At 43.2% G+C, this 264,917-nt stretch overlaps 3 protein-coding genes across 4 annotated transcripts; all 3 read right to left on the bottom strand.

Moving 5' to 3' along the window:
• Positions 1–1,428: 1,428 nt before the first annotated feature.
• On the bottom strand, positions 1,429–12,805 carry CCL22 (C-C motif chemokine ligand 22). Its single transcript, XM_033940334.1, has 3 exons — positions 12,672–12,805; positions 5,677–5,785; positions 1,429–1,865 (listed from the first exon to the last, which is right to left on the bottom strand). The coding sequence occupies exons 1-3, from the start codon at positions 12,739–12,741 to the stop codon at positions 1,772–1,774; spliced, it is 273 nt and encodes a 90-aa protein (XP_033796225.1). The 5' UTR covers positions 12,742–12,805; the 3' UTR covers positions 1,429–1,771.
• A 19,885-nt stretch (positions 12,806–32,690) lies between these two features.
• LOC117360085 (cyclic nucleotide-gated cation channel beta-1-like) lies at positions 32,691–158,498 on the bottom strand. Of its 2 annotated transcripts, XM_033943729.1 has the most exons (19): positions 157,980–158,498; positions 122,863–123,141; positions 117,902–118,058; positions 112,907–112,987; positions 105,909–106,063; positions 101,481–101,684; positions 99,648–99,856; positions 96,986–97,036; positions 93,973–94,059; positions 80,637–80,701; positions 78,330–78,452; positions 74,125–74,266; positions 70,434–70,593; positions 68,219–68,316; positions 58,485–58,568; positions 56,852–56,970; positions 36,319–36,465; positions 34,691–34,880; positions 32,691–33,716 (listed from the first exon to the last, which is right to left on the bottom strand). In XM_033943729.1, exons 2-19 carry the CDS (start codon positions 123,092–123,094, stop codon positions 33,495–33,497), a joined length of 2,526 nt encoding a protein of 841 aa, XP_033799620.1. In that variant the 5' UTR covers positions 123,095–123,141; positions 157,980–158,498; the 3' UTR covers positions 32,691–33,494. The 2 variants fall into 2 exon arrangements, with proteins under 2 accessions (XP_033799620.1, XP_033799621.1); XM_033943730.1 differs by lacking the exon at positions 122,863–123,141.
• Positions 158,499–175,830: 17,332 nt separating this feature from the next.
• LOC117358829 (cyclic nucleotide-gated cation channel beta-1-like) lies at positions 175,831–239,691 on the bottom strand. The gene is made up of 10 exons (XM_033940576.1): positions 239,592–239,691; positions 222,607–222,767; positions 215,441–215,480; positions 203,951–204,035; positions 197,613–197,736; positions 197,489–197,513; positions 194,993–195,029; positions 182,009–182,099; positions 179,389–179,425; positions 175,831–176,340 (listed from the first exon to the last, which is right to left on the bottom strand). The coding sequence occupies exons 2-10, from the start codon at positions 222,757–222,759 to the stop codon at positions 176,324–176,326; spliced, it is 609 nt and encodes a 202-aa protein (XP_033796467.1). The 5' UTR covers positions 222,760–222,767; positions 239,592–239,691; the 3' UTR covers positions 175,831–176,323.
• Positions 239,692–264,917: the final 25,226 nt, after the last annotated feature.

The following is a 264,917-nucleotide window of genomic DNA, read 5'->3' as shown; positions in this document are numbered from 1 at the left end:
CAGTATAAATAAAGAAAAGAGAGAAACACAGGAAAATACAAAAGGGCAGTATAACAATTAGCAGTCCAACTGAGGTCTATGTGGAGAACCCCACTGCCTTAGCCCTCAGCTCACCTAAGGCTATAGTAATTAAAAACCTCAATGAGATTTTTTCTGAAAAATCATGGTTAAAGGACAAAGAATTGTGTCCTTCTCCCAAAATATTCATGTTCCAGTCTAGGCTGAAGGCCAGAAGGAGCTGTCTACCATGCCTGCAGGCCTGGCTTCTTGTTTGAGAGAAGGTAGTCCAAGTGATGATGGGCAAGATAACTCTTATTTGCTGATGGGAACAGGCTGAGAGAACCTAGTAGCCCCCAGGTACCCTAGTAAATATGTCAGATTAGGTCTGAGCAGTAGCTCAGATGACTGATACCATCATCATAGAGATGAATTTTTTGGAGTTGTCCCCTTTTCAGTCCCTGAAGTTTAAGGACTAGAAGAAGTAACATAGTAAATAATGGCAGATAAAGACCTGAATGGTCTATCCAATCTGCCAAAAGTCACACTCTTCATTAATTCATGATTAAATCAACAATGAATGTGATATATTTGGTATTTCTGGGACATAGACCATAGAAGTCTGCCCAGCACTGTCCTTACATTCCAAGAGCTGGAATTGCCATCAAAATCCACTCCAACCTATTTGCAGAACACAGACCATAAAAGCTGCCTGGCACTGTTTTCACATTCCAACTACTGAAGTTGCTGCCAAAGCTCTTTCCAGCCCACCCTAAACCATATTGCCATGTACGAGGCACATAACACATTCAAATCTGCCTATACCTTAGTTCTTCAAAGACATGAAGGGCCAGATTCTGTAAACAGCGCTATAACTAAGGCTGCGGTAGGCGCCCTACCACCACTTAACTTAATTGGCTTTAAGCAGCATGGTAACTGACCATGCCGTTAAAAACCAATTAAAAAGTTGTTAAAAAAAAAAGTAAACACCAAGAGAATTAGTAGCAGCCACGGAGAACCCTTTTGAACAGCGGGAGAAAAGTTTCCATGCCAGTACAACTGCTTTAATGAGTCATATTGGCATGGAAATCTTTTGAGCATTGGGGCCTGTCCTGAGCTTTTCCATTTCTCGTCTCTCTCCTTCCTCAGCCTCTTAGTTTCTTCCATCTACTCCCCATTACTACATTTCTACCTCTGTACTCACCATTCTCTCACTAGTCATTCCCCTTTTGATCTCTCCCACTTTTTAATTGGTTTTTAACGGCATGGTCAGTTACCATGCTGCTTAAAGCCAATTAAGTTAAGTGGTGGTAGGGCGCTTACCGCCGCCTTAGTTATGGCGCTGTTTACAGAATCTGGCCCTTCATGTATGGGATGAAGGTGTGCCCAGATTAAGCTATGCTCCAAGATATTCAAAAGTAGTCAACATTTATCAGGCATGTATATTCCATCTTTAATAGCATGCAACATTTTAATTTGATGTATACCACTTAGTGATCTAGATGGGTTACAGAATTCTCATAATGAGTAAGTACAACAATATACTAAAAGTTTATACAGATATAAAATAGCCTCCCCATCCCATCGTGTTTTCATAGTCTCTCTTTTGTGCGCTTTGTCATTTTTTTTCTTTCTCATTCCCTTTGGTAATGAGAGGTACAAATATAATGATAAAGGGTTTTAAAAATTAGGATTGTCCTTTGCAAACAACAACAAAAAAAAAAGATAATGCTATTAGAGTGAAAGGTTTCAAGTAGCGAAAAGCCTGAAAGGGTCACTTCTTCTTTAGTTCCTTGATATAAGTTATGGCTTTTTGCACCCACTTCAGGCGTGGATCAGCACAAACAAGCTTACGTTCAGTTGAAAACCTGCAAATGAGACAGATTTAAATAAAAACGGGGAACAAAAAAATAACATAATTGTAAAATGGCAACTTCAGCACTAATCCCAATCTCTGCTTGCTAGGACAGCACAGTCATTAATGTCCCAATCATGGTGACAACCACTTTGGGGGGCTTGTGCTATCTGGAGGGGGGGGATGTTTCAGGAAATAAAGAAGGACCTCATTCCCAAGCAGGGGGACCGACTGCTCTGGGTACCATCTTGGTGGGAGCACCGGCGCCTCTCCTCTTTGCCCCCTGCTGCTTCCCATCACTCCCCTGCCGCATGCGTGCAAGCCTTCACTTCCCCCCATACTTCTAATTTTTCACCAGCAGGAACAGCATCTACAACCTGTTCCACCGGCCTCTTCTCCTCCTCTGAGGTCACTTCTTGGTCGTGGGACCAGGAAATGATATTGGAGGGAGAGCCAAGACTGGCGTGGAAAGCACGTTAGAGATGCAGTTCATGCTGGGGAAGTTAAAGAGAAATGGGGGAAGGGAAGGGGCATATGTGTGCGGCAAGGGGGGGTGCCCCACCTCAGGTACCTCCTACCTCGCTATGCCACTGTTTATACCTCAATCATATCTCCCCTTAGCTATTTCTTTTCCAAGCTGAAGAGTGGAGGTGTGGCCTAGTGTTTAGAGCAGCTGCTGCAGAACCCTGAGGTGGTGAGTTCAATATTAACTGCAGCATCTTTCATATGCTGACAGGTTAGAAAAGCTGGGGCTCTTTTCCCTGGAGAAGTGGAGACTTAGAGGAGACATGATAGAAACCTTCAAAATCCTGAAAGGCATAGAGAAGGTAGATAGGGACAGATTCTTCAGACTGTGGGGAACCACAAGTACAAGGGGGCACTCGGAGAAATTGAAAGGGGACAGGTTTAGAACAAATGCTAGGAAGTTCCCAGAGATTGTGATAGGGCAGGACACGCTACGGGGATTCAAGGAAGGTTTAGATAAATTCCTGAAGGATAAGGGGATTGAGGGGTACAGATAGAATTAGAGGGTACAGATAGATTTAGAGATAGGTTATAGGAAAAGGCAGGGACCACTTAACAGGTCGTGGACCTGATGGGCCGCCGCGGGTGCGGACTGCTGGGCACGATGGACCTCTGGTCTGACCCAGCAGAGGCAGCTCTTATGTTCTTGTGACTCTGGGCAAGTTCCTTAATACTTCAATGCCTCAGGTACAAAATAAGTACCTGTCTAAAATATGTACATAACATTATACTTATAGACCACATTACCAAAAAGTTCTATGCGGTTTACAAAAGATTATAAACATTAAACATAATCGTATATTTGAATGAGTCAGCTAGTCAGGTATTTGGAGTAGTTGTTTTCTAAAATGTCTGTAAGAAACGGCTGTGAGCAACAATGATCGAAATTCTTTTTCATGAGAAGCTGCCTGAGATGCTAAAGAGTGATTTAGGAATTTCTTGCTTTTACAACCTTTTAAAGAAGGGAAATTGAACAGCTTTAATTGTGTGAACCACACAGAAAAAGCAGTATATTAGTCTCTTCCCTTTTATATCTTTCCTCATATGAGAGGAGTTACATAAGAGTTGCCATGCTGGGCCTGTCCGTAGCACATGGCAGGGCCACTACTCATTACCCATTAGCACCTGGTTAGAGAGTTCAAACAAACAGCTGTTGCTCTTCCTTTTTATTCATCTAAAGAAAATCACAATATTTCAGAGCACATAGATTTGCTGAGACAGGTATTTAAATCTGACCAGGAAAAGAAGGCAAGAGAAAGGATGCAAAAGAGATATCGGTGGAAATAGACTCGCCAGAAAATATGATGTGGCACATCAGATTTTTAAAGAATGAAGTCGAGAGGTTAAAGAAACAGCTGCACAGCTGTACAGAAAAAGTTGTGCAGTATTTAGAAGCGGTGCATCATAGAAGAGATCTTGCAACGGCAGAGGAAATGGAGAGAAGAGAAGCTCTGGATAGGCAACTCTCAGAAAGTGAATCCATTCTAGAAACAGATTCCTTCTTGTGTTTTCAGATTCCTTCTCTTCGCTCCTTTCAGATCATTTGTAAATCTATGAAAACATTGTTATTTAGAAAATTGTTTTAAGGAAAATTAGTGATTTTCTCTAGGATGTCGGAGGAGGGTATACGTTAATAAGTTATTTTTTCTCTAATCTAGCTTTTTAAAAAATTGTTTATTTTTATGTGAACCGAGTCGAGCTCCTTTTAGGGAGATGACACGGTATATAAATCCAAGATTTAGATTAGATAAATGATATTTTAATGAAAAATGTATACAAGAATTAAGGCCTCATACTGTATCCAGTTCTATACCTTAGAAGCCATCCTCAAGGTCTACCAGACCTATTTTCCCAGATCTAGCCTAAACAAGTCGCACAGTTGATTTCAGAACGCTTGCTTCACTGATAAGAGCTGGAATATCTTATTACAATTATCCATAGTAGTAACATAGTAGATGACGGCAGATAAAGACCCGAATGATCCATCCAGTCTGCCCAACCTGATTCAATTTAAATTTTTTTTTATTTTTTCTTCTTAGCTATTTCTGGGCAAGAATCCAAAGCTTTACCCGGTACTGTGCTTGGGTTCCAACTGCCGAAATCTCTGCTAAGACTTACTCCAGCCCATCTACACCCTCCCAGCCATTGAAGCCCTCCCCTGCCCATCCTCCACCAAACGGCCATACACAGACACAGACCGTGCAAGTCTGCCCAGTACTGGCCTTAGTTCAATATTTAATATTATTTTCTGATTCTAGATACTCTGTGTTCATCCCACGCTTCTTTGAACTCAGTCACAGTTTTACTCTCCACCACCTCTCTCAGGCATCCACCACCCTCTCCGTAAAGTAGAATTTCCTAACATTGCCCCTGAATCTACCACCCCTCAACCTCAAATTATGTCCTCTGGTTTTACCATTTTCCTTTCTCTGGAAAAGATTTTGTTCTACGTTAATACCCTTCAAGTATTTGAACGTCTGAATCATATCTCCCTTGTCTCTCCTTTCCTCTAGGGTATACATATTCAGGGCTTCCAGTCTCTCCTTATACGTCTTCTGGCGCAAGCCTCCTATCATTTTCGTCGCCCTCCTCTGGACTGCCTCAAGTCTTCTTACGTCTTTCGCCAGATACGGTCTCTGTGTGCAGAACATGAGACCATCCCATGGCATCACAAGACTCTCCCCACAGAGAAGCAACAGCCCTGACAAATTCAAACATCCTACTTTTCCATCTCCAAATACCCAACACCAATGCAGCCTCTGCTGCTGCCTCCACCCCCGGTGCAACCTGCAGCCCAGGCTACAACAGCCCAGTATTCTGCACATCCTCCCTTTCAGCCTAGTGCATGTGCTCAGCAATTTCTTCAGCCAGCTGGACTTATTGCACAGAAAAAGCAGTATATATTGGCACAAAAGTCAAAAAGGTTTGGTAGAAATTGAAATAAGTAGCACAGCTTGACAGTAATATTTTCTGTGTAGAAGAATAAGCCGGTACAATCTGTAAATAATTATTTTCTTAATTCATTCTTTCCTTTCATTTAACACACATAAATTGGTTAAAAAAGAAAGAGTTGCCATACTGGGACAGACCGAAGGTCCATCAAGTCCAGTATCCTGTTTCCAACATTAGCCAATCCAGGTCACAAGTACCTGGCTAGATTCCTAAAGCGTTCCATCCCCTTTATCATTTTGGTCACCCTTCTTTGATGATGTCGCTGAAACTTTTGAAGTCTAAACTGCCCATATGCTGGCAGTGACAGAGCCATGAATCCAGGGCTAGCACTGGTTGTATTTACTCACACAATTGCCCTTTTGAAACAAGAATAGGACGTCTCATGAAAGCTCATCAGTAAAGACAGACGGACTCTGTGTTTCACATACTCTGTGCAGCATTCTATTCCACGATTATCTGCAAATGTAATAGAGAAATACAAAAGTTTAATAACATGCTGTGTCAAAGTTCTAACACTTATTAGTGTTACCATATGACTCCAGAAAAAGGAGGATGGATTGAGACATCCAGGTTTTACTTCTATTGCTTTCAATGGAAACAAACCCCAGATGTCTGAATCTGTCCTTACTTCCATTGCTTTCAGTGGAAGTAAAACCTGGATGTCTCAATCTATCTGCTTTTTTCTGGAGCAAAAACCCCAAGACAAAATATCCGTAAAAGACACCAAAATATAAGTTGGGCGTGCCCTAGGACATTGCAGGAAAGTTAACTCTCTAGACTCCACCAAAAATATATAAACCTCAAATCTAAATTTTTAAGATAAGGAGCACCCTCAGCATGAGTTTGAAAGCTTTAAAGAGCGACTCAAAGAGCAGCTCTGGTGCTTAGAATAGCAAAGTCAGCAAACACTGAGCAGAGATTACCACTCACCGCCAACCGCACACCATCATCTGGGTGCTCCTGTCTGCTTTAAAGTGCAAGTCAAGAGCAAACTCACGTTGAGGGTGCTCCTTATCTTAAAAATTTAGATTTGAGGTTTATATATTTTTGGTGGAGTCTAGGGTGTTAACTTTCCTGCAATGTCCTAGGGCACGCCCAATTTCTTTTTACTGGAGCTATCCCAAATCGCACCTTTCATCCCCCTTCCTCCCCCCCAAATCATTCACATACAATGAAGGCGTGCTATTTTATCTTTTACTTATTAGTTAGTTTGTGACTCTTGAGGACTGGAATTTGAGACCCCTTCTGATGTCTACATTTATTTCTTTTCCAGTTTTATGTTTTTTAAAGGCTTGATATACAATTAAAAAGGGTAAAAATAATTAAAATTACACATAAATAACAATCCCCCTCCTTTACTAACTTTAGCAGCGGCAGTAACCTTTCCCTCACAATTCTTGGAATTTTGTTATATCTTTTCTATTTTAATAATTGTTTACTCAGGTACTTTAGCTAGATTGTGAGCATTTGGGACAGATAGGGAAGTTCTAAGTACCTGTATTTTATTGTAAACCGCTTAGATCTGTAATATATTTACGTGGTATATCAAATGTTAATAAAGGTGTCAGGTCAAAAGCGCGCCGGGACAAAGGCGTGCCCAGACAATTGAGCGCAGCCGCGCTGCTCTAAATTACTGTTTTTAGCGCTCCGACGGGTGGGGCGTGGGGGGGACACTTTACTTAATAGACATCGCGCCGTGTTGTGGGGGCGTTGTGGGGGTGTGGGGGGTTGTAACCCCCCACATTTTACTGAAAACTTCACTTTTTCCCTGTTTTTAGGGAAAAAGTCCAGTTTACAGTAAAATGTGGAGGGTTACAACCTCCCAAACCCCCAATAACACCGGCGCGATGTCTATTAAGTAAACTGGGGGGGTTCCTCAACAAAAAACCCTGTCGGAGCCCCTAAAAACTGTAATTTAGAGCGGTGCTGCGGCGCGCGCTGCGCTCAATTGTCGGCACGCGCTTTTGTCTTTCACGCCGTTGTCTATGAACCGTTAATAAAACATAACTGCTCCAACGCTCATAGGAATTATATAAGTGTCGGAGCAGTTACCACAACTGCCGGCGCTAAAACCCATGCTAAGCGTTAGGAAAGGAGGGGGGAATGAGAAAAACATAAAAATTTGGTAAGAGAAAAGTGGAAAGGAGAAAAAAAGAAGAACTGTGATAGAAAAGAAAACAATAACAATGGAAAACAACATGAGGGAAAAGAGAAGGGCTAAAAAAAAAAATATTAAAAATTATCATACGCATATCTCCTGGTACTTTGTTCCTTCCTACCTTGTGCAGGAATCTGATATTTTTTACCCCTCCCACCAACTCCCCATCTGTCCCTTGCTTCCTTCCCCAGTGAACTTCTGTCCTTTCTCCTCAGTAGTGTAGTAAGGGGGACAGACTGCCCCGAGCCATATTCACGGAGGACGCTGGCACCTCTCCTCTTCTCTGCTACCCATGTACCCATTGAAATGTCCACCAGCACAAGCAATATTTTCCCATTACCTGTGGTATACCACAAGGTTCACTACTTGCTCCAATTCTTTTTAATATTTTTTTTAAGTCCACTGCCACTTTTGATACAGGCTCAAGGTGTCAAGTTAAAAAAAAAAAAATGCTGATATTTTATTGCTTCATAAGACAAATCCTGTTTGTCCAGAAGTTTCTCCTACAGTTTTACATTTAATCCCTCCCCCCCTTTTACAAAACCATAGCACATTTTCTAGCACTGACTATGGCAGTAACAGCTCAGACACTCATAGAGTTCTTGCCACTCTTCCTTCCATCCACTGTCTGCCCTTTCTCTTCCCCTTCTATATGGCATTTTCTCTCCTATGCCCCTTCCAGAAACTGTATGCTTCTCCCTTCCATCTCTCCCTTCACCCCCATTGGGCATCCATCTTCTTCCCTCCCCTCCTCCAATGCTCTGGCATCTCTCTCCTTCCCTTCACTACACACACATGGTCTGGCATTTCACTTTCTCCTCTCCCTTCCCTTTCCTTTTCTTCCCTCATTTTCCTTCTCAGTTTATTTTCTGCATCTGTCTAGATTAAGTTCATACTATCCTGTCATCAATTTCTCTTTTCACTGTCTTCTTACAGCTTGCCACCTCTTTCCCTCATCCTCTGCAGTATTTCACTAACTCAATCCACTTCCCCCATCATGTGCCTTCTTTTTATTTATCCCCTCCATCCATCATGTGCCCTCTTTCTCTACCCCTTCCATCCAGCATCTTCTCCTCTCTCTGCCACTTCCATTCAGTGTCTGCTCTCTTCTTCTCTCTCTACCATCCCACTTCCATCCAGCATAGTGTCTCCCTCTCCCCTCCCCACTAACATCCAATGTCTGTCCTTTCTCTTTCTCCATTCATCTCTCTTCCATCAGCATCTGCCCCATGTCTCTCCCTTACCCCCACTTTCATCAACATCTGCCCCTTTCTTTCCCTCCAACTCAATTCCATCCAGTATCCTTCCTCCTTATGTCTCTCTCCCCTTTCCCTGCACACCAATTCCATCAGTATCTGCCCCCTTTCTCTCCTTCCACCACCTTCCATACCAGTATCCTGCTCCTTTCTCCCTCCATCCCAATGCCATGCAGCAAGGTCCTGCGATGACTTTGGCTGCTGGCTCTGCTACGGAACAAGTAAGTGACATCGGAGGGGGTGGACCAGCAGCTGAGAGGTGCAACAAGGTTCCACTAAGACTGCATCACCGGTCCACCCCCTCTGATGTTATTTGTTCTGGAGCACAGCTGGCAGACACAGTTATCGCAGGACCTTGCTGCACCTCCTTAGGGCTGCCAGTCCACCCCCCTCCGATGTCACTTATTTGTTCCGGAGCAGAGCTGGCAGCTGTTGTCATCGTGAGACCTTGCTATACCTCCCCATGGCTGCCGACTCTGCTCTGGAACAAGTAAGTGACGGAGGGGTAGACTGGCAGCCACGTGGAGGTGCAAGAAGGTCCCGTGGCAGAGTAGGGTGGGAAGCTCCGGACCCGGGGTGCTGGCTGTACACCCCTTTATGGCATTCACTTGGGATGGACTGCTCCCCCTGCCACATCCTTGGTGCGCCACTGGGTAATAACGATCCAATTCTGGCATTCAAGGTTAGGCCATTGATTGGATGGCTAGTTTTAATATTAATTACCTCATTTGCATGCCAGAGTCAAAGAATTTATGACTGCATGGTGAGCCATTTTGTACATAGGTTTGGCAAATTCATTCAGTTGCAAAACCAGTCAAACTGATCAGAGACTTTAGTGCATCTAGCCCTAAGTGTGTTAGGGAAAGAGTGTTGGGAGGGATGGAGCAGGAGAGAGACTGTGTGGTGAGGAGGTATGAAAAGGGAAGTTGAGAATTGGGGAAAAGGGGACAAGTGAGAGGGAAATAAAGAAGGTAGAGAAAATGGAAGGAGAGAGGGGATGAGGAAAGGGAAAAAGAGATGAGAGAAGAGCTGAGAGAAAGGTGAGGAAAGGTCAGAAGTGGAGACAGAGAGAAGAAAGAATGGAAAAGGTGGTGCAGAGAAGCAAGGAAGGATGAAGGAGAAGGAAATGCAAGATAAAGGTGAAAAGGGAACTATGGAGAGATGGGGAAGGGTGAATGAGTGGGAAGATCAGAAGCAAAAGGTGTGTGTGGGAGTGGGGTGGGGGAGAGAAAAATGAAAGCAGAGAAGAAGGATAAAGAAAAACACACACACACACACAAAAGGGAACACAAAACAAGAACCTACAACATAAGCAAAAAAACAAACCAAACCCAACTAAATAGAAAAATCTAGTGACAATGCTAGGACATAAGGAATGGATAACAGAAGGAAAAGCAAAGAAATCAAAGGAAAGAGGAAATGTGGAAAAATATGATTAGTAGGGAAAGGTAGGGAAAATTAAAATCTAAAAAAGTAATAAACATAAAGGCAGACAATAAGAACATATTAAGATATAAAAAGGTTTGAATATATGTTACTGTGTCATACTATGGCAGCTACAACTGAACAAATACAAAAGTTGAAGCTGGTGTGGCAGACCAGGAGGAGGGGGTTGGACGTGAATGATGAGTGTGTGGAAGAGAGGGTGAATGTGTGTGTGGGCCGTGGGTTGGGAGAAAGCTGAGGAGGGGAGGGGAGTTCCCCCTGCCACAAATCTGTCCTCCAACCCCTAGCCCTGACCCAAACAGATACAGTTAAAAGGAAATTCTTCTTCACCCAGAGTGGTAGAAAACTGGAATGCCCTTCTGGAGGCTGTTATAGGGGAAAACACCCTCCAGGGATTCAAGACAAAGTTAGACAAGTTCCTGCTGAACCAGAACATATGCAGGTAAGGCTAGACTCAATTAGGGCACTGGTCTTTGACCTAAGGGCCGCCATGTGAGCAGACTGGTCTGACCCAGCAGCGGCAATTCTTATGTTCTTACACATTAACTTCCCTCCTCTCCCTTTCCTTCATACAGATACAGACCTTTAAATATTTGAAAGGTACTAATATAGGACCCAATTGTTTCTGGAGAAGGGAAGTTGGTAAAACTAGACGACATAAATTGAGGTTGAGGGGTAGTAGACTTAAGAGTAATGTTAGGAAACTCTTTTTCACGGAGAAAGTGGTGGATGCCTGGAATGCCTTCCCAAGGGAGGTGGCGGAGAGGAAAACTGATGGAATTCAAAAAAGCGTGGGGTGAACATAAATAATCGCTAATTACAATATGAATGGGCAAACTTTCACAGTCTGAATCCCACAAATGAGATGGTTTGAATATGCTGGAGTGAGCTTCAACGGCAACTCCAGTAGTTGGAAACTAAGGTTATTATCGGGTAGACTTCTAAAGTCTATGGCCCAAATATAAAGAAAAAGCACATTATAATTTAATCATTATCATTATATTGTGATTACAAGGCAGACTGGATGGACCATTCAGGTCTTTACCATAATTTACTATGCTACTATGTTCATGTCACCATTATACTGTCATCTGATTCACTTGTATATACAGGTAGCATCATCTATTGGTGTGACCGTATGCTAATCAAGAAAGCTAAACCAATGAACAGCTATCAGCTTCTATATGCCTAATGTATCTATATCTATATTTATTTTAGTTTGTTTTATTCCCCTTTATTTTCACACACTGAAGTGGACTAACACAGCAGCCACACTTTTTACACCTTCGTGCAGTCCACAGCATTTGAGCAAAGAACCCTAAAGCCAATCAAGAACCAGCCTCCCCCAAATTTTCCACTTGCAGGTAAATAAACAGCATGCATGTTGGAAGAGAATTTTGAGAGGGCCCGAGAATTTGTTTCCATTCACAAATTTTAATCCTCAGCGACTTCATTTGTCCCCCCTACACTTTGCTCAAGAAACCCTGGAAGCTCAAAACTCAAATCCTTCTCCCTCCCCACCCCACCCCCTCTGTACTGCACACACCTTTAACTATATAATTAACATATTGTCAATTGTTAGTACAATAGCTGGGTTACAACCTTTGCCAACCTTTTGTGTTTATCGTCATTCATATACTATCTTTCCTTCTATTTTTTCATTGATCCTTTTTCTCAGCTAATCTTAGCTTCTTGTGTTCTTTTAGCATAGGGGACTTGATGGAACATAAGAATATAAGAATAGCCTTACTGGGTCAGACCAATAGCCCATCAAGCCCAGTAGCCCATTTTCACGGTGGCCAATCCAGGTCCCTAGTATCTAGCCAAAACCCAAGGAGTGGCAACATTCCTTGCTACCGATCCAGGGCAAGCAGTGGTTTCCCCCTTGTCTTTCTCAATAACAGACTATGGACTTTTCCTCCAGGAACTTGTCGAAACCTTTCTTAAAACCAGCTACGCTATTTGCTCTTACCACAACCTCTGACAATGCGTTCCAGAGCTTAACAGAACTTCGGTCTGTCCCGTACTGTTCCAGTATGGCAATTGTTATATACATCCCCCCTCCCCCACAAACACTTTTACTAAGCCTCGATAGAGGTTTTTCCCTTGGCCTGGAGCACTAAATGCTCCGATGCTGCTGCAACACTAATAGAATTCCTATGAATGTCAGAGCATTTAGCACCCCGAGCCACGGTAGAGACCTCTACTGCAGCTTAGTAAAAGATGGCCTTAATTTCTAAATTCAACTGTCTGTTATTTTTTTTTTGTTTGTTTTATAGTATTTGTAGATTCTCAAAGCAACATCCCTTTTCATGCGTCTAACGCTTAGAATCAGGATTTACAAACTGACAAAATGCACTGGAATTAATAGTAGGAGCTCAAAATCTTGTAAGTCAAAGGTCTTCACAAAAGTTATCTGTGTTTCCCCCGCATTCCTTGCTCCACTAAAAACCCTGTAAGTCTGTTAAGAAGATTTACTCACTTCCAAGGTTTGCCTGAAGAGATGCCCCCAGTAGGAGAGTGAGCAAGAGAGCTCTCTGCAGGAGATTCATTTGTCTGGAGAAGTTTCTTTGATAGGTCAGCGTTTATGTCCTTGGAACCAGTGAAGTGACATTTCTGAGCCGAAGTTGCAGAATTTATACAGCTTCTGTGGTCTTCTGTTATTCCTCGGAAGAACAATTTTACTGGAAGTCTATCTGAAGAATTAAACCATCTAAACTAAGTGAAAAACCATGAGTTCAACTGATACTTCTCTTTTCCCTAGTAGGACAGCTGCAGTTTGCAACCTACTAAATATATTTAAGGGAGTTTTTAAGAAGAACTGAAACCATCCTTACTAACCAAAGAATTTGGAAGTAATGGATAGAGGAATTATTAAAAAGATGATTATAAAATTCTCTTGAAAAACAGTCTTTTTTTAAAAAAAAATCTTTATTCATTTTAAAGACAAAAATAAGTGCAACATATTATACAGACATTTTACATTTTAACAGCACTTAAATTCAAACAAAATTATATTCTATGACAAATACATATATCATCCCCCCCTTTCCACATAACCAAAATTGCACTCAAATTAAAAGTATCTTCCCATCCACCCTGGACACATATGATCAAAGGGCAAAATCAACAGTCATTCCTCACAGAATTTTGTCAATGGCTCCCAAATATCCATAAATTTTCTATAATGTCCCTGCTGTATAGCAATCATATGTTCCATTTTAAATGAGTGGCATAGAGATTCCCACCAGAAAGTATAATTTAACCAATCCCAACTTTTCCAGTTTCTCATAATAAGTTGTATGGCAACCCCTGTCATAATAAAGAGAAGTTTATTATTCTGGGAAGCAGTCTTAACATCTGTATAGGAAATCCTGTGTAGCCCTTTCCCCACTGACTGAGATGTGACAATTTTGTCTGGGTCCCAGGTTTGTTTCTGAGCAGTGTCACTTGATAAACCATAAATTATACTGCTTTGTCACTGTCTGAGCACTTATCCATCTCTCTCTAGCACCCCCACCCCACCCTTATCTTTCCCAGTGAGACTGTAATTGGAATCCTTATATGCTACATTTACATATTCTGAGATTTGTTTTTTATAATTTCTTTATTCATTTTTAAACTTACGTCAAGTGTACAGTAAATATCAACCAAATATAATACATCACTTGAAAAATTTTCAATATCATACACCAAGAAGATTCTGAGATTTGTTAATTTCTGATTTAAAGGATTACCTTCAAAAACTAATCTAATATAATAAAGCCCTAAGCGTGCATGCGCACTCCCACCTGCGTGCTCCCATTTTCCGTGCGCTGTATGGCATCGCAGGTAGGAGTGCATATGCGTGAGAATCCCCCGATGCGGATGTCAGCCGCGGCGGAAGATGGCAGAAGCCTGGCTGGAGGAGGATGAGGAAGAGCTGCGAGAGCTCCGCAGAGGCAGGAGGTGAGGAGAGAGAGACAGAGACGATGGATGAGAAGGACAGAGGGGCTACTAGGGGGACCAGGAGAGATGGTAGGGGATAGGGAGAGATAGACTTCAGGGAGTGTGGAGGGGGCAGGAGAGAGAGATGGTCTTGGGGACAGGAAAGGGAAAGATGGCAAAAGGGTAGAGGGTGTGAAAGGGGGAAAGGGAGAGATGGTAATGGTAGGACCACTGCTGCTTTGGGGCACTGAGGGAGGAAAGGTTGGTACGTCAGGACTGCTGCTGCCGCCTCGGGTAAGTAAAGACCCTGTCAGGTGATAAATGCAATGGAGGATCTATGAGGGCCAAAAGGGTACAAAGGAATGGTGAAAGGTGAGGTGGTGGGACTGGGATCAGTGGGAGGCAGGGTCTGGGCATGATAGAGGCGGGGCATGGGTGGGGTCAGAGTCAGGGTCAGGGTATAGGTGGGGCTATTCTAGCACCCGTTACTGTAATGAATGTAACGGGCTAAAACACTAGTTACAATATATATTGTTAGTTCAATAAAAAGATATAATATTATTTTCTTTGTTTTATTTTTATTTTATTACCTTTGAGCAGCAAGGGAGGCTATACTTAAAGACACTTGAGGTTAGGACTACAAAGCACTCCAGAATTTCATGTTCCAGGTGTTCTTCTAATAAAATAACTTCTATTTAAAACTCAAATTTCATCTGCTATAACAATCTGCCATTTCTTATGTCTGTATCTTCATAGCTGTACATTCACATGAATACTCTGGCAGGACCCATTCTGCTTTCTCTGTTTTAGGTTCTTCAATTGAATTGCTCTAGGGGCTCCTTTAATGATGGTGTGCTAGGGCTTTAACGCCCAGAATAGCGTGTGGTAATGTCCTGCGTGCGCTAAAAACGCTAGCGCACCTTAGTAAAATGAGCACTAGGTGTTCCTTTATTCACTCAGATGTCTCTGGTACCTGACATGCAATTCTCTGCTCTGCATACACTCTTTCCTAACATTTCTTTTAGGAACCATTTTAGGTACAAACCTCCTTTATTCCCCTCCTATGATGTACTGGATGGGCACAATCTCCTTTTCTCCCCAAAATTTTTCTAGTGAGACGACTAAAAAACTAAATACTAGGGGCTGCTGAAAAGTTCTCAGCCCTACCAAAGAAGAGAATTATGTGGAACTGGCGCCAAGAAATGTACACGTTATGCCACACTTTTCATTTCATTTCATTTCATATCATTGAAACGAAAAGTGTCAAGAAAAGTGTGAAATAACTTGTAAGTTTCATGGCTCCACATCATTCTCTTCTTGGTCGGGCTGAGAACTTTTCAGTGGCCTGTTGTAATAATAATTATTATTATTATTGGTTATCCCGGTGACCTTAACAGTTGGGATGGGATGAAGTGAGTTGTTATTCATTATTGTTTATTACAGTTTTGGAAGTTCGTAGATGCTTACTGTTTGTTTAGAGCAGTGGTCTCAAACTCAAATCCTTTGCAGGGCCACATTTTGGATTTGTAGGTACTTGGAGGGCCTCAGAAAAAATAGTTAATGTCATTAAAGAAATTACAATTTTGCAAGAGGTAAAACTCTTTATAGTTTATAAATCTTTCCTTTTGACTAAGTCTTAATAATAATATTGTAATTTGTAGCTAAAGAGACATATGATCAAGAAACCGTTTTATTTTACTTTTGTAGTTATGATAAACATACCGAGTGCCTCAAAATAGTACCTGGCGGGCCACAAGTTTGAGACCACTGGTGTAGAGGTTCTTGTTATCTCTTGTCTTGAACTTTTTGTATCGTTTAGTAGTAATGGTATTGAATTTATTGTTGTTTCTTGTTTTCCAGTAAAAAATATTTTAACATAATAATACTTATAATAACAACAGCACACAGAGACCTTTTCCTCAGGTTATCATTTGAAGGCAGGAAACACACCTTCATCTGTCCCAGATCTTAGGATCCAAGGCACACAGCTTTCATAAATATCTCTGTCAGCTGTTGTCTCCAGACAACTCAAAGAGAGGAAGCTCATAACCTAAGGGGTGTAGCCATGGGTGAGCCTGGATAGGCCTTGTCCCACTCATTTTGGATTCAGGTCCATCCAGGAAAGGTGCACACCTGATAGCTGGCTTGGGGGAAAGCTTTGTGCATTGCATCTCCCTCTTTCGACAAGCTTCTTTCTTCAAAGGAGCAGTGGCAGCGACAGCAATTCCTACTCGATGCCTGTATGGAAAAACATGTTTCACTAGTATTAAGCTAGGATTCTTCTGGAACTAGTGTAATCATTAACTAGATGCAGGGGTAGGGAACTCCGGGCCTCGAGAGCCGTATTCCAGTCGGGTTTTCAAGATTTCCCTTATGAATATACATGAGATCTATTTGCATGCACTGCTTTCAATGCATATTCACTGGGGAAATCCTGAAAACCTGACTGGAATATGGCTATAGCGGACTGGAGTGCCCTACCTCTGCACTATGCCAGCCATTGAAGCCCTCCCCAGCCCATCCTCAACCAAAAGGCCATATACAGACACATACCGTACAAGTCTACCCAGTACTGGCCTTAGTTCAATATTTACTATTATTTTCTGATTCTAGATCCTCTGTGTTCATCCCACGCTTCTTTGAACTCAGTCACCGTTTTCCTCTCCACCACCTCTCTCGGGAGCGCATTCCAGGCATCCACCACCCTCTCCGTAAAGTAGAATTTCCTAACATTGCTCTTGACTATACCACCCCTCAACCTCAAATTATGTCCTTTGGTTTTACCTTTTTCCTTTCTCTGGAAAAGATTTTGTTCTACGTTAATACCCTTCAAGTATTGTAAACTGCCTAGGTGTTAGATGAGTGATAAGTGCTTCAAATACCAGTAAATAAATAAATCCCTTTGGCCCAGGCCCAGATGCACTAAAGTCAGCCTAAAAGGAGTGGTGTGCAAGGCTCTGCTATCATTTACTGTTACTGAAGCTACTACCCTCTAAGAAGCTGCTGCTATAGGCAGTAGGCCAGTCTTGTTTAATAGTTGAGGCAGTCTTTGCCCCACCCCTATTTTGGATGCGGGAAGGGCAAGCAAAGCAGATGGTAGTGGGCATCCCTCCTGTCGATTTTCACTGGCGCAGTGTGGGGGGGCCTTTCCCCTGTGCTGGTTCATCCGAGAGACGTCGGGAAGGACCATCATTTTTTTTTTCCAATTCTTTATTCATTTTATAACTTACATCAAGTACATCAATATTGATATTAACATTGTAACATAGATCAGTGTTTTTCAACCGCTGTTCCGCGGCACACTAGTGTGCCGCGAGATGTTGCCTGGTGTGCCGCAGGGCCGCCGGGCCCGGAGCTGACAGGGGGCCCGAGGCAGGGGCGCCAGTAGTTCGCCAAGGCAAAGTGAGTCGATCACCCAGGACTCACTTTGTCTTGGCGATCTAATCTATCGAGCCGATAAGTCTTCTTCTCCCCGACGTCAATTCTGCAGTCTGAGAGGAAGTTCGGGCCAGCCAATCGCTGCCTGGCTGGGCGGAACTTCCTCTCCGATTGCAGAATTGACGTCAGGGAGAGCATGCGTCGGCGTCGGCTTTGGGGCCTGTTATCCATTGGTGGGTCCTGTTCCCCGATGGCAGTGGCAGTGGCTTGGGGAACGGCAGGGAGAAAGAAAGAAAGGGGGCAGGCAGGGAAACAGAAGGAAAGAAGAGAAACAGAAAAAAAGAAAGAAAGGTCAGGGAGAGAGGAAGAAAAAGTTGGGGGAGGGAATGAGGTGTGGAGGAGAGAAAGCATACAGGCTGATAGAAGGGAAGAAAGATTGGATGCACAGTCAGAAGAAGAAAGTGCAACCAGAAATCACCAGACAAGGTAGGAAAAATGATTTAATTTTAAATTTAGCAAAGTGGGGGGCAGTATTACCACAGTTTTCAAAGGAATTTGCCCAAATAACTTAATAGTTAACTGGGTAAATTCCCAGAGATGAAAACTTCCCTTCACTTACTATGCACAGTTCTGAATTTATATCTGCTGTCTATATTTTACAATATGGTCACCTTTTACTAAACCGCAATAGTGGTTTTTAGCGCAGGGAGCCTATGAGCGTCAAGAGCAGCGCTGGACATTCAGCGCAGCTCCCTGCGCTAAAAACTGCTATTGTGGTTTAATAAAAAGGATGGAGGGTATATTTGTCTATTTTTGTATGCTATAAAAACCAAATACAGAGAGAGACTGAGAGCTGTTGACGAAGAGCTATGTGTGTGTCTTTCTTCGATTCCAGCCAGAATATCAGCTTTGTGTTCAGCCAAACAGGCCCAGGTTTCGCACTGAGTAAAGTATTTTATAATTTTTATTTCGTAATAAAGTAATTATAAAATACTTTCTTTGTGTTTATTTGATTCCTATTCAAGAGAATTACTTTATATATAGTCAATATAGGCAGAGAGTTAAATTTTTTAACATTTTCTAATGGTGGTGTGCCTCGTGATTTTTTTCATGAAACAAGTGTGCCTTTGCCCAAAAAAGGTTGAAAAACACTGACATAGATAATTCACTTGAGATTTTACAATTAAACTTTATCAAATTGAATTTATCCCCCTCCCTCCCTTCATTTTATATTTCATAAAATCATTTACTTCAATAATAAAATCCCCCCTCCCCCTCCCAATTTTTCATTTGTACTAAACAGGGAAGAAAAATATATACTTATTCTTTACAATATTCTGATAATGGCCTCCACACATCCTGAAATTTATTAAAATTCCCTTTTTGAATGGCTAATGTTCTTTCCATTTTATAAATATGGCATACTGAATTCCACCAAAAACTAAAGTTCAGTGTATTCCAACTTTTCCAATTATGTGTTATTTGTTGAATGGCAATCCCTGTCAAAATGAGCAATAGTTGGAAGATCCATCATTGACTGGGTGGGGGGGGGACTTTAAATTTAAAAAAAAAAAAAAAAAATAAGGCAGATATTGTGCATGTGTAACACAAACAGCATCTGTGCCCATAAAGAAAAAAAGTTTTTTTTGCCCTGAACAGCTGAGTAGGAAAAGGCTTCTTTGGGGCTTCTCCTGCCTCTCAGTTGTTCGGGCTTTCCCTGCTGGCTCTGCGCACGTGTGAGAGTCGCTTTCACAGTGATCCATTGGATGGGAGAGTCAGGGATTATGACGAACCTCCGCACAAATCATTTGCATTACAAAATTTTTATTGCATCAATAGCTCTTTTAGAATCGGCCAAAAATCAGATCAGAGCGGACCCATGCGATCTTACCGATCCTGTTTAGTGCATCTGGCCCCCAGAGAGGAGAAAGCAGGAAATGGAATGAACCTGAGAGCCTCTGGGAACAGGGAAGGGAGAGAGAAATTCTGTATCCTCCTTTCCCCTGGTTCCTCTGCTTCAGCCTCCCCTATATAGTGAGTCACTGGCTGCCTATATCCTGGTCCAAAGTATCTCAGAGCTCACCTGTGGTCTCTCAAATATCTCAGCTGGGTCAATGGCTAAATTATCTAGAAAAGGGTCTTTTTGTGCTTAGGACCTGGTCAATGGTTTTATATCCCGTCCTCCCAGGAGAGATCAGAACGAGTTACAAGTTTACATACATATTAAAGTGTATTTATTCAAGGAGATGGCAAGCATGACATGGCAGGACATTGTCTGACAGAGATAGCAAAACATAGGGGTCCTTTTACTAAGGCGCGCTAACCAATTTAGCACGCATTAAATGCTAAGGCACCCATTGAATATAATGGGCACCGTAGCATTTAGCGCATGCTAATCTTTAGCGCATGCTAAATCAATTAGCACATGATAAATCGGTTAGCATGTGCTAAATTGGTTAGCACGCCTTAGTAAAAGGACCCCATAGGTAACAAAGCATGGTAACATAAGAACATAACATAAGAATAGCCTTACTGGGTCAGACCAATAGTTAACAAAGCATGGTAAAACACAACATGACAAACATATTATAAAAATAAAGATAAAAAAAGTACAATTCTGTGACTTTACATGTGTTACTGAATAGCTGTGAATGTCTCTGATGCCATATTTCCTACTAAAGAGAATTACAAATGTGAAAATACTAAATTCTGCCATCCCTACTGACAAATTATGGCTTATATGTGCACAGCAAATAATCCCTGAGAAGCCATTAAGATATATTCTCTTTCCAGCAGCTCCATCTCTCAGGATCCAGATAGTAGACTGTAATACTTGCTCCATTTTCATTCCTTAAATAGCCAAATTATTATTGAAAAGCATCCAGTCTGCTGTGTAAGTCCTTACAGGAGGATTATTATGATATGTGTAGATATGAGTGATTAAGACTGCTCAATAATCCGGAAACATTTATACTGCTTTAAACCAGCCAATGTTTTTAATTTTGTGTTAAACTTCTAATCTAGGAATTCAGCTAGAAATATTTCATTATTGTAATAGGCTTTCAGTAGGGCAGAGAATTTAAATGGACAGTTTACATTATATTAGTATTTATGGATCACTAATATGCCCCAGAAGGAGTTCAATGTGACATTAGGGTTCATGACATAGATATCTTGGTTTGTGTTCGTATAGGCATACTGTATGATTATGGTATATGGTTTGGAGATAAGATTGACCATATCTGGTGTGGTAATCTTGACATTGCAGGTTCTGGTATGAGTGTCATTTTCCTGGTTTGTGGGGTGATGGGTATGTAGAGAGCTTGATCATCTATCGAGATGGGAAAGGTAGTTTGTGCCTTGTTTGGTTTCTGTTCTTTCTTTTCAGTACCATAATGTTATACCGTATTTATTAGGCTGCCTAGCTTTTGTCCTTTGGTCAACATAGTGATTTGCATGTCAGAAAAGAGACAGTGACCCTCAAGCTTATTGTAATAAATTTATTAATCTACTGTGTTTCCCCGAAAATAAGACCTACCCCGAAAATAAGACTTAGCATGATTTTCGGGGTAGGTCTTAATTTAAGCCCTACCCCAAAAATAAGCCCTAGTCGCCGGCAGAGTGCTTCCTCCCGCCCCCCCACAGCCATGCAGCCAAACCCCCGCTGACACTTCCATCTTTCCCTCCCATTAGAACGCTGCCAACCGTGAGACCAATATACCTTGCAAATGGCAGCATCAGCAAAAATCTAATCAAGCTACTTCCCGGCCTTCTCCCACCGGGGCGTTCCATGTGCTGCGTTGCTGATGACATCATCAATGATGTGGCAGAGGAACGCCCGGACGGGAGAAGGCCATGAAGCAATCTGATTAGATTTTTGCTGCCACTGCTGTTTGCAAGGTATAACAGTCTCGCAGTCGACGGTGTTCTAATGGAAGGGAGAGATGGAAGTGTCAGTGGGGGTTCAGCTGTGCAAGGGGAGGGACAGATAGATGCTGCATGGGGGTGATGGGAGGAAGGGAGGGATTGAAGCTATGCAAGGGTTCTGCTGCACAAAGGATGGAAGGGAGGAAGGGAAAGATAGAAAAATGTTGCATGGGGGTGGGGGGGGAGGGAGGAAGGGAGGGATTGAAGCTGTGCAAGGGTTCTGCTGCACAAGGGATGGGAGAGAGGAAGAGAAAGATAGAAAAATGCTGCACGGGAGGAAGGGAAGGATTGAAACTGTGCAAGGGTTCTGCTGCACAAGGGATGGGAGGGAGGAAGGGAAGGATAGAAAGATGCTGCACTGGGGGAAAGGGAGGAAGGGAAGGATTGAAACTGTGCAAGGGTTCTGCTGCACAAGGGATGGGATGGGAGGAAGGGAAGGATAGAAAGATGCTGCATGGGGGGGATGGGAGGAAGGGAAGGATTGAAACTGTGCAAGGGTTCTTCTGAACAAGGAATGAGATGGGAGGGAACGAAGGCACAAAGGGATGAGTAAGAGGGGAGGAAAGATGCTGCACATGTTGGGGAGAGAAAGGCAAGAGGAAGAATTGGGGTGGAGGAGAGGAAGGGAGAGAAGATAATTGTACATGAAAAAAATAAGACCTACCCCGAAAATAAGATTTAGTGTGTTTTTTGGGCCCAAAATTAATATTTTTGGGGAAACACGGCACTATGCATTAGAAAAAGAGCAGAATTGCATCCATGTAGGCAGCAAAAGGTTAACTGCTATCTTTGCATAGGGCTACCAGATTTCCCCGGACATGTCCTCATTTTGAGGATGTGTCTGGGGGTCTGGACGGCTTTTCAAAACCCGGCACTTTGTCTGGGTTTTGAAAAGAAATTGTGTTGGGAGGGGGCATCCGCACATGCGTGGATGCAACGCAGTGACGCCAATCGCATGTGCACATTGGCATCATGTCGCATCCACGCATGTGCGGATGCCTTCCTGCCCAATGAACAGGCAGTGGGGGGCAGAGCTGAGGGCAGAGGTAGGGCGTAATGGGATGGGGATAGATGGAACTAGGCAGGCCTGTGGGGCGGGTCTAGGGATCTGGATTTTACTGATATAAAATCTGGTAACTCTATCTTTGCAGGTTAGCAGCCTTAGAGAGGATGAAAAGAATAACCTATGAACTCGGGACATTGTCCTCACTTTTCTATAGATGACCAGTAACCAGATCAAGGACAGAATGCCTTTTGTTTGGGGGAAAAGGACGAAGGAGGACGAGGAGTGTGTGGCGCAGTGGTTGGATCTACAGCCTTAGCACCCTGGGGTTGTGGGTTCAAATCCCGCGCTGCTCCTTGTGACCCTGGGCAAGTCACTTAATCCTCCATATCCCCAGGTACATTAGATAGATTGTGAGCCCACCAGGACAGAGAGGGAAAATGCTTGAGTACCTGATTGTAAAAACCGCTTAGATAACCTTGATAGGCGGTATATAAAATCCTAATAAACTTGAAACTTGAAACTTGAAGCTCTGCCTTTACCCTCAGCCCCACTCATCTGCTTGTCTAACCATCCTCCTGCTCCTCCATCTTCACCTTTCTCAGCAAATACCTTTGCTTCTCCCCCTCATACCCCATATCTGTCCTTCTCTTTCTTCTTCCACCACAGCCCCTGCAATAGCCCTTCATCCAGTTTCTTTTCTTGTGCCTGCATATCATAAACCTGCATTGTTTTTCTTGCTATATTAACGAAAATGTGAGGTCTATCCTCTGCCAGCACCTGTGCTCACACCCTGCTCCCACTGGTAGTACACAAAGCTGTGATCCCTGATTAGAAGGGTGGGCTTGTTGGCACGAGTACAGCAACGGTGACTCAAGCTGTGTGAGGCTGAGAAAGTTTGGTGGTGGCTGGCGTTTGTATCAGCAGGCGTGCAATACAGCATAGTGGCTCTAAAAAACTGGCAGTATATCTATATGAGAATCAGATAAGCATTCTCTTAAATTAAATTATTTATTTAAATCATTGGGAAAGTCATTTAAATATTGAAAGGCCGATGAGGAGGCTGGCTGCTGGTAAGCTCAAGTTTTACATGAATTATAGGACTTGAGTGCAGCCGCTGAGGCCATAAATGAAATTGAATTGTATTGAATGAAGACTAGAAGAATAGCAGTTAAAAAGATAGGAGACTGTTGAATTTCTATATGAAATTTCTGTGCAACAATGAAATAACAGTATGAATAACTAAGGATATTAGAGTGTGGTATTTATTGAAATTTAACCTTTGCAGGTTATATTTTAGCCACTATGGAGGCAACTTTATGAGTGGGCACCTCCATTTACATGCCCTGATGTCATGTGCTGAGATCCTAATCTATAATGCATCTGGGCAGCCAGATTCCATTATAGAATACTAGCATAACCTACTATCAGCATGCCTGATGTTTACTCACCCTCAGATACACCATCCATAGACCTGGAATAACCACGGTTATGTAAAAATGACAGGGACACATAAGAACATAAGAAGTTACCTCCGCTGAGGCAGACCAGAGGTCCATCTCGCCCAGCGGTCCGCTCCCGCAGCGGCCCATCAGGCCTATTGCCTGAGCAGTGGTCCCTGACAATCCCTATGACCTACCTCTACTCCTATCTGTACCCCTCAATTCCTTTATCCTCTAGGAACCTATCCAAACCTTCTTTGAAGCCCTGTAACGTGCTCCGGCCTATCACAGCCTCCGGAAGCGCGTTCCATGTATCCACCACCCTCTGGGTGAAAAAGAACTTCCTGGCGTTTGTTCTAAACCTATCCCCTTTTCTGATAGGATGTCTAAATCTGACTTTGGATATTTCCCACAAGACATCCAAAGTTGGAGACAGAGAAATAGCCATTTTTGAAACCAGCAACACCGCAAGATGTCCCCAATTTTTTTTTTTTTTAAATTGCCTATTTAGACGTCTTGGCTGCCAGGACATCCAACCGTAGGACATCCAACTTTGTTCGCCATTTCCAACCACAAAACCGTCCAAGTTCAAAACGTCCAAATCCAGACTATTTGGACATGGGAGGGGCCATCATTGTAATGGACTGGCCACATAGACATGCCAATAGAGCAGTGGGGCACCTTAAAGGGCACTGCCGTGAACTTCACATAAAGGGTGCCTGAAGTACATCTCATTATAATCCCCTTATAATTTACAGTGAGCCAAAGCCCTGGCATATGCAGATGATTTGTTGGTAGTTATGATGGATCTGCCGAACTCACTCCCTGCTTTGATTTCTCATATCAAGGATTATGGTACTCTTTTGGTTTTTCTCTTTAATCTCTCTAAATCAAAGGCTCTCCCCTTGTTCGCAGAAGTTCGAACACAGTGGGAGGTGAACTTCCCTCTGCAATGGGTGGATAATTCTTTTAAGTATCTTGGGATTGTTATACCTGTTAACTTGTCTCGCCTATATGATATGAATGTATTTTCACTACTTTCTGAAACCACTGCCAAGTTGAGCTTGTGAAGGGCTTATCCTCTATCTTTGTTGGGTCATATCCACTTGTTTAATATGATTCTTGCACCGAAGCGGATGTACACATTTCAAATGTTACCGCTATTTCTCAAAGTGAAGGACGAAAAGACACTACACAAACTTTTGCAGCATTATCTCTGGCTGGGAAAGGGAGCTCGACTTTCCATAACCATTATTCAAACTCCTAAACATTATGGGGGGTTTGGGACCTCTGAACATTTGATATCTGACTGTAGCATGTGCTATGTGACACTTTAGCGATTGGTATAGAGCCTCTCAGGACTTTTCAGTGATTGTGGAACTTTCCTTGATGGGCCCTTGGCATTTCATCTGTTATGTCCATCTTATTATGAGCCTTTGCCTGCTTAAGGTCCTTTAGTTGTCACATATATCGCCTTCTATAGTGTCTGCTTGGAGATGGATATGCAAGCGACAAGGGTTCTCTACATCAGTGACCCTCTTATCTTTCTATATGCTCTAATCCTGCCTTTCCGCCAAGCCAGTCGGCCTCTGTATTTCATCAATGGATGACTAAGGCAGTGGCATACCTAGGGTATATGACACTCGTGGCCAATCATTTTATAACATCCCCACCCCACCCCTATATAAAAAATATTTTTAGCAATTTTATTTATTTATTTTTATAGCCTGGCCTCCCAGAGAGCTCAGAGCAGGTTACAGTTTAAGATTCACGGTGTTACACTATAACATTACATAGAGTTACAACCTCTCCAACCCCATGCCAGAGCTGTGGTGTAAAAATAAAAAATAAAAAAGACTTTTCCTCTCTCTTTTAGGTCCTAGCTCAAGCTTGCTGTCTAACACCACCAGCTCTGGCAGGATACATATTTTAAATATGACATATTGTAATCACATAATAGAAAATAAAATTATTTTTTCTACCTTTTGTTGTCTGGTCACTATTATTCAAATCATGTTGGTTCCAGGCTCTGGTTTCTGTTTGTCTTCTGTTAACGCACTCGTCAGGGTCTCCTGCCCATTTGATATTTTCTTCTTTCTCCGTACTCACCATCCATCTTCTATCTCTGTACCTTTCTTTCCACTGCGGTATCCAACATTTCTGTTTCTTTCCCACTGTCTACCATCTCTTTCTCTCTCTCCCCCTGCCTTGTGCCCTGGGACAAACCTCTCTATTCCCCTCCATACAGCATCTATTCCTTCCTCCCCTCCATTATCATGTGCAACATTTCTTTCTCTTTCCCCATGCACCCTCTCCCTACCCTCCACCCTATGTCCAACATTTATCCTTCTCTCTTCTCCATGCATGAATCCCTTCCCTCCACCATATGCAGGATTTCTCCCACTCACCCCTTTCTACCTCTTTGTTGCATCTCCCTTCCTCTTCTCCAGCCCATGTCCAACAATTCTTCCTCTCTCCCCCATGTGCAGCAGCTGTCCAATCTTCCCTCCTATCCCCCTGTGCAGCAGATTTCCATCTCTCCCTCCAATCCCCCTGTGCAGTACCTCTGGACCCAATCGATCCCCCTCCCACTGTAAGATTTGACATTCCTTTGGGCCTCCAACGGCAGCAGTAGCGGTGGCAGTGGTCGACAGTTAGAAGCAGCGCCAAGCAAGCTGTTTGTGGCCTGCTCCATCATGGCTTATTTCTGCTGCATCATCAGTGATGCGGCAGAGGGAAGGCCCTGGAAGGCCGGGCCACAAGAAGCCTGTTCAGAGCACTGTCTCTAACAACCAGCCATCGCCACTGCTACTGCTGCTTTAGACTGCAGGCCTGGAGGTATATGAGTTATCTCTTTGTCGGCAGCCTTAACTCGCTGCTCTGCTGGCATCGAGCCTTCCTCTCTGCCAGCCCTGCCTACTTCCTGCTTCAACGACAGCGAGGAATACCCAATGTCGGCAGAGCAGCATGACGCTGACCCTGGGAGCACCCCCTTATGATCTGCATCTGGGGTGGTCTGCCCCCCCTCCCCCCTTGGTACGTCACTGGACTAAGGGAAGGGTTGCCAGATTTCCTCTTAGAAAGATGATACCTGGCCCTGCCCTGTTCCACCCCCAGTCCCACCCTGTTCTGCATCCAGCCCCTCCCCATTTCTTCCCCAACCCCACTCTCACATGAACCTCCCTGAGATTGAAGACCGCATTTGGTAGCCTTTCTGCATGAATTGGTGTCAACACAATGACATCATAAGCATGCACACGTGAGTATGATGTCATCATGGTGACGGCCGCGCATGCGTAAAGGCTTCCAGACGTGGCCTCCAAGCTCAGGACTTCCAAAACCTGGACAAACTGCCGGGTTTTGGAAATCCTTCCAGGTGTCTGGACAGTCCTCTAAAAAGAGGACATGTAGGGCTTTCCCGGATGTCTGGTAACCTTGACTAAGGGCATCTTTTTATTTGTCTCAGGTGCTCAATAATGAGAGACATTTGAAGTCTTTTGAAGATTTACAAGAACATTCTTTGCCCTCTAAAGACATTTTTTTCCTACCTCCAACTTTAGCATTATTATTTAGAGTCTTCATTGGGAGGATTTCCCACACAGGAAAGCTAGGGACCTCTCTCCACTTCAAAATCACTGAGCTCTGGAACAACCTTACCTCCCCTCTTCGGAATTTGAGCTCTCTCCAAGTTTTCCGCAAACATCTGAAAACCTGGCTTTTCTCAAAAAATGTAAGTCTCCCTCCAACTTAGGAATCAAGGAAACTCTTATATCTTGGCATCCCAAGTCCTCTAAATTTTCTTCACACTTCTACCTCTAACCCTCTGTTGTAGTTCCTTCCTATTTCTCCTACTGTAAACCGCGTCGAGCTCTACGAACGTGGAGATGATGTGGTATACAAACCTAAGGATTAGATTAGATTAGATTAGGATGTCCAAGAGGAGCTGGATTCCTTTTATACCTTGGGAGCTCAACTTAAAGTTCCTTTTCGATTTCACCATAGATATTTGCAGGACACTACTACAGAACTCTAAGGGATCTCTAAGGGAGTAAAATCAGAAGGGCGGGAATTTGGAATGGGCAGACTTGGTGGGCTATAGCCCTTTTCTGCCATCTTTTCTATGTTTCTATGTAACTCAATTATAATAAATATACATTGACTTGGAATGAGGACTTAGCCATCCAACTTTCTGCAATGGATTATAGAAAATATGTCCTGGACTTTCATTCTATGATGGATAATAACTTATATTGGGAGCAACATTATACATTTGCATTAAGGTTTTTTATTTCTCCTCAGAGGGCTCAGCACAAGGGTCTCTCCCAGACAGGAGCTTGTCCTAAGTGTCAACATTCACCTGCCTTGTTAGGATATATGGTCTGGTCTTGTTCCCTCATACAAGTCTTAAGGAGAAAACTCCTTTTTTCCATTTCTTCCCTCTGGACCTGTGGAGTGAAGTTAGACTCTCTCATTAAGTTTGATATGTACAGTTTGCAGTCTCCCACTCTGAGAGGCTTGCACCAGTTTTTGAGGTGGGTGGTCTTGTTAGGAAAAAAGGTTATTTTATTAAATTGGCTTGATACCACTCCTCCCCCTCCCCCCCCCGTCCATTCATAGAGGCAGTCACAGATGATTACTTTACTCAAATTAAAGCAGGTACAAGTTAGAGACTTGAACTCTCCTAGCCACCAGTTTAAACGCAGTCATTGCGGGACCTTCCTGTATGAGCCGGCCGTGTTGCTGTCGATTGGGGGGGGGGGCTGTTATCGTTGATGCTGGGAGGGGGCCATTGCTGTTTAAAAAAAATGGCAAGGTGAGTCGTCCTCCTTCAGCGGGCCCCCCTCACAATTTCGGGCTCTAGGCATGTGCCTACTGGGCCTATTCATTAATCTGGCCCTGGGAATAGGTATAACACAGTGGAAGGGTTGGTGGTGTTCTGGTGCACAAAGGGATGGGAGGAAAGATCTTAACTAGGGCTTATTTGGGGGGTAAGACCAGGGCAGGATTAACCAATAGGCGAAGTAGGCACATGCCTAGGGCCCGAAATGGTCAGGGGGCCCCGATGAAGGAGGGCATCAACATTGTTTTTTTGCTAACGGCGATGGGGTCCTCCAGCATCAATCGGCAATGCGGGCCCCCTGATCGGCAATGCGGGCCCCACCCCAATCGGCAACGCAGCCCCCCCCATTGATGGAAAGTAAGACAAGCAAGCAAAGTGGGTAAGAAAGGTAATGGGAACTGTAATTGTGCAAGCAGTGCTGCTTGCCCAAAGCTTCCCTCGGATGCAGCTTCCTGTTTCTGCCTGGGCACATGGTGGGGTGGGACGGGGCAGGGGGCCTAGTGTACTTGTGTGCCTAGGGGCCTTCGATGAATTAATCCTGCCTTGGGTAGGACTTATATTAGGACCTACCCCGAAAATCATGCTAGGGCTTATTTGCAGTTTAGGTCTTATTTTCGGGGAAACACGGTAGTAGTAGCTAGGTACTTGGGACCTTGGTTGGCCACTGTTGGAAACAGGATACTGGTCTTGATGGACCTTCGGTCTGTCCCGGTATAGCAATTCTTATGTTCTTATTACAGTATACAGATTGCCAAACACAGATCCAACCATCTAGATTAAATCAAATCACTTGAAACTTCTCAATTTATCCTTTTCCCTTTTTTCTCTGCCTCTACATTGATATGTCTTAATGGTAGAAAGGAATAGCAAACCAAAACAGAAAAGCCGCCTTCCAAATCACTGTAAAGCAGGGGTTCTCAACCCAGTCCTTGGGACACACCTAGTCAGTCAAGTTTTCAAGATACCCACAATGAATATGCATGAGATAAATTTGCATACACTACCTCCATTGTATGTGAGTCAATTTCATACATATTCAAAGTAGTTATCCTGCTGTACAGTAAAAGTGTTAATCACATCCTGTGACTTATATTATTTGTACGTATAAAACTAATTGAATTGTAAGCTCTTTCAAGCAGGGACTGACTCTTGTGTGTTTAATATATAGTGCTGCGTGCATCTACTAGCACTATAGAAATGATAAGTAATATAAAACACAGCATTAATGTCTGGACTCTCATTTAGAAATAGAAAGAAAAGCCAAATTCAATTCAACTGTCATCTGTAGTTTATTTCTTTACATGTAGACAACTATATTTTTTTGCTTTAACAGCATATAATATGCAGTGAGTTCACTAATGTTAGCTACAATTGTAGCCAGTAGGCATCTTAGTGCAGGATCCAGCGAAAACATAAACTGTGGAGATGGTGATGTTCAAAATACAGGCTTTATTTAAAAGTGTACAATTTGATAATCCACATAAAATATATCTAGGACTTAAACCATTGAGAGGTGTGGACCCAACACGGGCCGTGTTTCGACAATGCAGTCTTCCTCAGGGATCCCTAAAAGTCCTGCTATGAAAACACGTGGATTAAACACTGAGAGCGATACTGAGTCGTGACTCTGTGCGGATGAGGATTCCTTTTTTACTGCTTATACATTTAGGGCCAGATTTTGTAATTGGTGCCTTAAAAAGATAGGCACCTAACTTAAAACTTAGACACCTGTGGGTTTTAAAGGCCTACATTACAGAGAATTATGCTTAGTGGCATCTAACCCCCTCTTCTATTAAACTGCGCTAGCAGTTTGTAGTGCAGAGAGCCACGCTGAATGGCCCGCACTGCTCCTAAGGCTCATAGGAACTGTCGGGAGCAGCGCGGGGCCATTCAGCGTGGCTCTCCGTGCTAAAAACTGCTAGCGCAGTTTCGTAGAAGAAGGGGGTAAATCTTTTTCCACCCCTAAACAAGCCTACTTTGATGTTAGGCACCACTAGGGGCTCCTTTTACTAAAGTGCGCTAGCGTTTTTAACGCACGCAGCAGACCTCACACTACGCAGCTAGTACTAATGCCAGCTCAATGCTGGCGTTAGTGTCTAGCATGTGCGGCATTGTAGCACGCGCTATTCCACATGTTAAAGCCCTAACGCAGCTTAGTAAAAGGAGCCCTAGGTGTCATGTGATAGGCACCTATCTCTCAATCAGTGCCTATGCATCTAGACTAGGGAGCTAAGTTTACACTTAGACTAAGCACTTATTTTCAGCTGCGCATAGTGTACACTGAAAATGCACCTCATGACTTACACTCTTCCAAGGCTCTTCAACCATGGTTGTTGATGATGATAAATCAGTTTTATTCTCAATTTTCAGACATATTTGCATGTACTTGGTCTTGAAAGAGATTAATTAGCATATTTTGTTTACCTTGAACACCAGACTTGTTTGTAGCTATCAGGCACTGGGACTGAGGGTTTTTGATCTATGCCTTCAACAGGCAGAATTCAAAGGCATTTCTACAGGTAGATGGGGAAAAGCCTCTTTAAAAATTACCCTAGCCCCTCTGCAGTGGGGGAGAAGGGAGAGTTGAAAATAACCTTCTTAAAGGACAGTTTTCAAAGGACAACCCCCCAAAATTATCTGGCTAAATGAAGTTCTCCTGGCTCACCTATGGCTTCCGTTCATAGTAACATAGTAAATGACAGCACATAAAGACCCAAGTGGTCCATCCAGTATGCCCAACCATACATGCTCCATAAATTAATTTAGTTTAAATGGCCAGAAACCCAGAGCCCTGCCCAGTAGTGTGCTTAAGTTCCATCTACTGGAGTCTCCATCAAAGCTTACTCCAGCCCATCTTAACCATCCCAGCCATCGAAACCCTCCCTAGCCTGTCCTCAATGGAATGTCCATATACGGGACACAGGCCGTGCAAGCTTGTCCAGTATTGGCCTTAGTTCCTTCAATGTATACCCATTATTTTCTGATTAAAGATCCTTTGTGTTCATCCCACGCTTGTTTGAACTCTGTCACCGTTTTCTTCTCGGGAGTGCATTCCACGCATCAACCACCATACAGAAGAATTTTCTAACATTACTCTTGAATCTATCACCCTTCAACCTCAAATTATGCCCTCTGTTTTTTACCATTTTCATTTCTCTGGAATAGATTTTGTTCTACATTAATACCTATCAAGTATTTGAACGTCTGAATCATATCTTCCCTGCCCCTTCTTTCTTCTAGGGCAGTGTATCTCAAACTGTGTGCTGGGGCACACTAGTGTGCCTCCTGAGATTCCTAGTGTGCCTCGGCACACTGAGGAGGGAGAGAGGCGCCTGCCAGCTGACTTCCCTACGCGGTACAGTGCCAGCGCTGCCCGATTCGCTTGTCCTGCATGCTTCCCCCTTCCCTCTAGCATTCTCCAGCTTCCCCCCTGGTCTCCTGGTCTCACCTTTAAAGCTAATTACAGTACAGCAGCCTGCAGAGTAACACCGGTAGGTATAATGATTTTATTTTCAATATAGTGATTGAAATGTGTCAGTTTTGAGAATTTATATCCTGTGTATATTGTGTGTATATGAAAAATGAATGGAAAAAATTGCATTACAATTAGTAAAGGGGACGGGATCTGGGGCAGAGCTTCGGTGGGCCTAGGGAGGTCTGTGGTTGGGGTACTCAGTTGATATTTGTTAGACTTAAGGGGTACTTAGTTTGAATTAGCTGAGAAACACTGCTGTAGGCAATCAGCTGGTGCCAGTGCCTCTCCTTCTCTCTGGCCCTCTTCCCTGCTGGCATCTCAGGGCCCATCTGGAGGGCCTCTGCACATGTGCAGACATTGACGTGATGATGTAAGGCATACACATGATGTCATCATGGCGACGTCCGTATACTTCTGGGTGCCTCAAGCCATGGCCACTACCTTTAGTGTGTCCCGGCTCGAGAAAGTTTGAGAGCCACTGCTCTAGGGTATACATATTCAGGGCTTCCAGTCTCTCCTCATATATTTTCTGGCATAAACCTCCTACCATTTTCATCACCTTCCTCTGAACCGCTTCAAGTTTTTTCATGTCCTTCGCCAGATACGGTCTCCAAAATTGAGTGGCTAGAAGTAAATACTTCATAGTGCAGATACTTTTATCACCACCACCACCACCACATTGAGTATCTTTGGAAAGAGGCTTAATACATTGAAATAAATAGATACAAATATAATATGCCAGGGCTCTGGTAGAGAAGAGAAATTACACATAGGAATTTAATTTTTAACTCCCTGTACATACTGTGCGTTGTATCATTGTACAGTCCCTGTGAGTGAATCTGTACCTGCAGTCCCCCACTTATTTAGAGAGAGAAATTTACATTTATATAGTAATGTATTGAAGTTTAGGAAATTGTAGAAAACCTATTTTTTTCAGACAGGCATTTAATTGAGAAGGTCTATGAACTTGATGCTGTTTATGTTTCATTATTACAGGCCATGGGTGATGTTAGGTTACTGGGACTATTTTTATGTTCGTTTATTTAGATGACTGAATGTTTTTATTGTGAGCTGCCTAGGTTTATAAGCAGGTAATAAATAGTTTTATATAAAATAAAATAAATGCCTTTAAAAATTGCCTTGTACCCATGGACCTGCCAGCTGCTACTGCTCTTTCACAGTGTCCTCATAAAGGGAGTTTGGCCCTAAAACCTGAAGATAGAAAGCATCTGTAAAAGGCATGCTAATAGAAAGAGCTGGAATATCCTGAGATAATATTTATTCTATAATGATGTGCTGCCGTCTCTCGCTCCCTATTTTTTCCCTTCTTCCTTCTTTTTCCCTTTTTCCCGAACAGGGACCTCCACGGTTAGAACCTGCTCATCCTTTTGAGCAGTGGGACTCATGCTAATGAAAACAGAATGATCTGAAGACTCTGAAATGACGTCTGCACCATCATCATCTTTCAGTTTCTTCTGGGGAGCAGAAGGCTTATGCACTGGGGATGCTGGCGGGACTGGGCTGGAAGTGGAAGGCTGCAATGCAAGCATTATTTTTTAAAAAGCAGTTTAAGCATTTTTTCATAATTGCATGAAGTACAAATATACAAACTACACTTACAACTACTAGGGATGTGCATTTGTATGAAATGGCATAGGAAATGTCAATGGCATATCGCCTCTCATTGGCAAATGAAAATAAGCAGAAAAACACATTTTAGGGGATTTTCTATAAATGGTGCCGAACCATAGAGACCTAAGTTAACTGCCATTTAAAACACTGAAAAATGGTACAAAAAAAAAAAAAAAAGGCGCCGGAATCACGCCTACTTAGGCGCTTTAAGCTGCCGAACACCAAAGTAGGCATTGAATATACATATTGGCCGCTGAATGTTTGCACTGGTAAATATGTAATTTCTTTGAAAACTGACCCCATAATGTCTGTTTTAATGGGGTTGTTCTGGAAGGGATGGGGTTGAGCCGAATGCAAGGCTGAAGATTTGAGGTTCTCTGGGTGCTTAATACCTTTTTATTAGCACTGCAATTGAAACATGGAACATGGAAAGCACAGCTGCTGTGGAACAAGATCAGCTCTATAATGCCTTGGTCTTTGCTCTCACACCTCAAGGGTTGCCAACAGATCAGGTTTTTCAGGATATCCCTAATATAAATGAAAGAGATTTGCAAACAAATCTCTTTCATGCATGGTACATGCATGGAATAGTCTCCCGGTGGAAGTGGTGACGATGAAGACTGTTTCGGGCAGGTGGAATCTCTTAGGGAGAAGAAGAGATAGCGGATGCTGTGGAGGGGCAGTCTGGGCCATTCGGCCTTTATCTGCTATCATGTTTTTATTTATTAGAAGTACTGGACTGATTGGTGGCCCTCATGAACTGAAAACAAAAACCACAGTTGCAATGTGCTCCCTTACTGGCTGTGATCACTTTTGTTCACTTGACATTTTTTTTTTTTTAATTAAAGCAGAATTCCGTTTGCATATTGTTCCTCACCTGGACTGTCTTCTTCCCTTTTATTCTTCGTTGAATTCTTGCAAAGGTTCTTTTCACGCCCATCTTTTCTGAGGCTTCCAGGGCAGCCTGGTAGAGTTTGGGAGTTTCTGCTTTGGGTGGAATGATGTGTTGAGCAACTTTAGCTACTGGTTTCTCCTGTTTAGGTTTGCCAGCTTTTTTTAGCATTTTCCTGAAAGAGTCCAAAAATCATTACTGATATTACTATATACAATTCTGAATTTATTACTAAACTAACTTTCTGCTTTGTGCCAGTAGTAGTATTAAGTTATTGTTCAAATAACCATAAAACTGTTGTCAATAACAACAGCTTCAAAGAATAGCTATTTACCATGTTTCTCCGAAAATACACTGTCCTATATTAATTTTGGGCCCAAAAAAGGCACTAGGTCTTATTTTCAGGGATGTCTTATTTTTTCATGTATAATGATCATCTCTTCCTTCCTCTCCTCCACCCCAATTCTTCCTATTTCCTTTCTCTCCCCCACATGTGCAGCATCTTTCCTCCCCTCTCATCCATCCCCTTGTGCAGTATCTTTCTATCCCTCCCTTCCATCCCTTGCAGTTTCTATCCCTCCCTTCCTCCCATCCCCCCATGTAGCATCTTTATATCCCCCTCCTCCATGCCCCCCTCCCCCCTCCCCCCTGATGACCTATCTCTCCCTCCCATCCGAACTGCGAGACAAAAATTAATACCCTATAACAAACTAGCAGTGTCAGCAGCAATCTAGACATGCTGCTTCGCGACCTGGGCTGTTCCTTTGCCGCATCATCAGCGATGCGGCAGAGGAACTGCCCAGGCCGTGAAGCAGCCTGTTTAGATTGCTGCCGATGCTGCTAGTTTCTATAAGGTATTTATTTCTGTCTCGCAGTTTGGATGGTAGGGAGAGATGGGTCGGGGTGGGAGAGAGGGAAGCACTGCTGCTGCTGCTGGTGACTAGGGCTTATTTTCAGGGTAGGTCTTATTTTCGGAGAAACACGGTAGTATCCAACCAATATTAAGTAACAGTTTTTAACCACATTGTTGTGAACAGTTAGCTGCATTATGAGGATATTGTAGGACCATTAGCGACTTCTAAATTTGTCCCAAACTACTTCAAATTTGAACCATATCTTATCTACATGAGGTAGAACATATTCAGACTTGTGGGGGCATTTTCTGATAAGGTTGAATTTTTACCAGTCTTATGGACAACCATATTAAGATTGCTAAAAATTCACACTAAAAAGATAACTTATCTGTTTAAAGTTACGTGCCTATAAAGCTGAAAATGAACTAGTGCGGTAATTACAATACGTCAAGATTAAATAATAGAAAATACAAAGAAGTAAACCAAAGCCCTATCCCAACAATAGACTCCTATGCATATAGAAATCTGAACAGCATAAAAGGATGGCAAAGGACAAACAACTGTAATACGTGAGCCAGAGCAGGTGCAAGTCTGTGTGTGTGAATCTGCACACTGTTGGGGCTGGTTCTGGGTACGTAATTCACAGAGGTGCCTGTGTTTCCTTTATATAAAATGCTTAAAACTGATACCATACTGGACTCTTCACATAGACAGTATCTTATACAACTACATCCAAATCAGGAAGCTCTCTTTACTTACCTTGCCTTTTTCTGCAGCAGCTTCTCTGATTCTGGGTAATGGACCAGAATCTCATTCAAATCCTTCTTATCCAAGATAAACAAGTTGGTGAATCCATGTGCAACTACATTTGCTGTGCGCCGGTTCCCACCTCCCACTGCCAACAAGCTATAGATAATAATAGGAAGAAATGTCAACACAATGCAATGATAATAATAATAATAATAATAATAGGAAGAAATGTCTGCACAATGCAAACTCCATCCCCTGTATTCTATAAATGGAACCCAAAATTAGGCAGGCAGTTGGGTGCACAGTTATAATGTAAGGCCAGTTATGTTGAAATATAATTAATTAATTGCAAATAATTGGTGATAAATGACAATAATTGACATTAGCAAGCACTAATTGGTGATAAATTACAGTTGTGCAGGTGACAGACTTATGTCCCTATTTTATAAACAGCTGGCCTAACTTCTCTTGCATACATCTGCAAAGAGGGCATTAGCATACATGGGCATGTCAGGGGTGGTCTGACTCTTGTGCACACTTTATAGAACAGTTGCATTGGTGCACTCGACTGTTTTAGGCGTCACCATTCACCCCAGCCATAGACATAGCATAAGTGGCCACACCTAAAGTCTGGTGTGTAGCTGAGGACTTACATTAGTATTCTAACAAAGATCTGGCACAAAACTCTACCATTATAGAATACTGCCAACTTTTGGTGACCTATACAGAATTTACTTCTACACATCTCTAAAGAACATCCCCTTCACCTTATTCCATTATGCCAGCAATCTGCTACTGTCAGGCCTCACTATGTCACTCATTTACAAATGGTTAACCAGTATTAATTTTCTTTTACACTTATGCTATTAGCATATATCAACTGTTAGTAACTGACCCCTTATGTGAATATAGAGATCTCACTGGTGAATTAGGCATCTCGGGCCAGATTCTGCAACCAGTGCCGGTATCGGCCAGTACCTGCAAAACTGGCACCAGTGTGATACGTATGGGATATACCTGGATATGATATGAGAGTTGTTTTTAGTAACAATGACTGTTTAATAAACCATCTGCTACTAAAATAATACCAAATAACAACTTTCTTTTTTTAAAAGGGGAACTAGAGTTCAGAAAGATAACTTGCACCTGGCGAGCCAGATTTAGTCAAAACAGGATATGGATGACTTAATCGAGAGAAGGGGGGGAAGCAGGATGTGCATAAACACATACATAAACCGGATTCTGACCATAATTTGAGCATAAAAAGACAGGCAGAACTCAGTGGAATCGGGACTTCTCCACTGCTGAAGAGCCGTGTGATGCTGATATGAGATGAATGCGCTGCCTCCGATGTTTCGCTGGTCCCCCGATACCGGAGTGATGATGCAATATATGGTAACAAATTATTGATTCCTTACTGCATGATTTCATTATTATAAAATTGTATGAATAAACCCATATTATGCTTTCAGTCATCTGTGTATGCTATTAATTTTCCCAGTCAGAGAGCTGGTGAGGGGAAGGGAAAGTGGGATATAGCATTACCCTAAGAATAATAGCAGTACATTAATTGGCGTAGTCGGCAGGATCTCCCTAAATAAGACTGAACAATGTTCCGGCGTAAGGAGAAATCTAAAAAAGAACCTGCAGGGATACCTGGCTGGACCGGGGACCCGTATGAAATAATAGCGGCAGAAATGGCCAATCATGGATTGGTGGAATCATGGAATAAGGAGTTAAGGGAATGTGAACCAAAGAATGTTGTACAAGTACTTGAAACAATCCCTGTGAAAACAGGTGAAGCAGTTACCCTGGCTCGAAGGAGTTGGGTGTTGGCCTCTGCATACCGTGGGGTGCACAAGCGGTTGCAGACGGCACTTTATGAGAAAGGGAGAGTAGAACAGAGTAGGTTAGAATTAGAGGGACGGTGTCTGGTGCTGGAATGTAATAGTAAATTATTAAAGGATAAACTGGAACATTATCAGGATGTAGCAGAAAGAGCAGCTGTAAAAGTGGCACAAAATAAGTATAAAAAAAGGAAAGGGAGGATTAGAAGGGATTGGGATGATTGCCCCGGGGGACCCCACTGTCCGGACCCTGAAATAGACCCGCCATCTGTAATAAAAAGAATGCAGCCCATTACAAGAGGAAAGAGACAGTATGGAGATTTTCTTTGTCTGAACTGCTGAGATATTTGTCAAACACAGGTATCGATTTATGCTGTTGTAAATATTAGCTAGCAGAGGGATTTCAAATGTAGTAACTTGCAATTACCTTGTTAGCAGCAGGAGGATTTTTAGATTTTTAGAATGAAAACTTTACGAGCATACACAGGGAAATGTATGCTGTTTGGAGTTCCGATCAGCCGTGGGGAAAAGTTCTTGTTGTTTTTGATGTTCAAGAAACAAAGAAAGTTTGCGTATGTTGATTTAAGTTCAAAAGAGTTTCTGCAGTGTAGATCTGTGCTGTTAAGAATAATTAAGGTATTTTGGTAGTTTAGGAGCTGTTTGTCTGAAAGTTCTGTACGAGAACAAGAAAAAAAAAACCAAATATGTTAATGTAGCCTGAATTTTTCCCTTGTTTCTTTATATTTTAAAAAAGGTTATCAGAACGTTGAAAGAAAGGTAATGCAGGGTCAGAAGGAATCAGGATGTGATATTAAATGAGGTGGATTTTGCCATAAGTGAATGGATAAAAGAAGTTTGAACAGCTAGATGGGTTTTAACACTGAATTGTTATATTGGAATTGGAATGTGGGAGAAAGGTTTGTGAAATATGTTAAGGAAAAAAGTTTCCTTGCCTTTGTATCTCAGGGTTCAAATTAGTTTTGAATATGAATTTTTGTGCCCCTGCATGGTTTAAAAGTGTGCATTGCCCGAAATGTATGATTAGGGAGTAATTAAATTTAAATGCATTTTAAAATTAAATTGGGAAGTTTAAAATAAAAAGATTAACAAAAGTAGAGGTTAAGTACCTATACAATTAAAATAAATGTGAAACAAAAGGCTTGTTAACCTTGTTACCGGAAAAGAATAATTATAATAAACTTTTATGTAAGTGGATGAATTCGGAATTGAAATTTTGCTTACTTTTTACAAGTAAGCTCTTCAGGATAGGAACCTAATAAAGAATATGGATTGAGAATAATTCCCTGATGTTAGGAAAAAGACAGTCTAATTTTACCATGTAGAGAATGTGTCTGCCTGTTTAAATTTTCCTGTGGCCATATTTGGTACCACAGGACCCTGAAATAAGTCTATTTAATCTGTGTGTTTTGTGTTTCAGGAAAAAAAAAACCATTTTTTGAATCTTTTCAACAATTCAACACAGAGACTGTGACTCTGCGATACAAGAACTAGTCATGTTTAACAGAGGGGAAAATGTTTCATGTGTTTCTTTTCTTTGTTCTTTTTGTTAATGACCATGTGCTTTCCTTCCAGGATTTACACTGACCCGCAGTACCACATTCCACCACTAGAGCTGTGGAGAACACAGAGAAAAATTCCGAAAGAACATTATGGGCAATTGGCAACCAGATCCAGTTATGCCTCAAAAGGAATAACTGTCTTGGGAGGGGTGATTGATGCTGACTATCAAGGGGAGGTTAGGGTAATACTAATTAACTTAGGTGCGGAGGAGGTAATAATAGCACAGGGAGAAAGAATTGCACAACTGTTGCTAATTCCTATATATATAGCTCCGGTGAGAGAAACCACAGCCCCTACAGAATTGACGGTTAGGGGGGCAAAAGGGTTTGGATCCATAAATACTGTAAATGTTGGGGCCAAAATATGGATTAGCAACCGAAATGGTCCCCCTTCTCCTGCTGAGGTGATAGCAGTGGGACAAGACCGTACGCTATTGATAATGAGGCCCGGGGTAGAAAGATGGGAATATGTCCCACAGGAGAAATGTTACCTACGGGAGTAATACTGTGTTTAATTTTACAGGAAACCCTAATCGTCCTATGCGTATTCACAGTCCTTGGTATCGTATCTTTGGGTCACGTAGAGGGATGGACTCCGGCTAGGCGTCTGGTTTTGGATGACAATGCTCGATTTCAATGGGGATGGAGAAATGCTACCAGCAGACGACAACAGGATGTCACTGCCCATGTGTCAACTTAAAGACTGTGTTCCCAGAATTAAATACGAAACAGAAATGGCAGGCAATACAAAATTGTAGCACCTGGAATGGAACTGTGTTGCATCTGACATTAGAAGACCCCAAATATTTTGTATGTACTAATGCATCTCTTATTAAGAATCGTACTACATGGGCAGATTTTATTATCTTTGTAAATATAGATTCTGCAAAAATTGATCCAGGGCAGGTTAAACAATTACCGTCAACATGTGAAATGGTGGGTCAGCGTGCGGAACAAACACGTGTACAATTTAAAATTACCTTTCCTCCCTCTAGTCGATGTAGATATAGGAGAGCCTGGTATGATACTATTTTGGGAGGATTTGGAACTATTACCGGGACAATAAACAGTTATGATATAGAATCTTTAGCAAATAGGCTGCATAACGCTGGAAGTAAAATTAATGATGCTTTAACTATACAAGCTAATTGGATGCCTACTATTTGGTACCCAATGACACTAGCGGCTGGCGTGGATAACGATATGTTAGATCTTTTTAATGCTAGTAATTCTCTAACCTTCCTTGTAAATACTAATATTACTCACATAATCAATTGGACTATATGTTCTTTGCAAACATTACAGCAGCAACAACAGAAAAATGTCTTTCAAACACAACTTTTGACAGCAAATGAACAAGTGTGGAGGACCGTCTTTTCTGATATAATCCGTGCAGGCCATTGGCTACAAATACCTAGTTCGGGGATAAGGTGTGAGGAAACCCTATGTCAGGGATATTTTACCATTTACAATGTAACCAAACAGAGTATAATGTGTAAATACATAGTGATGCCTTTACTAATTGGGTCGGCTCCTAATCAACACTTTTGGACCCCCACCTTTTATGGACAGGTGATAGATATGTATAATCGTACCCATGATTTAACTTTTTGTGATAACACTTTAAGTGGAAAAGTTTGTAAATTACAATCTGCTGTATATGAACCATGTTTATTGCAAAATACTGTAAACAAATGTGAATGGACTATTATGCCAATAACTTATAGGTATATGGTCGAAATAGCACCACAAGTGGTATGTGTAGTAACTGATCAACCAGTGATACCAGGAATGGCAGTGCCTTTTTCGGGATGTATTCATAACATTTCAGTATTACACTGGGAAAATGACACATTCATATTAACTTCCGATGTGGATAAGAATGTGGCTATCATTTGGAATAGCACTAAATGGGATGTTCCAAATTGGGATTTAAATTTGACCAGATTTAAGCAAATATTAACTCAATCAACCAAAATACAGAGTGCCATCCGATACCTAAATCAAAGTATTATGGCTCATCAGCTTACCACCACTATTGCAGCAGACTCGATAGTGACAATAGGGTCAGGAATAGCTGATGCTACTTCACATCATTGGTGGGATATATTTTTAGGATACTCACCTTCAGCCAAAACGACTCTGGATTGGATCATCCATCCTCTGTTAATAGTTGTTATTCTGGTAATAATTTTATCTATCTGGAATTGTTATGTGGCATATGGCATTTGTTGTAAACAACAAAAAGTGATGATGGTTACATACAACACTCATTGTTAAGGACCGAATGTGATACGTATGGGATATACCTGGATATGATATGAGAGTTGTTTTTAGTAACAATGACTGTTTAATAAACCATCTGCTACTAAAATAATACCAAATAACAACTTTCTTTTTTTAAAAGGGGAACTAGAGTTCAGAAAGATAACTTGCACCTGGCGAGCCAGATTTAGTCAAAACAGGATATGGATGACTTAATCGAGAGAAGGGGGGGAAGCAGGATGTGCATAAACACATACATAAACCGGATTCTGACCATAATTTGAGCATAAAAAGACAGGCAGAACTCAGTGGAATCGGGACTTCTCCACTGCTGAAGAGCCGTGTGATGCTGATATGAGATGAATGCGCTGCCTCCGATGTTTCGCTGGTCCCCCGATACCGGAGTGATGATGCAATATATGATAACAAATTATTGATTCCTTACTGCATGATTTCATTATTATAAAATTGTATGAATAAACCCATATTATGCTTTCAATCATCTGTGTATGCTATTAATTTTCCCAGTCAGAGAGCTGGTGAGGGGAAGGGAAAGTGGGATATAGCATTACCCTAAGAATAATAGCAGTACACACCAGTCGCATGTCAATCAAGCACCAGCGCTGGTTGCAGAATCACGGCCATGTCCAACATAGTCACCAGAAATGTAGGCCAGGGTTTTGAAGGTCTACATTTCTGGCGCATGAATCGTGTCTAAGGTAATTTCTGGCCTTAACCACGCCTCCGTCGACCTTAGTCGCCGGTAGGCGCCTCTATAGATGAGATTCTGATGCCGAAAATGTAGCTGCCAGCAGGTACCTATCTTTTTTTTTTAAATGCGATTTTAATTGTTTTTAAATGATGTGGTCAATTACCGCATTGCTTAAAAGCAATTAAACCAATTAGGTTAGGCAGCGGTAGGGCTTCTACCATTGCCTATATTTTGGCACCGCTTCCAGAATCAGGGCCTTCATGACTTGGTCAAATCCATTCACGTGAAAGGAACAGATCCTGGATTCTCTACAAGGAGAACCCATGCGGGATGGGGTCATACTGGACATAGGGCTAGATTCACAAAGCAAACTGATCGTGTACCAATCGGTTTGCGACCTCTTTACTACCAAATTTCCATCCGGCCTGATTCACTTACCTCTCCTGCGATCCACTTCGAATCTGTGCATGCAAATGAGGTGAAACGCATGCAAAGTAGACTGGGACGTGATTCACAACACCAAATTTCCGATCTGACTGGGCTGGCCGATCACCTGAAGAAGCGACTGCTGGGGACCAGTTGAAAACGTCTTTCTGACTGGATGCCCTGCTCTCTGCCCTGCAATCTCTCCTGCCTGCTCGCCCCGAATGCTGCCCTGCTCTGCCTCAATCTTCCCCGAATCTCTCCTGCCGCATCGCCGTTCTCCTGCCCTTCTCTGAAGCTCTCCTGCCGCATCGCCATTCTCCTGCCCTTCCCCGAAGCTCTCCTGCCCTTCCCCGCCCAGCAAGCCCGTGGTTTTAAACCGCAGGTTTAAAGTGGGTTAAAACTATGAGCTCGCAGGGCTAAAAACTAACCCAAAAAAGTTTTGAAGTAAAAAAAAAAAAAGGTTGCGTCTCAGACAGGCATGCGCAGACCATCTACAGATGGTCTGCGCATGCGCGGGGATTGCTATAGAGCGATCCATGCAGGCAGATGGGGGCATTCCTCCGATCGCCCCCATCTGCATATTTTTCATTCCTGAATTCATTGGACCTGCCCGGATCGGGCCCGATTGGGCAGGCTAGTGAATCCCAGCCAAAGTGATTACAAATGGGGAAAGTGTTTCTGATGTTACAGTGGGTGATCAACTTGCATCTACAGTTTAATATTAAGATGAGTATAGAGAAGGCTCATTCAAAAGCAAAGATTCCAGACTTAAAAAAAAGTAACTTTGTTCCGATGGGGGATTACATCAAGGAATTGCTGCCTGGATGGGAATGACTGAAAGGAGTAGAAATGGAGTGGGTAAAACTGAAAGCACTTATTGTAAGGGCAACAAACCTTTTGTGAGGCAAGTAAGTAAAAGTAAGAGAAAAAGAAGGCTGCTTTGGTTTTCAAAAATAGTAGCTGAGAAAATAAGGAATAAGAGATTAGCTTTCATAAACTACAAAAGATCATAGACAGAGGAAGACAGGCAAAAATATCTGGAAAAGTTAAGAAAGACTGGTTGAGTAGTCATGAAAGCAAAGATACAAATGGAAGAAAAAATAGCTGACATGGTAAAATGGGGAGACAAGACATATTTTAGATATATCAGTGATAAGATGAAGTGCAAAAGTGGCATTGTAAGACTGAAAAGTGAAGGGGAGGAATATGTAGAAGCTGATAAAGAAAAAGCTAAATTGCTTAACAAATATTTCTGTTCTGTGTTCACGGCTGAAGCACTGGGAGCAGGACCACAGAAGACAAATGTGAATAGGGATGGAGGAATGGAAGACCCTGATCAATTTTCAGAGGGTTATATTCATGAGGAGCTAGCTAAATTAAAGGTAGACAAAGCAATGGGGCTAGATGGTGTACATCCGAGGGGGCTGAAGGAGCTTAGGGAAGATCTGGTGGCTCCGCTGACTGACCTTTTCAATGCTTTTCGTTGGGACTGGTACTGGAGGACTAGAGAAGGACAGATGTGGTCTCTCTACACAAAAGTGGAAGTAAGGAAGAAGTAGGGAATTACAAGCCAGTAAGTCTGTCTTCTGTGGTAAACAAATTAATGGAAACACTTTTAAAATAGAGAATTGTGAAGTTTCTGGAATCTGGTGGATTACAGGACCAGAGGCAACACGGATTCACTAGAGATTGGTCTTGTCAGACAAATCTGATCAATTTCTTTGACTGAGTGACCAGAGAATTGGGTAGAGGGAGTGCACTAGATATGGTGTATTTAGATTTTAGCAAAGCCTCTGACAGTGTTCCACACAGTTGTCTAATAAATAAACTGAGTGCCGTCGGGATGGGTCTGGGTCAAGAACTCGTTGAGTGGAAGACGACAGAGGGTAGTGGTTAATGGAGACCGCTCTGAGGAAAGGGATGTGGTATGCCTCACGGCTCTGTTCTTGGGACTGTTCTTTTTAATATTTTTATAAGCGATATTGCTGAAAGTAAGATTTGCCTTTTTGCGGATGATACCAAAATCTGCAATAGAGTAAAGAAAGTCTTAGCGAAGCTTGAAGAATGGTCTGAAATTTGACAGCTAAAATTTAGTGCTATGAAATGCAAGGCTGCAAAAACCTGAAGGAACGGTACAGTTTAGAGGGTGAAGAACTTATGTGCACGACAGAAGAGCGGGACTTGGGTGTGATTGTATGTAATGATCTTATGGTGGCCAAACAGGTTGAAAAGGTGACCATGAAAGCTAGAAGGTGCATAGGAAGAGGTATGGCCAGTAGGAAAAAGGAGGTGTTGATGCCCCTGTATAAGACTCTGGTGAGACCTCATTTAGAATATTGTGTACAATTCTGGAGACCGCATTTTCAAAAAGATATAAACAGGATGGAGTTGGTCTAGAGGAAGGCTATTAAAATGGTACGTGGTCTACGTCATAAGGCATATGGGGACAGACTTAAAGATCTCAATATGTATACTTTAGACTAGAGGAAAGGCATGAGAGGGGGGATATGATTGAGACATATTTAAATACCTACGTGGTGTAAATGTGCACGAGACAAGTCTCTTTCATTTGAAATGAATCTCTGCAATGAGAGGGCATAGGATGAAGTTAAGCGGTGATAGGCTCAGGAGTAATCTAAGGACATACTTTTTTACAGAAAGAGTGGTAGATGCATGGAACATTCTCCTGGAAGAAGTGGTGGAGACAAAGGCTGTGAATTAAAGAAGGTGTGGGATAGGCACGTGCAGTGACATACCTAGCATATGTCCACAAATGACTCAGATATCATGAAAAAAAAATGCATAAGATAATAAACCCTTTCAATAAAGATTGCTGCAATGTCCTAAAGTAAAGTGTAAGGACAGCGTAGGCTACACACCAATTAAAAATGAAGGAAAAAGCCTCAGAACAGGCCCTCCCACCTCCACCGAAGTGGTTTGCAAAAGGTGGTCAAGCGATAACCTCACTGGCAAAAAACCTTCAATGTATATTGGAAACTTGAGCCTTAAGCTGTGCTTCACTAATAAGTTCAAACAATTTTTATTGATGCAAACAACAACAAATACAACATTAAAACTTGTATAACAATGATGATGCATCAAATATAATAATATGATGAACATATTGATGTGGTCAATATTACATACAACACTAAGGTGCTTAGTATAATAATGAAAAGTAATCAACAAGCCACTGTTGTTCAGTCTGACAAGTCATATACTGGTTTGTCTAATACAACTAACTTAAAGGACAAGCAAGTATTGAATGCATCTACCCTTGGGGGTGCATCTATCTTATGTATGGACCTTCAGGCATCAATCGGGTATATAACCAGTTGCTTAATGCTTCGTCAGTCCAACCTTTATTAATTCAATGAATCACTCTCCTATTTATCTAAGTGCCATTTTTTTTGTGATGTATTTTTTTATATATATAAAACCTATCATTTTTTCAATAACAGACCATCACTTAGTTTATAGTGAGCCTGTGATGTCTTCACCTCTCCCGACATGCATGTTTCAAAAAAGAAACCTTTCTTCAGGGTCAAGGGAAATGGTTTGAGGGAGCTGCAATTGCCTTGTTACAAACCCCACTCAATCTATGTATGACTACATGTTTTAAATCATTTAATACCCTCTACCTTCCCTCCCCAAACCCTCCCTTCCCTTCCCCATTCAAAGGTACTCTCCTTCATCCCCCATCAAACCTCAGTAGGACTACATGTTTGAATCTATTTAATACCCTGTACCTTCCCTCCCCAAACCCTCCCTTCCCTTCCCCTTCCAATGGTACTCTGTACCCCTCCTCAATCTCAATTAGGACACCCATCTTAAAACCACACTACGACCTTTAGGAAATAAGGCTTGCAAATATGGATCCCATATTTGCATAAACAACATCTTTCACTTCCTCATCCTTCCAGCATCTCTAGCTTCCCAGATGGCCAACTGATGCAACTGGTTTTGCCAATGCCATAAATAATTAACTGATAGAAGAAAAAAAATCAACTTATTTTCTGCTGACGGTGTTACTGTGTATGAGCAGACTAGATGGGCAATTTGGCCTTTATTTGCTATCACGTTTCTAACACTGCTACATTTGTTATAGAATGTTATTCTGAGATATTTATTATCTACAAAATAGAACATGGAATAGCAGGGAAGAAAATCTTACATTCAGCAAGAATTTATATCTTTTATTCCAGACACAATTAGTAACAGTTTTTCAGGAGTCCACCGGATATATCTTTTCGGCTTATATATATTACCCAGCACTGATGAAATCTTTTAAGAATTATGTTTGCAATAAAGAGGAAACATTCTAGCTGCTTGCTGTGTTCCATATAATCTTTTCTGGTATTTTTGATTATGATTGTGGGGGCAGATGAAGCAGCTTTAATTTCTGTTCTTTTCCCTGAGAACCCTGCTATGAGTTGAACATACAGTACTGGTATGGTCAGAGAACATTTTCTCTCCTGTGAGTCCTACGTATTCTGAGAATGTAAGAATTCAGAGGTGGATATTCAGCAAGAGTTAACTGGGCAGAAGCAGCTCCAGGAGTGGTTAACATCTGCTGACTAGGTCCTGACATGATATTCGGGGGCACTTAATCGAACAGGGGTAGATTCAAGAAAGGGTACAAAGCTAGGCACAAATAAATTGAGCTCTAAGCCAGTATTCTAGAATGGTAAAGTTGGGCGCTGAAGCGGTTATAGCGTAAGTTGGTATTTGAGTGAAAATCTGTAGGCACAAGCATTTGTGCCCTATCAAAGACTGGTATACATGTTTTCACCTAAATACTGTCAGTTGTGTATGTAACTGATTTTATCTTTAAACTTAGGGCCTGGTGTTATGCTGACCACCACTGGTGTTAAACCAGGAAATTCAATAGTCTGCCTGGGCACCGGCATTGAATTTTTGGGTTTGCGGAGCCAGCTAACAGATAGCCAGCACTTACGAGGAGCCGCTGAAAAGTTCTCAGCTCAACCAACAAAGTTGGGACAGTCTCCATTGAGGGCTATACATTGTCTACTGATTTAACACTTTTTTCATTCTGTCTGAAAATATACAGAACAAAAACATAGATAATTGCTAGACTAAGTGTATAGCTCTCAATGGAGACTGCCACAACTTTGAGCTCTGATTGGGCTGAGAACTTTTCGGCGGCCTTCGTAGTTGGCTATGGGTTACCGCATAAAGATAGGTTTCCATTTTTTGTGGTCCTATTTATGTGGTTGGCCTGGCCAGTTACATTTTGAATATCAGCAAATAACTGGCCAAATGCTATCTCTGTCCCACCAAATGCCCCCAAAATATCCAGTTTTGAGTTCATCATGAATCAGTTATTTTCAGCGGTGCTAACTGGTTAAGTGCCACTGAAAACTAGTAGTTACCCCTACACAGGTGATTTAACCATCAAGAGCTATTTCTGGCCAGTTAAATTGCTCTGAATATTGACCCCTTAGTGTCCGCTTGGATCTCATGCATGCATGAAAAAATTAGCAGCTTGAGGATACTGCCACTAGCTGCAAAGTTTGGAGACTTCTTGTTGTCAGACTGGAGGAAGAGCTCTTCAGTTGCCAGGGCTTGTGGATCTCCACCAGCTCAAGTATTTATATTTTGCATATAAGCGGGGAAAAAATTTGGTGCCCATCCACCTATTTTGGGCTCCAGCCTCTCCCCACAAATCAGTTGCATGGCTATGCCACTGACTACAATAAAAAAATATTTCTGATGCACATATCCCAAAGATAACATATTCCAGTTAATACTATACATTCAAAATAAAACACTTTTGATCCAAGATGGTCACGGTTAGCTGATCTTTAGAAGGACATGCTGGGAAGCTTGCTGCAAGAGTTATTTGCTTCTATTTTGGCGGTCTTACCGCTAATTTTTCCTCGGTTATGCCGAAGAGAAGGGGGGATAAGCACCGCAGGAGCCTTGTGGCGCTCTGCAAACTCTCCCATCTGCAACCATAGGGCGGTTTCTCAGCCTCCTCCAATGGGAGACGATTCCTTCGGGTTACAGCCCGCCAGACGCAGAGACACAGAGTGGAGCCGCGACTGACGTCTTTGGGCCGGAAGTCACTCTAAGTCCCGAAGTTAGAGAAACTCCCCTGCATTCGCAGAGAGCCAGCTGGCTATGGCGAGGGAGCTGGTCCCAAGAGGTGTTCTCCCCGGACCATGACGCTTTTGGGAGCTTGGCAGAAGACTCTTCTGAGGACTGGTCAAGTCCTAGGATGGATCCTATACCTGCAGCCGGAATATCTCAGGGTCAGGAGGAGCAAGGGCAGCAACAAGATGAAAGTTGGGAGGTGAGCTTTCCAACATAAATCATGAAAATGCTTTTTCAGTGATATAAACCTCCCGAAGTGACTATGGATAGTCTTTGGGACCTGGCTATCAAACTGGGGAACTCTTTAACACCACAGATAAAAAATGTTGAAAAGAAATTAACAGCCTCTTTTACAAAACTGCGCTAGTGGCTGCACTGCGCTAATGGCCCCGAAGCCCATAAAGATTTAAAGGGCTTCGGGGCTGTTGCTGCGTGGCTTTGTAAAAGAGGCCATAAGTGAACAAAACCAAGAAATTAAAGACCTTAAACAAGATTTGAATTTAGACAGAGTGGACATTGATAAAACACAGAAGGAAGTAATTAGCATAAAACATGTACAAGATACCTTGATAAAAGGCAATACTAATTTAAGGAGGAAATTAGAAATGTTAGAAAATAATGTTCGTACAAATAATTTGCGCTTTTTGAATTTTCCCCGAGTTTTCTCTGTGACACCATGAGAAATGTTGGAAAAGTTTCTACTTGAAACTATGGGGATCTCTGAGGAGTCGATCCCCCTATTTGCTCAAGTATTTGCCTAGTAAAATTAATGTCCTTAAGAAATTGCAGGGTTAGAACCGCAGAGGAATGTGAAGACCTACAAAGGGACATGAACAAACTGGAGGAGTGGGCAAATAAATGGCAGATAAACTTCAATGTAGAGAAATGCAAGGTCATGCATATAGGGAAAAAGAACCTGATGTTCAGCTATAAAATGGGGGGATTAGTACTAGGGGAAAGTAACCTTGAAAAAGACTTGGGTGTGCTGGTGGATACAACAATGAAGTCAACGGCACAATGCGCAGAGGCTTCAAAGAAAGCAAAAAGAATGTTGGGTATTATTAAGAAGGGTATTACAACAAGGACGAAGGAAGTCATCATGCCGCTGTATCGTGTGATGGTGCGCCCGCATCTGGAGTACTGTGTACCTCAAGAAGGACATGGTGATACTTGAAAGGGTTCAGAGAACAGCGACGAAACTGATAAAAGATATGGAAAACCTTTCATACGCAGACAGGTTAGAAAGGCTGGGGCTCTTCTCCCTGGAAAAGCGGAGACTCAGAGGAGACATGATAGAGACTTTCAAGATCATGAAAGGCATAGAGAAGGTAGAGAGGGACAGATTCTTCAGCCTATTGGGAACCACAAGAACAAGGGGGCACTCGGAGAAACTGAAAGGGGACAGGTTTAGAACCAATGCTAGGAAGTTCTTTTTCACTCAGAGGGTGGTGGGCACCTGGAATGCGCTTCCGGAGGTTGTGATAGGACAGAGTACACTACAGGGTTTTAAAGAAGGATTGGATAAATTCCTGAAGGATGCTGGGATTGAGGGATACAGATAGAGGTAGAGATGGGATTAGATAGAAGCATAAAGGGGAATAAAGGGTTTTAGACAAGGATCACCTTTCAGGTCATGGACCTGATGGGCCGCCGCGGGAGCAGACTGCTGGGCATGATGAACATCTGATCTGACCCAGCGGAGGCAACTTCTTATGTTCTTAACAAGAGTCTGACCAGGTTCAACAATTAACTGTTACAGCATTGTTGGAGACCTCAATAATAGAACAAGCTAAGTCCGCAACTCTCTTGGTAACGGTAGCTCTTACCTTAGATAAAAACTGGTTGTTAAAATTGTTTTTTAAGAATAGGAATAAAGAGTTCCTTGATAGAAAAATACAGATTTTCCCAGATGTGTGTAAAATGACCCAGTCCCGAAGATGCCAGTTTCTATTGCTAAAAACTGCTGTAATCTCAATTGGGGGGATTTTCTATCTTCGTTTTCCTTGTAAGTGTATAATTAGATATGGAGTTAATAAATATATATATTTTGATCCATCACACCTTACCAAATTCTTAACCTTGAAGCACCTGGAGAAAGAAGGAACAACAATTATTTAATTTGACTCCCTGTATAATGATTAGCTAGCCTTATTTATTTTATTCTTTTTCCCTATTGATTAAATTGTATTATCCACTCATTGAAAATCTTGGATCATGGAATGTTGGCTAGAGATTATTATGTTAGATGTAACAATAGACTTCTTTTAGAAAGTTTATTTTATTTATGTAATCTTTACTGTACAAGATGTTCAAAATGCTTGTTAAATTTTGAAAATTGATAAATATTTTTTTAAAATAAATAAAATAGAACACTTTTTTCTACCTTGTTGTCTGGACATTTTGTATTTTCATCATCTTGGTCCAGTTTCTCTTTCTGCTTTTTGTCTATCTTTTACTAATTCTCTTTCCAGTGTTTGTTGTTCATTTTTCCCCTCACTATGCCTGTGTCCAACATATTGATTTTTTTCCCCTTTCCCATGGGTTCAACTCTCTTACTCCTTCCCCATTGTCCAACATTTTGCTCCCTCTCTTTTCTATTGTTGTGTTCTTCCCTTCCCCCTTAATGCTCGATAATGGGTTGAAGGGAAAGAGAGATGTTGCATCTCTTTCTCCCTTCCATCCCCAGACCTAACATTTCTCCCTCTCTCCCTTCTTTCTATCCCCAGGTCCACCATCTCTCCCTTTCTCTTCCCAACTAGCCTCCCCCTATCTTTCCCTCCCTCCCCAGGTTCACAATCTCTCCCTTTCTCTTCAAGTATCTTTCCCCTTCCTTCACTCCACCCCACCCCACATCCAACTTCTCTCCAGATCACTGCCCACCATATCTCCCTCCCTCCCTCCCCTCCTTCCTCTTCTCTGTTTCCAGTCCCATAAGCTCTTCCCCTTTACCTACTCCCACACTCAGTCTGGCACTTCTTTTAACTCCCTCCCCCAGTTCCCCTTTCTACTAAAAAAAAATTACAACTAGTAATGGGGATTTCTTCACCCGTATATCTTCCTCCTTCTATCCACACCAGTCTGATGTTGCTCTTACCTTCCATTGCTGCAAAATTCATTTTTGCTGCAAGGGACTTTCAGCCGCTGCTTACTGTTCCCCTCCCTGCTTTCCTTCTGCCGCGGTTCATCCCCAATGACGCAACTTCCAGTTTCTGCCTGGGAGGACCAGGGCAATGGAAAGCAGGGAAGGGAGCTATAGGCAGCTGTTCAGATTGGCTGCTGCAGTTGGAGACCTCCTGCAGCAAAAATGGATTTGTCAGCGACGGAAGGTAAGGACAGCATCAGACTGGTGCGTATAGAAGGGGGAAGACATGCCGGTTCACAGGAGGCCCTCCTGAGCCATGGGGCCCAGGACAGCTGCCCTGTTTGCTCCCCCTAACACCCTGAGTATAAGTAACGGCCCTGAGTATAAGAACTGACTATGTCAAGTGTCCCATTTTACAAACCTACAATGAAGCTGTCAAACAGCAAGGCTGCAATTTTAATTTGTTTTCATTTTGAAGGCAGAAATAAACAACGGGGGATTACAGAGAGTGACATCCTTAATTCCTTGTAAAAAGCCCTGGCTGAAATAAGTAATTTTAAATAACCTGCGTGTGTCTCTTTCTTTGATATGTCTTCTTATCAATCTCTGATTTTGTCTTTGGTAATTACACGTATCGACTATTGCAATATAGTGCTCCTGGGTGCAACATAGTCTACCGTATTTTCGCGGATATAACGCGCACCCGTATAAAACGCGCACACGGGTATAGCGCGCAGAAATCACGATGATATGTACAAAAACTTTTGTATACCGCGCTCACGGGTATACCGCGCATGATGCCCGACGCTCCTTTCGCCCGCCCTGACTTTCCGTGCGCTGTCCCGACTCTCCCTTCACCCCCCCTGACTTCCGTGCACTGCCCTGACTTTCCGTGCGCTGTCCCGACTCTCCGTTCACCCCCCCTGACTTTCCGTGCACTGTCCCCCCTTGAAGTCCTGTCCCCCCTTGAAGGTCTGTCCCCATCCTGAAAGCCTGATGCCCCCCCCCGACGTCCGATACATCCCCCCCCCCCGGCAGGACCACTTGCACCCCCACCCCGAAGGACCGCCGACTCCCCAACAATATCGGGCCAGGAGGGAGCCCAAACCCTCCTGGCCACGGCGACTCCCTAACCCCACCCCGCACTACATTACGGGCAGGAGGGATCCCAGGCCCTCCTGCCCTCGACGCAAACCCCCTCCCCCCCACGACCGCCCCCCCCCCCAAGAACCTCCGCCTGTCCCCCAGCCGACCCGCGACCCCCTGGCCGACCCCCACGACACCCCCACCCGCCTTCCCCGTACCTTTGTGTAGTTGGGCCAGAAGGGAGCCCAAACCCTCCTGGCCACGGCGACCCCCTAACCCCACCCCGCACTACATTACGGGCAGGAGGGATCCCAGGCCCTCCTGCCCTCGACGCAAACCCCCCTCCCCCCCCAACGACCGCCCCCCCAAGACCCTCCGACCGCCCCCCCAGCCGACCCGCGACCCCCCTGGCCGACCCCCACGACCTCCCCACCCCCCTTCCCCGTACCTTTGGTAGTTGGCCGGACAGACGGGAGCCAAACCCGCCTGTCCGGCAGGCAGCCAACGAAGGAATGAGGCCGGATTGGCCCATCCGTCCTAAAGCTCCGCCTACTGGTGGGGCCTAAGGCGCGTGGGCCAATCAGAATAGGCCCTGGAGCCTTAGGTCCCACCTGGGGGCGCGGCCTGAGGCACATGGGCCCAACCCGACCATGTGCCTCAGGCCGCGCCCCCAGGTGGGACCTAAGGCTCCAGGGCCTATTCTGATTGGCCCACGCGCCTTAGGCCCCACCAGTAGGCGGAGCTTTAGGACGGATGGGCCAATCCGGCCTCATTCCTTCGTTGGCTGCCTGCCGGACAGGCGGGTTTGGCTCCCGTCTGTCCGGCCAACTACCAAAGGTACGGGGAAGGGGGGTGGGGAGGTCGTGGGGGTCGGCCAGGGGGGTCGCGGGTCGGCTGGGGGGGCAGTCGGAGGTTCTTGGGGGGGGCGGGCGTTGGGGGGGGGGGGGGGTTTGCGTCGAGGGCAGGAGGGCCTGGGATCCCTCCTGCCCGTAATGTAGTGCGGGGTGGGGTTAGGGGGTCGCCGTGGCCAGGAGGGTTTGGGCTCCCTTCTGGCCCAACTACACAAAGGTACGGGGAAGGCGGGTGGGGGTGTCATGGGGGTCGGCCAGGGGGGTCGCGGGTCGGCTGGGGGGGCGGCCGGAGGTTCGTGGGGGGGGCGGTCGTTGGGGGGGGAGGGGGGTTTGCGTCGAGGGCAGGAGGGCCTGGGATCCCTCCTGCCCGTAATGTAGTGCGGGGTGGGGTTAGGGGGTCGCCGTGGCCAGGAGGGTTTGGGCTCCCTTCTGGCCCAACTACACAAAGGTACGGGGAAGGCGGGTGGGGGTGTCGTGGGGGTCGGCCAGGGGGGTCGCGGGTCGGCTGGGGGACGGGCGGAGGTTCTTGGGGGGGGGGCGGTCGTTGGGGGGAGGGGGTTTGCGTTGAGGGCAGGAGGGCCTGGGATCCCTCCTGCCCGTAATGTAGTGCGGGGTGGGGTTAGGGGGTCGCCGTGGCCAGGAGGGTTTGGGCTCCCTCCTGGCCCGATATTGTCGGGAAGTCGGCGGTCCTTCGGGGTGGGGGTGCGAGTGGTCCTGCCGGGGGGGGATGTATCGGACGTCGGGGAGTCGGCCGGGCAAGAGGGCTTGGGCTCCCTCTTGCTCCGATCGTGGATGCGGGTGCGGGTGGGAGCGCGTGCGAGCGGTCGTTCGGGGTGGGGGTGCGAGCGGTCCTGCTGGTGGGGTGAATCGGGCGTCGGGCGGGGTGGGAACTATGTTTAAAAACTTTTGTATACCGCGCTCAGGCATATAACGCGCGAGGGGTATGCGCGGTAGGTAAAAACGCGTATAACGCGCGCGTTATATCCGCGAAAATACGGTATTATGAAGAGACTCTAGATGCTACAAAACACTGCTGTCCGCCTACTAACACACTTCAGTATAACTGATCATGTGACTCCATTGTTAAAACAATACCATTGGCTCTCAATTGCACACAGCATTCAATTCAAAACCCTGTTCCTAGCTTTTAAGGCCTTTCATCAAGGCTCCCTAGAATATCTTTCGTCTTTAACCATTCCATATTCCCCTACCAGGATTCTCAGATCTCTTAATGGTCATTGTATGGTCCTTCCTGGACCATGTTTAGCACAGAGTCCACCTAGGACTACTACAACTATTTTATTATTTCTAAATTGCTACCAGACGCACGCAGCACTGCACAATAATCATGCAAGAGATGGTCTCTGCTCAAAGGGACTCCACGTTCTTTTTTGTAGCTCCTTCACTTTGGAACAGAATGCCCTTCACACTACGTGCTCAGGAATCCCTCAGAAGTTTGAATCCTTCTTAAAGACCTTATTCTTTGAGCTTGCCTTTTCCTCTTAGTTCTGCCTCTGGACTGTTTCTTGGCGTTTCCCATCCTCCTGTGAGTTTGGTTGTATGTTCAGGAAATTTGATTGGTTCTTCCTTTCCTGTCACTTTGATGGAGTTTCCTTTCCACCTATTGATTTTTAGCCAGTGAACTGCTCAGTTCTGCTAGTCAGTTGTAGTAGTATATAAAATTGTGAATAAATAAAAAGAAAATACTCACGTAACTTACATAGCATGTATATGCAAGAGAGCATAAAGAATATTTTGTAAGTCAGGGCTATTCAATTCTGGTCCTTGAGGTCCACAAACAGGCCAGGTTTTCAGGATATCTGCAATGAATATGCATGAGAGAGATTTGCCTGCACTGCTTCTTTAGTATGCAAATCTCTCTCATATATAGTCATTGTAGATAGCCTGAAAACTTGACCTGTTTGTGGACCTCAAGGACCGGAATTCAGTAGCCCTGTTGTAAGTTATAAACATGGCTGCCATACTTAGGCACTCAAACTTACACTAGCTCAGGGATCTCACAGTCCCTCCTTGAGGGCCGCAATCCAGTCAGGTTTTCAGGATTTCCCCAAAGAATATGCATTGAAAGCAGTGCATGCACATAGATCTCATGCATATTCATTGGGGAAATCCTGAAAAGCCGACTGGATTGCGGCCCTCAAAGAGGGACTTTGAGACCCCTACACCAGCTCTATGGCTGTCTTAAGTGCGGCTGCCAAAATGTTAGGCATGTCAGTATCTGGTTACGAGAGTATTCTATAATGGAACCTAGATGCCTTATAGAATAGACTCCTACTGTGCAGTCTCAGGATGCCTAAATGGAGGCACCCAGTTATATAATTACCCCTTAATGCAGGGGTGTCAAAGTTCCTCCTTGAGGGCTGCAATCCAGTCGGGTTTCCCCAATGAATATGTATGAGATCTATTAGCATACAATGAAAGCAGTGCATGCAAATAGATCTCATGCATATTCATTGGGGAAATCCTGAAAACCTGACTGGATTGCGGCCCTCGAGGAGGGACTTTGACACCCCTGCCCTAATGCAAGGAAAAATGAAATTGGTTTTCTTGCTGACCTGATTTCTCCAAAGACAGAACCGGCTTTCAGGGTCACCAGCACTGTCTGACCATCTGGTCCTCCTAGCACCTGCACTTGCCCAGCTTTAATGATGTACATCTCTCTCCCAATTTCACCCTGAAAAAGGCGGAAAAGAGGTTCATGAGACACATAACAAGTACAGTGGAACAACCATGGAAAAGCTGTATATGGTGTCCTGCACTGGCTGGAGAAAAGCATATAATATGCAGGATAGGTGTGCTAGCATAAAACAAACTGCAAGGAACTTAGAAAAGATGTTTGTTTTCTTAGGGGGCAATTTTCATAAGGTATCTTCTATGGGTTATTGGGGTTTTACCTACAGAGAATGTCCCCTTGAAATTGCCCAAACCTTCCGTAGGAAAAAGTATGCATGCTGAGAGAATGCAGGCTCCTAATTAAACAAAGGACTTAAAAGTGGGAAATGACTAATATTTGCAATAAATAAATAAAAACTCCCTTGGTGAAATATGTGAACAAAAGGATCCTCAGACTTGGGGCACATGGTATAGTGCAGGGGTGTCCAATGTCGGTCCTCGAGGGCCGCAATCCAGTCGGGTTTTCAGGATTTCCCAATAAATATGCATGAGATCTCTATATATGCTAATAGATCTCATGCATATTCATTGGGGAAATCCTAAAAACCCGACTGGATTGCGACCCTCAAGGACCGACATTGGACAACCCTGGTATAGTGACAAACCTCAAAATCAAGGTTCCTGTGTATCTACTTCACATTAGTGCAAGGGTAGGGAACTCCAGTCCTCGAGAGCCGTATTCCAGTTGGGTTTTCAGGATTTCCCCATGCATGAGATCTATTTGCATGCACTGCTTTCAATACATATTCATTGGGGAAATCCTGAAAACCTGACTGGAATACGGCTCTCGAGGACTGGAGTTCCCTACCCCTGCATTAGTAGTTATATGTATTTCTTTTTTTCTAAGTTTTCCTTACACATCCAGGGTGGGGGGTGGGGGAGGGAATGATATTTTGGAAAATTGATATTACTTCTTCTGTATTACAATGTAATCATTAAATGTGTTTATTTGAACAATAATTGGGAAGAGGGTGGGTGGCTGAAACTGATGTTAGTTTATATTGTCTGTATAAAGATAGTGCAATCTCTGTAGTATTTTATGTTAAATCAAATCTATTGCACTGTTTTAGTACGGAAAACAATAAAATTTTTATCAAAAAAAAAAGGTTCCTGTGTATCAATTAAAGGATATAACAGCTCTTATACTACATTCACTTAATGAGATAAGTGCACATCACCCTAATTTGTTTAAAGACTAAATTCAGGAAAAAGCCTCAGAAAAGGAGCCTAAGCGCAGTTCTGTCATAGACTGAAATAGTCAGCGTAGTTTTGTATCGCTCCAAGCTCCAGTCATTGGCCACAAAAAACCTGAATATATCACATGTATAAGTGTATGCAATCTTGTTAATGTAGGTAATTATATGCCCATTTTGAGATGCACAATTTCCCACACGTAAAGCCTGTTTTACAAGCAGAAAATCCTTTACAAATTTCCTCTCCACTGGATTAAAACACTTAAGAGTTATCTGGTGGTAAAAGATTATATATTTATGTACAAATAAAGTTCCTTGTTACCTTTTTACAAACATAATCCCCAGGCAGGTAAACCACAGACCTCAATCGTTTTAACATGTCATAAATCATTTGCCGATCACAACCCTGCACAAAGAAAGATATAATGTCAGAACTCAGCGACCATGCATTTGGGCCTTAATCTCCTGTCCAGGTGAAAATCTCACTGGATGGCACATGGCATCTGGAAGGAGGAAGCATTTTGAGTTTGTAATATGGAAATTAAATTCACTAATCAGTGCCAAACATTCTTTCAGAAAAAGTTTGTCAAGATACAGCTTGTTTTTGTTAATCTCTAACATCATGGGCTTGATTCACCTACAATAAAACTGGCCTCTGGAAGGCAGACATTGAAAAATACTACATTTACAAGATATTTGCAATAAATCAGGACTTTCATATCTGGGTGCCACAGAGTGGAAAATAAGCTAAGGAGGATCAATTGTGAGCTGCTTAAGAGACTCGGTAAACTGTTCCTGACAAGCCAAATAGCTCTGAATATCGGCTGAAGAGTATAAAAAGTAAGCAAACCTTCTAAAATTACTTTTCCATTCAGTAGAAATATGCAAATAATTAGTTGTAAAGCATGAACTTGATGAATTTTAACCTGAGTCAAATTTGAGCCACTGACAAAGATGAAACAGGTAAAAGCTAATGTCTGGTGGGCAGATAGGAAACCCCTGCACATCCTCAGAATATTTCCTAGGATGCTCTAGAAAAAAGTCCTCTGACTTGACATGTATTTGACAGAGAATTTCTAATACATAGTAATCACTATGAGTTTTAGATGTTTCTCTGAGTTTTATAGACAACGAAAGGGGGAACCAACAAAGGCTGCAGTCAAGAGTACGAAAGCAAAAACAAGGAAAACTGCTGAAACGGACAAGATTCGTTTCTAGGTCCCGAAATAACATTCTGTCATCTGGAGGCAATTCCCCCCAGAAAGAAAGATAGATAGCCAGTATTCTGAAGAGATTTTTGCCTGATTTATTATGAGTCTGCAAAACATTTATATATCTGTTACATATCAGTGGTAACCATCACAAGAAAAGGGGGATGGACAAGAGAGGGGAGGGGGTGCGTGAGCAGGATATGTACTTCATTGTTTAAATCTTAAAGGTGTTAAGAGCTGTGGGGGGTTGAGCCTTCCTGTCTCAGACAACTAACCTAGTTAACATAAATTAAATGACCTCTTCCCAAACCATTAAGAAAGTAAACACCCAACATTCTACATTTGATTACTTCCAGCATGGACAGAGACAGAAAACTTAAAATGTGTCCTTTCATAGACAGAGACAGAAAATCTATCCTTTCATTACAATCCCCTCTTACGTCATGAAAATGACGTCATAAATGCACAGCATGAGCGTGGAGGGAGAGATATTCTAGATATGTCTCTTGAGGAGGGGTTTTAGGGGCTGCAATGAGTCAAACAGCACAGGAACAGTCTCTTTTACCCACCCCTGCATCCAACTAAAATACAGATCCCAAGGATTAGATAAACCAGAATTACGTTTAAGTTCAACATTCTTATTGATAGTAATAAGGGACTCAAACCTAGCCTTAACCTGGTCTCGGGCCTTGAATTCATCTGGGACCCCTATCTCATCTATGTATAGCTAAAGTGCACTGGCCTATCTACTGGCTGAGTAGTTTAATACGGAGCCGGAGGTCTCCACAGAGCCAGTAAATATCACCTAAAGAAAAATCTAATGCTGCAACAGTGAAGCATACCTATAATTTCCAAAAAAAAATACTAGGCTGTAGTTAAATTTCCAGTATGCCTCGGACAATAGTTTCTGATTAATACATTAACACATTTTAGAATCAGGACTACTTGAAACCGTCTTCCTGCCCTCAGGGTCTATCTGCATCCCCTTGCCAGAGTCAGATTGATACAATTTCCCATAGGCCTTTGGTGACACCAGCTATGCCAACCGAAAATGCTGAACGCCTGCAACGGCTATGCTGACATCTTCCATATTCTTTGAAATGAAAGCAAACTTGTGGTACCCTTAGCCAGCTTGCCTCGCTTATGCCTTGCCAATCTCTAACAGTATATCATAGCTGTCCTCCAAGCTATGAAGATGAACAGTTCCCATTATGAGTTCAAACCTCTGTCTTAGGTCGTATAGGCCATAATCTGGGCGGGGATCCCAGTATGCCCATATCTTACCCGTCGTTGAGCGAGTGAACGTGCATAAGGGTTGTAGGAAACTTTCTCAGGAGGCCCAGGCAAAAAGGTACAAGGATGTCATAAGAGAGTATGTAAGTATGGGATAAGGGATAATATTATCTCTGACCCTGGTAATGGTAATGCAATAGGCCATGCCAAATTAAAACCAAATTAGAACCAAATTAGCAAGTTGTCAGAGAAGATACTGGAAATTCATGTATAACTGCCTTAAAAGCTAGAAGGAACTTTGTGAGAAAAGAAATGTACACGTGTTTCACTCTACAGCAAAGGAGAATCATAACAATATATAGCAAAATTTGTAGAGTAGTTAAGATAGGATGAATTAAAACATTAAATACATGGTTTGCAGTGGGCGAATACTCAAAGAAAAGTTCCAAAGCTTGAGACATGAGCATCTTGGAGCAAATTTTGTGCAATCTGTCCATTTTCAAAAGTGATAGTATGATTCACTTCTTTGGAGGTTTTCTTAAGTTGTTCAATGTAAGTATGGAGTTCAGTAAAGTTCAGCAGCTTTTGGAATGTCTCATTCCCCATTCCAAGAGGTAGTGGATGTACAGCATATGAAGTAAAGTCTGAAATGTCCATAGAATAGGTTAAATAGGAGGAATTGTACAGCAAAGCGTTCTTAGGAAGGTGGCTTTCTCCGATGAACAGGAAACATTGTGTACAGCATGTGTGGAAAAGTCTTTGCAGTCAGGGTGCAGGAAGATGAATTACAGTCTAGCAGGAACCGGCAGTCTCTTTAAACTGGTGAGATGCACACTTGGGATGAAATGATGTTTGCACAGGATCTGTTGTTTGCACAGGATCACTGGAAATTAGTGGTGTTCACCCTTGAGATGAAATGATGTCTGTGCATACAGGGAGGGATTTGAAAAGAGTCCCGATATCATTCAGCAGCTGTACTCCAGTGTGATAGAAAATGGAGGAGAAACCATGTTGCCTGTACTGAATGTAGAGAGAGAGAAACCAGGTTGCCTGTACTGAATGCATAGAGAGAGAGAGAGACTAGTTGCCTGTACTGAATGTGGCAACATGTAACAATATTAATGCATTTATAGTTATGGCAAAAGACAGACAATAATCAGGTACTTAAGGTTCTTAATCAGACATTTCAAAAAGATATGTTTTTTGTGTGCTGCATATAACTATTATGGCAATTCAGAGAGACCATAATTCTGTACTGAATGTATTAAAAAAATTATGTCAGAAATGTGTACTGAATGGTTCATATCAAGTGAGCACCATAGAATATAGATATAGAATAAAACCTTTTCTTAAAATATAACCCCTAACTAAGCTACATTTAGCATATGCAAATTATAGGGAAAAAAGAACATTGCGCAATTTGGCTAGTTAAAAAAATTAGGGAAAGAGCTAGCTTTAGAAATGGCCAATATTATATATCCTGGGGTACCCCCTAAACTAAAACAAATAGACAAGAGACAGACCACATAGCACAGACAACATAAAACACAAATTTTGAGGCGTCGGCATTATTCTTCCATCTGTCAAGTGTTCAGGGCTGAATTTAACTCTGCAAATAAACACATTGTTATAGAAAAACAAAACAGAGATGAAATGCATATCATAACCATCTCATATTTAGAAAAGCTAATGTCTCTTTGGATCGTCTTTATCTCTGCAGTGACAAAGAGGATCCCTGGAAAACACCAGAAATATCCTAGTGCCAAAACTGGGATGGGCATGCGCTGCTAAGAAAAAGAAAAGAAAAACACATTTTAATTTTGCAACATCCTAATTTCAGCTAAAACAATAGGAAGGAATTTTTTCCATTCACAAATGTGCCAGCTGTGGCCTTCCAGATCTTATCTTTAATAGTCCTATTCATGCGTTCGACAACACCGAAACTCTGTGGGTGATATAGGAGATGAAATTTCCACTCAATGCGGAATGCGATAGCTAAATCTTTGCATACTCTGGCAGTGAAAGCAGGACCATTATCTGTTGATGTGTGTGGGACATCCCCACCTAGGGATGATTTCGCGAAGTAAAATGTTCACCATAGTCTGAGCAGTTTCATTTGTAGTGGGAAAAAACTTCAGGTTATCGGGAGAACATGTCAACAATAACAAGGGCAGCTGGTATACAGGATTTCCCCTCTTTGCACCAAAGTCCGTCCGAAGGGCGGCTTTGGGCACCGGCCAGATGGGCATTGATTAAGCCAGTGACCAGGGTCTCCGCAATTAAAACATCCAGTACTTCTAGATGGATTATTACCATCTCAATCGGAGACAGGGGCCCGCCCGCTACGAAACCCGTGACCCCTTCTTCCGCGAGGAGCGGACAGGCGCGGTCCCCAGGTAGGTAGCTGGCCCTAATAATGCAGGATTTCCCAAGGCTTAGAGATCTCAAAGCGTAGGAGAGTGTTGCGTAGTGGTTAGCGCTACAGCCTAAGGAACCTGAGGCTTGGGGGTTCAAACCCCGCACTGCTCCTTTTTTCAATCTGAAATTATGCACGAGAACTAGTGGGCCATTCTGAAATCATTTGTTTGACCAGAATCTGCAAAGGAGAACGGAGGTTAGAAAGGAAAGTCTGAATAAGTAGGGAATCCATATTTGCATGGGCACTAAGACTCATTAAGCCTCTTCCACACCTATCAAGCTCTGTCTGCAATCCTAATCGAATCACATTGGATTCCTGTTACTCATCGCATTACCTTTAAAATCCTACTTTTAGTTTTTAAAACACTGTCTTTGAACGAACCCCAATTCATTAATAACTATTTACTCCCCATAGTATATCACTTTCTTTAAGGTCCATGGAACACCTTACCTCAGCATGTAAGAGAAGAAAATGACCTAAACCATTTTAAAAGCAATCTGAAGAGCTTCCTTTTTAAAGACGCCTTTAATTTATTTATTCCCTATTCCTATTGCCCTCATCATTCACGTCTTCCCTTGTGTTCTATTAATACAATTGTAGTTCTGCCCTTTCTTCCTTATGCATCTGTTAGTTTGTATGTCAATATGTCAGGCTCATGTAATTTACTATAAATAAGCATATGTGTACACCTTTTGTTTTTTATGATCATATTAGCACTATAATTAAATCTACATTTTACAGATTACGTAGGATACGATCTATTGCAAAATTCCTATGTCAGAACATATCCATTAAACTCATAGAAAATATGACCATGTTACACCCCTTTTGATAGATGCACATTGGCTTCCAGTTAATTTCGGATAACGTACAAACTCTGTCTGCTTGTTTTTTTAAATCTCTTCTTCATAAGACCCCAGCATTCATATTTAAACATTTAATTCCTTATCATTCAAACAGAACCCTGAGGTCTAATGAGCAAAACTTATTAACCATTCCATCACTTAAAATTATTAACACTAGACGTCAATTTATTTATTTATTTTTTTTATTTTTTTTTTTTTTCTGTAACTGCTCCTCAAACTTGGAACGATCTTCCCATTTATCTGCGGAATGAGCAGGATTTAGGAAAATTTATTTTACCCAATGTTATTATTTAAAGTTTGTTTTTGTATTGTATTGTCCTTATTTGACTATAGAATTTGATTAAGCGATTAATCAAGAAAAATAATAAACCTGAAACTTGAAACTTGATTTGTAAATTGCTTAGCAAATTAAATTAAGCTATTCAATAAGTTAAAAATAAACTTGAAACTTGAATCTCACAAATTTCCATATCTTTCTTGCTCTATCTGTAAAACTAATTCTGGCACCTGTATTAATTAAAGTTAATTTATCCTGACCCTCTTTAAGACAATTGCCTCCAAATTATTCAGAATACTGCCATTAAAATCATTTCACCTTAAAAGCTCAAAAATTTGATCATGTCACACTACTTTTGATTAACTCCCATTGGCTTCCCAAAGATCATTGATTTACTTATAAAATAATGTTACTGATACATAAAACCATAGCTTCCGGTCTACCTGATTTCATCAACAGGTTATTAATTTCCCACAACCTGCATCGCACATTACATTCTTCTTATCAAAACCTGTTATCCATTTCCTCTTTAAAACACCTTGGCACCGTGCATACTAATAAAGTTCATCACTTGATAAATTTAAAACTAGCTTGAAGGCCTTTCCTTTCAAAGACGCATTTGGAGTATAATAGTCCTTTTAAGGACTGTAATGGGACTTTGCTCCTTGCTTTTCTTATTCATTTTAATCTTTTCTACAAAGTGCTAGATTATTTATTTTTTTTTTTTTCCCTTTTGTTTTCATCCTTCTCTCTTTTTCATTATAATTTGTTTTGCTTTGTTTTTAAATATATGCCTTTCTGACTGTCTGTTTTAATAATTACACAAATGTATTTCTACCCTTTTTCATTTTGTTTCTGTAAGTTCCCCAAACAAACCTGAAACCTACTGGCCTACAAACAGTGCTGAAAACTAGTCAGCCTGCTTGTCACTACAACAAAGGACAAAGACTGCCACAGAATCAGCTCTAGGACACCCACTGCAAAAACCAAACCTGATCCAATACATATTGTGACAGGGAAGTGCCTGTCAGCAGTTTAAACCCGGTTTTAAACCCTGCCTTGCAAAGGGCTGTCCCTATTCCTAAGCCCAGGAAACTGCCCAGCAACCCTGTGCCCATCACCAAGAGCCAACAGGTAGGGCAAGGCAGAGAGGCAAGGACAGAAACCATAGCGTTCTTTCTCCCTTAGTCTAACTGTGAACTAGTATGAATAAATTACTTAGAGCCTGAGAGGAAAGCCGGAGGTGAGAACCTGTAATTAACCTCTCCCGAAAGCTTGCACGGAACTTAGAGTCCCGAGAATTCTTAACCCTTAAGAGCAGTCTGAAATGGTTGGGTAATAAAGTTCCCTAACCCTACCCTGGGAGTTTGGGGTAGTGGGGGCATTGGGCTTCAGGTGGGACAGTGCTAAAGCTTCCTAAAGATTTTTCAAACAGAAAAAGCAAAATCAGGAGAAAACGTTTTTGGTTTTATTTTATTTTTTTGCTTTTCTGCCTGGACAGCAGGCTGGACTGTATGAAAGTATGCTTTTGTCCAAGTCTCCTCAACACAGAGGGACTGCTGGAACCCTAGTGCTGCAAACTGAGGGAAATAAAAGAAAAGCTGAACTTTACCACTAACGCAGCCTCCACTAATTATTTCACTGTTTCCCAGTGGGAATTCTCCTGGGAGCGCCTGGTCCCCACACCTGGGGCGGGAGCTGGGTTGCCAGCACTAGGCTTAACCCCGGCCCCGCCACAATATATGCAGACGACATCTCCATCCTAACAGCATAACAAATGAAATCTCAAAATACATTACTCATATAATGACTGAAATAGAACATTGGACAAGCAACTTCAAACTGAAACTTAACACAGAAAAAAACAAAAATCTTCCTTGCAAGCCCAACGGATAATAAAATTACCAATTCAACGCTACATATAAAAGACCTTCGTTTAGATTACTAGTGCAATCACTAGTGCTTTCTACCCTGGACTATTGTAATATCGTTTATTTGGGTATCATTCAGAACTCAGCTGTCCGCTTGATACTGAAGCGAACAAAGTCTCATCTGTCTAGGAGGTGGAAAATCCTAAGTGTCTTTATGACCCATTAGAAAAACAATATCACAATGCAGGAATTTTTTCAATAACAAAAAAAACAATGTGAAAATGCAGAAATTTTCGCTTACCTTACCTTATAAGCGAGGTACATTAATAATATACAATATAATCTTATACTCTATAAAATCTTATCTAAGCAATAGACGAGAAAGCGCATGCAAAGAATAGCACAGATGACAGAATGCGCAGACGTTTCTATAAATCCACAATAGAGACTTTCCAAAAGTCTTCACTTAATTTCATTCTTCCCGAAAGAATGGATTTTCACGGCAGGAATTTACCGAAAACTCCACATTAATATTTGTCCTTACCAAAAGGACAGTGTCCTTGCCAAAAGGACAGTAACCGCGGCGGGTTTACCGAAAACCCTACAATTTAAATAAAGGGTTGGAACATGATGCCAATACCTGTGAGTATTAAAGAACAGAATTCAAAATTCAGAAATACTCACAAAATATTGGCAATGTCAAGTCCATCACGGACGTAGCCCCCAAATTGAAACGGACAAGATTCGTTTCTAGGTCCCGAAATAACATTCTGTCATCTGGAGGCAATTCCCCCCAGAAAGAAAGATAGATAGCCAGTATTCTGAAGAGATTTTTGCCTGATTTATTATGAGTCTGCAAAACATTTATATATCTGTTACATATCAGTGGTAACCATCACAAGAAAAGGGGGATGGACAAGAGAGGGGAGGGGGTGCGTGAGCAGGATATGTACTTCATTGTTTAAATCTTAAAGGTGTTAAGAGCTGTGGGGGGTTGAGCCTTCCTGTCTCAGACAACTAACCTAGTTAACATAAATTAAATGACCTCTTCCCAAACCATTAAGAAAGTAAACACCCAACATTCTACATTTGATTACTTCCAGCATGGACAGAGACAGAAAACTTAAAATGTGTCCTTTCATAGACAGAGACAGAAAATCTATCCTTTCATTACAACTGCAGACGGGCATACAATGATGCAGGCACAGTTTATTGGATAAAATGCAGTTAAAAACATCACCTAGGGGCAAACAAGCCAAAGGACCCGACACGGTCCATGTTTCGGAAAACACACCTTCATCGGGGGTCCTGACAATGCAAAATAAAAACATTCAGAATAAAATTACATCATTATATAAGCATATATGAAGAAAAAGAATAGGAAACAAAGACTGACAAGTGAAAAACCAAAAAATGAAATAAAATGAGAAGTGAAAGATAAAAGTGAGAGATAAAAATAATGAAAATGATGAAAGACATCCAAAACAAAAAGAAAAAAGAGTCACCAATGTGTCATACAGGTGTGTATAATCACCAACAGTAATTGAGCCAGAAAAGACTGCTAGAAAAAAGGACTACTGAAAAAAAGTAGTAAATGTAAAAAAAGTAGTAATCACCAACATTATTTTATTATTTGATATATTATTTTACATTTACTACTTTTTTTCAGTAGTCCTTTTTTCTAGCAGTCTTTTCTTGCTCAATTACTGTTGGTGATTATGACACATTGGTGACTCTTATTTCTTTTTGTTTTGGATGTCTTTCATCTCTCACTTTTATCTTTCACTTCTCATTTTATTTCATTTTTTGCTTTTTTCACTTCTCAGTCTTTGTTTCCTATTCTTTTTCTTCATATATGCTTATGTAATGATATAATTTTATTCTGTATGTTTTTATTTTGCATTGTCAGGACCCCCGATGAAGGTGTGTTTTCCGAAACACAGACCTTGTCGGGTCCTTTGGCTTGTTTGCCCCTAGGTGATGTTTTTAACCACATTTTATCCAATAAACTTTGCCTGCATCATTGTACGCCCGTCTGCAGTTTTCCTTGTTTTTGCTTTTGCTTTTGTTCTCTGAACTTTATGACAGCTCATGTTTTTGTCCTTTTCCTCAGTTTACACAACTAGAATTGAATAATACAGAGTGCTTAGCTTGCAGTATCATATCTCAGGGAAAGTACCTGGAAGAGAGGCACTTTGCTGACTATGGTATAGTTCACATCAACAGCAATATCCAGCTTCATCTTGTCAGGCAGCTGCTGCATAAGCTCTGAATCGTCTATAAAATACAGGAAGAAACAAAATAAAGATGCAACTCTAGATTAACTACATCACTAAAGATAACATCTATTTGCCATCTTCTGCTCCTACCCCTTGCAAGCTGGAAAAACTTTGCAGTAAGAATCAGGCTTTTGGGCCTAACTGACATTGCTGAAATACTGTCTGTTTAAATCACATAGTTTGTTCACTGGCTAAGAGACTGCTACAAAAGCATATTTACTACACATTTCTGCTTTAGGGAGAATATTCCCAGCTAGTTAAAAATACATCTTTGGCTCCCTCTTATCAGTCTGTGAAGGACACTACAAGGTACTGTGAGACAAAAACATTTGGTTCTCATCAAAGCCTGGACATCTGTCATAAACATATTTTCCATATTTCTGCATTTTTCAAATTATTTAGAGGAACCACCAGCATTTGTGAACACAGATTTAAGAATAGCATTTTCCCGACATGGACCATGTTTTGTTCTCTACATCAGGATTCAAATGCAAAAGTTCCAGGTCCCTAAATGTCTCAAAAATTGTTTTCACATGCTATATGGCCACTGCTATCGAATATGGTTGGTGCCTGCTTAACGACCAGCAACTCCCAATCTATGCCCCCAGACTGCCCTGGCACTAACTGTGCTGCAAGAGTCACAGTCAATATTCAGCAGCATTACCTGGTTACACACAAATTACACAGTTATCCAATTAATCCAACCATTAAAATTCTAGGGATATATTTGGATAAGAGCTCAGACCGATGCTTCGGAAAAAAAAATTTTATGCACTGTAAACTCAGTAATTCAATCCTATTTCGACACTATACCATTTAGACTACTGCTGCAATTGTTAGTTTTGAGTATTCTAGATTATTGTAATATAGTCCATCTTGCAGGCTATCAAAAAACCTTTATAGATTATGCATAATACAAAATACTGAAGTTTGCTTAATTTTTAACTTGAAAAAGACAGACCTTGTGACACCTTACTGTTGAAGGTTACACTGGCTTCTTGAGGAGTATTTTTTTCAAATTGGATGCTTATGCTACAAAGTCTCTCATGGTCTTGCACCAATCTGTCTTGTGAATCATTTTATATTTGCTAGTCAAAGATGTCTGTTACGTACTTCTGCATTATTTGTTTTTTCAACTGTAAAAGGTTGTTTATAGAAGAGATACCATCAACAATGATTCCAAGCTTCCAGCTGAGACCATGATTTCCAACAATTATTGGCAAGCTCCACTTCTTATTCACATTTTAGGAAATTATTGAAATCTTATTTGTTTGTAAAATTCCTGTAAGAATGATTTTGTATCTATATATATAAAACCCCTAGCCACGCATGCGCACTTAACTGCGTGCTTCCGTGATCTCTGATCTGTGAGATGTAGGTCCGTGGCCGCAGGAGTGCGCATGCGCGAGTCCCCAGCCTTACTGCTTCCCAGCCGCCAGCATTGGACTCCCTGCTCTCCAGATCGCGGTGTCGGCTCCTCTCATGAGCCGCACCAGCGTCGGAGAAGATCGTGGATCGAGAGGAGCCCTGCGACATTTGCCCAGAGCAGGCCAGACCGCGGATCGGGCAGGGAAGCGCCGAAAGAGACTCCAGCTGCGAGCCGCTCAGTGGAACCAGGCAGGCAGCCACGCGAGGGAGGGAAACAGAAAAAATAACCGGTACGTGCAAGGAGAAGCTGGGCCTGCCTGCGGGAAACACGATAAGGGAAGGGGGGGGGGCCAAAAGGAGCAGGCCACATCGTGCTAAGAGTAGGGAAGAGGGGTGGGGGAAAATGCTGATACTGCTGCACAGGGATTTGGAGAGGAAGGGAAATACCTGGAGGAAAGACACAGGGAGAGGGACAGAAAGACAGAGAAAGGGGGCCAGAGAGAGAGAGAGAGAGAGACAGTGGGAGGGAGAGAGACAGAAAGACAGACATACATATATTCTAGCACCCGTTTATGTAACGGGCTTAATGACTAGTTTTACTATAATTGTTCAGTTTTATGTAACTTGTTAACCACATAAGGTTTTGCGGCTAGCCCACACAGTATGGTTTAAGCAGGCAAGAACCCCTTGGTTCACTTAATCCACATTGAATATTGATCCCACTATTAACAGAACACTGTTTCTTACCCAGCATGCCTTGGGAATGCCATGTGTACTCATACCACATTTTGACTCGTTTCTGTACAGATTTGGGGATCCTGTAGGAGTTCATATATCTAACAGTGCTGTCCATACAGCTCCGATAATATGTCTGTCCGGCAGTGGCAGCACCTACCACATCTCTCATCTGCAATGGGACATAGAAAAAGTATATGCTGATAGGTAATTCTAAATCCAGGGCTGGATTAACTATTGGGGAAAATAGCTTAAATTGTACAGCCCTTCTCTCCTGGATATATGGCTCTTAAACAGGGAGACGCAACAAAGGACAATGGACACATGCAAAACCTAAAATGGATCCTCTTAAGGATTTCCTTTTAGGGCCCAAGCCATTTAGCTAGTATTCCTAAATGAAAGGCTACACTGGGGAAATTTCTTCAAAGCAGAACAACTACAGCTGAATTCTAGAAACACACAGCGATCCTTGCATAAAAAATAGTGCTTATATTTATGTGCCAAAAGACCCCAGATATTCAATGCCGAGCCATGTCAAGGCACTGGCATTGCATATCAGGTTTATGCAGCTGGCTATCTCTTATGTCAGGGGTGTCCAATGTCGGTCCTCGAGGGCCGCAATCCAGTCGGGTTTTCAGGATTTCCCCAATGAATATGTATGAGATCTATTAGCATACAATGAAAGCAGTGCATGCAAATAGATCTCATGCATATTCATTGGGGAAATCCTGAAAACCTGACTGGATTGCGGCCCTCGAGGACCGACATTGGACACCCCTGTCTTATGTAGTTATGTGCAATATTTAGCATTTAACTGCCTAAGCAATAGCACATAAAAGTTGGATTGTATTTCATGCAGTCTGATTTGGATGCTTACTTAGGGGGTCTTTTATAAAGATTAGTATAAGTTATCTGCAGCAGGGCCTATAGGAATAAAAGGGGATGTGTGGCAGATAACTTGCGCTAACCTTTAGTAAAAGACCTCCTTAGGCAGTTAAGCACTGAATATGGGCACTTAACTACCTTGAAGGGACACGTATCAGAACTTTAGTAATTTTCCTTAGGCATTTGTTGTTTAAAGATGTAAAGGCAGGCCCTGTTTGTCTTTCCTTCCTTGAAGAGAATACAAGGACATGAATGTTTAAACAGAGATGCTGTAAAGTGAATTCAATTGTTTTGTTAAGCCGTATTTACAGACAGATTTAGATTAGGGGCTCTGCTGGTTAAGGCTTTTTCTGACCCTCTGTGGACTTCAATCTCCAGATAGGAAAAATGCTGATGTGTTTAAAGTTTCATGTGACCTGTGTCCATATATGGTTTGTGTTTACGTCACATGCCGTCACATGCTGACAAACCTGATTCATATAAAAGATGTGAAACTCATAATAAAATTTGGACATGTTTTGGAAGACGATTTCTGGTCTTTAAGATGTGTCCCCAGGTACCTGACTTCCAAATGACAGAGACAGAGAAAGTATGGGGCAGGAATTGGGACCTAAATCCTTTTCATACCTAAGTGTTGACTCCTCCCCTGGACCACCCACAAAATAACTGGCTTTCAGTTTAGCAATCAGTGATGATATTTAACAGCCACTTAACAGTGGTTAAGTGCCACTGAATATCAGCAGATATCTCCGCACAGGTGATTTAAGCAGCCAGATGCCTCTCCTGGCCACTTAAGTGACGTGGAGGTCCATTTTCGATATGACGTCTAAGTCCGACCTTGGATGTTTGTGAAGTACATCTAAAAATCAGGTAGGAAAAATGTCCATTTTCGAAACTGTAAAACATCTATCTTTTTCGAAAATGGACATTTCTAGACGTGTTCGCCTTTAGCGTATCTATCTTTTTTGGCCATTTTCAAAAACCAAAACGTCCAAATGAAAAACGCAAAACAAGTCATTTGGACGTAGGAGGGACCAGTATTTTTAGTACACTGGCCACACAGACATCCCAGCAGAGTGGTGGGGCACCCAAGGGAGCACTGCAGTGAACTTCACATAAAAGGTCTTGGGTACACATCCCACCATAACCCCCTTACATTGTATGGGGAACCCTCCAAAACTCAACCAAAACCAACTGTCCTCAGATGTCTACCACCCCTATAGCCCTTATGCCTGCAGGTATCATCTACATGTCAGTACAGTAGGGTTTTGGTGGGTTCACACTTTCCACTGCAAGTGTAGTGGTTGGAGTGGGATATGGGCCTGGGTCTCCTTCTCTGCAGTCCACTGCACTGACTACCAGGTACTCCAGACACCAGCTTGCTGCTCTAATAGGACTGCCCATTACTTCTGCTGCTGTCATAGAGACAGATGTGTACTGTTTCGTTCACATATTTGGGGTTGTAGGGGGTCAGTGACACCTGGAGAACTGTGGAGGGGTCATGCCTTCATGTCTCCAGTGGCCATATGGTCAGTTTGGGCACCTTTAAGGCACGTATTCATTTCTAAAACAGGTCTTGCCTTTGATGAGGCCTTCTCTACTTGAAGTAGAGAAGGCCTCATCAAAGGCAAGGCAAATGATGGGATGTATCAATAGAAGCTTCGTCAGCCATAAACCTGAAGTCATAATGCCACTCTACAGAACCATGGTGAGACCCCATCTGGAATACTGTGTGCAATTCTGGAGGCCACATTACCAGAAAGATGTGCTTCGAGCTGAGTCGGTCCAGCGGATGGCCACTAGGATGGTCGCGGGGCTCAAGGGTCTCTCATACGAAGAAAGACTGAGCAAACTGCAGCTCTATACCCTAGAGGAGCGCAGGGAAAGGGGTGACATGATTGAGACATTTAAGTACGTCACAGGTCGTGTCGAGGTGGAAAACGATATATTCTTTCCCAAGGGACCCTCGGTCACAAGGGGGCACCCGCTCAAACTCAGAGGAGGGAAATTTAGTAGTGACACCAGGAAGTATTTTTTCACAGAAAGGGTGGTAGATCACTGGAACAGACTTCCGGTGCAGGTGATCAAGGCCACCAGCGTGCTCGACTTTAAGAATAAATGGGACATCCACGTGGGATCCCTACGAAGGTCGAGTTAAGGAACTAGGTCATTAGCATTCAACTTAATGGGGTGGGTCAATGGAGTGGGCAGACTTGATGGGCTGTGGCCCTTTTCTGCCGTCATCTTTCTATGTTTCTATGTCTTTATCCAACCATCTATATGGCACCCTGGATGTTTTGTGAATTGTTTGATTCTCTCTGCAAGCATCCAAGTCCTAAGCCTAAACACATCCCCTTGAGATTTAGATGCACTGGGGACAAACAGCCTAGAAAAACGCCTAGAAAGTATATTTTGAAAATGGCAATCCAAACATCTACTGCAAATGGCACTTTATGCCATTTTTTAAAATGTCTCTGTGTTTTGAAAATGAGCCCTTTGAATATCAACCCAACAGAGGCCAGTTTATCAGCATAAATTCTTTGAATAGGGGGATCTTTTTCTGTCTTCATAAAATAGGCATATGTTTTATTTTGTTAATAGATGCTCTAATTCTGCCATGAGAGTACTTTTGAAAAAGTTTTATACACACTCTTAACTGTGGAAAAAAGGTGGCAAAGTTAGTGGGATTGAAACTATGGGCAGAGATTTCATTCAGTGATAGGAACCTTAGTTACAGTACCTCTGAAATCCAAAGCTCCATTGTGAGCAGCTCGTTAATATATTTGCCATGCAAAGGCATTTATTTCCTGTTACTTACCTGACCAATCATGACAGAAAAGGCAAAGACTCCCATAAAATAGTTCAGGAGCTGGAAACAGATCTCAAACAGAGTCTCTGGTTTAGGCAAACCACCAATGGTGATCAGGGTTTTCACAGCCCAGTAATAGCAGCGAATATAACTGCAGGAAAAGAAGCAAAAAGGCAGACTTTTGTTATGTCTAGCTTGCGATTCACTAATATCTCCCACTAAATCCTTTCATGTATCTGCTATAGACACAAGAAACAAGGCACTACAGCAGGATTATACAGGTAGAGTGATTTCCAGAGCTATTCCTGTGGATCAAGCAGTACTTTAGCTATAGAAATGATCCATTTGAAACTTGCCCACCCTGCAAATAGTTTCACTATGCACATACTTTTACCTGCATTGATTGGTTGATATATTACAGGCTTGACCAACCTACGGCCCTGGGGCCAGAACCCAGCCCTCCGTGTACTTTATTCTGGTCCTCGGAAGTTTGGTAATTCATGTTGTTCTTATAGCAAGATTCTTGGCGCCTAACATTTGAAAATGATTGGGGGGTGCTGAACTCAAGGCTCACAACAAATCTCTCCTTATCCAGCAAACAAATCAAAATACATCTGGCTACCTGTATCTAAATGTCAAGATCATGGCAGGTAATGTGAACAAATCAAAAGCAATGGTTCTGTTACTCTCTCTTCCCCCTCGCATTTGTCAGCATCAAACTCTCTCACTCTCTCTCCATTCAGGTAGGGTTACCAGTTGTCCAGATTTCACCAGACATGTCCTCCTTTTGAGGATATGTCCGGGGGTCTGGACGGCTTTTCAAAACCCGGCACTTTGTTCGGGTTTGAAAAACCTCCACAATGATGTTGGAGCCAGGAATCTTCTCTCAGACATCAGAATTGACGTTGGGGGCAAGGCTGCGAGCAGCATGTGAGTCGCTGCACACGCCCTGCCCATCCCTGTGCGGAGTTGCTGCTGGGGGGGGGGCGATGGAGCATGTCGGTTCCAGCGAGGTGGCAGGGTCAGCTTCAGGGGTGGGGGGTGGTGCAGTGAGCGGGCAGACAGGGAGGCAGGGAGGGATCCCCAGCGGTGGCGGCTTAAGGGGGGGCAGGCAGGGATCCCCAGCGGGAGGCAGGGAGTGAACCCCGCCGGTAGCCAGGCCGCGTACCCCCAACAGGTAGCCCGTGTACCCCCAAGGGTATGCGTACCGCGTGTTGAGAAACACTGCCTTAGCCAGTCAATAGGCTGCAGAGGAAGGCAGGACCAGTAACTTAGGAAACATCAACCTTCCGTTGTGCTTTTCCCTGCAGCCTATTGGCTGCCTAAGGAATGTCTGACCAATGGTGTCTCCTAAGCTTATGGTATTGCTTCCTATGCAGCTTATTGGCTATCTAAAGATTGTCTGACCAATGGGCTGCAGGGGTTGGTAGAAATTGTAGCTACAGAGAAACTGCCTTTCTTCCTGCTTTCCCCTGCAGCTCTACATTGGGAAGATTTCAGCTCTGTTGTCTGGGCAAGGCTCTGATGTCTTGGAAAGAATATTGGGAGTGCTCTAGCACCCACATAGCTGGCACCTATGGCAAGATTCCTGCTTCTCCACCATTGCTCAGCTCTCTGTAAGTTTGAGCCAAGCAGTGCCATAAGTTTAGATTGGTCTCATGGTTTCAAGTCTTGTGAAACTTGAAATCATGAGACCAACCTGAACTTCTGGCACCATGCAGCTCAGACTTGCAGAAAGCCAAGTTACATTGGGGAAGCAGGAAGCCCACTGGTTGTTCTGCAACTGAAGCAAGATGAGGGGGAAAGAGGCTGGGAAAAGCCCAGGTACCCCACTAGGTACATGAGAGAGAACAAGTAGAATGGATGAAAGCTACAAGTAGATAAGAGAGAGACTGGCTGGGAGGGGACGATACACTTGTATTTTGCCACTATTTGATGAAGTATATGGCAAAATACAACAGTGCTTGCTTTGGCCCTCCAAACGTTACAAATATAAAATGTGGCCTCTGATAGAAAAAGGTTGGACAAGCCTGATATAGTATATCTGAATGAAGAATAAAAAAAACAGTATGAGGTTAAATGATCAATTTTCTCAGTGGACAAAGGTGAATAGTGGTGTAACACAATGATATGGACATCTAAAATTGTAGTACTGTACATCCTTACAGTGGTCTGGGTGGGTTTTGGGTGGTACTAAGGAAGGGCCAATTATGGACATCCAACTCTAATTTCAGAAGGGTAAGGGATGTCCATGTCCAAAAAGATGAACATCTATATTTACACCTGGCATTTGGCACATCCAGGTTACAGAAAGGTGCTCTGATTGAGTAGTTCTCCCCTGGAGTGAGTACAGGAGATCATAGCAGGTAGTTATTTTGTCCCTGAAGACCTCAGCATAAAAAAAAAGAAGGAACATTGCAAAGATTTAAACTGGCATCCTTTGGTTCTCTGCCCTAGTTCTCAGCCAGCTGCTCCAACTATTAGGCTATTTCTCCATATGGATGTCAAAATGGTCAATTTATAATATGAATGTTCCTATGCTGCTACAAAGAAGACCATGTTCCTTGTTTTGCCCTGTTAACAGATTGGCCATTTCAGTTTGTAAAATGGATGTTCATGCTGATCGTAACCAGCACTTGGATGTCCATTTCTCTTGTCCATTTTAAAACAGTCTGTATGTTGGCAAATCTAATTCTAGAACACATTAGAAACGGATGTCCTTATTCTAAATTAGATACTTTTCTACACTCTGCCTCTTTACTAAAAGGATTACAAAGTCTCCAACAACTGAGCAGATTGGATGAGCCAATTGGGGGAAAAGCCTAGGGAATGGATGTCTGGTCTGCCAATCAGGGAAGCCCAGCTCAAATCCCATTGCAGCTCCCTGTGATCTTGGGCATCCCTTAACTCTTCATTATTTCAAGCACAAACTTAAGCTGTAAGACCTCCAGGGATAGAGAAATACCAACTGTACCCAAAAGATACAACCTAAATCCATATGAATAATGTGTGCTGTAACAGTGCTGTTTGCAAGTCATATTTCATATTCCATCTTTATTTAATATACATTTGCCATGTAATATCTGAATTTATGTCATATGATGATTTTTGTAAAGATGTAATGGCAGTGCAGTAATATTCTCCTTTTGTTTCCACTTCCTGTTTCTTCTTCTCTTGTGCTCTATTAAGGAATAAAAGACCCTGGCTTCTGCTTTTCTTGCTAGTCTATTAGCCTCTACCTGTCAGAAGCATTTGCATGCTGTTTGTTGGTCTTTATTGTGCCACTGTTTTAATCCTGGGTACACTGCCTGCTCTAATCTTGTTTTATTGGATTGTAAACTGCTTTGTGAAAGGCAGTAAAACAAACTTTTCAGTAAACTCAAACTGAAGATATTGTAAACCACCCAAAGAAAGGGGACTCCCCTGGGGTGAAGAAATAAAACTTTTTCATTAAATTAAAAAAATTAATTATTGATATTCTTTCTACAGTGGCTGTAGAAGAAAATTAATTCCTGATTTTCCAATGAAATGTATTAAGAGAAAATGACCCAAGCACTGTGTGCTCTCACTAAGGCTCCCTTTTATCAAGCTGCGTTAGGGTTTTGGGTTTGTTTTTTTATCACCGGCCACTGTGGTAAAGCTATGATGGTCTTAGGAATTCTATTAGTGTCGGAGTTTTTATTGCAGCAGCCGGCAATAAAAACCCTAATGCAGCTTGATAAGAGGGGGCCTAGAGACTTCCCAGTTTAATTCCTGGATCTTCTTTGAGCCAGGCCTAGAGATGCTGTGGAGGGATTGAAGGCATGGTGGGTATTATGGTCAGCAATAAGTGTGACACTTTCTGGTAGGATTTAGAACCCTTATACAGGGTTCCAGAAGGAGCCTAAGTACTTGTCAACCAGACTAGGAACAGTGGAAGGATCTTATAAAAAGAAGGGTAAAATCCCCACATAATTGAAATAAAGGATTTTGATGCCAGGACCCTAGCATTGTAAGAAAAAGGAAGAAACACAGAGTCAGAAAAAGTACATTAAACTAATTGGATCTGGAGGGTAGGGAGGTGACTTAAAAAATATGAGACTTCTGTGCTTTTATTCCCAAAGAGACTTAGATGTGAGCTCAGTATTCAGCCTGCTGAATTTAATGATGTTCTCAACTGCTCTGATGAAATACAATGTCTCAGCATCTAATGACACTTGACCAGTGCAGTCTACCTGTTTCCTTCTCCATCATAGACCCAAGGTGTGGATGCCAGGCCCTCGAACTTAGATGCCCAATAATACAGACACGCATTCACATGAAGGCAATACAGCAGATACATAGTGGTCCTGATCACCCTGAGAAAGCAAAGACAACAGTATTTACAAAAAAAACTGTGACAGAATGAGAAAACAGACATCCCCACAAAGACCTCCCTGATAACATGGGGGAAATGGCTCTTTGTAAATGCTAGATTTAGGCAGGATGGGAATGGCTGCAGTATACTGTATGCTATTGTACAACATGGCATCTAAATGTTAAGGCACGTGGTTTGCCGATGGGTATACACATGGGCAGAGATGGATGAGTTTATTAGCAATCTAGATTTGAGCATTTACAACAGCTTTATGGCTGGTGTAAGTGGTCAAGCCTAAATTATATGCATGGTGCTGCTATGCTAGTATTCTATAAAGGAAAATAGGTGCCTACTTTCCTTTATGGAATAGGCTCCAAACAGGTGCCTTCTTTGCACCTAAACATAGGCACCCCTTTATGGGAATGCTCTTTTGAAGGGCAATTCAATAACAGGGTGCCTACAATTTAAGCATCTGAAGGGCAAATGGTAGGAATCTGTTCTATGAAGGAAAGTAGGTGCTTATCTTCCTTTATAGAACAATAGCTTAACTCAGTATATATGTGCTCAACCTTTAGGTGCAAACAGTTACAACGGCCATAGAGCTGATATAAGTGCTAACTCTTAGGTGCTCCAGATGCCTAAATAATTTACAGCAACAGTAAGTTGTTTCAGCCCTACCCATTGTCTGCCTATGTGTACACCCTCTTGCAAATATGCCCTATATAAGTGAAGTGGGTATCTACAGAATAGCACTTAGGCAGAATTTTGGCATTGACGCATGTGCTGTATGTGTGTACACATGTACGTGAAAATGCTATTATTCTAAACATTTATGCACATAATGGGCACATACATTTTAGCACCTATGTTATAGAATTATTCCCATAATGACAAATTTATCCTTGCTTAGGGGCCTTTTAAATAAAGCTTAGTATGTACTAATCATGGAATTATAGTGCTATATGCTAAGAAGCCCATTTTATACCTATGGGCTTCTTAGTATTTAGCATGCTCTAATTCTGTTATCGCATGTTAAGTTTTTGTAAAATGGCCTTTAGGTAGAAAACATATGTTTACGTATTCAATTTTCTATACTGTTTTCCCAGGGGAGCTCAGAACAGTTTACATGAATTTATCAGGCACTCAAGCATTTTTCTCTGTTTATCCCAGTGGGCTCACAATCTATCTCAGGGATCTCAATGTCTCTCCTTGAGGGCCGCAATCCAGTCGGATTTTCAGGATTTCCCCAATGCATGCACTGCTTTCAATGCATCTATCTAATGTACCTGGGGCAATGAGGGGATTAAGTGACTTGCCCAGGGTCACAAGGAGCAGCATGGGTTTGAATCCACAACCTCAACTTCAGGGAGCTGAGGCTGTAGCTTTAACCACTGCACTATACACACAACTTGTATCCAAGCGAAATAAAGCCATTCCTGGGGGTATATTTAGGTTGTTCTACGTGTATTGAAGTTGAAATATATGTGCATAGTTTCATCCAGCTAAGGATACTGTTGGTGCAAAATATGTGAGCATGTAAACTTTAGTACATAACAGTATGTATCTTAACTGTAGGTTGTACTCAATACATACAATCAAGAGTGCTGCAATAAACAGTCTTGGCCTACATTTTCACAATTGTATCCATAGAGCCAAGAGCAAAACTTGTCAAAAGAGAACATGTGACTTCTTTACATCTCATACATTCCTTCATAAGGCTAAAAGAAATGAAGGCTGGATCCCTGCTATTTGGTGCCAATCTGGTTAAAGGCTACATTGTTGATCTGGTATCCCTACATAAGGATTTGCACTCATTAGTGGCCTTCATAGGTTCCTAATATTTGAATGAACAGTACATTTTTTAAATGACCTTAGTAGCATCTCTCTGAAAATTCAAGAAGGGAATGATGGGGGTATAAAATTATGTGGCTTGTTCTTGTGTGATTTAGCGAAAGTTACCTCTTTATACTGGAGTAGAAACAATGACAGACTGGGATTAAGAATCAGCCCTGACATTTACAGCACACTAGTTCTGATCCAGGCTGTAAGCAACTTTAAACCAATTTGACCAATCCATTCGGCCTCTAGTTGGAATGGCCTTTCTGGCATTTGCCAGGCCAGATGCACATACAAATAAGAAACAAGTTTATTGGCTCTGCAGAGGTTGTCTGATGACTAAACTCACCTGTAAATGTAAGCTTTACTGAGAATCGCTTCCAGTCGATTATTGAACTCAAAAAAGGCCATGTACTATTAAAAAGAATAGAGATAAGTCAGTGGCTCATTCATTCCAAGGGCTTTAATAACAAGAATTTCAGCAACTCCCCTCCTCCTCTGAAAAAAAAGAGACACTCTCTGAGATGAACTGGAATTAAACTTTAACTCCTTTCCTCCCCAGCCTGCAGAGCCTCATTCCCATTCAGCAGCACTTTATTTTCTAATATTTTTTAAAGTTCTTAAAATCATGTTGCACTTTCTTACGATACAGTGTTATTTGGCATGATGATGAGGAAAAAGAGTCAAATATCATCATATAACAACAAGCTTTTATTAATTATGACAGGGGTTGCCATCCAACATATAACCAATAATTGGAAAAATCACAGAAACCTTAGTTATACATTTTGGTGGAATTCATTATGCCATATATTTAAAATGGAATGAGCAATAGCAGTACAAAGAGGGACATATACTAACTTTATAAAAATAAGGGGGCCATTGGCAAAATATTGTGATGAATAGTCATTGATTCTTCTCTTTTCCTTTTCTTTTTCTTGTTAGCACACTAAAGGGGGGGGAGGGAGTTGGGAATAATTTATACATAATATGTTAAAATATGCTATATAATATGTGTGTTTATTCTTACTGAAAATGTGATATAGGGTGGGTGGTTGGGGGGGTTATTATATCACTAGAATATTATGTGGTAGAGATTAATGTGCTATTGTGAAATAACTTGTATAGAATATTCTTTTGTGCACTTGCTGTTCAATTTGAAAATGAATAAAGAACGTTAAAAAAAATAAAGTTCTTTTTCTGAACCCTCTGAAATTGGACCTCTACTCCCTTGAAAAGAGGAGACTGAGAGGGGACATGATCGAAACATTCAAGATAATGAAGGGAACAGACTTAGTAGATAAGACAGGTTGTTCACCCTCTCCAAGGTAGAGAGAACGAGAGGGCACTCTCTAAAGTTAAAAGGGGACAGATTCTGTACAAACGTAAGGCAGTTTTTCTTCACCCAGAGAGTGGTAGAAAACTGGAACGCTCTTCCAGAGGCTGTTATAGGGGAAAACACCCTCCAGGGATTCAAGACAAAGTTAGACAAGTTCCTGCTGAACCGGAACGTACACAGGTAGGACTGGTCTCAGTTAGGCAGCTTTGACCTAAGGGCCGCCGTGGGAGCGGAGTGCTGGGCACGATGGACCACTGGTCTGACCCAGCAGCAGCAATTCTTATGTTCTTAGCTCAGAGGTCCTTTTTTTTTTTTTTTACAACTATGTCTATTCCCTTTCAAAATCTGGGCCCCTTTTATCAAGCTGCACTAGAGGTTCTTAGTGCGAGCCAGGGCGGTAAATGCTCCAGTGCTCATAGAATTCCTATGAGTGTCAGAACACTTACCTCACCGGCCCAACTAAAAACCTGTAGCACAGCTTCATAAAAGGGGGAGGGTGGAGTCTATTTTTTCAAAGCTATTTACCATGACTAGGCTCCCTTTTTCAAGAATTTATTATCCTCCAGACGGCTACTTTAAGGGTCTCTCTAATGCTTTAGTTATGCTGTTTACATTTCCCCCCACATTTTTCCTCAATTCCTCTTTATTAATCTGCAACAACAGGAGATTCTTCAGCATTACATCCAACTACTAGGCATTTTCCTACCCTCAGGGAGCTAAAACACTAAAAGATAGATTTACTGATGTACATTAATATGTATACAGGATACTTTCCTGAAGACTATCTAGTCTGCTAAGAAGTATTTTATGAAGCAATAGAAGCCATGATGGAGTCGAACAGACCCTGAAGGGTCTTCATCTATTGGCATGGTGGTCCTTTACAAAAACTAAGGACCTCTTCTACTAAACCGCGTTAGCGGTTATAGCGCCGGGAGCTGCGCTGAATGACCCGCGCCACTCCCAACGCTCATAAGAACTCTATGAGCGTCGGGAGCAGTGCGGGCCATTCAGCGCAGCTCCCCACGCTAAAACCACTAGCGCGGTTCAGTAGAAGAGGGGGTAAGTATCAGAGGAGCCCTTCACCCTTGCATCTGAGAAACAGGAATTTATTTCCCTCTATGTTAAAGGGATACAAATCTTTGGTCTGATTACTTTATATTAGACTTTACTGTGTATTGGAAAAAATGCAAGCATACCCCCAAGATTAACAAAAAAGAAATCCAGGAATTCAAATAATAAAAAAAAAATAGATCCAATGTTATTTTGGAAACATTTAAATTATGATCATAATGTAACTCCTATAATCTTTATGGAACAATGGAAATCAATACAATAGTGTTAAGTGGTTCTCAAAATAATTATTAGCCTTAAAAAGAGAGTGCAGAAAATCAGAAAATTACTTATGTAAATTGTGAACTTCATGGAGATGTTGGCAATATACAAAGAAAAAGATTGTATTGTATTGTGATATACCATACGTTGCTTAAATGGGAAAGAAAGAGCAGGCTGCATTTTCTTACTCTACTAAAGAACTAAGGAGTTCTTTTACTAAAGGGCTTTAAACCCCAATGTATGCTTAGCACTGGAAAATCGCACAATGCATTAAACCATTAAAGCATTGTTTTGTTTTTGCATGCTAACTGGTGCATTAGAGATTTATTGAAATTATTTGTTGGTGAAGCTGTGTCATGGACATGGAAGTTAACCAGCTAGCATGTTTGCATTAGCATGAGCTAACTAGCTAATGCAGAGTAAACATGGAAGCACTTACTGCCTCCTAAGTGTTAACTTCTTACAAATACTGCATACTAATGTGAACATTAGCACATGACCTGGATGGTTCACGTTCCGTGAGGGTGTACTAGTGATGCAATCTGGTTTGTTGTGGTTTATTTTTTTGTTTGTTTTGTTTTATCTTTCCTTTCTAATTTTTTGGTAGGTCCTCTTTTAATATTTTATTATAATTTTAATTTGCTAACCGCTCTGTTATTGTGTAAGAAAGTGTGGTATATTAACCCTTTAATTGGCAGATGGTGAAATGGCTGCTTTATGTAACTTGATGTTGAATGAAAGCAACAGTGCCAAGTAACAGGCAATTGGAGATGCAGATTAGAGAATGACACGGTGAAAAAATTGGTCCCCGTCACCGCCCCGTCCCCGTCTCACCATCCTCTGCACCGCCCCGTCACCGCCATTCCCTTCACCGCCCCGTCACCGCCACTGCAACCCCATTCACCGCCCCGTCACCGTCACCGCTGCATATATAAAAGCCTCAAACGGGTACGATTTTAAATACTTTTCTTTATTTACGTATAAAGGAAACATTCTTTAAAACTTTAAAACTTAGTTAAATATTAGTTAATAACTATACAAAAACAAACACGACATGTACTTTTAATGCTTACAATGTTAGCCTACATGGTAAGTAGACGCGGCCGCTGTACCTAATCGCGGCAAATCGTGTACCTAATCGTGTACCAAATCGTGTACCTAATCGCGGTCACTATGCTAATCGTGATTAGCATAGTGACCGCGGCTACGGCTGCAAGTCTCCCCTCCCCCCAGCGATCACGGCAGGAGGGCACCCAACCCCTCCTGTAGACCCCCCCCAACGGCCCTCCCGACAATCGCAGCAGAAGGGTACCCAACCCCTCCTGCCGGTCCTCCCAATGGCCTCCCCTAAGATCGCCGGCAGGAGGGTACCCAACCCCTCTTGCTGGACCCCCCCCCAACGAACCCTCCCACCCCGGAACCCCCTTAGTCTTACTTTCCAAGTTGGACCGGACGGCTCCTCACACGTATGGCCAGCAGGCTTGCCTCCGTCCAAATGAGGCGGGCCCGCCCCTACCCTGCCCAACCCACAGGATCCTAGGGCCTGATTGGTCTAGGCACCTAAAGCCACTCCCGCTATAGGAGGGGCCTTAGGTGCTTGGGCCAATCAGGCCCTAGGATCCTGTGGGTTAGGCAGGGGAGGGGAGGGGCGGGCCCGCATCATTTGGACGGAGGCAGGCCTGCTGGCCAGACGAGCGAGGAGCTGTCCGGTCCAACTTGGAAAGTAAGACTAAGGGTGGTGTTTCGGGATGGCGGGGTTTGTTGGGGGAGGGTCCGGCAGGAGGGGTTGGGCACCCTCCTATTGGCGATATAGGGGGCCGTTGGGGGGGCCGGCAGGAGGGGTTGGGCACCCTCCTACCAGTGATCATAGGGGGGCTGTTGGGGAGCTGGCAGGAGGGGTTGGATATCCTCCTGCTGCGATCGTCGGGAGGGCCGTTGGGGGGGGGTTGGGGTAGGCAGGAGGGGATGGGTACCCTCCTGCCGCGATCATTGGGGAGGGCTGGTTCTGTCGGCATGAAGGGCTGAGCACCTTCCTGCCGGCGATCGTCGGGGGGGGGGCGGGTTCTATTGGCAGGAAGGGTTGATCTGACAAATGAGGAGCCAGTATATTGGGGGGCGGAGTCAATGCGGCAACATGCAGGTGAAACACAGGTAAATAGCGGTTCCTAGAAGGGGGGACATTGGCCTGCGGGGACAAATCTATTCACCGTTTTTGCGGGCGGTGAAAGGATTTGTCCCCACGTCTGCGGCGATTTGCTAATGAGGTCACCATAACCCGCAGCCAAACCGCAGCCACGCAGCGGTTCGCTGCGGGGATCGCTCCCCGTGTCATTCTCTAATGCAGATCTCCAATAAGAGCCATAGAAAGCACATGTTGCTTTTGAGCAACCATGCCAAATAAAGGGTTGAATAAAAATTAAACTATAAATTTAAAAAATGGAAAATGCCTTTAAAATCTGTGGTGTTACATCTGAGTTTAGGGTGTGGGAAAGTCCTGTATTAGAACACATTAAACCCAGGAATCAGCACACTTTAGTAAAAGGACTCCTAAGAAAATACTTATAAATAATATTTTCTAATTGTGTAAATAATTTTTCTGTTAACTACAGTACTCTTAGACTCTCACTGGCTACCCATACAAGCACGAATCCAATTCAAATTCCACTGCCTGATATTCAAAGCATTACACGGCTCTTCCCCCTCCTATCTAAACAACCGCTTAAACCAAATCTCCACCTCAAGACACAGAAGAACCTCGAACCCTTTCGCCTTCCCCCCACTCAAAGGCACACAACGCAAGAAAATGTTTGACAACCTTCTGGCAACACAAGCAGCAAAAATCAACCATTCCATCTCCAATCTTATGACAATATCAGACAACTTCAAAACATTCAGAAAAGAAATCAAAACCCTGCTTTTCAAAAAATTCATCCAAATATCTTAACCCCTCCTCTTTTACCTCCAGAAGATTCACCTACCTTCAGATAACCTTCCCCCAAATTACCCACCTTAACACCTTCCAATTAAACAAATACCATAAATAGATTGTAACCTACCCTCTCTAACTGCATTCCATATGTATTTTTCATACAGTTCTTCACTGTCAGTTTAATTTCCATCCTATAAGTTCACATAGAATTTTTCTTTTTTCAACCATCTTTATTTTCTCTTCTTTATTAATTTCCAGGTACTTTAGTTAGATTGTGAGCCTTCGGGACAGTAAGGGAATTTTTAAGTACCTTCTTACTTCTCATTTATAATCTTAATGTATATTTTCTTCAAACCGCTTAGAACCTAATGGATGTAGCGGTATATAAGAAATAAATTACATTACATTACATTACCTGAATTATATTTCTACTCCAAAAAAAATGCAAGCCATTGTGAACCTCAATCTGATAAGTAACATAGATTGCCATAGGTGCCAGAACAGGGGAGGGGGCCACAGGGGCCGTGACCTCCCTAAAAATTTGATCCCTGGTGGTCCAGGGGAGCAGCGGACAGGAACGAGCTTTCTGCGCTCCTGCCCGCTGCTAACCTGGTCGGTGGCAGCTGATTTCTTCTGCCACTGAGTGGCAACCAGCAGGATCACGCTTTGGTGCTACCTGCTGGCGTTCAGCGGCTTTTTTAACTGGCTCTCATGAATTCTCGTGAATCGCGAGAATTTGTGGGAGCCAGTCAATGAAGCCGCTGAGCACCGAGCAGACAGCGCCAAAGCACTCTTCTGCTGGTTGCTGCTCAGCGGCAGAAGAAATCAGCTGCCACTGACCGGAAGGAGGTAGGAGAATAGGGCAGGGTGCACTGCAGAGCCTAGGAGGAAGAGAGGCTAGGTGCAGAGTCTGACAGGGGAGAAAGGGAAGAAAGGAAGGAAGGAAGGGTGCTGGGTGAAGAGCCTGACAGGGGAGGGAGGGATGAGGGCTGGGCGCAGTGCCTGACAGGGAAGGAGGGGAGCTAGGTGCAGAGCCTGGCAGGGAGAGGCTGGGTGCAGGGGGTAAGGAGTTGGGAAGGCAGGGAGGACAGATGCTCAGGGGGTTGGGAAAGACAGATACTGCACGTACTGGGAGAGAGTTGGGAAGGACAAATGCACTGGCTGAGGGGGGAGGGTTATGAAAGGAGGAAAAGAGAGATGCAGCACAGGTAGAGTAGTGGGAAGGGAGAAAAATAAATGCTGCCATGGGGGAGGGAAAAGGAACAGAGAATTGTTGGACATAGATGTGTGGCATGAGAGGGAAAGAGAGATGATGTATATGGGGAAAGGAAGAAAGAGAGAGAATTGTTGAACATGATAGTGGTGGAGAGGAGGGAAGGAGAAATGTTACACTGGGAGGGAGGAAAGATGACCCAAAGAAGGGAGAGATGTCAGCCCACTGGAATGGGAAGGGGAGAGAGAGAAAGAGAGATGCCAGACCACAGAATGGAAGGGAAGGAGGGGAGAGAGAGATGCCAGACTGCAGAAAGGAGAGGAGAGAGATGTTAGACCTCGGGAAGAGGGAGGGAACATAAGAACATAAGAACATAAGCGTTGCCTCTGCCGGGTCAGACCAGGGGTCCATCGTGCCCGGAAGTTCGCTCCCGCGGCGGCCCCCCAGGTCCATGACCTGAAAGTGTTCCCTACCTAACCTAAAATATCCATACCCTATTCGCTCAATGTCCTGTACGGTAAACCTCTATCTGTACCCTGTTATCCCCTTCGCTTCCAGGAAGTCATCCAGTCCCTTTTTGAACCCCAGAATTGTACTCTGTCTTATTACCTCTCCGGGAAGCGCGTTCCAGGTGTCCACCACCCTCTGAGTGAAGAAGAACCTCCTTGCATTCGTTATGAATCTGTCTCCTCTCAGTTTTTCTGAATGACCTCTTGTTTTAGTTGTCCCTGCTAGTCTAAAGAATCTGTCCCTCTCCACCTTCTCTATGCCTTTCATGATTTTATAAGTTTCTATCATGTCCCCTCTCAGTCTCCGCTTCTCCAGGGTAAAGAGCCCCAGCCTGTCTAACCGTTCGGCATATGAAAGGTTCTCCATACCCTTTATCATCCTCGTTGCCCTCCTCTGGACCCTTTCGAGTATTGCCATGTCCTTCTTGAGGTATGGCGACCAGTATTGGACGCAGTATTCCAGATGTGGGCGCACCATTGCTCGATACAGTGGCAGGATAACTTCTTTTGTTCTGGTAGTGATACCTTTTTTGATAATGCCCAACATTCTGTTCGCTTTTTTTGAGGCCCCTGCACATTGTGCCGCCGGCTTCATTGTGTTATCTACCAATACCCCCAGATCTTTTTCTTGGCTGCCTTTCCCGAGTACCCTCCCTCCCATCGTATAGCTGTACATGGAGTTCCCCTTCCCTATGAGCAAGACCTTGCATTTCTCCACATTGAAGTTCATCTGCCATTTCTTTGCCCACTCACTCAGTTTGTTCAGGTCGCTTTGCAATTCTTTGCATTCCTCAACAGTTCTGGCCCTGCTGGAGAGTTTTGTGTCATCCGCGAACTTGATAACTTCGCACTTTGTCCCCGTTTCTAGATCATTAATAAATATATTGAACAGCAATGGTCCCAGCACTGACCCTTGCGGAACACCACTTGTGACCCCTATCCAGTCAGAGTAGTGTCCCTTTACTCCTACCCTCTGTTTCCTGTCCGCCAGCCAATTCTTGATCCATCTGTACACGTCCCCTTCCACCCTGTGACTCCACAGTTTCTTCAGTAAGCGTTCATGGGGCACCTTGTCAAAGGCTTTTTGGAAATCTAGATATATAATGTCTACTGGGTCACCTTGGTCCAATTGTTTACTTATCCCCTCAAAGAAATGCAGTAGATTTGTCTGGCATGATCGGCCTTTACAGAAACCATGCTGGCTCGATCTCATCAGATTATTTTTTTCTATATGCTCATTGATACCTTCCCTGATCATTGATTCGACCATCTTCCCCGGAACGGAGGTTAAGCTCACCGGTCTTTAGTTTCCCGGGTCGCCTCTCGATCCTTTTTTGAAGATCGGTGTAACATTCGCTATCTTCCAGTCCTCCGGGATTACCCCTGTTCTCAAGGACAGGTTGCAAATATGCTGCAGTAACTCTGCTGTTTCATCTCTGAGCTCTTTCAGTATTCTCGGGTGGATCCCGTCTGGGCCCGGAGCTTTGTCCGTTCTTAATCTATCTACCTGCCTAAGAACGTCTTCGAGGCTTACCTCCATGCATGATAATTTCCCCTCTTGATCTCCCCTGAAGATTTTTTCCGGTTCTGGCACACTGGATGTGTCCTCTATTGTAAAGACCGACGAGAAGAACTTGTTTAGCCTACCAGCCACCTCTTTTTCCTCTTTCACCACTCCCTTCCGGTCACCCTCATCCAGGGGCCCCACCTCCTCCCTCGCTGGCTGTTTCCCTTTCACATATCGGAAAAATGGTTTGAAATTTCTTGCTTCCTTGGCTAGTCTCTCCTCATACTCTTTCTTGGCTTTCCTGACTACTCGGTGACATTCTTTTTGTTGCTTCCTGTGCTCTCTCCAGTTTCCTTCAGTTTTGTCCTTTTTCCACTTCCGAAATGATTTTTTCTTGTCTCCTATCACTTTCTTTACTTCACTGGTTATCCATGCAGGGTCCTTTGTCTGATTCTTCTTGGAACCTTTCCTAAATCTTGGTATATATAGGTTTTGCGCCTTGTTTACTGTGTCCTTGAGTAGGGACCAGGCTTGCTCCACAGTCCGAGTTTCCTTGGAGCTGTTTCTGAGCTTCTTTCTCACCATTTGTCTCATGGCATCATAGTTCCCTTTCTTGAAGTTAAATGTTATTGCCTTGGTTCTCTTTCCCATAGGTAGTCCTACTTGCACTTTGAACTGAATCATGTTGTGGTCACTGGTTCCTAGTGGTCCTATGATCTCCACATCCTTCGCGGGGCCTTTCAGCCCATTGAGGATCAGATCCAGAGTCGCTGATCCTCTCGTTGGTGCCTCGACTAGTTGTTCCATGAAGCAGTCCTGGATTGCTTCCAGGAACTCCATTTCCTTTGCACATTTTGAATTTCCAAGACACCAGTCTATCCCAGGGTAGTTGAAATCTCCCATAACTATGGTGTTTGGGTTCTTGCATTCCCTTCTCAGCTCGGCTACCATTTCTGTATCTTCAGCTTCAGTTTGCCCAGGTGGACGGTAGAACAATCCTATCTTTATCTCAGATCCGTTGCTTCCTGGTATTTTGATCCACAATGACTCCAGTTGGGCATTTGTCTCTGCTGTGTCCACAGTGGTTGAGTGAATGGTATCCCTTATGTATAGTGCTATTCCTCCCCCCTTCTGGTAAGTCCTGTCTTTTCGGTAGAGTTTGTATCCTGGCAGTACTATGTCCCATTTGTTTTCCTCGTTCCACCATGTTTCCGTGATCCCTATGATGTCTAGTCTCTCATTTTTGGCCATGACTTCTAGTTCCCCCATTTTGTTCTTTAGGCTCCTTGCATTAGTATACATGCAGTTCAAGTCCTGGCATTTGCCCTTCCTTTCTATTTTCCCTTGCATTTCCTGCTTCATTCTGTCCCCTTCCTGGCCTGCCAACTCCTGAGTATTGTCTCTTTTGTCCTCTCTTTGTGGTAGATTCCTATTGCCTTCCCCTTGTGGCGTGTTCCTGCTGTCCTCCTCTTGTTCTTTCTCATCATCCAGTCCCGTTTTGACTTCCCCTTCCAGTATGTTCATCCTTTCCCCCTCTCGCTTCATCTGACTCCCTTGTTTGTTCATATTCTGTTGTTTGCCACTTGTGTCTTCCCCAAAATCTTTCCCCTCAGTACCCTCACTGGGTACTGTTTCCCGAACCGTCGATACCAGGTCGACTGTCGGCTTTCCCCTACTACTTAGTTTAAAGCTTGCTCTATCGCTCTTCTGACGTTATTTGCTAGTTGTCTAGTTCCCGCCTTGCTCAGGTGTAGACCATCATTCTTGAAAAGCTTGTTCTTTCCCCAGAACGTTGTCCAGTTCCTCACGAAGAGAAATCCCTCTTCCTCACACCATTTTCTCATCCATGCGTTAATTGATTGTAGCTCTGTCTGCCTCTTCGTTTCTGCCCTCGGTACTGGAAGGATCTCTGAGAAGGCTATCCTCTGGGTCCTCATCTTCAGTTTCCTTCCTAAGATCTTGAATTGTTCAGTCAGTGCATTCTTGCTGTAGTCCCTCCTGGTGACATTGTTCGTCCCGACGTGGACTATCACTGCTGTCTCTTCCGTCTCTGCTCCTTCCAGGATTCTCTCAATCTTGTCAACGATGTCCTTTGTTCTTGCTCCTGGGAGACAGGTCACTAGCCGATCCTCTCTCCCTCCTGCTATGTGACTGTCAACGTGCCTCAGGATTGAGTCTCCCACCAGGATTGCAGATTTCCCTTCTTTCAGCCTCCGTGTCGGTCACAGGTCTGTGTCCTTGGTGTTCTTTGTTTCTTCCAGCAAGGTTCCTCCATGGGTATCCTCTACCTTGGTGTCAGCTGTTTCTTGTCCTCTGCTCTGTGTGTCTTCCTCATTTCCGTGCTCATGTTCTTCCACTCTCCTGTAGGCATCCTCGATGAACCTCTCGAGCTCCCTGACTTGTTCCTCGATGCTCCCCTCTCGCATGGGGTCTTCGGCTGTCTGGAAGGGGGCTTCGGAGATGTAGAGTCCCTCCAGGTCTTGGATCCTGATCTTCAGTCGGCTGACTTCGCTCTTCAAGCTCTCCAGTTCCTGGCATCGTCCGCACACATATGACTGCTGCCCGGAGGGGAGGTAGTCATACATGTGGCAGTCCGTGCAGTACACTGGGAAGCACATCCTTCGGGTTCCTTCCGCTTCCATAGTTGTCCGCTCTCTAGGAGTCCTGTTGCTCTTTGCTAGTGTGTTCACTCCTGTGCCTGGCTCTTGCTTACCTTCTTCGTCTTTCGCTTCCTTTTACTTATGCGCTTGTGCTATTTGCCCCTTGCTTACCCTCTGTGGCTGCCTTCTCCCTTAGCTCGTGTTCTCTCTTGAGTCCGCCTTTTCTTGTCCTGCTGAGCTTGTTACTGCTGTCTCTGTGTATGCGCTACCTTCTTAGCCTGCTTCTACCTTGTCTTTTGCCCTTGCTACTGTTCTTCAGTGCCTTCCTTGCCTGTCGTTCCTTTGATGTGTGGTCCTTCCTGGGCCTACTCCTTCCTTCTTTTCTGTGTTTGCTTCCCTTTTACTTGTGTGTGTGCGTGTATGTGTTTACTTCCTTACCTTGCTGTCTTCCTTTCTTGGAGTCCTTGGATGTAGTGACGCTGGTGACGCGGTGCGGGTGGGCGGAGCTTACTCTCGCCGCTGCCCGCCCTCGCCGCCGCTACCTTCTGTTCCTCAGCCCTCCTCAGCCCTCCTTCCTCCCGGCTACCTCTCTCCGACCACAAGCCTCCACGCGGAAGGAGAGAGAGATGCCAGACCATGACAGAGGAGAGATATTCCAGACTATGGGAATGAGAGGAGAAAGATGCAAGACCATATGAGGGGGGAAGGGGGAAGACAGAGATGGCTGACCATGGGAGAGGGATGAGATGGTACATAGGGATGGAGGGGAAGGGGAGACAGAGAGAGGAGATGGTGAATAGCGATGGGTGTGGCAGGTAAGAGATAAGAAGAAACGCTTCTTATGGATAGATGGGAGGAGGGGAGAAGAAAGAGGGAGGAGGTGGTACACATGGATAGATGAGAAGGGAAGGCATGGAAAAGTAAATTTTGAGAAGAAAGCAGAAAAATGGAAGAAAGTTGAATGTTAAAAGTTAATGCTAAAGACGGATGTATAGATAACTAGCCTATGAAGGGTGATCAAACAAATTTATAAAAAAACTCAGAGATTCGAAACTCTGAAGGGAAAGTTATGAGACCTCCCTTGGAGAAAGAGTTTACCTTCCAGTCACAGTCCTTTTATGAAAAATCTTTGATCACTTCCTTCAAAGGTATATATGAAAAAATCATCTATAAAAGCTTCAAAAAATTGTCCAAACAAGGTACTGCCTTTCAAATTGCAAATGTCACTGCACCTGTGGCAAAATTCTAAAATATTCACTTAACTTGTATGCAGTTAAGTGAATCTTTTAGAATTTTGCCACAGGTGCAGTGACATTTGCAATTTGAAAGGCAGTACCTTGTTTGGACAATTTTTTGAAGCTTTTAGAGATGATTTTTTCATATATACCTTTGAAGGAAGTGATCAAAGATTTTTCATAAAAGGACTATGACTGGAAGGTAAACTCTTTCTCCAAGGGAGGTCTCATAACCTTCCCTTCAGAGTTTCGAATCTCTGAGCTTTTTTATAAATTTGTTTGATCACCCTTCATAGGCTAGTTATCTATACAGGCCAGTTCTCTTCAGCGTTTATCATAGTTTTTCTGGCTTTGTGTCTATTAACTTTATATCCCTGAATGCACTTTAATAAAGACGGATGTATGGCAGAAAGTGAAGGAGAGAAAAACAGCAAATAAATAAGGTGGCCATGGATACACAGTTAAGAGCACAGACAGAAGGACGGGCAGCCAGAGACTGGGAAAGATGGTTTGAAAACCAAAATCAGCAGGCAACAAAGGTAGGGGAAATGATTTTATTTTCAATTTAGTGATTGAATTGTGTCAGTTTTGAGAAATTACTTCTACTGTCTATATTTTGCACTGTTCAGGAAGACATGCATTTGTTTCTATTTCTCTGGGGGTTGTACTGCATGCAGAGTCTTGCATCATAGGTTTTGTTTGTATATATTAGTACTTTTAGTTTGTGGTCCTGTATTTGCTTAGGGGTTTTCTGTGTTCTGCATGTGTGACCAAGGCCAGGTGTTCTAGTAGGAATGAATGTTGATAAGATTATATTGTGTGTATATATGAAAAACAAATGGAAAAAATGGTATTACAATTAGTACTCTTATGGGGGTGGGGTCTGGGGCGTAGCTTGCGGGTTCCCCCAAACAAAAAAGCGTTCTGCTGCCTATGATTGCTGTTATCTCAGGTTCCTTCCCTTGAGGTTCCAACTCACCTCTGTAACAGGAACAAAAGTGAAGGGAATACAGATACTTACTTTTAATAGGCGTGGCAAGCGACAGAGAGAAATCACACCAAACTTAAAGTAAAGGAAATCCAGAGGAAGAAGTGAGACCAAATCCATCTGAAATATAAGAAAATAAGAAATATAAGAAATTTAAAATCAGGTAACAAAGCAATAAGACACCTAGAAGTCTGATGTTCTGAAGAAACAAACTATGGACTACAGACTATGGACTACAAATATAAATAAAGTGAAAACTAAGAAGGACAATTCCAGGTAGTGACAAACAACTAGGATATCTGAAAAGTCAATTAAATGCTGAGAGTAAGGCACTTGGACCTCTGCATATACCAAAACAAAGATTTTTACAGTGAAGAGCACCAGAACATTTTTTTTACTTTTGTTATTTTTTTTCTACTCAAAACCTCTGTTAGTCCTGTTTCTTCTACCTGCTTCTAATTATGTTTATATTTATTTAAAACTTGATTACCGCTTTTTCTAATAAAAGGTCAAGGTGATTTCCAAGTACAATTAGTTTACACATCTTAACATCAAGAAAGGAAATCCATTGTATAATAGGAAAGCAAACACTACAGTCAAATAAAAAAGATATCTAATACATTATTAGCCATATTCTATAAACGGCACCTAAGCACGCCTAATTGTAGGTGTCACTCCACGCGTCTGTCAATCAACCTCTAGACGCCATTTATAGCAGTGTTTCTCAACTCGATCCTGGAATACCCCCTTGCCAGTCAGGTTTTCAAGATATCCACAATGAATATGCATAAACTTGATTTGCATACACTCCTTCCATTGTATGCAAATTTCTTTCATATATTTTCATTGTTGGATATCCTGAAAACCTGACTGGCAAGGGGGTATTCCAGGACCGAGTTGAGAAACAACTGCTTTATAGAATCTTACCTAGTGACACCTAGGCGTGGTTAGGTGTCCTAGAGGTTGGTGCCGGTACTTTAGGCCAGGTTGTACTTGGCCTAATATATTGGCGACTAACCTGGATGCCTAGCGATGCCTAATGAGCCATCCTCTTCACTCTTTAATACTTATGAATATATGAATATATATATATAAGTTCAAAAGCACAATAGCAGGTGGATATTATCTATGGTACATGAACTGATTTCATGTGCGTAGCGCAAAGGGATATCAGATATGACCTACGAGTATTAGCACTCTTCGGTTTGTGTCATTTCCTCATTCATCCCTGCGTAATGCATTTTTATATATTTTTTTATAATGATTTTTTTGGTAATTTTTCTTATTCTTATATGCTTAGTAAATGAATTAAATAATTTAAATAGTTTAAATGAACTTAGCTTCATAGAGAACATGCTTCAGCTTTAAAATGAAGCTCCCCAGTGCCAATGCGTTTCGCACATCTTTATCAAGGCTGGGGATCTCAGAGATTCACAAACACTACTTGTCAAGCCAGCGGCATTCAGAAAATATATAAAAATGCATTACGCAGGGATGAATGAGGAAATGACACAAACCGAAGAGTGCTAATACTCGTAGGTCATATCTGATATCCCGTTGCGCTACGCATATGAAATCAGTTCATGTACCTAGCGATGCCTAAGTCATCTACACCTAGGGCTCCTTTTACTAAGCTGTAATAGCGTTTTTAGCGCGTGCATAGCGCACGCAGAATTGCCACACATGCTAGATGCTAACGTCAGCATTGAGCTGGCATTAGTTCTAGCCGCATAGCGCAGGTTTAGCGCACACTAAAAACGCTATCGCAACTTAGTAAAAGGAGCCCCTAGTCTCTGTTCAACATGCCTATCATGGAATTAAGAGAATGATTCCCTCAATCCCTTGTGTAAATTCTTGATTGAAATGAGCACTTTTTAAATGTTCAAACAATTTTTATTGATGACAGACATGAAACAAACATTATGCACAAAGGTCAACAGCCAATTTGAGCAACACAACATAACAAGAAATACACTTCATCAAACAATTTTCATCAGTAATGTAAACCAGAAGCCCACCCTCGCTCCCCTCCACCACTTCCTGTCCCCTCCCCCCCCACCTAACCCCCTGTACCAGTCCCAGGCATAATTAACAACTGATAAAGAATACATAAATGCCGGGGATCTGGTTTCTTAGCATCCCCGACCCATACCTAAACCAGTACAGCCTGAGGAACTGCACTGCACCCCAAGAGGCTGAGATACAATGATATAGCCAACCCAAGAGAGATGTGGGGGAAACAGAACTTTATGCTATTCAACCATAGAAGCCACAAACTGATCATGTGCCCCTCTCCCTAGCTCTCCACCCCTTCCCCTCCCTCCGAGGCCTCCTTTCCAGAATAGCCAGACCCTATAATTAAGCAGAAGCGGAAGTGGAACAGACCTGCTAAATACCCCATCGGGCAATCAGGACATGAAAGTGGTATCTCAAAACTGATATGAACACTTTTTTTTTTAAATCAAAATGTGCCTTTGAGCTGTTACCTAAACTGATTAGATGGCCCCCAACTGCTTTGATGACAATGGGGTTGGTGCCTCAATATTCTGTTTTCAATCACTAGTCAGACAGGTTCCCTAGAGCCTTGCAGAGCTTGCCTGTCCTTCCCTGTTGAAAATATGATAGTGAAAAAGCAGACGCCCCCCCCCCCCCCCTCCTCACACACACACACACTGGCAGGACTGTAGGTGAAGGACTCCTGCTCAGCTTAGATGAAACAGTGAGCTGGTGTAAAACCCAGTGGACATTTTCCCCAAATACATTTCTTCCCTTTGTAAAACGTAGAGTACATGTGGAGATTTTGGTGACACCCAAGCCAAGCCCCTTTGAAAGCTCTGAACATGGTGTGGATCGCCACATGTAAATAGCGACTTTCTCAAAATAACTGTTTATTTATGTACATACACATGTAAATGCTGTTATAATACACATGGATATATATATCTAAAATAATGGCCATAATATGAGAAACTTAGCAAAGAAGCTATAATGACAGGTAATCAATTCTTGAAAAAGAATGAGAAGCAGCTAAAAAAATCTGACAAACCTTAAATCGGTCTGATTTTAGGTAATTTTTGCACATTTCCTTTTTATTTGTCTATAAAAAAAAGGGAAAAAGAGAATCCATTATGATAGTGTCACATAGGTATATCTGGCAATACAATCAGAAGTCTAGCTCTAATTTTGTGGCTTTGTTCTCTGTGGCTAAAGTGGAACCTGACTGTTAAGATGGAATTTCTGGATTCCATATAATCTGCTGCACACTGCTTCACAGGAATCTTCAGAAGCCAATCTGCTTTAGCAAGAACCATTCCAGGGCTGAGAATATTTCCTTTTCTGGCCCTCACAGGACACCACATGTGTGGTTCCTACTCTTGATGCTTCTGAAAAATGAGGAAGGAAGCTTCATTCTGACTGAAATGTATGTTTGCTGGTTTCTTTCTAAAATTTGCTCTACTGCAAAATATTTCCATGGAAGATGCTATAGAAATAAATGTCAGCTCAAAAGCTGTTAGTGGTGCTTCTTTAATGCACTAACTTAAAGGGAAATTTTTCAAAGGCATTGACCTTTGGTGAATAAGTATTTCCCTGGGTAAAATGGCCTGATTGAATATTGCCTTTCTTAAATGTCCATATGGAGAAAAATCCTTTAACACGCAGTAGATTTTTGCACAAGATACATTTATTTTATAAAAGGTAATTATCCCCCTTCCTCCCCTGCAGAAAATAGTCACAGATATTCACCTGCTCTGATGTTTGTGTAAATATCCCAGCACATCTTGGGGTAAATTCAAGAAAGTTTGCCTATAGTTAGGTGACAAACATTGAGTGCTAAGCATAAATTCTATTATGGTAGGTTCCATGCAGAACTGCCCTTACAGAATACTAGTGTAATTCTATATTGATGTGCCTAACTTTAGCAGTTAGATTTCTAACAGCATATATTGTATGATATGTGCACATAAGTAAGTTCTGGGCACATCCCGACCCGCCCATGTCCTTCTCCTGTCTACACTCCCCTTGCATTTGGGCGCTGTGGGGGTAATAATTAAAAAAAAAAAAAAAAAACGTCTAAAAAGTGTCCTAAATGGCTACTTGGACGATCAAAAAGCCTGATCGTCCAAGTACCCATAACCAAAGCTGTTTTTTAGACGTATCTAAAACCAGCTTAGGCCTTTCCCCTGCCTCTAAACGCACAGAGAGAAAAGAGGTGTGTTTAGAGGAGGGGAAAGGGCGGGCAGTGGGCGGGAGGTAGGCCGACTTACACCTAGGCGTACAACAGGTATAACCAAAAGAGTTAAAGGTTGCCTAGTCGGCACTTAGACCTTTTTCACTTAGACAAAATAAAACCAGGTCTAAGTGCCGAAAAAAAGGAGCCGCTGAGCTGATGGCCGCTGGCGCCATCAGTTCAGCGGCCCAGCAACCTAACCATCGCGGCAGGAGAGATGCCTCATCTCCCCTACCGCGATGCCATCACTCTTCTACCCAAACTGCCGCGACCCGCAGCAGTTCAGGTAGAGGAGTGATGGCATCGCGGTAGGGAAGATGAGGCATCTCTCCTGCCGTGATGCATCACTCCCCCCCACACACACACACAACATCGGGGCAAGAGGGAGTTCAAGCCCTCTTGCCCCAGCCAACCGCGGCACCCCCGACACGATCGGGGCAAGAGGGAGCTCAAGCCCTCTTGCCCCCCCGACTCCCCAACACGATCGGGGCAAGAGGGAGCCCAAGCCCTCTTTCCCCGCTGACTCCCCAACTCCCCGACAATATCGGGCCAGGAAGGAGCCCAAGCCCCCCTGGCCCTGGTGACACCCCCCCCCCGCTAGTTGTTCGGGCCAGGAGGGAGCCCAAACCCTCCTGGCCTCGGCGACCCCCTACCCCCACCCCGCACTACATTACTGGCAGGAGGGATCCCAGGCCCTCCTGCCCTCGACGCAAACCCCCCTCCCCCCAATGACCGCCCCCCCAAGAACCTCCGACCGCCCCCCCAGCTGACCCGCAACCCCCCTAGCTGACCCCCATGACACCCCCACCTCCCTTCCCCGTACCTTTGTTTAGTTGGCTGGACAGACGGGAGCCAAACCCGCCTGTCCGGCAGGCAGCCAACAACGGAATGAGGCCGGATTGGCCCATCCATCCCAAAGCCCTGCCTACTGATGGGGCCTAAGGCACCTGGGCCAATCAGAATAGGCCCGGGAGCCTTAGGCCCCTCCTGGGGGCGGGGCCTTGGGCACATGGCCGGGTTGGGTTAGGGTTAGCGATTTTTTTTACATGCTGATCATTGCTGGCTATATTAGCCCCCAATATTCAGTACCAGATCAGTGCAAGACTTTGATGCCTGTGGGCTGGAGGGAGGGGGTATATGGTATGGGCTATTATAGAGGCTTGGGAGGAGAACGGGGTGCTTTAAAGGTAAAAAGAGTTGTGTCTGTGACAGGGTGAAGTTCCTGTCACTGGCCAGCAGAGGGAGCCTGAGCAGTGGAGTGTGTGGAGTTCATTTGCATAAGATCTGCTTCTATACTAATGCTAAACATTGAGAACCCCAAAACAGTTTCTGAGATGGATAGTTCTATCTATTGATGGTTCCTCTTCACAGAGGGTACAATTTTACATTTTCATAACTCTACTAAAGGGTCTCACACCCTTTCTGCTTCTGTAATCAGAACTGGAAAGGGGGGCATAGGCAAGGATTAATGACTACATACCACAATATCACCTCCACGAACAAACTGCAGACGAGTTTGGAGTACTGTCATATCCAGTAGGTAGATGAAGTCACAGAAGTAATCCATCAGCAACCAGTAATAGAGATTATCTGAGTTCTGGTACGGGAAAGCCCAGCGAATTGGGATTAGCCAACAGTTCCAGTTCCAGGCTAGGACCACAAAGAACAGCCATAGGATATACATGAGATCTAAGTAGAGAAAAAGGAGGGAAAAAATAAATCCTTTCTTACCAAATATCAAGGCAGAAAGAAAGTGCATGAAATGAGACAAGTGGAACAATATTATTTCAAGAGATTATTCAGAGACACATTTTGAAGTCTGGAAGCATTCCTTAATATGCTGGGATGTAAGTCATTCATTCTGGAAGCTATTAAAACCTTTGAACCCAGCATCTTATTCTAAAAAGTATCCATTAGCATGCACCCCTATAAACATTCCACAGAATCCTCTAACATGGGCAATGTCATTAGCTGCCAGGTTCCGACTTCCTCATTCTGTGGCAGGTCACCTAAATTTAAATGCCATCTATATATTTACAGAATACTGCTGTCCATACATGTAAGCGCAATTCTATAATTTAAGTTCACATATGGCTTAGCACGTAAATGAAAGGGGGTTCACAGAGAAGAGTCATGGGTGGAACATAGGTAGGGCAAACATTTACATGCTTAGTTTGCAGAATTAGGGGCTGACCAAATTTTGGGTTCAGCCTGAAATTTATGTTTGGCCTTGCATTTATGGCTGGAATCAAAATTTATGCTGGGCCCCTAGCTCTTCCTACCCCTTTAAACAATAAAAGCTTTCCTTCCTTCCTTTCCTTGCCTCCTCCCCATCCCAAATAGAATTGCTCCCTCCTGGGCCCATTGTACATCCTCTGGTGGTCTAGTGGTTAGTCAGGACAGGAACCATTTCCAGTCACTCCTGCCCATGTCCTCTCCTCTGCCAAAATGACAACTATGATTTCTAGCAGCAGTCTTGCAAGATTGCTACTGAAGTTCACAGCAGCCATTTTGAGATTGGAGCCAGCATGAGCAGGAGTGACTAGTGACGGAACATTATTTTTCTATACGTTCTAGAACAAAGCATTTTCCAAGTGTATAGGTAAACTTTACCTATACACTTCGAACAACATCCACTAAACTGTATTGAGAGGTATAGAAGTTAATTCTAAACTAAGGGCCCTGAAAGCTTGTCTTCTACATTCTCCATTCTATCAGAAGTACTCCAGGAAAACTAATGGGTTGTCCTATGGCCCTTCAGCTTCCTGATGTGTCAAGGGAAGAAGTGGCCCAATTTCGATATGTGAAACTCATTTTGGACACACTTTATCAATAATGTTGAATTCCTAAAGAATGGCTTTGAATTTTTATACTACAAAATTATTTCCATACTAGGACAGACCAACAGTTCATCAAGCCCAGCATTCTGTTTCTAACGGTGGCCAACCCAGGTCACAAATACCTGGCAAGATCCGAAAGAGTAAAATAGATTTTATATTGCTTATCCTAGGAATAAGCAGTGGATTTCCCCAAGTCCATCTTAATAATGGCCATTTTTCCTCAGCAATTTTGTCCTACATTTTTACTATTTTATTTTTACTTCTTTCTTGCAATTTTATTGTTAAGACCATAAGAATAATCTTACTGGGTCAGACCAATGGTCCATCAAGTCCAGTAGCCCATTCTCCCGGTGGCCAATCCAGGTCCCTAGTACATTTTTTTCACCCTTCTCTTAATGCATTGCCATGACACATATATGTTCACTGATTGCTCACACTGTGGAATCGCTCAAATAACCCCGCCGTATACTCACTGGTTAAAGGGTCAATACTGGCTGGGAATTTCCACTGCTTCAGACAGGACCAAGGACAGGTTTTGAATTTACAGCACAGCATCTCACAGTAATGTTCTGCCTCTTTGGATTTGGTTTCCTCTGGCTCTGTCTTCTGGTCTGGTGGCTCAGTTGGCGGTGGAGGGGGAGGGGGAGGTGGAGGTGGAGTTGCTTTCTTGGCAGGGGCTATATGGAAGAACTCAGAGAATTATTCCACTGAGCAGAGTTTTCTTAACATTGCCAACAAATTCCATTTTTCAGGATAGATTTATTCAGGCCTGGTTTTGCAACATTGTATGCTCGGATGTGTGGTTTTGATTATATAATAGAAATATAGTTTGTATGCTCGGATGTGTGGTTTTGATTCTATAATAGAAATATAGTTGCGTACTCAGTGCAGTGGAGTAAAACCAGGCCTGGGTTAGCCATCCTCAAACAATGGAGCGAGCTGACACATTATGGTATTTCCATTGCTTCAACAACCTCCTAGAAACATTTATGATCCCTCTAGCTCACCAAAAAGAATTCACCTGCTCTGACAAGAGGGTTGATTGTCCTTTAAAAAATGTTAACTGACTCAAGTCCCCCATCTCATCTGATTTCCTGTATTACATATTTCTCATAATACTAACATACCTTGAGATCTTTATGGACTTTTAAGAGGTCTAGTTAAAAGTAATGATTTTCACACATAGATACATGCATTTTTTATGTTAAAAAAATTAGATTATTGTAATATTATATATGCTGGCCTGTCAAATTTAATATTAGATGACTACAAACATTACAGAATGTTGTGCTAAATTTATTAACCTTCTCATTTGGCCTTGTTTAAACCCATAGATCCTCAGCGACACCACTTTGGACTCAATAACATCTCATTGCCCAAAGCTTGATGTGTCTTTTCTTCACTAGATCTTTACTGCTTTACTATAAATATTTTTTTAACTTAATAATTAGTTGTAAACTTAGTACTTAGCTTTGTGGTCTGTTAGTTTTGGGATTTTTTACATCTCGGTAAATAATACTGTCATTGTTCCAGTCTCCTCTGCTCGCAACCTTGGAGTGGTCTTCGATTCCGACCTCTCATTTTTTACACACATCCAACAAGTTGCTAAGACCTGTCGTTTCTATCTCTTCAGTATCACTAAAATTCACACCTTCCACTCTGAGTACACTACCCGGACCCTTGTCCAAGCTCTCGTAACCTCACGCTTAGATTACGGCAATCTACTTCTAACTGGTAACCCACAGTGTCCGCCTCGTCCCCTTGCAATCTGTGTAAAACTCTGCTGCACGACTCATCTTCTACCAACCTCGCAATGCTCATGTCATCCCTCTCCTTAAGCCACTTCACTGGCTCCCTATCTGCCATCGCATACAGTTCAAGATCTTATTGCTGACCTACAAGCATGTTCATTCTGTTGCCCCTCAATATCTCTCCATGCTTCTCTCTCCTAATACACATCCCAGAGAACTCCGTTCCTCAGATAAGTCGCTCTTAGTTTTACCCTTCTCCTCCAAATTTTCTTCCTTTCATCTAGCTGCCCATATGCCTGGAATAAATTACCCGAGTTTGTCTGTCAAGCCCCTTCCCTTGTTTAAAAGCAGACTGAAAACCCACCTTTTTGATATAACTTTCACTCCTTAACCCTACTCCTCTGCCCTCCAACCCAGCCAGCTGATCAACCGTTCCCCTTAACTGTATCCATGACATCCTGTTTGTTTGTCTTGGCTGTTTAGATTGTAAGCTCTTTTGAGCAGGGACTGTTTCTTCTTCTTTGTGGCTCTGTGCAGTGCTGCGTGCATCTGGTAGCGATATAGAAATAATAAATAGCAGTAGAAGTAGTAGAACTTAATTGTCAGACCTTGTACTTCTCCCAGATGTTCCTATCCTGCTAACAACTCCTTGAGATATTTCCCCATTTTGACAAAGGGTTCCTTTTGTTAAAGTTTACTGTGCACTAATAGAATTAGCGCACCCACTCTCCCCATTCATGACACCTCTGATTTCATTACCAGTTGCTGGAATAGTTCTCTCTATAGAGAATCTAGGATCTTCCTTCTAGATCAGTGTTCTTCAACCACCGGTCCATGGACCAGTGCCGGTCCACAGGGCCAGCACATGCATCAGGCCCAAAACAGTGTTCTTCAACCGCCGGTCCATGGTGCGATCGATGCGGCGTTATCTTCGAGCCAGCTCCCTCTTCCTAACTGATTGAGTGCACAAAGCCACGGGCAGTGGCTCCTACGGGCATCCTGTGCCTGAACCGGAAGCCTTCTCTATGACGTTGCATCATCAGAGGGAAGGCTTCCAGATGAGGCAAGGGACGTGCAAGATGCAATTAGTACTATTATGGGGGCGGGGTCTGGGGTGGACATTGGATAGAGATGGGCGGGATCTGGCCTACGACTTAGCCCAGTGTTCTTCAACCACCAGTCCACGGACCGATGCCGGTCCACAGAATAATTTTTTTATTTCTGTCTGTCCTTAGGTGTAAAAAGGTTGAAAACACTGTTCTAGATGACACCACAGCAGGAATTTTTTATTCAATATCTGTTAAATTCGAATCATCTGTCAATAGCCCTTCCTCTTTCATAGGAAAACATGTATTCAAATCTGTCTATTTCAGCTGCCTAAAAGGGAGATTCCATCCATTCTTAGATTTCTGACCTAACCCCATCCTGATATATCATAGAACCTGCAGCACTGAGGTCAACAGGAAGAATCAGAATTCACTTTGCAGCACTATATGCCTGGAACAAACTGCCTGACTCGGTACTTCAGGCTCCATCTCTGGTAGTATTCAAATCCATGCTTGAGGACCACTTTTTCGAAGCTGCTTTTATGTCCTAACTCCAACTCACTTGTAAAGTACCCATATCTATCGTTCCCTCTACAGTTCCCCACTCTTTCTGTCTTATCATTCCCTCTGTATCATGTATAGATTTACCCTTTTTGTCCTGTAGGTCTACCACAATTAGATTGTAAGCTCTTTTGCGCAGGGACTCTCTCTTCCATGTTAATGTACAATGCTGTGTGCACCTGGTAATGCTATAGAAATGATAAGTAGTAGTAATACATTAGGATGTAAGTTCCAAACCAGAACTGACCATAATATCTCCCTATTACAAATTGGTAGTTCTACTTTTTTACATAAAAAAATAAAATAAGAGCAGATCTAATTAAGCGCTGCACTGCTCCGACGCGTATAGGAACTCTATGATCGTTGGAGCAGCGCAGAGCATTCAGCGTGCCGGCCAGTGCTAAAAGCCTCATGCACGGTTTTGTAAAAGGAGGGCTAAATTGCATTAATTTGTTATAAGGAAAGGAAACGGGATTCATCAAATAACTAAATTAAGGGAAATGAAAGGAGAGAAAAGAGTGAGAAGGAAACAACCTAAGTGAAGTAAAGAGAAAATAGCTGCTATGAACGGTGAAAACAACAGCTATATTAAAGTTGCAGATGATGGAAAAGCAGATAGCAAAAAGTAAGCCTTCAACAGTATTATTGTTGGTCTATTTTTTTGAAGGAAGAAGCAGAAAAGGGGAAGGGGTAAAACGCGGACCTGACGGACCTCGCGGATCAAAACCTGCACGTCCTTAAAAATCTGAGGTCCGTGCCGCCTGTAGTTAGTTTATGGCTCTGACAGACCTCGGTGACAATTTAGTGCTGCCGGATCCGTCTCAGCATAGGGAAGGAAAAGTATTAGGATCCATCAGCGCTAAAATGTCACCGAGGTCTGTCAGAGCCAGACACTAGTGCTAGTGCTGGAGCGGCTCCAAAACGAATAATTTAAACTGGTTTCCTGCAGCCCCAGTAAATCGGCTCTGACAGACCTCGGTGACATTGTAGCGCTGACGAATCCTAATACTTTTCCCTCCCTATGCTGAGACGGATCCGTCAGCGATAAATTGTCACCGAGGTCTGTCAGAGCCATAAACTAACTACAGGCGGCACGGACCTCAGATTTTTAAGGACGTGCGGGTTTAGATCTGCGAGGTCCGTCAGGTCCGCGTTTTACCCCTCCCCGAAGAAGAGGCGCATCGCTTGCAGCAACACTTAGGGCTCCTTTTACAAAGATGCGCTAGCGTTTTTAGTGCACGCACCGGATGAGCGCACGCTATTGCGTGTGCTACCCGAAAAACTACCGCCTGCTCAAGAGGAGGCGGTAGCGGCTAGCACGTGCTATTCCGCGCATTAAGGCCCTAATGCACCTTTGTAAAAGGAGCCCTAACTCTCTTTTCTTCAACCCTTTCCTATGTCCTGTGTTTCCTTTAAGTAAGCAAAAAAAACCCTAATTTAGGTCTTCCCTACCCGCTATATATAATGTGGTATTGTGTTTCAAGTGTGGTTAATATGGGGATTTTTTTGAAACCACTCTCTCCTCCACAGAGCTATGACTCACATGGCATGGGACTCTCATCACTGGAACCTTCCTGGTCAATCAGCTTCTCCTTCGCTCTCTCGGTTCGGTCCTTGAAGAGTTTAACAAGCTCCTGGAGTCGCTCATTAATGACAGCGCTGTTGTGGCTCATTGCTGAGCCCGTACGCTCCTGCTCACTGTCAAGATGGACAATTATTTCAAAGCATGAAGCGGTTGGAGAAAAAGCAACGGCTCGTTGGAAGTTAGCTTTGGAAGCTCAGGCTTGAGTATAACGTTGCGTCTTTTCTATGGTACAATTCTATAGACACTCAGGGCTCCTTTTCCAAAGGTCCGCTAGCGATTTTAGCACACGCCCCGGATTAGCGCGCGCGCGCCTGCTCAAAAGGAGGCGGTAGCGGCTAGCGCGTGGGGCATTTTAGCGCGCACTATTCCGCGCGTTAAGGCCCTAAAACACCTTTGTAAAAGGAGCCCTTAAAGGACAATTCTATAACTAGGTGCCTCCATTTAAGCACCACAATGTCACTCGGTGGGAGCCTGTTCTATAATGGAACATAGTAAATGAAATGATGGAAATGACAGCAGATACATGGTCCATTCAGTCTGCTCAACAGTCACACTCATTATCAAATCATTATTGAACCAACAGTTCAATAGTATTATTACATTTTATTCACTAACTTCCACTTTACCATGTCTTCCCCTCCCCCCACTGAGATATACAGGATCTGCATTCATATCATTCAATATGACTGTGGTATAAAAAATATGCATACTTGATCCTGATCCGTCCTTGCCATTTTCAAGGCTCAGAACTTTAGAAATCTGCCTGGCACTGGTCATATTTCCCAACTATGGAAGTTGCCTTTGAAACCCACTCCACCCATCCTGATCTCTTTCACCATGCTTGGGACACAGACCGTAGAAGTCCATCCAGCACTGGAAATTGGGCACCTATGTTCCTTTAATAGAATATTAGTGTAACTTGGTATTGGCATGCCTTAGATTTAGACAGCCACAATTCCACCAGCCATAGAGCTGCCATAAGTGCAGGTGCCTACATGCAGAAGCTTTCAGTGTAACTGACAGTATTTTGTAAGTTACGTGCATAATTGGGAGCCCTGCCCATGTCTCACCCATGCTTCACCCCTCCCTTGCGTTTATGCGCTATATAAGTTAGGAAGAATATGGGTCATTTATGCACATAGGCACTCAACAATGTCAATATTCTGTACATTTACATGCATTAATGTACACAAATTTAAGCATCGTGTTATAGTTTTTTAGGGGGTTAATTCTAGAACGATCCAAGTTTTTCAAGCTTTATTTAAAATTTGATTGATCACCTTTCCTGGATTCTAGGCAATATACAATAATAAAAAAAGGGAGCACAAAAATTAAAACAAAGACATATGCAAACAAATACATAGATATAACAAACAAATGAGAGAGAAGAACTACAGTAAAGTCTAGGAAAGAAAACATTAATGGGGAGAACAATAGGAACGAAGGGGAACCTAATTTTAAATAGAAAGAATTCATATAAATAGTCATTGATGGGCATATATAAACACATAACACATAAAATACCATTTTAATAAGCACTATTCTTTACAAATGCGATGGCATGAATACATGGGCAACGTGTACATTTATATACAGTAAGGGGTTCATAATTTTTAAAACAAATGTCTAAAATGTGGCCTAAATGGGTTCTTCGATGATCAAAAAGCCTGATTATCCAAGTACCCATAACCAAAGCTGGTTTTAGATGTATCTAAAACCAGCTTAGGCCTTTCCCCTGCCTCTAAACGCATAGAGCGAAAAGAGGCATTTTTAGAGGAGGGGAAAGGGTGGGAGGTGGGCCGACCTACACCTAGGCATACAGCAGGTATAACCAAACATTTTGACAGGTTGCCTAGTCGGCACTTATACGTTTTGACTTAGACCAAGTCAAAACAGGTATAAGTGCCGAAAAAGGGCCCGCTGAGCTGATGGCAGCTGCCGCACAGCAACCATTGCGGCAGGAGAGATGGCTCATCTCCCCTGCTGCGATGGCGATCACCCCTCTACCCGAACTGCTGTGGCAGTTCAGGTAGAAGGGTGATTGCATCGCGGCAGGGGAGATAGACAATCTCTCCTGCCACGATAACGATCCCGAAGTGCCGTCAACCGCGGGGGGTGTCGCTGCTTGATGGGGCAGGAGTGCTTGGGCTCCCTCCTGCCCCAATGTTGTCGGGGGGGGTGGTGGTCGCGGCTTGACGAGGCAGGAGAGCTTGGGCTCCCTCCTGCCCGGATCGTTGTTGGGGGGGTGGATTCTGTAACTGGTGTTGTTTTTGACAGACACCGGTTACAGAGTCCAGCTTGTAGGCGAAAGACTGGCTCCTCCTTCGCCTAAAAGCTCTTGTGTTGGGCGTTTGGGACTTAGGCTGTTTTTGGTTGTTTATATGTTGTTAGTGTAGGCGTAGTGGTGGTCTGGGCGTTTAAACAGCTGAACGTAGAGGCAGGCTATTATCAAAAAAACCTCCTTTTTGACGTTTTTTAAAATAATGGACATTTTCCCTGCTTCTACTTTCAATGTTTAGAGCCTTAGGCCAAAAGGAGACTTAGACATTTTTTTTTATTATGCCCCTCCACGTATATTATAAAACAAGTGTTTAAGCCCGTTACATTAACAGGTGCTAGAGTAGATGTGTCTGTCTTTCTTTCTTTCTCTCTCCTTAGCCGCTTTCTACACTCAGGTCCAATTGTCCCTATCTATTTCCTCCCTCCTTCCTTCCCATGTCCTTAGTGCCCCCAGTGCCTCCTTCCTATGTCCTTAGTGCCCCTTCCCATGTCCTTAGTGTCCCCAGTGCCTCTTCCCATGTCCTTAGTGCCCCCAGTGCTCCTTCCTATGTCTCCCCTCACTGCCTTCCAGCATTTGTCCCTCCCCTGAAGCAAGCCAGCCTACCTCCCTCCCTATCTGCCACACTAAAGCCAGCCTGCCTGCTTGCCTCTCTCCAGCTCTGAAGCCTCCCCCTCCCCATACTGGCCCCTATTGCTGCTACCTACCATCTGGCCTACCGCTGCTTGAAACACCCCCCTTTCAGTCCGCCGCCACTAGTGCCCGCCACAACTAAAGCAAAGGGAAAAGGGTCCGCCGCACAGAAACCGCCATAGGCTCCAGTTGAACGCATCGAACACTGCCACGGAGCTACAGATCACAGAGACAGGGATTACGAAGTTGTAAGTGCGCATGCGCACTTAGGGTTTTATTATGATAGATATTACAATTTATGCACATTCTTTACTAATCTAGGTATGAGCATTAACGTCCATTTCTCCATGTATTTTAGAACAGGCTCTATATTGGCACATCCTATATAATAAAACTCTAGAGTGCGCATGCGCTCTTGAAAAATCGTGATCCCTGGCGCTGTGTTTTCTGATCCGTGGCCGCATTCCATTTTAGAACGCGGCCATGGATCACTCTGGCCACTCACCTCCTCACTCACCAATCCGAAGCAAGCTCCTCACCAACCGGAAGCAAGCACCTCACCTCCCGCCCTCACTCACCCCTGCTGCTGCCGCTGATCCTTCTCTTCGGGGCAGCCTGCGATTGTGGCCGGCTTTGGCGGGCCTCGCGGGCCACTTTCCGGCCTCGGTGGCACATTCCCTCTGACGCAAGGGATCACGTCGGGAGGGAGCGTGCTTCCGGGTTGGGGAGTGGCCTGTGAGGTTCGCTGGGGCCGGCCACCACGATTGCGGCCTGGAGCAGGCCAGAAGACGCCGGGATGCAGGGAGGGTAAGCAGGGGAATCAATACAGGGGGCCAGAGGGAGAGGGAAAGGGGGCTGCTTTGGGGGGAGGGGTGTGCTGAGGGGAGACAGAAGGGGCCATGGAGAGACAGGGAGAGGGAAAGGGGGCTGCTTTGGGGGAGGGGTGTGCTGGGGGGAGACAGAAGGGGCCATGGAGAGATAGGGAGAGGGAAAAGGGGGCTGCTTTGGGGGGGAGGTGTGCTGGGGACAGACAGGTTTGCTCTGGGTGGAACACAGAAGGGACCATGGAGAGACAGGGAGAGGGCAAGGGGGCTACTTTGGGGGAGGGGTGTGCTGGGACAGACAGTTTTGCACTGGGGGAAGACAGAAGGGGCCATGGAGAGACAGTTAGGGAGAAGGAAAGGGGGCTGCTTTTGGGGGTAGGGGTATGCTTAGGGCAAACAGCTTTGCTCTGGGGGGGGATACAGAAAAGGGCCATGGAGAGACAGTTAGGGAGAGGGAAAGGGGGCTGCTTTGGGGGGAGGGGTGTGCTGGAGGCAGACAGCTTTGCTCGGGGGGGGGGGGGGGGAGGGGAGACAGAAGGACACAGACAGCGGCCAAGGAGAGAGAGAGATAAAAAACACAGACAGACAGACATACACATATATTCTAGCACCCGTTAATGTAGGGCTTAACGACTAGTAAGAACATAAGAATTGCCACTGCTGGGTCAAACCAGTGGCCCATCGAGACCGCACATCCTGCTTAACTTGAGACATCCCAACCTGAACTTCTCAGTTCCAATCTGAACATGTTTTCTAAAATGCTGCTCTGCATGTATAGTTAGTGCCAATATTTGGTCCCTGATAGGAGTGTATTCTCTAAAGAAGCATAGGCACCTGCTCATAGGATACTGGCTTAACAGGTTAGATACAAGCCTGTAAAATAGGCACAAGCACTTAAACCAGCCCTTAGAGCTGGTATAAGTGCTAGTGCCTAAATATCAGAGACATATACATAATTTACAATACAGTCCATTCTGATTATTCACAGTAGTACAGTTCCTGATAATGTTCACAAAGCACAAAGTCATGAATAATGAAACATTCAGTCTACGGGAAAATAGAGGTTGGTTCCAGCAATACATATTGTGCCTCAAAATCCCAAAAGGGAATCTAGGGTTAGGTTCCTGCATGGGACAGCACTTGAAGTACCTATAATTCACTCTCTGGATGCTCTGGGGCCATATCTGGAAGTGAAAGTAAAAAAGCAGTTTTTTTAAAGCCCAGCCTACGAATATGCAAACAGTGGAGCAAAGAGAGAATATTGGTTGCAATTAATGCAACTGCAGATAGGTGAAATCGTGCATCGTGAATTCATGATTAACGTGAATGGACTGTATTATGTAAATTATGCTCATAAATGGGAGCCTCACTCAGGTTCCGCCCAAGTGTATGCCCCTTGCATATACTGTATATGCTATGTAAATTAAGCACATATGTACAGAATAGTGTTCAGGTAGAATTTCAGCCTTTATACAAGTATGTGCACATATATATGTGTAAGTGGAAGCTATCATGTGGGCTACTGTTAAGTCAGGTTATTTTAATTTGGGGATTAGATCCAGCAGGAGGGATGCCCAGTCCCTCCTGCTCCTCAGACCTGCCACTGCACAATGGCGGACCTTCCTCTTCCTGGTGCTTCCTGGGATGCACGAGGAGGGGCCTAAGGCCCTGATAGGCTCAGATGCCTTCCCACAATGTGTAGATCAGAACTAGAACATTTCTCTTTGGAAGACATCATTAAAAAAATCCTGATTTTCATATTATCTGAGCAATAGAAACACAAAGCTTTCCACTACCAGGCACACTGTGAAATACAAAACCTGAAAAGGAGCTCTATATTTTGTACTGAACACAGTACAAAGACATCTGCAATTAATATTTCCCAAAGCTAACATATTTCAATTAATAAATTCCAAATAAAACACTTTATTCTGCTCTAATATTGTGCAAAACATAAAGATAGCAAATGTAAATTTGAAAAAACTGAGAAATAGCAATCATCACTTTACAAATTAACAAACAGAAATAAAACAAATAATGGGAACTAAGAAAATACCATTTCATTGCACTAATCCATTTTTCAATTAGCTTTCAGAGGCCAAATCCTCCTTCTTCAGGTCAGTACAGTATAGTTATTTCCATTTACTGTTTATAAACTTTTATCAATACAGCTACAATACTACTTTATTCTAAACAGCAACAACAACAAAAATATCTTCTTTCTACCATTTGTTGTTTCTGCTTTAATCATCTTCTCTTTGCTCTCTTCTTTTCATACAGCAACTGTCCTCTCTCTGCCCCTTCCATCCACTGTCTGCCCTTTCTCAATATAGTCCATAGGGCATTTTCCCTTCAATAAATCTTGTGCCCCTTCTCTCCTTTGTACATGATTCATTTCAGCTTCATCCTTTCTCCATTTTTCTCTCTTTGTCTCTACCCCTTCCCCCCATGCTCTGGCATCACTCTCTTCTACTTTCCTTGCTTCATTTCCATTCCATCCCACAGCCTGGCATCTGTATCTCCTTTCTTTCCCTTCCCTCCACTATGCCCTGGCATCTCTCTCCTCTCTTCCCTTCCATCTCTCCCTCCCCCTCCATGATCTGGCATCTCCTCTCCCATCTCCTCTCCCGTGGTTGGCATCTTTGTCTCCTTCTCTTCCCTCCCCCCATGCCCTGACATCTCTCTCTCCCTCCATGGTCTGATATCTCCTTTCATTCTTTCCTTCCTCCCCCATTGTCTGGCATTTCTCTTTCCTGGTCTTCCTTCTCCTTCCCTATTTCCCTCCCCCTAATTGGGTGCAGCATTTCTCTCCCCCCCCCTCTCTCTCTCTTTGTCATTCCCACCTATTGGCAGCACAGCCTTCATAACTTGCGGCTTTTGCTGGCTTCAGGCCTTCCTCTCTGCCTGACGCTGGCAGAGCAGTGAATTGTGAACGCTGCCACTGCCAGAAGAAAATCATGATGCTGGCCCTCAGAGCACCCCCTTATGGGCTGCACCTGTAGTGGACTGCCCCCCCCCCCCTCCTCACCTGCCCCTTGGAACGCCACTGCTCCTGATTCTAATATCAGGCAATGATTTACTGAGCCTTGTGTGCCAGTACATTTTGTGAACTCCAAAGGATTTAAGAAGTTCATTATTGTCAGGATATGTCCAACACTAACCCATTTGGAGACATTATCCTCCTCTCCCCACCCCCACTCTGATTCTTTGATTGTACTCACCTCTCTTCCAGTAGGCCAGATTGCACTGGAGAATCAAGTAAATCCTCTATGCTGTCCGCTGAGGAATATAGTTTCCTCCTACTGAGAAACAAATGATTGGAATGAGTTTCACCACAACAGCAACTTCTCTTAGCCATTTAGATTCAACAATTTTTATTGATGTTATCAAAATAACACAATAAGAAATCTGTGACAAAACTGAATTGAAAACATCATTTCAGTATCTAAAGACAAAATGACACACACCCATAATCAACTACACAAATCCCCCCTCCCCCTGAAAATGGAGATAAAGCAGAAATTGATCAGGCTTTGAAGTCAATATCAGTGACATAATACAGCAAGAAACCAAATTTAAAAACAAAACAAAGGCGATTCCAGTAGAGCAGAACCAAGTCAATATCAATTTAAAGATATAAAACGTGGCACATGAAATCTCCAGTTATTGCCTCTATGTGAGAAGAGAAAACGAGACAACAGGTAACGCACAAGCCTTCTCCAATTAATATATAGCATATCCAGAAACAAACACAACTCCCCTCTAAAATAAAAATAAGAAAACCCCATCCCATCTCACAGCCGATTCACACCAATCACATGTACATCCTTACAAAGAATTAGGAATGCCACTCCGTGCCCTAGAGATAATGTGTAATGAGGCCTTAAATATATATCATCCCTGAAACTCAAGTAATTGATAACAAGAAAAATTGGGAGGGAAGATGATACTTATTGAACTTGAAACTTATTGCGCAAATCATTTCTGATTATACTCATAACTATATCAAAGCCTTCATAGCATCTAATAAATAAAGTTTTTAAATCGATGATTTCCAAAGATTATATATGTAAAAAGTATTAATACTAAATCACAATTCCTATTACATATTTAAAACAAAAAGTGGTGGACATATCATAAATTATACAGACTTCAGTCGCAGGTGGGGATCGTGAGAGGAGCCACCGCCACGTCTTTGAACTTACAAATAACTCTGTTAATGGAGAGCCATTGTATTTGGAGAGCCGTTGTATTTGGAGAGCCATTCTATTTGCGTTTGACCTTGCAAACCATTTTCCACTCTGCGAATCAATGCAACAAAGGTCCTTCTCTTTTGCAGAGAGAGAGAGGTTCATTCTTTGTGCAATTTCTTCCAGCTCTGAGGTCTTGAGAAACGTAGGGCATTTCGCTCGTTGGAGTACTGTGTGGGGCCATTGTAAGCGCACATGCGCCTGCCACCGACATACAGATCACAGAACAAGCAGGTAGGAGTGTGCATGTGTGCTTAGCGTTTTATTATAGTAGATGGGCGCATTTAATCTTTAGCAAGCGCTAAATCAGTTAGTGCACCTTAATAAAAGGACTCCATAGTGTTGCAACTGCTTATATGCCAAGAAGTCACCCAAATGCAAATAATACTGCTGTCGAAGAATCACCCAAGACTTCAAGGTACCATTTTTGTGTACAACATGAGACAACAATGCAAGCCCTGAAGAATCCATCCGCCTAAAATTAACGTTATCAGTACCAGGCCCAAATTGAAAATTACCAACAACAGGTAAAAACTTTATAACCCAAGGGTGACCCTGCCAAATCCCAAGCAATTCAGACCAAGTCACCCACAAGGAGTGGAGAATAAAGCTATGTTTCATAGACAGTGGAATCAAAGCCATGGGAGCATGCAGCAGAGATCAGGTATTCCAAGGTGCCAATAGGGCTGCTTCCATAACTTTTGGAGTAAAATCCTGATGGTTAGAAAGCCACTCCTCCAAAAAATGGAGTAAACATGCTAAACAGGTTATAATGTGGATGATCTGCAATTTTTATTTGAAGTACCTGATGATCTCTCTCAGGATTTCAGGTGCTGTTGTCTTATCTGGATGTATGTTGTCTTATCTTATCTGGAAGAATGGGCTTCGATTAAATATAGCAAAAATGAAAATCTTGTGGTTATCATCTGCTGGAATACTCGATACTCCAGTAAGTTTTACTATGATGGAGTGACAATATCTCTGCAAAAGGAAATCAAGAGTTTGGGAGTTCTGTTGGACTCCTCTTTATCCTTTCGAGGACATATTGCTTCAGTAGTCAGGGCAGTCTTTTTTAAAGATTTGCCTGGTACTGAGATTGCACAAGGTACTTTCTCCAGAAAATGTTTGATAAGTAATGCAGTATTTTATGCTGGCCCACTTGGATTATTGTAATGCACTTTTTTGTGGTTTGCCCAAAAAAGCATTGCGTGTATTACAGGTTGCATAAAATGCAGCGGTAAGGGTAATTGGTGGTCTTCCTTGTTCAGAGCCTATAACTCCATTGTTGGCTGAGCTGCATTGGCTTCTAGTGTTATGGAGAGTTAAGTTTAAAATCTGAGTGTTGGTATTTAAAGCTCTTCAAGATATGTTGCCGAAGGCCCTGAGCTCTTTGATTAGACGTATGTCCTATCTCATTCTCTGCAATCCATGCCTCAGCATCTTTTGGAAGTTCCACCATTGCGGATTATCACAAAAGCTACATTCCGATCCAGGGTATTTAGTGTTATGGGCCTAGGGTTGTGGAATGCCCTTCCTGATGTGATACATCAGAGCCTTTTGAAAATTCTTGAAGGCTTATTTTTTCCAGGAAGCTTTTATTAACCTATGAAAGGGAAAACTGCACAACAAAAATGTATTTCTGCTGTTTATTGCAATTTTAATTGTACTTTTAATGTATGATTGTTTTATTTTATTTGCATGTACCTTGCAATCCACATAGACCTTTATGATTAGTGGAATATAAATGTTTTAAAATAAATAAATAAATTATATAAGCTCATAGTAGGGAGACCCAAGCCTCCGTGTTTCCAAGCCCCTTGCAGAAATTTGAGCGCTACCTTCAGTTTCTTATTACACCAACAAAAGTAGGTGAATAAAGAGTGTCATTTACCTATGTATTGCCTATGGCCACAGGGGGTAAATGAACTCAGCATACTACGTGACATGTATCCTCAAGTCTGCTTATCTGACTTCCTTTGCCTGCGTGTCACCCACAATAACATCAAAAGGACAATAAAGCAACACCTCCCTGATAACATCAAAAGGACAGATGGGACACCCATCTCTGCAAACACCTCCTTGACCTAGGTGTTGTCAAAACAGAGAACAAAAGAGCAGGACCAGCTGTTTTACTAATAGCAGGACCAGCTGTTTATGCTTTTGAACTCAGCAGCTTATAAGGACGGGATTCTGCTCCTAATATCAGAATCCATGACGTCTGGAGGGAGAATCCAAGATGTCTGAAGGGACAGTCCTTTGGTCCACCCACCTATCAATTGCAAGGATTCCCAATTGTGAAGATGGTCGTTGTATGGGGTCAAGGTGATGCTATTTTATTCTTATAATTCATATACATATATATATATAATAAAGTGTTATTGTTTATGCTTTATATTGTCTGTGTGCTTTTCTGAGTGTCACTGATCATCCCATTTGACAGAAATTAGTGGCGGAACAACCTAAATCCCATTTTAATAACCACAAGGGCAATAATTGTAATATGTATAACCACTTGGGAAACAAGACCATACCAAACAAATATATCCTGCCATGTAATGAAAGCAGTAGGTTAGTCCATCTCATCAGACAGTCAGCAGTATATTAAAATAAGTGGTCCATATTATAAATAACAGAACAAGATTTGTGCCCATTGAAGAAGAAATGGACCTTGCCAATCCCTTTGGACCTGCAAAGAAGTGGCCAGAGCCAGTGATTTATCCAAATTTAACTTAAAACTGGAGAAGTCCCCATATTTGTGTGGCAACAAACCAGAAGGGTCTCTTAAATGTACTAAAAGATTATCTGCAAAGGCTGAGAGTTTAAATTCAGAAATACCAATCTGTATCCTCTTAATTTCTACATTAGCACTGATTTCACATACCAATGGATTCAAAGACAAAACAAATTAAAGAGGCAACAAGGGACAACACTGATGGGTACCACGCTGAATCAAGAATGCCGAAGAAGAAATATCATTAGCCCATACCAAGGCTTGGGGAGCAAGATAAAGCACCTGGCTCCCCTCCTGAAAAAATCCCACAATCCCATATCATTAGCCCATACTAAGGCTTGGGGAGCAGGATAAAGCACCAGGCCCGCCTCCTGAAAAAAATCCCACAATCCCATATGCTCTAACACTGAAAACATGAAGTCCCAGGAGACCCAATCAAAGGCCTTTTCGGCATCAAAACTAATTAAGATAGAAGGGATCCCCTCGCGTTCCACATATTCCAAGGTGGCTAATATAGCTCATATATTTTTGGTAGCTGTACATTCCTGAACAAAGCCAATTTGAGGATTAGCCAGTAAAGAGGATAGACAACGGGCCAATCGAGTAGACTAGTGTCTTGCAAACTTTGCGAGTTGCGGCACACTAAACCGGTGGCCGCGGCTCGAGGGCACCCGGAAGTGCGCAGAAGTCACTCCCTCCACCTCTATAATCTGGTATCTCTCTCCTTCATTCTTTCCTACCTGTGATCCACTATCTTTTCCTCCCACCTGTGATCCACTATCTTCCCCTCTCCCAATTTGGGATTGTGGCGCCTTTTATCACTGGTGCTCTGGGCCAAAGCCTCAGCTGGTCATAGGTTGAGGCAGCCCTGACACTACCCATATAATCAGTGGCATTGAATATATGTGTACTATGGTTAGCATCATTGCCACTATATGTTTACATGCTATTCAACATCCATAAACTAATCATATAGCTCATCTAGATAGTGGCTGAAAATCTTTGCTATCTGGATAATTTTGTGGTTTCTCCCTCATTCCTCCCTCCCTCTTTCTATCCATACAGCTGTTGAAAATGCATGAATAGAAGAGTGAACATATAGTTATGGATGAATATCAGCCCAATCATTTCTTTTTGTTAAGAACAGCAGCATACAAATGAACCTGGTGCATGGATTCTGACCTCACAGAGATGGTCCATGATATAATATAGTGGTTCCTGTAAAGCATCCATACCTCTTTTTAGTAACAGAGGATCCTGGTACTGTAAGGGTTTTATTTCTGTATGGGGAGGTCGGTGGGTGGATGGAATCCTGTGTCTGCTTGCCCACAGCTTTGTTATCAGGATCCATATCTTCCACATTGACAGATGGATGGCTGCTTCCATGGGGTTCTCAAAGAAGATACAAATATAAAATCATTAGAAGGAAATTAGTCTGCAAATTGTGGCTAGTATTGCATCCATGTCATCTACTGTGACCAACATAAGATTGCATTCCCTTTAAGAAACATGTTTAAACAACACCACTGTGCAATCCTCTTCTGAATATCAAAGCACACAAAGTCTTGAAAAAGCATTTTTATCCTGGTAAACAGACATTTATATAGGGAAATGACTTTTAATAATCCCCACACAGAAAAACTCTATGTGCATGCAGCTGACTATATGATTACCATGCAGAGGAGCTCTTCCTGCATGCACACCTCAATAAGAGCGTCTCCTTGAAAAACTCTCCCAGCATGCACACCTCATTATGATTTCCATGGCATGGCACGTGCAAGAATATTATGTATCCTTGGTGAATGTCAAGTCTTCCACCCATTAACTTTCAGGCCCCAGACACATGACCTGAGATTTTAACAATCAGTGATCACCCCCAATACTACTCCTTCCAGAATAATTTTGAGTAAATGGGTTGTCCTCCCTGCTGATAAAAGCAACCCTATTGTTTCTTTTAGTTTATGTCACTGTCAAGACTTGAAGTCTTGACTTGGCTGCTCATTTGTGCCCTCAGAAACTGACACACAACTGTAGATGGCAACCTTGCCTGCCTAATGGTTAAAATGGCCCTGAGCTCATACCCATGGCTGAGCTGATATGCAGTTCAAGCAGGGGCATAGCTACTAGAGAGCAAACAAAATGTTCAGAGCCATCCAATGGTAGGGGCCAACTGCAGCTGAACCCTTCCTTCCACATCTTTGGGTCTGGCACCTCTCCCTTCACCATCCTCACCCCCTCCCGCACCTATCTGCTTACCTAGTTGCAGAGTTCTCCAGATGCTACAGTGGCAGAAATGGCGCTAAAGACTGCCTCTTTGGCCAGCAGGGCCTTTTCTTTGCCGTGTTACACTGTTCTGATGCAACTTCTACCAGCCAGAGAAGCAATCTTTTGTGCTCTCTCTGCTCCTGTAGTGTCTGAAGGATCTGGTGGGCAGATAAGCAGCTGGGCACAGAGGGAAGGGGAGGGGAGAGAGAGATGCCAGACCAAGGGGCGGGGGGGGGGTGTCGGGGGGGGAGAGGTGTGACCTTTCTTGGTCCTTCTGCCCAGGGTCCACTGACTTCCAATTACGCCACTGAGTTCAGGTCATACTAATAGTATGTGTATATAGTGGGGATTCATGTACTTTGGGTGCCCTGTGTTAACTCAGAAGTGATATTGATGGCTCATTCTCAGAGAAAGCTTCTCTTGTAAACTGTTGCCACAAGTAAGGTTACCATATGGCTTTATAAAAAGGAGTATGTAAGCACCAGCACTAAATTAATAGAATTTATATAGGAATGAAGATACTGTCTAGTAACCAAACAGGCTGAAAGAAGTTATCTTACAGCTTTGCTGAACTTCATTCAAGTAAATTTCAGAATTAATGTTCACTGGTCCTCAGCGGGCCACCACACACTCGAAAGCTCTCATTGTGTATGGCTTTACGCTCCCACTCGTCATAGGAACCAGCCCGACTTTCAATTTGCATTCAAATATATAAGTAATTAAATATGAATACTAAAAGTACTTAGCTTCTAGTGAAGTTGTGTAGGGAGAATGTATTCTTAACACCAACATGTTTTGCCCGTTTGAATCGATGGGCTTTATCAAGATTCCCACTCCCTCTCTCACCTTTTAGTAACTTTCAACCACCATTGCGTGAATTGAATTGAATTGAATTGAATTCACGCAATGGTGGTTGAAAGTTACTAAAAGGTGAGAGAGGGAGTGGGAATCTTGATAAAGCCCATCGATTCAAACGGGCGAAACATGTTGGTGTTAAGAATACATTCTCCCTACACAACTTCACTAGAAGCTAAGTACTTTTAGTATTCATATTTAATTACTTATATATTTGAATGCAAATTGAAAGTCGGGCTGGTTCCTATGACGAGTGGGAGCGTAAAGCCATACACAATGAGAGCTTTCGAGTGTGTGGTGGCCCGCTGAGGACCAGTGAACATTAATTCTGAAATTTACTTGAATGAAGTTCAGCAAAGCTGTAAGATAACTTCTTTCAGCCTGTTTGTTTATAAAAAGGAGGACAGATGGAAGTAAAACCTGGATGTCTCCGTCTGTCCTCCTTTCATTGCTTTCAGTGGCAGTAAAACCCAGATATTTCAATCTGTCCTCTTTTTTTCTGGAGCCATATGGTAACCCTAGCCACAAGGATTTGAGTATATCGTGTTTGGTAACTAGAAGAATGAAGCAGGTGGGAGAGAAGGGCAATGGAAAGCCAAATTAAGACTTTATATTAATGAAACAGTTTCTTAAAATTATAACATGTTCCTCCTGCAGGTAATTCTTGATACTGTTTTATTTGATTCCAGAAGCTGCTCTTGGAAATGTGCTACAATGAATACAGTACCCCAGAGGAGGAACACAGAGCATCTCATCTCAACATTATGACAACAATTAACACATGGGAACACTGTTAAAGTAAAGCAGTTTAATCCCTTTAGGGAAACTGGGTTAAGTGGCATACTGTTACTATTATACTTTAAAATATGTGAGGAATAAACACTTGCCCCTAAAATTCAGCCAGTGGTGATCCGTGTTTTCAAAAGGTGCTGGCTGCCATTAGCAAAATTTGGCCAGGTCTATTCTAGGCACTGCCTGACTGCCAGAAGTTATATGGGAATTTGCTGATATTCAGATCAGTACCTGGATAACAACCTGGATAAAGTTAGAACAGCAAAAGGCCCAGGTTTGCGGGAAAAATACCAGTGGTGCAGTGTTCATCGCAAACTGCGTTATTCAATTTATATGTTTGATATTACATATAATTGGAAGGATTGGAGGAGATTAAATTACAACTTTTGGTGGAACTCTTTATGCCATATCTATAAAATGGAAAGATTTATTGCATTACAAAGGAGTTATTTCAAGAAATTTCAGGATGTGTGGAAACCATTAACAAAATATTGTACGGATTAGTTGAAAATATTTCCCTTAAATTTATCAGTTCAATTGGATAGGGTGGAGGATAATTTATTAACATGTATTTATATGATAATTGAATATATGGTAGGGTGGGATGGAATGAGGGGGGGGTGTTAAAATTTATGTATTGTACAAATGATAGACTGTAAGTGATGTATTTGTTGTTAATGTGATTGAATATATATATACACTTAATGTAATTTTGAAAATGAATAAAGAATTTAAAAAAAAATGTATATGTTTGAATGCAATTGTATGCATTGCATATCATTACGAATTTCATGGTAATTTAAATTAATGTGTATTATTGTAATGGTAAAGTGCATTTGATGAAGTTATGAGGCTCAGGAGTAATCTATGGAAATACTTTTTCCAGAAAGGGTGGTAGATGAGGAGAATAGTCTCCCGGTTGAGGAGACTGTGTCTGAATTCAAGAAACTGTGGGACAGGCAAGTGGAATCTCATAGAGAGAGGAGGAGATAGTGGATGGGCAGTCCAGATGGACTACTTGACCTTTATCTGCCATCATTTTTCTACGTTTTTATGTTTCCTCATTATTGCAACTTAATATGTGTTAATGTGCAAACAACATGCATTATAGCTGTAATGCACCTTAATAACTAGCCCCCTCTTCTGTGTTGTTGCTCCACATGCCTAAAACCACTTTGGGAATGCTGACACAAACTAAAGATAAAAGTGTATGGGGCTGGTATTCAACCAGCGGGAGGCAGCCTGCATAAGTGCCATGGTTGGCGTTGACTCCGGATATTCAATGCCAGGCCATTTCTGGTGACTGTCATTGAATATTTGGATTTATTTGAGCTGGCATTAACTTAACCAGCTAAGCGAATATCCAGCGCTGGATGGTTAATAGCAGACAAACCAGTTCTATATGCCCGCTAAACGTAACCGGTCAGCACTGAATATTGCCAGCTATCGTGCGATATAGTTGGTTACCTTTTCTGCACCAACTGTGAATTTTCAGCAGCGATAACCGGTTATCTTGTGAAGAATATTAGCAGTTAGATGCCAAAATGCTATTAATCCGGTCAGCGGTCGTTTCTGTCTGGCTAAATAGCTTTGAATATCATGCATACTTTTACCATTTAGAGGGGATAGTCTTGAAAAAGCCTTTTTATCCTGGTAAATAAACATTTATATAGGGAAATGAATTTTTAAAAATAGCCCTCCATTATCCCCACACAGAAAAACTCTATGTGCATACAGCTGACTATATGATTACCATGCAGAGGAGCTCTTCCTGCATGCACACCTCAATAAGAGCGTCTCCTTGAAGAACTCTCCCAGCATGCACACCTCATTATGATTTCCATGCAGAAGAGCTCTCTCAGTATGAACCCCTCATTATGCATTCTGTGTTGAAGAGCTCTTTTAAGTATGAACCCATTTTTATGCAATCCATGGAGAAGATCTCTCTCACTATGTACCCTTCATTATGCATTCCACGCAGAAGATTTTTGCCAGCATGCACCCCTAATTATGCATTTCATGCAGAAAAGCTCTCTCTGCATGCACCCTTCATTATACATTCCATGCAGATGAACTATCTCTGCATGCACCCCTCATTATGAGTTCTATGAAGAAGAATTCTCTGAGAATGTACCTTTCAAGTCAGTACATGAGCTCTGAGAAGAGCTTACCAGGACACTAGACTAACATACTACTCAAAGAGACAACACAAGAGAAAAAAATAAAATATCTATAAAATATCACAACAAAGCAGGCATAACACAATGATGACATTCTCTACTACCTAGGGAGTGAGAAGGGGACTGTTCTTCCTTAACGAAAGCTGGATTCAGCACTCCAGCCTTTTGATTTTTAGGGGTAGAGGACGGGAGGGGCAAGGTAGAGGAGGCTTGATAGTTGGGAACATTAGGAAGCTGCTCTACAGTGCCTGGGCGGGCAGGGGAGGTAGCCTGGTGATTAAGCGGTTTATCATGCACAAGATGATTAAGTTCAAGGTCTTTAGTTTGCTTGGCCATGATGTTAGGAGGCTGGAAGCTTCAAGCAAGGATGAGGACATCTGAAACTAGAAAAAAAAAAATACATCACAAGACATCATCACAGCTCATTGAAGACACAAAGTTGAGCACTGATAGCACTTGTTAAAGGACAGGTATTAGATAAATTTTCATCAATCTCATCTGCTCGACAAATGCACCTCGGTCATAAACCTAATATCATTTGTAATCCCTCTACTATAAAATACTTTGTATTAGTTATCTTGATCTGCAAGCAGTTCTGGCAGTGTGTACCTAATTTTCAACATGCAGCATCTCCTGCCATACTGATAACAATTCACAGCTCTCTAGTTATCTCAGTCATGACCAACAGACTGAACTAAAAGACAGATTGCGCAGGAACTTAAACTTCTTACACAGTGGCATACCTAGCATATGTGACACCTGGGACCCATCATTTTTTTAACAACCCCCCATCTGTATGAAAAACATGATTTTTAGTAACAAGCCACATGTCACACATGAGTACCTAGGAAAAGGCAGCATCTTACATATGCAGTGAGCAATACAACATCAATAAACCCATTGTAAAACTAAACAAGCCAGACTAGTACAGATCAATCCTACACCGTCAATCCTAACAGAAAATCATGTCTTTCGAACACACAGAACACAGAAAACACCTTCGCCTAGTATGGAATATGTCATCACAAACTAACCCCGCCCCCTTTTACAAAACTGTAGTGTGGATTTTAGCCACGGTGGTAACAGCTCTGACGCTCATAGAATTCTGAGCATCAGAGCTGCTACTACCACGGCTGGCGCTAAAAAACACTCCACAGTTTTGTAAAAGGGGGGATAAAATAGAAATACATAGACAAAGGTTAAATTGAACCAGCAAGAAGCTGGACTCTGCATACAATGCAACACCACAGAAACAGTGACACGTCTCCTAAAGCAAAAAATAAATAGAAAATTTTTGTTCTACCTTTGTCTTCTCTGGTTTCTGCTTTCCTCATCTTCTTGTAACTCTCTTCCTTCCATCCACTGTGCCGTCTCTCTGCCCCTATATGGCATCTTCTCTCCTTCTATGCCGCTTCCAGAAACTGTATGCCTCCCCCTTCCATCTCTTCTTTCACCCCTATTGGTCTGGCATCTCGTTCCTCTCCTTCCCTCTCTTCTGCAATCCCTTTCTTCCCTCATTTTCCTTTTCAATTTATTTTCTGCATTCATCTAGATTACATTCTTACTACCCTCTCATCCTTTTTTACTGTCTACCTACAGCTCGCCACCTCTTTCCCTCACCCCCTCCAGTATTTCCCTAACTCAATCCTTTTCCCCCCATCATGTGCCCTCCTTTTATTTATCCCCTCCTTCCATCATATGCCCTCTTTCTCTACCCCTTCCATCTAGTTCCTTCTCCTTTCTGTCCACTTCCATCGTCTGCTCCCCTCTCTCTCCTCCTATTTCCTTCCTGCATTTGCTCCCTTATCTCTCCTATCCGCACATCCATCCAGCATAGGCTCCCCCTCTACCCGCCACACTACCATCCAATTTTTGCCCTTTCTCTCTCCATCCACCCCTCTTCAATTAGCATCTGCCCCCTTTCTTTCCCTCCAATCCAATTCCATCCAGTATCCTTCCCCCTTATGTCTCTCTCCCCTTTCTCTGTACACCAATTCCATCAGCACCACTCTTCCATACCACTCTGACCCCTTTCTCTCCCTGCACCACTCTTTAATTCCAGTAGTCCTGCTCCTTTCCCACGATGACTGTAGCTGCCAGCTGCCGGTCCACCCCACTCCGATGTACTAGATCTGGTGCAGAGTCAGCAGCCGCGTGCTGGAAGGTCGTGTAATGACTCATCTGCAGGCTTTGCTCCGGAAGAATTAAGTTATGTTGGAGGGGGTTGACTGGGCAGTCGCAGGGAGTTGCGGCAAGGTCCCGTGATGACTGCCTCTGCCGGATCCACCCCCTCCGACATAACTTACTTCTTCCGGAGCAAAGCTGGCAGCCGAATCATCAGGGACCTTCCTGCACCTCAACGCAGCTGCCGACTCTGCTCTAGAGCAGTGTTTTTCAACCTTTTTACACCCATGGACCAGCAGAAATAAAAGAATTACTAAGACTGAAATTACTAAGACTGAAATTAAAAAGCACATTTCCGCCCCGTCGCCACAAGCTCGGTCCCCGCAAACCATCTGATCCCATCCGCACAAGCTTCAGTTATGATTTTATATTAAATACAAAAAGAAACAATATTCTCTACAATTGTCATTTCATAAATATAAATATACAGAGCAAGAACCAACAAAACCCCTGTCTCCCCTCCCCTTAACATATATCCCCTCTACTATCAAGAAAACTGAACAAGCCAAATTATTACAGAATACTACACAGAAATATCATGCTAACAGAATACTGCAGTCACACATGATAGGAATAGTGTTAGGGGAATGCCCCCTGGAATGAGAGAGCCCTATGCCAGCTGGAAGCTAAAGAAACACTGCCTGGGCTTTGCAGTCCCCAGTTATGTCTCTAGCAGGATATATATTTCATAGCTGATATATTCTAATGACAAAATAGAAATAAAATTATTTTTTTCTACCTTTTGTTGTCTCTGGTTTCTGCTTTTATCTTCTTTTCATTCTTTTCCTTCCAGCGTCTGCCCTGTCTCTTCAATCCAGCATATGCCCGTTCCATCCACTGTCTGCCCCTTCCAGAAACTGTCTGTTTCCCCCTGCCATCTCTCCTCTAGACCCCCCCCCCCTTTGGACTGGCATTCATCATCTTCCCTCTGTTCCCTCATGGTCTGGCATCTTTCTCCTTTCATCTCTCTTTCCCTCCCCCCTGTGGTTTTTAGTATCTCTCTCTTCTCATTTCCTCCGCTCAGATCTGATATCTCTGTCTCCTTCCCCGTTCTCTGGCATCTCTCTCTTTTCCATTTCCTTCTCTGGTCTTCCTTCTTTATTTTTTGCCTCCGTCTAAATTAAATTCTTTCTTACTATGCAGTCCTCAATTTCCCTCTTTTCATTGTGTCTACCCACAGCATGCCACCCCTTTCCTTCACCCCTCCACTATCTCACTAACTCTATCTTCTTCCCCCATCCGGCATATGTACTTTTTCTTTATCCCTCCTTCCATCCAGTATGTGTTCTCTTTCTCCACTTCCACTCAGTATTTGCTCTCCCTTCTCCCCACTTCCATCATCTGCCCTCTTCTCTCTCCCCACTTCCATCATCTGCCCCTTCTCCCCACTTCCATCATCTGTCCCTTCTCTCTCTTTCCCCCCACTTCCATCATCTGCCCCTTCTTCCCACTTCCATCATCTGCCCCTTCTCTCTCTTTCCCCCACTTGCATCATCTGGCCCCTTCTCTCAATCTCTCCATCCACCACAGGCCCATCTCTCTCCCTTCCTCTCACCTTTCTTTCCAATTTTGGCAACAAGATCGGCAAGCCCCCCCCCCCGTGATGACACTCAAGTTTGGCAACGGGCCTCCTTCTTCCCCCCCGGCATCAACAGTACTTCAGATTGGCAACCGCGATGCTCAGGCCATAGCTTCCCTCTGATTCGAACTGCTTGGGCGGAAACAGAAAGCTGAGCCAGAGGAAAGCTTTTGGCTGAGCACCGTGGTTGCCGATCTGAAGTGCTGTTGATGCCGGGTTGAGAAGGAGGCTCATTGCCAAACTTGAGTGCCGTCACGAGAGGGGGGAGGCCCGTTGCCGATCTTAAATTGCGTCGCGGGGGGGAGGTGTGCTGATGCAGCCCAGATGCTGCCGATGGTCCGAATCCGATTTTGCCGGCCCTGCGAGGACCGGCAAGAATTTTCTGTGGACCGGCACCGGATGACCCGGACCTGGCCGGCTGTGCACCCCCCCTAAGGCATGCACCCGAGGTGGACCGCTCTCCCCCACCCCCCCTTTAGTACACCACTGTTCTTACATAATCACTAATGGCAGCACGTGTGGCATAGTGGTTAGAGCTACAGCCTCAGTGGGGGTCAAACCCTACGCTGCTCCTTGTGACCCTCCACTGACCCAGGTACATTAGACAGATTTTGAGCCCACCAGGACAGATAGGGAAATGCTTGAAGTACCTTTATATAAACTGCTTTGAGTGTGATTGTTAAACTACAAAAAGGCAGTATACAAGTCCCAATCCAATCCAAAAAAATGGCAAGACAAAAATTTGCCTGAAAGTGATTGAGCTATTTTCAGGCACAGACATGACTGTTCTCCAGGAAAATAGAGATTTTCAACTTGTTTGTAATTATGTTGCCACTCAGGACATCAGAAAATTGTTAGATTATTCAAAGAACTAAGGGGAAGATTCTTTAAAGTTCGCAGTAAAATCCGATGGACCGCTATTGTGGCCGCTATTGTTAACAATTTCAAAAAGACGAGTCATTCTTTAAAACATACATATCCAGATGCGGTTCGTGGAGAGTCGCTAAATTTGCATGGGATGAGTCACTGATTATGGCGATCAGCACATGCACAGAATACACTCACAAGTAAAAAAAAAAAAAAGACCCCCAAAATGAAGATCGGCAGGAGGGATGCCTACTCCCTCCCACTGTCGCTGTCAAACAACCTCACCCTCGGCAGTGGCAGGGATATCCATTCCTTCCAGCCACCGCCATCAAGCAACTTCTCCTCCTCCCAGTAGCGGGATGAGTCACTGGTGATGGACATCAGCACATGCACAAAATACACCCAAAAATTAAAAAAAAAGAACCCAAAATAAAGATTGGCAGGAGGGATGCCCACTCCCTCCTGCCACCACCATCAAACAACCCCTTCCCCTGGCAGTGGGAGGGATGCCCATTCCCTCCTGCAACCATCATAAAACAACCCCCCAACACACATCCCCCGGCAGTGGTAGGGATAGTCCACTCCCTCCCGCCATTGCCATAAAAACAACCCCCCCAACACCCCTCCTCCCAGCAGTAGGAAGGGATGCCCACTCCCTCTCACTGTCATCGTGCCCTCTCCCCACCCCCCAACCTTCTTCAGGAAGACTGGCCGGAGGGATGACTGCTTCCTCCGGCCAGCAGGTTAGCCTCTTCAAAATGGCAGGCCTCTGGGATGCACCAGGGAAGGTCCTAATGCTCTAATTGGCTCAGGTGCTTAAAGCCCCTCCTATGGGAAGGAGTTGTTTGATGGCAGCAGGGGGAGAGAGTGGGCATTCAATGTTTGACCGTCCTTTTCAGGACGACTTGCAATTTTAATAGGATTTAAAAAGTGCTAAGAAATTTTAAACCACCTCTCCTTTTGTTCTTACCTTTTATGTTTCTTTCCTATTTGATATTGTAGTTCTTCCCCTTTTTTTCCTATTGTATTTGTAAGTTTATATGTCCTATTTGTGGTACTTTTTGTATAGGTCATTGTAAAAAACCTGTTGTTGTTTTTTTAGATGTACACCGCCTTGAAACTCTACAGTATATAGCCGCTTTCTGTATTTCTGCCTTTCTTTCTTTTTGTCTTTTTTTTTTTCCTTGGCTGTCTACCACCACCCCTTCCTGCTCCCCCTGTCCATTCTCCCTTCCTTTTACCTCCCCTGTGTCCACCACCACCCCTTCACTGCTCCCCTTATCCAGCAGCAGCCCTTCTCCCTTTGTTTTACCTCCCCCTGTCCTCCCCCTGTCCAGCAGTAGGCCTCCCTTCCTTTTTCTTCCCCGCCCTGTCCATGAGCACCTCTTCCCCTGTCCATCAACCCCTCTTTCCTGCTTCCCCTGTCCAGCAGTACGCCTCCCTTCCTTTTTCTGTCCCCCCATCCATCAGCACCTCTTCCCCTGTCCATCGGCACCCCTTACCTCCTTTAGCATCTGCCCTCCGTTGACAGCCGCCTCCACCGACATCCGCCTCAAGACACTGCGGCCTACAGGCACCGACAGCCTCTGCGGCCTGCACCACTCCCTCCTCGCCATCGCGTGCCGTTCCTTCCCCCCCCCCCCCCCGGAAGCTTCATGCGTTTCCGCCGCTGCTCCGGCAGCCTCCTGTCTGCGGGCCGGCCGCCCGTCTGTGGCACACATCTGCAGGAGGAGGAGGAGGCCGGGGCTCGCAGGATGGCGGGGAGGCCGGGGTTGCACGGAGCAGCAACGGCAGCAGCTCGGCCGTGCAGCCAGCGCTAGGTAGAGCCGGGGTTGGGCATGGACTTTGCGCCGCCCGATCCGGCTCCTCACTTCGCTCGTGGAGGCGATCGGCGGCTGGCTGAGGTCCCCGGCCCGCTTTCAAAGTTCATTTTTTAGTTCAAAGCCGACGCCACAGCTCCTCTCTTGATCCCCGCCTGGTGCGGTTCGAGAGAGGAGCCGCGGCGGCAGCTTGAGCTAAAAAATGAACTTTATCAGGTAATTGCAAGTATTGAAGCCCGCTGAAAGAGAGAGATGGTGGTAAGTGCACATGCGCACTCTTGTGGCCACATCCCGACAGATCAGGACTCAGGGAACACGGAATAAGAGTGCGCATGCGCGCTTAGCATTATATATATATATATATATATATCCTGCCTTTCAGTTTGTGAGAGCTTAACATTATTTTTATTATGTAATTTGCTCTACTGCCCTTTGTATTTTTTGCCTTTCACCCTTTCAAAAAGAACAAAAAACAGGGAACATTCAATGAAATTACAGGGAAATACTTTTAAAACAAATAGGGGAATTTTTTCTTTTTACTCAAAGAATGGTTAAGCTCTGGAACTCATTGCCAGAGGATGTGATAATAGGAGTTAGTGTATCTAGGTTTAAGAAAGGTTTGGGCAAGTTCCTGGAGGAAAAGTCCATAGTCTGCTATTGAGACAACCATTGTGGAAGCCACTGTTTGCCATGGATTGGTAGCATGGAATGTTGCTACTTATGTGGGTTTCTTCTTTTAAATTTTATATTTATTGCAATTTTAACATAATTTTACAAGAGATGTCTTGGTCAAGCAAAACAGATGGAAAACAAATCTAACAGGAAACTCAATAAATTTAACCTATAAAGCAAAACAGCTTACATCTTTCTTTAACTACAATTGAGGAGGAGAGTGCAATAGAGTGAAGAGCAACTCAAATAAGCAAATTACTCTTAGAAATAAGCTTAACAGCTAAAGTCCCTTTTTCCTTTCTTTATAGCTGTTCAAAAATTTCATACTAAACCTTCCCAACTGCCATTTTCTTCAAGTCCAGGAAAGCTCACAACTGTTCTGGCAAAAAAAAGAAGGAAAGGAGATGCCAGACCATGGAGGGGGAGGGAGAGATGCCAGGGCATGGGGAAGGGAAGGAGGGAGAGATGCCAGACCAGGGGGAAAGGAGGAAGGGAGGGAAAAGAAGGAGAAGAGTTGCCAGAGCATGGAGGGAGAGGGAGAGTTGGAAGGAAAGAAAAAGAGAGGAGAGAGATGCCAAGACATGGGGGTAAGTGAAGGAGATAGAAATGCCAACCCATGGGGTGGGAAGAAATAGGGTTACCAGACATCCGGGAAAACCCAGACATGTCCTCTTTTTAGAGGACTGTCTGAGTGCCCAGACAGACTTTCCAAAACCGGGTTTGTCCGGGTTTTGGAAAGCTCCGGCTGCATCTGAAGGGCCTATGAGCATGCATAGATGATGTCACACACATCTGCTCATGCTCAGAAGCCCTCGGATGCGTGCTGGAGGTCAGGAATGAAAACACAAAGCTTTCTGGGGATGGGGCTAGCCGCTAGAGGCATAACGGGGCAGGGATAGAGGCGGGGCTAGAGGCAGAATGGGGTGTGACTGGGGTAGAACAAGGCATAGCTGGAGGTGGAATGGGGTGTGGCCATGCGTCCAGGATTTTACAAATCAAAATATAGAACTAAAGGTAAATCGTGCCAAACAATTCTGATTGAATTCTTTGAATGTGCAACCAGATAACTGGATTGAGGACATGCAATAGATATAATTTACTTAGATTTCAGCAAAGTCTTTGACATGGTTCCTCATAAGAGGCTCTTGAATAAATTTGACAGACTGAAGTTAGGACCCAAAGTGGTGAACTGGATTAGAAATTGGTTGATGGACAGATGCCAGAGGGTGGTGGTTAATGGAATTCGCTCAGAGGAAGGAAAAGTGAGTAGTGGAGTGCCTCAAGGATCAATGCTAGAACCGATTCTGTTCAACTGTTTGTGAACAACATTGCTGAAGGGTTATAAAGTAAGATTTGCCATTTTGCAGATGATACTAAGGTTTGTAACAGAGTGGACATCCTAGAGGGAGTAGAAAACATGATAAAGGATCTGCAAAAGATAGAAGAATGGTCTAATATTTGGCAATTAAAATTCAATGCAAAGAAGTGCAGAATGATGCATTTGGGAAGTAGAAATCCAAGGGAGCAGTATGTGCTACGATGAGAGAAGCTGATTTGACAAGGTGGTGGCTGTAGTCAGAAGGATTCTAGGCTGTATAGAGAGAGGCATAACCCGCAGAAGAAAGGAGGTGTTGATGCCCTTGTCCAAGTCAATGGTGAGGCCCCACTTGGAGTATTGTGTTCAGTTTTGGAAGCCATATCTGGCTAAGGATATAAGAAGAGTTGAAGTGGTCCAGAAGAAGGTGACAAAAATGTTAGGGGATATATGCCAGAAGACATACATGATAAGAATGGAAGACCATAGAAACATAGAAATAGACGGCAGATAAGGGTCACGGCCCATCCAGTCTGTCATTAGGGTGGGCAGACTGGATGGGCCGTGGCCCTTATCTGCCATCTATTTCTATGTTTCTATGACCTGAATATGTATACTCTAGAGGAGAGGAGGTGACATTCTTTTTGATACTTCCTGTGCTCTCTCCAGTTTACCTCAGTTTTGTCCCTTTTCCATTTTCTGAATGAATTTTTCTTATTGCCTATCGCTTCCTTCACTATTTTAGTTATCCACGCCGGGTCTTTTATTCGACTCTTGATGCACCCTTTTCTGAATCTGGGGATATATAGATTTTGCGCCTCGCTCACCGTGTCCTTGAAAAAGGACCAGGCCTGTTCTACCGTCTGCCATTTTTGGGAAGTGTTCCTAAGTTTCTTCTTTATCATTCCCCTCATTGCTTCGTAGTTTCCCTTCCTGAAGTTAAAAGTTGTCGCTATGGTTCTCTTTCCTTTCAGTATTCCTACTTCCATCTTGAACTTGATCATATTATGATCGCTGTTTCCCAACGGTCCCACTACTTCCACTTCCTTTGCAGGTCCCCTTAGCCCATTTAGGATTAGATCCAGAGTGGCATATCCTCTTGTCGGTTCTCTAACAAGCTGTTCCATGAAGCAATCTTGTACAGCCTCCAGAAATTCTGTCTCCCTAGCGCATCTTGAGCTTCCAAGACTCCAGTCTATCCCAGGGTAGTTGAAGTCTCCCATAATAACCGTGTTACCGCCTTTGCATTCTCGCTTCATCTCGGCTTCCATTTCTTCATCGATATCTCCGGTTTGTCCGGGTAGACGATAGTATAGGCCTATCTTTATTTCAGGCCCTTTCCTTCCTGGTATTTTAACCCATAGCGATTCTAGCTTGTTGGCCGTCTCCGCTGTGTCCATTCTTGTCGATTGTATGCTTTCTTTTATGTATAGTGCAATTCCACCGCCTTTCTGTCCTGACCTGTCCTGGCGATAGAGCTTGTACCCCGGCAGTGCTGTATCCCATTTGCTTTCCTCATTCCACCATGTTTCAGAGATTCCAATGATGTCTATGTCCTCCGCAATGATTATGGCTTCTAATTCCCCCATTTTGTTTCTTAGGCTCCTTGCATTATTATATATGCAATTTAGCTCTTGGAATTTTGTTGCCTTTAATTCCTTTTCCTGTGCTTCGGTCTTTAGATTCTTCTCTTTGGCTACAATCTTTCTAACCTCCTCTTCTTGGTTAGTCGACTCCTGTAATTTGTCTCTTGTTTCTTCCCAGCCTTTTTTCCCCTCAGTATCTTCATGGGATACCTTCTTCCGAAACATCGACGTTTGGTCAACTGTCGGCTTTCCCCTTCTTCTTAGTTTAAAGCCTGTTCTATTCCTCTCTTGACATTGTTTGCTAGAAGTCTAGTTCCCGCTGTGCTCAGGTGCAATCCATCTTTCCTGTAGAGCTTGCTCTTGCCCCAGAACGTCGTCCTGTTCCTCACGAAGTGGAATCCTTCTTCCTCACACCATCTCCTCATCCAAGCATTTATTGATTGTAGTTCCTCCTGCCTTTTCACATCTGCCCTCGGTACCGGTAGGATCTCTGAGAACGCTATCTTCTGGGTCCTCATCTTCAGCTTCCTTCCCAGAATCTTGAACTGTGAAGGTGCTAGCAGGGCCTCTAAGCACTGCTCTATAATGATGCTTGAAAGTGGCATAGTGCATAAATGTAAAGGGGTCTATACATTGACAGAGAATGGGCAAGACAGAACTTACAAAATACTGTAAATTACATGCATCCCTGCTGCATTTAGGTGCCTCTACTTATGCCAGGTGTATGGCTGGTGTACCTGTGAGTAGAAAATGACACAGGGAAAAAATTTATCACTGTTCCCGCCCTGTCCCCGTGAGCTCGTCCCCATCCCTGCCCCGTACCCGTGAACTGTCCCTGTTCCCGTGAGCTCAGTCTCCGTCCCTGCTCCATCCCCGAGAGCTCAGTCTCCATCCCCGCCTTGCAAACTATCAGATCCCATCCGCACAAGCCTCGAATAGTTATAATTTTATACTGAACTTATTTTATTAAAGCATAAAAAGATGCAATATTCTGTATCCTGTAATTGTAATTTTATAAACACAAATAATACAGAGCAAGGATTAACAAAACCCTGGCTGTCTCCTCTCCTTTTCACAAATATCCCCTCCACTATTGTGAAAACTGAACAAACCAAATTACTACAGAATGCTACACAGAAAAATCAAGCTAACAGAATATGTCAGTCACACATGGCAGGAATAGTGTTAGGAGAGAGCACTAGGGCAACTGCCCCCTCATCAGAGAGAGAGCCCTAAGCTAAAGAAGCTAAAGAAGCACAACCTGGGCTTTGCAGTCCCCAGTTATGCCTAATACCAGCTTTACTTTCGACAAAGTTCCTCATGAGAGATTTCTGAGAAAATTGAAGAGTCATGGGATAGAAGGCAGTTCCTGTTATGGATTAGGAATTGGTTATTGGACAGAAAACAGAAGGTAGAGTTAAATGGCCATTTTTCTCAATGGAGGAGGGTAAATAATGGAGTGCTGTAGGGATCTGTACTAGGACCGGCGTTATTTAACATATTTATAAATGATCTGGAAATTGGAACAAGTGAGGTAATTACATGTACAGATGATACTAAACTATCCAAAGTTGTTAAAACACATGCAGACAGATTCCAATTAAGAAATACCTATATGTAATTCTTATGCCATGCCTTTATGGAATAACCCATTATTACTTATTGACAAGAAAATGATCTCCTGGCCTAAATGGCAACTAAAGAACATGAGATATTAGGTTTTTTTCATTGATCCTTTCATTGATTTTTTTTCAGAGATCAAATCAGAGTCTGATTTAGAGAATTCCCAGTTTTTGTCATAGAAACATAGAAAATGACAGCAGAAAAGGGCCACCGGCCCAAAGAGTCTACCCACTCTAAGGACCCTCCCCCCTAAGTACTTCCTCGAAGTAAACCCACATGCTTATCCCATTTTTTCTTAAAATCGAGCACATTGCTTGCCTCAATTATCTGAAGTGGAAGGTCATTCCAACGATCAATCACCCTTTCTATGAAGAAATACTTCCTAGTGTTGCTATGAAATCTCCCACCCCTGATTTTCAATGGATGCCTTCTTGTTGATGTAAGGCCTGTAAGGAAAAAGATATCTTCTTCTACCTCAAATGGCCAGTAACATATTTGAACGTCTCTATCATGTCTCCCCTCTCTCTGCGTTACTCGAGAGAGTATAGCTGCAACTTTCCTATACGTTCCTCATACGGGAGATCCTTGAGTCCTGAGATCATCCTGGTGGCCATTCGCTGAACTGACTCAACTCTCAGCACATCCTTTTGATAATGTGGCCTCCAAAACTGAACACAATATTCCAGATGAGGTCTCACCATGGACATGTACAACAACATTACAACTTCGGGCTTTCGGCTGACAAAACTTCTTCGGATGCAACCCAGCATCTGTCTAGCCTTGGATGAAGCTTTCTATACTTGATTGGCAGTCTTCATATCTTCACTAATGATTACTCCTAGATCCCGTTCTGCAGCAGTTCTTGCTAAGGTCTCACTATTCAAAGTGTAAGTATTGCATGGATTTCTGCTACCAAGGTGCATAACCTTACATTTTTGGGCATTAAAACTCAGTTGTCAAGTTGCCAACCATTGTTCCAGTAAGAGTAGGTCCTGCATCATACTGTCAGGCTCTGTGCTTTTGCCCACTATGTTGCACAGTTTAGCATCATCAGCAAATAATGCAATTTTATCTTGAAGTCCCTGAGGCAGGTCCCGTACAAAGATATTAAATAGGATAGGACCCAAGACCGAGCCCTGTGGCACTCCACTGATCACTTCCGACATTTCGGAGGGAGTACCATTTACCACCACCCTCTGAGCCAGTCTTTGACCCATGCCGTCAATGTTTCCCCTAATCCCAATGAACTCATCTTGTTTAATAGCCTGCGGTGTGGGACACTATCAAAAGCCTTACTAAAGTCCAAGTACACGACATCCAGGGACTCTCCCATATCTAGCTTTTTCATTACCCAGTTAAAGAAACTGATTAGACTGTATTGGCAGGACCTTCCCTTTGTAAATCCATGTTGGTGGGGATCCCTTAGTCTCTCATCATTCAGGATCGTATCTAATTTGTGTTTAATCAATGTATCCATAAGTTTACACACTATCGATGTGAGACTTACCAGTCTGTAATTTGCAGCCTCTGTCCTGCATCCCTTTTTGTGCAGCGGAATGACGTTAGCTGTTTTCCTGTCCAATGGGACTCTTCCTGTACTCAGGGAAAGATTGAAGAGCATAGCTAACGGTTCTACAAGGACATCTCTCAACTCCCTAAGCACTCTGGGATGTAGATTATCCGGTCCCATGGCTTTGTTCACTTTGAGCCTTGATAGTTCTTGGTAGACGCTGCCGGTGGTAAATTCAAAATTCCAGAATGGGTCTTCTGAGCTCTCTCTTGCCTGCAGTTGTGGACCGGATCCCAGCGCCTCGCAGGTAAAGACTGACCAGAAGTATTCATTGAGTAGTTCAGCTTTATCGGAGTCCGATTCTACATAATTATCGTCGGGTTTCCTAAGGCGCACTGTCCCATCTGTGTTCCTTTTTCTGTCACTAACATACCTGAAAAAGGATTTATCCCCTTTTTTAATATTTTTTGCTAGATTCTCTTCCATCCGAAGTTTGACATCTCTGACTGCTGTTTTAACAATTCTAGATTTCGCCAGATAGTCTTCTTTAGCTTCTAGTCTTTCTGATTGTCTTGGTAACAACTAAGATCTGGTCTACATAAGAGCACCATTCCATTTGCCTGTTTACATACTACCCGTGATATTACAATTTTGTATTAAAATTCACACAACTGGCCAGATCGCCTCTCAATTCTATAAATTTTGTCAAGTCTTTACCCTCTACTTGTATGAGTAAATCCTGGGAGGAAGACTGGAAGCTATCCATAAATTATTCTGATTGGGATACTATATAGCACTCAATATATAAATCCTTCAAATCTGCTTCTGTAATTCAATCCATATATTTCCTCCAACACAGATCCCTCTGGACTAGAGGTCTGCATGGGAACGGGGATCGCGGGAATCCCCCCTAACCCACAGGACTCCCACGGGGACCCCCCTCTGGCCCATGGGACTCCCACGGGGACCCCCGTCTAGCCAACGGGACTCCCACGGGGATGGAAGGCTTTGGAAGCAGGGTTCGTCCATATAATACAATGGACATGTCAGCCTTAGTAAAAGAGGGGGTTTATAAGTTAATTACCTGAACAGAAAACAAAAAAAGGGTTCCACCAAAGAGATTACACAAAGAAAACAGCAGCGCAAACACAAAAGAAACTGTGGAATTGATGATCCTCTCAGAAGTAATTGCTGCTTTTTATGGGGACGGGCGGGGATGGAGGTAATTCCTTGCGGGGATGGGTGGCGACGGAGAGGATCCTGATGAGGACGGGTGGGGAAGGAGAGGATCCTGGTGGGGACGGGCAGGGATGGGTGGGATTTCTGTCCCCGTGCAACTCTCTACTCTGGACCGCATTAAGGTCTTATATTATTGATCCATCTTATTCTAAACAATGCTGGATTTGTGCTACTAGTGTTGGTACCTTTATTCATTCTCTTTTTGAAAGCTCAGCCATTTTCAAATTCTGGTTTGATGTATGGGATACAATTTGTAAAATTCTTAAGTTAACTACACATTTTACTTATGCAATTACTCGTATTTTGAAAAGCACTTCTATTAAGCCCGCTTTACCCGATCACGATGCTACACTATTAGATTCTTTACTTGTAGTTGCACTGAAAATTATATGTACATCTTGGAAAGACCACTCCAAAGCTACATCTAGTAGATGATGGAATCAACTTTATAATACAGATTTGAACATTATGTTGTCAAAAAAATCTAATTCGCTTGTTAAATTTAATAATAAATGGTCAGCCTTACAATCTTACTTTTCCATATAATCATAAGATTATCTTTTCTTTATTGATGTGCTCACTTCTAATTTCTGTTTGTTGATGTTTGATCTTGTTGTATTACATGATAATTTTAAATAAACCAAGTCTAAAAAAAAGAAAAAGCAAACAAATTTAGAAATCTCTATCCAGGGTAGGCTAATGGTATTTCAAATGGTAAATGCACAGTTCAAAACTGCACAGTTCATATCAAATGTTACATGCTGTTTCAGAAAATGTACTTTTGTAAATCCAAGACCTTTATGGTGGAAACCTGGTACTAGTACTTTAGCTGAATTAATATTTTCCCCTTTTCCCTCAGATATAGATTCCCACAGGAATAGAATATGGGCTAATTGGATAGTAGGGTTGCACAAACCCTGAGGCTCTTCTTAAACTCCTTCCAAATGAGATTCCATAGAGTGAAAAGGGTCCTCATATCTTCCCACTTAAGCAAGCTAGCACTGTGTTTCAGACCTGGGACTTGCCCCAGACTCTGATCCATAAGAACATAAGAATTGCCGCTGCTGGGTCAGACCAGTGATCCATCGTGCCCAGCAGTCCGCTCCCGCGGCGGCCCTCTGGTCAAAGACCAGCGCCCTAACTGAGACTAGCCCTACCTGCGTACGTTCTGGTTAAGCAGGAACTTGTCTAACTTTGTCTTGAATCCCTGGAGGGTGTTTTCCCCTATGACAAACTCCGGAAGAGCGTTCCAGTTCTCTATCACTGAGTGAAGAAGAACTTCCTTACATTCGTACGGAATCTATCCCCTTTCAATTTTAGAGTGCCCTCTTGTTCTCCCTACCTTGGAGAGGGTGAACAACCTGCCCTTATCTACTAAGTCTATTCCCTTCAGTACCTTGAATTTTTTGATTATGTCCCCTCTCAATCTCCTCTGTTCGAGGGAGAAGAGGCCCAGTTTCTCTAATCTTTCGCAAGTGCCTATGTTGTCTAACCTGTGTGGTATAGACAGACTAAATCAATAAATCTTCAGAAATGTAGGGTCTAGGGCTAGATTCACTAAGGGTACGGATCGGATCTGATCTGTGAGGGATCCGATTCGTGTCTGGGGGAGCTGATTCACGAATCACCCTCATGCAAATGAGGGCGATCAGAATCACGCCCCCCAACAGACTGAATCGGCATGTGCAGACCATCTGTAGATGGTCTGTACATGCGCTGGCCCTCTGTGCTCGGCAGAGCAGGAAATTTCTTTTTTTTTTCTTCCCAAGCCCGTGGTTTTAACCCGCTTTAAGCCCGCGGGTTAAAACCATGGGTTTGCACTGCGGGGAAGGGTGGGAGAGTTAGGGTTGCAGGAGTTTGGGGCAGGCAGGAGATCGGGACTGAGAGCAGGAGTTCAGGGCAGAGAGCAGGGCGGCAGACGGCAGGGCAGTCGGAAAGGACCTGAGCGACTGGTCCTCAGCAGGCGCTTGTTTATGATCGGCCAGCCCAGTCGGTGTGGCAGGTTTTTGTTAGTAAATCGCTGCCTGCCATCATTTGAATGCCGTTCCCCCTCATTTGCATGCACGGATCGGAGGATGATCGGGACACACGTTAGTGAATCGGGTCGGAGGGAAATCAGGTCGCAAAGGGGTCGCAAACTGATCGGTACACGATCAGTTTGCTTAGTGAATCTAGCCCTAAGGCAGGAGAGATTCCAAAGACATAAAAACAGAGCTTAAATCTTCTTTGGGGGTGTAGCCACTGCCACTAGCCCACCCTTTTGGAAAATCCAAGAAATACTGTATCTTGGCTTCTAGTAATGTCTGCTTCCAGAAATGACCAGAAATCCTGACTTAGGCCTCTAATAACTAACTGTTGCCATCAGGTCTACAGGATGTAACATTTCCCTTTGAAGTTCCCTGTTTAGCAGATGCAGAAAGCTTCAACAGGAAAAAGATGAGCTCAAGAGAGCAGCTTTAATTAGCTAGAGCTGCAGGTAGCTGCTGAATTAACTGGGAGCTGCAAGAAAAAAAAAAAACCCCACAGCACTGATAATGTACTTCTTGCAAAGTTGTCAGCTTGGAGATCTGGCAGTTATCATTTGATATGAACTGATAGCTTATAAACAAGTCAGGAGATATACATGCACACATCTACTCTTTATCTCCTCTAGAAATTACCAGATATCCTCTTGTAATACGTTTTTAGTAATTCTTTTATAATCTGCCTTGAACCACAAGGCAATGGCGGAATAGAAATCTCTAATGTAATGTAATGTAATAAATATAATGCATATCTTTCCATGCTGTAACATAAAGACCAATAGACCAGAGCCCAGTTATAAAGAGTATGAAGCCAGAAAAATTAGGTCATGTTTAAGGTGACCATACGTCCCGTTTTCGGGCCGACCGTCCCGTTGTCCCGACCCACCGCTTCGGGACATCAAAAATGTCCCGTTTTCTGGGACAGCATCCCGAAGCTGTGCGCGGGGACACCAGGACGACCAATAACTTTCCCTCCCTGCCGCGCAGATTAAAAACCTTGGCCGCCGCCGCTGCTTCTTGTTCTTCCCGACGTCAATTTTGATGTCAGAGAGGAAGTTCGGGGCCAGCCAATCGCTGCCTGACTGGCCCGAACTTCCTCTCCGATGTCAAAATTGACATCGGGAAGAAGCCAAGAAGCAGTGGCAGCGGCCCAGCATTTCAATCGGCCCGGCAGGGAGGCAGGCAGGCAAGCAGCGGCGGTACACAGGCCAGCGGGTGGGCAGGGGGTTGAATCACGCAGGGGGAGGGGTTTGAATCACGCGGGGGGGGTTGAATCTGCGGGTGGGGGTGGTGAATCAAGCACTGGAGAGAGGTTAAGGAGGCAGGCAGGCAGGCTGGCTTCGGGGGAGGGACAAAGGCAAAAGGCAAGAGGCACTGGGGGCACTAAGGACACAGGACAGGCACTGGGGGCACTATGGACATGGGAAGGAGGCATTGGGGGCACTATGCACATGGGAAGGAGGCACTGGGGGCACTAGGGACACAGGACAGAGGCACTGGGGGGCACTAGGGACATGGGAAGGAAGCACTGGGGGCACTAAGGACACAGGACAGGCACTAGGGGCACTATGGTCATGGGAAGGAGGCACTGGGGGCACTAGGGACACAGGACAGAGGCACTGGGGGGCACTAAGGACATAGGAAGGAAGGAGGGAAGGAATAGAAAGGGACAATTGTTGGACCTGAGTAAAGAAAGAAAGAAAAAAATGAAAGAAAGGATACACAGTAAGAAGGAAATACAACCAGAGACTCATGAAATCACCAGACAGCAAAGGTAGGAAAATGATTTTATTTTCAATTTAGTGATCAAAACGTGTCAGTTTTGAGAATTTATATCTGCTGTCTTTATTTTGCACTATATTTGTCTATTTTTCTATAATTACTGAGGTGACATTGCATATTTTAAAGTCATTTGCCTTGACATCTTTGAAACCCCCCCAAATATAAATGATAATTAACATTTTCTCTGCGTATAGTTTGCTTTGTAGTTTTTTTTTAATTTTAAGGTTACCATTATGAATTAATATGAAGATATTATGTGTACATGAAAAATGAATGGAAGAAATTGGGGGTGGGATTGGGGGCGGGGCTAGGGCAGGGTTGAGGCGGGGCTAGGACGGGATTGACAATTAATAGATGTCCCCTTTTGATGAAAAAATAAATGGTCACGTTAGTCATGTTGTTTCTGGGAATGTCTGGATTTTTAAAAACATTTTGTCACCATTGAAGCAATATCATTAAGCGTATGCACACGTTCAGAAAGAGGAGTGTGTGGCGCAGTGGTTGAAGCTACAGCCTCAGCACCTTGGGGTTGTGGGTTCAAACCCCGTGCTTCTCCTTGTGATCCTGGGCAAGTCACTTAATCCTTCATAGCTCCAGGTACGTTAGATAGATTGTGAGCCCACTGGGACAGATAGGGAAAATGCTTGAGTACCTGACTGTAAACCCGCTTAGATAACCTTGATAGGCGGTATATAAAATCCTAATGAAACTTGACACACTTTTTTTTAGAAAGAGTATGCACTCTTCCAAAAGAGCACACAGTCTATTGAAAGAGCGTGTACCATTTGCAAAGAATACACATTGTTCACAAAGGGCCGGATTCTACAAACAGTGCCGGGATCAGCGGCTGCCTAAAAAAACGGCCACCAATCGCTTGTCAATCACGCATCAGCGGCTTAGTGAAAAGTAGGTGCCAGAAATATACACCAGGGTTTTCCAGCGCCTACCTTTCGCGTGAATTGCAGCTATAGAGGCATGTTACAATGCCTAGCGCCACTACGTTAACTATGCCTACAGTGGTATTAGGCAGCATAAAATGCCTCCATAGCTGCAATGCAGGTGCCTTTTCTAGTAGGCACCAGTAGGCACCTACATTTTTTTCTTAACCACTTCTCTTTTTTTTTTTTTTTAAATGGTGTTTTGCACTTACCGTAAGTTAGGCACCAATAGGCGCCATTTACAGAATATGGACCAAAAAGTACATGCTATTTGCAAATAGTGCTCACTCTTTCAGAAATAGCGAATGCATGTTTATACTATTTGCACACGTGCAATGGACTTTGCACTATATGGACTATACAGTCGGGAGACCGTGCATTCTGTTCACAAACAGTGCACACTCTTTGCACTTTGTCAGCATTCAAAGTATAAAAAGAATGATTCTAGTGGAAATAACACACAGAGAAAAATGTGACTTACACTTAAAAAAAACATTCAATTGCAAGAACTTGAACTGAGCAATATATCTCACTTGTCTTTAGAAGCAGAGCCTTTTGGCCCTCTACCTCTAATTACACCCAGGCAAATTATGAAACATTATCTTAAATACCTTTCTACAATAGGTTACGTAAAAAATAATTTTTATTTTTTTTCCTCAGGGTGTATAAAGAATTCTAATATCACTCATTATCACATGTTAATGTGGTGTTAATGGCCCATGATGATGAGATACAAAATATGATGAATGCATTAATGCAGGCATTAAAGTACACACATTAAAATACATACACAATTATGAATATCAATGCAAAAAAATTAATGGTACCTCCCTGAAGTGTAGTTACAGGGTGTTTTTCCATTAATAGGACTGCATTTCATTTTGCATGTTTTAAAATATATTGGTTTTGCCATACTAATAGGGAATGAGCTAATTAGCATCATTCTGCATCTTATTAATTCACTAGCATAGATCTTGTGTTTAACATTAGCTCAGCACTGTAAATGCAGGTTATAATGTTAAAAACTGAATGCCATTTCCTTCAGAGACCAGTATTTTGTTATTTCCTTCTAGAGAATCCTCTTGGGATGTGTTTAACTCTGTTGTGCTGAATAGTAGATTCAGCAAAACAGAAGAGTAAACTTCTCTGCACAGTCCATGCAACACAGCAAAACAGCAGAGAAGACAAAAGGGATAACTAAGGAACCGATTGTAGAATTTCCAAAAGCCTTCAATAAAGCACCAGTTTATTGGCTCAATACGAGTCGTTCGCCAGTCCTTTTATTCAAACAGACCACCATTAGTAAGGTGGATATTTGTCGCTTATATATAAGCAGTTGTTCATTTTTCAAAAAGTTTAATCAACACATCGCGTTACATAAGGATTCTGATTGCAGACCCATTGCAAACTTACCATTTCAAACTAAACTAACAGAAAAAACTGTATTTATTCAACTATCTGATTTTGTCACAAAAACAAAAATTCTCCATCCAAATCAAACAGGATTCCGTCAACACCATTCTATCGAGCACTCTTTGTTAGGCTTAACAACTTCTATACACTTCTCATTCCATATTCGCAGTTTCAGCAATCGCGGTTTTGATTATTCACGGTTTTTAGCTTGCTGGCTCCTCCCCTCCAAATTACATCAGCTTGCATAGAGAAATCGCTGATTCCAAGCGTTTACAGAGAAAATCGCCAATTCCCAGCACTTTCTTCACCATGTTTTGCCTCTCCTACAGGAACAGGCCAGGTTTCCCACCATGTTATTCATGGTTTCACCATATTCACGGTGGTTTATAATAGAAAACAGCGAATAACATATGAAAAAGTTATATGCGGTTTTTCTGTATTTGCGGTTCTGTTAATCCCCTATCACAGCGAATACGGAGGGAGAAGTGTACAATATTTCCTAGACCAACATAAATCTGTTATTCTGATCTCACTAGATCTTGCAGCCACCTTTAATATTATTGATCATCATCTTCTGCTCAAAAGACTAGCCTCGATCAGCATCATTGAGCAAGTTTTGGATTGGTTTCATTCCTACTTCACTGATTGTTCTTTCATGGTTATTTTTAATAATATCTCTTCAAACGCCTATCCAAATAACTCTGGAATTCCTCAAGGTTTCATACTTTCTCCGTTGCTGTTCAATATCTACATGGCTCCATTATTAATATTGTGTCAATCGATTGGATTTACAGCATATGCGTACGCAGATAACTTCCAAATCATACATCCTGACGATCCATCTAATAGCAATGAACATCTGCTCTGGGTTCCTTCTCTAAAAATAATAAATACCCATAGATCAACAATATTCTCAGTTGCTGCACCTACACTTTGGAATGCATTACCTACTCTTCTTCGGGCAGTGCAAAATTTAGACAAATTTAAAGGAGCTTTAAAAAGCTTCCTATTCACCTTTGACTAATGATGCAACTACTCTTTTCTCATTGATCTCCTTAGTCCTTTTGGTTTTCTCCCATATACGTTCTCTTTCCTGTATTTATTGTAGTTCTCCCCCCCTTTCATGCTCATTCTTAGTACGTTTATTTTGTGTTTCGTGTTTGTCTGAGTAAAATTTGTCTATTTATTATTGTTGTTTTAAATTTTGTTCTTACCCCTATTTTATTGTAAAACACATGGAGGGGCATAATTAAAAAAAAAAGTCTATGTCCCTTTTTGGCCTAAGCCCCTAAACGCTGAAAGTAGCAGCAAGGAAAATGAGGGGGGGGAGAGTGCCGTGGGCAGGAGGGCCTGGGATCCCTCCTGCCAGTATTTGAGAGGGATGGGGGGTCGCCTTCCAGCAGGAGGACTTGGGCTCCCTCCTGCCGGTATTGTCGGGAGGGTTGGGGTGCCGGCAGGAGAGATTGGACATCTCTCCTGACGCGCTTTGCGGCAGTTCGGGGGGGGGGGGATTGCGATCGCGGCAGGAGAGATTAGGCATCTCTCCTGCCACGATTGTTGTGGTGGGGGGTGGGCAGGTTGCCGGGGCTGCTGAGCTGATCGCGGCAGCTGCGATCAGCTCTGTGGCCCCTATTCTGAACTTATACCTGTTTTGACTTGGTCTATGTTAAAACGTATAAGTTCCAACTGAGCAACCTTGTTAAACTTTTTTGTTGTACTTGCTGCACAACTAAGTCTAGGTCAGCCCTCCTCCCGCCCTTTCCTCTCCTCTAAAAACGCCTCTTTTCACTCTAGGCATTCAGAGGCAGGGTAAAGGCCTAAGCTGGTTTTAGATACAGTGGTGCCTCGCATAACGGACGCCTCGCACAGCGAACGCTGCGCACAACGAACTTTTTGTCGTGCTCCCCACAACGAACTTCGTTTCACACAACGAAGTCGCCCGAGGGGCCCGGGGGGGGGCGGAACTACTCTCGCCGAAGCCGGGAACAGCAGCACCCATGCAGAGAAGGAGAAGACGGCGTGTAGGGGACTCCAGTAAATGCAGAGCAGCAGCTGTGGCAATCAAAAAAAGAGGAGGTCTGCTGTTAAGGTGGACCAGGGTCCTGGAAAATTCGTGAAATCCTGCAATATTACCAGGATCTCAATACAAGTCCATGAGGATCCTGGAGATCCTGCAAATCCTGGTTTTACCCAGACCCGATTCTCTGGTCCTATCTTACGAGACCTGACCCATTTACAGCAAGTTAAGCCATGTTTAAGCTAACGAAAAAAAATCCAGAAAACATCAAAAGATTATTTCCTTTTTAGCAAATAGTAATACTGTACCATGAAATACTGTTCCATCATCTCCCTCCACCTTACCCTGGATGCCGAGTTCTCCGGCCCTCTTTCTCGGCCAGCCGCACGCTTTCAGGGAGCAGCGCACGCGCGCATGCTCTGTTGCTCAATCTTCTCCTCTGACGCAACCGGAAACCGGAAGTTGCAGGAGAGTAGAACATTGACCAACTCCAGCAGCTGCGCGTGCACAGCTTTCTGGAAGCGTGCGGCTGGGTGAGGGAGAGGGCCGGCAAACTCCGCATACAAGGTGAGGTGGAGGGAGGGAAATGTAGGGCTGCAGAACGAATTATTGTGTTTTAAATGTATTCTTATGGGAAAACAGGGCTGCAGAACGAATTATTGTGTTTTAAATGTATTCTTATGGGAAAACGCGTTTCACACAACGAACGTTTCACATAACAAACTTGCTCCTGGAACGGATTAAGTTCGTTGTGTGAGGCACCACTGTACATCTAAAACCAGCTTTGATTATCGGTACTTGGACAATCTGTCTTTTTGATCATCCAAGTACCGATTTAGGCCACTTTTTGAACATTGTTTTTTTAAAAAAATTATTATTATGAACCCCTTAGTATTTGATAAGCGTTCAATCAAATTTACAATAAACTTGGAAACTTGACTTGTGTTGTGTTAACAGGCTGATGAATAATTAAAGACTTTTAGAAATTCTACAATCAGTTCCTTAGTTGTCCCTTTTGACCATCGGAGTACTGTCTTCTCTGCTGTTTTGCTGTGTTGAATAGTAAATTCAGGCCAGAACCTGCTCTGTCCTTTTTGAAAGAATCTATAGTTGCTCTATAGCAATGTTCTTCAACCTTTTTACACCTATGGAACAGCAGAAATAAAAGAATTATTTTGTGGACCGTCAAACTACTAAGACTGAAATTTTAAAAAAACGTCTCCGCAAGCTTGGTCCCCGCAAATCATCTGATCCCATCCATAAAGGCCTCAAATAGTTATGATTTTATAATGAACGTATTTTATTAAAGTATAAAAAGAAAAAATATTCTGTATAATTGTTATTTAATAAATACAAATAATACTGAGCAAGGATCAACAAAACCCCTGTCTCCCCTCCCTTTCACATATATTCCCTCTACTATCAAGAAAACTGAATAAGCCAAATTATTACAGAATGCTACACAGAAGTATCATGCTAACAGAATACCGCAGTCACACATGACAGGAATAGTGTTAGGGGAGTGCAACTAGGGCAACTGCCCCCTGGTCAGAGAGAGCCCTAAGCCAGCTGGAAGCTAAAGAAGCACTGCCTGGGCTTTGCATTCCCCAGTTATGCTTAACACCAGCTCTAGCAGGAAACATATTTCAAATCTGATATATTCTCCACTTAAAATTTTATTAATTTTATGAACAAAATAAAACAACAGTCAAATTACAGTAGTAAAAAGTACAAAGGTGCATGAAAAAGAGTACAACAACCTAACAAAATAGGTACAACCAATATTCTACTTTTGAAAAACCCATGGATTAATCAACCAAAACTATAAAGAGGAACAGGGGAAGAGCAGCTCTCAGTACTTGCCTGCAGTAGCGTCAGCGCAGAGATTCACTTCGGCAGCCTTGGGGCTTTTGATGGAAAGAGGAAGTTGCATCATCAGAGGCGGCACGTGACATCAAAAGCCCCAAGGCTGCCAAAGTGAATCACTGCACTGACGCTACAGGCAAGTACTGAGAGCGGAGGGGAGGAAGCCCTGATCTCATTGGCCTTGCACGAACCAACAGAAAATTTCTGTGGACCGATACCGGTCCACGGACCGGCAGTTGAAGAACACTGCTCTGTAGTCAAATCTTCAGTTTTATGTGTTACAAAACCTGACATCTCCTGTGAATAGAATTTGTCCTGCATTTGTGTCTGTTGGTGAAAGACACTCACTTTGTAATCTTGGCAGTGTCGGGAATAGTTACCATTCCAAGTTCCAGGAAAAAAAAAGAGTCTGCTAGTTTTAAATCAAATAATTTATTTGAATAAAAAATAATGTATCAAATGATGTGAATGTTGGTTAAAGGACTGAAAATAACTTTGAGAAAGCCAAAATAACCACCTCAAACACACTGTGGAGTCCTTTTTACTAAGGTGCTCTAATAAATTTAGCACACATTTATAAATTAGTGTGCATTGCCATGCAGCCCATAGGTATACAATAGGCTGCTTTGGCATTTAGCATGTCCTAAATCTGGTAGTGCACCTTAGGAACAGTTGCATAGCTATGGGTGGACCCAGGCTATCCAATGATGCCCTCTCTTCCTCTCAACTCCATGGCCTCCTGACATCTGAACCCTTGTCCCTCCCCAGAGTATCATACAGGTATCCCTGATGCCAGCAGTGGTCCACCTCCACAGACTTCCTTTCCTCTACTATGCTCTATTCTCACTGACATCACTTCCTGTTTTCTGTCCAGTAGAATGCAGCAGAGGGAAGTCTGGGGGGTCTGATGAATTGCTGCTGGCTATGGGGATGCCTGTAAGGGTACTCTGGGGTAGGACGGGTTTTAGAAATCAGAGGGCACATGCCAGGAGGATGCAGAGGAGAGATGAGGGATGTGTGATAGGTGTAAAAAAAACCATTTTTTCCCCCATATATCCAGGGGTAGGAATGGAAGGGCCCATTCAAGTTAACTGTGGGCCCATTCATTATTAGAGAGAATATGGTAATAAACCCTCGAAGAAGTTTATTTGAAAAACATCAGAAAAGGGGTAGGGAGGAGCTGGAAAAAAGTAGTGCTCTTACAGGAAAGGGCCAAAGACTAGGCTGCCAACAGCAAAACAAGACAGAAAAGCCAAAGGATGGCAATTTTTAAGAATATTTTCAGCAAAAAGACATCACAACACTTTTTCTCCTAGAACTCTCTTAGCTATGATCCATATGCTATGTGTTATGCATTTTCCCCATTCATTTTTCATATATACACCCAATATTTGAAAATAATTTTTATTGAGCAACCCAACAGCAATTGAAACACAGCTTAGAACCAAAACATAGCTCTGAAAATATCTGAAACATACCTGCCACCCCCACACAGGATATATATACACACAATATAATCTTATTAACAATACATAATGGTTAACCACAAAATTAAACTACACTGTGTGCTTTTCAACATTCATTCCTAACAGAACACCTGGCCTTGGTTACACATGCAGAACACAGATAACCCCTATGTAAATACAGGACCACCAACTAAAAGTGCTAAAATATACAAATGAAACCCTAAGATGCCAGATTCTACCCAAAAATTCTTGTTACTCTATGAAATGACTGGATAGTAAGTTCCACAAGGGTTTTTTTACTCCCCATTAGAGCGTCATATCTCTGAGTGTATGGAAACAAAACTAACAAAAACCTTTTACATATAAATTTTCATAAACATGATAGGAGTGAGTTTTCATCCTTTTGATTCAATTGGTATATAAAAATATATCATTTCTATCCCTCCTTTTGTAAACTTCAGCACCCTGAAGAACCATGGGGTGGAAGGAGATGTACATAGATGGTTCAAAAATTGGTTGACAGGTAAGAAGCAAAGGGTAGGAGTGAAGGGCCACTACTCAGACTGGAGAAGGGTCACGAGTGGCGGTATTTGGACCGCTGTTGTTCAATGTATTTATTAATGTGGGATCCCTACGAGGGTCAAGATAAGAAAATTGGGTCATTAGGGCATAGACAGGGGGTGGGTAAGCAGAGTGGGCAGACTTGATGGGCTGTAGCCCTTTTCTGCCATCATTTTCTATGTTTCTATGTTTCTAGAAACAGGGACGAAGTGCGAGATTATAAAATTTGCAGATGACACAAAACTTTTTAGTGGGTTTAGGACTAAAGAGGACTGTGAAGATGTACAAAGGGACCTAAACAAACTGGGAGAGTGGGCGAATAAATGGCAGATGAACTTTAATGTAGAGAAATGTAAAGTCTTGCATATAGGAAACAGAAACCCGATGTGCAGCTATACGATGGGAGGGCTGGTAATGGGTGAAAGTAGCCTAGAGAAGGACTTAGGGGTACTGGTGGATTAGAGAATGACACGGTGACAAAATTCATCACCGTTCCCGTCCCCGTGGATAACTGTGGGAAACCATCTTCATGCCATTCTTTAAGGAGAGAGGGAAGAATCAGAGTATAATTGGGCACAACCACTGACCCACAAGCTTTGCTTTGAAGAATGCTGGTGTAGAAGGACTGAGGTTGAAATAGACACTAGAAAATGACATGGGATTATTTCCTGCGGTTATCCAAGGGGACGGGAACGGTGATGAATTTTGTCACCGTGTCATTCTCTATGGTGGATAAGACGATAAAGCCATCGGCACATTGCACAGCGGCCTCAAAGAAGACGAACAGAATGCTAGGTATTATCAAGAAAGGTATTACAACCAGAACGAAGGATGTTGTCCTGCCGTTATATCAGGCATCTGGAGTACTGCGTCCAGTATTGGTCGCCGTACCTTAAGAAGGATATGGAAGGATAGTACGCCTTAGGAGGAGGGATAGTACGCCTTAGGAAACCAGACGGGAACTATGTAGAATCGGACTCCGAAAAAGCTAAACTTTTAAATGAATACTTTTGCTCAGTCTTCATCCATGAGGCGCCGGGATCCAGCTCTCAGCTACCGACAGGGGATAGCTCGGTAGACCCTTTTGCATTTTCGAGTTTACGCCCAGTAGTGTCTACAGTGAGCTATCCAAACTCAAGGTTGACAAAGCGATGGGGCCAGACAACCTACACCCCAGGGAACTCAGGGAGTTAAATGACACCTTGGCGAAACCGCTATCCACACTCTTCAATCATTCCCTTAGCATAAGAAGAGTCCCGCTAGACTGGAAAACGGCTATTGTCATTCCACTCCACAAAAAAGGATGCAGGCGGAAGCTGCGAACTACAGACCAGTGAGTCTCACATCAATAGTGAGAAACTAATGGAAACTCTAATCAAACGCCAATTGGATACGATCCTGAACGAGGGGAATCTACGAGATCCCCATCAACATGGGTTTACAAAGGGGAGGTCCTGTCAATCCAACCTGATCAGCTTCTTTGACTGGGTGACAGGGAAGCTGGATATTGGGGAGTCCCTAGACGTCGTGTACTTGGATTTCAGCAAAGCATTCGACAGTGTACCTCACTGCAGGTTGTTGAACAAGATGAGCTCTATAGGTTTGGGTGATACATTGACTACATGGGTGGGTGACTGGCTTGGAGGTAGACTTCAGAGGGTGGTGGTGAATGGCACCCCCTCCGAAATGACAGAGGTGATCAATGGAGTACCGCAGGGCTCAGTCTCGGGCCCGATCTTATTCAACATCTTCATAAGGGACTTGGCTGAGGGGCTTCAAGGTAAATTAACGTTATTCGCCAATGACGCCAAACTATGCAATATAGTAGGCAAGAGCACAACAGGGCCTGACATTAAATCAATGACCAACAGTATGACGCACGACCTTCTCCTACTGGAGCATTGGTCCAGGATCTGGCAACTAAGTTTCAATGCCAAAAAATGCAAGGTCATGCACCTTGGCAACAAAAATCCATGCAAGACTTACACTCTTAATGGTGAGATCCTAGAGAGAACTGTAGTGGAATGGGACTTAGGGGTGATCATCAGTGAGGACATGAAGACTGCTAATCAAGTGGAGAAAGCTTCATCTAAGGCCAGACAAATCATAGGTTGCATACGCAGGAGTTTTGTTAGCCGTAAGCCCGAAGTCATAATGCCATTATATAGGTCCATGGTGAGACCCCATCTGGAATACTGTGTACAATTCTGGAGGCCACATTACCGCAAGGATGTGCTGAGACTTGAGTCGGTCCAGCGAATGGCCATCCGGATGGTCTCAGGACTCAGGGATCTCCCGTATGAGGAACGGCTGAATAAATTGCAGCTCTACACACTAGAGGAACGTAGGGAGAGGGGAGACATGATCGAGACATTCAAATACCTCATGCGGCGTATCGAGGTGGGGGAGGATATCTTCTTTTTCAAGGAACCCACGATAACACGAGGGCATCCGTGGAAAATCAGGGGAGGGAAATTGCATAGCGACACCAGGAAATACTTCTTCACCGAGAGGGTGGTGGATCGATGGAACGGTCTTCCGATACAGGTAATTGAGGCCAGCAGCGTACCTGATTTTAAGACTAAATGGGATCAATACGTGGGATCTCTTCACAGAGAGAGGTAGGGGAGGGTCATTGGTGTGTGCAGACTGGATGGGCCTTGGCCCTTATCTGCTGTCACTTTCTATGTTTCTATGTTACTCGAGAGGGTTCAGAAAAGAGTGACGTGATTGATAAAAGGTATGGAAAACCTTACATATGCTGAAAGATTAGAGAAACTGGGGTGCTTTTCCCTGGAGAAGCGGAGGCTTAGAAGGGATATGATAGAGACGTACAAGATCATGAAGGGCATAGAGAAAGTGGATAGGGACAGATTCTTCAAACTCTCGAAAACTACAAGAACGAGAGGACATTCAGAAAAATTAAGAGGGGACAGATTTAGAACCAATGCTAGGAAGTTCTTCTTCACCCAAAGAGTGGTGGACACCTGGAATGCGCTTCAAGAGGGTGTGATAGGACAAAGTGCGCTATTGGGTTTCAAGAAGGGATTAGATGATTTCCTGAAGGAAAAGGGGATTGAAGGGTATAGATAGAGAATTACTGTACAGGTCCTGGACCTGATGGGCCGCCGCATGAGCGGACTGCACGGCGCGATGGACCTCTGGTCTGACCCAGCAGAGGCATTTATTATGTTCTTATGACTATATCCATCTTTGGCATTAACTTTTAACATTCAACTTTCTTCCACTTTTCTGCTTTCTTCTCAAAATCTATCTACTTTTCTATGTCTTCTTTTCCTATCTATCCATGTGTACCATCTCCTCCCTCTTTCTTCTCCCCTGCTCCCATCTATCCATAAGAAGCATTTCTTCTATCCCTCTCCCCTTCCCTCCCTGTGCACCATCCCCTCCCTCTCTCTCTTTCATTGATCTCTACAAAGGATATAAATTGACTTTTACCCTAGTCCCTCACAGAGAGTTACCAGCTTTTGATAAAGTTTATGATCCTCATTGTCACCTAGTGTGAGCTACTGCCATAGATTCCCTACCATTTTCCCCTCTACCTGCTGAAAACCTTTATTTTCAGGGCTTTGCTGGCAGTGGGTTCAGCCCAGTGAGCCCATACCACTAATGACAACTAGATTCAATGACAACTAGAGGGTAGGCCTTGACCTCAACTTACCCTCTCTGCCTAAAATGTCCTTTAGGCTTCTTCCACCTTGGCAGGACTCATATTTTGGTACTCCAAGATGGAACCAACTCACCTCCAGTCTCTTCCAGACCACTCCTCATGCAGTCTCTCACAGATGACATATAAGAATGACTGAAGTGCAGATATGCTGAAGCAATTTCAAGATTGCCAGCTTTTGGCGGTCTGGTCTAGGGCACCTGTTCCTAGGGTGCTAGGAGGAGCCAGCACAGCAGGCATACAGTTTATAAGGGGTTGGTCTTTATCTCCCCGAAACTCTATTATCATCTGTCTCAAAATACATTATTTTCTGATACCCAGGAAACTAAAGGCCAACTGAATTTCAGTTTCTGTTACAATACTGAAACTGATCCAAAATCCTTTTTTTTCTGGTTTCAGTCGAAAGGCTACAGCCATGGTTTCTATATAGACCAAAACTGAACACATTTTTGTCCTGTTTCTCTCTCTCCTTTCCCCTCCCCTCTGAACAGGAGATGCCTCACCTACCTGCCCAACTGCAGGTGTCCCCCTGGACCTATCTTTCAATCCCTGGCAGTCAAGAGGTATAGTCAGGTCAGGAGTGATCCCTCGTCACACCTGCCTGTAATCTCAAAATGGCTGCCATGGACTCTAGTGGCAATCTCATAAGACTGCTGCAAGAGGTCATGGTAACCATTTTGAAGGTAAAGCTGACATGGGCAAGAGTGACTGGGTATGCTCCTGCCTCAAATATACTACTTGAACACAAGGGATTATCATTATCATATCTTCCCTCTCCTGCCTTTCCTTCAAAGTATACTGTATATATTGAGGTCTTTAAGTCTGTTCCCAGACACCTTATGATGATGACCACCAACTTCTGGACCCAGTGGAATAGAAAGGGGGGAGGGCGGGGGAACGGTCCATCCTGGGTGCCATCTTGGTGGGGGTGCTGGCAGATCTCTGCCTCCCCATGCCATGCTCATGCTCTCCCTTCCCCACCCCCTAACTTTTTAGAATCTTCACCAGCGCAACTACTCTAGCTTGTTGCTCATGTCGGCCAGGCTTCCTCTGATATCACTTCCAGGTCGCCAGGCCAGGAAGTGACATCAGAAGGAAAGCCAGCACAAGGTGTAGGCTGGAGAAGCTGCTCACACTAGCGAAGATATAAAGAGGGATGGGAAGGGAGGGCATGAGGGGGGGCAGAGGATGGGAAGAGAGGGCATGAGTGGGGGGAGGGGCAGTGGGGAGTGTGCAAGTGGGAGTGCCAGGGGGGGTGTGGGAGTGTGTGGTGAGGAAGACCCAGGGGGTGCCACCACCCTGGGCGTCTTCTACCCTTGCTACATAGAAACATAGAAACATAATTGGAGATAAAGGTCAAATGGTCCATCTAGTCTACCCATCTGCACTAACCATTATCTTTTCCTCTCTCTACCGGGCAAGTCCTACCTGGACCGACTCCATCCTGTTTATATCTTTTTGGAGGTATAGTGTCCAGAATTATATACAATATTCAAAATGTGATCACACCAGAGTCTTATACAGGGGAATCAATACCTCATTTTCCTACTAGCTGTACCTCTTCCTATGCACCCAAGCATCCTTCTAGCTTTTGCCATCACCTTTTCAACCTGTTTGGCCACCTTAAGATCATCACATTCTATCACACTCAAGTCCCGCTCCTCTTTCATGCACAAAAGTTCTTCACCCTCTAAACTGTACCATCCCCTCGGGTTTTTGTACGACCTTGGGATGATAAGCTCATTAGGAATTAGTTTCTCTATGGGAGATATGACATCAGCTGTCAATCCAAATTTGGCACAAAGTCAGCCATTGTAAATATGCTGTGGCTGTTAATTTCAGTTTTTATTAGCTGAGGTCAATGTGTGTGGAGGCTATTTTGCTTGGAGATAATATATGGGTCTTTCATTATTTAAATTACATTACATTAGTGATTTTTATTCCGCCATTACCTTGCAGTTCAATACCATTTGGGTGATTCTAAAGAATTTCCAGGTTCTGTTAGATTTGATGCATTATTTTAATCCAGGGGTGTCCAACCTTTTGGCTTCACTGGGCTGCACTGGCCGAAAAAAATGTTTCTGGGGCCGCACAAATGTGCGAACGCTGCAGCAAGACACAGGAGGGAGCCGGCAAGATGGTAAACACCTGGGGGCAGCAGAGGAAAACACTGCATAACCCTCGACCAGGGCCGCACAAAATACTTCACGGGGCCCAGGTTGGACACCCCTGTATAATCAAACTTGAATGTGCAGAAGCTAGATTCTTTGAGAAAGAAACCTGTAGTGACTTTTTCAAGCACAAGTACTGGTCTGCTTAAAGTGTTAGTAGGGAAATGATAAGTATTACAATGAACTGAAGCTTATATATTAGAAAATAATTTGTGAAATGTATTGCTCTTGATTGTAATTTTTCAGAAAATATAATCCTTGCAGTCAGTGACATCAATTTGCTTTATTTATTCTGGATTGTGCATCAAGATGGAGGAGTCTGGCCTCCTTTATCCTGTTTTAATAAGAATCTATATTATGCTTGTCCTTAATCTAGTGTTTGAGGTGAACTGGATCATTGACCATACAGAGGAAGCAGCAGCAAGCTCTGCAGATCTCCTTGGCCTAAAAAGATCAGCTGGTTCTTGCAACTCTTAGAACCCAAATGAAAGATTGACCACATCCAGCTGGAGGAAGACCAAGGAAGAGGATAAGGAGGAGGAGTTACATTTCCCTCCCTAGAATTATTGCCAATGTCCTTCCCAAGAGTGGGAAGAGGAGGCAGATTCTTCTTATGGTACTGATTGGCTGCATCTTTCACTGGAACAGGAAGAGGTAGCTTCTGGTTTCCTGAAAATTGGCACCATAGCTTTTCAATTCTGAGGATCTTATATAACAGAGCAATAAATTCCCTTTTCTAGCAGAGGCTTCAAAAGCTTAACAAGCTGCTGTTGGTAGCAGTGAATGTTAATGGGAGTTAATTTTATGACACCGCTCAGCAAGAGAGGCATCTAAGTTTAGAGTGCATACCCCCTAGGCCTTTCTTGGAAGTGCCAGGACTCTGGAATTCATTGCTAGTGAATGTGGTGAAAGCAGTTATCTTAGCAGGGTTTAAAAAAGGTTGGATAAATTTGTAAACGAAAAGTCCATAAACCATTATTAAGATGGACTTGGAAGAATCCACTTCTTATTCCTGTAGGATAAGAAGTATAAAATCTTTTAGGATCTTGACAGGTATTTGTGATCTGGGTTAGCTACTGTTGAAAACCGGATACTAGGCTTGATGAACCTGTGGTCTGTCCCAGAATGGAAACTTATGTTCTTATGGAGTGTTTGGGCTTCAATAAGAGTATCCTGAGGCCTGGGATGCTTGAGTCAAAGAAACGTAGTTCACTGTCATACATATACATGTATGTTGGTGTGTGGGATCTGTCTTCCACAGAACCTTAAGAAGAGGAGAGTGTGCTCAAAGAAACAAACGGCTCTGTTGAGGATGTTAATCAGCAGGCAGAAAATGAAGGAGAAGCAAGCCCAGGTGGTTGCAGCTTGCAGAGTTTGCTTCCGGCATTGGGCTCGATCTTTAATGCACTCAATGCCCCTCTATGTCACTGAGGGGCGGAGTCTATGATATCCTGGGTTTAGTTCCATTCAGGGTGTTAATCGGCAGGCAGAAAGTGAAGGAGAAGCAAACCCAAATGTTAGCATCTTAACAGTCTGTCTTTGACTTCGGACCTGATCTTTACTACAGCTGCACACAGAGCAGAAAATTACCATGTAGTGTCTACAATGACACCCAGATCTTTTTCTTGGATGCTGACGCCTAAGGTGAACCCTAGCATCTGGTAACTATGATTTGGTATTATTCTTCCTAATGTGCATTACTTTGTATTTGTCCACATTAAATGCCATCTGCCATTTGGATGCCCAGTCTTCCAGTTTCCAAAGGTCTTCCAGCAATATTTCACAGTCTTTAGGTGTCCTGCCAAATTTGAATAGTTTTGTGGCATCTGGAAATTTAATTGCTTCACATGTTGGTCTGTTTACAAATATGTTAAATAGCACCGATCCCAGTACAGATCCCTGCGGCACTCCACTATTCTCCCTCCTCCACTGAGAAAAATGGCCATTTTACCATACTCTCTGTTTTCTGTCCAAATCTTAATCCACAACAGAACATTGCCTCCTATCCTATGACTTTAATTTTCTCAGGAGTCCCTCATGAATAGCTTAAACTTTTTTTCACTTTTTTTACCACAAGCTCTGGAATGCATTGCCAGAGGTTGTGGTAAGAGTGGATAGCGTAGCTGGTTTTAAGAAAGGTTTGGACAATTTCTTGGAGGAAAAGTCCATAGTCTGTTATTGCGAAAGGCATGAGGGAAGCCACTGCTTGCCCTGGATCGGTAGCATGGAATGTTGCTACTTGGGTTTTGGCCAGGTACTAGTGACCTGGCTTGGCCACCGTGAGAACGGGCTACAGGGCTTGATAGACCATTGGTCTGACTCAGTAAGGCTATTCTTATGTTAAGATACACTACATCAGGGGTGTCAAAGTTGATCCTCGAGGGCCGCAATCCAGTTGGGTTTTCAGCATTTCCCCAATGAATATGCATGAGATCTATTTACATGCACTGCTTTCATTGTATGCTAATAGATCTCATGCATATTTATTGTGGATATCCTGAAAACCTGACCTGGCTCCGGCTCTCGAGGACCGGAATTGCCTACTCCTGACTTAACCAGTTTAATCTCTGGATTGACCCAGAAGTCTACTACCTCCTGTATTTATCTTAAAGAAATTCAGCCACTTAGATTGGATCTTGGATTTGGGAGAGTGTCTGAGTGAAGAAGCCATAGAGCAGGGCCTTGAAAGCTTGCCTTTCCCCCACCCGACATGACCCCAGCTGTTCTCTGTTTGTGGGAGAGTGAAAGACACATGCAAACAGGAGACTATTGTCAAATGCAAGTACATATAACAGATGTGCAAGCAGTCAAGCACAAGTCACCAGTCATTCCAGACACAATGTATTACACGATAATCAATACAGGATTTCACAAATTAACAAAGTGAATGGATTAAATACCTCGATTTGCCTTTACGTGCGTTCCCTCCACTTTCAGTCTGAGCGTCACTGCTAGCATAGCAATTCATGCTCTAATCCCTTTTCTCTGACATTTTTAAGGAACTATTTTGAGCATAATATAGCACAGTGATTGGTTTTCTTTTTACTAGCTTCTCAGGAGAATTAATGTTCAATTATTTCCACTCCAGTCATTTGCTGTGTTGTTTGGAAACTGATGAACCAGGTTTTGCAGAACACCTTAGCTCAAGCCTTTTCTACGCACAGGCGTCATTTCGCTCGGTCTGTGGACTATTATCCACCTCCCAGACAACAAAACAAAATTGCACGTTTGAACCGAGCAACATTGTTATCAAGTAATGAAATGAAGCAATATTCTAGCAAACCTTGATAGGACAAAGCTCATTATTCACAGCCTGCTCAGAAGCACAGTTCCCAGAGAGATTAAGCCATTACTTTTTGGGAAAAGCCAGCCTTTCTCTGTTTACAGGTTGGAGGTGAACCCTGCAGAAGGATTGTTTTTCCGAGTGAGTCATGCCTGGGAATCCTTGACAAGGATCACTAAACTGATTCAGCCCCCTCGGTGGCACAGCACAGTTAGGGTTTTTTTTTAAGTAAGGGGACGGGTTGATCTTCCTGGGGGAGCGCAGGCGCTGTGGCTGCTAAGAGGAGCAACTCGTTGCTAGGGGAACAACAGTGTTGCTAGGAGATGCTGGGCAGCTTATGTCAGCACATGCTTACACCCTTGTCTCTCTTCTGCTGTGTGGTTTGTTTGGAGGGGGGGGGGTTTCCCCCACCTTTTCTGCAAAGATAGTTCCTTTGAGATGAGATGATGTTTCTCTAGAATGGACACCCCCCCTTCCCCGCCCCCCATCACCCAATACAGGCTTGTGCACCCATTTCAGTCAGTCTGTATTGGGTCTAAAGGACAGAGAAATCTGACTTACTGTGCCACGCTGGGTTCTTCCTCCCTTTCACTGTCCTGATACTACATCAGCAGCCATTAGAAGATAATTTAATTGTGTTATACAGGTCTACCTAGATATAAAATTACTGACCTCCCCACCGCCCCATTCTTCATTTAGTTATAAGTAGGGTTACCATATGGCTCCAGAAAAAAGGAGGATGGATTGAAACAGCCAGATTTTACTTCCGTTACTTTCAGTGGAAGTAAAGCCCAGATGTCTCAGTCTATCCTCCTGACTTCCATCGCTTTCAATGGAAGTAAAACCCTTATGTCTCCATCCATCCTCCTTTTTCTGGAACCATATGGTAACCCTAGTTACAAGTTAATCTGAATCATCTGCTACACACATAGGAAGCTATCTGAAGCAGATACTAATTGTATCTGAATCTTTATCACCATTGTGTATTTTTAGTAGCACTATAAAATAAGTATTATACTGGTCAATTTTCAGCTAGTGTGGTGAGCAGACCAAGTTAAATATATAACTCAATTCATATATTCAGTGCTATAATCTGCATAAATAGGGCTAATGAATACTTACACATAGTGGATCACTGTACTAGCACTATCTCCCTATGTTTATATTAGTCTAGGGTTACCAGACATCTGGGAAAACCCAGACATGTCCTCTTTTTAGAGAATTGTCCGGGTGCCCAGAGGAATTTCTAAAACCCGGCAGTTTGTTCAGGTTTTGGAAGTCCCTGAGCTCGGGGCTGCATCTGCAGGCCCTCTTCATATGTGTGGATGTCGATGCAGTGACATCATACGCTTGTACGCCTGTGCATGACATCATCACATCAACGTCCATGCATGCGCAGCGGCCCTTCAGACCTCAGGGAAGGAGACAGGAGGTTCAGCCTCGCGCTCCTAAACCTGGACAAATGGCTGGGTTTTCAAAAACAGCTTGGACACCCTGACATTCCTCTAGAAAAATCCAGACGTATGGTGACCCTATGCTGAACACCATGGGGGCGAGGTAAGGAGAAGGATAGTTGATACTAGAGGGAGGGAGCAGGGAAAGAGATATGCTGGTGCCTAAAATTAAAGTTAGCAACCTATTTTCAATTCAAAACTTGTGCATGTATGATAGTTGAAATTAGATATCTAAACTGAGGCACTCCATCCCTGATTTTATAAAGTCCACCTAAAGTTAAGAACATAAGCATCGCCTCTGCCGAGTCAGACCATAGGTCCATCATGCCCAGCAGTCCGCTCCAGCGGCGGCCTCCCAGGTCAATGACCTGTAAGTGATCTATTACTCTAAAGCGTTTTGTACTATATAGTAACCCTCTAATTGTACCCCTCAATCCCCTTTTCCTTCAGGAACTCGTCCAATCCCATTTTGAAACCCAAAATCGTACTCTGCTCTACCACCTCCTCTGGAAGCGCATTCCAAGTGTCCACCACCCTCTGAGTGAAGAAGAACTTCCTAGCATTAGTTCAGAAACTATCCCCCTTCAATTTGTTTGGCATTGATTCTATATAACTTAGGCGCGCAATACAGAGTCATGCTTAGCATCACCTAAGGATGCTTAGGCAGCACTCAGCATCTTAACATTTAGACCAGGGTTTTCTAAGCCTAAAGTTAGGCGCCGATATCAGATCCTAACAGCACTTGATTCACAAATAAGTGCTTAACTTGAAAACCTGTCCATGATCCGCTCCCTAACCATGTCCACTTTTAGTGTAGGCGCTTTGGGCTTGGTGCCTACTTTTTACAGAATCACATTTTTCAACTTAGGTGCCTAACTTTCAATTAAGTCCAATTAAAGTCAATTGCGAGGTGTTGAGTGCCAATATCGACACTGATTAAGCCTATCTTTAGGTGGTCTTTATAGAATCAGGGTCTCAGTGACCTTTGGTTATTAGTTTACTTGTCATCAAGCTAGCACAGCACTAAGTTTACACGGGGAGATCTTGTTCAGAGCTTTCTCTCATACCCATTGTTTTCTTCTCTGTTCTCTGTCTTTTCAGGGGTGTAAAGGGCCTCCATCATAGGTATGGCTTCACTCTTCTCTTGTTCTAAATCCTGGTTGGATTTATTCTTCTGCTGAGAATCCAGATCTTCTCTATAGGGAGCCATTTCAACGTGCTCTTTTAAGAGAAGGGTGACTAGAATGAATACAGCGGAACTCAACAAAAGAATAATAGGAGAAATGAACACTCATGGATATCAAAACCGTTCCTTCTAAACATAACGTAATATAACATAAAATGTGAATTGTATTTCTCTAACAGAATCTTGGTCCCGTGCATCTAGATCAGGGGTTTTCATCTCCAAACTGGAGGAACACCCAGCCCAGTTGGGTTTCAAGTCAGTCACAATGAATATGCATGAGAAGGTATGCATGTATTCTAAGATGCCTTTCTAGTTGTTGTTCATAAATATAGGCATCACAGATTTCTTGTAAACCAGATGGGTTAGGCATGCCTCCAAGCCAGGGCTGAAAACCATTGATCTGGGTTACTGCAGGCAATTCTAATCATTAGCAAATAGATGGTTCTAATTTGTTAACATTTTGTAAGAGGGAATGAATTCCAAAGAACTGAATGTTGATAAATGATAAAAGATTGAAAAAAAATATGTAAAGCTTCCATGTAACCTTTTCATGCCAACCGTGAGAAATTGCAGGATGCTACTGGGATACCAGAAGGCTGGGCGTATAAATGGCAGATGAAATTTAATGTGGGCAAGTGCAAAGTGATAGACATGGGGACGTATAATCCACAGGGAAGTACGAGGAGTGTTCAATAATTTATCTACCTCGATATGAAAGAAAAGAGTTTAAATTTTTTTGTTTGTTTTTTCAATATAGTCCCCTTATAGTCCACTTTTCCTGCAATGTTTTAACCCCTTTGAAAATAATTCTTCTATTTGACATTTAAACCAGGATGTCACAGCTTCCTCACTTGAAAACTATTGTCCACAGAGAGATTTCTTCAAAACTCAGAACAGGAAATAATCCAAGGTCAGGACTGTACGGTGGATGGTTCAGCTGCTGAAACACATATTCTCAGATGGCAGCCTGTGATTGTCATGACATGTGCAAAGGTGCATTGTCATGAAGAAGCAGCACACCTATTTTGAGTTTTCCTTGTCTTTTCGCCTTGAAAAGTTGCTTCCATAGGCAATCCAGTGTGAGGGTCATCTTCAATGGATTCTCTAACCCCACCAAACTGCTTTCTCCAAAATTTTACTTTGTAGGATGATGGGGCAGACTCACCATAAACTGCAGTCATGCGTTCATTGATCTCCTTTGGCCTTTTCCCTTCTGTGAAAAATTTTGTCACTGAATGGTGCTCTAAATCTAGCAGTTTCTTTCTTGATTCACAAGTGGACTCTCCTGACATCCTGTCTCTTGGAATGTTAGACTCGCACTGAGCTGCAACTGTATTTGAGAAACCTTGAGACATGTCACAACATGCACAGACTTGTTTCAACACACTTACAGCTTTCAGTCATACTCAGGTAGATAAATTATTGAACGCCCCTCGTATAATCCAAATTAAAGCTGCACAATTCTACAGTAGGTTCCATGTTAGGAGTCACCATTCAGGAAAAGTTTCTAAACATCATCTTGATCAACATGTTAAAATCTGCTCAGTGTGCAGTGACAGCCATAAAAATCAAGCATAATATTAGGAACTATTAGGAAAGTAATATCATAATGCTTCTATATTGCTCCATGGTATGATGCACCTTGAATGTTGTGTAAAGTTCTGGTGGCTGCTACTCTACATGAGAATTAGAAGAGATATAGAGAAGGGTGACCAAAATTATTAAGAGGGTGGAATGACTGTTGTATGAGGAAAGACTAGGGAAGTTGGGACTTTTCAGTTAGTAGAAGAGGTGACTGAAGGGACATATAATAGAGCACTATAGGATCTCAGCATGGTCTCCTAGGCCAGGATGAAGAGAATAATGGAATTTCTTACTTTAGCACCTGTAATAGATATCATCCTTAGCCCAATTTAAAACTGCTATCAAAACTTTTGTTTCAAGATGCATATTCTTAAATTTATTCTTACTTTCTTCTTTTCCCTTAAAATTTTTTTATTAAATTTTAAAATAAATACATAATATGCAAAGACCAAATGAACCACATCAATAAAATAAATACCAAACATTAGTTATAAAAAGCTGTGATATAAACAAAATAACATTCATAACAATATATTAATTATGATATCTAAGCAAAGGTTCCCAAATTTTGTTAAAGATTCTCACATTGCCACACTTGATACTTAGGCCTAGATTCTGTAAACTGCGCCTAACTTTAGGCGTGGTTTAGACATCCGATTTAAGTGGATAATGAGCCATTTAAGGGTCTTAACAAGCGTTAATTGGGACTTAGACGGAGGTAGACGTCAGATAGGCGTTCTCAGAACATAGAAGCGAGATAGACGCGAGTTCAGGGAAAACTCGCATCTAAGTTTGTAGATGTGGGTGTAACGTGAGCGTGGTTAAGGATAGGCACCACATAGACGCTTCTTAGGCAGCAGACCGCATCTAAAATGTAGGCGAAGGAAAAGCTGATCTAAGTGTAGTTTTTGCTTCATTTCAATGCAGTTTCAGCTTTCGTAGTGGGAGACTTCCTATAGACACAAGTTAGGCATGCTTTCTGCTTCCGCAACGATATTTCCTATAGTGAGTTTGAATATGGGTTTTTTTCTTCTTTCTCCCTCCTAATAGATTTAATAAGCCATTATATCAATAGAGCACATCAATATAAACATATTGCATGCAAAACATAGTACTTTTCTGCCCAAACAGTAATATGATTTATTCATTACACCGCCTTTGGCTTTCCTGCTTAAAAAGAACCCCCTTTCTTCTCAACAAACAGTGCTGCAATCAGCTCTTTCTTGAGAGCAAAGAACATGAAAAACATATCCTTAATGCACACATTACTTCATTTCTCAGCGCTTAAAAAGAGAAAAACCAGATACAGACCTTAACATGCATTTTCCCTCATTCCAAAATGGAGCTCTTCAGCTTCGCAAAGCTGGCCTCATTGTGAAATCATCAAGCTGCACCTTCAAGGTAGTATGCCACAATTAAAAGATGTGCTGGGTGTTGAACTCACAGTCTCTGTATGACAATACAGGACTTTAACCCATAGAGCTACATCAGCTTCTACTCAGGTGGATCTCACTGCCCTTTCATATCATAGTTGATTGACCTGCCTCTGTATCATCTGATTAGCTATCATATCACAATCACTACAAAGAAAGCATTTGTGGCTCACCAGGTTAATGCACCTTGTTTATCTTCTCAAGTATCTTGGTTCAAATCCCACCTTCACTCATTTTGACAGCTTCCTATTAGCTGTCATAAGAGGGTCTAGATCAGGGGTAGAGAACTCCGGTCCTCAAGAGCCATATTCCATTCGGGTTTTCAGGATTTCCCCAATGAATATGCATGAGATCTATTTGCATGCACTGCTTTCAATTCATATTCATTGGGGAAATCCTGAAAACCCGACTGGAATACGGCTCTCAAGGTCTGGCGTTCCCTACCCCTGGTCTAGATGGTAGACTTTGCTGTTTTTTATCAGCACATTTCCCTTTCCAGGCAAACTTATTTTCTCCTTACCATAGCTAGGACATCCTAAGCTGTCATGGGAGGAAACTTCTCTTCCAACAGAAAAATGCCATTTGTGGCTCACCAGGTTAATGTACCTTGTTGCACCTTGTCCATCTTCTGAAGTTCGCTGGTTCAAATCCCACCCTCATCTTCACTCATTTTAACAGCTCTCATAAGTGGTGGATTTTGCTGTTTTTCATCAGCATTCTGCAGTTTGCAGGCACAGGTGCATCAGATACATTCATCTTCTCTCTGCTACAAGCCATTGTGGTAGGAATGGATTTCCTTCTATGCAATATCTGCACAGGGCAACAGATAGAAGAGTTTACTAAAACTTCAGAGGGCTCAGACTGGTATTGAAGGAAGGTACATGTTTTTGAGATGTATCCTAGAGACATTCCTGTTGGTATATTTAGCTTGGCTGGTTGTGGTTTCATGCTTGAGGAGTGTGTGTTGGGGTGGGGGAGGGGGTTTAAGATGAGAGAGAACAGGCTGCTTTAGACATCTGAGAATTGCTGCAGATCATTTTAAAGATCAACTCAAATATGTTTAAGCAAAGGAATGGCCAAAGAGTTTGAAGGTTAACCGCACTCAAGACTTGAACCCCTGACATACGATGGGAGGGATATTATTGAATGAGAGCAACCAAGAAAGGGACTTGGGGGTAACGGTGGACATGACAATGAAGCCGACGGCACAGTGCGCAACAGCCGCTAAGAAAGCAAATAGAATGCTAGGCATAATCAAGAAGGGTATTACAACGAGGACAAAAGAAGTTATCCTGCCATTGTATCGGGCGATGGTGCGCCCGCATCTGGAATACTGTGTCCAATATTGGTCTCCGTACCTTAGGAAGGATATGGAGTTACTCGAGAGGGTTCAGAGGAGAGCGACACGCTTGATAAAAGGGATGGAAAACCTCTCATACGCTGAGAGATTGGAGAAACTGGGTCTCTTTTCCCTGGAGAAGAGGAGACTTAGAGGGGATATGATAGAGACTTATAAGATCATGAAGGGCATAGAGAGAGTAGAGAAGGACAGATTCTTCAAACTTTCGAAAAATAAAAGAACAAGAGGACACTTGGAAAAGTTGAAAGGGGACAGATTTAAAACGAATGCTAGGAAGTTCTTCTTTACCCAACGAGTGGTGGACACCTGGAATGCGCTTCCAGAGGGAGTAATAGGGCAGAGTACAGTACAGGGGTTTAAGAAAGGATTGGACAATTTCCTGCTGGAAAAGGGGATAGAGGGGTATAAATAGAGGATTACTGCACAGGTCCTGGACCTGTTGGGGCCGCCGCGTGAGCGGACTGCTGGGCATGATGGACCTCAGGTCTGACCCAGCAGAGGCATTGCTTATGTTCTTATGTTTAGAGTTTGGTAACAGACTAAGCAGAAGACAAATGGAGGGGCATAATCAAAAAAAGCGTCTAAGTCCCCTTTTGGCCTAAGTCCCTAAACGTTCAACCCAGAAGCAGGGAAAGTGTCCATAACCAAAACAAACGTCCATGTTTGATTATGGCCATCCCCTGCCTAAACGCCCAATCTCCACTACGTCTAAAAGTACCCCCACAGCACATCTACACTTTTAACCCATAATGAAACAAAAAAACGTCTAAGCCAAAAACGTCCAACAGAAGGGCTTTTAGGCGAAGGAGGAGCCAGTCCTTCACCTAAAAGCTGGATTCTGTAACCGGTGTCTGTCAAAAACAACACCGGTTACAGAATCCCCCCCTCCCCACAACCATCCAAACCGCGACCCCCCCCCTCCCGACAACATCGGGGCAAGAGGGAGCCCAAACCCTCTTGCCCCTTTGAAGCTGCAACTCCCCCGACTCGATCGGGCCAAGAGGGAGCCCAAACCCTCTTGCCCCGTTGAAGCCGCGACCCCCCCGACTCGATTAAGCCAGGAGGGAGCCCAACCCCTCCTGGCCCAGGCGACCCCCCCACACCCCGACACGTTTGGGCCAGGAGGGAGCACAACCCCTCCTGGCCCAGGCGACCCCCCCTACACCCCGACACGTTCGGGCCAGGAGGGAGCCCAAGCCCTCCTGGCCCAGCCGACCCCCCTACCCCCACCCCCCACTACATTACGGGCAGGAGGGATCCCAGGCCCTCCTACCCTCGACGAACCCCCCACCCCCCAACGTCCACCCCCCAGAACCCCCGATTGGGCCCCCCAGCTGACCCGCGACACCCCCGGATGACCCCATGATAACCCCAACCCCACCCCCTTCCCCGTACCTTTTCATCGTTGGCCGGACAGACGGGTGCCAAACCTGTCCGTCCGGCATGCAGGCCACCGAAGAATGGGGCAATTTTGATGTTTATCTAACCTTTTTCATCTTTCCAGGAACAAATCTAGGTGAGAATCATATATTGCTAGCTACTTAGCTGTCTTTATTAGATAAAAGCTCAGGCAGAACTGATTTGTTCTTTTGGACTCCCATTCTGCTTATGGTGATTCTCCATTAACTTTTTCTTCCTCTGATATCTGCCACAATTCTCTCCATTCCACAGGGTCATTAGCAGGTCTGAGAATGTGATAATAAAATTTGGTTCCAGGAGTCTTGGCTAAATCCCCCCCCCCCATGCTGTTTGAAACTTTGGTGACAGCAAAAAGGATATGCAAGTTACATGAATATGTGGAACCCATAGCAGTGCTTTTCATCATAGAGCTAAAGGTAAATCTTTTAAGAGTCCTAATTGTTAGATATCCTTATTATAAAAAAGGAACAGTGTTGGGGGTTTTTGTTTTTTTTTTTCTTCTGTTCATTCTAGCTGTTATTCTGAGACTGTGGTGTGACATATTCTCCCAAGGCTTCTGTTTATTTTTGCCACAGATATCTGTCTTAACTTTTTACCCCTTTATCTCCTGATTTCAGGCTCCTAGAGTGGCTAATGACTCCCCTTGTGTTTCCCAGAGGCCAGAGCAGGTCTGTTCAAACTGGGTTCAGCACAGCTTCCACCTGGACAAAGCTCAAATCCCAAAACAGAAAGAATAGGTAAGAATGATGTACTGCAACCTTTCTTTGCCCTTGTGATGAATTATCTACATTTTCAGAATACTAACATGTTTCACACTTTTTTTTACTTCAGAAGGGTGTACTTATAGAAGATTTTCAGAGAAAACAGTCAATTGGTGAGTTTTTTTACAAAGGTGCGCTAAATGCACGCATGTGCTAACTACTAACGTGTGCATAGGATAACATGCACGCATTAAGTTTTACTGCACGTTGAAGCTGCACCGTTTAGGCGCCGTTAGTGTGTGCTAAAGGTTAACGCGTGCATATTATCCTATGCAAGCGTTAGTAGTTAGTGCATGCGTGGATTTAGTGCACCTTTGTAAAAGATAGCCTAAAACTCACCAATCAACTCTTAATTTGCCTCAATCCATCTTCCTTTTTCTTCAGCCTGCCTTCTCCTACCAGGAGCAGATTCTGGTACCTTAACAATTCTACCACAGTAACAACTTGGACCTACGAGTGCCTTACTCTGCATACTTGTCATCCATCTCATCGAACTGCAGTTGCCTGATATTACACTTGCATGCTGCTTTCCTGGACTGTGCAATAAAAATTTTATACCATTTTTCATCCTGTGCTTATATTGAGTAGCAGCCAGGCATTAGTGTTTCCTTAATAAACACCACTTCAGCTACTTGGTCACATTGACCTTTGTCTTAGTTAGTGTTCCATGAGGCCCAGGCTGCAAAGGGGGGTGGGGGTAACAAACAGGGTAGCTGGTATGTCTCCTGCCTCACAGCCTGCAACCAGCATAATATTTGAGAACATGAGATTAGATGAGAGGAGGAGAGGATGAACTAGGTGCCTTAACTTGGGTGGCTTCTTTCAGTCAGTTTCCTACCCTGACAGCTTGAGATATGCTGAACTGCAGCCGATTTGGCATGCTTCGGGCGCTCCGTTACGGAGCTGCAAGCACACCGATGCTACTGCCCAAAGGATGCCTAAACAGCTCCTGTGCTGGTCTTATCTAACGAAGGCGCCTCTGTTTCAGCCTGTACGAGACTCTATACAGAAAGGCTATTCATCTAAGTTCTGTTTCTGGATTGGTCCGGAGAGGTCATCTGACGAGATCCAAGTGAAATGTATTATTATAATTTAGTCTGTGCCAGGATGTGAGGGAACTCGCATCTTATCATAGGTTACTCTGCATTTTCTATAATAATTAAGACCTGAAAAGTTACCTCTTGTCACTCTCTGCTTGAGAGAGAGAGAGAAACCAGACTTTAAACAGATCTGGATTCCATCACATCAAGGAAACCTTGGCTGCCAACCTAAGTTACAGCTTTTCCAGTTGCTGACAGACTGTTTCTAAACAGAAGGATCTCCTTATCTGCTAAGCGTAGGAAAGACGTCTTCCATTTCACCTGATTCTGTGCTACGGCCTAATTGGATGGTGAGGATAAGGAATTATATGTCTTTTCAGCTGGGTTAGAGAGAGAGAATCCTATTGTCTTTAGGATAAGGATTCGTAAAGCACCTGTGGTGATAAGCGATATATTTAGTTTGCTGCTAATCAGGAATTATTATTATAAGGAATTATTTAGAGTGTAAGAATTAGTTTATTTCATTTATCTAACAAGTGCTGTGTGAAAATTATGTACTGAGTTTCATATATGTATTTGGATATTATGTGAACAATAATTAGTTATTGCTGCTGGCTTATGAATTATATTTTTCTATTTTCATTATAAAAGTATTTCTCATTAGCCTGGGTCTGGTGTCGTGTAAGTAGGCAAAGATAGCTTAACCTGGATGAGCTATTATGGTCTTCCCTAGAAAAATAACAGGCACGTATTTGTTTATGCAACTGATTAGTACACCATAAATCTTACTACAGGTGGTGTTATTATGTAGGAGTTTGTGCAGGTAAGCCATGTCAATGTCAGGTGGCTGGGGCATTGGGGGGTAATATGAGGAAGTGTGTGTGTGTTGTGTTGTGTGTTGTGATATGCAGAGTATGCCTGCTAGGAGTGTCCCTAAGAAAGCAGTTGAGGCTGTTGGAGACATTCCAGCTCTGGTAAAAACAGAAAATCCTGAGACTGGGGTTATTTTCTCCAAAAGCACCATAGGGAGCAAGAGGGCAGATTGGTCTGTAGTACAGCATACACACTTAACCCTTTCAGGACCATAAGGATCGTAGGCCAATTTTTGTGATTTTGACTACATTTTTATGGTAAAAAGGGCTTGCAGATGCCAAAAAATTGATTTTTTTTTGTGAAATATCATTATTTTTATTTAAAAAATCCAACTTCTGGCTTATGGACAGTGTGGCAAGTGAATCTTCTCGTCAATCTGGCAACGACGCTAATGAATGAATGTCGGAACCAGTTTGTTTACATAAAGGCAGTATCATATGGAATCCGTACATATCAAATTTAGAACTGTAGACTATCCCAATCAAAATTTATAGGATTTTAAAGTTATGGGACAAATATGTCCCTTGGTCCTGAAAGGGTTAACAGAAAGTAAATGTTTTAATCAGGAAGCAGGCAGCCATGTGGAACTCCTTCACCTGGTAGTTGGGAGCGGGGTACTAGCCTATTAAATGCTAGGGCTGCACTGCTAGGAAAAGAGAGGAGGTGGCCTAAGACAGGAGGAGAGAACGTCCCAGAGAGAGGAAGTGATCCGGCCGCATGGCAGGTGGAAGCCAGGGCTAAGGGATCAGGCAGTAGGGGAACTGCCACAAGCCATGGGCCTATAAGAGGCAAATGTAGATGCAAATACAGACCAACAATCAATAGAGGACTACTTGAACTAAGGCAAGTGAAACTGTTATGGAATGCTAACCGTGTTTAGCTTTAATCATGTTTATTAGATTTTCAAATGTAAATACAAACAAGTAGAACAATACAGTACCAAAACAAAACTAACAGAATAACAGCCAATCCCCTTCCTGCCTCCCTCCTCCCAGGGCTGCATAAAACAAAGGTATGATATAAAAAAATCATGAAATCAAGGCTGAACAATCAAAACACGACTGTGTGCTGTAGGAGTTAATGTATCTAAAAAGGGTTACCAAAGCATGAGTAGTAATACTTGTCCCTTCCGGGTGTCCCATTCAGAGAAAGACATGCTTTCCATAATTAAGAGATGGAACATACGGGAATACCAATGGCTAAAGTGAGACGCAGTGGTCCTTTCTAAAGAGAAAGGATGATCTTCAAGCCTGAAAGCATAGCTCATTTCAGAAAATCTTTAAGACCACTGGGAATAGGATGTTGCAGGTAGAGAGCTGCACGGGAACGGGGACGACGGGAATCCCGCGGGACCCGCGGGCATCCTGCGGGTTCCCCCTTCGGGTCACGGGGATCCCGTGGGGACGCCCCTAGGGTCACGGGGATCCCGTGGGGACGCCCCCTAGGGTCACGGGGATCCCATGGGGACGCCTCCGAGGGTCGCGGGGCTGGATGTACTCAGTCGCGCGGCTCTTCTTCTCCCTACTTTCTCTGCTTGCAGCACAGAGCCGAACGGAAGTCTTCCCGACGTCAGCGCTGAGGTCGGAGGGGAGGGAGGGCTTAAACAAAGCTTAAACAAAGCCCTCCCTCCCTCCGACGTCAGCGCTGACGTCAGGAAGACTTCCGTTCGGCTCTGTGCTGCAGGCAGGGCAGGTAAGGAGAAGGAGTAGCCTCGCGGTTCGAGTGGCTACCAAGGGAGGGGGGCGGTCCGGGGCGCCCCGCCCCGGTTGCAGCACAGCCGGCCAGGTCCCCTTACTTTTGTGGCACTTCCCCGACCGACCGATAACAGCCCGGTCCGACAATCCTCCCTACCCTGTAGCCGCGAGTCTTACAGCTGCTGTAAGAAGGTAATTTAGATTCGCGGTTAAGGGCAGGGAGGTTTGTCAGACCGGGGCTGTTGTCGGTTGGTCGGGGAAGTGCCACAAAAGTAAGGGGACCTGGCCGGCTGTGCTGCACCCGGGGCGGTAGAGAAGGAGGGGGGGAGAAGGACGCTGAAAGGCCATGGTGAAGACAGGAGGAGGGGGGAAGGACTCTGAAAGCACTTGAAGACAGAGGAGGGAGAAGGACGCTGAAAGCTCATGGGGGAATACAAAGGGGTGGAGAAGGACGCTGAAAGGCCATGGGAAGGGCGGGGGGGGGGGGGAAGGACTCTGAAAGCACTTGTGGAAGACAGAGGGGGAGAAGGATGCTGAAAGCACATGGGGAAGACAAAGGGGTGGAGAAGGACGCTGAAAGGCCATGGGGAAGACAGAGAGGGAGAAGGACGCTGAAAGGACATGGGGAAGATGGGGGGGGAGAAGGACACTGAAAGGAAATGAGGAAGAGAGAGTAGGGAGAAGACGCTGGCAGGGAAGAAGAAAGATGCCAGACTATGGGGGGAGCGGAGAGAAGAAGATGGGTGCCAGACCAATTTGGAAGGGGGAAGAAAGGGAGAGGCACAGTAACAGAGCAAATGGAAGATGCAGAAGGAAGAGAGACAGTGGATGGAAGGAATTGAATGAGAACATGAGGAAAGCAGAAACCAGGCAACAAAGGTAGGAAAAGAATTCTATTTCTTTTTTTTTTTTTTTTTTGCTTCAGGATAAAGTAGTATATTAGTTGTGTTGATAAAAATTTATAAACATTAGAGGCTCTGGTAGAAACCCGTTTACAAAGTATGTATTCTTCCCAATTAATATTTTCAAATTAATAAAGTCTTTTTGCTTATTTGTAAATGGGTTTCTACCAGAGCCTTTAATTCAGTAGCATAATTAAATGAAATAACTATTTCTGAAGTTTATAGGGACGGGCGGGGACGGAGGGGATTCCTCGCGGGGACAGGTGGGGACGGAGGGGATTCCTCACGGGGATGGGTGGGGACAGAGGGATTCCTCACGGGGACGGGTGGGGACGGGTGGGATTCCTCGCGGGGACGGGTGGGACTTTGGCGGGGACGGGTGGGGACGGGTGGGATTTCTGTCCCCGCGCAACTCTCTAGTTGCAGGTCACATAACCAATATAAACTATAACTGTTACAATGCCATCTGGGGCAAGAACTTTCAGAGACAAGTGTTGCATGATAAGTACGCCAAGGCAAAGAAATTTATATCCCATTCAAAATATGAGATGTCAGGTAATAATTTATATAATAATTTCAAAAAGCGATGTGTATTAGGACCCTGCAATGTAATCTGCAGTTCCACGCTCCAGGCCTGGGCCACCCTGGCATAGTCTAAAGATGGAGAGAGGTCCAAAAGAGAGTGTCTGAATTATCGTAATAGTACTATCAGTTGAGCATCTAACCAATATATTTCTGACAAAAGCCTTAAGAAATAATGTCGAAGTTGGCAAAGAGTTCACATAATGTCTAAGTTGCATATAAGAAAAAACATCCAAAGAAGTCCAGCCATAGGTAGTACGCAACTGAGAGAGGACCAGTAAAGTACCATCATCATCATCTCCTCTTTGCCATCTGAAATCCAGCTGATATCATACCAGGGAGAAAAAGAAACATTACTACAAATAGGCAACAGAGGAGTAGAGCAAAAGTCTAGACCCAGCTGGACGCAGATTTGTCTCCACGTGGATTGTAAGAGAGAAAGAAAAAAATAATAAGGGTTCCCCAGGACAGCAGTCACAATTTGAGGAGTATGGAGAAGGTAACTAAAATGATAGGGTTTCCAAAACTGCAGTTCCACTGGGGTCCATGAGAAATAAGAAGTGGACATTAACCAATCGTGAATATGACACATTTGACAGGCCTCCACGAAGCATCTTAGGGGCAACATGCCCATACCCCCCTAATCAATTGGTAAAACCACCGTACAGAGAAGAAGGCGAGAGCAACCCACCCAAAGGAATCTGTGGACCAATTTGTTTATGTGAAGTTCCATTTTCTGGGAAAGAGACAAAGGCAACATCTGATAAACACATAACCATTGAGGGAGTACCATCATATTATAGAGGGCAATATGGCCCATTAAAGAAATAGGAAAATAACGCCAAGAGACAAAACTTTGTCCTATCCAACAAGGGCTGCGTATTAAGATCGTGAAACTGAGAAACATCTTGTGGAATCGTAATCCCCAAATAAACAACTTTCCCAGGTGCCCAAGTGAGGGGGAAAGAACCAGGCCAATGAGTAGGTAAACTAGGATGAAACAGAAGAGCTGTGGATTTTCGATAGTTCAACATAAATCCTGAATGACACCCAAACTCGGTCAAGGCATCAAGCAGATGTGACAAAGAATGTTCAGGATTAGTTAAGATAATCATCAAGTCATTTGCAAACGCCAAAACTTTCAAATCATGGCCCATGACAGAAAGACCAGTTATATGAACATCCCTAGTGCATAAGAACAGAATACAATAAAAATATAAAAGGAATAACAGGGAAGCATATGTAAAGAAGGAAATAAAGTAGCAGTTTATAATTTTTTTAATGAAAAGTGTAAAAAAAGAAGAAATGCAATAGGCAGGAGGATATAATTGCCTATCTATAGCAAATGGAGTTACTCTATATATATATCAAAAAGATATGAGAGAGAATGGGGGAAAATAACCCCATTGAAGTTGCAGAGGTAATTAAAGTGCTTCCAGTGGGAAAGTCCCCTGGCCTAGATGGTTTTACATGAGCTTTTACAAGACATTCTCCCCTGAACTAGCCAGACCTTCCTCGCTTAATGGGTTTAGAGGGAATTCTAGTATTCTATAAGCCAGGAAGAATAGGCCAGTTATGAGTCATAGAGATCTACATCATTATCAGTATTGCCAGTCACCCCTTGAAGTTCTTTGAGGTGAATTACATACGCTTACATAAGCAAATTAAGGAGACCTTGATAAATGACAGGAGGGTGGCAACAATTGTGCTTCTGCATTTAGTATATCTGTTTTAAGCATTACCAATACAGATGCCAAACTCAGTAAAGAAGTTGTTGCAGCAGAATAACTATAAAATATCTGTCAATTTATATAAGCAGACCATTCACCAAAGGTTTCTAAAAAAGCATTATGGGCTCCTTTTACCAAGCCGCGCTAGCAGTTTAATGCATGTAATAGCACGCGCTAAACCATGGGACGCACTAGCCGCTACTGCCTTCTCTTGAGCAGGCGGTAGTTTTGGGCCAGCGCGGGGGTTAACGCGTGATGAAAAGTCACGCGCATTAACCCCGCTAGCACGGTTTGATAAAAGGAGCCCTATTTATGGCCCAAAGTCTTTCTATACTTATAAAAGCTTTTAAAAAATATATATTGCCCATCCTATGTAGCCTACACACACACACACACACACACACACACACACACACATATATATATATATATATATATACATTTATCTAAACAGTAGGTAAATTTGCATGTATGGTTATGGTTATGATTTATTGACTTTTTTGTACCTATATCTAAGCAATTTGCAAAGTGACATCCATAAAATTTATTTTAAAAATATACACAAGTTTAAAATTACAAAACAATCCAAAAAAACATATAACAGATTATTTCTAACAAACTTTACAATACTGTAACAGTTCACAAAATATAATAACCAATGGTTCAATAACTCAACTCAGCTGTTTCTTCAATTTTTAGACAAGTAATCAAACCTGATGGGTATTCCCATCAGTTCTATAAACTCTGTTAAACAGATGACTTATCAGCATTTTTTGTATTTCCAAAGTATATCTGCATATTTTATTTATTTATTCAGGTTTTTAGCCCATACTCCCACAAGAGCCTAGAATGGGTTACAAGTTTACATACATAATATAGGTCAGTAATAAGATATAATAATCAAAGACTTCTAATAACAACAGGATGGATTTAACATATGGGAACAAAGAGGGATGCCCACTCCTTTCTGCCGTAACCCCCGAAGTACACATACCAACTGTGATAAGCCCATTTCCTTCTGCCTGCAGGCCCCCCATACCTGCCCCAACCGCCAATACCCCTGAAACCCCCTGAACCCCCACTCCGACACCTCCCCAAACCCCCATCGAATCCATGAGCTCCCACAACTGCCAATACTCCTGAACTCCCCCACCCCGACACCCCCAAGCCTCAACCCCTCCCCCTTATCTTTTGTAGTATGGTCAGCTGGAGGGATACCTAAAACCTCCAGCTGGCAGACCCACCTTTTCACCATGGCGGGTCTTCCCCTTCTGGTGCATTCTGAGATGCACCAGGAAGGGGGTCTAAGGCCCTGATTGTCTTGGGTGCATAGGGTGCCCTCCTATGGGAGGGGCCTTAGGTGCCTGGGTCAGTCAGGGCCTTAGGCCCCTCCCTGGTGCATCCCAGGATGCACCGGGAAGGGGAAGGCTCACCATTGTGAAGAGGCGAGCCTTCCGGCCGGAGGGTATAGACATCCCTCCAGCTGGCCATACTACAAAAGGTACGGGGAGAGGTCAGGGTGGGGGGTTCACGAGTATCGACAGTTGGGGGGGTCGTGGTTTATTAGCTAAAGAGACTCCAAAGCTGGAATTTTCAGTCAAAAATATGAACATAAACTGCTGTTTGATATACTACTAGTCAAGTTTTTTGAATATGTGTCTCTTATCAGTTTTGAGAGACATATGAGAAATCTTCCTCCTTACACATGCATGGAGTAGGTTTGCCAGAACAGTGACTGAAAAATAAAAAGCAGTTTTCATACTAATATAAATGACTAGTCATTGCTTTGGATGTCCTATATAATATAGAAGAACTGGTAACCCTAGTTGGAAAAAGCCTCTATCTGCAGACCTTTCATTCTGATTTTTATTGAATCCTTTGGTGATGGTGACAATGGGATGGGGGCTGCTCTTCAGTTTCCATTTTCCATTTGTTTCAGGGGCCTAGACCCCCTTCACCCCTGAAACAAAAGGAAAAGAAGAGATAAAATTAATGATTGGAGGGTCAATTTTCAAAGGGATTAGGCTCCAAGTTTTCAAAGTTAGGCTCCTAAATTGGCCTCTATGAAAATTAAGTAGAACTGAGTACCTAAATTTATGCTCAAAATTTCACTAAACTCCTGCATTTAGAATCCTAAAAAGTGGGTGGCAGAGGTAGATTTAGAGCAGGGATAAAAAGTTAGGAACTTTATTTCCAAACCCCCCCCCCTCCCAACTCCTCCTTTTTAGTAAGCAGCCTTAGAGGTTTCTGCTGCGGTCTGGAGCTAAATGCTCCAACGATCTTCTGCCAGGCCGCGGTTTAACCCTCTATTGCACCATGACTGAACACCTGAATTAATTTTTTAAATCTAAGTAAATGAATGTCAGGCCTATAATTAGGAGCACAGGAGTTGATATTCAGTGAGATTTAATCAGGTAGGAAGACTTCTACTTGGTTATGTCTTGCCGAGCAGCCCTCTGCTAATATTTGGCAGACCTTTACCAGATTGTGCAACTAAATATCAGCTGTGACCTCCACAGCACTATCTGGTTAATGCTAGGGCATTCTGGAGAAGGAGTTACTGATGGCAGATAAAAGGCCAAATGGCCCATCCAGTCTGCCCATCCGCAGTAACCATTATCTCTTCCTCTCTCCCTGAATTAGGACTGCATAAAAAGTACAGTAGTACTGTCTTGCCCAGATAGATATCTGAGTACAGATTCTAAATACTGGCTTAATTTTGAGAACCATCAAGGGCTAGATTCTATAAATGGCACCTAAACGCGCCTACGTTGTAGGTGCTGCTCAGTGCAGTTGTCAATCAACAGCTAGACAGCGATGCCTAGGTGTGCTTAGGCATCCTAGAGGTAGGCACTGATATATTAGGCCAGGTTAACTTGGACACTTAACCTGGACACTTAGCAATACACTGGGTGGGAGGGAAGAAAGAGGGGGCAGTTTCTGGTTGGAAGGGGAGAGAAGAAGGGAGGGAGCAGACACTGAATGGAAGGAGAAGAGAGAGGAGGGGCAGATGCTGGATGGAAGTGGGAGACAGGGTCAAATGCTGGTTGGGGAAGAAGAAAGAGTTAGTAAAAGACTGGGAAATAAGAGGAAGTGAAATAGAAGAGCCAGAAACCCCCCAGACAGCAATTAGAGACCACAGGAACTCATGACAGCCATTTTTGTTCACAGCTCTGCATGAAACAGGAGTGTAGAAAGATTGCTCCTGCCCCGCTTCACCGCTAGACCACCAGGCTTTAAAAGTAAGGTGTGGAGAGGTCCAGGAGGCAGGGGTGGATCAGAGTTTAGAAACTCATGAATAAATGAAGTCGACAGTCCTAAACCCATGAATATGGAGTGGGGCTGTATTGTAATTTACTGCATAAAGATAGAACTGACTTTTATGCGGTCCAATTTATGCAGTTAGTGTACACTGCTCAGAAGGATTGTCAATCGTGCAGTATGTCAAATTTTAATAAATATCTCTGGAACACCCCCAAAAAAGCCAGTTTTCAGTTCAGTGCTAACCGGTTATTTTCAGCAGTGCTCTGGTTTCGCGTTACTGAAAATTAACGGTAGCTCCAAACATTAAAACAGAAAATGATGACAGATAAAGGCCATGTGGCCCACCCAGTCTGCTTATCCATATCATCTGCCATCTCCTTCTCCCCCTAAGGGATCTCACATGCCTGTCCCATGCTTTCTTGAATTCAGACATTTTTCATGTCTTCACCACCTCCACTGGGAGGTCACAGGTGATTTTACCACCCAGGAGCTGTTTCTGGCCAATTACATTGCTTTCAATGCTAACTCATACATAACCCATACATAGTGTGCACATTTTGTGAAAATTGCAAATTCTTTCAAAAGAGTGTGCGCTATTAATGAGACCCAATAAAAGCACAAAAGTTTATATAGTCAAACCTTGGATAGCGAGTAACATGGTTTCCGAGTGTTTTGCAAGACGAGCAAACATTTTATTAAATTTTAACTCGATAAATGAGCGTTGTCTTGCAGGACGAGCACGTATACATGCGTCATGTCATCAGAACCCACAGATCAACTGCACACAGCTTATGCTGAGCGCAGATGAACATAATAAAAGCATCATGCCCAATTTACCCATAGCTCAAGCACTCACAGCATACAGTATTTTGTATTAAAGGACTCCTTTTGCGAAGCCGCGTTAGTGGCTTTATCGCAAGCAATTTTTTAGCATGCGCTAATCCCCCGCGCTAGCCAAAAACTACCGCCTGCTCAAGAGGAGGTGGTAGCAGCTAGCACTTAGCGCGCGTTAAACCGCTAACACGGCTTTGTAAAAGGAGCCCAAAGTTTTTGGATTCTGGAATGAATTGTCTGAGTTTCCATTATTTCCTATGGGGAAATTTGCACTGATTTCTTATATTATAATTTATATTCCGCATATCCTACAATTCTATGCAGATTACAAATTATTCAGGTATTCAAGCATTATTATATGAGTGCTTTGGATTACAAGCATGCTTCTGGAACAAATTATGCTTGCAAACCAAGGTTTTACTGTATTTGTTCCTGAAAACAAGATGCAACAAGATGGGCAATGTCAATGACATTTTCCATTTTGCTTCTAATGAATGTACTATTCCTACCACTTTATTTATTTATAAATATATGTTGTCTTTTGTAATTAGCTGATATGGAATAACCATTAAAATAACAATTTTAATATACCACATCAAAAGGTGCAGACCAGCAACTTCAAGGGCAAGACTGAGCAGGGCAGAGTTGAGCCAACTTTTCAAAATTATTAGGGGTGCTAAACCCAGTGGAAATTACCTCTCTCTGCACACAGTCAATGGGTTTGTTCAATATTGGGGAATGCTCAGATACCTACAGCACCCACAGAGCTGGCTCCTATGTCCTCAGTCACTCATTTCTCTTTCACTCAAGCTGGGGTTTCAGATATTTCCCCTCCAGCTGTCAAGCAAAAAATACAAGCAATCCATATCAACCATAAATGTTCAATAAGAGCACCATAAACTCTACTTACTGTCCTCCGAGGGGCTCACAGACAAAGACTCAATGTCCTGCAATAAAGAGAATAAGATAAGCAAAATGAGACCTTCTCAGGCATCCAGAATATTTCTCCTTCTTTCTTGCTATCTATTAGTCTCCTCTCCATGATTCTCTTTTGGAGAAACTTCTCCAAATGGGTTAGTTTTGCACATACTGCGACAGTCCCTCCTGCCAAGAAACACCCCCCCCCCCCGAGACATTCCCCGGCAGGAGGGATGCCCTGTCCCCTCCTGTCAGAACCCCCCCCCACCGAGTGGCCTAAGGGATCTGACCAATCAGAATCTCAGGCCACTCCCAATGCATTCCAGAATGCACTGAGAGAGAGGCCTAAGATTCCGGTTGGCTGAGGGGGCCTTAAGCACCTGGGCCAATCAGGGCCTTAGGCCCTCCTCAGTGCATCCCACGATGCATCAGGAAGGGGAAGGCCCACCATTCAATGGAGGCAGGCCTGCCGGCCAGAGGGAGTAAACATCCCTCCAGCCGGCCAACTAAAAAAGGTACTTATGGGTTCTGGGTGGGCTTGCAGGAGGGGTTAGGGTGCCAGGGGATGTCTCAAGTGGGTAGGGGGTGTTCCAACAGGAGGGACTGGGCATCCCACCTGTCGGGAGATGTCACAGGGTGTGAGAAGTTTCAGGCAGGAGGGACTGGGCATCCTTCTTGCTGGCTTATATCTTGGTGGAGTTGCGGCAGGAGGAATTGAGCACTCCTCCTGCCGTGGACTGAGCAGTAGTGGCTCGTGGCCAGTAGGGGGTGATATCTATGGGACGGTAATGGAATGGACGTCAGGACATGATAGTGCAGTATTAAGCGCCTGCTTTTCGTATGATTCTGGGTAACTCTAGTTAGATACAAACATATGTTAGTTAAGGCCACACCCAATAGAAGCGTACGAAAAATTGGTGAATAAAAATCTGAATATGGATGTAGCCAAGGCCAGAAAAACACACTACAGATTAATATTAAGGGAAAGCATAATATTCTTTTTATGTACTTTGCTATTAGGCTAGATTCATGAAGGAAATCAGGATATACATGGACTCCATTTTGTTCTCTGTCTTTCTGTATCTACTGTGTCTTGAACTCCATTTTGTGTTCCCTGCCTTTGTTCAGGTTTCCCGCTTCTAGCATCGTGGTTCTAATTGATACCAGATGTGCCTTAGGCTGGTTAGAAAAAGTATATGAGATTAAGTATCCCAACCTGAGATACATATAAATGGTTTAAATATGAATGAAATACATAGAATGAATGAAAATACATGGTCTGAATGGAAGGGGCCCCTGAACCTGAATAAGTAATTATGTGTATGGATGTGTATTGAACAAAAGAATTGGTTTTGAAAAAAACATATTATATATATTTGCAACCTAAAGAAATTTAAAGGAAGCCTGAGCACAACATCTGGAAATAATTAGCAGTCTCTAGCATAGAAAGGGGGAAAACAGCCTCTCCTTTTCCTCTAAGGCTGACCAGTTTTATTAGGTGGAACATGAAACTGTTCAAAGCAGGCTGAGAATATTTCAGCATCCTTTTTAACAAATACAGATTCTCTTAATATACCTTTGTGAAAAGGATAAAAGGAATATTGGATATGTTATAAAATGTTAATGTATATTCAGAAATGAATGTAAACAAAACAAATATGATTTCTGAAACTTTTAAACATATAAAGGAATTTTCTTTGTCTAACTTTAAACACCACCTCTTTTAATTTTGATTGGCTGACAGCCAATGATGTCACACTGAGCCAAAGGTATATAATGGGGAGCTTTGAAGTATCGAGCTGAGTTCTTTATCAGAAGGCCAGCATTTTGACAACTATAACGACTTCCCGCTAACGCAACTAGCCTTTTGATGTCCATGATAGAAAAATAGAAACAATAAAATTAAATATTTTGGTGAACCTTGTGTTAGCGTCATTTTCCATGTTTTTTGTTATTTTTCACACCTTGAGTGAAAGCTAGCAGCTTAATTGGTAACTGCAGCTTTATGAGTGCGCTGGCATCCAATGCCTATGCTCAGGACATTCGGGGGTGTGGGAGGCAGCTTCAGGGGTTCCAACAGGAGGCACTAGGCATTTCTCCTGCTGGGGATTGTTTTGGGGTTTGTGGCAGGAGGGACTGGGCATCCCTACTGCTGGCCAACTTCATGGTGGGACGGGTTCCATGCTGCAGCCGTTACAAAGATCGCAGCATGGAGATTCCCTTGTCGCTATCAGTTCAGCGGCCGCATCTATTTAAAATGTAGGCCAGTATTTTGCTGACCTACATTTCAGGTGCCTGTCACGGCCCTAAGTAGACACCTAGGGCCGCCTAAGCTTGCCTAAGGCCCCTTCCAGGCGAAGTGGCCTTGGGTGAGCTTAGGCTGCCCTACATGCCTCCCTAGGCTCACGAAGATGCCTACAATGTAGGCAGCCTGCCTTGGGGTGTTTTGTTTTTTTTTAAAATGTGTGTCCCAATTGCCTACAATTGGGATGCCGTTTGTAGAATTTGCTCCAAAATGTCTTGCTCAAAGAATCTGTGTTCAGTCTTCCATACCAAAACATCTTCAATATGTGCACTATTCACCTCTTTTTTGCTACCATATAAAGGCTCACCTCAGGTTTTGTCAGGGTGCTGACTTCTTTAGGTTGGGGTATCATTTTCTCCAAACCTTGCATAAACCAGCTCAACATTCCTCTTCCAGCCCTGGGGAAAACACAAAATCAGCACACATTAGGCTCTGGTTAACTGCCTCACTTTCTATTTGAGCTCAAATGATGGAGGGGCTTAGGAGCTCAAATGATGGAGGGGCTTAGTGGGTATAGTTGCAGGCTGACATCCAGGGAAGCCAGGGATCCAATCTCACTGACACTACTTGTGCCTTGGGCAAGTCACTTAACCCTCCATTGTCTCAGTTACAAACTTAGGGGTTAATATTTAGAGATTTAAATGGCCAGGAGAGGTACCTTGGTGATTCAATTGCTTATGTGGGGTTATTCAGAGTCTTTCAGCATCACTTAACTAGACAATGTCACCGAATATCCCCACTAACCATCAGTGCCAAAACCAGCTAGTTTGCGGGCAGTCTGGGGGCAAAGTTAGGGTGGAGCGGAAGCTCAGCTGGCTGAGCAACTGCATAAAGTTAAGACAGAAAAAAAGGCTGTCCAAATTTTATACGGAGAGATAGCCGAGCACCAGTCTGAATATTGGCTGGTGCTTGGTTAACTCTACCTCTGATTTTCCCCTCCTTCCCTTTCATCACCCTTCCCTAACCCTTGAAACATTGGCCCTCATCCCGTTAGACTACACAGGAATGTTCAGGAGAACAAGATGGGGGGCCAATGTTCCTGGAGGGGAGGGTGTTGGAAGGGAAAGAGGGAAAATCAGAGGCAGAATTAACAAGCCCCTCCCCCCCCGCCTTAGAAAATTTCACTGGTGGTCTAGTGGTCCATGTCCTCCCCATCTCCCAAACCCAAACCCCCCAATTAAAAAAATTAAATCCTTGGTGTCTAGATGCACCTTCCTACCCCTGACCTCTCCTACTTTCATGGCATCACCCTGCTCTGTGCAGTGAATGCTGGGGATGCACCAGATAGGGCTTACTGCCATATAAGGGAATTTTTCCCAGGACATATCGCACAGGGCAGGAAGCTGACATTGTCCAAGATGGTAACACCGGAGACAGGAATGAGTGGGCATCACTGTTGCCTCTCTTCAAAGGTATGATGGGATGGGCTCTGATGGATTGGGGGTGGAGATGGAAGGGTGCCACTAGACCAGTGGTCATCAAACTGTGGCACGTGAGCCACATGCAGCTCTTTAGCTACTTGAGTGTGGCTCGCAGCTCGTCTAGAGCAGGGGTGCCCAACCTGCTTCCCTTCCCTTCTTGCTGCTCTCCCCCAAGCCTCCGCCATTGGGGAACAGGCCGCCATCACCGCCAGGGAATAGGCTGCCGCCGCTGCCATCGGGGAATAGGCTGCCTCCGCCGCCATCGGGGAAAAGGCCGCTGCTGAGTTCTGAGCTCTCCCTGCTTCCCTTCACCGCGGGGCTGACCAACTCTCGCCAACCGACATCTATTCTGATGTCAGAGAGGACGTTCTGGGCCAGCCAATCGCCAGACAGAAAGGGGGCATGGAAAGAGAAAGACAGAAAGAAAGGGGGCACGGAGAGAGAGAGAGAAAGACAGACATATAGAAAGAAAGGGGGCAGGGTGAAAGAAAGAAAAAGTTGGGGGAGGGAATGAGGTCTGGAGGAGAGGAATCATACAGGAGGTAGAAAGAAGGGAATAAATATTGGATGCACAGTCAGAAGAATAAAGTGCAACCAGAGGCTGATGAAATTACCAAACAAAGGTAGGAAAATGATTTCATTTTCAATTTAGTGATCAAAATGTGTCCATTTTGAGAATTTATATCTGCTGTCTGTATTTTGCACTATGGCCCCCTTTTACTAAACCGCAATAGTGTTTTTTAGCGCAGGGAGCCTATGAGCATCGAGAGCAGCGCAAGGCATTCAGCACAGTTCCCTGCGCTAAAAACCGTTATCGTGGTTTAGTAAAAAGGGAGGGGGTATATTTGTCTATTTTTGTATAGTTGTTACTGAGGTGCCATTGCATAAAATCATCTGCCTTGACCTCTTTGAAAACCCGCAGAATATAAATGGTAATTAACATTTTCTCTGCGTACAGTGTACTTTGTGTTTTTTAAAATTTTATTGTTGGTAGATCATTTTGACTTGGCCACAAAGGTAAGGGGGAAGGAGGGAGGGAAGCTGGGGAGCTGCTGAAAGACATCTAGTAATCCTTGCAGGCTTGACTGTGCAGGGAATTATTTTTGTAAAATCATGTTTTATTATGTGTCTGGCATTATTTAGATTTTAATTTCTATGAATGAATAGAATGAAAATGATGTAAAATTGCTTGCTTGTTTTTATGTGCGTGTGCTTAAGGGAAGTGTAGAGAAAGAGCGGGCTGAGGACACAGAAGGGAAATGGGGAAGAGAGAGTGGGGAGAAGACGCTGATTTATAAATTGACAATTGTACAGAATATTGTTTCTTTTTATACTTTAATATAATAAGTTCAGTATAAAATTATTCGAGGCTTGTGTGGATGGGATCAGGTGGTTTGCGGGGATGGGGACCGAGCTCACAGGGATAAGGCGGGGACGGAGAAAAAATTTTTCCCCGTGTCATTCTCTAGGCTCTGCCACTAATCGATTTCGACTATGTGCGGTGTCAGTCGGGTTGATGTAGCCATCATAGTGCAAGCGGGCACGGGGTATGGCTCTCAAAAAAATTCTTAATTTTGGCTCTTTTGACTAATGAGTTTGCCTAACTCTGTACTAGACTAACATGACCATTTATTTTTTTCATCAAAATGGGACATCTATTAATTGTCAGTCCTGCCCCCAATCCCGTCCCCAATTTATTCCATTCATTTTTCATGTACACATAATATCTTATTAATTCATAATGGTAACCATAAAATTTAAAAAAAACACAAAGCACACTACACAGAAAAAGTCATTTATATTTGGGGGGTTTTCAGAGATGTCAAGGCAGATGACTTTAAAATATGCAATGTTAACTCAGTAACTATAGAAAAATAGACAAATATAGTGCAAAATATAGACAGCAGATATAAATTCTCAAAACTGACACATTTTGATCACTAAATTGAAAATAAAATCATTTCTCCTACCTTTGCTGTCTGGTGATTTCATGAGTTTCTAGTTGCACTTCCTTCTAACTGTGTATCCAGTCTTTCATTTCTTTCTTTCTGCACTCAGGACCAACAATTGTCCCTTTCTATTCCCTCCCTCCTTCTTTCCTATGTCCTTAGTGCCCCCAGTGCCTCCTTCCTATGTCCTTAGTGCCCCAGTGCCTTCTTCCTAAGTCCTTAGTGCCCCTTCCCATGTCCTTAGTGCCCTCAGTGCCTCCTTCCTATGTCCTTAGTTCCCCTTCCCATGTCCTTAGTGTCCCCAGTGCCTCCTTCCTATGTCCTTAGTGCCCCTTCCTGTGTCCTTAGTGCCCCCAGATCCAGTGTCAGTTCTCCTTTGTATCTTTGTTCCAGGTCTCCCTCTCTCTCCCTCCTTTGTTATGATCTTGCCTCTCTCTGCTCTTCCTCAGGGTCTCTCCCCCTCTGTCTGCACCTCCCATTATCCTGCATCTGCCTCCTGTCTTTCCCCTTTGGTCCAGGTCTTTCTCTCTCTAGTCTTTCTTCTGCTTACAACCCCTCCCCCTTTCTCTGCCTCTTTCTCTCCTTCCTTCCTCCCTCCCTCCTTACTATGTCCCCCTCACTGCCTTCCAGCCTTTGTCTCACCCCCTCCCCTGAAGCCAGCCAGCCTTCCTGCCTCCCTCCTTCCCTTGCAAAAGCCAGCCTGCCTGCCTCCCCCTCACTGCCTTTCAGCCTTTGTCCCACCCCCTCCCCCAAAGCCAGCCAGCCAGCCTCCCTCCCTCCCTGCCGTGCCGAATATGAGAAAGCTCAGCAACCAACAGCCTGCATATCTGTCTGCCTCCCTACCTCCGAGGCCTACCGCCGATTCTTCCTCTCCCCCCCCCGGTCCACCGCCGCCGCATGCTGCTACTTCCTGCCTGCCGCAACAACTGCATGAAAGGCATGTCCAGGCACCAGCCCAGAAGCCTTCTCCCCAACGATTGGCTGGCCCAGAACTTCCTCTCTGACGTCAGAATTGACATCAGGGTGAAGGCTTCTGGGCCAGCGCCTGGACATGCCTTTCCAGCTGTTGTTGTGGCGGTGGGCAGGGAAGAAGGGAGAGAACCCATTCTCCTGCGATCGCCTGTCCCATTGTCCCCACACACAACTTCAGGATGCCTTCGCTGAAAACGGGACATTTCTGTGTCCCAAAGCTGTGCGTGGGGACAACGGGATAGGGGATCCAAAAAAGGGATGGTCCCATTCAAAATGGTATGTATGGTCACCTTATACTAGACACTAGGGATTTAATTTTTATAATTGGGAGTTTGGATCTGGGAGGAAGGGGGGGTGGAAGAATGGGCCACTAGACCACCAGTAGAATTTTTTAATGGTGGGAGGGTGGGCCATTAGATTGCTAATGACATTTTTAAATTGTGGACAGTGGCAGTTTGGGGGGGCACTAGACTACAAAGATATTGTTTAGGGGGGGATAAGAGGCAGATTTTTTAAATGTCACCCTTTCTGCCAGAGCCAATTGTGGCTCAGGCACCGACAAGAGGAGTGACATCTGTCAATGAACAGTAACAATCGGCAGTAAATGTGTTTTGGGTTTTTTTTAACCACGGAGCAAGATTTTGTTATTCTCATGGGGCTACAAAAAGCTTTGCTTCTGCATCCATGGTAATTCTGCTACAAGTTTTACTGTTCCCACGAATATACTATGGCTTACTGCACGTCCCTATCCCATATCATTCTCTAGCACTAAGGCCATTTCTTACTGTGAATATCCATATGCAAATAGTGACTTTCTAAAACTGGCATTTACATGTGTATGAATATAAGAATAGCTATACTGTGCCAGACCAATGATCCATCTAGCCTAGTATCCTCTTCCAGCAGTGGCCAATCCAAGTCACAAGTACCTGGCAGAAACCCAAATAGTAACAAGATTTCATGCTACCAATCCCAGGACAGCAGTGGCTTTCCTCATTTCTATCTCAACAGCAGACTATGGACTTTTCCTCCAGGAACTTGTCCAAACCTATTTTAAATCTAGATATGCTAACTGCTATAATCACATTCTTTGGCAACAAGTTCCAGAGCTTAACTATACTTCTCCCTGCGTAGTCACGGTTTCAGCATTCGCGGTTTTGATTATTCACAGTTTTTAGCTTGCTGGCTCCTCCCCCCCCCCCCCCCCCCCAATTACATCAGCTTGCATAGAGAAATCACCGATTCTAAGTGTTTACAGAGAAAAAATGCTGATTCCCGGCACTTTCTTCACCATGTTTTGCCTCTCCTTCAGGAACAGGCCAGGTCTCCTACCATGTTATTCGCGGTTTCACCATATTCACAATGGTTTTTAATAGAAAACAGCAAATAACATATGAAAAAGTTATTTGCGGTTTATCTGTATTCACGGTTCTGTTAATCCCCTATCACAGCGAATACGGAGGGAGAAGTGTATTCTTTAAGTAGAAAAGTATTTTCTTCTGTTTGTTTTAAAAGTATTACCATGGTGTAAGCTGAAAGGATCAATAAAAATGGCTACTGACCTTTATGTGAAGAAAATAAATAAAAACAAGAGAAAAAGGAAACTGATATGGTTCTCCAAACTAGTGGCGGAGAAAATAAAGGCAAAAGAGTTGGCATTCATTAAATATAAAAAAACTCAAGAAGAGGAGAACAGAAAGGACTACCAGGTGAAACTGAAAGAAGCCAAAAGAGAAAGATACATCTAGCGAAAGCACAAGCGGAAGAGCAATAGGCTAAAAATATAAAAAAGGGAAACAAATTTTTTTTCTGATATATTAGTGAAAAGAGGAAGATGAAAAATGGAATTGCGAGATTAAAAGATGCTATGAACCGATATATGAAAAGTGATGAGAAAAAAGCAAACATGCTAAACAAATACTTCTATGTTCACAGATGAAAATCCTGGAGAAGGGCTGAGATTGTCTGGCAAAGTTACACATGAGAATGGAGTAGATACCACGCCTTCAAGGAAGAAAGCGTTTATGAACAACTTAAAAAATTGAAAGTAGACAAAGCAATAGGACTGGATGGGATCTAGCCCAGGATATTGAGGGAGCTCAGAGAGGTTCTGGTGGGTCCTATTTAAGATTTGTTCAACAAATCTTTGGAGACAGGAGTGGTTCCTGGGGATTGGAGAAGAGCGGATGTGGTCCCTATTAGTTCTGCCCGATTTCCGATTCAAATTGCTTCACCGATTCACTTTGGGTGAATCGATTTGAATCGATTTAAAAAAAAAAAAAAAATCAGCCTCCTGATTCAGTGACTGATCCTCCCCCCTCGCCCTCTAAAGCAGGAGCGGCAGCGCTGCCTCTTGCTGGCTGTCCACTGCCGTAGCCGCTCCTGCTTTAGGGGGTGAGGGGGGATTGTCAAAAGGGAAGTGCTGTAGTCAGTGTCCTCTGGCTTTCCCCCTGGCCTCCTGCTCTTATATTTACCTAATTACAGCAGCAGAGCAGCCTGCAGAGAGGATCACCAGTACTGTAGCGATCCTTGCAGGCTGCCATCGATCTCCGGAGCTGTCGTTTTCTTTGTCGCGATCCTGCCTCTTTTGCCTCTCTGATTGTTAATATTCTGGTTTATCCAATTTTTCTGGTTTTATATGTATAGCCACTACATGCTCATCTGCTCTTGGATTAGGCCCTATCTATCAACAGGTTTTTCTAACTAGTGAATCCTGTGCAGTATGATTTCATGTTTGCTCATTTCACCAAAACCCACTTGTGCAGGTTAATCAGCTGCCCCCCCCCCCCCACCCCCCAGGCTTATTTAAGGCACAGAACTACTTCAACTGAGAAAAAATGTGATGGAGAGGCGAGGAATTGAGTGTCCATTTGTGAGGTTGCAGAAGATGACTCAATTTGTATGCCAGACAGTTTTTCTCTCCTTGAATATAGACTGCTTTCACAAAGGTGTTGTGATGGATTGCCCAGTTCCACACCTTTTTAGCTTCCTGATAAAGAGGGAGAGATCCTGTTCCTCCCTGCTTGTTGACATAGTACATGGCGACTTGGTTGTCTGTCTGAATAAGGATTAATTTATCGTGAAGAAGATGCTGAAAAGCTTTGAGAGCATTGAAGATTGCTCTGAGTTCCAACAGATTGATATGACATTGACGATCCGTGCTGGACCAATGGCCTTGAGTATGGAGACCGTCTGGAGGATTCTGTCGTGAGGACCATCTGATGAGGGGGCATTTGAAACAGTAAACCTCTGGAGAGATTGGAAGAGAGCATCCACCAGTGGAGAGACTGTCTCAACCAAGGAGTTTCTGTAATATGTTGAGAGAGTGGGTCGCAAGCCTGCGCCCACTGAGATGCCAGGGTCCTCTGAGGAATTCCGAGGTGAAGTCTGGCAAAAGGAGTCACGTGAACTGTAGAGGCCATTTGACTTAGTAGAACCATCATGTGTCTTGCTGAAATTGTAGCCAAGGAAGACACTTTGTGGCAAAGATGAAGAAGAGCATCCTGACGTTGTTGAGGAAGGAATTCTCTGAGTCAGACAGTGTCTAGGACAGCTCTGATGAACTGTAAAGTCTGAGAGGGCTCTAGCTGGGACTTGGGAAAGTTGATTTCGAACCCCAAACTTTGTAGGAACCACGTAGTCTGTAGGGTCACTACAATAACCCCTTGAGATGTTGAATCCTTGATGAGCCAGTCATTCAGGTATGGGAACACCTGTAGACCATGGTTTTGCAGAGCTGCTGCTACTACTACTACTACTAGGCACTTGGTAAACACTCTTGGAGATGAAGCCAGGCCGAAAGGTAGCACTCTGTATTGAAAATGCAGATTTCCCACCCAAAATAAGAGGAACTGTCGAGAGGCTAGATGAATGGGAATGTGAGTGTAAGCCTCCTTGAGACCTAGAGAACATAACCAATCATTCTGATCTAGAAGGGGGTATAATGATGCCAGAGACAGCATCTGAAATTTCTCTCTGACAAGAAATTAGTTGAGGGCTCTGAGATCCAAAATAGGTCATAGATCCTCCTGCTGGTCCGGAGGAACCTCCTCGATGGCACGGAGACAGAGCAGAGCTTGAGCTTCCTGAAGAAGAAGGGTGGTCTGGGATGGATTGGAAGGATACTCTCTTGGAGGCAGATCTGAGGAACCTGGATGAAATGAAGAGATTATCCTTCCCTGATGATGGACCGTACCCAGAGGTCTGATGTAATGATCTCCCAGCGTTAGTAAAAAAGATGGAGACAACCTCCAATGGGAAGGGGAGAGGACAAAGGCAGAACGATGTAGGTTATGCTCTGTATTAGATGGTCAAAACGACTGACAGGCCTTAGGCGCAACAGGAGGCTGAGGTTTCTGCTGCCTCTGTGGCTGTTGAGTGTTTTTAAATGCTGATTGCTGCTGCTTAAGTTACATTTGTATATTCAATGCCAATGTGTGAAATTACCTGCATAAATGTTTGAAAATTGGGGGGGGGGAGGCGGGAATTCAAAGATGATCCCAAGTGAAACTGAAAACATTTTCCCTGCACATATACCATATCTGCATCAATAAAGCATGAGGGGAATTTTGTAACTGTTAACATACAAAAAGTGTGCATTGCTGCTGGATTTTCAAAACCAATGTATCTGCATACTGCCGCTTCACAATTACCCCAGAACTGCTGATCAACAGCATAGATATCTGTCTAGAAAATAGGTTTCGAAAATAGTGAATTGGAAGGGTTTGGCAAGAAAAATGCCCATTTGCCCCTTTTTGCCACCTGTTGGATGTTTTTCTGTTGGATGTTGGATGTTGACCTAATCTTCAACGGACTAGGGGGGCCAGCAAAGGAGGTGACAGTATTAGCCCCGCTAGGTAACAGTGATCACAACACGATCCAGTGCAGGCTAGAAATTGGATAATCAAAAGGGAAAAGAACCACAACGACGGCACTCAACTTCAAAAAAGGAAATTATGAAGCCATGAGGGAAATGGTGGGAAAGAAACTCAAAGGCAACATAGAGAAGATGGAATCCGTAGAAAAAGCCTGGACTTTACTCAAGGGGACTGTGCACGAAGCGCAAAACCTGTGCATCCCCAGGTTCAGGAAAGGGTGCAAAAAAAATAGAACAAAAAACCCAGTGTGGATAACAAATGCAGTAAAGAAGGCGATAAGCGACAAGAAAGCATCGTTCAGAAAATGGAAAAAAGACCAAACAGAGGAGAACCAAAAAGTGCACAAAGAACACCAGAAGGAGTGTCACCGAGTGGTTAGAAAAGCAAAAAGAGAATACGAAGAGAGACTGGCAGAGGAAGCAACAAACTTCAAGTCGTTCTTCAGATACGTCAAGGGGAAGCAACCGGCAAGAGAAGAAGTGGGACCATTGGATGATGGAGATAGAAAGGGAGTAGCAAAAGAAGAGAAAGAGATAGCTGACAGGTTAAATGAGTTCTTCACGTCAGTCTTCACGGTGGAGAATACAACCAACATTCCGGAACCCGAGGAGATCGCAATAGGAAACCAAGATGATAAACTGGTCAATTTAGAGGTAAGCCAAGAAGATGTACTCAGGCAGATAGACAGACTAAAGAGCGACAAATCGCCAGGTCCGGACGGCATTCACCCAAGGGTACTCAAGGAACTAAAAAACGAAATAGCGGAGCCACTTCGACAGATATACAGCCTATCCTTAAAAACTGGAGAGATCCCGGAGGATTGGAAAATAGCAAATGTAACGCCCATCTTCAAGAAGGGCTCAAGGGGCGACCCAGGAAACTACAGGCCGGTGAGCCTGACCTCAGTCCCAGGAAAGATGATGGAGGCACTAATTAAAGACAGCATCTGTGAACACACCGAAAAAAATGGGCAACTAAAACCGAGTCAACATGGCTTCTGCAAAGGCAGGTCATGCCTCACCAACTTATTGTACTTCTTTGAGGGGGTGAACAACCAGGTGGATAAAGGGGAATCTATAGACATCATTTACCTTGACTTCCAAAAAGCCTTCGACAAGGTACCACACGAGAGACTGCTTAAGAAGATATGGAACCACGGGGTGCAAGGGGAGGTCCACCGATGGATCAGAAACTGGCTGGCAAACAGGAAGCAGAGGGTTGGAGTAAAGGGCCATTACTCAGGCTGGAAAGGGGTCACGAGCGGAGTTCCGCAGGGGTCGGTGCTAGGACCGCTCCTGTTCAATATTTACATAAACGACCTAGAGGCGGGAACCAAGTGTGAGGTCATTAAATTTGCAGATGACACCAAACTATACAGCAGGGCTCAAAACAGGGAAGACTGCGAAGATCTCCAAAAGGATCTAACGCAGCTGGAAAAGTGGGCCGAAAAGTGGCAAATGAGCTTTAACATAGGGAAATGCAAGGTCATGCACGTGGGGAAAAAGAACCCGATGTTCACGTACAGAATGGGGGGAACACCGCTAGGGGTCAGTAACCTGGAGAGAGACCTGGGAGTGATGGTAGACGCAACACTGAAGGCATCGGCGCAGTGCGCCACAGCCTCAAAGAAAGCAAACAGAATGTTGGGTATCATTAAGAAGGGTATTACGACCAGGACGAAGGAAGTCATCATGCCGCTGTATCGTGCAATGGTGCGGCCTCATCTGGAGTACTGTGTCCAGTACTGGTCGCCGTACCTCAAGAAGGACATGGCAGTACTTGAGGGAGTACAAAGAAGAGCAACTAGACTGATAAAGGGAATGGAAAATCTCCCATATACCGACAGATTGAAGCAGTTGGGACTTTTCTCACTAGAAAAGCGGAGACTTAGAGGAGACATGATAGAAACCTTCAAGATCCTGAAGGGCATAGAAAAAGTAGACAGGGACAGATTTTTCAAATTAAGGGGCACCACAAGTACAAGGGGGCACTCGGAGAAATTGAAAGGGGACAGGTTTAAAACAAACGCTAGGAAGTTCTTTTTCACTCAGAGGGTGGTGGATACATGGAACGCGCTCCCAGAGGCTGTTGTGGGCAGCAAAACATTAAATGGTTTCAAAGAAGGTTTGGATAGATTCCTTGAAGAAAAAGGGATTGAAGGGTATAGATAGGTATAGACCACTTCTCAGGCGATGGGCCTGATGGGCCGCCGCGGGAGCGGACCGCTGGGCAGGATGGACCTATGGTCTGACTCAGCGGAGGCAACTTCTTATGTTCTTATGTTCTTATGTTCTCTTTTGAAAATGAGCCCCTTAGTGAACATCATCATCATCAAGTCAGCCACTGAAGACATAACAGAGACATCATTATTGTTTACTATTATTATGATTATATTAGTTTTTTAAAATGTGAATTAATATATGATTGTTTAAATAAATTTCATTAAATTGTATTATTCACTAGAAATTGGCTGTAAAACAAAACAAATAATAACAAACGAGCTGTTGTTTACTGATGGCTATAGTACAAGTATGTGTCTTGGTGATCTGAATAAATCAGGTTCTATTCACTAACTGTTCACTAGATGGCATAGTGGGACTGAAAGTGAAAATGTGGGCACCAGAACTTTATGTGAATAACAGGAAGGTAGCTCAAAAGACATAGAAACATGATGGCAGATAAAGGCCAAATGACCCATCCAATCTGTCCATCCACAATAACCATTATCTCTTCCTCTCTCTAAGAGATCCCACATGCCTATCCAAATATTTTTTGAATTCAGACACAGTCTCTGTCTCCACCACCTTTTCCGGGAGACTGTTCCATGCATCTACCACCCTTTCTGTAAAATATTATTATTTTTGATTATTCCTAAGCCTATCACCTCTTGACTTCATCCTATGCCCTCTCATTCCAGAGCTTCCTTTCAAATGAAAGCAACTCAACTCATGCGCATTTATACCACATAGGTATTTAAATGTCTCTATCATATCTCCCCTCTCCCACCTTTCCTCCAAAGTATACAGATTAAGATCTTTATGTCTGTCCCCATATGCCTTATGACAAAGACCATGCACCATTTTAGTAGCCTTCCTCTGGACCTACTCCATCCTTATTATATCTTTTTGAAGGTGTGGTCTCCAGAATTGTACACAATATTCTAAATGAGTTCTCACCAGAGTGGCATCAATACCTCCTTTTTCCTACTGGCTATACCTCTTCCTATGCACCCTAGCATCCTTCTAGCTTTTACTGTCACCTTTTCAATCTGTTTGGCCACCTTAAGATCATCACATACAATCACACCCAAGTCCCCCTAAACTGTACCATTCCCTCTGGTTTTTGCAACCCAAATGCATGACCTTGCATTTCTTAGTATTAAATTTTAGCTGACAAATTTCAGACCATTCTTCAAGCTTCGCCAGGTCTTTCATCATGTTATTCACACCATCCGGTGTATCTACTCTATTGCAGATTTTGATATACGTGCAGTGCGCCTACCCTCTGGAACTCCATACCCAATCACATAAGAGAGGAAACAAACGTAAACCAGTTTCATCCAAACTAAAAACCTTCTTATTCAAAGATGCCTTTGATTAGTCCCATCTCTTTTAAAGATGCTGTTTAATAGCAACCGCCCTTCTAAGGACAATCTAAAGACAATTTGAGTTCCTTTCTTTTAGCCTCTCCCCTACCTTTTGTTCTCTTCTTCAGTGTTTCTTTTCTATAAGATTGTAGTTCAATCCCTTCTCTCCTTTTGTATAAGTCTGTCTGTTTAGTTAACTGTACCCCCAAATATGTTTGTTAACTTGAATGTTTTTATTGACTAACGTACACTGCCTAGAAGCCTGATTAGGCGATATAACTAATTTTTAAATAAACTTGAAACTATAAAATGCACAGTAACAATTATGTGTCAAATCATTAGAATAACGGCCTATATGGTATAGACTGGATTCTATAAATGGTGCCTACGTTGTAGGTGCTGCTTGGTACAGATATCGATCAACCACTAGGAAGGAAAGGGAGACAGAGAAAAAGAGAAAGAGAGAGAGAATTATGTAGAACCCACCTGTTAGTTCCTTGATCTAGGAGGATATCAGCTATCTCTATCAGACATGAGAGAAAAAGAGAAAATTAAGAGGCCAGTTTTCTTAAACTTTAGCAAGCAAACTTTGGTGGGCAAATCTTCCCTGTTTAAAAATTCAATCTTGCTTCTGTCTGAATAAAATCAATGTGCACCCAAATTTAACTATTCAAAAAGGGGAGACATGATGGAAGCAAGCTCTAATAATAAAGTGGAAAGGCATTTTCAATTGGTCATACAAGTCAGAATAGGGTTGTCATGTCAGAACATCCAAAATGGACTACCATCTCACATGTTTTTTCAAACAGGAAATATATCAGAATTTCCTGGTCAAAAATATGTTAGATGGATGTCTGTGTGCCAAGGACATCCCGTATGAATAGCCTTTTTTCAAACTGGAGCATACATCATATGAACTGCAAAAAGGCAGGGAAAAGGACATCTGTTTGGCATCATTCTTAGAAGAATGGCCACACAAATGTTCATGCAGAGCAGACAGGGAATCTAGTGGGTAGTGCAGTGGGCTGTGAATCAAGGGTCCCAGGATCAAAATCTCCTTTTAACTCTTATTTTGTAAATGTAAGCTCTTTAAGAATTTAAAAACACAAACTGTACCTGAATGTATGCAACTTCAACAGCCATCAGATTTGCAGGTGGCTTATAGAGTATACAGGGTTACCAAATGTCCTGATTTATCCAGACATTTCCTCTTTTTAGAGGACTATCTGGGTGTCTGGATGGCTTTTTACCCTATTTGGGGAGAAAGTCTCTAGAGCCTTAACCTGTCTTCCCTGTCCCCCACCTACCTCTGAGCTCGGCTGAAATTGAATCTTCAAGCTAGCTGGCAGCAGCAGCAAGATGAGCCTGCTGCCGTCGACCTGTCCCAGAAGCCTCCTGTCCCAACTATGCGAGAACAGGAAGTCTCTCCAAAAAGAAGGCATCCAGGGCAGGCCAACGTCAGCAGGTTCATCTCACTGCTGCTGATGGCCGTTCCAAAGATTCAGTTTCAGCAAGGAAGTAGGAGGTACATGGGGGACAAGTGAGAGAGAGAAGCACCATCCCGCAGAGGGGTTGGAAGGAGGAATAGAGAAAGAGAGAGAAAGAAGCAGTCATGGGAGGGGAGTTGGAGAACGAGAGAGATGAACCTGTGGGAAAGGGAAAGAGAGAGAGAGAGGGAGAGAGAAAGAAGCACCCATGTGGGAGGGAAAGGGAGGGGGCCATTAAGAGAGCAGCACGGGGCTGAGCAGGAAGCAGGAAAAGCTCGGCCCTGTCGGGTGCGCTGCTGGCCATGAAAAGAGTCTCAGCAGGGGGAAGGGCGCAGAAAGATCGTTCCTGTCCTGTACACAGCTGGACCACCAGGTATGTGCAAAAGGTAAGCGTGCGGGAGGAAGTTTAAAAAAGTTAGTTGGCTGGGATGGAATACAGGATGCATCCCTCCTGTCCCGGCCTACCATTAGACCACCAGAGGGGGTACAGGGTAGGAAGATGAGGCAGAGTGGAAAGCCTGGCATGGAGTGAGGGGGGATGGGTACAGAGCCTGGTAGGGCAGGGAGGGAAGAAGGCTGGGTGGAGAATTTGGCAGGGAGTGAGAGGGTTGGGTACAGAGCCTGGTAAGGAAGAGAAGAGTGCTGGATGCAGAGCCTGGCAGGGAGGGGGGCTGGGTGCAGAGCTTGGCCAGAGAGGGTGTGAGGGATGGGACACTGGGTGCCGATCCTGGCAGGCCATGGCACTTGAATATTAAACCCCCATCTTATATTCGAGTCAACCATTTTTCCTCCTTTTTGGAGGGGAAAAATGGGGGTCTCGACTTATATTCAGATCAACTTATATTCGAGTATATACAGTACATATGTTAAGCTCAATGCTTGGGAATATCCTTCAAGCCTTGGACATGGTAAAGATAGGTTCTTGAGTATAACATAAGAATCCAGCTAGCTTGGCTCCATCTACTAGGTCTTCAAAGGAGACACTCCTCCTTGTCAATTGAGGGCCATTGTTTCAAACAAGAAACCATATTGTGACATAGAAAGGCACTAGAAAATACTAAAACAGGGAATTCAGGTCTATAAAAGAGACTAGCTTCACCTACACACCCACCCATTCAGACACACACATCTTTCATTCAGATAGAAAATACCCTTCATGCTCTCTCTCACACACACTCCTCCTTCCTCAAACCCAGAATACACATCTTCAGAAGGTCAGCCACATTTTCTTTATACACACACACAGTTCTGTAATGAAATATTCTTTCTGTACATTTGTAATAAAGCCTATTTGTAATATAACCTATTTCTATTTCTATATAATATAACCTTTCCAACTATCCCTGAATATTGTCTTATTATTCAGCAATCCCACCAAAATGAAAGATTAGGCAAAACACAAAAGATCACAAAGTCCACAAAATCATGGCTACAAGTAACTGTAGTCCTATAGTCAAGAACATTTCTCTAACAATGGCTATAAAAATATTTTTACCATTTCCATTCTGCTCTTCCTTTTTCTGCATCAATAGTATAAGAACAAAAATAGAAAAAAATAATAATTAGAAGGTTGAAGACAACACACAAAGCAGAAGTATTATTTCTTTCCTGTCTTGTACCTGCTCCGTGCTGGCATCACTGTTACTCTGGATGGTGCAGGATGGGGTGGGGCAACCACTGGGCTGAGGGATTACTCTCACCAGTCCTTGGGTCAGCCATGCAAGAAATCCACCTGCAGCGTTTCTTCAAAAAAGGGAAAGAATACCAACTGGAAGAAGAACTACATTCAAGTTTAGACATGGAAGATCATAAGCAAAAGAGATAAGAATGAGTGAGAGGCACTTAGAAAAAGTAAATACAAAAACCAATTACAAGAGAAGAAAGTAAAGGCTCCTTTTACTAAGGTGCGCTAGCGTTTTTAGCACACGCTAACCACGCGCTAAACAAAAAATATTAATGCCAGCTCTATGGAGGCGTTAGCGTTTAGCGTGCGCTAAAACCGCTAGCACACCTTAGTAAAAGGAGCCCTAAGTATCTGTTGAATTTATGAGTTATGATTGTATTGGGAAGGTTTTTTTACATTAGTACTTGAGTTTACCCAGGTACATTAGATAGATTGTGAGCCCACCAGGACAGAAAGGAAAAATGCTTGAAGTACCTGTACGTAAAACCGCTTTGAATGTGGTTGTAAAACTACAAAAAGGCAGTATACAGGCCCCAATCCCTTTCCCTTTATAATCATTTTTATACTCTGTAAACCATTTTGAATGACTTTTAGCCAGTATGATAGCACATTAGATTTTATATATGAATAGAAAAGGAAAGAGACAATAATGAGGAAAAAAAAGTCAGAGAAATGGAAAACTAGGAGCACAATCATGAATTTCAATGAACTCCATGTGATTGAGTTCTATAGACCTATGTTTACCTGTATGGGATGGTACTGCTAGAGGAAATGAATTCTCCAGACTTTTCTCATCATTTAAACATAATAATACTATAAGCTGAAAGTCTTCCTTCAAAATTATCATCACCTATATAGGACAATGCTATGTGATTGAGAAAATTCATCTGAATAATATTATGCGATGAGCTGAATATTATTGACTTATTACTCATATAGGATAGTAGTGTGTGATGAGATGAGTCTTAAGATGAATTACCACTCACATTAAATACTGTTAGAGTTGATTTACCCATTGTGCTAGCAACAAAGCATACAAAGTCCATAGAGACAGGCTGGCAACTAATGCAAAGGTTCTTCAAAAAGTTTCCGCACTTTCATATTTTTGCTGGAAATGGGGCTGGAGAAGTGGTAAAAGGGCATGTCGTAGAATGTCATGGGAAAAATATATCACAAAACAGGGTGATTATGTGGAAAAGTGATGTAATTTGCTTTTGAGATATTTATTAAATAGTTTTTTAAAAATAAAAGTGCAGAAACTTTTTGAAGATTCCTCATATTATGTGCCATTCAAAGCTGAAGGCGGGGCAATGCTAGAAGCTGAACAGCACAGAAATTGTACCTAATCAACGTGAATAATGTTAGGTCCAATCTGATGCAAGACAGCAAATACATTAGCTGACTTATTTCAAGGAACTTGATTTAATTTCCCATTTCTCCATGAATTACATCTACTAGCATAAAGCAAAATTACTAGTTGCTAAAACAGATAGAGATTGAGGTTGGCGGCAAAGATGGCAGTTGCACATTGTCTGATTATCTCTCAAATTGGTAAGAGGCTATAAATGTGCACTTGCTGCAAGGAGCTCCTGGTTCCCAGAAAATGAGTCCAATCTCTTGAGGGTAGAACAACAGAATTAAAGGAGCTCAGCCAGACAAAAAAGTTTATAGAGGAGAGCTTCAGAGATATACCATAACAGAGTGGTCTTAGGTACAGCTCAGGAATAGCAGTCCCTGTGCTGAACCTGAGCATCATAATCATCTTGGAGCAGCAAGAAGTGACCCTGAAATAGGAACTACCATCCAAGTGATACAGCATCCTCTCTTATTGAGGATACGTCGCCAGGGGCACATGACTAGGAAGGAAGGGGGAAAGGGAAGGAGAAAGATGTTGTACCACAGGAAGGGGGAGGGAAGGAGAGAGAGATGCCAGGCTTTGGGAAGGAGAGGAGAAAGATGACAGACCATAGCTGGGGGGGAAGGGAGAAGATCATCTGCTGAGTGAGAACAGACTGGCTTCCAGGGAACTGCACGGACCACTTACAGATTAAATCAAAGCTCAGTGGTTCTTAGTCTCCATCTGCTGGTAGGAATGCATAATACCTCATCTGTGCCAGTCTAGAGGGACACTATGAAATAGAGAAGTGTGGATGGGTTAGAGCAGTGGTTCCCAACCCTGTCCTGGTGGACCATCAGGCCAATCGGGTTTTCAGGATAGCCCTAATGAATATGCATGGAGCAGATTTACATGCCTGTCACTTCCATTATATGCAAATCTCTCTCATGCATATTTATTAGGGCTAGCTTAAAAACCCGATTGGCCTGGTGGTCCTCCAGGACAGGGTTGGGAACCACTGGGTTAGAGCCTTCATATAGACTTTACACAGATCTGGATATGTCTCCTGCAGTATTATAAAGACTATGCCTGAAGTAGGGAAGACCTCTGGCCTATTTCTCCTTGGAGGCCTCACCTAGGACTTGCCATTGCAACTTATGCTTCTGCTCAGAGACTCTGCATTCTATGGAAACTTCCCTTGCTAAAGTCTCTAATGACCTGTTCCTGACCAGCTCCAAAGGTCTCTATTCTATCCTCATCCTTCTTGATCTATCTGCTGCTTTTGACACTGTTGATAACCATTTACTCCTTAATGCATTGACCTCACTTGGATTTCAGGGCTCTGTCCTTTATTGGTTTTCTTCTTATCTCTCCCATCGCACTTTTAGCGTATGCAGTGATGGATCTTCCTCAACTGTTATCCCACTATCACTCAGTATACCTCAGGGCTCTGTCTTGGGACCTTTTTTTTTTTTTCCATCTATACTCATTCCCTCAGTGCTCTGATTTCTTCCCATGGTTTTCAGTATCACTACTATGCTGACGACTCCCAGATCTACCAGAAATTTCTACAGAAATTCAGACTCAGATCTTAGCCTGCCTATCCAATATTGATGCATGGATTTGTCACTGCCATTTAAAACTATACATGGCCAAAACTGAGCTTCTTATTTTTCTACCTAAACCCACCTCTCCTCTTCCCCCATTTTTTTTATTTCTGTAGATAACACTCTCATCCTCCCTGACTAGTCAGCTCCCAACCTGAGTCATCTTTGACTTCTCTCTCTCTTTCTCTGTACAAATCCAACAGACTTCTAAAGACTATCATCTCTTTCTCTATAATATCACCAAAAGCCAACCTTTCCTTCTGACTCTACCAAAACCTTTATCCACACTCTTATCATCTCTCATCTAGATTACAGCAACTTGCTTCTCACAGGTCTTCCAATAAACCATCTCTCTCACCTTTAATCCATTCAAAATTCTACTTCATGGCATATTCCACTAGTGTCACTATGCTCACATTACCCCTTTCCTAAAGTCACTTAATTGATTCCCTATCCATTTCTGCTTACAGTTCAAATTCCGCTTATTGACTTACAAGTGCATTCATTCTGCAGCTCCTTAGTATCTCTCCTCCCCAGAAACTCAGTTCAATGGGTAAGTCTCTCTAATCTGTACCCTTCTCCTCTACTGCCAACTCCAGACTCCATCTCTTCTATCTTGCTGCACCATATGCCTAGAGCAGACCAACTGAGGGCCAGATTCTTAAAACCTTGTAGTAAAATCTGATTGGCCGCTGTCACAGGCAAGCCATTCTCCAAAAACCTCACATGCAAATGAGGTTAGTGGAGAACAGCGAAGATTCGCTAAATTTGCATGTGCACATCGCTGATGATAGCAATGGGCACATGTGCAGAATAAATACAATTTTTTTTTTAAAAAACCCAAATCAAAGATCAGCAGGCGGGATGCCCACTTCCTCCTGCTGCTAAAGTCAAGCAACTCCCTGCCTCCCCCCCCCCCCCCACACACACAGCAGCAGGAGAGATGCCCACTCCCTCCTGCCAACGGTCAAGCAACCCCCCCCTTCCCACCACCACCACCACCACGGTAGCTAGAAAGATTCTCAGGTTGTTTGACCTTAGGCATCTGGTCCAATAAGTGCCTTAGGCTCCAATCTGGTGCATCCCAAGATGCACCAGGAAGGGGAAAGCTGCCATTTTGAAGAGGTGGGCCGGTTGGCCAGAGGGAGAAGGCATCCATCCGGCCAGCCATCATAAGCAAGGTAAGGGTGAAGGGGTGGGGGGGGGTCGTTGGAGGCATTGGGTGTGTCAAGGTGGCATTGCTTGGCGGTGGGAGGGAGTGGGCATCTCTCCCACTGCAGTGTTGGGTGATTGTGCAACGCGGCAGGAGAGAGTGGGCATCTCAGAAAGTAAGGCAATGACAGCTCAGACCTGTTGGCAAATTATGGCCGCAAATGTAGCACAAGGAGGTTAGAGAATCACTCGGCAACTATAGAGAATTGCTTGGAATGCTCATTTTAATAGTAATGAACTCGTTGTACATTTGCATGCCAGAAAACTCGGAAAAGGCCATGGTAAAGCCATCTTAATAATCAACTGCTAAAATACATGCACACTACACCGGCTGGAATTGGTTTAGCAAGCATGTTAAAGACAGGTTTTAGTTTTGAGAATCTGGCCCTGAGTCAGTACTTCAAGCTCTGTCTTCAAATCTAGGCTAAAAGCCCACTTTTTCAAGGCTGTTTTTAACTCCTACTCACTTGTAAAGTACCCAGTCTGTTTTCTCATTCCCTCTCTGAGAAATTCCCTCTATCAAGATTAAGGTTCCCCTTAGGACATTATAGTGCCTGAACATTTATTTATTTTGGGTATTTATATACTGCCTATCAAAGTTATCTAAGTGGTTTACAATCAGGTACTCAATTTTCCCTATCTGTCCTAGTGAACTCACAATCTATCTAACGTATCTGAAGCAATGGAGGATTGAGTGACTTGCCTAGGGTCACAAGAAGCCGTGTGAGATTTGAACCCACAACCTCAGGGGGCTGAGGCTGTAGTTCTAACCATTAGGCCACTCCTTCCTGGGAGCTACTAGGCCATTCTGGGAGCTATCACCAAGGAGCCAATGTTCCTGGATTTCCCCCTGAGGTGACATCAAGGGGATATTTCTGGAGATGTTCAGGACAAGAGGCTGGAACAGGAGGTGTGGAAAACTTAATAGAAACATGACAGCAGATAAAGGCCAAATGGCCCACCCAGTCTTTCCCTCCACACTATCTCCTCTACTCCCTAAGAGATCCCACATGCTTATCCCACACTGTCTTGAATTCAGAGACAGACTTCATTTCTACCAACTCCACAGGGAGACTATTCCACACATCTACCACCCTTTCTGTAAAAGAATTATTTTCTTACATTACTCCTGAGTCTATCACCTCTTAACTTTATCCTATGCCCTCTCCTTCTGGAGTTTTCCTTCTTTTGAAAAAGACTCACCTCCTGTATTAACGCCATGGAGATATTTAAACGTCTCTTATCATATCCCATCTTCCGTCTTTCTTCCAGAGTATACATAATAAGTTTTCTAAGTCTGTCCCCATATGACATGAGAAAGACCACTAACCAATTTTGTAGCAGCCCTCTGAACCAACTCCATCCTATCTATATCTTTTTGAAGATGCGTTCTCCTAAACTGCACACAATATTCCAAATGGGGCCTCACCAGAGACTTATACAATGGCATTATCACCTCCCTTTTCCTACTGGCCATTCCTCTCCTTATGCACCCAAGTATCTTCCTGGCTATATTGGAGATACTCTGGAAGCAACTTCTGGAGCCACTAATATGCTTATAAGTGCTATGATGTGCTGCAGCAATATGACCCAGCAGCAGCAATTCTTATATTCTTATGGCACTGTCTCTTTAAGGAGAAACTGGCTAAAATTAGACATTCCTCCCATAATTTTCCTTAAGAGAGAAATAAAAGAAGAAACAGTTTTCCTCTCATTTGATATCAGGAGAGAGCTGGAGTAAAGATCTCTAGGAGGTGAATTAAACCTACCTATGGAGGGGGATGGGGTAAAGGACAGTAACTCACTAAGTGGGCAGGGAAAAAGTCAGAGAGAAGCCTGATTTTACAAAAGAGAGACAAGCTCTTTCTCCTGCATATTACAAGTATATTTTTCAGGCCCTTCCAGATATGTACTGGCTTGAAGAGTGGCCCAAAGAGAAGCTGAATATCCCCTTTGGTGACAGGTGATCCCAAGTAAAGCCTGTTGATTATCTGCTATGTGCCTGCTGAAAGACAAATTTGCTAGGCCTGAATCAATCTCTGTGTGAATAACTGAGTTCTTCATGCCTTGCCATATCTGTGCAGGCAATACCTTCATTAACAAATTAGTTCTACAAACCTTTTTCCGCAGTCATGTTCTGTGACTTGTTCCACGTTAGTGCACTTCAGTTCTGTAGTAACAATACCAGCTTTTATCTCCGTTTCTGAGAAAACAAAAATAATTAATTCTTGGTTATGTAATAGGTGACAATTTACAGAATGAAAAGTGTACTGTACGAAGGAGAAATGGTAAGGTGCAACTCGTTTGTATGACAGAATATAGGGGTCCTTTTACTAAGGTACGCTAACCGATTTAGCGTGTACTATTTGATTTAGCATACGCTAAAGATTAGCGTGTGCTAAATGCTAAGGCGCCCATAGAATATAATGGGTGCCTTTAGCATTTAGCATGCACTAAATCAATTAGCATGCATTAAATCGGTTAGCGTGCGCTAAATCGGTTAACACGCCTTAGTAAAAGGACCCCATAGTTCCTTGCAGAAGTGATTTCAGAGGGGAGCCAGGCTGGCGCGAGCAGCAGACCAGAGAAGTTGCTCATGCTGGTGAATATTTAAAGAGGTACAGGGGGGGGGGAAGGGAGGGCATGAGTGTGGTGGGGGGTGGAGCGGAGTCGGCTCCCCCACTAAGACGGCTGCCGGAGCAGAGCCCCTCCCCTTTTAATACACCACTTTCTCCTTCTCAGGATGACTAAATTGAATCGCTCTGTTATAAATTACCTCCTACATGACCTATGCCATCTCCCCTCCTTCATTTATATCTGACCACTCCAAGATCCTATCATAACTTTATATTGGTTGATTATACCACTTGATAACTAAGTTTTAATGCCAAAAAGTGTAAGGTCATGCACCTTGGAAGCAGAAATCCATGCAGAACTTACTTCCTAAATGGTGAGATCTTAGCAAGAACTGCTTAGGAGTGATCATTAGTGAAGATATGAAGATTGCCAATCAAGTGGAGAAAGCTTCATCCAAGGCTAGACAAATGCTGGGTTGTATCCGAAGAAGTTTCATCAGCCGGAAGCCCAAAGTTGTAATGCCATTGTACAGGTCCATGGTGAGACCTCATCTGGAATATTGTGTACAATTTTGGAGGCCACATTATCAAAAGGATGTGCTGAGAGTTGAGTCGGTTCAACTAATGGCCACCAGGATGGCCTCAGGACTCAAGGATCTCCCGTATGAGAAACGTCTGGGTAAGTTGCAGCTTGTGACCAGCCAGGCATTCTCCCAGCGCAGGTCCCAGTCAGGACAGAGGGGAAGAAGGTGAAACAGAAATCCCGGGGAGGGATTGGGAAGGATCAGGTTATGAATAAGCTAAATAATAGCACTGACCACCGGGGGAGCCCAAGAGGCCCTTGGAACACTGCCAGGGCTGACACAGCAGGGCGTTTCCCCAAACTATATAACCCGGTCTCTCCCAGTAGAAAAGCAAGCCGGCTAGGAAGGAAGCTAGGTCCTTGCCTTCCTAAGGATCCTGTCCAGCCAGACAGGGACAACGAGTGCCAGCCTATGGAAGTTGAGCAGTTTGAACAGCCTGGTGAACTATCTCAATCTGAAGAGCTCATGGAAATCCCAGAGGCTTGGACTTGTGAGGAGAATGAACCTGAACCCATGCAGGTGAACTTAATGCTGAGCCACAAACAGTGAAGGTGTTTGCAAACTGTTTGTGGGCTGTGTTTTGCTGTTTGAATGAAGTTTTTGCTGTGATAGCTTAGAGAGAGAGGGTGGGAGAGGATTTGCTTCCACCTGGGAGGGAATTGGTAGTCTGTTTTCAGGCCTGTAATTGTGCAAATCCTGTGACTCTCTCTTTTTCCTGGCAGCCATAATTTGTGATTGCCAGAGGCTGTTTTTTTTTTCTTTTATTGTTGTGCTATGGACTAAGAATGAAGAATACCTGAATGTTGGATTATAATTTTGGGTTTTGGGACTGAATAAAGCAACTGCTTTCCTAGCAGTCTAAAGAAGCTCTAGGGAGCCAAGGTCTTGGTATGAGGCAAGACCTAGAAAACTGTGGCAAAGTAAAGCTGATAGCTAAACAAGTTGACTTTTGTTTCTTTGCCCCTTTTGGCAATTGTTTGATTTTCTTTTTCCCTGATGAAGGCTGTATATAATCTGGAGGGAAAAATATCAGAATGCTGAATGACATTACTTACCTGTTCCAAAGACATTAAGTAAAGTGAACTGTTTATTTAACTTGACTGAGTGTTGGAACTTTATTTTGGAGTTTTGTTTTTCTGAATCCAGTCCTACAGGAAGACTCCATGTCGGGTCTCACGCAAAGGTTCATTTTCATGTGTAGCCGTGCTCAGAGCCTTAAAATCCTATCCGGGATTACTCTGACGGCCACATAATTGGTATCAGGAGTGGGATATTGCGCCTCCTGTAGGACACTGGTGGGAATCACATTTTTGAAAAAAAAAACAAACGTTTTTTTTTGGACTTGTGCTGGAGAAGGCTTTGTGGCTTTCTGTTTTGGTCAATTGAACTGTGGACTAGTTGTTTGGACAAAGAGTCTAATTTTTTTTGTGCTGTTTGACTGCTTAATCTAAAGTTTCCTGAGATTTATGCAGAGGAGGAGTTTCCCGCCGGAAACCGGAAACCTGGAGAATAGTTCTACTGTATTTCCGTGGGAGGAGCACTGTGGAGTTCAGTGGGAGTGTGGAGTTGGTGAACGCCAGACCGGAGTCGCAGAGCCGTGCGAGGAGACCCAGAGCAGAGTTCCTGAGTCGGTTCCAGGAGACTGAAGTTCCGAGCGAAGGTCCTGAGTCGGTTCCAGGGGACCAGAGTACCAGAGGGAGACAAGCCGTGCGGAGAACGACTGGGGGCCAAGGAGGCCTAAAACCCAAAGGCGCAGACTCACCAGTTCTATTGGTAAGAGTACCTAGGCTGGGGGGTCTGGTAAAGGGGAGGAACACGCGTACCAAGCAGCCACACTTGGGTTCCTTTTCTTTCTGTTTACCTTTCAGGACTTCACTATGGAGCAGTCTCAGATCGTGACGGCGGTAGCTGAGGAGGACCGGAGGCAAGCCCAAGAGCTACGGGAGATATTAAGGAGCAGTGAGGCTCGGTGGCAAGCCCGGCAGGACACGGTGATGCAGCAGTATGGAACATTAATGACCGCTGTTCGGGAGCAGGCCAGAGTGTTCGCTCAACTTCTACACCAGAACACTATCACCCCGGCTGGCCAGGGATCTCCCAGTGAGGTCCCTGCAACCCCGGTAGGACTTAATATAACGCCTCCTCTAACATGGTCAGAGTCAGCAACCAGAGAGGGTCTGGAAGTTGTCCTTACTCCCGAGATACTAGGATGGGGGTTGGAAGGGGTAGATACAGGTCAGGGTATCCAGGCGCTCCCGGAGGTAGGCCCTATGGAAATCCCGCTGCAAGCACATCCGCCAAGGCAAAACTCCAGGGGATTAGGGGTGTGGGGGAATAAGGTACCCTTCCTTAACGTAACCCCTAGGCCTGAATTGCGACCTAATGACCTGCGAAGTAAAAGGAAAGGTTCAAGGTATGGGCGGTTAGGACCTATGCAGGATAGTGATAAAGGGGTAAACATATTCACCCTGAAGGTTAAGGAGAATACTAGGAAGAATAAGATAAATATCCATGATCAAAGGGAAAAAAATACGTGCACCACAACGGTGTCTGTGGGTGGACACGAAACAACAGCCTTGATTGATACTGGGGCCGATCAATCGATGATGGCGGTGGACTTCTGGGAAAAAGTATTTCCTGGAGAAAGAGAGACCTCAATGCAGGAAAGGGTAGTCATTAAATGCATACACGGAGATAGTGTTAAGTATGCCCTTAGACCCACCACAATCCTACACCAAGATAGGGTTTACCAAGTGGCGGTAGCTTTAGTACCCAACGCTCCGTATGACCTGATCCTGGGTCAGGATTGGCCAGGGGTGCGAAAGTGTCTTGATACTAAACACGGGCTGGTTAATACGCGCTCGCAGGGTTTATCCACTGCAAGTGCCGAGAACCAACTAGGGAAAGTGTTCCCATTCCAAGAGGGGGTAATACAGAGACCTTCTCAAAAACAGGCAAGAGCCTCGCGGGCTCAAAAGAGAAGGCAGCAGCAACACCGTACCCAGGCCTTGCAAAAGGTGGGTCAGGCTCAGGAGTTCCCAGGTCTCCCTCAGGAAATAATGGATACCTTTCCCACCTTTTTAAGGGAACAAAAGGCTGACCCCTCTTTGCAGGAGCTGTGGCAACAGGCTACAAATTCCCAATCGAGAAATGCTGCATTTAAGATTAGGAGGGGTCTTCTGTATAAGATAGAACCTTGTTCAGAACGGGCAGGGGAAGAGAAGGAACAGTTGGTAGTCCCTAAAGGGTTTAGGAAGATTGTCTTGCAACTAGCCCATGATTCCCCTTTAGCGGGACATAAGGGGGTACTAGGGACACAAACCCAGGTGATGGGGAGGTTTTTCTGGCCGAGAATGAGACAGGAGGTGGAGGAATTTTGTATAACCTGTCCCACCTGTCAACAGCTAACTATGGATCGGCCAGCTCGAGCCCCCCTAATTCCAATCCCTGTAATAGATGAACCTCTCAAGAGATTAGCCATGGACATAATAGGGCCATTGGAAAGAACAGTAAGGGGGTATAATTTTATCTTTGTGGTGATGGACGTGGCCACAAGATTTCCTTGGGCTTTCCCTCTTCGGAAAACGACTTCTAAAGCCCTCATGAAAGAGTTGATGGGATTATTTTGTGGTATTGGTTTTCCCAGGGAGGTGCTGTCAGATCGGGGGAGTAACTTCCTATCCAAAGAGATGGAAGGATTTTGGGAAGCCCTGGGGATAAGGCACATTAAAACCTCGGCTTATCACCCACAGGCAAATGGTCTAGTGGAGAGGTTCAATCAAACACTCAAACTGATGCTGAAGAAGGGGCTTAAAGGGAATATGAGGGATTGGGATCTGCTTATTCCCTATGCTTTATTCGCTGCCCGGGAGCGGGTTCAGGACTCTTTGGGGGTCAGTCCCTTCGAAATGTTATATGGAAGGGTTCCAAGAGGACTGCTTGATATTGTAAAGGAGGGTTGGGACCCACCGCAGGAGACGGGACTTGATGTGTTATCTCATTTATCTCAGCTTAAACAGAGGCTAGCTCAAGTGGCTGGATTAGGGAGGGAAAATTTAGAATTTGCTCAATACAAACAAAAGACCTATTACGATAGGAAGAGCAAGGAGCGTCAATTGGAAGTCGGTGATAGGGTACTTATACTTGTACCATCCGACCCACATAAGTTCCTAGCCCACTGGAAAGGGCCAGCCACAGTGGTAGAGAAATTGGGCCCTGTAAATTATAGGGTGAGGGATGAGAAGAAACGCTTACAAACTTATCACATCAACCTACTCAAGCCCTGGAGGGATAGGGAAACCTTGGCTCTTGTAGCGCAAAGATGCCAGGAGGATGATTTAGGACCTCAGGTAGCGGATGTGGGTCAAACGGAAAAAGTAAACCTAGGGGAAGAGTTGTCAGCGCCTCAAATCCAGCAGGTCCAAGCTCTTATTAAGAGGTTTCCAGACGTATTCTCCTCCATACCAGGATGCACTAAAGGGGTTACCCATGATATAATTACAAGTCCTGGTAGAGTTGTTAGAACTCGGCCCTATCGGCTTTCAGAGGAGAAGAAAAAGCTAGTTAATGAGCTAGTACAGGAAATGTTGGCTCTCGGAGTCATTGAGCCCTCGCAAAGTCCTTGGTGCAGCCCAATAGTGATAGTGCCGAAGGCTGATGGCTCCCCTCGGTTTTGCATTGACTTTCGGCAAGTTAATGAAGTATCGCAATTCGATGCCTTTCCGATGCCTCGTGTGGATGAGCTTCTGGATCGTTTAGGCCAGGCCCAGTACCTTACAACTATTGACCTCACCAAGGGTTACTGGCAGATTCCTTTGACCTCTAGCGCAAAACCTAAGACTGCCTTTAGCACTCCCTATGGCTTGTACCAGTTCACCCGCATGCCATTTGGTCTGCATGGGGCGGCTGCTACTTGCCAAAGGGCGGTGAATGAAGTTTTGAGGGGACATCACGCTTATGCGGAGGCATACCTCGATGACATTGTCATCTACTCTCCCTCCTGGCATCAACATCTCGGACATGTCACTGCCATACTAGAGGCCCTCAGGAGGGCAGGCTTTACAGTGAACCCCAAAAAGTGTTTCCTGGGCCAGAGAGAGGTTAAATACTTAGGATATACTGTAGGTAGGGGTCAGGTTAAACCCTTAGTGGATAAGGTGCGGTGTATTCAGGAGTATCCTCAGCCTAACACAAAGAAGCAAATGCGGGGGTTCTTAGGTTTGTTAGGCTACTATAGGAGATTTATACCTAACTTTGCCACCAGAGCTACACCTCTTACGAATATGCTAAAAAAGGAGATTCCAGATACCTTACCATGGGGAATTGAGGGGGTAAGAGCTTTTCAAGAGCTGAGGGACAGTTTGTGTGAACAGCCTGTTCTTACCTCCATTGATTATAATAAACCCTTGATCCTTCAGACAGATGCGTCAGGGTGTGGCTTGGGTGCTATTCTGAGCCAGGAGAAGAATGGCATAGAGCATCCCATATTGTATTTAAGCAGAAAACTACATCCCAATGAGAGGAATTACGCGGTAGTGGAATTAGAGTGTTTGGCTGCAAAGTGGGCGATGCAGACGCTTGACCACTATTTAGGGGAGCGCCCATTCACGTTGGTAACAGACCATGCGGCCCTTAAATGGCTAGGGACCATGCGGAATAACAATGCCCGCCTTACCAGATGGTACCTGGCCTTACAAACTTTCAGGTTCACTGTGGTCCACCGCCCGGGTCGCCTGAACACTAACGTGGACACATTGTCCCGTATACCTGAAAATTCTGTATTAACTGAGGCTTATAGGGATAAGCACCATTTAAGGGTGGGGGTATGTGACCAGCCAGGCATTCTCCCAGCGCAGGTCCCAGTCAGGACAGAGGGGAAGAAGGTGAAACAGAAATCCCGGGGAGGGATTGGGAAGGATCAGGTTATGAATAAGCTAAATAATAGCACTGACCACCGGGGGAGCCCAAGAGGCCCTTGGAACACTGCCAGGGCTGACACAGCAGGGCGTTTCCCCAAACTATATAACCCGGTCTCTCCCAGTAGAAAAGCAAGCCGGCTAGGAAGGAAGCTAGGTCCTTGCCTTCCTAAGGATCCTGTCCAGCCAGACAGGGACAACGAGTGCCAGCCTATGGAAGTTGAGCAGTTTGAACAGCCTGGTGAACTATCTCAATCTGAAGAGCTCATGGAAATCCCAGAGGCTTGGACTTGTGAGGAGAATGAACCTGAACCCATGCAGGTGAACTTAATGCTGAGCCACAAACAGTGAAGGTGTTTGCAAACTGTTTGTGGGCTGTGTTTTGCTGTTTGAATGAAGTTTTTGCTGTGATAGCTTAGAGAGAGAGGGTGGGAGAGGATTTGCTTCCACCTGGGAGGGAATTGGTAGTCTGTTTTCAGGCCTGTAATTGTGCAAATCCTGTGACTCTCTCTTTTTCCTGGCAGCCATAATTTGTGATTGCCAGAGGCTGTTTTTTTTTCTTTTATTGTTGTGCTATGGACTAAGAATGAAGAATACCTGAATGTTGGATTATAATTTTGGGTTTTGGGACTGAATAAAGCAACTGCTTTCCTAGCAGTCTAAAGAAGCTCTAGGGAGCCAAGGTCTTGGTATGAGGCAAGACCTAGAAAACTGTGGCAAAGTAAAGCTGATAGCTAAACAAGTTGACTTTTGTTTCTTTGCCCCTTTTGGCAATTGTTTGATTTTCTTTTTCCCTGATGAAGGCTGTATATAATCTGGAGGGAAAAATATCAGAATGCTGAATGACATTACTTACCTGTTCCAAAGACATTAAGTAAAGTGAACTGTTTATTTAACTTGACTGAGTGTTGGAACTTTATTTTGGAGTTTTGTTTTTCTGAATCCAGTCCTACAGGAAGACTCCATGTCGGGTCTCACGCAAAGGTTCATTTTCATGTGTAGCCGTGCTCAGAGCCTTAAAATCCTATCCGGGATTACTCTGACGGCCACAAGCTATACTCACTCGAAGAACACAGAGAGAGGTGTGACATGATTGAGACGTTCAAATATGTTACGGGCCATATTGAGGTAGAAGAAGATATCTTTTTCCTTAAACGACCTACGGCAACAAGAGGGCATCCATTGAAAATCAGGGATGGTAGATTTCATAGCGACACTAGGAAGTATTTCTTCACCGAAAGGGTGGTTGATCGTTGGAATGATCTTCCACTGCAGGTAATTGGGGCCAGAAACGTGCTAGATTTTAAGAAAAAATGGGATAAGCATGTGGGATCACTTCAAGGAAGAGCTTAGGGGGGAGGGTCATTAGAGTGGGCAGACTTGTTGGGCCGGTGGCCCTTTTCTGCCATCATATTCTATGTTTCTATGTTTCTCTGGAAGTTAAAGCATCTATACCCATGTTCTGTACAAGTTAAGTGATTTTTTTTTACTAATATCAATATATGGCAATGATGTGTATTATTTGCCAATTAACACATTTGCCAATACTTTATGATACTTGTCAAAAATGCAGCTTAATACAAGAAGAAACAACCCAGCACACTTTAAATAATAATGAGCTACAAAGCAGGCAAATGCATGCAATGCAGAGCAGCTCATTATCATACAAAATGAATAATGCAGCTTGTGGTGAATACAAGTTATTCACTGAAAGTTAAACCACTCCAAAGGAAGCAAGGTCATAGGAGAGACATGGATGGGAACAGATGAATTCTCAAAAATTAGGATGTTAGAGAATATCTGCATTTGCCTGCCATCAGGTGGGTGCAAGCATTTACACCAGCTATTGGCCAAAATGCACTGTTGAGAGAGGTGAAGAATCCCATGAAAGAAAGAGGACTCCGTGAGGTAAAGAAATAATAAAGATTGCTGGAGGAGCCGCGACCCTGAGGAAGTATAATGAAACATGGACATGTCTGGATAGACAATCCTTACAATGGTGCAAAGCAGATAAGTGGCTGTATTAATGGAAAAAAAGATAGAATTCATAAGTATAATAAAGAGGAAAAAAGTAATTAATAAATAAATACTGAAGAATGCCATTTTGATCCAATGATGATAATGGTTAATGTGGTGAACATATGAAGAAGTTTTGAGAGCCAGCCGAGGATCAATTAGTTAGAGTAAAAGGTTCTGCACCCAACGTTAGGCACGAAGGCCCGGATTTTCTAAACAGATTCAGGGCTCCTTTTACGAAGGTGCGCTAGCATTTTTCGCGCATGCACCAGACTAGCGCACGCTAGCCGAAAAACTACCCGCCTGCTCAAGAGGAGGCGGTAGCGGCTAGCGTGTGCTATTCCTCGCGTTAAGGCCCTAACGCGCCTTCGTAAAAGGAGCCCCCCATGTTTTTCACTGATTTTCAAGGTGCCTACTGGCACCTAAAAGTGCCACTGAAAGTGGCATTAGGCACCTTAAAGCGCCTATGGTGACAATATTCACATCAAAGGTAGGCACCAGAAACATAGGCCTGGAAAACCCTAGTCTACATTTCCGGCACCTACCTTTGTCAGAGGCACGATTCTCTAACTGGCGCTGTCACGTGATTGACACGCGATTGGTGGCTGCTTTTAAGGCGGCCACCAACAATGGCTCTAGTTAGAGAATCCAGTCCAAAATGCACACTAAGCTAGTATTCTGTAAATGCAATTCCACGCAGAGCTCCCTTTATATAATACTAGCCTACTCTGCTTCATTTCGGCACTTATCTTTGGGCGCCATTTACAGAATCTAGCCTGATATTACTTTTAAAAATTTTGTCACTGTACCTCTGACTCGGGTGATGCCAAACTATGATGATGTTAAGTTTGTAGTTTGTACTAAGATTAATAAATTCTTTCTTCTTTTTTTTTGTAAATATAACATATTTTTATTTATTTAGTTTTCAGGTCAATATTGAAACTCCGTAGTCAGCATGTTTTTGAAAATACCAGCCATGGCACTTTAATAAAATTTGAATATTCAGCCCTGCTATCTGGATAATGAGCAGCATTGAATATCCAGATAGAGCCGGCAGTACCACCTTTATCCAGACAGGGATGATATCCAGGTCTTTTTGCAGTACTCTGTTATCTTGGCTTCTATCTGGATAGCTTTTGCCTCTACCCACACACCACCTCTGGATAGCACTGGGGCACTCTGTAATTATTTACTGAGGAACAATTTGGAATAATAATTCTTAGCGTGCAACAATGCTTGTAGAATAGTGCCAGTTATACATGTATCTTATTGGGTCAGACCAATGGTCCATTAAGCCCAGTAGCCTGTTCTCACGGTGGCCAATTAGCTGCTAATTGGTCTTAACAATCAATTATTGGCAATATTGATGCAAACTGGCAGTAATTAGAAGTTTTGTACATAACTGCTCTTAGGTCTCTAGAAACTGAACATGCAAAATCCATGGCACAGAACCGTGAGAAATGTAGACCTGGGAGGGGCATGGGCGGGTCAAGGGTGTGCCCAGCACTTATGCACATCTTATAGAATACTAGTAGTTACGTGCCTAACTCGCAGCAGTTAGGCGCAAGCATTTTCACCAGCCATTGAGTTAACATGAGTAATTGTAGACTTATGTTAGTATTCTATAGCAGCAATTAGGTGTGTACCTGCCAATATAGAATTCATGCTTAAAGAATTTGTCACCATCTCTGTTCCCACGGATAACTGCGGGGGAAACAATCCCGTGCCATTCTTTAGTGTCTATCTCAACCTCAGTCCTTCTACGCCAGCATTCTTCAATGCAAGGCTTGAAGGTCAGTGGCCTCGCTCATTTGCTGATTCTTCCCCTCTCCTTAAAGAAAGACATGGGGGTGGTTCCCCACGATTATCCGTGGGGACAGAGATGGTGACAAATTCTGTGACTGTGTCATTCTCTAAGCAGTATTCCAGCACCTAACCTGGGCAGCCTATAGAGAATTACCCCCTAAGAGCGTAATGCTATAAAGGGGTGTCTATAATTAGATGGCAAGGATATGCCTATCAGGAGTCTATTCTTTAAAGAATAGGCTTCAAATACACACGTTCTGCTCACTTGAGATTTTTGTGCAGAGTTTCACAATCATCTTTCAGGCCACTATTGAGCTGGCAGCAGCCTACGTTTTGTTTTGGGGGTATTTTGTTTGTTTGTTTGTTTAATTCTGACATTAGATCCAGATATTCAATGCATATGTAGGCATGGCCATTGCATATCCGGGGCATTGGTGGACCCAGAAATTATGTGGGTGCTGGTTAATCAGTTCACATCTAACTGGGAAAAGGCATGACTGTTTTTATGTTATATAATCCATTAGGTACATGAGCACAGCAACCCCAAACTACCATGGCAATAACTAGATCCTGTCACAATGATGACACCAGATTTTCTCCTCCTGCCTTCTGAACGTAGATCCCCTTTTGTTTTTATCTCCAAGGTTCTGCTCCCAGGTTCAAACATTGCCCACGGAGTCTGCATTCCTCTGCTGGTTTTCACTGACTCACCATCTATTTTCTTGCCATCAGATGATTTCCCTTGGGGCAGCTGAAGACAAAATTAGCAAAATTAATATAAATGAAATGTCAATCACTATGGTTGCAAGAAGGAACTGCCTGCACATGCTCCTAGCTCTCTTTTTTTTTTTTTTTTTCAAGGCCTTTCCTTTTCATCATATCCTCACTTTTGTCCTGCTTAAAAGTATGACGTTCCCCCCTTCATCCTATCTGTCCTTACCTGTTCTCTTTCCATTAGCAATTTTCTTCCCCTCTTTAAGTCAGTGTTTGCCTTTGTCCATTCGTGCTCCTACTATTGGGTCAGGGTAATCAGCCTCTAATTCCAACCTCCTACCCATCACTAATGGTTTTTTTAAAGGGATAGACATCCATATCCATTATTCTCCAGTCCTGGATAACCACTGTCGCTGCTATAGATTGATGGAACAAATCTGTTACTGTATTCACACTGACAGGGCCTCCTTAGCATGATTCTCCTTTTCAACCAAGGTGATTATGCCAGTAAATCCAAATGATCATTTGTCCATAGATCAGTGGCGTACCTAGGGTATGTGGCACCCGGGGCCCATCATATTTTGACATCTTCCCCCCCATGTAAAAAAATATTTTTTGTAATGACCATGAAACGGAATAAATGGTCACAATAGAAACAGGCAGTGAAAATTTTCTTATATTCCAAACATAACATAACATAAATTATGTCTGAATTGTCATGACATCAGAAGTACATACGGAGTAGTTGCAGATGATGCTTGGGACAGTTCTGATTGTGTTAGTTCGATTTTATGTGTTTTTTGAATAGAAGGGTTTTTATTTCTTTTTGAAGGTTTTGCAGTCTGTGGTCGATGTCAATTGGTTGTAGAGTTGGGGGTCGAGTGTTGCAGCTCGAATGGCTAGGATGTTGTCGAACAGTTTTTTTCTTTTGACGTTTTTGGTTGGAGGGTGTGTGAATGGTGCGTGAGTTCTCCTATGTCTGTTTGAAGTGGATTGAATTATTTAGCTGAAGAAATTAGTTACCCCCTCATCCCACACTCATTAATTCTCTTCCATTTTTGTTCCCATTCTAAAAAACACTGATAAGTTCCCAGAAAAAAAATACCTTAAAATAAGAAGTGAAAACAAAGGCCCCTACAGATGAGAACATAACATAAGAATAGCCTAACTGGGTCAGACCAATGGTCCATCATGCCCAGTAGCCCATTCTCATGGTAGCCAATCCAGGACACTAATACCTGGTCAAAACCCAAAGAGTAGCAACATTCCATGCTACCGATCCAGGGCAAGCAGACTCTTCCCCCATGTCTTAATAACAGATTATGGACTTTTCCTCCAGGAATTTGTCCAAATCTTTCTTAAAACCAGCTACACTATCTGCTTTTACCATAATTTCTGGCCACTTCATTTTTAAGTTTAGATCTTTCCTTTCAAACAGAGACCTTGCTAGATGTCAAATACAGCACAAGGTAACTTCACATGGACTTAGCTGTGCAGGAAATGTGAATCTCCTCATACACCCACCATATAGTGCAAAAATGTGCAAAGGTCTGTTTTTTTTCTTTCGATCACTACATAGCCTAATGCCACACAAGCAGCGCTGTTATAAACATATTCTGTAGGTCAATGCTAAGGATAACAAAGTTTCCTTCCTTGGACCAGAAGGAGATATTGATAAACCACTGGAAGAGATCCCAAAACAACACCCAAAGACCCACTCAGTGTGTGAACCAGTTGAGTGGAGTGGACTAACTGGGGGGTGGAAATGGACCCGGAGTTTGCTCAGCAGAATTTCCCAGACCACCTCTTCCTCTCAACACATTGACACGCTGCCACCATCACCACTAGGAACACCTCACTGGGTAGGCCAGCTATGCTATAAACTTTATAAAACACATTATTATATTTTCTTATAAAGCACATATTTTAACTGAACTCTCTGACATCCTCAGCCTTTCCATTCACAAAAATAGAAGGAAGAAAAGTTCCTATTTCCTGCTGTCTCATGACCCCGGCCTATACAATATTTTTTTTCTGCAGACCCTTCAAAAGTCTGACCAAATCCTCGTTTCACTTGCATTATAAAGTACTGAGGATGCCATCTCTCCCCAATCCCAGGTCCTAAAGTCTAAGACAGTAGCGCAAACTAATGCTGCCAGATTCAGGAAAAAAAATTTCGATTCGATTCAGCCTATTGAATTGGTTTTTCAATTCGATTTTCCTGCCCAGTTGGGTGATTTTTTTCAAAACTCCTGGTGGGTTATATAGCTTTTTCACCCCCTTTGGCTTTTCCTAACCACACTGGCGCTGTGGTGTAAATAAAATAAAGAAACGAAAAGGACTTTTCCTCTCTCTGTTAAATCCTAGCTCACGTTTGCAGTCCAACACCAGCTCTGGCAGGATACACATTTCAAATCTGACATATTATAATCACAAAACAGAAAATAAAATTAATTTTTCTACCTTTTGTTGTCTGGTTATATTTCAAATCTTGTTGGTCCAAGGCTCTGGTTTTCTTCTGATAACTTGCTTGCCAGGGTCTCCTTCTTTCTGCATGCTAACCATCCATCTGCCAACTCTGTCCTCCCTTTCCATTTCCCTTCCCTTCCCAGGAAGTCTGGTATCTTTCCTTTTTTTCATCTCCCTCCACAGATCCACCTTTTCTTAACTACCCTTTCATCCGGCATCTCTCCCTCCTTCCCCACCACCCCAGAGTCCACCATCTCTCCCTTTCTTTTCCTAATTACCCTCCTATCCAGTATCTCTATCCCTCCTCCACACCATCCCTTGTGTCCAATTTCTCTCCCTTTCTGTTCCTTCCCTCCCTAAATCCCATGGTCCATCATCTCTCTCCCTCTCCTCTATTTTCAGACCCATTAATTCTTCCCCCCCCCCCAAAGTTTGGCAAATGCACGTCTCTTTGAACACCCCCCTTCCCTCCGTGTACTTCTAAACCAGGGTCCCCCCCAAAGGCCTGTCCCCCCTTAAAGGTCTGCCTGTCCCCCCTTGAAGGCCTGCACCCCCCTTGAAGGCCTGTCCCACCCCCTTGTAGGCCTGTCCCCCCCTTGTAGGCCTGTCCCCCCCTTGAAGGCCTGTCCCCCCTTGAAGGCCTGCACCCCCTTGAAGGTCTGCACCCCCCCGAAGGCCTGCACCCCCCCAAAGGCCTGTCCCCCCCTTGAAGGCCTGTCCCACCCCCTTGTAGCTTGTCCCCCCCTTGTAGGCCTGTCCCCCCTTGAAGGCCTGCCTGCCTGTCCCCCCCTTGAAGGCCTGCACCCCCTTGAAGGTCTGCACCCCCCCAAAGGCCTGCACCCCCCACCGAAGGCCTGTCCCCCCCTTGAAGGTCTGCACCCCCCCGAAGGCCTGCACCCCCCCCTTGAAGGCCTGTCCCCCCCTTGAATGCCTGTCTCACCCCCTTGTAGCTTGTCCTCCCCCTTGTAGGCCTGTCCCCCCTTGAAGGCCTGCCTGCCTGTCCCCCCCTTGAAGGCCTGTCCCCCCCTTGAAGGCCTGTACCCCCCCGAAGGCCTGCACCCCCTTGAAGGTCTGCACCACCCCCGAAGGCCTGCACCCCTCCCCCGAAGGCCTGTCCCCCCTTGAAGGCCTGTCCCACCCCCTTGTAGGCCTGTCCCCCCCTTGTAGGCCTGCCTGCCTTTCTCCCCCTTGAAGGCCTGTCCCCCCCTTGAAGACCTGCACCCCCTTGAAGGTCTGCACCCCCCCAAAGGCCTACACCACCCCGAAGGCCTGCACCCCCCGAAGGCCTGCACCCCCCCCCCCCGAAGGCCTGTCCCCCCCTTGAAGGCCTGTCCCACCCCTTATAGGCCTGTCCCCCCTTGAAGGCCTGCCTGCCCCCCCTTGTAAAGCCTGTCCCTTCCCCTTGAAGGCCTGCACCCCTTGAAGGTCTGCACACCCCCCCCCCCGAAGGCCTGTCCCCCCTTGAAGGTCTGTCCCCCCTTGAAGGCCTGCCTGCCTGCCTGTCCCCCCCCTCACCCTTGAACGCCTGCCTGCCTGCCTGCCCGCCCGCCCACCCTGAAGTTCTGATGCCCCGACCCACCCCGAAGGACCGCTCGCCCCCCTGGCCTCCCCGCACCACCTATGAAGCAGCCGCAGAAGGATCGCGATCTCTGCGCTGCTTAGGCGCTGCTTCCTGCGCTGCGGTCCCGTCCCTCTTCTGACGTCAGAGGAGGGGCGGGACCGAGGCGCAGGAAGCAGCGCCCAAGCAGCTCAGGGATCGCTGACGTCGCAATCCTGCTTCACAGGTGGTGCAGGAAGGTCAGTGGGTCGAGCGGTCCTTCGGGGGTGGGGGGGACTGAACGGCAAGGTCGGGAGCACCCCCTCAGGGCTGGCACCCGGGGCGCACCGCCCCCCCCCCCCCCCTTGGTACGCCACTGCCATAGATTGCTTCACCAAGGTTCTGGGAAGGAATAAGTAAAGATCAGACCTCACGGACCTCCATTGCACATCCTTAAAAATCAGCTTCCTGCAGCATTGACAGGTGTGGTTACGGAGCTTAACGTGCTCTCCCTCACTCCTGCAAAGGCCACAGACCTGATTTAACAGACTACAGTATCTGCCTCCTCTAAATCTGGTTTTGCCTCGGTTTTGAGCCCAGAATTCCATGCGCTGAGGCAGTGACACTAACCTCTAGGCTATATCTTGGTCATGTTCTTACCCAGTCCCCCTTTGTAATATAAGTACTTCAGATTTAATAAATATTTCAAACAGAAGCAGGCCCTTAAAAATTTGGCAGATGTGGGTTGGAATTTCAATTTAACACTAAAAACACCTCAATGCCCCCTTCCCCCCTTCTCTCCCCCCCCCCCAAGAAATCGCTTCCTGCCTTCTTAAAGCAAGCCAAGCAGGCAAGACACTGATATTCAACAGCATTTAACTGAACAGTACCTTCAAATATCAGATCTGCCTGCCCAGGTGGAATCCAGACTGTGCTGGGCTGGTACAAGGGCAGAGTTGGGGAGGAGCCGGCAGTTATACAGGCATGAGCCATATTCCATGCCGGTGCCTGCATTGCTAAGTAGCCTGATCAGACTGCACATAAGGCAGTCTTAACTTTGGCAGATTAGCTATGCAAGTGCCAGCACTGAATATAGGCTGACACCCACATAAATTCCAGGATGCCAACTGGCACTCCAATTCCCCAACCTTCCTCCTGGATCCTCCCTCCAATCCCCTTACAAATCTTCCCACACACCCCTTCCATGCTTCTGATGCTCTTGCCCATACCCTTCTGCCTGGGGCTTTGATCCGCTCAGACCCCCATGGTTCAGATCAATCCCATATCTGCCCTCATGGAGTCAAGCCTCCTGATCCCTCCCCTAACACCTTGACCCCCCAACCCCCTAGGAAACCCCTGAAGGTGATTCCTGGTAGTCTAGTGGTATGAGGCAGGAGCAGTCCCTTCCACTCCTACCCATGTCTCAGGGTTCAAAATGGAAGTATTGACCCCCTAGCAATGGTCTTTTGGTACTATAGTACTCCCCCTGAAATTCGCAAGGGTTCTGTTCCAGGAGCACCTGCAAATTTTGAAAAACTGCGATAATTGGATGTGGTTTAGGAGAGGCGGGAGAGGGCTGCAGGGCCAGCTTTATCTTTATCTTCGCGCCGTGCAGGTTGCTCAACTTTGGTGATGCGCTCAGTTTTGGGCTCACCCCTCTCCTCCTCTTTATTACAGAGCCTCTGGAAGGGAAAGGTGCAACAGAACAACCTTGGGTGCTGGAGAAAGCGGCTGCAGGAAGTGCTGGGTATTCACAGCATGGGAGAGAAGCATGCTGGGTAACATGAAAAACAGTATATTTTTGAGGAGGGAAAATAACTGCAAACAACTCGGGCCGCGAACACTGAACCGCGAGTTCGTGGGGGAGTACTGTACTGTTAGGGATCAGCTTTCCATATAAGGGCTAATAGATGAACTCTGAAGGAAATTACCATAAGGGTAATTTTGAATGCAGAGCCAGACAGGGTAAGAGCTAAAGAGCACTATTCCTGCCTCGTACCACTAGACTACCAATATTCATCTGTGGTTAAGTCCTGGAGCTACAAAGAGGTCTCGGGGGCTGAGGGGGGAATCAGAATCACAAGATGTTAAAAGAGGGAAAAGGAAAAGGGGGTGGCAGGGAAGCAAGAGAACAGGGTTTGGGGGACCTGATAGATCACCTTATGTAGATTCCCGCCAGAACCTGCAAAAAATGCCTTATACAAGTCCCAGCTGATCCACCTAAGTGTCAGTGGCCAGCCATGTCCTGTTATGCCCAAATATTCAGTGCCCACTGTCCAGACATGACCTGCATTGAACATCCAGGTCTAATTTAGTTGGTGGCTGTTGGCACTTTAAAAGACACTAAATGCAGCCAACTGAATATTGAATAGGTACTTTTAGTTTGAAGAAAGTAATCTACCCGTATCATATGTACTTGAGGATAAGGTTATGTGCATACAAAACCATAAATAAAGAGAAGGCAATGGCAAACCACTCTGCTAAAAGTATGCCATCATGCAAGTGGCAGCCCTGTTAAGTTATTCATAACTTGGTACTTATGTATAGGGGACTACCTTTACCCTTGCCTTATTTTTCAGCCTGCAGAAAACAATTTACCTACATGATCAGCATTTGAAGATCAGGTTATGTGCATAAAACCTGTATACTCCATCTCAAATGAAGGTGTAAATTATAGTTGGGTACAAGCAAATATTTTTAAAAATTAATTGTATATGCATAATTTTCAATCATATCTCAAATCACCCCCAGAATGCCTCTATGTAATGCAGTTAAAAGTTGGCGCATTGCCGCATTGTGACTGTCAGCTTGCCTCCAACATCTGGTTTAAAAGCTGCCACCAGCAGCCTGGTTCCACCATGGCTCGGCCTTTTCCAAATAGGCTCCTCCTTCCCCTGATTGTTGCCCAGTTTTTAACAAATCTCAGTGCCTCCTTCCTGCCCCTTCATCTCAACCACACATTGAAACTCCAGAGCACCACCTGCTTCTGGAGGTCTAAATATAGAAAGAGTAGAATTTCTGAGGATGCTGCACCGGAGGTTCTGGATTCAATTTTTTACTTAAAAATTAACCTCTCTTGTGCCCCTTCCTTTGGTGTTGATACACATATGTAGTGACAACGACAACAAAAAATTACATTTCGTAGTGCACCTCTCACCAGTTCTGGTTTAGGTTCTACTGGGAGTGCTTCTTCTGTTTTCTTCTGCTTCTCTTTTTCTTTCTCTTCCTCCTCCTCCTCCACTGTTGCTGTCTTCCCTGATATCACAGGTGGCTGTGGCACCACCTTTTCAATCCACTGAAAACTGAACATCCTGATGCCTGCAAAAGACAGAATTTCAGCGGCTGGTTCAGTTCTAGTGGCAGCCACACAATTTCTCCTATATCATATTGTTCCATACTTAACGCTATATGAGCCCAACACCAATCTTATGTGCAGTTATATTCCCACACCATGATATGCCAAAAAATAATCATAAGTGCTAAGTACCCTAGTTTCTTGTAGCAATTTAGGGGAGATCTTGCAGCAAGGCTTAAAATATTCTGTTATATCACACTCACACACTTCTGGGAGTTAAATATACATAAACTGTGATTCAAATAACCCAACTTATAAATAAAATAAATTATAATGTGAAGTGCTCAGACCGACTTACTCACTTTCTTAGCATCCCCTTAAGCTCCCTTTGGCAACCCTTGCTTTGATCACAAATCTAAGTACTTTACGGTTGTGGGTCTGAGCACTTCACATTATAATTTATTTTTTTATTTTTTAAAAGTTCAAATATTTTTATTGGTTTTATATACATGAGAACTACAGTATAGTTGAGAAGCTTCCGAAGAAGCTAAAGAGATAACCAGTGAAAAGGACACCCATCAAGCATATCAGATTGCAGAAGGAAAAATATATCAGCATAAAAAGACCATAAACATAGTATAATACAGCATCCATATAATCAAACATCATAAATCAACCGAAGGAGTTAATACGAAAAAGAGTAAAATAAAATAAAATAATTGAATGAAGGAAAAAAAAAGGAATTTATTATATTTTTAAGTTTTAGAATGAATCTGTGACATACTTGTTGGGTTAAAATATTTTGTGCCACAGTATTTCTATAGTAGGTCTAAGATCTAGTTGTGAACTCACTGGAACAAATAAGGAAAAACTCTCAGAGTCTCCGATCAATGTAAATCACTTAGGATATAAGTGGTATATAAATAAATAAAATACATTTATATATGAAGAGATGCCAGATTACCCAGTTCCAGCCTGGAGATTTTAGGACAGTCTTGGATTTCTGATCACCCCATCATGATGCATTTTAGGACTTGCAGAACTGATTTTGATGGGCAGGATCAGACACAACAAATTCCACATTGCTTTGGAACCTATCTATTTATTTTGTTTAAATATTTATTACCTGCACTATCCAGTCATTCTAGGTGGGGGTACAAAAATAAAATATACACAATAAAAATAAGACAAATTTAACAAAACAAGACAATAAGACCCCCCCCCACCCCCTTTATAAAGCCAAGCTAGTGGCTCCAAAGCTCTTTAAATCCATATAGGCCTTGGGGCAGTTACTGCAGCAGCCCATGCTAAACAGCTTTATAAAAGATGCCCAAATATTTAAAAATGTAAAAATGATTTTCCTCTGTTACTTGAACACTGTAAAATACAGAACCATTCCAAATTGTGTCAGACCAAATAAAGCTACACTATTGGAATTAGAATAATCAATTAAGGCTGAAGAAACTAAATATACCTCTACAAATGACAATCTTGTGTATAATAAACTCTGTCAACTAAAATATGAATGTAATAAGTTAATTTCAACACAAGCAGGACAACAAATATTTGTAACTGAATCTAAATATTATGTTAGCAAATTACTTAAAAAGAAAAAGAGAAAATACAAATTACTGTTATCAAAAATCAACTGTAACATCACTACCAGACATTCTTGAAGTCTTTGGTGTCTTCTATTCCAATCTCTGTCAATCAGATAATACCATTTTACATAATTTCTTAAATAATTTGGACAGACCAAAATGGTCAGATTCAGGTAACATTAACCTAAGTAAAGAAATAGATTAGGAATAATTTTTTGAAGCCTTGAAGCACTTTCCATTGGGAAATTAACTGGACCTGATGGTATTCCAATAGAGTTTTACAAACTATCCAAATCTGACTTAGTAACATGACTCATTCAATTATACAAATACCTAACACCAGGGCAGGATTAATTCATCAAGGGCCCCTAGGCATACAAGTACACTGGGCCCCCTGCCCTGCCCTACCCCACCATGCCCTGCCCCCTTTATTCTAATCCGTGCAAAACTTATAGCAAATAATTTTCTTTCCTCCTCATTTAAATTACATAGAGGCACTAGGCAAGGTTGCCCTCTTCCCCCTTATTTGTTTAACCTAGCGTTGGAACCTCTATTAATTGCATTAAGAACCAACAGTAATGTCTCTTTAATCCTCTTCAAAACGTTAGAAGTCAAACTCTCTGCATATGCAGATGATACTGTGTTTCCCCCCCAAATAAGACAATGTCTTATATTAATTTTAGGCCCAAAAAACGCACTTGGTCTTATTTTTGGGGTATGTACATGATCATCTCTCCCTTCCTCTCCTTCACACCAATTCTTCCTCTTTCCTTTCTCTCCCCTACATATACATCTTTCCTCTCCTTCCTCCCATCCCTCATGCAGCAGGACCCTTGCCCAGCTTCTATCCTGCCCTCTCTCCCATCCATTGTGCAGCCTGTAAGGGATGCAAGCACCCGTCCTCCTCTCCGCGCCCCCCCCGCTCCTTCCCGACTCCCCTGCAGTGCACGTGTTCCCCTTCCCTTCCCTTGTATCTCTTTAATTTTCCCTACATGAGCAGCATTATGAACTTGCTACCCACATCAGTGTCACCTCTCTCTGATGTCACTTCCCAGGTCCTGCGCCTAGGAAGATTCATCAGAGGGATAGCTGACACGGCTCGGGCAGCAAGTTCATGCTGTTGCTCAGGTCTGGAAAATTATAAAGGTACAGGGCACGGAAAGGGGAAGGGCGCCTCTGCCCTGGGTGCTACTCACCCTCACTATGCTACCGTGTATTGCTTTATGTATCTAACACACTCATTTCAATCCCTGAAATGCTCCATACAATTACAACTTTCTCTTTCTTTTCAGGATACAAAATTAATCAACCTAAAACTGAAAGATTACCTTTAAACGATGACGGGATAATCGCACGTCAGACGCCAGTGTGCTGACAATTCGGTGCAAGACAGAAGCGCGCGGGGGAAAAAATAATTTTTAAAGAGCTCCGACTGGGGGTTTGGGGTGGAAACCCCCCTCCATTTTATTGGTTAGTGTTCGCGCTGCCGTTGCAGGGTGGGGGGGTGAAACCCCCGACATTATAGAGAAAATGGAACTTTTCCCGAAAAAATCAGAAAAAGTTCCGTTTTCGCTATAATGGAGATTTCCAACCCCCCGAACCCCCCTCCAATAGCAGCGTGAACACTAACCAATAAAGTGGGGGGGGGGTTTGCCACCCCAAACCCCTCGTCGGAGCTCTTTAAAAATTACTTTTTCCCCCGCGCGCTTCTGTCTTGCGCCGAATTGTCGGCGCTGGATTGTCAGCGCACTGGCGTCTTGCGTGCCACTGACTATGAACCCCTTTAAACTATGACACCCACTCAGATTTAATTAAACCTTATAATCTTCTATGGGTACCATCCAAACTTAAATATCTTGATACTGAGCTAGCTAACTCCCTTCAAGAAACAATAGATATTAATAATGATAAATTATTTTCATTAAATAAAATACTTTTACACTCATGGCATCCTCTTAATTTAACATGGTGGGGACAATTAGAAACAATTAAAATGATGATAATGCCTAAAGTCAATTACATCTTACTCATGATTCCAACCTTATTTCATCCAATATTCTTTGGAAAAATAAACAACCTAGATTAGTGCTAAAGAAAATGAAACACTGGTTCTCAAATCACTCTAGTTGCTGCTCTATTGAGTATCAAACAGTATAATTAGAATGATCTAAGAACCAGTGCAAACCTTGTTGTTTTATAAAAGCTTTATGTTAAGTGAAGAATTCTGGGAATAAAACCCCTCCACATTCTTTTTTCTGTTTCAGTTTCTTTAGCGCTAATCTAGGTTGTCTATTTTTTCCAAATACTCTCCTCTCTGTATCCAGGTCTTATTTTAAAAAAATACAATTCTTTTGTCAATGTATCTATCCATGATCTCTTTTGATAAAATATTAGATCATCCCTTCTATGTATCCACATATGTATCTCCATGGTTTAAATCTCATATTCTTTTTTTTTTTTTTTTACACCTTTTTTTGGGGGGGAAAGAATGGATCGATAAAGCAATTATTAAACTCCGAGATATTTTAACACCTAATAAATCCTTGTCGTTCCAAAATATACAAAGACATTTTTCCTTGTCTAACAATAATTATTATAAATGGCTTCAATTATGCCACTACCTTGAACAAGACGATGTTTTTCAACATTTTCATGAGCTTGTTCCTTCTATATTTCAAACAGCCTCTCTTTTGTTACATTCTGGTCACACCCGCCTCTGTCTTGTATAAAATGTTCATCTCGCTGTGTAAAAATTCTGTTGACAGTCTTCAGAAAGTATGGGAAGTTGATAGCGGCCATGCACTAGATTCAAAGCTATGGTCTACTTTTTGGACTAAAACAATGAGACCACTTTCATCAATAAAATCATGACAATCTATGTTCTTCTTATATCATAAGATTGTATGGATTCCTCATAAACTCTCTCTCACTGGTTTGCTACCAACCAACAAATGCTGGAATTGTGAACAAAATGTTGGAACATTAATGCATATGATTTATGAATGTAAATATACTATATTGTTTTGGAGAGAGGTTTGGATAATAATTCAAAAGATTTTTCATATTCAATCCGATATTTCCTTCTCAGTAGTTATTTTCAAGTCTCATTCTCCAAATGTTTTTGATATCTTAATGGCAATTGCACAAAAAAAATCATATTATCTAAATGGAAATCTAAACTTCTTTCTGTGCAGTTATCATGGCAACCAGTATTACATCATCATAAACTTATTGCTGAGAAACTTGATACATCATACTCTATTAACTAAACACTGGTTTGCTGGCCAGGAAATACATTCTTTACTATGGCGGCAGGCAGAGGTGCCCACTGTTACTATGTGGAAAAATGAGCTTTTTACTTTGTTGAAACATGAATATTTGGATGTTAAACATTGTGGCCCTGGTCGTTGGAGAAAATTCTGAGCTATTTGGGCTCCTGTTTGGGATAGTTTGTCCCTTGGGGCCCGAAGCACTCTTTTGAATTTTTGACACTGGAGCGCATGGGAGGAGGTAGGGGGAGGCTGGGGAAGGGGGGGGAGGACATTGTTTGTCTCTGTTGGATTCATTTTGTCTCCATGAAGAAACCACATGGTAGACTTTCTTATCTGATGTTTTGGTTCAGATTGTAATTAGTTTTCAGTATGCTGGATTTTGCATATCAACAAATTGAAATACACATCTCCCTCGTTATTCACGGGGGATAGGGGCAGAGCCAGACCGCGAATAGGGAAATACCGCGAATATCCGGCTCTGATTCACCCTCGCCTCCCTCCTGCCTTCCCCCGGCATCCCAGCCTTACCTGGTGGTCTAGCGGGCTTTCAGGGCAGGAGCGATCTTCCTACGCTCCTGCCCCGTGCAGATCGCCAATAGGAAATGGCTGCTGTGAGTTCCTGTAGTCTCTCGAGACTACGACGGGAACTCCCCCCATGTTACTGTTATGTTCTTTCTACGTTTTGTATGATTTTTATAAAACTCAATAAAATGTCATGGAAAAAAAAGTACAAAGACCAGGGGACACTCAATGAAATTACATGGAAATATTTCTAAAGTAATTAGGAGGAAATATTTTTTTCACTCAATGAATAGTTAAACTCTGAAATTCAGAGGTTTGGATAAATTCCTAAAAGGGAAGGACATAGACCATTTATTTATTTTAAACTTTTTAATACTGTTTAAAGAAAAAACTAAAGTTTACATCAATAAAAACATACACAAAATAACAGACAAACTACCCCCCCCCCTTTTTTTTTTTTTTTAAACATAGCGCGGTTTTTAGCGTTGGCTATGGTGGTAACAGCTTGAAAGCTCATAGAATTCCTAAGAGCATCAGAGCTGTTACCACCATGACCAGTGCTAAAAACTGCATTGTGGCTTTGTAAAAGTGGGGAGGTAGGGGAGGGTTAAAATCTTAAAATCTCTATAATTAAATAGTTTCTTCATTATTGAGATGGCTTCGGGAAATCCACTGTTTATTCTTAGGATAAGCAGCATAAAATCAGTTTTATTACTTGGGATCTAGCTAGGTATTAAGGATCTGGGTTGGTCACTGTTGTAAAAAGGATACTGGGATTGATGGACCTTTGGTCTATCCCAGTATGACAATTCTTATGTTCTTATGAAGATGTGGTAACTGTGGTTAGCATAACTGGGTTTAAAAAAGGTTTGCACAATTTCTGGAGGAAAAGTCCATAGTCTACTATTGAGACAGATATGAGGAAAGCCTCTGCTTACCCTAAGATTGTAAGCATGGAATGTTGCTACTATTTGGGTTTCTGCCAGGTACTTGTGGCCTGGATTGGCCACTCTTAGAAACAGGATACTAGGCTATATGGACAACTGGTTGGACCCAGTATAGCTATTCTTATGAAATCTATTCAGCATGCAAGGGTGTTTCTCATACTCAGGCTAGCACTTCCTTGGTTGTCATCTTTTCTGTTACATAAGCAGTATAGGTCTAAAGGGAACCAGCAGTTTCTCCTTTTCCAAACAAGAGCTGCCCCACCCAAAAATTCCAAGGGGCTCTTCCTTCTCTTCCATAAAGTTCCTCTACTGAAACAAATAACAAAAGCATACAAAGCATGACTGCATGAGCTGATATGTCTGTGCCTGGCTGTATGTATGTTTTGGGGAGACATTCTAGAAGGGATTGGGACTTGTATGCCACCATTTTGTAGTTATACAACCACACTCAAAGCAGTTTACATAAAGGTACTTCAAGTATTTTCCCTATCAGTCCCAGTAGAGCAGTGGTCTCAAACTCAAACCCTTTGCAGGGCCACATTTTGGATTTGTAGGTACTTGGAGGGCCTCAGAAAAAATAGTTAATGTCTTATTAAAGAAATGACAATTTTGCATGAGGTAAAACTCTTTATAGTTTATAAATCTTTCCTTTTAGCTAAGTAATAATAATAATAATATTGTAATTTATAGCTAAAGAGACATATGATCAAGAAACTGTTTTATTTTACTTTTGTGATTATGATAAACATACCGAGGGCCTCAAAATAGTACCTGGTGGGCTGCATGTGGCCCCCGGGCCGCAAGTTTGAGACCACTGCAGTAGAGGATTAAGGATCACAGAGAGCAGGTCAGAGTTTGAACCCACAACCTCAGCGTGCTAGGGCTGTAGCTCTAACCAGTGTGTCACGCTCTCATTGCAGGGGATAGTTTTGAAAGGTAGAAGGGCAATTATGGGGAGTAGTTTGGAGGGGGAGAAATTACAAGTGAAGGTAGTCTGTGGGAGTTTGGACTGTTTTGTTATTTTTCATTTTTAGAAGTATTTATTGAAACTCAAATACAGCAAGGAAAGTACAAACAGGTTTGTGAAACACAATAGAGATCCTGTACCAGAGTAAAGAAACAAATAGTACCTCCAGTAACACTTCTACTCATTTTAAAAGTTTTGGGAATTTTTGCCCCTTCAAGGAGTTTAGGCTGTTTTACATTAGTGGGGCAGTTCTGAGGAGTGGGGACAGTTTGTGGGGTGATGGGGTAGTCGCAGGAGGTTCTTTTAGAGCAGTGGTCTCAAACTCGCGGCTTGGGAGCCACATGCGGCCCGCCAAGTACTATTTTGAGGCCATCGATATGTTTATCATAATCACATAAGTAAAATAAAACAGTTTCTTGATCATATGTCTCTTTAGCTATCAATTACAATATTATTATTAAGACTTAGCCAAAAGGAAAGATTTATAAACTATAAAGAGTTTTACCTCATGCAAAATTGTCATTTCTTTAATATGACATTAACTATTTTTTCAGAGGCCCTCCAAGTACCTACAAACCCAAAATGTGGCCCTGCAAAGGATTTGAGTTTGAGACCACTGTTTTAGAGGGAGTTCATCAGAATTTGAGGAGAGTATATAAGTGAATGTATGAAGCTGCAGAACCCATCCAAGATTGGAGAAACACAGAGCAAAGAGGGAAAAAGGCAAAAAGTAACAACCTACAAATGAAGGAGACCAAGTGGTAGCTTGGTCATGGACTGTCAAGAAGAAAATTTTAAGTCAGGAACACTTTATTTCCTTTCTGTGTGCATGAGAAGATAGTGGTGAGCCACAGACACCAAAAATACTGTTTAAACCTGTTTCATAGGTCATATTCAGCCCCGTTTATTGGAGGACTGGCTGCATTAGTTAAATTTAAGCAGATGGCTTAACCTTTAACTGAATTTTGATACTGCTGTATATTCCCACCACTATTCCTATTTTAGTAAGAGGCTGAATTTCTCATTGTTATTTGTGAGTTTGACCTTGTGTGATATGCTGCCCTTCCGGTGCTGTGTTGCTTCCTGTTCTTTAAAGTTTTGCACTTTAAGGAGTTCTGGTGCTTTGTTGCCTGCTTACCAGTTTTTTCCACATGAGATTATCTAATGAGATTCAGGATGTCTCCTGCAAAAGCGGGAGTGATGTCATATCATTGCTGAGCTTCTGCTGAGTTGATTAGAATTGGTTATTGTTCTTTTTGTGTTTGTGTGATTTCCTGGTTCCATTCAAGTTGATAACACTTCAGTAATGTCATCAGTTCATCTCATCCTACCACAGTAGTCATTTTCATATAGGCTGCAGCAACTTCAAAATGCCACCGTCCAGGTTAGGTGTACTGTAGACTAGAAAAACTTTGCTGACATTGGAGGTGGTATAGCCTATGACTGAAAATATGAGTGAACTGATGTGACTCCATCTATTGAAAAAATACAGATAGGAATACTTACCTGCATTTCATTAGTTTTCATAATAAAAGTTTGAAAAAGACTCTTCCTTATTCACAGTTTTTAAGATTGCGTAGATTGTGCACCGATATGGATGAATTTGAACGACAGGCACCAGGGCCGCCATCAGAAATTTCTGGGCCCCTTACTGAGCAATCCTATTGGGCCCCCCACGCACCCCTTCCCCCCCACTTTTGTCCGGGGGGGTGCTATCAGGAAATCGGCAAGGGACAAAAAATAATATGACAGCAGTGTTTATTGTTTATTGTTGTGCACAGCAGAAGCATAATACAGAAATTTGTGCTATGGTGGCCTAGGACCAATGTTCCCTCTAAGGATTGATGAGGTATGTGCAAAAAAAAATATGCATGAGCGAGAAGTTACATACTCCACAAATTTATGAGCAGGCGCGGAGGACACATTTTTAAACAAATGTAGTTTATCCTTGTACTCCTTATGTATTTTTAATCATCTATGGATATGTTTGTATGTTTATTGTTCAAATGGTTTTATTTATTTCCCCAAATTTATTTTTGTTATACGCATTGAAATTATTTGATATTGCGTTTAAATCAAAATCTCAATAAACTTGAAACTTGAAACGAGTGCCCGTGAGATTGTGGGAGGCTTAAATACTCAAAACTTAGAAGAATAACAATTTACTTAAAGTTTTTGCTTCGCCAGCTTACTGGTATCTTTACATACAATGGCGTATCTAGCATATGTAACACCCGGGACCCATCATTTTTTGGCACCCCCCCCATCTGTAAGAAAAACATGATTTTTAGTAACAAACCACACGTCACACATAAGTACCTAGGAAAAGGCAGCATCTTACATATTGCAGTGAGCAGTACATCAATACACCCATTGTAAAACTAAACAAACCAGACCAGCACAGATCAATCCTACACTGTCAATCCTAACAGAAAACCATGTCTTTCGAACACACAGAACACAGAAAACACCTTCGCCTAGTATGGAATATGTCATCACAAACTAACCCCTCCCCCTTTTTACAAAACTGTAGTGTGGATTTTAGCCACGGTGGTAACAGCCCTGACGCTCATAGAATTCTGAGCATCAGAGCTGCTACCGCCACGGCTGGCGCTAAAAAACGCTCCACAGTTTTGTAAAAGGGGGGATAAAATAGAAATACACAGTTTCAACGCTCTAGCTCAGAGATGCCCAAACGTTTTGGGCTTGCGAGCTACTTTAAAATGACCAAGTCAAAATGATCTACCAAAAATAAAATTAAAAAACACAAAGCACACTATACGCTGAGAAAATGTTAATTATCATTCCTATTCTGGGTTTTTTCAAAGAGGTCAAGGCAGATGATTCTATGCATTGTCACCTCAGTAACAATCATACAAAAATAGACAAATATACCCCCCATCCTTTTTATTAAACCACAATAGCAGTTTTTAGCGCAGGGAACTGCGCTAAATGCCCAGCGCTGCTCTCGACGCTCATGAAATTCTACTAATTTCATAATAATTTCATGCACTAAAAAACACTATTGCGATTTAGTAAAAGGGGGCCATAGTGCAAAATATAGACAGCATATATAAATTCAGACACATTTTGATCACTAAATTGAAAATAAAATCATTTTCCTACCTTTGTTTGATAATTTCATCTGGTTGCACTTTATTCTTTTGACTGTGCATCCAATACTTCTTCCCTTCTTTCAGCCTCCTGTATGCTTCCTCTCCTCCAGACCTCATTCCCTCCCCCAACTTTTTCTTTCTTTCTCTGTCTGTCTTTCTCTGATTCTGTGCCCCATTTTTTTTGCTTTGTTTCTGGTTCCCTGCCCCCCCCTTCTTTCTTTCTTCCTTCCTTCCTCCGTGCCCCATTTTTTGCTTTTTTTTCTGGCTCCCTGTCCCCCCCACCTTCTTTCTTTCTTTATTTCTTTCTTTCTTCCTGCCTCCCCCATGCCACCACCGCCGCAGAATAGGCTGCTGCCGCTGCCGCAATCGGGAACAGGCCGAGATCTCCCTGCTTCTCTTCTGCACGGGGGCCAATCAACTCTCGCCGCCCAACGTCAATTCTAACGTCGGAAAGGATGTTCCGGGCAGCCAGGCAGCTATTGGCTAGCCAGAACGTCCTCTCGACGTCAGAATTGACGTCGGGCCGCCATGAGAGTTGGTTGGCCCCGCAGGGAAGAGAATCAGGGAGATCAAAGACACGGTGCCGGCCTGATCCCCGATGGCAGCAGTGAGAAGGGAAGGGAAGCAGGTTGGGCACCACTGCTCTAGACGAGCCGCATTCTAGGGAGAACAGTGGACCGCCCCCCTTGGTACGCCACTGGAGCAGCAGCATGTCTGGCCGGCTCATTCGTTCAAAGCCGCGGGTGGCGGCTCCTTGCGAGATCTGCGCCTGCGTCTGAAGTCTCTCTGATGGTGTGACGTCAGAGAGACTTCCGATGCAGGAGTGGATAGCGCAAGGAGCCGCCAACCCGCGGCTTTGAACGAACGAGCCGGCTGCTGCTCCAAAAGGAAGAGAATGATCGCCTCTAGACCGCGGGCCACAAATAAAACCTGGAGAGCCACACGCCGGCCACGTGTTTGAGACCGCTGCCTTAGAAGGAACACTGCCTAGGACCCTGGGGGAGCCAGGGCCCCCTGCCACCTCCGGGCCTCTGAATGCAGGACTGGTAGTACTGCCCTGATGGCGGCCCTGACAGGCACCATTGATGACAAATAATTTTATAGCGAGAGGTTATCCAGAGGAGTGTGTTAGGATGTGTCGTCAAAAAGCACAAATGAAACATAGAAAAGAACTGTTGAATCAGGCACTTACTAAATCCAAACCTGAATTAGTGTGTACGCTCAGATTCTCCCACCTTTCTCGTGACATACAAGGCATCATTAAAAAGAATTGGCATATATTGCAATCTCATGAGTGTTTTGAGATTACACCAGTAATAGCATTCTCTAGAAATAGAAATCTTAGAGATATGTTGGTGCCTTCTACTCTCCCTGAATTAACATCCAGTTGGGCATGTGCCTTGTGGACATTGCTCAATATGTAAACACAGCACGACCATCGAGAGTTATAAACATCCAGTTACTGGAATTAAGGTTACTTTGAGAGAGTACAGTTGTTGCCAAACCTCACAAGTTTTTTTATGCAATTATATGTCCATGCCAAAAGTGGTATATTGGCAAAACTAAACGTATGATTAAAACCAGGATGATTGAGCATAGGAGTTGCATCAGTAGGAACGTACAGTCTGCACCAATCGTTGAACATTGGTATGAAGAGGGTCATTGCATTGATGAGTGAAGTTTTTTTTGTATTGAAAGTGATTAAAACAAGATGGAGAGGAGGAGATCCTGATTTTTTGCTTATTAGAGAGGAACAACATTTTATTCATAACTATAACACAATTAGTCCACATGGTTTTAAACATGGAACTTGATTTGAGACTGTTTCTGTAATTTACACACTTACATATTCTTTTTTTTTTTTTTGTTTTGTTTTGGTTTATTATTTCTTTATGAACCTTGTTAATGCTGAGTAAAGTTACTCCCCTCCTTTACTTTTTTATGTGTGTTTTAGTTTGGCCTTTAGATGCTTCTACTTATATTATTATATGGTGCAATTTACTAGTCCTTTAATGGGACACATTATCTACACTATCCGTTCATTGTTATGGCATTATGGCGATTGGTGTTCCGAGGTGTTTCTATGGCCGAATCTGTGACGTCAATACGTTGACGTCTGCCATGAATTTAAACCTTGTGACGAGCTCTGTTTCCTCTTTTCAGTTACAGCACGATTGGTTTGATATCTGATGTTTGATTACTGCTTCACAACTTCATAGTAAGTTTTTTAGCCTGTGCTTTTCAGTCTGCACTCTTGTTTGTTTTTTAAGTTTATTTTTTCGGTAGTGATTCGCCGATTTGTTTTACTTTTCTTGGTTTTGAGTTTTGTGGTTCCGTTTCCATATCCTCTGTGCTTATCGGCTCCTAATTGTTTTGCAAGTCCTTTTGTAATGTTTGGACAGCCATTCTGTCCTTTTTACAAATATTAATTTTGTAATGCGTTTTTTTCACTCTACGGATGTGTCTATCCCTATGAACATTTGATTTTCAAGGTTTTCTTCTGCATTCTTAAATGCTTCCGACTATCTAATGGCTCTGTAGCAGGAGTTCATAGCGTTTACCAGTATGTGTTTCCTTCATTTTCTGAACTTCATTATTCAGTGATCGTTTTCTTTTTCTTTCTTTTTTTTTTTATCTTTAGTTTGGCAGCCGCGTTTAGAGGGTTATGCATCTTTATATTTATGGTTACCGTATATGGTTTTGGATACACCTGTTGAAGACTCTTAAGGTAGGCACATTATTTTTCTAATGTTTCTTATAAGTTATGCCAGGTGTTATACAATTACCTTTATATGAATACCCATTTTTATAATAGTGTCCTCCTTTGTCATTCATATTTAAAATATAGGGTTTTGTTCTCTTTTGAGCAGCATATAGTACAATATCTTACTCCTGTTTAAATGTACATTGCTGTGATTTTCAAAGTTTTATTAATATATATTTTTAATTGATATAACAACAAATTCAAAACTATAATAAATCTATAAATGACATTAATGGGCCCCATATTAATTTAAAAATTTTTATGTTTCCTGAAAATCAGCATTCACTTTCTCATATTTATAAATTAAACATAAATTTGCCCACCAGAATGTGAAATTTAAATGGGGGGGGGATTTTCTTTTAATTTCTTTTTTTTTTTTTATTGATTGGGTGATAGGGTGGGTGGGAAGGATTGGTTTGAGTCTTGAATAATTAAATATTTATATAGGTGCTTACTATTTCCTTATAAAGATGAAATTTGACATTTGCACTTTTGGAAGGGTATAAATATACTTTATCAATAACTATATCTATAATAATTTTTAATGGGGAAATATGTTGATCTTATTATATATTCTAAGGATTTTAAGTGATGTGTAAAATGTATCTTTTTTCTTGTATTCACTTAATGAAAGTGTTAAAAATGAATAAAGATTTATAAAAAAATATATATATATATATTTTTTTTTAAATGTATTTATTAAATATTAATTGATATCATTGTTTTTATATAATTAATGAGGTGGTAGCTAAAAGTTTTTAAAAAATCTTGTTCATACTTATGTGGTATTTTCAAGTGTTAGCCCATATGTATGCTCATGTGTTTATTATATATATTTTTTCCTTGCTGTTACTATACATTTTTTATATACTGTTTATCATTATATATTTATATATGTTTTTTAGCTTGTGATCTGATGCACTTTGTATGTTTTTAAATTATCCATGTATGTACTTGTAGACTCCTGAGGCAGGCCGGTTAGGCCGAAACATGTACATGTCGGGTCAGTGAGTCCATGGATGTATTTATGAAACTTTGGATGAATAAAGGCATTTGAATTCATCAGATGTTTTGAAGGACACTTTTTTGGTGCACATCATTCTGATTGGGACAATTCCGCTCTGTTTTTGTACTCCATATAACTATACAGTCACTCTAATCTGAGGCTATTTTTCTACCTATAGTATAAGGTATAGATATTAGAGTTTAGATATTTATGGGTGGGAGATATAGTATATTTATTTTGTTTCAATGATATTATATTTATATCCTATGTGACACATACCGAGGATCTAGTACAAATATACATTAATATTTCTTTGTAATCTATTGGCCTCTGCAATTACCCTTTGCAATACCATGCATACCAAATCCACACCAAAAGTTATCCTCTACAAATTACCCCTGCAAACTGTCTTACTCCACAAAACTAATCCTCCAACTGCCTGCCACCAGATAAACTACCTTACCCTTAAAGCCTAACACCTCCCACAGCTATCCCATCGTGTCAAAAACTGCTCCACCCCAATAAATCTAAATATCCTCCCCCCCTCAACTTCCCCATAATTTCAACAAACTATCCCACTTCCAAAGATTATACTACCCACAACTGACACATCACCCTGAAACTGTTACACCATCCCTCAAATTTATCTCCCCCCCCCAAAAAAAAAAACCAACAACAAAAAAACTAGTCTCTCACAACTACCCCGATATTCTGTGGGCAGAGCCTATTTAAGCCATTGGCAAACTGCACATATTTTGTGTCCACATGTTTAGAGGGAACTCTGTGAGTAGTGCTCAGGACTCAAATGATTGAATTACCTTCTGTCTGGCCTTTTTTCTCAAGTCCAAAAAATGCCCACACACACTACAACACATCCTTCTACCCAGCATATGTGACACACAGTACTGATCATTTTTAATACCTCCCTCTACTTGAAAACATGATTTTTAGTAATAATCCACAGCTCGCACACCAAGAGTGTACTTAGGAAAAGGCAGCATCTTACATACTGCAGTGAGCACTAGAATATCAATACACTCATTGTAAAACTAAACAAGTCAAATTAGTACAGATCGATCCTGCACAGTCAATGCTAACAGAAAGCCATGTCTTTCATATACACAGAACACAGAAATACCCTCACCTAGTATGGAACAAATAATCACAAACTATAAACAGAAATAGGAACCACCAAGAAGCTGGACTGCATACAATGCAACACCACAGAAACAATGATGCATGTCCCCTAAAACTGTAAAATATTAAGATAGCAGAAGTAAATGTAAATAGCAATCATTACTTTACAAATTACACCCCCCCCTTCTTCTAGAAATAATAAAATTGCTTATAATTCTATCGTACAAAGAAATTGTACATGAACATGTAAGAGACACAATTTTCTCCATTAACAGTCCAAAGTATTGGAACTCGATACCATTGGCACTTAAATCAATAACTTTCGTTGATACGTTTAAAGAGTACTTTAAAACCTCTCTCTTCTCTGATGAATATTCTCAGGTTTAACGGGTAGCGCTGTTAGTATCTTGGAAAACAGAAGAATATCCCTAGTGTTAATTTCTTTCTTTGCTTAATTTATTATATTCCCCCCCTCCCTCTTAAACCCTAATTATATGTATTTGTTTGGGTTATTTTTATACACTGTGCTGTTATTTTACTATGTTTTATATTGTAAAGCCACCCTTAAGGTTTTTTTCCTAGGGGAGGATAGAAAATTTTAAATATATTTGGAAAACCGCAATAGCAGTTTTTAGCGCAGGCTAGTGCTCCCCGGAGCAGTGAAGAGCATTAAGCGTGCCGGCCTGCGCTAAAAACTATTGCAGTTTTCCAAGTGGAACAAACAATTTTAAAAAAGGGAAAAGGGAAAATGAGACAGTAAAAATTTACCCCGTACTGTCTTCACATTCCAGATACTGAAATTGCTATCAAAGCCCTTCCAGCCTATCCTAAACTGACATTGCCATATATGGGATACAGACCATACAAGTCTGCCAGACATCGACCTTAGTTCTTCTTAGCTGGAGTTGTCATCTAAGCAACACTGGACATATCAACACACATGCAGCTATTTAAGTTTTGGGTTTTTATACTTTTGGGATTTTTTAATTACATTTATAATAAATCATGTAATGTACAGGCAAACTGTAACAAGGCATTACCTAACTAAGAGAAATCACAAATCTTTCTTTCCATTTCTTGCAGGGCATCATGAGCCAAAAGTATTCAATAAGTATACTGTGGAGTCAATAAATCATAAATCCTACTGGGCAATACAGCAGATTGACAAATAACATGGTGCATTTAATAAATGTTCTTAATAGTCAGAAGGCCTTAAAAGCTAATCTTATATAAATTATTTTTTTATATATTCAAAATGGTATGGTACCTTTATAACCTTCTATTACCCAGTTCCTTTTTTTTCTACATATACATGAAATACTTATGAAATATATCCTCAGCCATTATTCTGCAGGGATAAAGATATCAAAATGTTGACACTAAACTTTTACATCTCTGTATTCCCTAGCCCTCGTCTCTGCAACTTGTGAATCATCTTTGTTGTCTCCCCAGCTCTCCACTAGTCAGAACCGTTTCCCCTTTCTCACATATATTTCCCTCTTTCTAGGCCTGTACCTGGAGATTCTTTCACTGGCCTCCTGTTTCTCCGAGTTACAGGATTATTCCATTTGCAGAATGCCAACACTGCTGGAAAAGAATCATTCAAGCTGAAGCCTGTGCTCTATTATGCTGCAGTGCTCTAGACATCCTGGATTTTCCCAATCTTGCACACAGACTCACTGCAATCCTCTTAGGGACTTAGAAGATGATTAGAAATTTTCCCACCATGTAGGTTAGATTAATACAACAGAGATGTCCCATATGAAAAGGAGTACAAGGCTATCCTATAACTCATGTTAATGTAATGGACATTCTGAGAACTCAGACCAATGGGCCAGCACTCAAAACAAAAGAATAGACTTGTCCAACGATAAAGGAAATAAGATCTCTGACAACCATAGAACAAGGGTTATTGTATAAAAAAAAATATAGGATCACCTGTTATATCACAAAATCTAGAAAAAAATATAAACAATGGACATTGACTTTGGCTCCTGCAACCACTCACTGATTTACTCTGGAGATCAAACTGGTCCAAATGTTTTTTCACATTGTCTTTGTTGCTGGTTTAGAATTTGCACCCTGTATTGGTTGGGAGGGAATGGGGAATGGATATAGGGAAGTGGCGGGTATGACGATGAGGGCTTCAGAATACTGGAAATATTGGGTACGGATATATAATTTCATAGATTTGTTGGTTTTCTCTTTTTATATGCTGAAGATGTTACTGCTTTGATTGTTTTGATTTACTCTGTTGTACCCTTCAATAAAGAAATTATAAATGAAAAAAAAAATATGACTACCTTACAGCCCATGGAAGAAAAATATTCCAAGGGGATAACATATGAACATAAGAATAGCCAGATAGGGTCAGATCAATGCTCCATCTAGCTGCTATCTCTTCTGACCCCTATTTTTTATATATTAACTATATAGATGTTATGCCTTTAAAAACAAAAGAACAGCCATACCTTCAGACCAAAGGTCCACCTAGCCAAGTTTCCAACATTGGCCAATCCAGATTACAACTGGCAGAAATCCAAATAGTAGCAACATTCCATCCTACCAATCCTTGGGTAAGCAGTGACTTCCCCCGTGTCTATCTCAATAGACACGAGGGATTTTTCCTCCAGGAATATGGATTTTTCCTCCAGGAATTATCCAAACCTTTTTTAAACCCAGATATGCTAACTATTGTTACCACATCTTCTGGCAATGAGTTCCAGAGTTTAACTATTTGTTGAGTGAAAAAATATTTCCTCCTATTTTTAAAAGTATTTCCATGTAACTTCAGTGAGTGTCTCATAGTCTTTGTAACATAGTAACATAGTAAATGATGGCAGATAAAGAACCGAATGGACCATCCAGTCTGCCCAACCATACACACTCTATAAGTCAGGAGTAGGGAACTCCGGTCCTCTGGAAAAGATTTTGTTCTACATTAATACCTTTCAAGTATTTGAATGTCTGAATCATATCTCCCCTGTCACTCCTTTCCTCAGTCTAAGGTATACATATTCAGGGCTTCCAGTCTCTCCTCATACGTCTTTTGGTGCAAACCTCCTACCATTTTTGTCGCCTTTCTCTGGACCGCTTCAAGTCTTCTTATATCCTTTGCCAGATACAGTCTCCAAAATTGAACACAATACTTCAAGTGGGGCCTCAGCATCAACCTATACAGGGGCATCGATACCTTCTTTCATCTACTGTTCACGCCTTTCTCTTACATCCTAGCATCCTTCTGGCAACAGCCACCACCTTGTCATACTGTTTCTTTGCATTTATATCTTCAGACACTATCACTCCAAGGTCCCTCTCCTCATCCATGCATATCAACCTCTCACCTCCGAGCAAATAAAGATCCTTCCGATTTCTAATCTCCAGATGCCTTACTCTGCACTTCTTTGCATTGAATTTTAGTTGCCAGATATTAGACCATTCCTCTTACTTTTGCAGATTCTTTTTCATGTTTTCCATTGCTTCGTTGGTGTCTACTATGTTACAAATCTTGGTATCATCCGCAAAAAGGCAAACCTTTCCTTCTAACCATTTGGCAATGTCATTCACAAACATATTGAACAGGATCAGCCCCAGCACCGATCCTTGAGGAACTCCACTACTCACCCTTCCTTCCTCTGAGTGAATTCCATTAACCACCACCCTCTGGCATCTGTCCATCAACCAGTTTCTAATCCAGTTCACCACTTTGGGTCCTAACTTCAGTCCATCAAGTTTGTTCAAGATCCTTCTATGAGGAACTGTGTCAAAGGCATTGCTGAAATCTAAATAAATTACATCTAGCATATGCCCTTGATCCAATTCTCTGGTCACCCAATCATAAAAATTCAATCAGATTTGTTTGGCACAATTTACCTTTAGTAAAACCATGTTGCCTCAGATCATGTAACCCATGAGTCTAGGAATTTCACTATCCTTTCTTTCAGCAATGCTTCCATTATTTTCCACTAACTGAAGTGAGGCTTACCAGCCTGTAATTTCCCGCTTCATCTCTGTGAACATTTTTGTGAATAGGGACCACATCTGCTCTTCTCCAATCCCAAGGAACCACTCCTGTCTCCAAAGATTTGTTAAACAAATCTTTAATAGGACCCGCCAGACCATCTCTGAGCTCCCTCAATATCCTGGAATGGATCCCATCCAGTCCCATTGCTTTGTCCACCTTCAATTTTTCAAGTTGTTCATAAACACATTCTTCAGTGAATGGAACAGTATCTACTCCATTCTTGTGTGTAACTTTGCCAGACAATCTCAGTCCTTCTCCAGGATCTTCTTCCGTGAACACAAAACAGAAGTATTTGTTTAGCATGTTTGCTTTTTTTCTCATCACTCTCCACTTATTAATACATATCATCTTTTAGTCTTGCAATTCAATTTTTCATCTTCTTCCTTTCACTAATATATCTGAAAAAAAATGTTGTCTCCCTTTTTTACATTTCTAGCCATTTGCTCTTCGACTTGTGCTTTCGCCAGACATATCTCTCTCTTGGCTTCTTTCAGTTTCACCTAGTAGTCCTTTCAGTACTCCTTGGAGGGTTTTATATTTCATGAACACCAATTCTTTTTTGCCTTTATTTTCTCTGCTACAAGTTTAGAGAACCCTATCGGTTTCCTTTTTCTATTGTTTTTATTTATTTTCCTCACATAAAGGTCAGTAGCCATTTTTATTGCTCTTTCTTCAGGTATGCTACATATTACTAAATTCCGTACGTTTGAAATCTAGGACTTTGAGTTTTGTGTTTAGCTGTTATATCAAACCAAACTGTTTGATGGCCACTATTTCCCAGGTAGGCACCCACTCGAACATTACAGATACTCTCCCCATTTGTGAAGACCAGATCTAGTATCGCTTTTTACCTCGTGGATTTTGTCACGATTTGTCTAAGCAGAGCCTCTTGAAATGCATCCACAATCTCCCTACTTCTTTCTGATTCCTCAGATGGAACTTTGCAGTCTGTATCCGGAAGACTAAAGTCACCCAACTAAAGTCCTTTTTCTTTCCAAACTTTTGGATATCTGCAATCAGATCTTTATCAATTTGATGCAATTGAGTCGGAGGTCTGTAGACTACACCCATGTAAATAGAGTACAAAAAGGGTACAAAATCAATTCATTTTTACCTGTTCTACATTAATCAGGATTTTGTAGACCTTTATCATATCTTCTCTCAGCCTTCTCTTTTCCAAGATGAAGAGCCCTAATCCCATTAGCCTTTCCTCATACGAGAGGAGTTCCATTCCCTTTATAATTTTAGCTGCTTTTCTTTAAACCTTTTCTAATTTCACTATATCTGTTTTCAGATATGGCAACCAGAATTGTATAATTTGATAACTGTACGAGTATGTATCATATATGCAACATATTTAACTCTATACAAAATTCTATGTAACAATATGTTGCCTGTAACCTACCTAGAGCTCTAAGTAATGAGGATTCGGCAGGATATAGGATTGCATATAACTTATTCCCCTGTCCTGCAGAAGGGGAGTTTTCCTGCACCCAAGGGGAATGAAGATCTTCCAACTCTTGCGAATAGTGACACAGCAGAAAAGAAATGAGAGAAAATGGAATTGTGTGGATGATGTCAGTCTTTGAGGGTTACAATCCAGTTCATTGGGGAAATCCTAACCATCTGACTGGATTGCGGCCCTCAAAGACAGAAGTTGCCAATCCCTGCCTTAGTGAAGGTATCTTTTCCATTACTTGCTAAAACTGACCATTGTTTCCAAGTAATAATAAAACAGCCCATACTCTACACCAGCACCACCTTTTCATAGATTCTGTGGCTAATTGCAGAGGGCCTGGCTACTGGTCCTTCAGTGATCAGCCCATACCTAAAGGAAAGTCTGACATTTGAGAACCAGTATCTTTTCAGCTAGTAAAAATGCACTGTGTATGAAGCCCTTAAGCAGGCCAGCCCAAGAAACAAAAACAATATATTTGTTTAGATAGTACATTGTAAAACATGTACAAAAGTAGTCTAATGGAAAGAATTACCTGCTTTCAGAAATCGGCCTTGATCAAATTGTTCTAGACTGGTTTGACAAATTTCTATCTTCTTGCTCTTATTCAGTCAATATGAAAGGCTCCAATTCAAAATCGTAGAGAGCCCTCTGTGGTGTCCCCTAGGGCTCTCCATTGTAGCCAATCATATTTAACATCTACATGAGTTCATTGAAACATTACAATTTGAATACCCGAGAAACTTCACTAACATATGCTGATGATATCTTCATATTACTTGAGGTTGATCCACATCTTGATAATTTGATACCCAATATTAACCATTGTATTACTAAACTTCAGTCCTGGGCGACAATGGTCCAGATGAAATTAAATGCTGCAAAGACTAATTATGGCTTGGCCCAAAGTTAGATTCTCTCCCTTCTACTGTGATCTTAGCCTCAGGAGAATCTTTGAAAATTGAGTTTTCCTCGTTAATACTAGATATTGTTATTGATTCTTTACTTGCATTTAAGGACCAACTAAATTCGCTTATTAAAAAGTGTTTTTTCAGCCTCCATGCTCTAAGAAGAGTGAGAGCACTTTTTCACCAACACTTCTCTGTATTGGTTTAATTACCGTATTTTCACGCAAATAACGCGCACCCGTATAAAACGCGCACACGGGTATAGCGCGCAGAAATCACGATGATATGTACAAAAACTTTGGTATACCGCGCTCACGGGTATACCGCGCATGCTGCCCGACGCTCCTTTCGCCCGCCCTGACTTTCCGTGCGCTGTCCCGACTCTCCGTTCACCCCCCCCTGACTTCCGTGCACTGTCAACCCTTGAAGGTCTGTCCCCATCCTGAAAGCCTGATGCCCCCCCCGACGTCCGATACATCCCTCCCCCCGAAGGACCGCCGACTCCCCAACAATATCGGGCCAGGAGGGAGCCCAAATCCTCCTGGCCACGGCGACCCCCTAACCCCACCCCGCACTACATTACGGGCAGGAGGGATCCCAGGCCCTCCTGCCCTCGACGCAAACCCCCCTCCCCCCAACGACCGCCCCCCCCAAGAACCTCCGACCGCCCCCCCAGCCGACCCGCGACCCCCATGGCGACCCCCACGACCCCCCCACCCCCCTTCCCCGTACCTTTGGTAGTTGGGCCAGAAGGGAGCCCAAACCCTTCTGGCCACGGCGACCCCCTAACCCCACCCCGCAGTACATTACGGGCAGGAGGGATCCCAGGCCCTCCTGCCCTCGACGCAAACCCCCCTCCCCCCCAACGACTGCCCCCCCCAAGAACCTCCGACCGCCCCCCCAGCCGACCCGCGACCCCCCTGGCGACCCCCACGACCCCCCCTCCCCCCTTCCCCATACCTTTGGTAGTTGGCCGGACAGACGGGAGCCAAACCCGCCTGTCCGGCAGGCAGCCAACGAAGGAATGAGGCCGGATTGGCCTATCCATCCTAAAGCTCCGCCTACTGGTGGGGCCTAAGGCGCGTGGGCCAATCAGAATAGGCCCTGGAGCCTTAGGTCCCACCTGGGGGCGCGGCCTGAGGCACATGGTCGGGTTGGGCCCATGTGCCTCAGGCCGCGCCCCCAGGTGGGACCTAAGGCTCCAGGGCCTATTCTGATTGGCCCACGCGCCTTAGGCCCAAACCAGTAGGCGGAGCTTTAGGATGGATGGGCCAATCCGGCCTCATTCCTTCGTTGGCTGCCTGCCGGACAGGCGGGTTTGGCTCCCGTCTGTCCGGCCAACTACCAAAGGTACGGGGAAGGGGGTGGGGGGTCGTGGGGGTCGCCAGGGGGGTCGCGGGTCGGCTGGGGGGCGGTCGGAGGTTCTTGGGGGGGACGGTCGTTGGGGGGGAGGGGGGTTTGCGTCGAGGGCAGGAGGGCCTGGGATCCCTCCTGCCCGTAATGTAGTGCGGGGTGGGGTTAGGGGGTCGCCGTGGCCAGGAGGGTTTGGGCTCCCTTCTGGCCCAACAACCAAAGGTACGGGGAAGGGGGGTGGGGGGGTCGTGGGGGTCGCCAGGGGGGTCGCGGGTCGGCTGGGGGGGCGGTCGGAGGTTCTTGGGGGGGGCGGTCGTTGGAGGGAGGGGGGGTTGCGTCGAGGGCAGGAGGGCCTGGGATCCCTCCTGCCCGTAATGTAGTGCGGGGTGGGGTTAGGGGGTCGCCGTGGCCAGGAGGGTTTGGGCTCCCTTCTGGCCCGATATTGTCGGGAAGTCGGCGGTCCTTCGGGGTGGGGGTGCGAGTGGTCCTGCTGGGGGTGGGGGATGTATCGGACGTCGGGGAGTCGGCCGGGCAAGAGGGCTTGGGCTCCCTCTTGCTCCGATCGTGGATGCGGGTGCGGGTGGGAGCGCGTGCGAGCGGTCGTTCGGGGTGGGGGTGCGAGCGGTCCTGCTGGGGGGGTGAATCGGGCATCGGGCGGGGTGGGAACTATGTTTTAAAACTTTTGTATACCGCGCTCACGCATATAACGCGCGAGGGGTATGCGCGGTAGGTAAAAACGCGTATAACGCGCGCGTTATATGCGTGAAAATACGGTAATCATTTTGTCAAGGCTGGATTACTGCAATTCGGTGTATTTGGGTCTTTCAAAGGTCAGTCTGCAGAGACTTCAATTAATACAAAACACTGCAACTAAACTTATCTTTGGTAAGAGTAAATTTGATCATGTAACCCTTCTGCTCAAGGAATTACATTGGCTTTCAATGTATGTCAAAATTCAATTTAAGTGCATTTGTATTGTATTTAAGAACCTATTTTGCATTTTTGCCGCTTTGATTCCTTTAGACTGGAATGTTCATAGATCTCATCTTGCCAGAAGTGGTAAAAACAGAATCTTTAAGAGATTTAGTTATTTTTTTGCTTTTAAATTAATCGAATTCTGGGATGCTTTACCGCTTACATTAAGAAGTTTAGGTTCTTTTGATTTATTCCGGAAAATTCTGAAAACTTTTTTGTTTGCTAAACATTTTGGAAATTAACTATTTCAGTCTACTTTTTCTTGTCAAATTTATGTATTATGTTTTACATTATTGTAAACCGAGTCGAGCTCCTCTTGGTTGATGACCCGGTCTATAAAACTAAGTTTTAGTTTAGTTTAGTTTAGTTTAGTTTAGAAAATTTTTGTTTTGATCAGATCATAAATACATTTAAAATGGAAAGGGCATGGGATTTGATATGCTGCCTTTCTGTGATTACAATCAAAGCAGTTTACATATTAAATATAGGCACTTATTTTGTACCTTGTACAATGGAAGCAAAGGGGTCACTTTTTAAAAATGTGCTAACCAATTTAGCAGGCATTAAAGATTAGTACACGCTAAATGCTGAGGCATCTATTATATTCTACTAGTCTTTAAGCCCGTTACATTAACGGGTGCTAGAAAGCAGCCCCCTTTCCCTCTCCCCCTCCTGTTCCTCCCTGTCTCTCCGTAGCCCCCCTTCTGTCTTCCCCCCCTAAGCAAATGATCTGCCTCCCAGCACACCCCTCCCCCGAAGCAGCTCCCTTTCCCTCTACCCCTCCAATTCCTCCCTGACAGTGTCTCCATGGTCCCCCCTTCTGTCTCCCCTCCCAAGCAAAGCTGTCTGCCTCCCAGTACACCCCTCCCCCCCAAAGCAGACCCCTTTCCCTCTACCCCTCCAATTCCTCCCTGACTGTCTCTCAGTGGACCCCCCATTTTTTCTCCCCCCCAAGCAAAGCTATCTACCTCCCAGCCCACCCCTCCCCCAAAGCAGACCCCTTTCCCTCTGGCCCTCCAGTTCCTCCCTGACTGTGTCTCCGTGGCCCCCCCTTCTGTCTCCCCCCCCAAGCAAAGCTGTCTGCCTCCAAGCACACCCCTCCCCCAAAGCAGGCCCCTTTCCCTCTCCTCCCTGTCTCTCTGTGGTCCCCCTTCTGTCTCCCCCCCAAGCAAAGCTGTCTGCCTCCAAGCACAGCCCTTCCCCAAAGCAGGCCCCTTTCCCTCTCCAGCTCCAGTTCCTCCCTGTCTCTCCGTGGCCCCCCTTCTGTCTCCCCCCCAAGCAAAGCTGTGTGCCTCCAAGCACACCCTTACCCCAAATCAGGCCCCTTTCCCTCTTCCCAGTTCCTCCCTGTCTCTTCGTGGCCCACGCGATTTTCTCTTCTCGCGGTCTGGCCAGCTCCCCTAGTCCCTTGCCGCCGCCGCCACCCCCTTCCCTTCCCGCGGTCGACAAAACTCTTGCCTCCAGCAGCCGCCGCAGCACTGTAAACACGCTGCTTCGCGGCCTCTACCGCCCCGATTTGCTCTTCCGTGTCCCTGATGATGTCATCAGAGAAACGGAAGAGCAAATGAAGGCAGTAGAGGCCGCAAAGCAGCGTGTTTACAGTGCTGCGGCGGCTGCTGGAGGCAAGAGTTTTGTCGACCACGGGAAGGGAAGGGGGTGGTGGCGGCGGCAAAGGACTAAAGTAGCCGGCTAGACCGCGAGAAAGGTGGGCTGAGAGGAACCCGGGACCGTGGCAGAGGCTCTTTGCACAGTGTAAATACAGTTGCTCAGTGTGAGGCTTCCTTCGCTCTTCCGGGTCTGAATTCCGACTCCTCAACGCGCCAGCCTGAGCCGGCATAGGCGATTGAGAGGGGAAGGTTGTGGTCGGAGTTGCTAGGCTGCAGCGGATGTGTGAGTTGCGAGTGTGGGGCCTGCAGCAGCGCGAGGTGGAGACGGAGAGCAGGCTGTGGTGACGTTGTAGGCGCGCATGCGCACTCGTATTTTCGCGACAGGACCAGGGAACACGTTTTTTTTGTGCGCATGCACGGCCTATCATTTTATTATATTAGATGGGCGCCTTAGCATTAAGCACATATTAATCTTTAGCGTGCTTATAATCTTTAAATTATACTCAAATCTTAAGTAGTTACCTTCCAGGTTTACACTACTCCCTCCCTAATGTTTTTTCCATCTATGGTTCTTTTCTTTTAACTTTAAAGTATTGAATTGTAACTTTACCCCTCCGTCCCTTGTGTACCGATTAGTTTGTAAGTCTGTCGGTCTATTTTTAAATTTTAAATAGTATGTCTAAATACATGTTTATCTTTCTTTTATTGTAACTCGCTTAGTAAATTTGAATAAGCGATTCATCAAATCAAAATAAAACTTGAAACTTGAAACTTTGAGATGCTTCAAATAAAGAGCCAATATAGAGATTTTAGAAAAAATGAAGTCAAATGACAGAATTATAACAGAGTTGAAGGAGATTTTTTTTTTTTTTTAACTGCTTTAAGGGCTGCTATCCAACAGTACATTTAATAATCCAGCTGGGACTGAGAAAGAACAAAGAATTGAAAATGGCAGAATCAAAAGAGATAAGAGATAACACATTTTTCTGATATATGGACAGAATGTGAGAGAGGAACAGAGCAGATAAACATGAAGCATGAAAAAGCAAATGTCACTGAGGGCATCAAGATTTGTAATAGAATTTAAAAAAAAAAGGAGATTCTGGAAACACGGCTGATAAAACTAAAGGATAGAAAAATCAGGTTGGAAAGATTAATTGTGCTACATAGCTCCAAGCATGGGGCTGCCTGGAGCTCATCCAACCAGCAATGGTAGAAATGGAAGAAGAATAGCAAAAAGGATGAAGAGACATTTAAGAAAAGGAAAGAAAAAATAAAGTAACTCATATTATCAACAGAGCACTGACAGTGACAGTTAAAGAGGAAACAGAATCAAAAGCCATCCAATAGATAAAAAAGAGGAGGAAATAGAAAAGGAGTCGCTACAGTATAGGGACTAGATGATGCTGACTATTGACATTTAGGGCTAGAATCACAAAGCAAACCGATCGGTTTGCGACCCCTTAACGAGTAAATCTCCCTCCGGCCTGATTCACTTACCTCTCTTGTGATCCGCTTCGAATTCGTGCATGCAAATGAGGAGAAACCCATGCAAATTGGACAGCGACGCGATTCATCAACCAAAAATTGAAAACCGACTGGGCTGGCCGATCAACCCAAGAAGTGACTGCTGGAGACCAGTTGAAAACGTCTTTCCGACTCTCCAGCTCCATAAGCCCTGCTCTCTGCTCTGCTCTCTGCCGCCCTGCTCTGCCCAATCTCTCCTGCCTGTTTGCCCCAAATCGCTATCCTGCTCATCCCCGGGTTTCTCTTGCCCTTCCCTGAATCTCTCCTGCACTTACCCGCACTGCGAGCCCATGGTTTTAACTCATGGGTTTAAGTGGGTTAAAACAACGGGCTCGCTGGCTAAAAAGTTTTTAAATTTTTTTTAAACAGTGCTCAGAGCGCATTTCAGCTATCACTTTCTTAAATGAATTGCCTCTCCTGCATATTGCACAGCCCCATTCCTCAGTTCCGTGTGTATCTAGCCGTTCACAAAGAGGAGAAGCACAATCTGGGTTTCGAATCTGGGACCTGGCTTTTGGCAGAGGCAGATCAGCCTGCGTGGGTTTTGGAGACGTGTCTTTCCGAAATCAAGCCAGCAAATCATAATTTTGTCGTACAGCCCCGTTATTATTAGGCTGGGAAATGTGAACACGTAGCTGTTCCAAAAAATAAAAATAAAATGGGGGGGGAGGATATTTTGCAAAAAGTCTCCCATTCATTGGGAAATGGTACACGTTATTTTCACTTCACTTCTTTTCTAAACTATCCTACTTTTCGAAATCACACAAATTTTCCTCACGATTGCCTATTCAAAAAAGAAAAAAAAAAAATCTATGCCGGGCCCGGAGGTCCAGCATATGCGCAGACCATCTACAGATGGTTTTTGCATACGCTGGGATCGCTATCGAGTGATCCGGGCAGGCACATGGGGGCTGTCAGCATAGCTATCGTTACCATTGAGCATTTTCTGTTGGCATTACTAATGTCAGCGAAGGCCTATGGGAAATTATATCAATCTGACTCTGGCATGTGAATGCAGATAGACCCTGAGGGCAGGGAGACTGTTTTAAGTAGCCCTGATTGAATCATGATTAGCTAAAAGGTGTTAATGTGTTAATGTCTGATTAAGAAGGTGCTTAGGATAATGGGTCCAGGTGCACAGATAACTAAAGTTAATCAGAAACTATTGTCAGAGACAGACTGGAAATACATATATGACTACAGTCTATTTTTCTCCTGTCTACGAAGGAGGGGGGAGATTTAACTTCTATTGAAGCTCAATAGATTCTGCATCCAACTCAATCTGGATTCAGAGCTAATCACAGCACAGAAACACTACTGGTATCTTTACTAGATATAGCCCGACAATACCTCAGCAAAGGAAACAAGTTACTAATCATCCAACTCGATCTTTCAGCAGCATTCGACTTAGTAGACCATCCCATACTACTCCAGATACTAGATACCATAGGAATATCAGGTAGAGTTCACAACTGGTTCCAAGGTTTCCTTAAAACAAGATCATACAGAGTTAAGTCAAAAGATCTTATATCCGACTCCTGGTTAAACCCCTGCGGAGTGCCACAAGGATCACCACTATCGCCCATACTATTCAACCTCTTCATAGCTTCCCTAGGCACAACCCTAGATGCTCTAAATATAACATCATTCAGCTACGCGGACAACATAACCATCCTCCTCCCCTTCGACATCCAAGACCCCATCTCCAATGGACGCCTGAAAACAATACTGGAAACAGTAGAAAAATGGATGATGAACCATAAGCTGAAACTGAACTCGGATAAAACCAAATTCCTACTACTAGAGAAGGAAAAAAAACAATCCCTAACAGAACTGGAAGTAAACGCAATCAAATATCCAATACAGAGCACCCTCAAAATTCTGGGAATACAATTAGACAGATGCTGCACAATGCAGACACAAATCTACAAAATCATACAAAAAGCATTCTTCACCATGCGAAACCTAAGAAAAATAAGAAAATTCTTTAACAAAGATCACTACAGGATCATTGTCCAATCCCTTATACTTAGTATCTTAGACTACTGCAACAGCCTCTACCTACCATGCCCAAACAACATGATAAAACAACTACAGACCGTTCAGAACACAGCCATCAGACTCATCTACTCGCTTAGCAAATTTGACCACATCACCGCCGCCTATGTAGACTCTCACTGGCTACCGATAAAAGCAAGAACTCAATTCAAATTCTACTGTCTACTATTTAAAGTAACCCATGGTATTGCCCCCAGTTACCTAAACAACCGCCTATACCGTTACCTCTCACCCAGAACAAGGAGAACTCAGAACCTATTCACCTTCCCCCCTCACAATGGTACCCGACGTAAGAAACTATACGACAACCTTCTAGCGACACAGGCAGCGAAAATTGACCCTGCCATCACCAAACTGATGATCAAAACAACAGACATTAAAGTGTTTCGAAAAGAAATCAAAACATTTCTATTCAAAAAACACTTCCCTACATACTAATCTCCACCCTAGTCGCACATGCATACTCCCTCGTGAATACCACATTAGTCAACTCCTCAAACCATGCCTCCAATATATATTCAGATACCTAAATAAGCAACCACCATCTGCATCCAGTAAACTTCTTCCTTCAATGTTATGTAACTATCTTCTGTTACCCGAATGTATTGTTATTCTCCACTGTATTCTGTAATTACATAAATCTTTGTTATGTAATTCTCTCGGAAAAGTCCAGATATCTTCTAATTTGTAATCCGCTTAGAACCGAACGTATTGTTATTCTCTACCGTATCCTGTAACATACTTGAATCTTTGTTATGTAATTCTCTCGGAAATGTCCAGATATCTTCTAATTTGTAATCCGCTTAGAACCGCAAAGCACAGGCGGAATAGAAATCACTAATGTAATGTAATGTGGGGAGCCTTGCTGGTGGGAGAGGATACAACCTGAGAGGCTCGTCTGGTTCCTGGCCACCCGCAGCAGCGGTTTTGCTGCTAATTTTCCTTAGCGTGCAGGCACTGAGCAGGCACCTACAGAGACGGACCCCTTGATGTCACAGGGTCCGTCTCTATATCTTTAAAACCAAGCCGCTGTCGCGGCTGAATTTGAGAGCCTTGCTGGTGGGAGAGGATACAACCTGAGAGGCTCGTCTGGTTCCTGGCCACCCGCAGCAGCGGTTTTGCTGCTAATTTTCCTTCGTGTGCAGGCACTGAGCAGGCACCTACAGAGACGGACCCCTTGATGTCACCGGGTCTGTCTCTATTTCTTTAAAACCAAGCCACTGCTGCGGCCGCAGCCGCGCGGCCCCCTTAGGGCACGCCCCTTGGAGCCACGAAGAGCCCGGGAGCTGGAAGTTACTCTGGTAAATATGTAAAATCTTTCTATATATTTTACATGACTTTAAAAATATGGGAAAAAGAAAGATAAAACCTAAAAGCTCTACACCAGTGGTTTCGGGCCCTATGGACAGACACTTATTATTACTGGATAATCCACCGGTGGTACCACCAGATATAGACTCCTCTTTGTCAGGGGCCTCAATAAGTCCTCTCATTCGGACTCCTCCCCTTCATCCGGTACCCAGTGATAGTGGGAATATAACACCCACTATATCTGATGCTCAAGTGATTTCATCCACCCACTTAAGTAAATTAGTATATGCTGAAATACCTAAGCCTTTGACATTTTCTGGTGGAGTGGATGAATCCACACGAACAGAAGAAACACAGGATATTACCTTAAAAGACTTATGGCTAGGTATATCTAGGGTTGAAGGGTTTCTCAGGACAACGATGAAGCAAATGGGAGATTATTCTCAATTAGTTTCTTCTAAATTAGAAAATGTGGATGTTAATTTAGGTTGTTTGGATAAACGACTAAATGTGGTGGAAAATCAATGTAACAACTTGCAAGCTGTCTCTGTATCAGCTGTTAAAGATTCAACCGTAATACATTCTAAAATTGAATCTATAGAGAATATGAATAGAGTGAAAAATCTACGCTTGGTCAATTTTCCAGTAACCCACTTATTGTCACCTGAGATTTTACTAAGGAAGTTCTTTAAAGAAGTACTGGGATTGACCAATGTGGAAAATTTTCCAATAAATAATTATTTTTATATTCCTTTTAAAAAACTTGAATCTGCCCAGGGGGAGGACCATCTGACCACACCAGAGGTAAATTTGACTGAATTTCTAGAAGATACACAGGATGTGATTCAGACTCGGTCCACCCTGGTAATAACATGCATGAGCGAGATGGATAAAATGTTGATAATGAGACTTTATTTTAAAAATAGGTTGACAAAATTTTGTGGAGATTTGGTCAGGATTTTTCCGGATGTATCCAGAACCACACAGTTGAGGAGGAAAGAATTTTTGAAACTGAAGGATAGAGTGTTGGCACTGGATGCATCCTTTTATTTGAAATTTCCCTGTAAATGTATGATCAAACTACAAGATATTGAATATACTTTTTGGGATCCAATACAATTACAACAATTCTTAATTGCAAGAGAAAAGAAATAGGAATGAGATTTGTTTCATTTGTTTCATCTTACTGAGGAATATGAGGAGAATTAATATAATAGTATCCTAGATTACGGAATGACTCAGGGTTCATAATTATGAACCAAGAATCATTATCCTTTATATTTCTTGAATTTACTTTATTAGAAAATAGCAAGATAACTCCCCATTAATGTGGGCTTGAAAGGAGCTTTGTATGTATGATTTGATTATGTATTGTTTTATGTGATTTTCCTTTTTCTTCTGTATCTTTGGATATTGTAAAGTATTCAAAATTATAAATAAATAAAAAAATAAAAAAAATAATGTAATGTAATGTTTTTAGAATAAGTTTCCAAACTATAAAAGCCCCCTCGCAGCATCACCCCCCTCTCTTGGCTCTTGGCACTCTGGTTCTCTCTTGTTTTTCTTGAGCTCTCTCTTTCTCTGTCTATCCTTCTCTTTATCTATGGAACACGAAGCTTGGATCATCACCCCATCCCCCTTTTCTCTCTCTCTGCCTTTCCCTGGAACTTCAGACTTCTGTGTCTCTCTTTTCCTCTGAACTCTGTAAGGCAGGGAAACTGCGTTGCTCTCTCATTAATTATAATGCTTAATTGTAATGCTTATAAATATTGCTTCTCTGTAAGCCTATTTCTATAATATATTCTTTATGCAATCACCTCTGGCTGTGCCTTTTTGATTCTACTTCCTGGTGAATCTTCAGTGAGGGAACTGAACCTGGGACCTGGCGTTTGTAAGGGCGCCTCTCACGTAACCCCTACAACCTTACATTGTGGGGGCCACTAACAAACCTTATATTTTGAGAGCTCATCTCGATCCTTCCTGATGATTTCATTTGGGTAAATAGAATTCAATTTTTCTCCTTGTATGCACTGTGCAATAGGATTATGCATAGACAGAGTGAGATAGAAATCAAAAGACCTTGGGAAACCCTTAGATTGATTGTACGTTAGACTGGATGACATACTGGTGAAAAGTTCCAGTAATATTGTGGGGTTTTATACTTGATGAGATTTTACTTATCAATAGACTTTGTATTTTTGATTGATAGACAGAGTGAGATAGAAATCAAAAGACCTGGAACCCTTAAATTGTTTTAGACTGGATGACACACTTGTGAAAAGTTTCAGTAATATTTTGGGTTTTATATTTGGTGAGATTTTACTATCAAAAGTCTTTGTAGTGTTACCTGTGCCAGTTTGCATTGTATGATTTGCTATTATATGCTTGCTAGAGTGTGTTGCATTTAAGAATATTTGAGCTGCTCTGAAGAAAAAGCAGGGTTCAAAGTGAAAACAGTCACTCAATTAAGACACGCCACATCTGTACTAATAACTTTTACTTTTTTTACCTTGTGCTTTTAATTCTATTTCTTGTCAGTCTCTGCCCTGGTGATAGGCCCAGTGCACACTGGACTGGAACTGGCAGCTAGCATCTCTCCTCTTCTAACAGACTTCTTATATTTTTTCCTGCTAAACTTCTGCCTGTAAATTTCAGGTAGTAACTAGTGTGGGCAAGTGTGAGCATAAGTGTATTATTTATGCCAATGACTCTTGCCTAACACACTTTACCTCGATTTTCTATCTATTAACTAAAGTCTCCCTCCTTCATCAGTGGGAGCATTTCAATCTCAAAGGCTACACACAGACAGGGACATTTAGACATAAATATATGAGCAAGGCCCACGAACCAAGGCAGACTTCTGCAGCCTCAAATATGAACCCTTTTGATTTTCAAGAACTCACAGATATTGTACACAAATATTTTGACAAGAAAGGGGGTCCATATGAGGGTAATTTTCCAGAACACACATGGCACGATATTCAGAAACAAATGGTTTCTCATTCTCAGAAGTTTAGAAAGAAAACAAATAAAAGAAAATGCCTTTTCATTCAAGGAATATTAAGGGGAGTTATTAGCCTAAGACAAGAAAACACTGACTTGAACACTCAGTGCCATCAGCTGTCCAAAGACTTAGATGAGGCACAAATTAATATATCCATGCTAAGAACCCAAATTGTTCAAGCTACAAATTCCTTTTTAACTGTAAATGAACAATTAGAAGAGGCCAAGGCAGAATTAAAGTATTTAAAGTCAAAATGTGCCTCACAGGGACAGGTTAATGCTGTCTCCTCACAGATTCTGCCATCTGCACCAGTGCAACATTCACCCTATCATTCACCCTATAATCATTATCTTCAGTTTATTGAAAAACAGAACACTGTTTTTGTAGCAGGTCAGAGAAAAGGTAAACTAGCTACAGATGTAGAACAGGAAGAAGAACCCACAAATGAAGATGAGGAAAATTCATTACCAGGCCAGAGCAATACCAAAAGTACCCCTATAAGTAACACAGTTCCAGTAACAGTAGTACTGCAGGGACATATGAAAGATAGTGACATTGAAAGAATAGTGGAGAAAGTGGGCCCTATGCCTTTTAACATAAATGAATGGTGCAAATGGGCTACTGATATACTGATTCACTGGGGTCTAGGGAAATACAAATGGAACAATGCAGATTTTGATAGGCTTATGCACCTAGCCCTGGGTCCACATTATTATAAATTTGGATCTCTTGTTCATCCATACCAATGTGTAAAGATGGGCATCAAACAACTATTTTGCTGCACCTCTTTGCAAGTACTTAGAACTCTTTCACCCTTGCCAACTGATACACTAGAGCAGTTTGCATATTGAGTGTGGGTAATACACGCTGTACTTAAAGAGAATGAATACTGGCCCATTTCTTCTGATTATGGTCAGAGAGAACATAAAGAATTTCTATTAGAATTATTATCTCCCGAGATTACTAAACACCTTCTGTTGTTCTCAGAGGACCCTAAAACTACGCCTTTTGACACTTTACTGCTCAGGATTGGGTCTATGTGGAAGACCCAGCCAGCTCAAATTATTTCAGTATCAGAAGCTAGAAGGTGGCGTGCTGAGGGAGCACCCCAATACAAGAAAACACCACACACAGGAAATAGAGGTCATGTCAGAGGTAGTTACAGAAATTCCTCCACTTACATTCCCTTCCATGAACTCAGAGACCAAAAGGAAAAATTAGAAAATGAGAAAATGAAATGGGAACAGGATCGTCACACAATGCAGATAGAATTGGACAGAGTAAAAAGTGATTTGACAGCCAGGAACAACAGTGTTAGTCCATAGGGATGTCCTGACTCTCTGTGTCCGAATGCCAAGGTGACTCAGGCCTTCACAGCCCAGCCAGACTCCTTTCACTTACCTGTGGACTCACTTTTGGAGACGCAGGATAAGTGAAATAAGTCAGACTCAGAATTCAGCTTGAGGTATGTGGCATCTTTGATTTTGGACACTTGCGGCCGCCCCAATGTTAATACTACCATAGAGGGTCAGGATAAATTAATTTTGATTGATACAGGGGCTGGAATCAGTTTTACAGATAGAGCGCCTCCTACTGGAGATCAGAAAAATATGGAAATTTGTGAGATTCAGGGTCTCAATGACAAAGCTTCAAAGTGTGTGTCTATCTCACAAAAGGAACAAATGAAAGACATTGTAGAAACTACTGCTAGCACGAGTGAGAATAAAGGCAAAGAAATAGTTGAGGTGGCTGGTCTTGCATTAGGTACAGGAATTCCAAATGCTTCTAAACCTTTGGTTCATAAGGTTATTCCTATGCAGTTAGCCACACAGTGTAGCATGCTAGTGCAGCAGCATGATCATAGTGTAACTCACTCAGAGGCTGAAGATGTTTCTGTTTGGGCACAAGATTGTGGGAAAAGGTATACTGAAATTTTGTTTGAGGCCGAAGATCCTCAACCACAAACACAGCAACCAGTACTTCCTCCAGCAACAGAACTGGTGCCTAAGATGGAGGAGAGGGGTCTGAGTGGACCTATCTCTTTAGCATATGGCTCTCCAGCTTGGTCAGATGCTAAACCAGAGGGCTCTGTTAGGCTCACTATACACTCTCAGGCCCTAAGATTTCAAAGCCTGTAGTACCAGTGGCAGCCTCTTACTCTGACATTACTGTGAAACTTAATCCTAAATGTGCATTTTTCTCTGTCCTAGACATGACTAATGATTTTCGTAATTTGCCCCTTGCCTCTGAATGCCAGGACACGACAGTGCAGACAAAAGAAGACACTTCTAGCCTGCACCTGACTTCTGCACCGCAGTGCCCACTCCTCCGGGTGCAGTGGGACCCAGGTGGCAGACATGTGGTCAAGGTCGGCCGGAATGGAACAGGGATGAAATTTTCTCTAAGTGACCTTGAGGATGCTGCTAATTTGAAATGTTTTTTCTTTTTCTTAGCAGCAGTTCAGACTCATGTGTTCATCTTTGTTTTGTTTTTTTGTTGTATTTTTTTTAACAATGTGTTTATTTGCAGAGTTAAATTCAGCCCTGCACACTTGACAGAGGGAAGAATAGCCTCACGCCTCAAACTTTGTGTTTTATGTTTTGTCTGTGCCATGTGGTCTGTGTTTTGTCTACTTGTTTTAGTTTAGGGGTACCCCAGGATACATAACATTGGCCATTTCTAGAGCTCTTTTCCCCATTTTTTTTTTTTAACTAGCCCAATTGGGCAAGGTTCTTTTTACCTATTGTTTCATATCCTAGCCACTAACAAACCTTACGGGGGCGTTCCTCCGATTGATCCCATCTGCATATTGGGGCTTTGAGAATTCATCGAACCTGCCCGGATCGGGCCTGATCGGGCAGGTTTGTGAATCTAGCCCTTATTTTTTGGCTAAGCTTATCATTATTTGATATACCCCCCTTCCTCTATGAATATCAAAGCAGTTTACAGTACATTGAATAATAAAGATACTCTAGATATTTTTCCTGTCTGTCCCATTGGGTTCACAATCTAATAATGTACCTAAGGCAATGGAGGGTTAATTGAGTTGCCTAGAGTCACAAGGAGCAATGCTGGGATCAAACCTACAACCTCAGGGTGCTGAGGCAGAAGTTATAAGTCTACATGCTTTGAAAATGAGCCTCATTATCTCTGAAATATCAGAACCTTTAGTAGACCTTCTGAATTTAGCACACATTTTGGAGAAAGATGGTGAAAACAAAGTTAACCAACAATGTTGGTTGTTAATGCTTGCCTTGGGCCAGATCCTTTGACTCCTTACTGCAAATTCCATAAAAACATACACCTTCTTTCTTTTACTTATATTGTTGTGGCTTCTCTCAGGCAGAGTTCTACACTGCTTTTTTGCTTCCAGTTCTCTTCTTAAGGGATTGAAACTTATATACTGCCTTTTTGTAGTTATACAACCACACCCAAAGTAGTTCACATACAAGTACTTTAAGCATTTTCCCTACCTGTTCTGTTGGGCTCACAATCTATCTAATATACCTGGGACACTGGAGGATTAAGTGACTTGCCCAGGAGCCCACAACCTCAGCATACAGAGGCTGTAACTCTAACAACAACACCACACTCTCCTGGTTCACTGAAACTGCACAATATAAAAATGGATCTCCCTTCCTTTACCTCAAGCCTCTTAGTCCAACTTGGATTTCAGACACCAGGCTGAAAACTTCTCCCATGGAAGAGGGATGTGGGCAGAACCTTTGCTCTTTATTTAATATTGGGGCTATGGGTCAATATTAGCTGGCAATGGAGGAGAGTGTGGTGTAGTGGTTAGAGCTCAGCACCATGAGGTTGTGGGTTCAAATCCCATGCTACTTCTTGTGACCCTGGGCAAGTCACTTAATCCTCCACTGCTCTAGGTACATTAGATAGATTGTGAGCCCACTGGGACAGAGAGGGAAAATGCTTGAGTACCTAATTTGTAACCCATTTTGAGCTCCTTTGGTAGAGCAGGCTAAAAAAAATCAAATAAATAATAAACAATGAAAAAGGTGCCAGTACTCAGTATCATCAAATATCCCAGAAAAAGTGGCCCTGCCTTGCAGATTCAGCAAGATTCCAACAATCATCTTTACACTAAACTAAACTAAACCTTAGATTTCTATACCGCATCATCTCCACAATCGTAGAGCTCGGCACAGTTGACAAGAGTTGAGAGAGAAAGGAACTCCAATGAAGGTTAAAGGGTATAGTGAGAAGGATATTTGGGGGGCTTAGGATGTCAAAGATGGGATAAGTATTACATTTTTGAAAACAGCCAGGTTTTCAGATGTTTGCAGAAGAGTTGGAGAGAGCTCAGGATCCGGAGGGGGGAGGTAAGGTTGTTCCAGAGCTCAGTGAATCTGAAGGGGAGGGAGGTCCCTAGTTTTCCTGCAAGGGAAATGCCTTTTGATGAAGGAAAGGATAATTTTAGTTTGTGAGTGGGTCTGGTGGTATTAAGATTTAAGGAGTTCCAGGAGAGTGGGATGAGGGGAGGCAGGATGCCGTGAAGGATTTTGAAAGTTAGACAGGCGCATTTAAAGTGGACCCTGGCGATAATCGGAAGCCAATGGAGCTTGGACAGGAGCAGTGAGATATGGTCGAATTTACTTTTTGCGAAGATGAGCTTGGCCGCAGCATTCTGGATCTGCTGAAGTCTATGAAGGTTTTTCTTGGTAAGGCTTAGGTAGATTGAGTTGCAATAGTCCAATATTGACAGGATGATACACACATACAAATTTTTAACCTATTCCTGGAACCTTCTTTCCTCCATGCTGGGCCTGCAATAGTCACTCTGGGAATGAAGTTTCAAACACTTGACACTAACTCATCTCCCCAGGTTCCCTAGCTCTGCTTCCCTTAAGCCTCTGAGGGAACCCTTAGGCCTTTGATATGTCCAGAAATTTGGTCTGATTATCGGAACTTGGATGACTTGTTTTTTAGGTCATCTAAGTGCTGACTTGGGCAGGTTTTTAGATGTGTTTAAATTTTGATTATGAGCCCCATAATAATACATACCTACAAGGATTTAATTAAGACAATTTTGAAAATTACAATGATTGAGACTCGTGAGCAGTGATGCCAAACTTGTGTTAATTCTGCCCCTTTGTCTGTAAGCTGCTATCTGAAGAATTATGCTTTATTGAAATATTATTGGACTTCACAATATGTTCAGTTTTGCTCTATAACACAGTTTGTCTTTGCTAGGTAAAAATAGCAGCAGTTCTCTTATTCTGGCTCTCTTCTCGCAGAACATCCTTGCTATTTCATGATTTTAATTATAGTTACAAATATGAGAAGAAAGAAATCAGGGGAGGGTGAGAATTAAAACAGGAGATAAAATTCTGCCAATGAAGAAAGGTGAATGTCATTGAACTAATCCCTCCTGTGCTGAGGCTGCTATCCCTGCACTGATCCAATTATCAATTACTCAGTAAGACTAATATTTCCCACTGCCCCTAATCTTCAGCACTGCTCCCATTTGCATACCTGGTGAAACTGGAAGATAGAGGTGGCAATTCTATAAAGTCATGCCAATACATAGGTACCACAAAGGAATATGCATAATGCCAATCCTGTAACACCATTAGGGTGCACTTAACCATTATAGAATATTAGCACAAATCAGCCTTATTGTAGAGTGCCGATATTTAGGCACGACTGCTTATGCCATGTCAATGGCAGGCTTAAAATGGCCGCATCTAAGTGTGCCTTGAAGCATGCTCATCTCATAGAACTCTAAGTTGCACATGCCATTAACAGGGATGTCAATGACAAGCCCATATGCAGCCCACAGATATAAGAACATAAGAATAGCCTTACTGGGTCAGACCAATGATCCATCAAGCCCAGTAGCCCGTTCTCACAGTGGCCAATTCAGGTCACTAGTATCTGGCCAAAATCCAAGGTGTAGCAATATTCCATGCTACCGATCCAGGGCAAGCAGTGGCTTCCCTCATGTCTTTCTCAATAACAGACTATGGACTTTTCCTCCAGGAACTTGTCCAAACTTTTCTTAAAACCAGCTACACTATCCGCTCTTACCACATTCTCTGGCAACGTGTTCCGGAGCTTAACTATTCTCTGAGTGAAAAAAAATTTCCTCCTATTGGTTTAAGAGTATTTCCCTGTAACTTCATTGAGTGTCCCCTAGTCTTTGTAATTTATGACGGAGTGAAAAATCAATCCACTTGTACCCGTTCTACTCCACTCAGGATTTTGTAGACTTCAATCATATCTCCCCTCAGCCATCTCTTTTCCAAGCTGAAGAGCCCTAACTTTTTTAGTCTTTCCTCATACGAGAGGAGTTCCATTCCCTTTACCATCTTGGTCGCTCTTCTTTGAACCTTTTCTAGCACCACTGTATCTTTCTTGAGATAAGGAGACCAGAATTGAACACAATACTCCAGATGAGGTCGCACCATGGAGCGATACAGGTTTGAGCATATGATCTACTTGCAGTTGCGTGCTAAGTGACATGTGTACCATGTCTACAGAATAGTGCCTGACACTTATGCTTGTACAGTATTTGCCAATTAAGGGCAAAAATCTCACACATAACTGGTAGTATTCTGTAAAGACTGGTACACAATTGCCACCTTACGAGGGGCCACTGAAAAGTTCTCAGCCCAACCAAGAAGAGAATGAGTAACTTACAAGTTATTCCACGCTTTTCTTGACACTTTGTTTCATTTCATATCATTGAATTGAAAAGCGTTAAGAAAAGTATGAAATAACTTGTAAGTTTCATGGCACCACATCATTCTCTTCTTGGATGGGCTGAGAATTTTTTGGCGGCCCCTCGTATTGTGATGTCATAATGCCTCATTCCACCAATGCCTAAGAGCCAACCTCATCAGTGATGTCACAATGGCTTGGTTTCCATATTCTTGTGCCCATTTACTAGATGCAATTTGCCTCATTGAAATGAAAAGTGTCAAGAAAAGTGTTGACTGACTTGTAAGTTTCATGGCTCCACATCATTCCCTTCTTGGTTGGGCTGAGAACTTTACCATGGCCCTTGGTAATTTAGGTGCACCTTATATAATTGCCCTTATAGTCAACTGGATGATAGAAAGGGTCCTACAGACTCAGCTATCTCAAGCATTCAGAACTGACAATCTTGAATGGACTATAGGGACAACTATGACTTCCTATTCTATCTTTGACTGTGGTATAACCTAAGAACTCTGTCAAGCAATTTTCAAAATCAATCAGATTTCAGAAAATGATGTTGCACCTGATATTTTAATGGTAATGGTCAGGCCATTTTCCAGGGCTTAGTTGTAGATGGACCTTTAGATCAATGGGTTTGTTTTATCAGAAGCAACATGTTTTTTCTATGGCTTTTATGGGAGATCTGCATCTCCATATGCCTGTTACTTAACACTGTTGCTCTCATTCAGCATCAAGTTACGTAAAGCAGATGTTTCACCATCTGCCAATTAAAGAGTTAACTATTCTCTGAGTGAAAAAATATTTCCTCCTATTGGTTTTAAAAGTATTTCCCTGTAATTTCATTGAGTGTCCTAGTCTTTGTAATTTTTGATGGAGTAAAAAAATCGCTCCACTTGTACCCATTCTACACTACTGAGGATTTTGTAGATTTCAATCATATCTCCGCTCAGCCATCTCTTTTCCAAGCTAAAGAGCCCTAACTTCTTTAGTCTTTCCTCATACGAGAAGAGCTCCATCCCCTTTATTATCTTGGTTGCTCTTCTTTGAACCTTTTCTAGTTCTGCTATATCTTTTTTGAGCTACAGCAACTAGAATTGAATGTGTTATTCATGGAGCGATAGAGAGTTATTATATTATTCTTAGTCTTATTAACCATACCTTTTCTAATAATTCCTTGCATCTTGTTTACTTTTAGGTCACCACTGCACATTCCCCCTCCCCCCCTTTTATTAAACCGCGATAGCAGTTTTTAGAGCAGGGAGCCACGCTGAATGCCCTGCGCTGCTTCCGACACTCTTAGGAACTCTATGAGCGTCGGGAGCAGTGCGGGGCATTCTGCACGGTTCCATCACTAAAAGCTGCTATCGCGATTTAATAAAGGGACCATTGGCTGGAAGGTTTGAGCATATTGTCTATGATGACACCTAGATTAGAGAATGACACGGGGACTGTTTACCGCAGTAAACTGTGGTCACCACAGTAAATCCGCAGGAATGAAGACATTTGCAACTGCTTTACTGCAGAAGGGGACAAGACCTTTCACCACCCCGCGGGAATGGGGGACAAGACTTTTTACCGCCCCTTGGGAACGATGAAAAGACTTACTACTGTGGTAAAGAAATTGCACCTGTGTCAGACTCAGCATCTCCTCCCCAGCTCCTCTTGTGCCTATTTTACCTTCAGGAGCCAGCCATGCCACAATGAAGACAGAAGGAACCCAAAACCAAAGCCTGAGATCAATGTGATTTGAAGAATAAAATTACCAGACAACAAAAGGGAGAGAAAAAAATTTATTTTATATTTTGTGATTAGAATATTTCAGATTTGAAATATGCATCCTGCTAGAGCTGGTATTAAACATAACTTGGGACTGCAAAGCCCAGGCTGTGCTTCTTTAGCTTCTATCTGGCTTAGGGCTCTCTCTCTGACCAGGGGGC

This window comes from Geotrypetes seraphini, chromosome 4 (genome assembly GCF_902459505.1).
Source record: "Geotrypetes seraphini chromosome 4, aGeoSer1.1, whole genome shotgun sequence".
NCBI lineage: Eukaryota > Metazoa > Chordata > Amphibia > Gymnophiona > Dermophiidae > Geotrypetes > Geotrypetes seraphini.
The sequence above is the reverse complement of the archived record's forward strand: the minus strand, read 5'-3'. Positions and strand labels throughout refer to the sequence as shown.

What these genes read in the sequence shown, in the direction of transcription:
- CCL22 (XM_033940334.1), bottom strand. Translation starts at nt 12,741, where the DNA reads ATGAATCTCCTGCAGAGAGCTCTCTTGCTCACTCTCCTACTGGGGGCA. An exon ending in TCTTCAGGCAAACCTTGGAA is followed by an intron (nt 5,786 to 12,671) that starts GTGAGTAAATCT and finishes TTACATTTGCAG; the next exon opens with ATAATCGTGGAATAGAATGC. An exon ending in TGTTTCAAAAGGGCAATTGT is followed by an intron (nt 1,866 to 5,676) that starts GTGAGTAAATAC and finishes TCTCATTTGCAG; the next exon opens with GTTTTCAACTGAACGTAAGC.
- LOC117360085 (XM_033943729.1), bottom strand. Translation starts at nt 123,094, where the DNA reads ATGGCCAAGCAAACTAAAGACCTTGAACTTAATCATCTTGTGCATGAT. An exon ending in TGATGAGAGTCCCATGCCAT is followed by an intron (nt 101,685 to 105,908) that starts GTGAGTCATAGC and finishes TCTTCCATATAG; the next exon opens with CCCCTGCCAAGAAAGCAACT. An exon ending in TATGATGGAGAAGGAAACAG is followed by an intron (nt 74,267 to 78,329) that starts GTAGACTGCACT and finishes CTTTTCCTGCAG; the next exon opens with TTATATTCGCTGCTATTACT.
- LOC117358829 (XM_033940576.1), bottom strand. Translation starts at nt 222,759, where the DNA reads ATGTTCAGTTTTCAGTGGATTGAAAAGGTGGTGCCACAGCCACCTGTG. An exon ending in GAACATGACTGCGGAAAAAG is followed by an intron (nt 197,737 to 203,950) that starts GTTTGTAGAACT and finishes CCTTTTTTGAAG; the next exon opens with AAACGCTGCAGGTGGATTTC. An exon ending in GTGATGCCAGCACGGAGCAG is followed by an intron (nt 197,514 to 197,612) that starts GTACAAGACAGG and finishes CTATTGATGCAG; the next exon opens with AAAAAGGAAGAGCAGAATGG.